General features: G+C 38.9%; 12 protein-coding genes and 1 long non-coding RNA gene across 20 annotated transcripts; 9 read left to right on the top strand and 4 right to left on the bottom strand.

The window, feature by feature from the left end:
* Window positions 1–55138: 55138 nt before the first annotated feature.
* On the bottom strand, window positions 55139–138263 carry LOC129375513 (uncharacterized). Its single transcript, XR_008607639.1, has 5 exons — window positions 138199–138263; window positions 97766–97860; window positions 95590–95731; window positions 56446–56549; window positions 55139–55910 (listed from the first exon to the last, which is right to left on the bottom strand). It is a non-coding gene; the product is annotated as an uncharacterized LOC129375513 (long non-coding RNA).
* Window positions 83932–101714, top strand: gpr37b (G protein-coupled receptor 37b). Its single transcript, XM_055054649.1, has 2 exons — window positions 83932–85402; window positions 96429–101714. The coding sequence occupies exons 1-2, from the start codon at window positions 84422–84424 to the stop codon at window positions 97242–97244; spliced, it is 1797 nt and encodes a 598-aa protein (XP_054910624.1). The 5' UTR covers window positions 83932–84421; the 3' UTR covers window positions 97245–101714.
* A 31462-nt stretch (window positions 138264–169725) lies between the features above and the next one.
* tmem229a (transmembrane protein 229A) lies at window positions 169726–173209 on the top strand. The gene has a single exon (XM_055054890.1). It carries the CDS (start codon window positions 169816–169818, stop codon window positions 170902–170904), a length of 1089 nt encoding a protein of 362 aa, XP_054910865.1. The 5' UTR covers window positions 169726–169815; the 3' UTR covers window positions 170905–173209.
* A 7575-nt stretch (window positions 173210–180784) lies between these two features.
* waslb (WASP like actin nucleation promoting factor b) lies at window positions 180785–199542 on the top strand. 5 transcript variants are annotated; one of them, XM_055054717.1, is made up of 12 exons: window positions 180785–181194; window positions 188771–188905; window positions 189019–189105; window positions 189464–189560; window positions 191262–191285; window positions 193397–193580; window positions 193944–193986; window positions 195093–195246; window positions 195628–195645; window positions 196901–197409; window positions 197498–197606; window positions 198365–199542. In XM_055054717.1, the coding sequence occupies exons 1-12, from the start codon at window positions 181090–181092 to the stop codon at window positions 198427–198429; spliced, it is 1530 nt and encodes a 509-aa protein (XP_054910692.1). In that variant the 5' UTR covers window positions 180785–181089; the 3' UTR covers window positions 198430–199542. The 5 variants fall into 5 exon arrangements, with proteins under 5 accessions (XP_054910692.1, XP_054910694.1, XP_054910693.1 ...); XM_055054719.1 differs by lacking the exon at window positions 191262–191285; XM_055054718.1 differs by lacking the exon at window positions 195628–195645.
* Window positions 199543–204228: 4686 nt separating this feature from the next.
* Window positions 204229–209534, bottom strand: lmod2b (leiomodin 2 (cardiac) b). The gene is made up of 6 exons (XM_055054716.1): window positions 208994–209534; window positions 207873–208316; window positions 207046–207306; window positions 206762–206968; window positions 206002–206445; window positions 204229–205265 (listed from the first exon to the last, which is right to left on the bottom strand). Exons 1-6 carry the CDS (start codon window positions 209267–209269, stop codon window positions 205239–205241), a joined length of 1659 nt encoding a protein of 552 aa, XP_054910691.1. The 5' UTR covers window positions 209270–209534; the 3' UTR covers window positions 204229–205238.
* Window positions 209535–210826: 1292 nt separating this feature from the next.
* asb15b (ankyrin repeat and SOCS box containing 15b) lies at window positions 210827–216432 on the bottom strand. Its single transcript, XM_055054715.1, has 14 exons — window positions 216212–216432; window positions 215877–215985; window positions 215721–215773; window positions 215335–215466; window positions 215095–215259; window positions 214423–214529; window positions 214010–214148; window positions 213739–213910; window positions 213271–213431; window positions 212128–212272; window positions 211893–212048; window positions 211702–211804; window positions 211446–211599; window positions 210827–211378 (listed from the first exon to the last, which is right to left on the bottom strand). Exons 2-14 carry the CDS (start codon window positions 215981–215983, stop codon window positions 211218–211220), a joined length of 1755 nt encoding a protein of 584 aa, XP_054910690.1. The 5' UTR covers window positions 215984–215985; window positions 216212–216432; the 3' UTR covers window positions 210827–211217.
* Window positions 216433–218343: 1911 nt separating this feature from the next.
* LOC129375557 (uncharacterized) lies at window positions 218344–225334 on the top strand. Its single transcript, XM_055054727.1, has 7 exons — window positions 218344–218471; window positions 220080–220187; window positions 220294–220350; window positions 220453–220611; window positions 220830–220989; window positions 221175–221275; window positions 223873–225334. The coding sequence occupies exons 1-7, from the start codon at window positions 218460–218462 to the stop codon at window positions 224038–224040; spliced, it is 765 nt and encodes a 254-aa protein (XP_054910702.1). The 5' UTR covers window positions 218344–218459; the 3' UTR covers window positions 224041–225334.
* Window positions 225335–232691: 7357 nt separating this feature from the next.
* Window positions 232692–242014, top strand: LOC129375548 (uncharacterized). Its single transcript, XM_055054709.1, has 14 exons — window positions 232692–232834; window positions 233806–234006; window positions 234164–234535; window positions 234615–234812; window positions 235334–235693; window positions 235859–236197; window positions 236274–236627; window positions 237602–237804; window positions 237895–238002; window positions 238465–238557; window positions 238634–238744; window positions 238865–238988; window positions 240233–240424; window positions 240590–242014. The coding sequence occupies exons 1-14, from the start codon at window positions 232759–232761 to the stop codon at window positions 241387–241389; spliced, it is 3531 nt and encodes a 1176-aa protein (XP_054910684.1). The 5' UTR covers window positions 232692–232758; the 3' UTR covers window positions 241390–242014.
* Window positions 242015–243420: 1406 nt separating this feature from the next.
* ints13 (integrator complex subunit 13) lies at window positions 243421–256571 on the bottom strand. Of its 3 annotated transcripts, none has more exons than XM_055054712.1 (18): window positions 256550–256571; window positions 249599–249850; window positions 249329–249403; window positions 249029–249231; window positions 248449–248529; window positions 248253–248343; window positions 248031–248159; window positions 247688–247711; window positions 246267–246351; window positions 246075–246167; window positions 245736–245825; window positions 245457–245635; window positions 245220–245384; window positions 244967–245121; window positions 244143–244373; window positions 243929–244059; window positions 243708–243843; window positions 243421–243628 (listed from the first exon to the last, which is right to left on the bottom strand). In XM_055054712.1, exons 2-18 carry the CDS (start codon window positions 249821–249823, stop codon window positions 243592–243594), a joined length of 2130 nt encoding a protein of 709 aa, XP_054910687.1. In that variant the 5' UTR covers window positions 249824–249850; window positions 256550–256571; the 3' UTR covers window positions 243421–243591. The 3 variants fall into 3 exon arrangements, with proteins under 3 accessions (XP_054910687.1, XP_054910686.1, XP_054910688.1); XM_055054711.1 differs by lacking the exon at window positions 256550–256571 and adding an exon at window positions 250076–250423; XM_055054713.1 differs by lacking the exons at window positions 247688–247711; window positions 256550–256571 and adding an exon at window positions 250076–250423.
* ano6 (anoctamin 6) lies at window positions 251748–265912 on the top strand. The gene is made up of 20 exons (XM_055054710.1): window positions 251748–252027; window positions 256023–256093; window positions 256811–256939; window positions 258418–258483; window positions 258557–258844; window positions 259563–259676; window positions 259782–259897; window positions 260153–260287; window positions 260420–260522; window positions 261343–261403; window positions 261515–261660; window positions 261748–261825; window positions 262021–262252; window positions 262334–262503; window positions 262616–262713; window positions 263309–263436; window positions 263573–263778; window positions 263920–264116; window positions 264352–264457; window positions 264555–265912. The coding sequence occupies exons 1-20, from the start codon at window positions 251949–251951 to the stop codon at window positions 264771–264773; spliced, it is 2742 nt and encodes a 913-aa protein (XP_054910685.1). The 5' UTR covers window positions 251748–251948; the 3' UTR covers window positions 264774–265912.
* A 751-nt stretch (window positions 265913–266663) lies between these two features.
* Window positions 266664–273045, top strand: pwp1 (PWP1 homolog, endonuclein). Of its 2 annotated transcripts, XM_055054723.1 has the most exons (16): window positions 266664–266713; window positions 266804–266857; window positions 267096–267154; window positions 267231–267415; window positions 268180–268265; window positions 268357–268453; window positions 268746–268856; window positions 268977–269107; window positions 269262–269332; window positions 269532–269628; window positions 269719–269780; window positions 269859–269970; window positions 270066–270156; window positions 270248–270369; window positions 272131–272236; window positions 272322–273045. In XM_055054723.1, exons 1-16 carry the CDS (start codon window positions 266705–266707, stop codon window positions 272414–272416), a joined length of 1488 nt encoding a protein of 495 aa, XP_054910698.1. In that variant the 5' UTR covers window positions 266664–266704; the 3' UTR covers window positions 272417–273045. The 2 variants fall into 2 exon arrangements, with proteins under 2 accessions (XP_054910698.1, XP_054910697.1); XM_055054722.1 differs by having other exon boundaries at window positions 266667–266857.
* Window positions 273046–273302: 257 nt separating this feature from the next.
* Window positions 273303–275528, top strand: mrpl42 (mitochondrial ribosomal protein L42). The gene is made up of 5 exons (XM_055054730.1): window positions 273303–273413; window positions 273707–273770; window positions 274256–274340; window positions 274543–274706; window positions 275420–275528. The coding sequence occupies exons 1-5, from the start codon at window positions 273335–273337 to the stop codon at window positions 275463–275465; spliced, it is 438 nt and encodes a 145-aa protein (XP_054910705.1). The 5' UTR covers window positions 273303–273334; the 3' UTR covers window positions 275466–275528.
* A 1467-nt stretch (window positions 275529–276995) lies between these two features.
* ube2nb (ubiquitin-conjugating enzyme E2Nb) lies at window positions 276996–283472 on the top strand. The gene is made up of 4 exons (XM_055054729.1): window positions 276996–277106; window positions 278753–278999; window positions 279850–279990; window positions 281753–283472. Exons 1-4 carry the CDS (start codon window positions 277077–277079, stop codon window positions 281794–281796), a joined length of 462 nt encoding a protein of 153 aa, XP_054910704.1. The 5' UTR covers window positions 276996–277076; the 3' UTR covers window positions 281797–283472.
* Window positions 283473–288358: the final 4886 nt, after the last annotated feature.

Raw genomic sequence — 288358 nt, 5'->3', positions numbered from 1 at the left:
TGCTTTGAAAAACAATAAAAAAGCAAATTGCGAATTGTTCATCTTTTTTGCGTTTATTACATTTGTTTGGCTCTTAAATTGGCCTCTACAAATGTGTCTGTGAATTACAATGCAGGTCACGTATACAGAAATAATATTATGAAATATGTGACTTTTGTCTGCAACATATTAACATATTGATTTGAATGCATTCCCTTATTAAACTTTCTATCATGCTCAGATATTAGGATTTAAATATGTATATTGAGGAGGTGGTGGCTCACAGCTTGCACGTTAAAATGGCTCAGGGGAAATGAGGTTGCATCTATATTCTTGTCAGGATTCAAAGCCGACGAGGGCATGGTGATAGCAGAGTGCTGAAAGTCAAGGAAACAAACCTATTGGAGGCGAGGGTGTGACTTCCCATGTGTCCTAAATGAAGAATACATATGCTTCCAACACAAGCCCAAACCCACGTACTCATCCATGAATACCAAACAACATCAAAGTAGTTGTCAGAGCAACACAGTGTAATTTAGTGGGAGTACAAAATGGGTTTTGATTATAAGCCTGTGGAAGAATAGCTGACCCTCTTTTCGTGCACTGAGAATATGTAGTTCATTCACTCAGTTTCTCTGGTCCTTCACAGAGTAATGAGAGCCTGACTGAACCAGTGGACCTCAGTCCCAGAGCTGTTAACCTCTCACAGCTTGAAGTACGACAGCCACAAAGGTTTCACAATGAGAGCTAAAGGTCCCAAAAGGCCTTGTGAGCCCTTCCAGGATTCTGCCAACTGGCAGAGGAGTAATTAACACTTGACTGTTATTTTCCTCATTAGAACTGAGAGAGTACTGATTAGTATGGACACGAGCCACACCACCGCCCTTAAATCACACCAGATGTTAAACTCTGACTACATAAAATGGTTCCTTTTAGCATGATTGTTGTGTTGTATTAATGCGTTGATGTAAAACGCACAGGACGCAGATAAAAATGATGAACCTATTTTAACAATCACCAGGCAGCCCAGCACAGAAGCTGAATTTGAAATATATTCTCTGAACTACACAGCTGTTTCAGTAATGAATGTTTTTCACACAATTCAGATGTTTAGACGCAGAGGTTAGATCTACTTCAAGGTTACAAGATGCTAGAGCAATTTATTTTTTGGTTGAAATTCCCTGAAATGAACAAAAGTGCACTAACATTTTTAGATCTAAAAGTCTCGCAGTCAGTTACAGCAATCGCTTAATGGCAATTGCTGCTGCCAAGGGGGACACAACCACTAATTAGGTTTAGAGGGAATAACATTTTTCCATAGGGCCAAGCTGGTTTGGTAGCATTTTCTATATTTTAACCATTTACTATTCTTATGTGTTGCCCAGCTTTATTTTTACATTTTTAAGTATACCAACTCTGCTATCCTTTTAGGATACCATTTATTTGTTTTTGTTCATAATAAAGTCACAATGGGGATTATTGATCCTTGAATACCCTCCCATTTTTTTAGTCTTTACTCTAGTAATAGGAATATAATATCAATAACTGCTGCCACAACATATCGTATTCTGCCATCTTCCATCATACATTGCGACAAGAGTGACTATCAAGACTTTGAATACTGAGATGACGCAGTGGGACACATTCAAGTCATGCATGATTTTGGAAAAGCCTTTTCATGCCAGGCTTTGCATAATACATAAGGGTTACATGATTGTACTCTTGCTCGTCCAAAAAGAGCTAGTCAACAAAAAAGGTTTTATTTCAAAGAAATTATTTTCCTTGTATTGACCCAGCTGGACCTCTATGGATTTCTTTAACAGTTAGATACTCAGGCGTCCAGGATGACAGATGAGAAGGATGCCCAAGTTTGTCAGGAGCTATTCTGCACTCACATCTGTCAGCAAACTGTTCTTTTAAGGCAGATAGAAAGAGAGAGACAGAACCACAGAGAGAGAGAGAGTAAAATGACAGAGATGGAGAGAATATGAAAATGAAAAATATGAAATAAACGGAGACCAAAGACATCATGATAATGGAAACCTGAAGGTGAGAAAACAGGTGACAAAGATGAGTCAAGGCAGAGGGAAAAAGATTAATAGAGACAAAAAAGAAAAGAAATGAAATAACCTTTTTTTAATAGCACTACAGCAAACAGATGAACACTGGCACATTCTGAGCTCAGAGTAAAGAAACAGAATGCTCAGAGAAGTGCGATGACCTTCAAGCAGGACTCAGGATTCTTTCAGCGTCTCATTAGCAAGCTGATTAGAGAACGCTCCGTTACGAAACACTGCTTTGTTCAGTGAAGTAAATATTCCTACAGTTGCTAGAACCTTGATTGAACACACAACCCACTGAAAGTGAGCTTTTATGAAACACAAAACAAAGCAAGAGCAGCTTGGCCCATTAGAAAACACCTTGGCACTTTTAGTGGACTGGAGATAGTGACATGTTTTATACCATTTCCTCTTCAAAAAATATGCAGGAAATCTATTTAAGTGGTACTGATATGTGTGGTTTTTGGTAATCTCCAAGAAGTTAAATATTCCTCCTGATTTAAGTTCTAAAGAAGAAATTTACATTCTTTGTGAAAATGCAGTCATGACATTTAAGATTTTGCACATCAAGACATCTGAACATTATAATATCTTGCTTCGAACTGATAACATAGTAGGTCATGCAACTCAACAACAAATTAAATCTTGAGAAAGTGGAAAAGTTGCCACACCTTCATTAATTCCATCTTCTACTTTAATAAAACAAGTACAATATTTGGAAAAGTCTCAGAGGCTCATGCCTCATGATGAGCCATTACTTCTACAAAAATTACACGAGAAACTACATACACTGAGTTTCCAAATTGATCTGCGTGCAATCGAGAGCAATCTCAGCAATAGTAAATATGTCTACAAGTAAAAAATGTTTTGTCAAGTCTAAGTTCAAAACATGTCCCAATGTATCCCAGTAGGGTTCTGTTTAGTGAATAAATGAAAGAGACAATTTAAAAAAAGTGAATGAACAGAACAAGATGTATTCTTTTGAGAAGCAGGAAGGGTTTTACTTTATTGCAACAATGAGAGAATAAGACGCAAGAGAAAAGTTAAATGTTTATGCTGTGAAACAACCAACAATTATTTAATATACCATTTAGTTGGAGAATGTGGTCATTATTATGGAGCTGCAATTACTGCTTGAAAACAACCATTAAAAGGCAGATTATGTTATTCATACTTTTAAAATTTGACATTTGCCTTGTAAGAGCAAATTCCTTAAAGACTCAGCTATCATCTGCTAATGTGTATATTTTTCATTGTGCTATAAATGTTTATTATTTCAATACAACTTTCTGCATATGGCAATGAGCAAGCTGAATTTGTTGGTGGCTGGCGATGCACTGCAGTGGCAATATTCTTTATAACTTTACCTTCCCTGCCTGTTCGTGTAACACATCCACATCTATGGCCTTATTCTGCCAAACAAACTCCACAGAGACCAAAGTCTGAATTTATTAATGAATCTAAAAATCTGCCAAAAACTTCTCTGTCTCTTGACCTCAGAACCCAATTTCCCATGGTACCTGATTGGATTGGAATCAGAGCCCCACCAGAAACTGTGGAAAATCTAATGCATCTCAAGTAAAGAAACATGCTGACGGTCCCCAGTGAAAGAAACACTGTGCTCTGTTCGCAAAGCGCAAGCCCAGCACTAAGAGGAGTTGTGAAGAAGATGGGTGTGGTTGATTTTCTATCCAAAGAAGGCGGAAAAACGAAACTTATTTTACAGCAACCGTTGTTCGGTTGTACAACACCAGCAGCTTTCTTGTACGTGTAGCACTTTGCTCTTGCTGAAAGTTAAATGCAGGTTAGGTGAGGCTCAGTAGAAGGAACTCTGACTACTTCAATTTGTGGGTTCAGATGAAGATTTACCCAGTGTGTTTATTCAATCTTGGGAACATCTAACCCTTGTTCTTTTTGATGAACATTGGTTTTGGCCTTGGAGCTTCCCAGTGGATGGAGTTTCTGGATGGTCTTGCGCTTGTAATTTAACAATGATTAAACTATAATTTTTAGTTCATATATATATAGAAATTTGTAATGGCTTTCTATGAACATGAGGCTAAACAATGTCTATACATCAACCCACAAAAAAAAAAAATCAAGTAATTCGACTACAAACTAATTAAATAACTGTAAACTCATTTGTAGTCAAATTAATGTTAAATTTAGCATCTAAAGTAAAATAAGATAGTTTACCATCTTTGTATGTTTGCATTTGAAAATGTGTAAAAGCCCACATTTGTCCATCCAAGGAATTAATTATTTGATTAATTGTGAACCAGCACAAACTTTTATGCAGCAAAATGAATAAGTTGTGGACATGAGGCTATCGCAATAATACATTGAACTGTGCTAAAAAAAATCTAATAGCATGAAGAAACTCATTAATTTTCATTCATATGTGACATTAATGATGTTTACAACCCTCGCTGCATTCATTATTTCCAGAAAGCTGCAACTTTGCTCATTTTTATCCATCTAAGCTAAGGAAATTTAATTTTTTATTTATTCACTAAAATGTATACATCTGTTCTCTTGAGCTTTTGCTAACAAAAACCGATAGGAGAAATGTAACCAATGGAATTTGGAGTACTTTGGAATACTTTTTAACCCTGACTTTTAAATGACACCAATTGGTAACATGCACGACTGTAAAGCAATTGTTTTTAATGTGTGTGTGACACAATCGCCCCGGTTCTCCCCAGAATGTTTTCTGCTGCTGTGGATTCGTTTTAATAGGTGTGCCTACAGTGCTTGCTTCCTGCTTATCACTACCTGACATATTGAATTATTATGTAGCACCCTGAGGGACACGGTTTCCATTGATTTCAAACTAATGGCATTTCACTGAAACTGTTAGCTCCATTTCTGTAGCGATTTATTTGTAAGTTGAAGGCTTCAGTGCTCTTTAACTACTTTCTCTTATTCATCTAAAAGGACTTTTGCCCTCAAGTACATTATTTCAGCTGGAGATAAAACTTTATATAATTTCTTTACCTATTAGAACTATCACAAGAAAGTCAGCAAAAATAATGAATGTCTGTCTGTCAAATCCTGTCTGCAGCTCATAGCTTTCTTTAAAAATTATACTAGAAAAGGGAACGAAATATTTCGCAAGTCTGTGCCCTCTGTCACAAGCTGTTAACACAAATTAATAATTTAATTAAACAAGAAAAACACTTCAGATAGCTTAATAAAAAAAAAGAAAGTCTACTTTAAATGTCTCATATCTCTGGTTTGTTTGCTCAATAGTAGCAGGCTCAGTGTTTGCCTCACTCAGCATCTGGACAGAGGTTAAATAATGAGGGGGGAAAAAACCTTGTTTTGTACTTCTTGGTAGAATTTCAAAGTGCAAGCAGAAAACCTTTGTTCCATGAAGTGAAAGAAAACCAAAGGAGATCATTATAAACAAACAAAGCGCTACCATAACTTTGATTGACCTCAGTGATCTTTTGTTCCTAACCAATTTTATCTCCTGAGCTGCAGGCATCTACAGCTCCAAGCTCATCTGGCTTCATATGCTAGTACACTGTTCGCTGTGACCCTCATAAGCTGCAAGGAAAGGACAATTCAAGTTTCTAATCAGTCGAGGTTAAATTCCAAGCAGGTTCCCAATGGGTTTTAAGATGAGGCCGTAACTTCCTGCCTGCTGTCAGCTTGACCATGGAGCCTCTTTTAATGTAAATGTATTCATCTGTAGCTGCCAGTGATGATGGTGTGAGACTTTCACTGGAGTAGCAACAAAAAAACTGACAAAAAAAAATATATATATAGTTAATATATGACCAAAGACATTGTTAAAGTGTTGAATAAGAACAAAATCTAATTCTAATGATACCCCACATGCTGCTGGCAGCATTTAGGCTTACATTAGCATTCTGGGTAATTTTAGCTTATACACTAATTTTAACTTACTGAATGGCGTAAGTCCACATTGGTCAACATGCTTGAGACTCTCCACCGGCTATTGACCACAATTTAGCTAAGTTTAGCACTGATGCTAAGTTTTATCATCAGAATGCTGGGTCCAAACTGACGGGCACACTTTGGCAGGCCACAGTTCTTCAGAAATGTTCTAGTTTGTTTTGTTATTTTTTTTATAACTGTGTGCAAAAGTCCGGTGTCATTTGTTCTCCCTTCGAGCAAAAAGTGCCAATTGGAATAAATTCGGCTCTATTTCAACACAGAGAATTGAATATATGAGGTGAACTTTCTTCCAACACTTCAGCTATTTTGAAATTCAAACATAATTGCCTTGCAAGAAGCACCCTGTAAATTAGAACCGCATTTTAAGCTCTCAGCTGTGGTTCAAATACTGCCTCAGGAACGGTCTCACATGTCGCTGTTGTCGCATAATGAGTCCATGCAGGACTCTTTATGCTTTGAATGCACGAGAGTCCGGTAAGCAACCCAGAAACCCCATATCTCTGCAGAACTCACCACAAAATACCATGGGAGACGAGGTAAAAGGAGTTCTCCAAACTCAAAATATATCTACAGCCAAATTTTGAAGATGAACTCTATTCCATTTTTCTGCAGCCAGGATAAAAGCTAAACTGCAGCCCTTTAATCCAATGTTGGTCGATCTTTCTGAGCTTTCTTTTTTAACCTTTAGACTGGAACTTACAGCTGTCGTCCGAGTCTGTCATAGAACATGGAATCATAAGTCTAACAATGTCCAGAGCCTTCAGCATTTTGGAAAAAAACTTGTAATTCCTTGGCTCTCTGTTGCTTTGTCACCATCCCGGTGACCTCTGCAGAGGTACTTTGCAGCATTAGTCATTTATTACTTTTGGAAGAAAAACAAAAAGTACGAGGCACTGTTTTTGTTTTATTTTTTTAAATGAGGCATAGAAATTCAATATTTATTCTGCAGAGACGTCAAGAGACATTTCTGTTCGTTGCAATGTGTAATGTGATTCTTGTGAATTGTGTTTCCAAATCCCTCTTACGAAATGTCAACACAGTCTGTGGGGACTCAGAGAAAATTAAACTCCCAAAGTAGTTAAAGCTCGAAAAATAAATAATGAAAGCTCACAACAGAGCTGTTTTTTTGTTTTGTTTTTTTTTAACAGAAAAAGTGTTTTCAGTGGAATAAACAATGCAGCAAAATGAGTGGAATTAAATTCTTAAAATACATCTGGGTGTGTTGAAATGGGGTTTTTAGACAAAGTTTGAAAAGGGTAGTTAACATTTTGTTCATGTTTTCTACTCTACTGAACTACATATATGTCTGTCTGTTTTTTTGGAGGGTGGGAGGCATTTGGTTGGAATGTCAGCAGAGTGGCCGATAGGCTTACAGGGTGAAGTGTTCAGAGCGGCCGAAAAAGAAGTGTAGGCAGTGCTGTTTGCATGATTGGCTGTGAAATACAGTCTGTTTCCTCTGCAGCTGTTTCTCTCTCCTTCCCCCTCAGCATTTCAGATTTACAGCCATTGCATCTCACATGCCCTGGTTGTTTGTGATTTGTAACTACACGAAAAGAGTTTTCAGCCTGTCAGATTGACAACTTCCCTCCACTCTCAATGGATTTACTTCCAGACATGTGCAGGGTTTTGAATTGCACGTGCTCAGGTAGGCAACGTCACACTCTTATATCGCAATCCCTTTTCAGGAATGCAGCTGCCTTGCCTTACAAGGCCACAGAGTGACATGTAATAATGACTTACAATGAGATAAAAAGCCCTTTACCACCCAGCCTTGGCAGACTTAGATGGGAGGATGGATGGAGGCGGAGGAAGGCAGACATCTCTTGCTACTCTTATTACCTGCTGGCAGGATTTTGGCACTGGCAGTGCTCCACGTTTCATTCTGACCTGGCAGAGAAATGGAAGGTTGTGTTTGTCCAATTATGGTTTCTTCTTCATCTCTATCAAATCCTACACACCTTTGACTTTCTTCTCTCCTGTCTTACCGATTGGGCTTTTTGCTTTCATGACGCGTTCCGGAGGATTTTAATTACGCAATGCAATGTACAATTTCAGGAATATTGTTCAGGGAACTGTTTGAACACCAATAAAAAGAACAAGTTTGGATTTATTGTGGATTTTCTCTAACATTTATAGGGACAGAATTATAAATATGTGTTTAAAAATTGACACACCGATGTCGCTAAATGAGCTTCAACTCAATGTCGTGCATTTGAAGTCATCAATTAGGTTCAAAATGGCTTTTCCTAAACAGTAATCCATATAACATCATGACATGTCACCGTGTCTAATGCATGATTGGGCCGTACTGTGGTACATGCTAACAAGTTTTCTCTTTTTTGTCCTATAAAATGTCCAGTAGTTGTTATTTTTTAGGAAGCCGCAAAATATTTAAATTGACACGAACAACTACGTTGCAATAAGTGACTCAAAAAAAAAGTTGTCATTCTTGTCATTCTGGTGACAAGAGCAGTCATCCTCAAAAAATTATATCATGCATCCAGCAGAGCACTGCTGAAGTTATTATCTCACACACACACTGTAACTCATATAATTGCTTTGTGACTGTGTGTGTGACAGTCTACCATCCTGATCAGAATGGTGAAACAAGTTTATCTTTAACACAATCCGCCACACTGTTCATCATGTACTTTCTTCCTGTTAATTAGGACTTATCCTGCAGCTGAGTGTAAGGATGGCATACGCTGGAGGTTTCTTACTGCTTCCATTATTTTGTTCACCCACAACTTTTAATTGTGTCATGAGCAGTTGTAATAAAAGCAAACTCAGCACATCTGAGGATAAGTTGTTGTTTTTAACCAGAATGCTCACAGTCGGGGTGAGTAGGATGAGTTCAAGAATAAGACAGGGGAGCAAATTGTTTTCCTCTGCCAAGCTTTTAGAAAGTTAGATCAAATATAGTATGAACTAATTGAATATATACAAATTAAATTATTAATTAGGCTCCAGTGCTTTCCACATGGCATAAGCCAAATGCAGAAAGGTCATAGCTCTTATGGCTATGGCACTTTAATTGGTATGAAGTCCCAACCAGATGAAATGGCACCCTGGAAATGATCAGGCGTTCTCTTGTCATCACTCTACGGTGGACAATTTTTATGAATATCGGGAAACAATTTTCTAAATCCACATCTCAAAACTTCTCGTGTCAATTCTAAATTGTAAAGAAGTTAAAATGTGACCTGAATGAACAAGACATTTATTTTGAAATATTCAGCCAGACATATTTCAATTGTAATTATTGGAGCTAGCTTAATTAAGAGAGAACGTAAATTCAGATTATTTTGTTTCTGATGCAAAAGTTGTTTAATACGGTGTTACTTTGAAGCCACATTTCTGTATGTGATCATTACAGTCAAGCTGTAGTTGACATGAAAAAATTATTAGGACCCATTAACAGCCTTGAATAAACAACACTTGCTAATAATCAAGCACATGCTTTCATAGTAAAATATATATGACAGCAGCTCTAATTCACAAAACCTCCAAGACATAAAAACTGGCAGCTGATCTCCAGAGATTGGCACATTGATGCGCAGTCACACACAAAATTTAGTCCTATTGAAATCTACTTTGTTGCCTCATTATTGCCTGTTTGGTGCCTTTAAGCCTATTCAGAGTTTTTAACTCAACTATTCCAGAAAGAATGATTTTCTCAACAGTCTCCTGACTATCTTAAGCCTATTCTTGTAGCACCTTGTCATTTTCCATCTAACACCCCATTTGTTTGGACCTATCAATTTAAAAACTGTCTTTCTCTAACTGCTCCTTTATATGGAAATCAGTTGGGAAGAACTGAGTTTGTCCAAACTGACTCGTGTTGCATCTTTAGTGGTCGTTATGTTGACTCAGCATCAATATAACAAATAAAAGGAAACAGTCCTACTGTGGAATCTCACACAGCAATTGGCTAAGAATATTTTCTTTGAGATAAGCCTAGTTTTGTTCTGGTATAACTTTGACATAAACACATTGTTTGTTTTGACATAAGCATGCTGTTTATGTCAAAACTTACTTTCAACACATAAACAAGCCACAGATTCCTGGAAACCAATATCAAAACTGTGTTTTGTCAGAGCGTCAGTTTTATCACTAAGTCTTATTAAAGTGATTTCACATTTTTATTTGATCCAAAACTGACGTAGTTTATCAAAAGAAACAGGTTTACATTACAGTAAAAAAATAGAAAAAAAAAAAAACTACAGGAGTTCAAAATCTCCATTGAATCACATGCATAATTTTTCTGCTTTCGGATCATCGTTTGTTTCTCTGCCTCTGTTTATTTATTTATTTAGATTGTGGCTCATGTCTGGGAGATGTGAAAATCTCAATCAAATGCTCATCATGTAAGCACACCGCCAAATAAACTTATCTCACAGAGCGAGACACATCCAGACTTAATAACACCATCAGTCTTCAAAGAGTAAACAGCGAGTTCTCATTACATTTGTGTAGAGTGTGTGCCTTGGTGTGTGTGTGTGTGCGCGTGTGTGTGAGAGAGGTGGAAGCTTGCGTGGCAGAGGACTTATGTTTGTTGTGGCTGTGTGTGAGAGAGATTGTGTCTCATTAATAGTGTTGTTTACAGGCCAGAGATGAAGAGAGTTGTGAGTTGGAAAGAAACAGATGATCATTTCCAGAGACTATGTTTTATTTAATTTGCAGGAAAAAGAAGAAAAAAAAATTTACTCTGTGGGTCTTTTGACATTTGCTCTCCCTGCTGTCGTTCTCTCTTTACATTTATTTGTCTTTACCTCAATCTGGCTATTTCTCGGTCTCTTTTCACACTATATTTATACAAAAATTGCCCAACTAGCATGTGTCTACTTGGCCTGAGGACTGGTACGTTCCCAGCTTTGGCAGAACCTCTTATGTGCTGTCAGCCCAGAAGGCCAGTACAACTGGCAGCAGGCGAGGTGGGCTGCTCCAAGTCTGCCAAATGAAAAGGAGGTGAGCAAAAATCAGCAGCAAGGCAACAAACCCATTTGGGTGTGAAGGAAATGTCAACTCAGTCCTTTTCACTTCTGCCTTTCAGATTTTTTTTCTAAATTTACATTTTGCTGCAGCTTTTTTTTTTTAATTCTTTGTAATTTGGAAGATTTAGTAGCAGCTCAGGAATGTTTTGGGATATTTTTTCCGAAAATTTAAATGCATCGATTAGTGGGAGGTTCAGACCAAATGTACACAGTTCTACCGGGACACTGGTCTCTGTTGGGCCCCGTTTGAAACTTCCCATTGAATTGATGCAGAATTTACAAGTTATTTTTGGGGGGGTGTTTTGTGAAGTTTTTTTCTGGGGATTCTGTATCAACCCATCCAAGCAGTTCTAACCAACTTCCTCTACCCCAACTGAGGAAAAGCATCCCACACAGCTGCCAACTCAACATTTTACATTGTGAATTAGAAAACTGAATGCAAGTTTCATCAAAGTACATGAAGCAATGAAAACTGAAATCGAGTTTATTAAAGGGTTTAAGGTGATGCCAGAGGTTCTCAAAGTGTTTCAGTGTAACTATATAAAAGTAGAAATGTGCCTCCATGTTCTGTCGCATTAATGTTTAAAAAAAAATGGAAGCGGTGGAAACCCAGCTAAATATTTTTTTTCTTGATATGGGTTAATTTCTTACTCCAGTGCAGAAATGCGGGGACAGTGTAAAAGCCTTAATACATTATTCAGCACCATCTGTCCACAGCACATGTTGTGCAATAAAAGCTGTCTTGTACCCTCTTCTCCTCTTGTCTTGTTTCTGTCTGACTCCCTCTCTCACTTCTGTGCACATTTTTTATAATCTACCTCTTTCTTGCAGTTACTCACGCTGTTCTCATGTAGCCCGTTTGACTACACTGTCAAATCTCCCTCGTCTCATTTCCCTTCGACACGTTCCTCCCCCGATTCCCTCCCATGCACGAGCGTATCTGGATTTCAGCAACTCTTCCTTCGTTATCTGCCTCCAAACTCCTCTCATTCTTGGACTTCCTCTCTCTGTCTCGCTCCCCACATAACCGTGCTGTCATTTCATAACACATCTATGTCATAGCTACCCCAACCTGCGGGTCAATTACGATTGTTATCAACTCATCAGGACTATTGTGCAGGACTTAGCGAGTATCTCTTTGTGTGTAGGTGAGGCTCACACAGTCTCGGTTTCATCAAGTCTATTGTAGAGGCTGACAATGCAGCAACCCTGAGAATCAGTTTCTTTTGTAGTCCTCATAGAGTCAGAGGCTACAGTATGTGGGTGGCTAAGTGTCTGACTATCTCTGAGTATAGGGATGCACACGTGTGTGTGGGTAGCTTGTCAATTTAGTACAGGGAAACTGACACTGCCAGGCCTTCTTCACCATGGGAGGTAGTGATAGTGCAGTGTAATGCAAGAAAATTATGGGAGCAAGGACAGGTAGAAAGGGGGATGTTTGATCTGTAGCCACTGTTCAGTCAAGCTAAACAATATTCATACCGCTGGCAGGTTTAGATTCAAAATCCAAAATGGCTGGAAAAACATACAAAAATTTTCACTGCACAGTCTCTACGAGATAAAAAAAAACTAAAAACGTTCTTGTAAATAAAACCCACCCTCAAGAGGGCTTCTTTCTGCCTTTTTTCCAAAAAATGCAACCCACTAAGACTTTCAGTGACATTGGTGATAGTTTATAGAGACAACACTAAGTCCTGGTCTTGGATCTGCTGACTGTTTTCCAACTCCTTTTTTTTTTTTACAATTACATCCAGCAAAGAATAATAGGTTTAAACTGATGTAATAATAAGTGTAGTAGCTTATCAATCTTTCCAGATCAACATGGAAAATAAATTATTTCTAAGTGACAAGTATATTAAAATGTAATGTTAAGATTTCAGGACATAGAGATGTATTAAAAATTGCTGTTGGAAAAGGATGAAAAAAATCAAAAAGGCAATTTCCAACATGCCACAGTTTGTATTTTTCTACATTCAGACAAAAGTGACCAAAAATTTATCCATTTAGCTCATTTACTATTTATTTTCTGTGTCTGCCATTTTGTTCTTTTGTTCTGAAATTTCCTATTATGAGGAAAATAAAAACACTTTTGGATCTCTCCTCTCTGCCCAGGCAGTTTCCAAACGCAGTAATTTACAGCAATTGAGGTCAGGGAATACGCCGTACAAGCAGGAGTCATCTTTCCAATCCTTGAGCCTCACATTTTACTGCCAGCAGTTTAAGAGCATGTTTAATGTCCAGCTCCAATTGAGAATTGGCCTTGTAGATCACCAGCTCAAAATTTACCCTCTTGCTCTCCAGTGGCATGTCTCTGCTAATTAAGGCAATATCCATATAAAACAGATCGACCTATTTTGGTTTAAAAGTGTTCCCAGCTCCTTTATTTTGTTCTTCCATTACAATGATGACAATATTAGTGCTAAGCAAAGTAAATGGTGATCTGGATGCATCCTGATTGTTTGAACTGTTCTGTTACTTCTGGAAAAATCTACTGGAACTTGGTATGGAAGATGAAGTTAAACTCAATATACAGTATTGTTTACTTGTTTTATATCAGCAGAAGGATCTATTCTTACAACTCCAGACTCATCTGGGGATCAAAATTATGTCATAGATGTTGATGAAAGTATTTTCAGCAGAATGCTTGGTTCTATTCAGAAGATTCTTTGGCCTTTTTATAAATTTTACGTAATTTTTTTTTTGTTTTGCTTTCTTTTCTTTTCACATGGGCTGGAAAAAAACATTTCCAAAATAACTTCTAAAGACAATTTGAAGGACTTCACTGAAGTCTGGAGTAAACCTATTCTTTCAAAGATTTGAATCAATAATCCACGTCATTGTGACGACTAGACTGGATTACTGTATTGGCCTTTATGTGGGCATCAGTGGGTCCTTCATCTTCTATTTTCAGATGGTGAAAAATGCTGCTGCACATCTTTTGACTGGTACACCTTCCCCGCATTTTGGTCCCATGCGATCTTGGGCCAACCATTATTCAGGTCACAGTTTGTCATCAAGGCCCTATACCAATTTGTGGCATTGTTGTTATGATTTTGGAGAAGTCTGGACAAACAAAAGTTTTTTTCTGTGCTATCTTACAACGTCGCTCTTCTTTCAACCTCTGTTTTACCATTTTTGCGGACAACACTAAATCTGTTTTACTCTCCAAAGCTTGAGAAGTGCTATGCTTATAAAATATTAAAAAAACAACTCCCACTTTAGTTATAAAGGGGTTTCATTCAATTTGAGTGCCCAGGAAGCTGGGATAAGTGTAGCCTGGGGTGTGCTGTATTTGGTGTTCATTCTGCTGTATTCAAAAAATAAATAAAACGCAGACAGGGAGTCACACAATTCTAAGGTAACAAAGTGCAATTGATTCTTAGCAAACAGAAATCTTGTGTAAGAGGCAAGTTTTATTTTTATAAGGCAAATAGAGCATAATGAGTGGAAGAGTAGCTTCAACAGAGAGTGAATGAAAACAAAAGTAACTACCAAAATAAATAAATAAGCAGAAAACATATAGTGTGCTGTTCTGTAGCTAGAAAACATTTGTTTATTAGTACATCTTTTTTTCTTTGGTTCTGGTGAAGCTACAAACTAAAAGAGCATTGCCTCTACTGTTCCAGAATCGAATGGCAGAAAGCCTCATTTGTTCCTTTAGAAAAGACACTAAGAACAAAAATATTACACAATTAAATACCTATATGCAATGAACACAATTAAAAACAGCTAAGAGAAAGGGGGGAAAAAAGTATTTCTAGCTACACATGAGATAATTTCTATTCTACTGTATTCTATTCTATTCTACAAGGATTGTCAATTATTTAAAAAAAACACATATTTGGAGACTAACTAATAATATATTATTGTTTTAAAATGTCATGGTTTCCTCTTCACTTCTTCAAGTCCAGTTATGTGAAATGTACAATAAAGCTCAACCTTCCTAGCTTCTACTGCAAGTTTGTTTCAACACCATGAAACTTTCGCGTTTCAACTGAAAATTTGGGATTGGCAATCTAACAAATCACACATATCTTATTTCTGCTGTGAAAAAAAAAAAAAAATTGCCTGAACGTTTCTTCACACACACAGACATATATTAGACTCGCACTCTTAGCAGATAAAGTGTATGGTACTCAGAGGGTAGCTTGACCTGTCTGGGTTGGTAATAGGGAACAAGATGTCTTGATGGGCATATCATTTAAATTTTAAGCACAGTAGGGACAGGCCTCATCCGTACAGGTGTAACTGTTATTCAGAATATTTTTGAAAAAGGCTGCATGCATAAATTATATAAATTCATTAGAAAAATAGTAAAATACTTTAAGCATATATTTTAATTTTTATGGCTTGCAGCTAACTTGAAGCAAAATCAGTTTGCCGAAAGTTTTTCAACTCCGTTATATGATTAGTGGGGCTTTATAGGTCTGTCAAAGTGCAATATTATAAACTCTACATGGGATGAATAAATATCATCAAATCAGTCAGTGATAGAAGCAATGGATGAACAAATATGCAAAGACCCAATAAAGGCATTTTAGGATCTTCACTGTTTCTTGGCTCCGCCCACTTTGGTGGACTTTTTCAATATTTGCCAGACTGAAGGCGACGCCTCCACAAGGGGTTTGTTACACCTTAAAATTAACTAAAAAGAAAAACTGAAACTAACATTTCAATGATATTCCTTTAGAGGCACCAATAGATACAAGTAATCAAATGTGAGTTTATCTGAAATGAATCAAAATTTCTTGCCTCCCAGTCTGAAATGATTTGCCGTGCACTGAACGAAAATATAGAACAACCTAAAAGTAGTAAACTTCAGATTTGTTTCTTCTTTTTTTTTCAACTTTTTTTTGTTGTTTTTTTAAATTAGCAGTTTCCAGTATATAGAAAAACAAAACAAAGCAGCATCCACGGTTGTCTCCTTCATAAATGATTTGTGTTTTGTGTTCAGAACAGGATTAGAAGTATTCTCACAGCAATCCTGTTTAGCATTCATCGCAAATCCAGCTGAAAGGATTAAGGGAACTAAAGGGTAAATACATACAGTGAGTCTGTAATGACATTAGGAAACAAAGGAAATGGGGGCACATCACAGGTAAGTGACTCACGTTTCCTTGGTATTAGCTGCAAATCGAAAAGTAAAGCCATGCATAAGCATTGTTTTTTTCTTCTTTTTTATTCAAAACACTCTTTTTATGTTTAAATCATAACCTTTCATTCAGAACTGATCAATTATTCCCTCAAAAGGGTAATATTTATGAAATTATAGGTCAGTCACCCAAACAGGTTTGATGTTTGCACACACTCTTCTGGTCAAGCTTGAAAAACTTTGCTTAACAAGGCTGCTTCATTAGCATAAATATATGTGCAACAACTTCCTTTAAGAAAGCTGGAAACTAGGCTAGAGAAAAACCAAGGAGGAGTAACACCTCCAGAGAAATGTCTCGCTTTTCACTAAGTTTCTTCGAATGACACATCTGTCATTTCCGGTAATTATTGCTGCATTATGGCTTTTACAGCAGGCCTTAAACGGCTTGAAAGGCTGCTTTCTCCACAGGCACAAGCCCTCTCGGTAATGCTCGCCATTAGAAGTGACATTTTAAATCTGAACAAGGAGACAATTAAAAGAATTGTCCTCTTGTTCAACGTTAAAATCCACGGACTAATTAAAACGGCGTTGCAATACAACAGTGGAGTCATGAACACTTTATTCTTCTCTCTGTATTGTTCTCAGTCATGTCATTTCATGTGCCTTTTTCATAGTTTTATCTCTTCCACTGTGTGGGTGTGTATTGCTGTCTTTACTTTCAGTGAGGAAAAAAAGACAGCAGCTGAGGCCACATAAACACAAAACACAAGAGATACTGAAAAAGTTGGTAGGTGGGGCTTCTGTCTCTTAAAGCACAGCAGCAGATGCAACACTTATACACTTTGAGATCAAACAAATGTTCTAGATCCTGCCCTGGATGCACAGATGCAGTGTTGTGTCATCAAGCAGATGCACGTTATGTGGGAGGAATTATCGGCTAAGTGTAGGTCAGTGCAACAGCTTTTTGTGTTCTGGGTTTTGTCGGTGTAAAAGTGCCTCTTATCTGTGTGAATATACAGCATGTGTGGCTGAGTGAGTATTCCAGACCGGACCAGTAGTTGTAAAGTACTGCGTCTGCGGCTCCGGACTGTTATCTGATATTATGTTTTCACTGACTGATCATCACTTCGCCCTTGAAATGTCTCATCTTCTCTCAGCTGTAATGCTGACCAGCTCTACGTTTAGAATATGCAATTGTTATGTTGATCTTTGTTTGTTGATTTTGTTTGGTGGATCATAAATCCATTGAATATTAATATGTCTGTCATATTTATTCCCAGAGGTTAAGAAGAAAAGGACTGAAAAGAAAAAGACAAACAAATATTCTTGTACAATATCAAAACTTTTTGTTGTCTATGAGAGCTAGATTATCCAGATTGGGTAATATGTCAATCTCTCATTAGTATATACAGTTATTGTTATAAGTAAGTGTATAATGAGTTTATTCAAAAGAGAATGTTTTAAATCCAATGTTACATCTGGTTCTGCTGGGAAAAGGGCTCGACACATCATACAGTGTGAACAGATATTAACTTGCATGTTTGACATTTGTATTGAAACAATTTACACGTATTTTTCATCAAAGTGCTCTTTCTTTTCAGTAACTATAAGTAAAGGAGGTCATTACTTTCTCACTGGTCACTTCAGTCTGATTTTAGTACAGGTCTATAGCATGAGTGACTTTGAAAGTTAATCTTAAAACAGAAAGGACAGGTTTCCAATTTTCTCTGGGACCCAAAGAGGTGATGTGGGAGGAATTTATACCGGGAGGTTAGATCGGCTGGGAAGAACGGAGAGACAAATGCTGAATGTACATGAGAGGATGACTCAGTGGTGAATGTTGGGAAAGTGAGGGCGACAAAGGAGGGTGAGGGAAACAGATAATCTTTGTTGTTGACTATGTGAAAGACGCTATATGTACTTTCTTTTATTTTGTGTCTGTATTACATTTTTCTTATTTTGCCTTCATTCTTTTTCTAATGTCTAATCCCCTAATATGAAAAATTTATTGGGGCAAAATGTGGAGATGTCCTGCTGCTGCCTTTGCTAAAACACATCCATCCTCCTACAGAGTTCCTGAATAAGTCATCAATGTGACAATGACGGAAGCTGGAAACTCAGTTTGAATCCATAGAAGTAAAAATACTCAAATGTGTCTCTCTCTTCATGTAGCACGCGTATGCCACTAAACTAGTTTTGTTGAAACTTTCTTGTGCAAAAGCAAAAGGAAACTTTAAGAAGAATGAAGAGCTTAATTATCATCTTCCATTAAAGACATGATGGCTTTGGCAGCAAATTCAAGAACAATATACGATGTATAATTAAGAGAAAGGAGAAGTGCTGCATGATGACATGGACATCGATGCTAGACGACAGGACAACGGGATGTCAACTCAAAGACACTAAGTATTATCTCAATGTTTAATAAACTAACAGATAGAATCATATTTCTCCCTGAGGGTGCCTGGTGGTGCTCCATATATTTATTGGAGTTAGAAAAAGCATTCAAGCATGTGCCACAGGTCGTTCTATGTGGCGATTTTGGGAGTAGATGCTACAAAGCCCGTTGGTACAGGCTGAGTCAGATTTGTTAGAAATAAGTTTGGACAAGTTTACAAAAAACTTGGTATTTGATTCTGAGTATTTTACGCTTACTAGTCCCTTGTGTTTTCTAGCTTTGGCAATTTCTGTTTTTGATGTGGATGAGGTTTTTTTTAAGTTCAAAGATAGAATCAATTGACATATGTTCAGAGAAGCTTAAAAATAGTTCACTGACAATAATTCGAAACACTAATTGACATTGTTGCATTCTCCACAAACATTTGAACATAACTTACTAGAAAAGGACATTTCTCAGTAAATTAGGTCCACAATAGTCAACTGTAATCTTTTTTTTTATATATTGAATTAGAGGCTTCTTCCTCAAAAAGCATAATTTTAGCTCATGAAACACTCCCACCAATTTTGGACTGGCATTTAGCTAAACAGGGGTAATTTTAGTAATGCTTTGACATTAAATCAAACTGAACTTTTTCTTTTCCAGGGGGTGACAGTGAAGAAAAACTACATTCGTCTCATTTTGTACAGTGCATTTAATTGTGGGTCCAGCTGTTAGTATTTAGCATTAGATTACAACTTTCTGCTGCCTCACAGTAATCAGTTCACTGAAATACATGATGATGCATGTTAAAACCTTTGCTGATGAGGGAGATGGGGACTCTCACGCCATCTTCTCTTGTGATGCAGTCCATCTTGAGGCTGCAAACACGAGTTTTGTTTATTTCCGCTTCAGTTGATGCTCCGGTTAAAAGCGGAAAATTGTATATGCTACAAAGTTTGGAACATTCTGCAGCGTAACGATGCCTGAAATGGGTGACAGTGCTCGGGGTTGCTGGCTGCATGAGCCTCTCAGCCCATGGGTCTTACTGATTCTCTGACAAATGGAAAGTGCATTTGAGAGGACAGCATCCACCTCTAACTGACCTAAAGAGCTTTTTCCCTACTCCATGTGATTCTTTTCTGTTTAACTTTGTGTCCCTATTTTCCCCACCTCTCTCCAAAGTTACAGGAGCTTGGTGTCAACTTAGTTTTGGGGGTTTTTTAGAAGTTCTATGAGATATGTGAGAGTGATTTAGGGTGAAATAGGTGCAAAACAAAACAAAATAAAAATTGTTTTTCTCCTAATGTTAATTTTTTCACACCACCTGATTTGTGTTTTTCAAAATACCTCATCTTCTTTATTGTGGCTACATAATGGAAGCAGAATTCAATTAATTAAATTTGTCACCATGTGAGAAGACTGTTTACACATTCTGCCAGAGGCGATGAATTTCTCTGTGCTGCTCCTAGCAACACTGCATACCAACGCCAGAGTGTAGATGTGCCTGCAACATGATCCTAAGAATCGCACTGCAGCTGATTGTAAAAATATCTGAGGTATAGCTTTACATCGTTAGGTTGTTACCATCAGCAGGCACATTGCTTTCACAACTTCTACAACAAAATGTAGAACACAATTGCAGGACAGGACAAGCTAACATGGATGTGAGGTGATTGACCGGTTAAGACACCGTCAAGACCATCTAGAAGCAGAATCTGTTGGACACTTTTCCTTTTACATTCTGGATGCCAGCTCTGAATGAAACCAGATGCTGAGTAATTTCATTTGTATGTTCCTTTCTGTCTATTCTTTCTTTCTTTTCTGCAAGCAAAATTAATACATATTTATTCAAAATGAATAAATGTGAAGAGTGTTTTCTGATTTGTTTCCAGCCATCGTGCGCCTGTGTGTGTGTCCTTTATTTCCGGGCTTCATCAGTATTCGCATCTGATCATTATTCAGCAAGGGAGCCATTCACCTTTACAGCAACTCTTCTGCTCGTTCCCGTTTGCTGCTATTTGTTGATGCATCTGACGTTTTCACTCTAATGATTTCTCCCACTTTTTCTCCGATTCGCTCCGCATTGTTATGTCCCTCTCCCTTTGTTCCTTATTGCTTCTGTCTTTCCCGGCTCCCTCGCCTCATTTCTGCTTGTCCATAAACACCTCTTATTTTCTGTCTCTCTCTTGTCCTCTCTGTAGCGCTCCCTCCGTAGTGAATGGCTCTTGTGGAGCTCCAAGAGGAGATGAGTCAGTGTGGATGCACAGAGCTGCAGGCGTTATGAATGTGTGTGTGAATCTCTGCTGCTGTGCATGTGGGTAAGGTGTGTGAGCATCTGTCTCCCTGTGTGTACATGCACAAAGGTCAGTCATGTCCCTCTGGCTCTAAAGCACTGAAGGTTATATTGAATAATTATTTCTTTCCTCTCAGACTTAACTCTACAGTGGATCTGTGGATGATTGCATCCCTTGAAATTAATTCGTCTCTTTTGTTTTTAGTCCCAATCAATTTTGTGCAACTTAATCCACCTCCAATGTGGCTGTACAGTCATAGGAATTGAAAGTAATTTCATGTCTTACTATATTGCACAAATTATTTTATACCGACACAGACGCCTTACCGTCATCATTTATTAAACATAATTGATGACAGTCAAGCTATAGAAACTGCTGCACCCAAAGATTTATACACTCTGTTGAACAATCGTCACTGGCAGTTATTGAAATAATAATCTCAGTTTTTCTGGTGTGTCTATGATCACTGTCTTGTTGACACGGTTATGGTCAATTTTTTTTACACAAGCCTGTCAAAAACATTATGGTAGTTAAGATTTGAATGCTCTCTCTATGACTGCAAGGTGCCTGGGTCCATTACCTTCAAAATAAGCCCAGGTCATCAGCCTTCCAGCACCATGATTGACAACTGCAATAAGCAGTTTGTGCCGCATGCCGTGTGTTTTAGGGCTGCATGATATCGGGGGAACATTTCATTGCAATGCCCATAGCTGCATATTGCAATATCACTTATGATTAACTTGCATACTCCTGACACTTTCCTTTCTTTACAGAAAGTCTGCTCCACTCTCAGCCGCTAGAGGTATAAATGATAAGATGTGGGGATTAAAGAAAGTCAAGAGTTCATGCAACCAGCTGAATGCCAAACGTTAGTAGGCAGAGAATGAGTGCTTGTAACTTTAACTGTATTGCAAATACTGATACTTCAATTTAAGTTGTGGATTCAATATAAGTTCAATATACTGGAAAGCTAAAGAGTGTTTGTTTCATCAAATCCTGCCACTCTGCATTATTGTCAAACATTTTTTCTCAAGCAGGTTTTTAAGTCGTCTCTTAAGCTGTGCTCCCAGTTTTCCCTCTCATGAAAAAATGCTCTTTACAGTACCAAGCACCTTCTGTACTGTAAATAAGCTTGTGAAGTCTAAGAAATACCTCTTGGGCTTTCTCATGTTTCTCTGGGAATTGTGCGGTCTTACCTCGGGTTGAATTTGCGAGAACGCTTTTTGAACATTCTTAGGTGAAAATATTGGTTTGAAAATGACCTTTTCAGATGAATGAAAAACAAAAGTTGCTAATCTAATATCTTTGCTGTTGTCATTTTGTGTATGGTGCAGAAATAAATGGTGTAGAAAAGTGCCAAACATCCAAAACTTGCTCTCTTAAGCGCTATTAAAACAGCAAGGGTGCACTTATTAATTTTGCACACAAATTTCAGATTTTTAAAATTATTTTGTTTAATAAATGACCAAAATATAGTGCCTATTTTGTGGATTGAATTTAAATAATGTTAAATGACATAATTTCAAAAGTATTTTACTCTCTTTATATAGATATCAAATCATGAAAATCCTAATAGAAATGACAATAGTATGAACTTGTCAGCTGCACAAATCCATGTTTCTGCTGATGTCAAAACATTATTAGGAGCCAATAATATTTTAATAAGCTGGAAAACATGATAAGCCAATGGAATAATTTGTTTAAATTCTATTTGTCTTTATGTTACTGGAAAATATTAAAAATAGAATAAGGATATTTCAGAACTCCATACATAAACAGGAGACACTTTTTGGTATTTCTCTAAATACAAAACCATAACTGTGCAGCAATATTGAGCCTGTCAATGATAGTAGTTTATCAACAATGAAAGACATAAATCATAATTTCTTGTCTTTGCAGTTCCCATTTTCAAATCTTTTGGAAGGAGACAAGACGACGGGGCAAGAGAGGAAAATGCAAACCCTGGAAACACGGCCGCATTTTGACAAATAAGTGGCAAGCTTACAGAATTTTACTTGATTAACATGTTTGTGCTCTGTGTGAAGAAATGAAGGGATTTAATATTATTAGGCTCAACCTGTAAGACGGAGTCAAGAATTAGTAGAGATGCCAGAGAATGGTAAATGTGTGTGCATCTTCTTAAACCTATTTTTACATTTTGGAGACTCATGCGTCGTCGTCATGAGTCAGAGGTTATTTCAAGAATAAGCATCTTGCCTGCCTTGACATTAACAATTTTATGCTCATCTTTTTCACCATTTCAAGCAAGCCAAATGTTATGTATTTATATGTTCACTTTCACATTTTCTTGGGCTGCTTATATATTGTATTGGAAGTTCTGCGTAGATGTAACCACGGTCTCAAAGTTGAAAAAAATCTATTTAACCTTTAGGTAAAAATACAGACTTCAAGCTACGTTTTTGGTGTCTACCTAACATTTTGCACTTCTTGACGGATCAACGTTGGAATATCATCATATAGCATTTTTAGTTATTCAACTAAGCTGTGTGTGAATTAGTGTGAGGTTGCAATGAAAAAAAATCGAATTCAAAATAGATTTAATTAAGACGCCTTCAATTCATTTTCATATGAACTAATATATTAATATATTTTTTTAACAACTTCCACATTTAAAATGGCAACATTATTTTTAATATATAGAAGGGTTTTTGTATGAACTTAGTTTTAATTATCTACAGCTGTTTCTGTTTTATTTTTGACCAAACCAATCATTTATACTTTGGACACATTCATTTAGTAACTGCTACAGACTGTGATCATAGATAATCATATATACGGCAATTTGAGTTATGAAGATAATACATAATTTAAATTAAAAAATAGTTTGAAGATGGAGACTTGAAGAACCCAACTTTTGATCTTTGTGACGTTATAAAATGTGTTAAATTAGATATGGAGTGTTAAAGTAAATTGGTGGTGTGGTCACCTCTTCAATTGTTGACCATCAGCTGAAATAGCCTTTTAACTTTTTCCAAACAGAGAGACATATCAGTAACTTTGACATCTGTTACGTTTACTTATGTAAATGTTGCTTTGAAAATCTTTTAACCTACTTTATCATTTCAGGAAGTTTCTGTTTCAGATGTTTACTTGATTCTACAAGTCTGACAAAAAAAATGCATGTGTGGCTGTAAAAGTTAACTTGGAATTCCTTAAAGAATGAAATGATCACTTAAAAGCTGTATTTCCTATTGCCTTTTGTTTCCTTGTGAGACAATAAAATCAGGTTGATAATCTGAAGTGCAACAAAAGGTAAAAACAGAAGAAATTTATCAACAGCTATTAAATTAAATTTGTCTCATATTACTCTGAAAACGAATGTCAATATGGTGTGTGAGATTTTCAAAGAGCTATTTGGTTTCTGATCTCTAGAAAGTTTATAAACTGTGCAATACAATAGATTCCTTTACATACTGTATAAACACTGGCTGGGGAATACAGTATTTTGAAGAACGAACTCCATAACACTCGTAACCAAACATATTAGGTATACGCTGCTGCTCAGGGGGAAAAGGAAGCATCTGACAGAACGAGTGACAGAATATTGCAGGGGAGGATGAAAGAGTAAAGGGAACCAACAACGAAAGGCAACAGGAATTAAATATGAATGACGCAAAAATACTGAAGGAAGATAAAACAGTAAGGGAATGACAAATAATGTGAGGGAGAAATTATGCACAGAGACTGCCAAAGCACATTCATAAAGTATAAGTGGGTGGCATAAGAAAAACAACAAATGAACACTTAATATGTTGTCTCCTGGGACCATTCTGATTTAGAAGAATCGATAAGAAATGCAGTATTTAGTCATCGGATCACAAAAGGTTGATAGGAGCAAACCTGAAATCAGGCAAAGGAAGAAGCGGGAAATGGAAAGCAATGTGGTTATCGTTTGGAGGACGGCTGCCAGTCGAAGAGTGTCGGCACTCGCCTACTCTCCCTCTCTGCTGCTTCGCAGAGCAGACACAGTCGTGTCATGCACCAACATATTGCATGTTGGTGCTGAGCCATATGGACCGCTGGGGCCATCTTCTCCTCCAGGAAATAATAATAATAAGGGGGCAGGAGGGTGTGAAGAGGAAAACGCATAGGAAAAAAGGGCTGACGAAACAAATTCAGCATTGAAAAAAAAGACAAAGCGACCAGGGGAGGTGTAGCTTTTGAAAGAATAGACACAAAGACGACAAGCAGCAGAAAGAGATGCAGTGAAATAAGAGACGATTGGAGCACGTAGGAGAGAGGAGGGGAAGCGAGTGGAGCTGTGACAGTATGTTGAATTATAAATGTGTTGGAAGCACGAAGCATGGTCTCACACTCCAAGCTCCCTCTGCCTGTGTGGGTAGTTCATTGATGTGATCTGGCATACAGACACATGCACACACACAAATACCGTAGCAAGCCACTACTAAACAGAGAAATTCCTCCAAACTAACTCGTCTTACGTATCAATGGATTATGCTCAATTTATTGTAAAGCTGAAAATGTCGATGTGTCGCATAAGAATCATGAGGAAAGCAACACGTGATATTTCTTAGACATTTCAGCCATTTTTAAAATTTTAATCAAACTGCAATGGAATATCCATTGTGAAGCTGTGTGTAATTTACTGTCAGTTCAGCAGTTCTGTGAAAGCCTCAGAGGTTTGTCAGAGAACACGAAGAACAAGGAACACAGTGGAAAAGTCAGCTTCTCCACTCATAAAGTTGTGGGAATGTTTAACTCCGGATTAGGTCTCGAAAGATTATCAAAATTATCCCAAATTGGAATTAATATTGCACAACATTGAACCTACCGAAACAAAACTTTCCTACTCTGGAGAGATTGATGGGTGGGAGAATGTGTTGGGGCAACATGACAAATATTCAAAACGTAGCAGGTTCCCTTCCCCACAGTGACATGTGGCGGTACCATCATCATCCTGTGGCACTGCTTTTCTGCATCAGGGCCAGGGAAGACTATCAGAGGTTTCATAACCCTGCTTTAAATGTTCTCCTTCAGCAGGACAACAGCCCTATGCATACAGAGAGTGCCACAATGTAATGGTTTAGATCAAAGCATTTTCACCTTAATTCTTGTTGAGAATCTGTGGCTAGACTTTAAAGGGAATAACAGGGGACAACAACAAACTTCCCTTTCATTAAGCCCATACTTTTGAATTAAAAATGTGAAATAATCTTATGTTGACGTTTATGAAAATCATGATGGCTAGCCAAAATAAAGGCCTAAGCAAAAAATCTATTTAATGTTGTTATTTTAGTGAATAAAATAATATACTGAACTAAATGAACTTTTATTTGCTAAAATAAACTGGTTCTTCTATATTTTTCAGTTTCAGGAAAATTTTCAGCAGTAAAATGTACACTGACATTTTCCTTAGGTTGTGAAATGGATGAGTCTGAATCCAAACACTTTGCATATCCAACTTTCACCATCATACCTCGTTTTCTTCTTCATCATAGACGGCAACATCCTGGGAGGGGGTACACGACTGGCTGCATTGAGCAATCTGCAAAGTCATCCATTTAAAGTGTTGCCAGAGGAATCCAGAGCAGGTGACCCGACCTTTAAGAAACAGTCAACTGACAACGAGGTGCTGAGTAGCAAATTTAGAAAATGATATTCTGGCAAAGGCATGTAAGAAAACAATGAGAAACACATATTTTTTAATTGTAAAATGTATCTCTTGTGTGCTGCTCTTCACAAAATTACACTCTAAAGTTATGACACAGTTAATTCAATGAAGCATTCAAAAGCTCTCAAGCTGCTTTCACTGACAGCTGTCATGCCTAATACCCATGTGTAACCGCCGGCGAAAAGGATCTTGAATGGTCTGCCGTGATGTAGCTTGGATTCCAGCTGCTTGGCAAGATAAACAATATTCCCTAATAAGCTGCTTTGGGAGAAACAAATCTCACATGGTTTGCAAATTTAGTGAGTTAAGTTTTTTTTCAAAGATTAATGATGAACTGAGTCACTGTGGTATTTAATTTTTATATTAAGGATGTTTTTGCAGAAGTAAAACAGTGACTACTTGATTCATGCATCTCCCAGGGCAATTGCTCAGCTTTAAACAAGACCTCAGCTCAACTGGTTCACATTTTAATTTGAAATGATTGGTCCGATTATATAAACATCTAATTTTGGAAGACGCTCCAACGACGTTGGAGTTTGACCGGTCGGAGATTTTGCTTGTTTCATAACAATGAATAAAAATGTGACAATTTTAAAGTGACTATTGTGCATATTGTTCTACTTTTTTTTTTTTTAAGATTGTAATAAGTATAACAAGCTTACTAATTAGTTGGATTAGTTACCTGCTCAGATATCCAGCCTGCACTTTGTCAGCATTTTTCTGACTTTATAAATTAAAACCAGTTTTTTATTTAAATTTTTTTACATCGTCACAAATAAAAATTGTTTTTCAGTAAAATGTTTTGTAAAAAATAATTCATCTGTTTTGCTTTTGAGATTGTTAACATACTTAATGGCACTTTGAGACTTGAAAAACCATCTTAAGTATTTGAACTTTCATATAGGACAAATATGAGTCAGCTTGTAATAGCATGTGGGATGGCGTGATGGAAATTATGCACAACACTGACATTTTCATCTAAGCTCCCCATTTATTCACAAGGTCTGTCATGATGTAATTGAGTTTTTTTTTCTCCGTTTTGATCAATTAAGAGATGGAAAGAGAGGAAGAATAAAGAATTAAAAGTGACAAAGAGGGAAGAGGACAAACACAGACAGAATAAAATTGGCTTAGATACTGAAAAATGGAAGATAGCAACAAATGGACAAAAAATACAGCAGAGAAGCAAGCAGCAGAATGTTAAGTGATGAAAAAAAAAGATAAAAACAAAAACAAGAAATTAGATGAGTAGAATGTCTTCTCTACTCGCCATTCCTTTGCCTGTATGTGCAATTTGGATGTGTGTGCACTTATTCCCACCTGCGAGCCTTATTCCACAAGCAAAACAGACTCTTCCATTAGACCCAGGACTCAGATATTCTGCTGAGATCTGAAACATTTATGCTCAAAACAAGCTGAAAACTCTTGATTATTTCTTGATTCCTCCAGAAACACATGTTTAAGACCCAGCAAAAACCATTTATGCTGGAGTTTTTTTAAATGATGCGGTAAGTTCTGATTCTGATGTAAAGGAGGTCTATGAAAGTTGACAGGTTTACCATAAATTATTCAGTTATTTTGAACATATTAATGTAATTCTTTGATCATGAGGTCACATGTTCCCAGAATGTAACAAAAATTAAGACAAATATTTATATATATTTTATATATATTTATATTTATATATTTAGATATAATAGGCAAGAGCTTAAGTGAAAAATAATGTCTGGATGAGAGCACTTGTCAGGTATTAATGGAAATGTCATAGATTTGTAATTTGCCCATTTAGGAACATAATCCTCCTCCCGCTCTGAGTCATTTTTTACCGGTTGGAAGGCAGGATGTCCTTTTAGAAACCTTTAAAAACTCCTTTTACCTTAACTAAACATAGTTTTAAAATATGGAAATGACTTCCAATTTAGCACTTGGATTAATTCTAGTGCAGTGACGAGCCAGAAAAACTCAAATCCATCCCAAGTGGAAGATCAAATACTTCTTAGGTTCTTAGGCATCTGGGTCACAGTGATAATTTCCTCACTGAGCAAAGACGGTGCCATGACTGAGATCTTAAATAGCTGGCTGTTACCTACACTGATGGATAAACCTACGTTTGTGAGAGCTGCAAATGTTGAAACTAAGATGGAGAGTTTTAAATTTAAAGTATTTTAAATTCATCTCTTATCATCTGTGAAGATCATAATGAAACTTCCTTTCATTCCCCGTCACATCATAAATTTTGTTTGAATTTTGTCAAAAATAAGTCATCGAAGGTCTTCTGTCAACTACTTGAAAATATGATGCACTTTAAATTTAAAGCACAAATGGGCAACAAAAAAAGATGAGATTTATGAGATCTAAACCTATCTGAGATCTGCTGAACAATAACTGGCCTTAGCCAATTGGTTTGTCCATTTTCTGTCCTCCTCCTTAGTTTTTACTTGCAGGTTGATAGTTATACCCGTTTTTGTCCTGCGACGTCGCTGCGGCAGTTTCGTTAGATTATATTAAAAAAAAGAAAATAGTTCCCTTATGAAGAGCTTTTTTTCTCTCATGTTGGACAGAGAACAGATGGGAAACTACAGCAACTCATGAGGAACTAATTGGTATTAACAGGTACAAACCAGCACATGGTGATAATTTATTTTGTAGCCATGTGTCTTTACACTTGTCCGTGATTATTTCTGCAATGGTTTTTTTCTTTTTAAGTAACTTGGTGTACCATATGCAACCAATTATAGAACCATAGAGTATTTAAACTGTTACTGATCTTGTTTTGCTTTATGTTATACTGACATGAGTCACAGCAAACAAATTAGAAGTTATGATACAATGAAAGATAAGAATAACTCGTACATGTGTATTTTCCTTGGAAAGGAAATTATTATTATTATATTATTTAATATAATATTATATAAATATTATTCCTGGTTTCCAAAGGAATAATATGTAAGAATAAAATGTTTATCCCTTAAAAAAGCAGATAGAATCAAAAGGCAGTTTCAGGGAGAATTCAAAAGGACTATCTTGACCTCTGACATCAAGCACTTTAAGACAGGTCACAAAGGGTAAAACTTTCTGAGGCAAAAAGGTTTACTTCTCAAATTTTTATTCTTCATCGTTGTGAGGTCAAAGTCTGTGTCTGAGTGCATCGTAATGATGGAAAAGAAAAGGGTTTTTCTCATTGGCAAAATTTCACTAATCTCCGGAATGAAAAATGTTTTTCAACACTGGTACCACTGGCTAATCACTGTGCTCACAAAATTGCCTTAAAATGTCCCTCTTTTGATGCTGGATCTCTTTATGAAACAAATTCAGGTCAGCTGCCACTTTATCTTTCTAGCTCAGAAAAAAATTAACCAACTTTAATCCTCGTTTTCATCCCTCTCCCCCCCTCGGGATTTTGGCTCTCCTCAGGAAAAAGTAGATATTCAAGATGAGTGTTGATGACTGCGTCCACAATCTCCAGGAGCGTGTGTAATAACTCATTCCTCTGAGCTACTGACTCATATAAATTCAATTTCCTCTCAGCCAAAGTTGTCAACACTCTAACGTTCCTGCAGGGAGGGTGCTTCAAAACACAACTCCTGACCTTATGACAAGTTGTTTATCCTGTTCTACTGCAAGAAATTCACTTTTAACAGGGTATGACTAGAATGCAAAATTGAATTTTGCCCCAAAATGAACGTCGAACTGCACAATACCATCACTCACAAAAATACTCCAGATGAGTTATTCTAATTTATCAAGACATACTTATAATCCCACTGTCATGGCAGGGCTCTAGTATGAAAGTGAAATTAATTTCATTCAATCTGTATGACTGTAGCTATTTTGATTGTACATTATTTTGCAAAGCAGGAATGATGTAATAATTACACATAAAAACTGAGGTTGCACCTCAGTTTTAAGCCTGAATCATGTTAGAAAACCAACTCACTATGTCCTTCAGCACACAAAAGAAGCCACACAGTCAAAATTTTGGTAGTAATTCAAGTAATACATTAAGAAAAAATTTACTTAACTGAAGGGTGTCTGGTTTGTCAAGGTTTCGTTTTTGCTCTTGAAATTGATTTGGTTCAAGCAATGATCTCAATCATGCAGTGGATCAATTTTTAGTTCAATGCAAAAAAAAAAAAAACTGGGATGAGTGAATCAGCTGATTTAGATCTGAAGCTAAAGTTTTTAGCGGAAAAGCTCTGGGCGCTCAAGCGCAAGGGTCAGGATCTGCTTAGGTGGGGGAGATTCGGGTGTCTTGTGCACAAGTTATGATGTGATGAAGCATAAAATGAATGCTTTGGGATTGTGTCTGCAGCTCTGGCCTGGAGTGATGAGGAAAGAGGAGAACCTTTAATTGAGGTTCTCTGTTTAGGAGTTCATTTTCAAACCCTTACCTTGTGACATGAGACACGGATAATGACTGAAAGAGCAAGATCTAAGCGACTGAAATGATCTTCTTTATCTAATTGGAAGCTACTTTAAAAAGAAAAAGAAAAGAAAAGGTAGAAAAAAGTGACCACAGCTCCTTTCTACTAAGCAGTTATTTTGGTTCATTAATTTTCTCCAGTCAGCTGAAGTCTGATTTGAGGTGTGCTCGACTAGATTGCTGTGCAATTAAGCATGGCTGTACACTAAGTTTACCTTGATTAAATCATCTGTAAATGGCAAAAGACTACTACAGAGCGCAAAGACCAACTGCCTTCTCGCTTAAATAGGGCCCTGATGGCACAGCCGGAGTGAAATCTGTTTCTCGCGTATTTGTATGTGGAAGTAGGTGTGACAAATTCACTCCAGCATTTGGCTGTCTCCTTCGCTTCAGGGAAGCTTCAGTCTGATTTAACTAGTAACTGGAAAATTGTGTGGCTGTTCAATATTTAATTAGTTTGACAATGAGGTGTGAGACCGACCTCTAATTCCGGAAATATTGCGTGATTGCCATCTTGCTTCCAAATGTTGCAGAAAAATAATACAAAAATAAATGAATGGATAATAAGGGCTGAGGTTAAGCCCCTTGCCTAACTGATTTTCCTACCCTTCTTGCTTTGGCCACAGCATGTGAGCTCATTTCAGTATGCACAATTTGTTTTGATTGTGCAGGCATGCACAGATATGGTGGAACCAAAAAAAGAAAAATTAAACACATGCCAACATGCTCATGTGAGCACATATATATAGAAACTAATTTATTTTGTCAAAATGCCAACAACTGCATGGACACAAAATAGGCCAGGAGAGAGTATAGCATATTAAACTTATTCAAGGTAGGTAGGAAACTAAAATTAAATCTTTAGCTACTGTAGTCAGCTCTACACTTGGGAAAAATATCATTTTTATGGTGTTTTTATTTTTATTGTAAAAGGTAGAATAGCAACTTGAAACTGAATAGGAAAAAAAAGATGAGAAATAACTATTTGATCCAGAAGCTATACATCTACATACATACATTTTTTTTTAAATTAGTCATTCCGGTTGTTTTTGACTGGAGGAATTAAAAACAACTGGTACATGTTTAAGGTCTGACTGCAAAAAGGAAAATATTTTTACTTTTCGTGGATATGCAAAGTCCATGTCTGTGCAATCAGAGATTAGCTGACATGCTCCCATGGGAATAATATTCACACAGTAGTTAAACATTGGTGTTACAAAAACTCAAAACATGCCAAGAAATCCACTCAGGACTCAAAACTAATAAGTGGAAAGTTTGTTGGACTATTGTTTTATAAAGTCTAGAAATAATCCTGCTAGTGCTACTGCAAAGCAACAGTAAGGTATTGGAAAGCTGAGTTATTGGATGTGACTAAATGCATGTGAAAGAAAAGTCAGTTCCTACTGTATTTATTGGTGCTTTCCGTCCTCATTCTCCATGTGAAGCACTTAGCATCGCTGCTGTTGACGCTTTGTCATGTTGTTGATATACATGCATGTACACAAGCTGGCCATGAACAGACCAAATTACTCATGCAAATCTCTTACAGTCCTTCTGGTTTTCTCCTATTCCTCATCTCTGCTTGTATACCTCTTATTCTATTTGAGCGAGTGTGTGCTTGTGTATGCGAGTCCAAGGGTGGTTTCAGCCTGTAATGGGATTTGGCAGATTATGCTACATTGTTGTAATGTCCATGTTTTACAAATCTCTCCCTCCTCGGAAACCCCAGTGCCAGCAGCCTCGCAGACGATAGGAGATGAGGTAACAGCTATCCCTTTTTCTTCACCCCCTACTCTTCTGTTCCGACTTCATTTACTTTTTCTTTTCAAATTTCAGGTGTAAACAGTTTAATGGAGTTATGATCTGCCTCCAACATCACCACACCGGCTGGCAAAAGCCTCATAGTTGTCTAGCATCCAAATAGGAAAGTGGCAAGCATTAATACGTTTTTCAGAAGCCATTTTTTTGCAATTGATATATTATGGGACCATAGCAGCACTCTTACATTTGCACTTTTATGCAGTCCAGAGGAGGTTAATGAGGGTCCTTTCACACTGCACCACCACAGCTCCTGCCAAGTGAATAATTACTGGGATATTTCATTCTAGGCAGAAAACACTCATCAAGTGGCTTACACACAGCAACTGCACAGGAGCTATCAAATAGGGTTCATCTGTTGTGATCTGGAAAAGTATTCAAACCCCTTCAACTTTTCACATTTTGTGACATTAGAAACACAATTTTCACTGTCTTTAGGTAGGATTATAGAAGATAGAGACATAACACCAGTTTTAAAGTCCCTCCACCTGCTCCCTGTAGCTCAAAGAATAGATTTTAAAATACTGTTATTTTACAAATCACTGAACGGTTTAGCACCACAATACATCAAAGATCTGCTGTTGTTGCATCAACCTTCTAGACCTCTCAGGTCTTCTGGTTCTGGTTCTGCCAAGAGAACCAGAACCAAGAGAGGAGAAGCAGCTTTCAGCATCTATGCACCAAAAATTTGGAACAAACTTCCAGAAAACTGTAAAATAGCAGAAACCCTGACTTCCTTTAAATCTCAACTAAAAACACACCTGTTTAGAATTGTATTTGAAACGTAATATGTAACAATGTATTGTTTATTCCATGATGCATGACTTTGTTTTTGTGTTTATGATGCAAAGCACTTTGAAATGCCTTGCTTCTGAAATGTCCTATACAAATAAAATTTGATTGATTGATTGATTATATTATATATTAACAAAAAGTTGGGCATACCTACAGAGTAGAAGTGAAAAGCTGCATGACTTTCCCACATTGCAGGTGTTAGTAATTTAGTGACACTGAGCACAAAATGCTTAGTGCCCCCCCATGAGGTGATGGAACTTTCTGGTTTTACTGTATTAGTGTTTCAGTTGAAATATCTGCAATAGAGATGATGGAACTGCAGACTCATAATACTGGAAAAAAGGTGAATAGAGGCAGATGTCATTTTTTAAAATAAAAGTATAAAAAAATACTCCAGAAACTGCAGTTAAAATGAGGAACAAGAGAGAAAAGCCGCATGCAGATCACGAATAGGTAAAAAATTTCAACCTGAGGTTAAAACGGGCTAAACTTAGGAGGCTGAAAAGAAATGCACGACATACACGTCATATGTTTATTTGTAAAAACAAAAACAAAAAAACTTGAAAACAATGTAAATTTTCCTTTACACTTAATTATGATTTTCTTAGCTTTTAACATAAAATGCTTTGGTTATTTAAAAACAGTTTTACTTTCAAATACTTTTTAACTTTTAATTCTTAGTATAATGTTTGATTTTAATCATCTTTGTTATGCCTTATAATCTCCAGAACATGATTTTTATTTTTTTATTTGTATTGACTGGTTTGGCTTTGAAAAAACACAATGACAGTCAAGCCTTCCCAGAATGAAAAAAAGCCTAAGAAGTTACACATAATGTAAATTTAAGAATCTGTGGAGTCCGCCACAGAGATAGATAGATAGATAGATAGATAGATAGATAGATAGATAGATAGATAGATAGATAGATAGATAGATAGATAGATAGATAGATAGATAGATAGATAGATAGATAGATAGATAGATAGATAGATAGATAGATAGATAGATAGATAGATAGATAGATAGATAGATAGATAGATAGATAGATAGATAGATAGATAGATAGATAGATAGATAGATAGATAGATAGATAGATAGATAGATAGATAGATAGATAGATAGATAGATAGATAGATAGATAGATAGATAGATAGATAGATAGATAGATAGATAGATAGATAGATAGACAGACATACATACATTCCTAAGCATATTATTGGCACAGGCACCCTCTTGATCAAATGTTGAACCACAGAAGTTTTTTTTTTTTTTTTTTTTCCATTTCCCACTGTTCCACACACATAATGAGCTCTTCTCAACTTTCCCTACCATTATCTGAGCTTGGAACTTTCATAGCAGCCTCTTCCAAGCATGATTAATGATGTGTTTCCAAGATTAAACACTAGAAGATACTGAGGCTATTTCTATGCCTGGAGCTTCTTTTTATTGCAAATGTACCTGTGTTTGTATCTCTCGTGTGTTCTGCATAATGTATGCTCAAAGTGTCACATTTTTAGCTCAAAAGCATCGACCAAAAAGAGCTCACAGGTACTTTCTTTCATCCTACCACCTGATTTAACAAGTTGGCCTCAAATTCTGTTTGCACACGCACACGTAGAGACATGCACCATCTTCCAGGAAGTTACTTCTAAGGGAAAACCAACTAAGGATAAAATACAGGAACATCTGCTCTGGATCACAGACTCAGCTGGATCTGGGCTTCTTGTGCATAAACCCATTACACAGCTTGTCCTTGCTAAGATAGATTACTACCTGCGCACACAAAACACATTTGCTCTATTTCACACGGATGCGCAGGTGCACAGATGCAGGAGCATTTCAGAAGGAACCAAAACTACATCACACTGGGAGGCTCCTGCTGACCCTTGCAACCGAGTGAATGCAATTTTTAGTTTTCTCAGTTACATTTCACTGAACCCTTGCTGGGTGTCACAGATTTCTCACAGCATAATACTGTTTAGTCATGCTTCAGCTGGCTGGAAATGACATCAACAACTAGACTGTATGGCAAGAAGTGTGCGGATACACCTGAGTCTTTTATTTACACGTACAGTAAATAATAAGGTATGTGACACATTCAGTTACTGAGGAACGAATTTGCAGTGAATGTTTTCAAAGTTGCATCATATTTCTTGATTCTTTCTCTTCAGAACTACAAAGAGTTTGAGTAGAAAAGCAAAGCTTCAGTTTTGTAAACACACTACATTATATATATGACCATTCAAGCAGGATTCACTGCCTACATTCCTTCTGAAATCCCAAGTAGATAATTAATTATGAATTGCAGGATATTCCTGTAATACATATTTAGTCATTGTAAACCGGTAACAGCAGAGGAAGGTCAGCACCAGATTTTTACACACACTGTAAAGGATACAAGGCTATTTTATTCTCACTTAAATCAGAATAAACTTTTCCTTTTATTGTGCAACTTAGTTTTACCTACAGTATGTCAGAATAATGCAAAAAACTATGCTCTGACAATATGATATGAGAAGTAATTTGTGAAATAGCAATTATTCTTTTCCACATAAAGCATATGAGCACATTTCCAACACGTTTTTCTATTTAAGTTCAAACATCTAACAGGTTTTGTGAGAATAAAAGGCCAAATAAAGACGCACCAAAGTTTTAGAAATGGTCTGTTGAAACAAAGTTGCGTTTCATGTGCCAGTTCTTTTCTGCTCTGCTGTCTTTTTTAGCATTACTGTTTAGCAGCTGGGACTATGAGGAATTGTTCTTACAAATCCTGTTCTGTCCAGATGAAATCCTACTGGATTTTGTTTCGTTTTACACGTCCACCCTCAGCATCCCAACTCATGTCCCATTACCTGCAACCTTCTGTTTGAGAGGTTGGTGTGAAACATTTGGTGATAAAAGAAAAATGAAATATTTCTGTTAATAACTTGCTTCTACAGGGAAGCTTAGTGTTTATCATGTGTGGTGCCTGTCTTTACAACTTGGCACATTTAATCTAATTCAGCTATCTAGTTCAGTTAAGTAAAATTTAAAACATTCATTTTCTTGAATCTGTCTGCTTGCATTGCTCTCTCCTGTGTCTCCACAGTTTGTCATCGTGTTCATTTGCTCATGTTATCCAATTATCTCTGTCCTCAGTCAGACTCAGTCTTTCAATCTGTCTTCTCCAAGCCACCAGTCTGCAAGTCAACACAATTAGATCCTGACTCCATTACAGCCTTCTCCTCCAAAGTTCACGGCCTGTTCTCTGCCTGTCACTTAGGAATCTGTTTGTTTTTCATAGATATACGAGTGTCTGTGTGGCGTTATGTGTATGTGGCCAGTTATATTAAATGCAACCAGAAGGCATGACCAGAGTTAAGCCACAAACTTTAGATGTGATGCTAACTTTCAACATTATACTTCTTTTTCATTATTGACCCCTGTACTGTAAGCACTTTAATAAATAATCAAACCTTCAGAGTAATGCTTCTGTTTAATAAGTTAGCATTAGTACTGCAGTGCAGCTGGCTGATACAGCAAATAAGAAAAGTAAATATCCAATGCTGGTGAAAATGTGTTTTAAGACCGTACAACTCTTATTTGTTGTTTCAGTAGTAGCTCTGAGCTTTCTGTAATGACGAGAAGAACATAAAATATTGCCAGCCATCTGTCAATGCAACGCAAACAAGAAAATATAAACTACATAGATTGGCCTTAACCCCTAAGCTCAGGCAAATACAAAAATAAGGCTGTTTTCATCTTGACTGTATTTTGACCGACACACCACACTGCTTGGAGCGCAATCCTAAGAAGAGCTGTTACTCCTGAAGTGCAGAGGTGATGATTGAGGTTTGAAGGTGTCACCCTCTTAAATCTGACGTGTATCAATGTTATTGATAGCTAAGGTTTGTGGTTTTCAGGTTGGGTTATGTTCCCAGGGAAAGATTTGAGTATTTTCTCTCGGTTATGGACATGTGGTATTATGGCAGAGCGATTAATTTGGGCTGTGTTATTTGGGGGGAGTTTGCATTGTGTGCATTTTTGGACGGACTTAAGTGTTACCAATAACTGATTTGGGTGAAGGAGTGGCTGAAGGGAATTTGCTGTGTCCTACAGTGTTTGTTTACACCTGCTTCTAGGCTTGGTGGGAGAAACTCCTATGCAACCAGCTCTATGGAAAACATACATGAATACAAAAATCATGGTTTGTAGTTGAATTTTACCCAAATGCAGTTAGACCACAAGCAGCATGGAATAAAAAACATAAGAGTTAATAATAAAAACGTAGAAACTTACAGTTTATGTCTTGAAGTGAACAGGACATCTTACAGGAGACGAATCCAGCAAGGAACCGTGGTATTTGGAAAGCTTAAATAAAAGAGAAGTGGGGGAGAGGGTCATTGAAATCCTCATCAGAGGATTGTTGAGCAGGAGCTGAGGAAGAATGTTGTGTAGAAAAGAAGACGACTGATTGACACAGAGAGCACAGGGGTAGCTCAACCAAAACTCAAAAGACACTAAAAATACTAATACTAGAGTTAAAACTAAAAGGCAAAAATTAGAACTATGAATAAGAAAATCAATATCATGAATAAACTTGCATAAAAAAAAACTGAAATAAAATAATAAACTAAGACTTGACATCAATGTTATGACCCGGATCAAAGGCCTATTTAAGATTTCTGAAAAGCTTAAAATGAAAGTTTCGAACAAGTATGAAAGTCAGTGACATAAATGGTATATGTTGTGCATAATTTGAGGATTTTTGAGGTGTAATGTGAAAGCAAAGTAATCTTCAAAGCAACGGAGGGGGCATGAATGTGGAGGAGAGCAGAGAAAAGTTAGTTTAAAAACACTCAGAACCTTAGCACATCCTCATGTAACCTCTCAGTACTCAGTGATATATATGAAGGATAAATATTCATCTAAGCACAAGGCTCCTGCAGAGGTCACAACCATAACTCGTAATACCAATAATAAAAAAACCCAGAAAGATCAAACTAAAAACACAAGAAAAACCCAAAGTATTTTATGACAGTAAATCATGGCAAAACGTTGCCCCTGGTTGCAGTAGATCCATTTACCCTTCTTTTCCTATTTTTGTTTTCATTTAAATGTTTTGCTTTGTATACATCTTTTTTGTGAAATACCCAAATACATATACGTCATTCACTGAATGAAACAAAATGCATTGGAAACATGTGACAATTATTAATGATAATACTATTCTGGGTTTTGTCTTACAAATTCTTACCTGAAATGTTGCCATCTTCTTCACTCTCCTAGTTTCATTGTTATGTCTGGTACTGCGTCGTTATGAGTTTTTCTCGTCTGGGCCACCAAAATAAACCTGCTTGTCATTTTGGCAGCAGCCAGCTTGGGTTGGTGATTCTCCAGGTTGGGTTGGACAGGGATGAAAGCTCAGTGTTTACAGCAAGGAGTGGGACTGAGGGAGACAACAGGTAGGAGGTTTTCTTATGGGCTATATCTTGGCATGACAGTGTCTGTTTTCACATGTGATTGTGGCATTGTGTGTCTAAGTTGGTGTAGCTCCGCTGCTCTTGCTGTGGCCTCTGCAAGAGGACAGAAGATGGATTTCCTTTTCACCCCTGATAGGCGGAGACATGTCTAGTTGACAGCAGCAGCAACGCCCACAGCGAGAGCCTGTTTGTGACTGCACCATTTCACCGCGCAGGGGATGATGGAGCACCGGTGTGTTTCGTCGAAATGCACACAGGCATGCCTGTCCTCCTGTTTTGGTCTTGCTTTCCTCCATCCTCTTCTTTTCCCGCTACTTTAACTCAGACAGGTGTCTTCTGTCCCCCCGGAATCTGTCACAAAAACGTGTGGGGATTCGGCTTCACTGTCCCCCCTCTTGTCGATGACGGAGGGTGACTGGCTGAGCAGCTTTACTTTCTCTCTTTCCTTTTCCTCTTTCCTCTCCGCTGGGTCCGACTTTCTGACAAGACAGAAATGCAACAATGAGTGCACTCAAGACCCTTATCAAGGTAGGTCGAAACATAAGATGGACAGAATCAGCTTGACACGGGCAGACAGGTAGATAATGAGGATAGATGGCAGCAGGCGGCAGCATCCCCCTATACACGGTGACACAAAAAAAAAAGAATAATTCACCCCAATCAGGTCACAATAGCTGACAAGCTCTTATACAGTGTTGTTTTCAATCAGTCTTGTTTTCTGAAACTCTGCCTCCTCCCCAGGAGACACCACTTTGCAATGAAAACACTTCTTGGCAGCCATATAGTCCTTGTATATTACACCAAAATAATTTATGAGTGACAGAAACATTGTGTTGGACCTACAGAGGGAAATGTGTTGCTAAGATGCCCACTTGTTGGTAGAGCCACTTTGCATCCACCGAGTGGGTTTGTCGTTATTAGCCGACCGAGACTCACTCCTGCTGGAAGCGGCGGTGCCAGCCAAAACAAGCAGACAGCCAAGACACCCTTGTTACAGTAAGCAAGGAAGCTCAGTGGGAACTGATGGAGATACTCTGGATGCTTACAAAATGAAGTAATCTTTTAACTACTAAATAAATTGGTTAGGTTCAGTATCCCTGTCTGGGCAGAGGGGCCTGAATGTGATTTGGGTTTGAGGAAAACAAGCCAATTTCTTAAAAAAAGACAAACAAAAATTCCACTTCAAGTAGTGACAAGAAACCCCCTTGATGATCTTAAACATCTCTTTGGCCTCTCCTGCTTCTCCTTTCAAAACCATTCGCTTCCATCTGCCAGTGCACTTAACATTTGTACAATCCCCTCAGTCACGATTGCACTCACACTTCTTCCCCAAATGCCTTCAGATAAAATATTCAGGTTGTGCTCGAGTATCCTCGAGGATGCTAAAGCACAGGGATAGCACGTAGCTTTGTTGGAACCAAGCAAAAAAAATGCTGTGATGTTGGATTAAATGCTTAATCCGAAGTCCCTTGGCTGCCTCTCAAAGATCAATGACCCTGTTGTCATATTCCAAACATAATGTTAGAATATCTCTGCTCCCAGTTTGCTGCTACTTATCTATGAATTTCCTTTGTTGGGGCATGCTTAAATCTCGAAAAGCTACTAGATTTGCGAAACCTTAAGCAGTTTCTGTTTAATATAAAACTAAATTGAAATAAAGTTCAGAGACAATCAAAAGTAAGGAGTCTTAAGAAGTGTTAAAGGAGCTACTACAGCAGATGTCATGCAAAATTAAGGACATTTTCATGTCAATTTGTATTTAAGGAAATATCAACTTTTAAAATGAAAAAGGTATTTTATGCCTTACAAGAGAAACTATCTATTGGAGTGTAGCGGTGTGCATGTGTACAGCGGTTTTTATAGAAAAAGTAGCTTTACAACAAGTGGTTACCATCGACACACGAGGCTGGACAGAAATTGACAATCAGTATTGGAGGAAAAGTGAAAAAGATTTCATCAGACAAAATAATTCAGTTTCATTTCCTTGCATGTTTTTTTTTTCTTAGATGACATAAAATGACACTAAATTGCTTGTTGCACGGGGTAAGAAAGACGATAGTTAACTTAAGCAGAAATAGAAACAACCCCAAAACTAAAGCTGCTCTATTTGTGACATCCAGATGATGATTTAAAGATTGATGTTCTCTCATCAGTCTTTAAACTAACCTTACAGAAAAAACAAAACTATTCCAAATAGATGACCTAAACTTGTTGAATACCGATTTAAAAGAAAAAACTTTATTGCAGACTGCGTTAGTGCCCCAAGGTACATTAGTATCTATTGTGCAGCAAAGTCTTTAGATAAGTAATGTCTCAGTGGGGAAAGTCTTTTATTTTATGCAAAGCAATGGAAAAAATCATTTAAGACAATTTTACTTATTTCAGTCCAGCTAAAATTTTGTTTATTGCTGAAGGTTATTTTAGAATTGCCATAAATAATTAAAGGTTGACGATGAATTACCATATTTCTATTTTTTTTTTATTCTTCGGGGCATTTTTATATTGCAAGACTAGAAGCTTGTGCCCATATGGGGGGGAAAAAATCATCCTTTTTCTCCTTCTCTCTCAAGTCTTCCAAGGTCAGCATACTTGTGAAAATAACTGCTGAGTTCCATGACAGCAACTAAGAGTGAGTACACCGCTATCAACAATTTGGCCTTGTGTTGGCTTTGGCCTCACAAATCATCCTGAGCTGTATTCAACACAAAATCAGGGAGTTGGATGTGCCCTTCTGGATAACGCCAGCCCTGTTATAGGCTGCCGTTCATTCTCCTTCAACAGCCATAGGTGATTTATTTCTGGACCCTCCCACTATATGGTAATGAAACAATTAGCCAGTGTACACAGTCATTTAGGAGCAATTAATTAGCAGAAACCAAAGCAGCGTAGCATATGGCTTTTCTCATCATTTCATTTTTATGTCTCCATTTGCATTATAGTTCTAGTCGACATGTCTCTTTACAAAATAGGAAAACAGAAAAAGTTCTTGATTCTTGACGATTGTAACCAGTCATTACATAATTAAATCATCATTTTAATTAGTAACCTTTTATTTTAACAATACAAAATATAAAAACTAATTGCAGACAGCAGGTGGGAAGGTTTATGATGAATGTTGTAGCTACTAAAGAAAAAATAAGAAGTAAATAACCCAAGAGTCTGGAGCAGGAAACAAAGAAATAAGGAATCTCAGGTCAGGTAGAACTGCTGGAAAAACACAGAATTAAACAGAAACATGATGAGAAGATGGGGAGGATAATTTCTAAAACTCAAAATTGCAACACATGTTGCTGAATTGATCTCTTTCTTAAAATTAGATATTATGGCCTGATTCTGAAGTTTAAAACCGGTCTTTTTTGGCTCAATAAATGACAATAAGATCCAGTTCTTGAAGTTGGCTTAATGTTAAAGAATTGTTTCTAGAAATCAAAGTAAACTGTGATTTATACCTAAACCGAGGCCAGTGTGCATGGTTGGAGATCACTTTCTGCTTTCTATATCCATCAAAGTGACCAAAAAAACTGATTTAGACCTGCAGTTTCAATATAATCTCTGAAGCCTATTATCCTTTGACAACCTCATGTTTTTGTGTGTGTGCACTTTGGAATCGGAACCCAAAGTGCCATTTGTTGTATTTATCCAATTTTAATATTATATTATTTTCTTTTGACCTCGAGTTGTTTGGAAACCCAGCAGTCTGCAGTCTCTGCAGGGGCACCTTGCTTTTGTCTGAGGTCACTCAACAAAAGGCAATGATAAGTATGCCCTCAAATTAAATGGAAACACAAGTGTCTGTAAATACATTATTAAAATTAGCATAGATTAGGAAAGATTTGAAAGTACTATTCATGAGAGTTCAACAACTTGCCTTTTTTATGCAGTAGGCATAAAAAAGAATATGTGATACACACTGTGTGCTTAATGCCAACTCAACAAGGAAAACAAACCTATATTTCTTCATAGACACTGCAGCTACTTTACTAGGCACACCTTGCTACTGGACTGCCTTTGGCCATTAGATTGCCTGATTTATGTGCGACATTGATTTAATAGTGTTGAAGACATTTCTCAAAGATTTTGGCCCATTTTGACATATCTCACTTTTTTGTGATCTCCAAATAATGAACATACTGCTCCACCACAAAGGTGCTCCGTCAGACTGGCATGTCCTGACTTCATTGTCCTGTTCAAGGTACCAGTTTAAGATTTTTCTAGCTTTGTCATAACGATGCGTTTTTCTGCAAAAGTCACCATCATAAGGATGGGTACAGCACAGTTATACCAAGATGGACATGGTCAACAAAAATCCAAGAATGTTGTGGAGAGTCAATGACGCTCAGCTGGTAGTGAGAGGTCCAAAGTGTACCAACAGAATATTTACTACATCTTTACCAAACCACCCCAACCTCAACCTGTAATGCAAGACAAGAACAATTGTTCACACCAAGTTATGACCATACTATCTGAATTTTGAAGTTGTTCTGAGCCAATTTTGTTGAGCCTGCGTGAACTGTGGTCTCAATTATCTCTTCTCCTGACAATATTGGAGCCCAGTGTGATCATCAACTGCAGAGGGTTCCACATCTGGCGTGTTGTTCAGAGATGATGTTCCTTGTATCTTGGTGGCTCAAATAACCACTCTTAACACTGCAGGGTTTTTGAGATACTGTTCTTTCTTCTAAAACCAGTTTTTTAAATTTTTCCTCTTTAAACACCCAGAAGCCAATTGGTTTCTGAGAAACTCAGACCAGTCTATACAAAAGTTTGAACTCTGCTTTAACATTTAAATAAAAATATAAAAACAATAAAAAAATAAAATCAGATCAGAACTAAAGATTTATCTATTAATCTATTTAAAATGAAATATCAAATGCAAATGGAATTGTTTTAAACATAAGGACATAATGTGCTTTTCTGAATCTTGGACCCTGTCATATATACGCATTGCATTAACAACCTAAGAGCAGTCAGTTTCAACATCAACATGTCTCCAGTGTCATATAATTACACCATTATATGACACTATTGCAGACTGTCTATTGTCATTTAAGATTTAAAATGACAATAGTGTCATTTTAAATCTTATATGTCCTATACAAGGGACATATTTTTATCCTATATTTTGGTCTCTCTTTGCAGTTTACAGAGCTTTTATTCCAGGAAACGTACAAAAAGGCTTCCAAGCATTCGCAGCAACTACCACTATCCCACTCAAAAATGGCCTTCAAGCACCAAGGTCTTACACTCATGTTGTCACAAGGGACACATGCTTTCAAATATGCAAATGCTCTCATTCATCTATATTATAAGAGATTTAGGTATAGCCTAAGGCATAAAATAGAAGCAGCTTTGCTAATTCAACCTATCATGGCTCTTTAACATCAATTTGTTCCTTATCGTTGTCCCTTCTCATTTCTTCGCTGAATCACTCCCTCTTATCTCTTTTTTTTCCCTTTTTCTTCTTAATGTAAGATGTCTCTCATTTGCCCTGTCTTTAGGTTTCTGCCTTGATTTTCAACCCTCTCTGAGGGAATTCTGCTAATACTATGGAATTAAGTCTATATTCCCATTTTATGGTGAACAGTAAAAATCAATTTATCCCAGATATTTGAGTGAAACTATTTAATACAACTGTAAATAAGCAGAAAAGCTGACAGTTAGCCATTAATATGGGTTACTGGAGTGTTACCCAATTAACCCAGGTTTCAAATAACAAAATGGGTAATTCCGGACTGATTCTGATAAATTTAGTGTTTTATCAGGGTTTTTTTTTTTTTTTGGTTAAACATTTTAAAACATTCCAACAAAATTATTTTACTACATAGGAATAAAGTCTAACGTTCAACCATATTAAAAATGTGTGAAACATGTCAGTTGTGTACGTCATTCCAGATGTCTTTGTTCATCACCTTATTTATTCTGTTGGGCTTACTGTGTACTGCTTAATGTGTAAATTATGTAATCTGAACTTGGCGTTGGGGATTAAAGCAAATTTGCAGGATATTTAAATCTATCCCAATTCTTGCTTTTCAAACTAATTCAAGTTATTCGTCATTTAATCATTACAGCTCAATGAAAAAGCTAAAATGCCTCAAAATGACCCCAAAATGAATCTGATGTCAATGCCAGTGATGAATAAATAAGAGAGTGGGATTGTAAATGTAAATATCTCGGTAAATCTGTAGAAGAAAGGTTTATTCAGTAGCATTTAAAGTACATTTTGAACATTTGCATGTGGACACCCTTGAATTTGCAGTGTTTATTTAACCAAGCCCTCTCTCACACTTAATATTAGCTGCATAAGAAGGTCCCTGGAGCATCGCAGAGCAAGCTCAAACTCAAGCTATGCATCACTGTTGCCTCCAAAACATTGAAATTAGCCTTTTTCATCATTACTTTTGGACAAGGTCAACCCATTGGTAAGGTTTACTGGCCTTAAGGAGACTCACTTGGGTTCTGACAGAACAATTACTCTGAAATGTATGGGAGGGAGAACATTTGCTTGGTCTCTGGTGTGCAGTATTTTCAAAGATGTATTTCTATAGTCTTCATCATTGCTTGTGTCATTTCTTGGAATTTAAAGGGGAACTAGTGTTTTTCAAGTGTGAGGCATAAACGAGGTTAGATCAGGGAATGTTTCTCACCTACCCATCTCAGTTTATGTGTATTTACCTTAATGAAGATTTCTTTTTGATAGCATTCACGGTTTTATGCAACAGCTATGCTCAATAACAGTTTCTGTGAAAGTACTCGCAACATAGATTAAAAAAGCACTGTGCTTTGGTGAAATAATTCTATTAAAGAGTTTTTTTTGACATCTTCCTATTTGATTTTATTTGAAATTGTCTGCCATGACAACTTCTTCAATTACTTTTTTTTTCTTTTTTTTAAATAAAACTTTACCCTAGAGTTGATTTTCCATAAATGAAAGAGATAAAATTTTAGTGTCACCTACTAAAACAACTCTTTGTAGTATAAATTTTATTGATAGCATTAAAATAACAGCTAATGGTCCTGGAAATAAAATCCCATCTCCCCTTCTGTCTATAGTTACTCAGAAAAAAGATAAAAAAGAAATAGCCCTGCAAATGCCAATGCATCTGACGCTTTACATTTCAGACCCGAAAGGATAGAAAGTCCCTCCAGCAAGTTTTGGGTCTTTCTCAGAGTCTCCTTCTAGAAGGACATTTACAGAAAACCTTCAAAGGGAAGTAAAATAGTAGGCAACCTGATCAATTGCCCGAGCCATGACTGCTGGTCCCTTTCAGTGTAGAGCAGCTTAATGATGGAGCAGCTCTCATTACCTGTACCACATCTCTTTGTATCCATTTTCATACATGCATTTTCAACAACTAACTTTCTCATTTTCTACATCACAATCTCCTTTCTGGCTTAAGTACTACCATTTTTTCTTGTGGAAGTGGTAAATGTTCAGTTAACAACTCAAGCTATATAGCTTTTCTAGATTTTGATGGAGTATTAGGAAATTATTGTTACTGCTAGAAAATTTTAACTGTAGAAATTAAACTCCATTCCTCACAATATATTGTGTCTGCAGTGCGTCATCGCTGTGTTATGAGCCAATCAGTCACACAAGTGCTGTCGCTGTGTGAAAACTCAACTTTGGTTGGAAAATCATTCCAAACGGCTGGTTCTTCTTTTATGGATATAAACTGAACTTTGACCTTTGTCAAATCTAGAAAGCATCTTGTTGGTGGGCAGCCTATGCAGCTCAGATTTTCAATGACACTTCAGAAGAAAAGTGCATGAAGTTTCCTTCCACCAGCACAGTAAATACGTGCAAATACGGCATTATATTTACCACAATTTTCTCAATCGGTTTTCAGCTGTTAAATAGCAACTATTGTTTTTCTACACAATGAAATCACAAATGAAGAAAGTTGAAGGAAGTTGTCTTTATTGCGTAACTTTTGTTTTTGCTTTCTGAAACGTATCATTACAAACTTTTCAGCGACTAAGCTTTTAAACGTCTAAGCTTAGTAGAAATTTGGAATATTTTAAATCAGTCAGTTTTGTTTGGTGTAATACATACATCAAAATCAAGACAACACTTAGACGAAACTTTGACTCATGTTCAAGAAAAGTTTAGCCTGAACATTGGACATCAGATCTACTAATTATTGTGGAAACTATGAGTAATCAATGTAAACTTCTTAAGCAACGAAATGTGAAAAATCTGCATGTAATGTGTAAACATAATTTTGACAAAGGAATGATAACTTAGCTTAACTCTACATCTAAAATGGCATGAGTACAGATTTATTTCCACACTGTGCAACCTTTGTTAGCTGCATTTTGCAAAAAATGCATCCACTGCTTAGTCTTGACACTGCAAACAAAATGCATTTCCAAGTTCTTTGCAAGACTTCAGACAATTATGTAGAAATGTGTAGAATGAGATACGATGTGCTATTTTATTTAGGCGCAACTTACCAGCTGGCACTGCACAAAATAATGATTCACAAAGCTTTTATTTTGAAGAAAAAAAAAAGTTTGTCAAAATCATGTTTTTCTCAGAACTGAAGGAAGCTCAGTCAATTTTAGTTTCATTTAGAAGTGGAAAATATTTTGTGACTGCAGTTTACCTAACATCACCATCTGCTAAACTGGCCTTTCTGGACCCTCAGTGTGCTCAGAAGGAACGTAAACGGAATGCAAAAGCTTTTCTTAAAAAAAAAAACAAAAAACAAACCGATTTCTTAATGTAATGCAGTTAAACCCTTCAATGTCGAACTGCAATGTCTCCACTGAAATTTAGTCAACTTTAAGGTGATAATGCACATGGCGGACCAGATTGTTTTCTGATTTATATTCTGCCTCAGAGCAGAGCACCCATTCAGCTCTGTTGATTGCACAACAATAAGGCAAATATTTCTTTTTTATTCTTGCATGTTTTGCTGCTTCTCTGCATCCCGCTTACCATAAGGCGTCCTTTTGAAACAACACAAAATTTCAATAACTGCTGTTATTTAAAGCAACATGTTTCTAAAGGCAACATGCATTCAGCAAAGCATTAACGGATCAAACAAGGCTTTGTGATGTTTGTTTTGTAGAAAAATTAACCCAAAGCAAGTTACAGACCTCACACTCGTTTATCATCATCATCATCATTTAGTTTCCATTTCCAGCACTGAGCTCAACACTGAACACAAAGCGCGGACTTTCTACCCATCTGTAGTCTGTTCATTATGAGATGCGCATATCAGCAAATCTGCCTCTTACTGTATTTATCTTCAAGTGTCAGAGATGAACATGCACGCTGTCACTCACTCCCAACATTTCTCTGTTCGTCATCCTCTGTTCTCTCTGTGTACAGCACACGAGGGCGCATTGAGTCCCCCGAGGGTTTGGATCACATATCATCATGTTCACTGAGCCTCAGCACTCCACTTCATGAAAGACTCCAGTTTTGTTCCAGCATGTCACAATCCTTGTTTACTGGGATCTTCCTTCTCTTGCAATTTCATGGAGGATTCTGCAGCCAGTCTGTATTGTTCGGCTGAACGTGTATCTGAGAGCTAGCATGAGCGCCTTGTTGCACCTTTCCGCAGCTTTGTGGCATGTCAGTATGCATGTGTGATTATGCATATGAGCAGTTATCGCAGCTAGAGTCGGCTTGTGTAAACAATCCCACTTATTTATTAGGATTTTATGTGACCGACCAACACAAGGTGTCCCATAAAATATAAGGAAAAGGACAGGTTATGATGTCAATTTTTTTGTTTACTAATAAAAATCTAAAACCTGTAGCAGAAATTTCTAACTCTCCCGCGGTCTTAACAGGTTCATTTGGACCCCACAAGCTTTTTATCCTGTGCACGGTCCGGCGTGCTCGTACTGACCCTGCGTGCGCTTTTACAACAATTTTTTATTGTTTCCGTTAGCGACAGTCTGATGGGACAACCTCTTCCACCTCCCCGCTGTCTGACTGCAACATCTGCGCACTCCTCCTGAGCATCATGCCAAGACTGCCGGAGTGTTGATCACTCTGCTTTACTTTTATACCCTTAAATAAAATTAAGCATAACAGACTGCATTTTTAACTGCTTTCCAATTAAAAATTATAACTTATGGGCAAAGGATACATTGAAAAACTACTCTCCGTCCAATATGACAAAGCTAAAGTTATATTGTAGGGAAGAATGGGTAGAACATTCATCTCCAAACTAAATGTATACTGTAGATTCCCAATAAAGTACCCTAACGTTATTGGCTGCAGTTGAAAACAATGAATTAATGCCGAAAAGGCATTATTTGTGCTAGCATTTCTATTCCTACTCCTAGGAATTTTCTAAATGGTAGAAAATGATATATTGTAACTACAATTTCAAACCGGGTTTCAAACCGGCAACCTAGCTGTTACAGAAAGAGTCACTGTCATCAGAGGGAAAATAGGAGTTTCGAATTCTCATTTGTTTCCACATGTTTAATTCAGATTAATTAATGACCTTATTTCATAGGACAGCAAATGATCTTTTAGAATGCAATAAAAAACATATAGAAAGAAAGAAATATGGAATATTGTAATTTGAGTTGGTTACTTCCATTGTCTTTGAAGTTAAGTCTTTGAAGTTTTGGTAAGACACAAAAAAGGAGAAACAGACTTGAAAGAAGATGAAACTGAAGAGACAGAAAAGGGAGGAATGAGAGGAAAGATTGAAAAAGACTGCAAGAGCATGAGGATGAAACAAGGTTCAGTAGAGTAACAAATGCTTGCAGACAGTAGTGGTGATGGACAAATACAGTTTTAAACATGGTGCTTGAAAGCTAGAGAAAAAGATATGGAGACAATAATATGATTGGAGATCCAATTAACATTTCAAAAGACACTGAAGCAGGATGTAATGTTTGCAGTGCAGGAGCAGCAAACTTCCAAAGGCCTCATTTCATGATTATGTGTTATTGCACTTTTTTTCTTTTTTTTAATTACAACAAAAACCTGATCTGTTGTTCAGCTCAGCAAAAAGGGCAAAGAAGGGAGAGAATTTTTGGACAAAGTGTCATGTAGGTCTAATTAACCCTGTGTCGCTATAAATGCTACATTCCCAGACAGCACCTTCTGACTTCCTAAGTAATTACTGTACCATAGAAGAGAATAATTTGAAAAGATTTGGGGCAGTAATTACGTTTGTGTGATCAAACACTATCCTGCTCTACTTCAGGTAGTCGACTCTAACTAAGGCTGCTTGCTACCTGTGCCTGGCCATCAAACTAAGCCTCCTCATATAATGAGAACATGTCTGCTTTCTGGCCTCATAATTTCCACTAAATGTTACAGGAAGCTTCAGAAAAGAGGCAGACAAAATGCTATGAAAAACTTGACTACGGGTAATTTGTTCATGTTAATTTCTTCTTAGTCGCCCATGTGCGAGGCAGAATCAGTCTGTAGGATGGTGTGCGAAATGTGGAGCTAATGTTGGAATTAAAATCAGAGGATTCTCTACAACAGGTGCTTTTTTAGGTTTTCTTAGTCAAAAAAAAAGCCAATATTTGTATCAGAAACAATGATTTTATGGTAAGCAATATGTGGCGATGCCTCATAGCAAGAGAACTTATGACATTTGTATGCAACCATATTTTCTGTTTATGACTGATTAAGTAACTGTGTGTAAATACCATTAGAGATTTACACACTAGACCAAACAGGTCTAGCCAGGACTTTATTGAAACAAATATCCACATTGGTTAAAAAAAAAATACTGTGTGCATAGGATCGGTTTAAGAAAACTTTTCATCCACCTGAATCTAAACAAATCAGCGTTGTTTTAAACATGTCAAATGCAAATATGATTGTAGGGTTCAGGAGAAAATGGGAATATGACAAAAACTGTTTTCATCATAGTAGTCGTCGAAGCGACAGAGAAGTATAAATATCCAGACAATTTGACTGGACTGGAGACACAATAGTTACACAAAATATTCATTTGCACTTCTTCCTCCTTTGCTTACAAGAAGGAATAGAGTAACGTACTTATTGAGCGGTTTTTGTGCTTTGATCTTTGCAGCAAAATGCTGCAGATCTTTGAGAAATCTGCGGTGCAGAGTATAATCTCTTCTGAAATGATCTGTAGCAACATCAGATCTAGTGATAGAAAAACCCAAGCTGGTAAAGAAGGCAGGCTGTGCTCTGTTGCCTTCCCCGGTGCTTATAGAGACAATTGCCCAAATAGAAATTTATTTGTAAAAAGAAGAACACCATGGACCACTCTGCTCATCCTCTTTTTGAAACAACAGTGTTTTCAGCAAGGTTTCTTTAGACCTGCTGTATTTCAGAGCACTACAGGAGAGCCTTCCTGCCCCCAGCCATCACACCATCTACACCAACTCTTTGAAGAAACTTGCATAATAGGAGTTACAACATACAATTTCTCATTGAGATTAATATAGTACTTGTGTGTTCAATTGCAAATGTCATATACAAAGTATGTTAAAGCTCTAAAAACACCAGAACTGGGTAACTGTTAGTCCTATATTTGCTAAAGTTGGTATTTGACATTTTAGCTTACTATGTGCACTAAACTAAATGGACATATGACAGTTTTAATGAGTCAAACTTGAACTGAATATTCCTCATCTAAATGGGACAATTTTATTCTAAAACAGAAAAGCAGCAATTTGATGAATAAATTAATGAGAATCCTTTCTTATCATTTTGCCATTTAGATTTTGATACATAGTCTCGAACAAAATACTAACACATTTAATGGATGCTATTTTTGTTTTTTAGCTCTCTATTAATCTAAAATGAGTCCTCAAGGGTTGTTGTTCTGTTTTAGCTCAGTAGCACATAGCAGAAACTGTTGTCACACCCAAAAAGTAAGTCAGTCATCTAGGGAAACGTCCAACAAATGCGAGAAATCAGTCTCTCAGGAATGGAGTTACACCTTATTGTATGGTAGCACAAGGATAAAACAATATCAACTGGTTAATTGGTTGGGCTATTTTCTTAAGTAGGCTTTAAAAAATGCCTTACTTGGGTAATAGATGGTCCTTCAACAGCACCAGATCATTATAAATAAAATGCTTTTTATGTGCCGAGATAAAAGACATTCTTTTAAAATAGTTTTCTAGGTCCGAAACACAGCATAATTGCTTTTGCAAAATATTCATGTGCACTTATTAACCAGAATGAGTTTCAGAGAAGAAAGCCTCTCCCATAAAGAATGGATTTAATAACTTAACTACATCCTTTGTACAAACATCATATTAAAAAGAATAAACACAAACAGATGATAGATAAAAGAAGGTGCGCCTGTCTTCCACTTTATTGCTAAATGCAATGCCAGATATAATTTCAGGGGGGAAAAAAGTGTGAAGTTGGTGTCAGTTTATGAGACTCAACATTTCTAAAGGAATTTGGGGGTAGTGGGGTGGAGAGAGCAAAGGAAAAGCTGACAGTCAGAAAATGGAAAGCGCAGGATTTAGAAAGACAGAGAAAAAAGATAAATACAAGGCATGTGCTGACTGAGACACAGAATGTGCTGGAGTATCCACAAATCAGCCTTTTTTCTAAACCCTTACCCACCCCTCACCCACACACACACACACACACACGCAAACACACTCTCCGTTATCTTGACATGGCTGAAAAGAGGAAAGCAGGAGATTTGTTATGTAATCCTATGTCTCAGCTGCTCACTACTTTTATATTTAGCTGAGGTCTTGTCTGTAAACTCAATCAGGTGGGCTTGTACTCCAACTCTCTGTTTTTGTCTGGTGATTTTTAGTGCTGGTAATAAGTTGCGCCTGAAGAGCCACAGCACCCTCTGTTGACTGAACAGAGAATAGCAGCAGACACATTGGATTGTGCACCAAAATAAGATCTTCAGAAACTCTTGGATGCTGATTGGGTGTAATATTAAAAATGGACAAAATCTTAAGACTTAACCTTCATTGTAAAGCTTGATATAAACGATTTATGTTCTTCATTTCATATTTAATGTTCTGAAGTGCATTCATTTCTTCTCTAAATTCAGTCTCTGAGAATCTATTACCAATGTCTCATTTGCTGTGTCATTGCTGCCAGAGTCTATCCCTCTAATCTCCATCTTTCTATCATTTATCTCCCTATCTCATCTTCAGCTCCCTGTGGGCATTGACAGCATGAAGCCCTTATCAGGGGACTGAACAGACAGTCTGTGAGGATAAGCCGGCTATTGCAGAAACATGTTGATGAATTATTTTCAGTCAACTCGCAAGAAACCGTCATTGGATTTCATACAGTGAGTGGTTGAAAACAAGCGCTCTAAATAAAAACCAGTTACAAATTTTGAATTGCTTCTGTGTCGCATTAGTTGTTTTGTTTTTTTTTTTTTTTTCCCTAAACCTCCAGCTATATGTTTATACCATAAAAGTGCTGCTGCTGTAGCAGGACTATAATGTGCATCATGTGTTCTTCCTTGTGCACAGTGCTTACCGTCTCTCCGATTTATTCTATTTTTTTCATTTTAATCGTTCAGATCAAATAAACATCAAGATATTCTGAGTAAATGCAAAACGAAGTTTCCACATCATCAGTTTTTTGATCCCAGAATCAGTTTCAGAAAAGCCCTCCCATAAAGAATGGAGTTTATGGGAGAGACAAACTAACATATTAGTTTCTAGGTTCGTACTTTAAAGTATCTTAATATAAAAATGAATTGATTTTATGCAGTAATATTTTTTGGCTGCAGCAAGTGTTTGAAGGCAGTAGGTGACTGACATTCAAACAGGACGCTATGGAGAGCATAAAGTTAATTTTAAAATAATGAACTGAATTAATTTAGTAATTAATCAAATTCTGAATAGCCATCTCCCATACCCAGTACCCTCCACCTCAACCCCCCACCAGCTTAGCTTGGTGGCTCTATGGATAAAATGCCTAGTCTAATAAGAGCTGCAAATTAACAGTGTAAGTGAGACTTTTTGTGCAGAAAAATAAGCTACATCATAAACTGGATGTTGTGTCGGCTATTTCTGAAAATGGCATTTTCTAAGCAATAAGCCTCACTCCACCAACTTTATCTTTTGCATCTCCCTGGGTTAGAGTGAAATCTGTGATACTAAAACTTACAATAAAATAAACTACTGCTCTCAATTCAATGACTGTTTTTCAATTAGCGATTGCAGTCTTTTCTGAAAGTTTGTGATGCGTTCATTGTGAAACATTTCGCAAGAAAGAAATAAACATTTAAATGCAACCAAAAGAATATAGGTTTGACTAAAAGAAAAAAAACAGTTGCTATTTATATATTTAGATTAAAAAAAATTGGGGGGGAACAAATGCTTTGAGCCAAATGTAAACAATGAATACAATTTTTAAAAATTAAAAAAGATTTCCTTTTTGACATTTGAACAAAGTTACTAAATATTAAAAGCTATGTGTTTTGGAAGGGGGAATTGAAGTTATATTCCCCCATACCAAAGGAAATAGAACTTAATTTCTTCATTTCACGAGGATGAGACTTGAAACACACACACTTTTTCTCTAGTTTTAGGAATAAAAACACTGTACAAGTCTGTCCTTATTCTTTCTGTTCTCATATAAAGGTCTGTGCAATTTCATTCCAGGTCATTTAGGTGGTTACTCAACTCATTTAGCCCATGAATGGCCCCACTTCCTTAGATTTTCTGCCTTGTTACACTCTTGTTCCACCATCCAGTCTCCATTTTATACAGAAAAACTATGAAAGCTTTTTTTTTTATGCTCGTCACTGCAGAGGTTGTGATTAATCTTGCTTTGTGCCACAAATCAGATTTTAATGACTGAAATTAGCATATCAAGGTTTCTTCTCCTTGCCTACTGCCTAGTCCAACCTGAACGTCTTCTGTCTTTATACTGGGTCTAAAAGGTTTCCTATTATCTTTTCTTGTTGATTCCAGCCAAGTCTCAGGAGCCAAGGCTTGACTGCCATGAACTTCCCAGCTAGATAACCCCGTTGTCTGGAACAAGAAAAGTAACATGGTATCCCTATAGGCTAGCTTACCTTTGTGGGGAGCCATCATAAAGACTGTCAGTTGCTCAATGTCCATTTGATAATTGGTCAACAGTGCATTCAAATCTGAATAGTAAATGAAAGAATGAGGTCTGAGAAATAAAACAATGTCGTTCTCTGGGCCCACTGCCATGCCTGTTCTAGGCACTTTATTAATCTCACACTTGAGTGATTGACAAGCTTCGGCAACACTTGGTGGCATAGTGTGAAGGAAATGCAAACACAAGATTAGTTGGGCTGGAACAGGAACACATCAAAAGTCTGCAGGACAGTGGACCTTGAGAACCATGTTGCGCTATTATTTGAATGGCATAGGAAAAATAAAACTGTCATAGTGTCTAATACTTTAAGAACCACCAGCCACACAGAATAAGAAGATAAAAAGTCCAAAAGGGCATCAAGAGAATAAAAGTCTCTTAAATATAAAGTCTAACATTAGGAGTGTGATTCTGCCGTCCTCCTGTGGGTGTTCATCAGCAGTCTAGACCTATCAACCATCAATCCAGCTCAGCTCAGTTCAGTTCAGTCTGCCTCTGGCATTTCTCCTAAGCCTCTCTCCATCCTGTCTTTGTCGCCAGCCTGGACGAATCCACAACGTCCAGCATACGTGGATAGCACCTGTAGAGTACTGTGCTTCAACTTGTGGGAGTATTTCTGTGGCTACGCAACAGGCCTCGCTATTTGCAGTCTTCCCGGGGTCACCTCTTCCTCATCTCCGAAATGCTAGTTCCTCGGCCGCTCTCTGCTACTAATAATTGCTGTACCTTTCTCGTTCCTGCGGTTTGTCTCAGTCTGCCGACCAGCTTGTCCTCGGCTGCTGGGCTTGCCGGTTTTTTCCCGTCTGATGGCCCCGGCTTCTGGTTCCAGCTGCTGGAACCGGCCTGTAGCCCTTCCAGCCCCTGCTGCCCTCCTTCTGCTCTGAACACTGGAACTGGCCAGCTGCCTCTTTTGGTCTGTGTCTATCAGCCGTGCTGCTCACTCCTGTTGGCATGTCTACCTGCTCTTTTTATTTCCGGTTTCTCCTGCTTGCCACTACAGCTGATGGGAAACACATCGCAGGTGCAGTCAGTAAGTGGAAGCCTCTGGCTTGGGCAGTGCAAGGGGAACAGCTTAAACCTCAACAACATGCATAAAAACAGAACATAAACATCCAACACAGAAAACGTAAATAAACCCATTGTGGGGGGAAAAAAAACCTGAAACATTGAAGTACCACAAAAGATCATATTCCTACAAGAGAATTATAGCTATGTAGCATAGCTGGGCTCAACCCTAGAGGAGCTTTGTCATATAGAGGGAGCTAAGAGTGGAGTCACTGCTTCAGCGAATCAATCCAGATGTTTGAGCCCTTTAGGTACCTTCCTTTTGGTTTGCAGCATACATCCAATTAAACAGCCAGAACTGATGCAAGCTCTGGGTTTGTGCTGAAGTCTTTCTCCTTGTATAAAGGTTGGACAGACCTCTTCTAGTCATACCAACCTCTCAAAGTATTTCAGCATTTACACAGTGGGGTTAAAAATTTTTGTCCCAGAATATGTAGGTATGTGGTGTGGAAAGGTGGAATGTTACTCACAATACTCCGACTGCAAGAGGACTGTTCTTTCCAGGGTGTCACGCCCGTTCCAAAAGACTGGGATGCTAGTCTCAGTCCTAGACCCACTACCTCGATGGCACAATCTATAAAAAGCATAAGACAATATGTGAATAAACAGAGAGCTTTGTTTATGCAGCATTTTCTTGTCATCATTGTGTTTTGCATCACACCTTTTCATAATATCACATGCATTTTAACTTACTAATTCACATCGTCAGACAGGATCACACCCACCATTGCAACAATTGATTAGAGTGCACCGGTGCAGAAACAGAGATGCTTAATAGCTGAATACGGACCAATAATTGGCAACAAGTGTCAGTGGAATTATTCTATCAAAGGCTGCATTGGATTTTTGCCTTTTCCCCAGAAAGGCAGGGGATTTCAAACTGTGTCAAATATTGAGAGTGACACAGATGTTCTCATTGTCTCTGCCACTTATTAAAAAAAAGGTCCCCCTGTTCCCATTTTTTGGATTTAAGCAATAATGTCCTCTGCAAGCTGAGGAGGCCATATGCGAAAGTTAAGATGCAGGATAGGAGAAACAGGATTATCAGAATCTGTTCAGTTTGTTTCTTTTGCATTGAGAAAGAAAGATTTTGATACTGAATGATACTCAAAATAATTGGTCTTATTGGGATTGTGTGCGATATGCTGCTCTAAAGACTGGAACTTGATCTCACTGGAATAATAATGTCCACAACCTATACAAGGAAAATGACAAGAACTATGAGACATATTACAATGTTCTCTCTTTTTTGCCATTATTTATTGGTGTAATTATGGCTGGTGCTGTCTAAACTGTTAGGTTATATGTTGTTGATTTTGAATGATGTTTGATTATTTCGACACTTCTCCATTTTGACAGAAACTAAACCATAATATGGATTAAGATGCATTTGCTCTGAAACACATAAACACCCACACACATGCACAGGTATAATTATGTTACGTGCATTACAGCTTCTGTTTTGCGGAACACATTCAACAGCTTTGAACCGTTGGATATAAATGTTGGTAACACCTCTTACTTTTTTCATACCACTGCAATTGGAAAGAGTTTTCCAAACATTTTCTAAATACAACTGGATTTATGCTGTACTATGTGGTGACAGTAATGCCAGCAGAAAGTAAAGGGAAACTCTGTGGTGCGTCTGTTAAACTGAAAGATGTCAGTTGTCACCTTCAGTTTCAGTGTGATGGGACAGATTGACTCCAGCAGTGGATGATTTTATCTGAAGCACTGACACTTCTGTATGTACCAAACAAACAGAACTGCTGGATGAGCTGCTTTGATCATAGGCTGTAGATCAGATGCCGCCAAAGAGTGTTGCCTCACAGGCCTGAATCATCAGATGAAGTGTGTCCTATGATATAAAAAATAACCCGTCAATTAATGATATATGCAAGGTTTTGGGAAAGTCGTCAGGAAAGTTGTAGATCCTTCATCAAGCATTATAAAATAGTGTACATGGAAATCAAGAATGTCGAGCAGAATTGGTCTGGCTCACTATGTGAATAGGGTCAGATCCCATCATGGCCAAAACAGACAGACAGTACACAAAGAAATGCACCTACTAATCCATACATGAGATGTAACAATTAAAACAGTATCATGCTTAAGCTCATCATGCAAAGTGAGGCAAAGCATTACACGCTGTGAATGGTGCTCAAGTTTGGGTCACAATTCGAAATAGTTTATCTAACGCAAGTAACCGAGTGAGGAAAAAAAAGAAAATCAGTGAGGGGTTCAGACTGCAACTTGATTGCAGTGCATATCTGTCAATCTCTCATAGAAATCCCCCAGTATTGTAGCCATGGCTACAAGACGACAAAGTAGAAGGCAATGCAACAGTCTGATGGTGTGCATGAGACTCAGAGAGAAGTGTGACTTCAGACTTCAGTGCCTCAGAGTGAATATTTACCAGTGATTTATACACAACCCCACCAACATTCTGGATTATGTATGAATGATTCCTTCTAACTGGACCCATAAAACTTCAGGTTTTTTCTCCTGAAAACCCTTTAATTTGCATCCTTTGATTTTAGTCGAATAACATAAACTGCCACTTGTGTTTGCTCACACACCTTAAAACTAAAACCGATTGAGAGGTGTAGAAACTGCATGTACATATTGGTAAAATCGAGGACTGGTTTAAGGAAACAACTTAGAACAGACGTCACCAAAGCAGAAACATAAAAGTGTAAAGAGCGGTTGTAGTTTTCCCGTATCCAGACACAGTCCTAGAAAATTGTTCTTGAATGGGGCGCCGATACAGGAAAATTATTGGGCATATATAGCATGATCGTTATTATAATATTTCCCTGATGCATAGACCATTGTGGGCCACATCCCTAATTCCTTAGAGATGAAGAAAATAGTCAGAAAAAAGTAATATTTTGTTTGACATGGAATGTAGCTGACATATGATTACTCACTTAAAGTAGAAAAAATCCACATTTTAAGGTGAAGTTAAAAGATACTCAGGCTGTAAAATTAAGAGGAAATGAATCCAAAATTTGTGTTCGTCTCGTAAGGGACCATTATTTAGCCATCATATCCAAATTAAGATACCTACTGTTTCATTTTTCCTGGTACGTGTCTTTTAGGTAAAGCCAATGTGGCTTTGCAAAGAACAATTAAAACTTTGCTAGACACCCAACTAGTTTTTCTACATTCTATTCAAAACCATATGAAATTACACATAAAATGAGGACAATGATGCCTCAGTAACATTATGTTCAAATGCAGTCTCACGTATCTAATCTAGTCACTTCAGTGAGTGTGGGTTTCTATGTGAAATTGTGCGTTTGTCTGCATTGCCCAAAGCCACTAATAATCTTTCCTGTCCCAAATGCCATATGATCCCGAGACTCCAACGTGAAAGGGCAACACCTTCCTTTCGTCCTTTTCTCAGAGGAATGCACACACGCCATCAGTAACGCATAAATATAACTTCTCCCTGCCTGTTAGAAGACCAAGATTTGACATATGAAAATAAAAAAAGATTTTCAAAAAGCTTGCTATTGTTTATCACATGAATAAACATAAAATGAGCTCCTGTTTTATGTAGAGTGGAAAATGATGTTTTTGTTGTTATAAAATGCAGCTTGCATGAATCTGAAAACGGGGAAGCTTTGTGGTGAATATAAATATTGTGTAATGCTAAAAAAGAAAATTGCATTACATATAACGCACATGCCGTAAATCTCCAACTAAAATACCAAGCAGATGATGTGTTTTGTCACATTACATTACATATTGTAAATTATCTTTTGCAATGGAAAGCAGCATGCAGTAAAGTCTGAATGATGATTGTGTGAATGATTGAAGTAGATACTCAAATACTCACCTAATGGCTGTGATGAATAAATAACACATACCAAGTATCATATTGGAAGCACTTTGCTGCCATCTAGTGGTAGGAGGAATGCCCACTGATACCAACTTTAGCTAATTTGTGTCTGGATTTCTAAAATGTGCTGCAGTAAAACTAATAATCAAATGAATTTAGAATCTGTTTGGAGGAAAAACAAAAATAATTAAGGCATGTTTTGTTGTAAAGCCTTGTTCCTGAAATGTGAAATACCAGTAAACTTGACTTGACTGACTTGATTTGACATGAATAACAACGGGTTGATGGTAAGGTTGAGGTTAATATATTTTGAGGGCATACGCATCCTTACAAAGAGAGAAGGAACTGGTCCCTCGTCTTTAGTTTAATCCGAATAAACCCTTTTGATTTGCAAACATGATTTCTTATCTCATCAATTCAACAGAATGAATTCTTCATGTCTGCACATGCCGTAAATCCCCAACTAAAATACCAAACAGATTATGTGTTCTGTCACATTTTATGCCATTCAATCATTTTTCAAATCACATATATTGGTAGACAGGGGATTACATAAAAGTTTGATGATTCATCCACAGCATTCTACATGAATCAGTCTCAGGGGTGCAAAAGTGTAACGGCGGATACAAATCAGCGTTCAGACGACATGCTGCCAGAGTGTGTGGTCAAGACCCAGGCTAACGGCAAACAATTACAGCAATGATCAGCTGATGACAGGTTGACAGTCACTCATCATGATTAGGGTTTGCCCTCAGTATAACGAGTATAATGTACAGGTCTTTAATATTTATCATGCATAATCTACAGAGAGTAACGTTTTCTGTGAAATGTTATGGAAGCAAGTGAAATAATTCATAGCTTAACACTATATTACCAACACGTTGGTTGGATTCAGGCTCGCAACAATGAAATAAATGAGGTCAACACACCTAATCATGCTGAGTATCACATAAATCTCCTGTTACAAGAAGCCCCTGAAACACAAATTTGTTTTTATTATTATTTCAGTTATGTAATGTCATTTAATTAAAAAACCCAGCTGTATTGCAATAAAATGTGGCAGTTCTCTTTAATTATTTAGGAGAACACATAACTTTGGGAGGCTTCTTATTTATCCAACAGTTCTGTTTTGTGCAGTATATAAGGCACTTCTAACAAGTTCAACAACAAAAGTGTGGGGGGTAAACTGGAGGATGGAGACGATGCTCTCAGCATGATTATCCCTTGTACTTAATTATCACGCAGCTGGTGCAAACACTTAACCACAGTGGGGAGAGTGTTGATTTAATTCCAGGGAAATCAGCATCAACACTCATATGTTCCCGACAAGCCATTGCTGAGAAGGATGAAAGCGCCATGTGCCAATTCAAGCTCAACTTTCTTCTTTTTCAGGTGAGTGCTCAACATGAGGACTTCTCTTTCCTAATTTGCATCTCTCGCTCTCATAAAAGCAAGCAGTGAGGGTTGCGTGAGCGACGCTCTCACTGCTGTTTGGATTTTTACATCTGTGGGGAAGGCTTAGCAAACAATGATATTCTGCTCTATGTCATAACATTTATATAATTGGTAGGCTTTTCAGAGTGCAAAAGTGGTAAAACATTGTATTCGATTGTAATACAATTGTAATATTTGCACGCCCTGATATGAATGTGAATTTTTAGAAAAATATTTGGGAAAAGGTTACCTGTACATGAATATCTTTTCATGTATATTTTGGCCAATTAAAGTCTTTAATTGCTGCAAAAATATATATGTTGAATTGTTTCATCTGCAAAGTTAGCTGAAATAGCAGAATAACCCAATATGATGACTCACATAGCACTGCATAAAATTGTAGATAATGAAATTGCTAAATATCCTTGAAAGGTCTGAAGCCTTTTTTATCAAACCTTCGGTTTTATAAAAAAAAAAAAAATTCTCCAAAAAGTTTCAGTGAAGAACTGTCAGTATAAGGTCAAACTAGAACGAATCAAAAAATCAAGCAACACAGAGAAAGAGCTCCGATGACAGAAGAATTTAGAGCAAGAAGGTTTTATTCTGCTAACATGTCCACTGAGTCCCTTAGAGAAACTTTCAATCTGAAACTGAGTATCAGACTGACATCTGCATCTTTTATCTGGAACAAATGATTGTGACCTTTTGTAAAATGACTTCACATTCATGAGCAAATTATAAAGGCCACCTTTCAAATACAAGTCACCCAAAAACATCTATTTCATGCGCATTTCAGGTTGGTCAGTCATTGTCTTATAAGGTCATAACTTTGTAAACTTTCACCTCCTTCAATGATTATGTAAATTCCTTTAACTGATTGCTTCGATCCATTTCCTTCTGAATTGTGGTATATTTTACCTTTACTTTGGAGTGAATGACTTGCTTCCTACAGGAATCAGATTTGCTGCAGTCTAGCCAAATCTTGGGGACTTCGGTGTGGTTTTATTTCTGCGTCAAGGACACATTAGCATGAAATACCAATGTATGTCTAATCTAAACTTCTGTTTCACTCTCTCATTCTCCTTGCACTTTTTTTCTGTTTAGGATTTAAAATTTGATCTCAGGTCATTTGTCAAGGCTTTCCATATCTGCAGCAGTTTGTCAAAACAAAATGATTTGGTAATATGCAGCCAGGCTGAAAGGTAATACAAGAAAATGCTAGTTTCTTGTCACTTTCTGATATTCTGCAATGCAGCATTGGATGCTTCACTGAGGAACGAAGGTCATCAACACTTAAAAAGCCACTCAGGTAAACACAATTCTCCGAACGCCTAAACGAGAGTGAGTGTGCGTCTGTCAGCGGAGGAGTGGGATGGGGGTGGTTGGATGAGAGGACAAGGACATTCGAGATCTGTCAAAATTCGAATGAATGTACATGGATTCAAATCAGAGTTATATTCATGTTTGTGTGGGTGTCATGTCGTAGGAGTCAGCCATCATCAGTGCTCAATAGTAACCATAAAGTTTCATTTAAATGAGCTCCTTTTTCTGCATGTAGATTAGCCAGACCCTACAACAAGAGTGGAGACGCTCATTGATTATGGGTCACCCATAATGACAAGAATAGATTTCATCTCATCTTCCAGATGTAGTGAAGTGCAACTTTTTTACTGTCAGATCTTATCTTGATAAAAATGTTCAGGAAGTTTTAGAATTTGAAGAGGTAAAAATAAGAAAGAAAAGTCTCAAGAAATCTCTACCAATAAACCTTTTCACTTACTTTGTTATTTTGAAGTCAAAGCAGGAAAAAAGCTCATTAAGCAAGGAAGGATCGTCTGGTACCAATTAAAGTGGCAAAAGGCAACAAATTTGCAGAGAAAAAAAATTTATCTTCACAAAGTTTTTTTTTTTAATAAAAAAAACTTATTTGGAAAATTAACAAAGGGAATGTTTTGGTATCTGTGCAGTTGTGAGAATCTGTCTATGTATTCAAATGACTTGTGTGACTTCTACATTTTATTTAGGAGTAGCAAAATAAATGCTTAAATACTTCAATGAACCATTGCATATGGATAAAGATGTTAAAACAAAGCAACGTGTATAAAGTGAAAGAATCAGAAACAGCGACAAAGAATCGATACTACAGTTTAATGAGGAAGAACAAAGTGAATATTTACATAAATATATGTAATTAGGACAAAGATTCATAGTCTCAATGCCACTGATGCAGCCTGATCTAGAAGAGGATATGTATTCCCTGATTTTTATTTATTATTTAGAGTTTCAAAAATCATTTGCAACTCATCCCTGAAGAATGCTATAAAGTTAATTCTGTCCAGCGGCTGCCGATAGAGATTCAAGTTCAACCAGAAACGATCTGTATCTGCTGTCCGTGTAGGGTGATGTGTTTTAATAATCAATGTCAGGCTCTGAGAGGAACCAGCTTTGGCGTATGCCGATTTCCTCAGGGCTTGGCGCAGACACTTTGGTTATCAGAGGAGTACAAACAGTGCAGCCAAAGCAAAAGGAGATAAATCAGCAAAGATGTGGAGTAGTGATTGAGGGAAGTGGGAGAGAGCCTGCAGACACTGAGAAGGCGGCACAAAAGTGAGAGATGGAAGCGAGCATAGAAATATGGAGAAGCAAGTAAACAGTGAGACGAGCAAAACTCTTCCAAACTCAGTTGTAGCCTCTGCATTTGTTCTGTGGCTTCGCCTGGAGCTCAAGTTTGCGCTGCAAACAAGAAAGAAAAGTCTCAAGAAATCTCTACCAATAAACCTTTTCACTTACTTTGTTATTTTAACGTCAAACAAATTAATTAAATGTTCAACAAAGCTATTCTAAAATGCTGCACAGATAGTAGCATTGTTCAAGTTAATAAATCCAACATTTCTGATGCTTAGGGAAATCCAACGGCCCCCAGAAGACGAGTGCAGAAATATGAGCAGGTTTGGTGGAGTAAATTACTTGATAGATGTGTCTGCAGAAACGCTATAAATTCTTTGGACTGCCACTAAAATCCAAGAACAGATGCATTAAAAATAAAAACTACAGGAGCTGGCATTGACAGAGAAAGAAAGTTTCTCTTTCAATAAAGTCAGAGAAAGATGAGCTTCAAATTTATGTTGAAAATACCATCTACATGTCACCTCATAAATGTGTACGAATACAAAAAAAGTGAAAACCGTATCGTTCATACTTTATGAAAATAATTTTTCAATGGAATAAAGATGTTTATTTTTTGCCTCCCTTGTCCTAAATAAAAGAAAGGCAATCCTTTACCCTCATATTGAACCAACAATATGAGGTATCCATACAAGTTTGCCAAAAAATCCCTACTTTTTTCCTCCCTATTTACTTAACTACTGCCTGAAAATTCAATGCTCTACAAACAACCCATGAGAGCCTGGAGTAGTTAAATAAATGTTAGTTGAATTGGTTTAGAAAATAATAAGAAGATTCAAGTCCCCTGAGGAGTCAGACACTTCAAACAATCGGCATGCTGATAAAGCTGATTGGCGGATAGAGTGTCTGCACAGCATGGCAAGAGATTAACACAGATTGTTGCATAAATTTGCTAAACATTTACTCAGAAATTGATCTTCTGATCGGTATTTATGGCTTCTCATGCCACAGACTTTTTCTTTATATTCAAAGAACCTGTAGTAGATTGGTTTGATGCAACTTCAAGCAGAATTAAATTTGAAAGCTTACTTACAGCTAAACCCAGTCCGTCGCCACAGCAGAGGCACCACAGACTAAAGTCGTTTACAGGCAAATTTAGTGAGTTGCAACATTGATTGCTTGAAAAAAATTGAAGGCACTCCCAGCAGTTGGGAGCCTGGGGCAAAGTTTGATTGTGATTTCCAACAACCAAAGCAAATTGGCAAAAAACAAAACAAAAAATGTTGATATTAATTAACAGCGCGCATAAAATGTGACACCACCACCATAAAAACTTGTATAATTGAATTATGACTGTTAACATTTAACCACAAACAAAGAATATCTTACATATAAACTAGGACACTTGCTTGGTTGCTTAAAATGATTTGAAAATATATTGAAAATCTACATTTAAAAAGTAGGCTCCTTTTTGAGTGGAGCTTAGTGTGTGGGAATTCAAGTGCTTTTAGGGACCCCTGCTGGTTTTAAGGCCCAAAGCAGCAGCTTAGTTCACTTGTGCCTTAGGCAAGTTCTGCAGAAATGAAACATGAGGTCTTAGTCTTTGAAACCTGAAGATGTTGGGAAGCTGAAAACTTGGCTGAAAACAGCTCAAGCATAACATGTTTAATCATTAAAATTTAAAATGTTAAAATGTTTATTTCATTTTAAAGATCAGATTGCTAAAAAAAAATGCAACATAACTCCAACAGATGGCAAAAGTCAACTGGAGGTTGCTATCACAACTCAAACCCCAGTTATTTAGATAAAATTATGAAAATCTATGGAAAGAGATTTCATCCTCAACTCTCAGAAACAAAGAACTACTTCTGGTTACCTCAACTTAGAATTCAAGTTTATTACTAAAGATATCTTACAGACATTTATGACTGAAACATTACATTCAGAATGAGGTAATAAGGAACTGTGAAAAGGGTGAATAAAAAAATATTACTAAATTTTTCTCCGACTTTCTGAAGTTCTTTCAGGAACTTCAGGAACTTCTGCTCAAGAATCACATTTATGCTCAACAGCATTAGACTGGATTGTGGTAGAAAATGACTAATTGAAAATTGTAAGGTCTGAATGAGTGTAAGCAATGAGGTACTATAATATTCATGTTGAAAGTACAATGGGACAAAGTTTGTGTTTATGTAGCCATCTGTGAAAAATAAAGCACTACTTTTTATAAAATGTGTGTGGGGGGTTTCAGCCATAGTTTATGAATAAACACAAAACTGAATTTGCTAAATCAAGTGAGTCAACATTTGCTGGAAATAAGTCAAATGGGAAGAAATAAGGAAATCCCAGAGTTCTTGGATTTGTTTGGATAAGGAAGAAACTTCAATTTTTATCTGATGTTTTATCACGGGACAAAACATCAGTTTTTGTGTCTTTAATAAGTGCAAACAATGCTAAAAATTATCCTCATGAGATTCTGACAGGTTAGAGCTGTGTTCTTTCACCCTGGGATTTAAGATGTCAATATATCTTTTGAATTTTCTGCCAGAGATGCTTGCGTGTGTTTTTAACAGCAAGCATTTCTTTTCCATTTGAGAATGTGTCTCCCTCACATCTTCGACAGCAGTTGTGTGTATGTGTGTACATCATCCCCTCTGTCATAAATGGCACTTTTGCTTTTGGATGGCTTTTGTTCAGCCGGCACATCTTATTATTTACACCGACGTGTGTGAACGTGTGCACATATTATTTTGGTGTAGTAGGGGAGATTTCTCAAGGTTTAGTTTGAGTCCGTGTCCTTTTCTGAAAGACTTCTTGCTTGGGCACTTTTCCACATGTTTTCCTCCAAGCGTACGAACATTTTCAATGACTTGTTTACTCATTTTCGCAGCACTCATGTGCCCCAACTCCTACATTATGACCCATCTTCTTTTGTCTGTCTGGCTCTTTTTATGTGACTCTTCTTTTCTCCCTCAATTATGTTCCAACATGTTGACAAATTCAACACATCCCTCTGAGCCGAGTGTCGATGTGTTCGGTGCCGGCAGAAATTCTCGTCGTACCATTTGGCCCCAGAGATGATGTTATGACAGTTGTGACAAGATGACTGAACATGTGAGTGCTGGCTGTTTGGAAGTCAGTGACTGATTTATGGACAGCTGAATGACTGGCTAGTTTTCACACAGACTGATTGACTGTCTATCCTGACTGAAGGTTTGACTGGATCTAATCTGACTATTTATCTGACAGCTGGACTAAATGTCTTGTTACAGTTTTTTGGATGGCCAGAGGCCCTTTGGCCCACGTTAGCTAACTGGAGATTTAAGTGCACCTGGCTAATTTCAGCATTAAAAGAGGCATAAAAAAGTTTTTCATCTTAGAAGTCTTTTGTTTTCCTCACATTCATTGCTTCAGATTGTATTTTAAAAAACTGAATAAATACCAACACAGGCATTCAACTTATTATTTCTTCTGATAGTGGAAAAAAGCTTATTATTTCTTCTGATAGTGGAAAAAAGCTAGTCAAACCAATCAGTAAATGAAAAATTGATCGATCTTTCTAAATCACTGAAGAATGCAAAACAAACTAGAAAAGCAGCCTAACAGAAGCAATATCAACAAAAGTGGAAATCAAAGTGATTTATATCAGTTTGAAAAGGTTTACAAATACATTTCTGAAGTTTTCAGACTCCACAGTAAGGGCCACTATCTGCAGATGGAGAAATGCAAGTAGGAAACCTTTCCAGAAATGGCCAAACTACCAGTAATATTCCTAAAAGAAAAAGTCACAGAACAACCCCGAACATCATTCAAAGGCCCTAAGGCTAAAATTACTGCTGACTAAAAAGATCAACTAAGGCTTGTCTCACATTTTTTATTATAAGGAAATTATTTTTTTATGCAAAGGATAAAATAGACTGTTAGGAAAAATAATAAGGAGAAAGTGTCCATTCAGTTGCACCTGGCACAAAACATTTAGCATTATGATTTGGGTCAAAACACCTTTGCTGCTTGAGAAACAAGAACACTTACAGTAGCTGATTGAACTGTGGATATGGACGGAGAATGTCTGGCCATCAGTCCGTAAGGTTAACTCTTTATGGCCTGAGTTTCAAATCTCTGCCTGAATAGTTTTTGCTTCTTTTAATAGTACGCAGTTGTTTAAATGTCCTGTGAGTAAATATATTTGCCCATTTATTCATAAAAACTGGAACTTTCAACATCTAGCAAGTTATTTTCGCAATTTACCATCTATCAAAAGAGTTTCCTTCAGAATAATTTCACTCCCTGCTATAGCGGGGGTGAAATTACTGTAGCAACCCAATATTAGCTGGAAAGCGCAATGTCTCCCCTTTCAGGAATCGTTGGAATTTTTCAGGTAGCGCAAAGTGTAGCGTAATTACGGCACTGCAAATTTGGCTAAATCGTCTGCGCTCTTTTTGGTCTGGAAGGGTTAAACTCTCCCAGATTAGGAATATTAGGAAGTACGCCAGCAAGTCCACATCTGAATTGCTATATTCTAGTCAGATGAAACCTAAACGGAACATTTTGGTCTACATGTAAAATTCTGTGCCAGAAAAGTTATTATTCGAAACAGTGAAGCATGGCGGTGACAGTATCATTATGTGGTTATTAAGAGGGGCGATAAAGCTGTAAACTATATACAACTGCTAAAATATTTCATTTGTTATATACCAAAACAGAAACGTTCAAGAGGTACGGACACCTTTCAAAGTATTACTGAGCAATTCAGCAGAGACATTAAAATCCTGCCTTCCAGACTGGAACTTAGAAAGTCCATATATGTTGCACCATCACACACACATACTTTCTAAAATCACAAACACACCCAAACATGCAATAATATCCAAACTTGCATAAGCAAGAATCAGGCAGTGCTGTAAACTGTATTGCCTGTCTGCATATACATTTTCTGCTCCAATATCATACCTCTTAACCACTGTTAGTATCCTAATTTTGAGCAACACTTTTTATTGCTGGCATAATGTTTGGTTTTGTAATAAAAATATGACAGAAGCACTTTCTCATTTGAAGAAGCAGTACTTGTACAATGCACATCCACAACGCAAACACACTAATGTTTCACCTCCTGAATTGGCCCTAACAAATGAGTGCAGATAAGGCCGTTTAGGTGTAAGTGTGGTACTTCATCATTTTTCTGCAGCAATAATTATTGGACTCCTGTTTTTTTGCTCATTCCCACTCAACGCCGAGCGCCTGGCTGGCTGAATTATGCATGTTTGTTTGTTGCTTTCATTACACAAGCAGATGTCTCAGCTGGAATAATGGGAGATTTTAGAGTGTTATTATGTTATTTCTCTCTCTCTTCATGCTCTTTTGGTGGAGAGATGATGAGCACTTTGGGCCTCTCAGCTCACTGAACAAAATCTTCCTTCTCCGCTGCATGCACTTCCATTGTTGTTCAAAAAGCCACCAGGCAGTAGTTACAGGGTCAGGGGTTGTTGGGTTTGCTGCTGTGCTTCCAAAATGAATGCATTCGGAGCTTTTGATGCTTAGTTTCTATTCTTTTTGCCATGTAATCTGTGAACACTCAAAAGGAAGTTTGTTTTCATCCAAAGAATAATTTCCTTCCCTTTGAGTTCCTTCTATTACTCTCATAGCGCACAGTTTCACAATATTATGAATCATTACTTCCTGTCACCTGCAGGCTTTAAAAAGGAAACCACTTACTTATTCAGTCACATATGAAAAGTAGTACCTTTCTCCATTTCAGCAGGAGAAGTAACCTGACAGACTGTGTTAGTCTTTATAGGGGAACAGCAGTGGAAACTACACACTAATGGTTTCTGACAAAGGCAATTTGTATTTGCCCCAGTCTCTGTTTTTTCTCACTTTTTTCTTATTCATTTTCTTACTGATTATATATTTCTTGTCCTGTATTATTCCAAAAGGGGTGAAAAATAATACTAGTTGTGTCCTTGTTAGAAAAGGAAAAAAATACAACTTGAAATTGCTGTTTAGTAGTAAACAGCAACTATCTATGACAGAGTTAGAAAAGTTCATACAATTCATACATCACTGTTTTTGAAGGCTTTGGGGATTGCCATTATTTTTGCTATTGCAACCATTTTGGCAGATTATTGTGAATATTTTTGGGAGATTTCAAGATTAGTAAAATCCTTTTTAAATAATGATTGTTTAAACTGCCTTGTTCACTAACACACTGACATTAGCTAGATGCTAATGCCAGCTAGCTAATGCAAGCTGGAAAAGTAGAACTTCCATTTAATAACTTTTTTAGTATTTATTGTTGCTATGTATGATCAATTGCTTTGAATATAGTTAGGATTAACCCTAAAACAATTTTTTAACTATTTTTAATGTTGCTTCACTAAATAAAACAGGTACAATTAAATCATACTTGATTGTTCCTGTTTATGTTCAAGCTACTGTCAGCCCTTCCAGCAACAGAAAAACATATTTTACAACTCTCATGAGCAATGTCCTCAGTTTGTGGGAATGTTTATAAAATCTATTTTTTTGCAATCTGATCAACATTTAGGCAGATACTTGGGTTCAATCATCCTGCAAAGCATGCTGCTTAAATATTCACAACAGGTGCAACCAAATCTGAACTCTCTTTTTCCAACAGGAAGTTTGTAAAGTAGTTGCTTAAAACTCCCACAAACCTTTTGAAAGTTATGGGACTGTAAATGATCAATTTATTAATCTTTGGTATGTCACAAGCATCTTGGCAGATAATTAAGAGAAGTCTGGGGGAACTATAATAAAAGTTCCCCCAGCAAAGTCATATTTGGCCAGTTTTCATCTGAAGGAAGTATTTCTAAGATTTGTATCTGGTAATGTAACAGTGAGATAGTTTTGTGTAAGAAATATTTGTTGTGTATAATTTCAGTGCCAAAAATGCCCGAGGTCTTTGGAATAGGAGTTTTTTAACATGGCATTGCCTGTGGCTTATCTTACAAGTAGATAATATTTATGCACAGTGTCCTTGTGAAATTTCTTCATAATTCAGTTTTCTCAAAAAAAAAAGACTTCTTACGTTTGTGTTATTTTTGAGCTTCATCTCATGTCCGATAACCAGGGGCAAAAGAAAAATAACCAAAACAATTCACTGTATCGCCATTGCCTTCAGAAAACTCCACAAAAATATGTGTTTAGTCTCATGCAAAGCATTAAAGCCTCACGCAGACACCAACAAATACAAGTAAATTAATTTAACATTTTACATCCACATTCAGCCTTGCATCAAAACATACAGGACATGAAACATACTAAAAGTTTCTGAATTTTAAACAAAACCAATGTTTTTTTATTTTACACATTATATTATTTCAGTCAAATAATCTTTCTAGGTTCGACCCCAACTTTGTCAGTTGTCTGCAGACACATTCTGCTCTCAACAGTCTTCATGTCCCTGTTAAAGTGTCAGATTGTCGTGTTGAGAAAATGAGACAATAACAAATCATCTTGAATTCAACTAATAGACAGCTAATGTTCTAGAAGGAGAAAGATTTACTAAAAAATCTGATTTTGGATCTTCATCTAAAATCCAATTCTGTACAATGAGAGTATCAACTTTGCAACCACTTTTCAAAGGTATAAATCAGTGCTAACAATATCTGCCATAGCATTGTAAAACGACCATTAATAGTTAGAAAACAGCAGGGGCATGACAAACCTAAATCTCTCTCCAGAACAAATTAATCAACAAGAAAGAGACTTATCAAAGACTTATTGAGAGGCTGCCTGCAGCACTGAGCTGCATGAATTTTTGGTTAACTTTTAATATGTGTAACATTTGACAACAATCTTCTGTATTCGCCGTGCACCTGTACTTGGGCAAAGGGATGCAAGACACCTTTTCCATCCAAAACAGAATCTTATAAAATCTTGTTGGGCATAAAATGTTAGGGTCTGAATAAAACCAAACTGAACTTTAAGCCATAATTCTACAATGTATTTTGGGCATAAACAAGCGTTTACAAAAGAACACCATCGTGTGATTTAAATATAGTAGTGGCAGAGTCATGTTTGACAATCAAACACGCAAGTTGTTTTTTTTTTTTTTTTTGAGTTAGGGTTAGTCAATTTTGCACAAAAACATTATAATCTGCCAGAAAACTGGAGATGAAGAGGGATTTTATTTATCAGCACCCCAGTGAGTCAAAGGTTACACTGAAATAACCTTGTATTAAGGAAAAATCTGAAAATGATTTATTAGGGTTGATTTTTGTCTCAAAAACTGACATTTCAACAGGGGTTTGGCAGCCCCGAAAAATGAGATGCAGGCGTACAAAGAATAGATGGAACCATTGTTTGAGTCTTATCTTGCTTCAAACACACTCTTGCCTGTAGCCTTATACTTCCCTTCTTAAAGCTGCTTATATTATCACTCTTTCACTTACACAGATCATCAGTATTTACCCCGATATAAAGTGCACCTTGAGGTGAAAAAAACAGCAAACCTCACAGTTGTTACGCTAGTAGGCGTTATGACAAATATTAAAACAGTTTTGCTTGTCACAATTAGCACCAGTTAACACTGGTACCATCGACAAACACCACGGAGCAAAGTGTTTACCAAGAAGCTAACATGACTTTGCATTTGTCTATAACACTTTTTTTTCTACTGTAATACTACTCTTGACAAGTTATCCTCTGAGCTTGAATCATGTCTCTAACCCACATTAGCTTTGCTTTTTTTAGTCTCTGAGTTCATCAATTTTGACATTTAAAGAATGAACAATAATAAACAATAATTTTCCATGATGATTTCTAGCATATTTTGTGCTCATTTTTAATATTCAGGTTTTCAAAATGTTGTCAAATTTAAGAAGGATTTTTAGTTTCACTCATTGAGCTCATCTTTTTTGGCCTGCTCATCTGGCAGTCTCATTGTTTAGGATGAAAAGTTAAAAAGTTAAAAAGTGGCAGATTCACTTTCTCCAAAGATCTACCCTATGAAAGTGTGTGAGATTAGTGGGAGTGTGGGTAGGTAGACCCAAAAAGATCATCTTCAGTGGAAACTGATTATCTTGAGGATAATGAAACCGCTGGATCAACAAATGTCTGACAGTAACTGCAAGTATTGTTTGTGAACATAAAGTTAGACAATTGTATTTTTACAATGACAGATCACATTATTAAACTAAATCAGCTTCTCCTCTTCTTAATCTCCATCCTGCATTGTTATTCCATCGTTTCTTCCAAGCAATACGTCCCACATTGGCTAAAAGTTGCTAAATTACACGTTATGAGAAAATTAACTGGAGACGTAATGAGAGTTTGACAAGGTATGCAGTTGTGATGATGCATTTGATGCAATTGTTCAAAGAAATGCTAGTAATGAAGAGCACCTGCATAGCTTAGCAAAAAGTGCTGTTCAGAAACAACTTAGTACACTTACATAAAAGGTGCCAGAAATTTTCTACTAGGATGAATTACAAGTTTAGATTTTATATAGAGTCCTTTTAAATCCTAGTTTGTGCCTAAGAAATGATCAGAAAATATTCCTCCTGAATTTCTTCTTATCATTATTGAACAAGCATCTGCCTTATGAACTCATACTGACTCTGGAAAATTTGTTTTGCCTTTTTTTTTCCTGGGTTGGCTGTTGTGTTATGTATTAAAGTCAGAGTTCAGCCTTCTCGCTACAACGTTTTCACTCTTCGGCTATTTGAATTGTTAGCTGCCTGGCGCTTCACTTCTTTCAGCACTGAGAAGGGTGTTGTAAATAAATAACCATGAAGGTATTTTTTCTTCATTAATCAAACTATACATATCCATAGATAAAACTAGATCTGTTATATATAGTTATGTGCATATATAAATATAAATGAAGAGGTGAAACTTTAAGGCTCACATTAATTTAGCGATCATTATCTAGAGAAGTAAAAAATCTTATTTGAGGCAGTGCAGTGGTTTTTGCTTGATTACAGAAAGTCCAATTTGCACCACAGTGTGAAGTTTCATTGATTTGCTAAAGGCTGGAGTCTTTGTTGCAGATTTATTAAATTTATTAAAAAGCTTCCAAGTGAATTTTAACTCTAACGAATAAATGTCACCGGCAACAAACCATCCCAGGACTTGAGGAGGAATAATTGTTGCACAGTGAAAGCCTGCAATAAGATTTTGTACAATATGAGATCAATGAAAAAATGTGAGGAAGCATATCTTAAAAGCAGCACTTTGGAAACTTGGCGAGAGGGTAAAAATGCAAACAGGATTTACCCAGCGGGACCTGGGCACAGTCTGACTTTCTGTTCTTCTCGTCTGGGTCATGAACTTTTTGCTCTTTCCACTACTTTTAAATTACCGTAGTCCCTGCTGGTCCTTAATGAGACATGGAGTCGGCAACAGCTATAAACACACAAAAAATGTGTGCCCACACAGACATCTGTCCAAGTAGTAATATGGCATAGATACACAGTATAAACAAAGGCTTACATACATGGACAGGCAATGTAAAAGTATGCTGGATTGCTGTAAACATATTGGAGGCAGGATTAATGAAGCTGCAAACAAGGCCACACTGAGCCAAAGTCGCCTCCAGCTCTTCTGCCTCACGCAGAGATCCAGACATAGATTCTCTCCTCTCTGTTTTTTTCTCAGTTTTGTATTTATATTTATATGCAATTGGGCTCCTTTTACTCTGTTCCAGTATCTTCTCCCGGAATCTTCAAAAACACATTTTATTTGAAGGCATCTCAAAACTGATGAAATAAAGACATGTACAGCCTTAATTTTGTTGCTCGGTATCTGTTTAGTTATTACTAACAGTAAAACCTCAGACTGTGTGTGTTCTATCAACCAAACAGCATTGATCAGTCTAGTAAGAAACAGACGGGTGGAGAAAATGATTGATCTATTAAACACAACTCCTAGACATCTTTTCCAGAGTTCAATATTTTCCATACTGTCCCTTTTGTATTTCCGAGAGTATGGTTTTTAAATCATTTATGTTAATGTGTGCGGTTCTAATGGGAATCCCTATCTTTCACCTTCCTTTTTCTCTTTGTAGCACAGTGCCATCTGCTGAGAAAGCAAGGTAACTACATTCATTCACAAAAGCATCTGCACAAGGCAAACCAGTTCAGTCCAGTTGAGAGGAAGAATGTTCGGCTCACACTTTTGTATGAGCACACTGACAAGTAGTTTTCCCACACTTTTGTTGCTTTGGGAGCAAATGTTTGTGGGGTTTTTTTTAGCTGGTTTCCAATAAATTGCACAGAAATGATGTCTGTAAGCACTTTTCTCATCTTCTTGGAGGCTAAGGTCCTGATTTTGGCCAGATTTGACGGTGGATATGGTGGTAGATATCGGAACAAAATATAAAAAAAATTAAACTACAAGAAGGAAGTTGCCCAACAACTTAGTCCAGCTTAAAGCAATTAACACACCGTATTTTCCGGACTATAGAGCGCACCAGACGCACCTACAAACGTACATATATAAGCTGCACAGGGCTATAAGCAGCTAGTATCTCCTCCGCTCTCGGTTACAAGTTAAAATTTATATTTTGACTTGTGTAAATTAATTGGTTTATTGCCATTATCAGTTATTATTTGTGTTTCTTTAAATAAATATTGGCTTGAGGATCAGGAAGAAATATGTCTGCAAACAGACTTGGAATCTTATTGTGATCCGTTCCAAAATGTGTTGGACTTCTATCATGCTACACTGCAGCAGCAAGAAAAAGATATATGAAAAAAGGGCTCCAGGTGTGAGAAATGTTGCTTTTGTCACTTTGGGTGCAGCTGTAGAAAAAGTCAATACTGCAAAAAATTAAAAAAAGAAGAAATTCATGTGGGAAAATCAGCAGGTGAGTGCTGACTGAGTGAGAGGGAAAAAAGAAAAACCACAGGCAGTGCTGACTTTTCAGTATGCGTATCTCTACACTTTGAAAAATTTATTTTGCAAACTGTGCAGTTCTGTTACTGTGGGTGATAACAAAAGGAAGCTGGAGCTCGGACAGCCTGGCCAACAAATAAGGCAATATCGGATCATTTTCACAATGAAAATGATTCTCCAAATTTTGTTTAAAAAAAGTTATGCAATTTCTTTTACACACGACCAAGATTAAATTACAAAAAATATTACGTTTTTTTTGCTTAAGCAAATAAACTTTGTAAATTTCTAGGATGGTTTTCTGAGCAATTCTTCAGCACAGCATCATCCCACTTCAGAGTAAAAGTTCTCTGACAGAATATTCACAAATATGGAAGATTAGGAAATTTGAACTCGCTTCACTTATGAATAACCAATCCACTGTCGAATGGGGATCTTTTCATTTTTTGGAAATTGCTCTTAGCTATCCAATCGATAAACAGCAGCGACTGTGTGATTGTCTTCCTTAGTTTTAATGAGATGACCTGCATAGACCAGTAACTTTCAAAAACTATATATATATCAATATTTAAACAATAGTTTTCTCATGATGACCAACTGCTTTGACTCTTTCCAGTCTGGTTTTCGTGCTCACCACAGCACAGAGACTGCCCTCGTAAAAATGTTCAATGATATCCATATAAATACGGACTGTGGGAGAACCACAGTCCTGGTTCTGTTGGACCTCAGTGCAGCTTTTGACACTGTCGACCATGACATATTACTGAATCGACTGGAGAGTTGGGTTGAAATCTCCGGTTCGGTGCTCGACTGGTTTGAATCTTACATAAAGAACAGGGATTTCTTTGTTTCAATTGGAAACTTCTCATCAAAGAGGTCAAAGGTCACATGTGGGGTACCCCAAGGTTCAATCCTGGGACCCCTCTTATTCAATATTTATTTTCTCCCACTAGCTCAGGTTATAACAGGAAATGATATGTACAGATAAAAACAGCAATGATTTGATTGCTGAAACCCAAATGTAATCTTGAAATCTCTATCGACATGGCCCACTAGAGTCGAGAGGCCACATAAAAACTTATGGTGGGCCTGATTTGGCTCTCGGGCTTCGAGTTTGACATGTGCTCTAAACTGTTCAACATTTACTGAAAGAAAAGAAGTCACAAAAAGTTCTCAGTATTGGGTTATCCCTGTAAAACACTGAATTCAGTTATTTCAATAACTGTCATGGTCAACTGTATTTAAAATCCAGCAGCTAGCCATGCAGTTTGCTTCTACAAACATTTGAGAAAGAATGGGTTGCTCTTCAGAGCTCAGTAGAGTCCAATGTGCTATCACTATAATGCACCACTTGTTCAGTCAGACTAGAAATCTCCTTGCTTCTCAATGTTTGACTGTCAGATGGTACTGAGTGGGATTAATTGGGAACAATAACAACTCAGCCATGAAGCACAAAGTAAAATTAGCAGATGCTGAGATGCATGGAGGTCACCAGACTAGCTCAAGAACAGTGTATACAAAGCTTCATGCAAATGGCTTCCATGGCAGGGAAGCAGCATCCAAAACTTACATCTAACTGCAAAAAGGAACAGAACTACTGAACTCCGGAGTGTCGAATTATGTCTCTGTCTGGTAATCCTACTGACGAGTTTCTGTTTGGCAGTTTCCAAAAGAAACATATTTGACTGACTGCAGGATGTTAAGTGTTACGTTTTGTGAAGGAAAATAGTTTGGAACTGCTGTGTAGTTCAAGTGAAAAGTTACTCGGCATACCAAAACGTTTCTAGACAATTTCAAAACCTCAACTTCGTGGGAACAGTTTGGGTTCAAACAAGAGATAACTTTTGAAGATGTATTGTGTTTCATAAGTCATCTGTATTTAAAAAGAGATTAGATCCACAATCAAACATAACAGCTATGTATGGATGAAATCTTCAGGAAATAACGTACAATTAAATGAAATCGCAGTACGTCTCAATATTTTCTGATTACTTAGCTACATAATTACCTAATTAATCAAAATACTTAATTTCTAAAAGGAAATTTCCATGTACTTGATCATGTACCATGGTCAAGTATATGACTGTCAAAGGACAGTACTTTATGTTGGGACAAAACTGGAATTAGCTGGCATTAGCTGGGCATGAAGAAGAGTAACAAATTGATGAAAGGATGCATTTAACTGGATGTCAGGTTGGTGCCATAAAATGTCTTGTACTTATGAAAAGACCCATTCTGAAAGATAGGTTTTAGATGCTGGTACTACATAAAAACATTCATTAGGTTATTCTGCTAAAGCAGCATATGAATTAACCAGTTCATTAAATGTAAGGTTTATTAGTCTTTATGGGAACCAGTGATCCTAAAACATCAAATCAGGATATGTAGTAATGAGAAAATACTACATATATTGAAATTATGTTTCCTGTCAGGGTCATTCAATGCAATCATATGGCAGATCTCCAGCTAATTTTGTGATCTCTATTAAGCAATTAATATCAGGCAGCAGCTTGCGATGTGGGCACATTTGGTTTTGCTGTACAATGTCATTGTGAGTCAAACGAGCCGCATGTAAATGACTCTACAAATGTGACTTAGAGCTTTTATGTAGGACTCTTCAAAGACATTCCTTCCTTTGAATTAGAATTTTTTTTTTTGGAAAATAATTTATTCATGGGTTAATAGCATCACCTTCCCACCAAGTGAGTGATAAATAATGTTCAGAATTAGATGAGATGGAGGACGAAGAGGTGCTTAATCACAAAGGTGAGAGCGAGGAGGGAGGGAGAAGTTAATGAAAGGGAACAAAAAAAAAGATTAAATGAAGATAAATTTGTGAAACATGTTGAAAATGTGTGGCAGCAATTTGTCTTCACTCTGGATTAAGAATAGAATATGCCTGGGTGATAATGATGAGATAAAAAGTAATCAGCTTTGGACAGTAAATGGAAATAAAGGAAAATTACGGTACAGAAAAAATTTAAACATAAGAGTCACTGGAAAGGAAAAGTATGCCTTAAAAATGTCTGTAAGATCTTTTTTTTCTGAAGAACATTTTTAGCTGTGTGCTGAAAAACACTAGATGGCAATATTGGATCAACAAGCTGCAGCGTGCTCAGAAACAGCGTACACCACTTTTCAGCCATGCGGAAATGATGCTAAGAGCTTCTAATGGTTTTCTGCTGACACCAGAGGATTTTAACATTATTCACCATAAAGAGATAAAGAGCTGTAACAGTGACTTCAGCAAAAACCTCTAGGAGCAACAGCCTATTGTGTTGCCCTGTAAACAGAGAAACGGACGCCAGTAAAATGTGTCTTTTGACAAAGTGGATAAAAGGATTAAAAAGCACTAAAGAAATGAATGATTTTCACAAACTTCTGGAGCATGTCAAGTACAACATAATGACTGTTAGTCTTTCTACCACAGTTTCACCTGAAAAGACTGCTCTTCTTAATTATAGCTGTACGTTATGAGCCGTTTCCCACTGGAGTGAACCAAATTAAATTGTTGCAATGGGTAAAAATCTCCAGTTAATACTAAATCATGTGGAGAATGGTTTCCTGCTAAAGAAAAAAAAAGAAATAACTTCACAAAGATGTAAATAATTCATGGATGTCTAACACAGTACTCAGCTTGAATAAAATGTAATGTTTTCCCAACGACCCAAAGATTTGATTTACCCTGGGCTTGGTGTCAATTTTGGCCAGGATGGAACATTTTACCATGTAATGGCATGATTAAAAATAACTCAAACACGCCTCATCTCTCTCTATTGATGAAAAGTGTTTTCATTTTGATGTTGGACATCTGTTTGGATGGTCCCAGCAGGTAATGTTAACTGGAACAGCCTTTGAAGTTCTCCATCTGACCTGGAAAGTCAGAGGAACATCATAAGCCTCAACTTTAAAATCCAAAATGGCCGACTTTGACAAGTTGTTTGTGGCTGAATGTTTATCATTTATTATGCACAGAGCAAAACATGATAAATATCCATGAAATACATGAAATGTTTATGGCCTGGAGGTGTTCTTCAGGCTGTGTTTATGCCTCACTGAACTCAAGATTTTTTTTAACGTGTGTATCCTGACGTCCTGCTGTGCACAAAAGCACTTCTTCCCTTTTTTATGTCATGTGTTCACACACATGGCTTGTGCCCTTTCAAGTCCCTTTGCGTTTAAACCATTTAGTTATTCCATGCATGAGTACATCTGAGAGAGACGCTCTTCATTTTTATCTCTACCCACACACGCCAAATCGCACAGTCTCTGTGGACCACATTCACAATAGACATGATAATTACATGTGAAGTGTTGCCCTGTTCTTTTTCCAAATGATTAAAATGCTTCTGTGAGTTGCAGTTGTTGTGTTCAAGGTCACATATGCAGCTCTATGCTAAGTGTGTAAAAACGCTGAGCATTTACTGTGAAATTAGCCAGAATTGTCATACGATTAAGTGCCAAAATAGTGAAAACAATAAATCCTAATATAACTACAGCTCTATGAAATAGCATTCACATCCTTAAACATTTTGTTTTCCTGTTCCATCATCAAGCAAATTTGAATATGAAACAAAGATAATCCAAGTAAATACAAAGTGCAGTTTTCAACTGAGACAAAGGTATTGAAGTTATCATGGCCTTATGTAAACTGTCCTTTTTTATATATAACATAATTAAGAATAAACATTCTATTGTTTTGTTTTTTATTACATGCTATGCATAGCTTGTTGGGCACATTTAATCTGCAATTCAAAATGCAACATTGGAAGAATGCCTGCAAACCTGATGACTCCTACACTGTATGTTTAACTGTACCTTCTCTTATCTTGACATCTGAACTATTAAAAACTCATCTGAGCTAAAATAAGGAATTAACTGTGCTTCTGTTATTTTTTCCATCACTTGAAAAACCAAGGTAAAAATACAGATATCATCATAAGCTGCTCAGGTAATCCATCATACTGACTATGGATTATCTCCACATGGTGAAACTTGGCATAGTTTGGATATTTGTGGTTGGGGGGGATTCGATTCCCTGACTGGAGTTGGCTCCGTCACCTTTTTGATGTAGAAGGTCACCAGCGAGATATCCATTTCTGTCAGCCAATATGCTGCACTACTGAGAGAATTATCATAGCTGTGTCCAAAATCAGGGTCTGCATCCTTCGAAGGGTGGATTTGTAAGCCTATTGCGTCACAGCGTGGCGACAAGACCTGTCCGAATTCGAAGACTCCTTCAAATGTGTCCTTTTTTTCCCAAAATTTGATAGATGGGTCCGATGTATCCTTGACGGCCCAACATATCCCATAATTCATTGCGTGTGCCAACCGGGCATTCAGGCAGAGCGACAAAGGCGGTGAAGAGAAGCAAATTATTTTGCTATGTTACACTTTAAATGGCACAACATGATGTGGTACAACGTTTATTGGCGATAATGTAAGTGTGTAAGTCTCAAATATCTTCTCGGTTCATCAACATGTCACCTAATTGCAATGTTGCGCTGACATTTTCGGACATGTCTGCTCCCGCTGCGTTAGCAGCCAGCTCCCCTCTCCAGGTTCGGTATACTGGAGAACGCCTAAATCCTGGCACAATGTTAGAAAAACTCCCACTGGCTTTCCCCAAGTTAAAGTTAAATACAGATATTATTCAGACAGGTAATATCTGGTTGAAAAATGTTTGGTTTACTAAAGTATTTCAAAGCAGAGTAAATTCGGTTTGATTGATTAAAGTTAAGCCTTCAAACATAATAGGTTTATTTAACTGTAATGTTCTGTCTGAGATCTGGAGAGTATTATATTTTGCAAATTAATAATTTACTTATATGTATTCCTTCTAGAAAAATGCAATACACATTTGAACATTTTAGAATCAAACTAACAGATTTCCTTTTTCACTATGGAACAACTTTTACTGTAAAAGGTGAAGAATAAAACAGAAATCAGTAATGCGTGACTGAAAAACAAACTTCGGCTCTGTTGTTTTGTTTCTTTTCTTCGCCGCTTTCTGCTTCACGCTGTCACGGTTGCGAGGCAACATGAGTTACGCCGAGGTGGGGGTAGGGACGGTTGGTGAGGGCGAGACCTGTCTGTTTGTTCGCGGCCTGTGAAGGACGCATCCTACATAGATGTGTCCTTTGAAGGACGCAGACCCTGAATTCAGACACAGCTAATGTACAAATCTACCAATAAACTGAAATAACTGGGAAAAGTACCTTTTATGGTGTTTAAGTGTAATGTGCTCCTTACGTTTCAGGTCAGAAAGTGTGTGTTCCTTTATTCCATAGGAGTACAATGCATGTGGTCTTATCCTCCAGCAGTGAGTCCATTTAAAGTACTTAAAGCACTTGACAGATAATAATGCTCACTTCATTAAGCCTCTAGAGGTCTGCTGAACTATTGACTGACCACTGGACGTACTTAATGATAGGTTGTGGCTAAAGATGTCCATTTCCTGAAGTGTTTTTTTGTTTAAAATAACCACATTTCCCTATATACTTTGTAATAACGCTCTTCATCACACTGACCACCTGATAGAGTAACTCAGATATTATCTATGTCTTGCTTTCACTCATTTACACTCCTTGCATTTGACTGCTTACATTATTTCTTAAAAAGTAAGAGCCAAGGTGAATGTAAATGTGACATTCTGCATCTCAGATCTGTGTGGCAGACCAATGGCTTCAGAGAAATATTCCTGCCATAATTTATCTGCAAAATGCTTAGAATATACCTAAATGTTAAAGTAATATCGAAATAAATACCAGAATCAAAATTGCATAGCAGAATTACTGAACATCATTCTGCTTTGATTAGCCTCAACATGCGTCCCTCCGTACAAGTCATCAATTGACATGGACACATAATGAAGAAGTGACATCACTCAGTATGGATAGAAAACAATGGGCAGGACCTCTTGTTAAGAAAATCTCCACTGATTATGCTAAGTTGTTGAATTCACAAAGCAATCCCAGACCATCACACTAACACCAACATGTTTGACACTAGTTATGGTTTTCTTCTTCTGAAATGCTGTGTTGCTTTATATAGGATGTAGCAGAACACATTTCTACATTTTAGACAGGTCTTTATGGTTTCCACCAGGAAACTCAGTGTGGGTCCCATGGAAAGACTATTTCTGATTCTGTGTCTCATGTGGTAATTAAATCACTCACTCTTCAGTTTTCAGTCACTAAAATGAGTCACAGATTTCCTGATTATCTGACACTGACACTACAAGACAAACTCAAAGAATCTATTTCTAGATAACCTTGACGGTATCCCACTGAGATGATGAGGCAGCAAGATATTGTTACCAATATTGGTTACCAGCTAAAAATGTTTCCTCTCACATTTTTAGGTTTAGCCTCTTGGATCCTATTCAGGGGTATTTCTGAAAGTCTCTCACCAAAGGATTAATGGTTTCAGAAAAACTGTGATAAGGCTATTGATTGGCTTCAGGTACAATATGACCCATCCAGTTATTGATGCTTGAAGCAGAAATCTCCACAGTCAACGTCAATATTGCCTGGAGTTGAGTGGGATTAGCTCAGACAACAAATGAAGATCACTTTTAGTAAGGATTTTCCTCCTCAAAGCAAGTCATTTTGAGGATGTGGAGACAAAAGTAAGAGACAAAGTAAGGAAGTTAAAGCCCATAATATTAGAAGGCATGATGCCTCTCAACAAGTCTTGAGTTTTTCAGGTCTCCTCACACTGCAACCAAACTTCTGGGGTTTGGTTGCAGGTTTTACAAATGGAAGAATAATTATGAAGTGCAAGAAAAAGATGCATAGTTTTCAAATGAGAGAATTTACTGCAACATAAAATGAGTGTTGGACTGAAAGCGAGGGAAAACGTGTCGCATCTTATTTTTATTCCTAATTATGCACCACTCTGTGCAAGTATATTGAATAAAATCTCAACAAAATGCATTGACGTTTGAAGTTGGAACATGACAAAATGTTCAAATGCATTTCATTAAGTTCACTCGCTGCTTTTGTACCGCCAAAAATTAATGCTGTGTACCTGAATCGTGCTCAATTTGTGTCACAGCGCCGCCTGTGCGTAAAAAAAGCTACCGTAAAAAAAAAAAAAAAAAAGGACGGGTAATATATTTATTAGCACGTCTTGCTGGGCGTGGCATGCTCCTCTCTGCCGGAGGGGAGGAGGCAACAGCCGTAGTGTGCTCCGGGGCTGCTGGATGCTCCATGATGGATGAGGGATGACAGATCGGGGTTAGCCGCCAGGGGAGTCCATTTTCCTGCAGCGCACGGTCCTACACCAGGACCGAAGAAAGGAAGATAAGGAGAGCGCATCAACCGCTCCCCCCTCTCTCTTCCCCTCTTGTTTCACTCTCCCTCCTCTCCAGTGCATCACAGTCTAGCGGGCTTTACACACTGACTGCACCGCATTGATGCTGCTGCTGCCGACCCAACCCAGTGAACTAACACTCAGATAGAAGCACAACTGGGAAATGCATGTTGTAGAGCGTGGGCTTGGAAATGCGTCATTCTGCAATATTTGTTGACTCCCTTCTGGATCCGACAATCTCAACTCTTTGAAAGCTGACGGAGACACGGCGCTTTTGGGATTTTTTTTTTTTTTTTTCGCAGCCGGGTTTGCAGACGCAGCTCATCATGAGGATGGACTGAAGCTGCGCTCGGTGATATAACTCCTGGATCATGCAGGTTCTGCAGCCTTGGACGTTAGTTATAATACTCGCCCATGCGCATGTGTTGTTATCCCTGAAGAACAGTAATGCAGAAGCTGGGAGCCAAGACGACAGTAACAGCAGCGGCTACTCTGGCAGGACTTTCCACGGTCCGCCCCGGGAGAGCCGCCAAAACAAAGCCCGAGACCGCGCGCTCTTCCCGGGACACGCTACAGGTGCGACCCTGAACTCCACTCGACCGTGGAAGAGGGCGGCAGCGGGGGAAACGAGGCGAGCCGGACACGCTAAACGCGACTTCAATAGGAGCGTGACACCCGTGGAGGATCCTGGCGGGTTGTCCCACTGGGACGCTACGCGCCACCATAATAAGAGGATAAAGTTGAATGGTGCGGGGACGCCGGCAGGTGGACACTACAATGCGGCTAAGCTTCCTTCAATGGCTCGAGAAGACGGAGGAGGGGTAACGGAGGAGGGGGACAAGCACCAGAGAGGCTCAAAGGCAGGAAAGCGGTGGAGAAACAAGCAGAACAGGAGCGCTGTGGTTATGCCGCCGTGGGAACCCGTCCCCAAACCGGTGGCTCTCACCTCCACCGACCTCCCGTTTGACCTCTTCACCAGGAGGCCAGAGGTTTTCACCTTCAAGGAGGAGAACCCGTGGGATGCCACACCGATCACCCCTCCTGGCTCGCCGGATTTTGGAGACGAGATCAAGAACCCGTTCTACCCAGTGACGACCGAAACTTTTGGCGCTTACGCGATCACATGCGTATCCGGCGTGATTTTCCTGGTGGGCATAGCGGGCAACATCGCCATCCTGTGCATCGTGTGCCAGAACTACTACATGAAAAGCATCTCCAACTCTCTGTTGGCCAACCTCGCCGTGTGGGATTTTGTGCTCATCTTCTTCTGCCTCCCCATGGTGGTTTTCCATGAGCTCACGAAGTCATGGCTCTTGGGGGAGTTTACCTGCAGAGTGGTGCCATACGTGGAGGTAATTCTGTTCATTTTTTTAGGTACTTCGATTGAGTTCAGAGGCAATCAGTGTCATTTCTAATTGACATCACACTTCTAAGGTAACAAATCAGAAACATGGTCTGTCAGAGTGTTCCCTCTTGCTTTGCATGTTCATACAAGTCAAGTTTCAAAGAGGCTCCAAATATTTAAATGCTCTCCATCTACGAACTGGAGAGATGCTTCAGGTGAGCTGTTGACTGTTTTTTTCCAACATGTCCTCTGTAAGCTCACCTCCTCCAGTTACACCAGTGTCAAATTTAATGCCTTTTGTACAAAACAGGTGCTTTCTTCCCAGAGGCCCAAACCTCTTTTTTAATAGCCCCCATCACTTGAAAGTTGGGACAAAGGTTTGAAACTCATTTAAAAGATGAACACAATATGGCTGAAAAGGACCCAAACACACATTAATACAGGCTAGGAATGAAAAAGAGGTAAACATTTTGCTATAGTCACAACCCTTTTTAAGTACTACCAGGCTTCAAGAACTGAAAAAGTAGTTGTACTTTTAAAGTCCTGCTTAAAAATGTCAGCATAGTTGTACTTTCAGACCCTAGCATTTACTGATGGAAAAAATTGAGAATCTGTGCTCTAGAAATCATGTTGCTCATCATTCAACATGCAAAGATTTATTTTTTCTAATTTTTTGACTACGAATAAGCACTTATTGGCATTTGGTCTGCTTCAGCAAACCCCTTGGTATTACATGTTTTAATTATAGTCAGATCAGAGTCTAATACTCTGACTGCATTGTTTTTCACTAACCTCCTGACACGCTTCCAGGACGATCTGTTCAATGCAGTACATGTGTTTATAAAAGAAAGGAGCTTATTTGTCTTGTCGAGAAACGAGATATTTTCTACCCGTTGCTCGTTGTCATCTCGTCTCCCCAGGTCCGTTGACGTCATGCGTAAAAGTGAAACCACAAAGACAACAGTCACTGTTCAACTTCCCAATCAACCAGAATTTCATTCCAACAATGCAGTGCATAGAATCGCATCAACAGCTCAACATAATCATCAGAAACCAAAGCCACAAAGAAATTAATCACCTTAGAAATATACGAATACGCGCCTTCGGAGACCACTGCGTATGGGAGTTGAGACAGTTCCACCCAGGTGATCTGACTGGCTGTTTTAGCTCAATTACTTTTACATCAAGATATGTTTTCTATCTGATGCGTTCAAACATACAGTTTAGAGGTGGACTCAAACAACCCGTGATGACATGTTGCTGTTTGTTCGCCAGAGACCATGCAGGTTTTACCCAGGCCAAGGGATGAATCTATCCGCTGTCCAAGCTATCCTCCCTGTACACTTTCCCAGCATACGAACAATAGAAGAGTTCATTTCATATGGCAATATTTTACTCAAGAAAGCAGGACCAACGTTTATTAGCCATCTGTGTTTCTCATCAACTAAAGAACAACTAATTTTAATCAAATTGTGCTCATTATTTCCAAGAAAAATGTCCTACTGATTAAGTTATGCATCAATTAAACTGAGTCTAAATCTAACCTAAACTGAGGCCGACTCAAAATCAAGATCAGTCTAATATTTCAACATGCGCTAAAGTTAATCATCATTAAAACTAGCATAATTTAACTAACATTTCCAACAGGCTCCACCCCTTTTATTTTATGGGAAGATGAAATCATCACAGGACATACACAAGGTCAGATCCCGGTTTAATTGTGTGTGTGTGTGTGTGTGGGTGTGGGTGTGGGTGTGTGTGTGTGTGTGTGTGTGTGTGTGTGTGTGTGTGTGTGTGTGTGTGTGTGTGTGTGTGTGTGCATGCATGTGTAAAAACACTAATACAACCTAAAGCTATTACCTCTTGGAGACTGACTTCATTCTTCTCCTAACAAAACAAAGTTACCGAGGTCGGCATTAACATTTGGAGAGAAGACATGTGTAACCATAGACACAAGCAACAAGCATGTCTATATGAAATAAGTAGATTGGTTGAGCCGAGAGTGGAGGTTCCCTGTGGTGTCGTCTTTGGTAAACCTTGTTTTATTCAGCGTTCAGCGGAGGGTGGAATTTTTTCAGCCTCAAAGAGAAAGCCATCTTCTGCTATGGGGTGCGAGCAAACACAGCTGTAAAATTTTAGAAAAACTGAACAAAATCAAAAATTTAGGAAACAGCCATCTTGCATTATCTGCGGTATGCTTTGCGGCTGCTTCTTCCAGACAGCTCGTCTTGTCTGTTACGCTTGAAACTGATAACGGAGCCAAAACTAATCGGCAATAATTGGAGTTTTTGCAATTGGCATTTATGGGAAAGAGATCAGTAACAAAAGGCCAAGTAAAAGAAGAAAAAAAAAGTAAAATACGTATTAGAGTTATGGAAGTGAAAACAAGTTATTCAAAAAAAGTTAACTAAAAATATTGGTCTATTACCACTAAATGATTTGAAACTAAGTATTTTTTATTTTCAAAGTAGAGATGTACCAATAGGACTTTTCCTGGCTGATACCTTTTGGTTTTCTTAACAGCTTTACCTGATAACTAAAATTTGGACTCTCTCCAAAGTATACGAACTATAATGTATTACAATCAGAATGTTCTACAACTTCATTTTTAGTAGTTTTTAGTCTGACAGAAAATGAATTTGCAACATTTACAAAACTTGCAATATGGAAATAATTTCAAGACATAATTGCAAATTAATGCATAATTTGATTTATGTATCAAATAAAAAAAAGTCAAGAGAAATGCATCAAAGTACAGGATTCATTTATTAAGTGACTGCAGCTCAGTCACTTCCAGACTGAGCTGCAAGTGAGATTTGAATCGAATTGAATAGCAAAGGAAGGCAATGACAAGCTAGCTGCACCCAAATTTTTGCATTCAATGTCAATTTTACTGGTTTATTTCTTTCTAAATCACTGTGCATAAATGTTGTTTTGACTTGCAAATTATCTACAATATCGTAAACAAGTTCCTTATTTGAAGCTGAATTATACAAACAGTTGTAACTTACTAAAAAAGTGATTGAAGTGCTTCAAAATAAGCTATCTGACTCACAGGCAATCTTGTGCAGGGGTTCGATCCATCAATCTACTGCTCACAAGACGAACTCCTACCTTCCTTTATTTACATGTTATGTACGAATAAAAGAAAAAAAATACAGTCTTTGTGCCATTCCTTAAACCTTGATGTTCTTTCGTTTTGTTTGAAACTATCGTGCCTTTCAATTTCACTGCTTTAGGCGTTTGCTGGTGCTTCTCATATATCCTATTTTTCATCTTAGAATTCAATCATTTTAATCTTGCTGTGTGATGCACTTTATATGAAAAGGATTAAGTGTGCTCACATATTGTCTACTTCCTCAGTTACAGCCCCCCACCTCCACTTCCCAGCTGCTCCTGACAGGCCGAGGAGTTAAAGGTGGAGCTGAATAGCTGGAACAAAAGAAGCTCCGTATGTTTTGCAGAAAAATCCTGAACATCTTTGTTGAGAGGCTGCTGTCATCTGTACTTCATTGTGAGGGTTATGTAGCGACAGATACTAAGGAGAGGGTGGAGAGCTTTGGGTAAATACGGACTCCAATGTTTTGGCACATAATTCTGGAACAATTCTGTTTTAAAACTTTATGACAATACTGTAAATGACATGGATCATCGTGGAGCATTCCTGCTACGGCAGTAAATGTAGCTAACCTGTTGCCATATCTTCCACAAGGGCTGCACAGCAAATCAAGGTCTGTTTGGAATCCAATAAAAGTAGAATAATATATTTCTAAGTGGTATGAATTTCCAGTTTACATGGGAATGTTATATTTAGCCAACTAAACAATTACAGCAGTAAATCCTCACACCAGACACACATGACATTGTCCAAAATGCTGGAGGTCACAGTGTTGGAAGAGAGAAAAGAAGAAAATAGGTTCTTATTCCACACTAATACCATTACAATATTTCTCAATATTTTTGTGATTACAATGTTATCTTGTATTGTGCTCCTCTATTATAGCTATTTTAGTATCATAGCTCAGGGAATTGGATGTATTTTCTAATTTTGAAGGCATTATAAGCAGCTAGGTTAGACCATAATTTTAATACACCTTGCAATTTACACTTTCCAGCAGATTCCATGTATTTTGGGGACATTTTTTATAAGAGATTAACAAAATGTGATGCAGATTTGAAAAACAGAAGGAAGATGATATACATTTTCTAACTAATACAAACCTAGAAATAACTTTCAGCCCATCTACTAATACATCTCTCAATAAAATCCTATGAACCATCATATCATAGACTTTTCCATGCAAGGCTGTATTTGGTCATTCTCCCTAGTTTATTTTTTATTTTATTAAATCTGGGCAGTCTGCTTCCCCCTGCAGCTTGTGCTGATCAGAGGTGCTTTCCACCTGTCCCAGAGTCATGAGCATGGTAAAAGCTCGGAGTAAAGAAAAAAGGGGGAACTATTGATTTGTGAAGGAGAAGAAAGAGGCGGTTAGGGTCTCATAGAAGCACACGGGCAGCCAGAGGTAGATTCATATATAGTGTTGAAAATTGTTAGTAACGGCAGGACATACATCACCTTGACAGTCACTACTTTCAATGTGCACCCGCACACAAACTCGAAGCAACTGAATCAAAATCACAAGTTCGATTTCATGGTGTTACTGTGTAATGAATCAGTGTATTAAGCCACTACAAAGAGATCAGATGCTGTTATAATATTCCTCATGCTTTTATGTTTAAAGAATAATTCTATAGTGAATGAAATTACTTTTGCTAGACCCTAATAGGTAATCATCTTCATGGAATTAATCTTCACTTATGTCTTTTAATCTTACACAGGCACACAAACACAGTCTAACACACAAACTCAAAGTCAGTGGAGTGTGCTCATCCTCCAGATGGATGGGATAGCCTTCTCACTGATCACTGCCTGAGGATTTTCTCCCCTCAGACGCCCTCCCTGCTCTCTTTGCATCAGTTATCTGTGATTAGACACAACCCTCAGGGGGACGGTACACAGATCCGCGCACTTGAAGCCACTCAGAGAGCATTTGACCACACACAGACACAGGATACTATATATATGTACTGATAAAGATAAAACATACATTCAATGCTGTATGAAGGCACTCGTCCTCTATTCAATTGCAGCTAGTCTGAGAACATGACTGATGGTTAATGGTTTTAATTATTCATATATGTAATTAGCAGCTCTGCATTATCTATAATTCATGATGGTTCATTCAGTTAGTTCTTTGTCTATGGATGAGCAGATACTGTGTTTCTCTGTGTTGTAACAAGAACAGACAACAGCTTGCAGTAAAGTTTAGGTCTGCTATTGGGTGCAATTAACCAAACTGATAATTATCCATGTAAGACTGAAATATTTATCAGATCATTGCCATTATGGAGTTGTAGGTCAACAGAGAAGCATTAGCATATGGCAGGTCTTTGTAGATTTCAACATAATTCTGTAATGACGTTTGCAGCAGCACAAGACCTTATAACACTCCCAGGCAGAAATCAATGGCCTGGAATGGGAGTCCTCCAGTAGACACTTTATGCTAAGGGGAAAATGAGACTTTTCTGATGTCTAGAGGAAATCTGCCATAGGTTAGGACATAACTTAAAGGGGGGGAAAAGTATTAGAAAAATAGCCCCAAACACTGTAGTGTACTGGAGCAAAAGCAATGAAATACAGCATTGTTGCTTTTAATTCAATGAAAGGAGCACTTATGATACTGATGTGTCAGTCCATGCATCTTTGTATGTTTACTTGCACAAAAGCAGTATTGATTTCCTCCATTTGCCTTCAGTTTTTTTTTTCTTTTCAGTTCTCTTGAAAAACCCCTGATAAAAACTCAATTTATAGAGCGAGTTAACAGAATGGAGTTAAATTGTAAATCCATTCTGGGCTCACATTTGTAAACAGCACAAAAACAATTCATATCTCAAAGGCGACATATACAAAATGTTCTGACTCACATAATTAATATGCATCCACAACAACTAAACCGATTTATGTATTTAGGTAAAAAAAAAAAAAAAAACTGTGTAATTGCCTGCTGATTATAATAGTTGTCGTATCAAGTTGTACTAAGGTTTGAAAAAGTGGTTCTCTGAAAACCTTTTGTTGGATTCAAACTTTTATAAGGTTTTAAAAGACCAGAGTTTTTACAAGCTGTATGGAGTAATTAAGGTCATGTTATTCGAACATGTTTTTGTTGCTTGCAAGAACGAAAACTTCCAGTCGTCAAGCTGCCCACTATTCTTAGTATGGTAGGGCTACTTCAAAGCTACAGGCAGCAGGTATGTTAACTGCAGGTTGTTGTTGGAAACATTGTCCCATCAAGCAAATCTCCTGTCCCACCACATTCCCAAACATGATTTGAAAATTTAATTAAACATGATTTCTATTGGACGTCAGTGTTATATTAAAGAAACCGTTTTGAGAGGACTTGTGACATGATTTATTATCCTACTGAAACTAGTCATTAGTAGATAGGTACTCTGAGGTATTAGTAGAATGGGCAACACCAGCAAAAACACTGACGCTAAAATGGTGCTCAGTTGGGACTAAGTGTGCCAAGAAAACGTCAACATCACCCTGATAGATTGATGCTTTCATACTGATTAGAAAAAAAATCTCACTCTGCTATTTGAATGTTACAAAAGGCAACATTCAAGTTTTCCAATCTGATACTCTGGGTGATCTCGTGTGAATTGTAGCCTCAGTTGCCCGTTCCATGCAGACCGAAGTGGTAGCCAGTGATTTATGCTCTTATGTAGTTCAAATGCTTGAAGACTGTCTTATGATAGAATTGTCAGTCTGACATTCCCTCCACTTTAATGCATTTCTGTGATAGGAGGGGGTTTCACCTTTCAATAACAACCCACCAGAGATGCGCAGTCCTAAATTAGCAAGACAAATTAGTCAACTGGGTAGAATAGATGGGCTCAAATGTAAGATCAATGTTTTATTCCATTCCAGAGAAGGATAGAGAATCAATCAGTGTTGCAAGAGATGATTCTTCATGCAAAACAGAATCTACTCACACTGGTTCATGTTGCCTATCTGCATACACATGTCTATTACACATAGGAGCATACACACACACCACTGTGTCACAAACCCTCAAGACATTTAGGATGCCTGACGTGAAACTAAAAGATGAAAACATAATGTAAATATTTATTTTATAAAATGTGATATATAGGGGTGTGGTAATTGTAACTATTGAAGATACATAAAACATGTCTGATGTAAGAGACTCTGCATGTCATAGCTGTCTAATGACTTCCTGCCCGAGACATTCATTTATTGATACACTTGTTTACCTACTTCTTACACTTGTATTTTTCTTCCAACCAAACTTATAAATGGCTGTTGTCAAAAACTTGGGACTTGTGGTTGGAGCGATGGTCTGCTGGAGCAGTCACTGGGTCATACTCTGCTCTGAATAAGTGCAGTAGGTGGAATAACCCCTTCTCTGCCTGCTCCATTACTTAAAGACTGTGGTTGTAGCTGGGCATTGTTTTTGATGTCAGCCCATACATCACCTGAGCGCACCCATTAGCTCTGGCAGTGCCTGCAGTCAGGCTGTGGTCCACATTTGCTAAACCAATTTTTGCTAAGACTCAGTTTAAATTAAGACCATTTGTACCATCAACCCAAGACCTTTAATTAAAGTGTTAATGGGCCATTATTAAAAATTGCACAGGTGGGCAATCACTTGCTGTGCAAATAGAACAATGAAACATAAAATGTATGTACTCACAATCAAAGGGTTTTTCATTACTAAAATATTTCCTTTTACCCATAAGTATTGTTTTAAAGTTATTCTCAAATGGATTGCTTGAATAATAAGTGATCCTTTTGCACAAACTATTTTGTCATGATTGTTAGAAATAATGGGACTAAAGTCTTGACGCTACCTGGCTTGTTTTCCCACGTGTGGGCAAAGCGAACATGACAAGGTCTGCTGTTGGGACCAAAAGCCATGTTAACATAGCTAATTGTTCCATAGATGTCATGACTAATTTCTCTCCTTCTGTCTCTTTGCATTGTCTATAACTCAAAGATGTATTATTTTATTCTGTCTTTGTTTGCCTCATAAATTACTCTTGCCTGCTCTTTTCCCATTGTTTCTCACCCTCTCATTTGCATATGTCCCTGCAAAAACAAACAGCTTCGACACCTCACCAGTCGTGAGTCTTGGACAATCTCACTCCCTCATCTCCCCTCCAGTACAAAGCTATACTTGTTCTCCCTGCCCTTGCTTTCCAGTCTGACACGCTTGATCAAAGCTGGGTGCCTCGAGCCTCCATGGAAGCCTTTAAACCCATTCCAGCCCTGTTCTCAGGCCATGAAATATTCAGCGTGTACCTGTGCACGTATGCTGGATGGTTATTTGTGACTCAGAAGTGGGTCACACTAAGCATTTTGAATTATTATTCTTATTCACATCAAAAATGTAAAATATAAACATGTATTTTATAAATATAGAAGAAAGCATAACTGGTCAACACTGAATGTACTGACCTGATGAACGTAGATGGGTACAGTGTCTGTAAAGAGATCAACATTATCAGAAACGGTGCCCAGGTAGGCAGTGACATTTAATAGTGCAACTGATGTGCCAAAAACCATCTCCCACTCCATTATACCACCAACAATAACCTGACGCATTGATATAAAGTAATGTGACCCTACCATAGCTAAGTATCATGATGAATTATGATGATTAACCAAAAACTGATTAATTGTGTATGTTATATGCTGAAAGTTTTTATGTACCTGATTTACATTTGTTATGTGGCTGTTAATGTTTGGTGCAGTCTGCTCTTATTAAATATGAGGATTTATAGCCAAATTAAATTAACTTTGAAAGGCCACTTGCTCCTGGTTGTTATTAGGCGTCAGAAAGGCTAACATACACATCCCATATATTTTGTACCATATTTGAGAAACAAATTATATATAAATTATTCACTGTTTTCCTAACTGACCAATAAATCCAACTCTTCATTGTTGGACTGAAGAGTCAGTAGTATGTGAACAGAGTAAAAACTAAAGGACATAGAAAAAAAACTTTGATTTGATGCTTCTGAGAAAACACATTTTCGTGGGTGTAAGACTACATCCTAAAATAATATATTATTTTTTCTGCAAATTCATTACATTTATTGCCATGTATTCCCAATTAAGTAAATTCAAAATGCCACTACCACTTAACTGCTGGTGCAACACAGATTCAAGGGACGTATGCTCTAATAATGTGCAAAATGTTATTTGAAAGATGATTTTAAAGAAGCACAGAAGCTTTATAGTTTATTGAGGATTTAACCAGTCTGTAGAAAGACTGCCTCTTAGGGATTACGAAGTGATTTCATCCAAGGACCTTGGACTTCAGAAAAAAAAGACTACTCAGCTGGATTGAGTGCTTTAAGTGGAATATTAACATGCATTAAATGAGGCCAATATGTCAAATGTAAACCTTTCAAGCTATGAAAAGATTATTTTCACAAAGCATAATAGCCTTTTTTCAGCAGGCAGGAGTTTAAAAGTTGAACTAAATCCAGTCTTTCTTTAACAGTTGAATGTGGAACGATATGACTTTTCAGGTGAACATTGCTCAAATAGATATTGGGTCATTTCAATTCTGAAACAGATCTAGACCTCATATTTTGTCCTGCATCAAACCTGCATAAGTAATTAACCTGGAGCCATTTGGTAATTCGGTGGGGAGTGAAAGATATTTGCTAAAACAAAACTTGGGGAGGTCAGACTTTTTATAGGGAAACCCCATTTTTCTACCATGGTTTGGTAGAAAAATGCACCTTTCCACACTTGTCTTGACTTCAGCTAGCCCAACAGACGGCTTAACGCCTTGACAATCTTGAGGTGTTTTGGAAAATGCTCTCAGATACCTACCTAACATGTACCGTTGACTAATCTATGTATATATTTCAAGCATAAGAGTTGTATCATGGTCTGACAAGTAATTGCAGTCTCGGGTTCAGCGGTCGCATTGATCGCAGTAAGAGTTGATGGCCCTGGAGCCAAAGGGTGTTTTTTCCACACTTACTCCGAAGAGTTCTGTATGGTTACCCTTCATTAGCCTGGTTAGGACCTTTGTGTCAGGGTGTGTGTGTGTGCGTGTGTGTTTTGATGTGTGAAGGAGGCCTACTTACACTGAACATCTTGCAGAGCATGTACATCTATCTGTCCAGGAAGGATGTGTTTGCAGCAGCAAAGCCTTGGCTCACCGGGGCCATCTGGGAATCTGGCTGCTGTAATTAAATTTGATATGAAAGGCAGGATGGAGGGAGGGTTCTGTAAAAAGGAAAAGAGGTTTCCGAGATGGTAAGATTATAAAATTAAAGGAGACACAAGTGTGAGACAAAAAGAAAATGAAGAAGGTAAGCAAAACAAGAGTGGTTGGAATAGGTTTGGTGCTGAAAGGAAATGGTTCATTTCAGGATACAAATGCAGACCCACTTTAGCTGCTAATGAATTAATGCAACAGATGTTGCGGGAACTTGTGCAGTTGAAAGAGCTGGGATTTTGAATGTGAAGAAACATTAGCAGCTTTATGTACTTTATTTCATTTTATTTAAAAATCTGTCACTTAGATATACTTGAACATGCTATGATAATTAAAACATAGGAGCCATGTTTGTGCATCAGAAGCTGCTTCAAGCTGATGGTTCATGTTCTGCAGTTAAATGAAGGAATATTTTATAAAACCCACTTATATTAAGAAATTAAATATTTTATATAGGGTTCAGTGCTTACTGAAATTGTAATAACACTTAAACTCATTCACATTTTGTGACTGCAGCCAAGAACTTAATTTTATTACACTGGTATAAATGATCAAAGTCATACATAATTATGATGAACAAGTTTATTGGGGTGATTTAATTTATTTAAAATTTAACCCAGGGTGGCTGTAAAACTTAACAGTTTGACATTCAATTCACCTTCAAACATTATTTCTAAGACTAAATCTGTGTTTTTGTCTTTTCAGGTTGCCTCCTTAGGTGTGACAACCTTCACCCTTTGCGCACTCTGCATTGACCGCTTCCGTGCAGCCACAAATGTTCAGATGTACTATGAGATGATTGAGAACTGCACATCTACAACAGCCAAGCTAGCAGTCATCTGGATCGGTGCCCTCCTCTTGGCCCTCCCAGAGCTCCTCATTCGACAGCTTGTAGCAGAAGATACAGGGCTCCCGGACGAGCCCCCAGTTGAACGCTGTATTATCAGGATATCCACATCCCTTCCTGATATGCTCTATGTGCTTGGTCTGACCTATGAGGGTGCTCGACTTTGGTGGTGCTTTGGCTGCTACTTCTGCCTCCCGACTCTCTTCACCATTGGCTGCTCGCTCGTGACGGCACGTAAGATTCGGCACGCCGAGCAGGCCAGTGTTCGCAGCAATAAGAAGCAGATCAGGCTGGAGAGTCAGATGAACTGCACAGTTGTGGCTCTGGCAATCGTGTATGGTGCATGTGTGGTGCCCGAAAACATATGCAACATAGTATCTGCGTACATGGCAGCTGGTGTTCCAGAGCACACCATGTCCGTCCTGCATCTCCTCTCTCAGCTGTTGCTGTTCTGTCGGGCCGCCGTGACACCGGCGCTGCTGCTTCTGCTGTGTCGTCCATTAGGGAGGGCATTCCTGGACTGCTGCTGTTGTTGCTGCTGTAACCACGTACCCTCTTCAGCCACAGCCAGTGATGATAACGAGCATGAGTGCACTACTGAACTGGAGCTGTCGCCGTTCAGTACTATCCGCAGGGAACTGAGTAACTACACACCTGCTGGCTCCAACTGCTGAGCTGACAGTCCTGTTCAGGGAGGGAGATTTCACTGGCATGTTGGTGGCTTGTGTTTCTTGTGCTTGGCTAGGAGAGATTTTGCCTTATCTAGTCTCCACGCATTTTGTAAATGAGCGCACAAATGAGGTTGGACACCAAAAATGAAAATCACCTTTAGCCAACGGCCCACAAGTCTCAACTTTTTAAAAGTCTAACCTTTATTTTCCAAGAACAGCTAACAAAAACAAAATATTTTTCACACTCACAGCCTTGGGTGCTATTCAAACAAGGACAATACATATTTTTAGCAATCCTGCCTGAAACCTTTAGGACTCACAAACCTCCACTCTGTCAGGCACTAGTGCCCAAATGTAAGGAGAAGTTGGCATGGCCCCCTTTCCCTCTGGCCCGGTTTTTCTGGAATTATCCTTGAAGCATATTTCCATCACCTCCCAAATTGATTGCCACCCCTATAAATTGTATACACTCAACAACAACAGTTCTATTCTGAAACAAAACTTTGAAGATTTTTGTAACTTACTTTTCTTGAATCACGTTTTCTTGCATTTCCCATCTTGAAAAGTTCCTAGGAGAAAGTGACACCTGCGTCATTCGCACTTGATCGAGCTTCTCAGACTGGAAAATACAAAAAAAAAAAAAATCACATTTCATAATCAGTGCTTTAGGTCACACTTCAAAATCCAAACAGATAAATCAGGAGCAAGTAACCAAACATAGTTAGCAAATTGTTGAAAATGCAAACATTAAAACCAATAACATTAAAAAGTCAAATCTGTGCACAAATCTAGCTTTCACATCAGTCAAAACTTAAAACATCATAAAACAGAGGATCCCAGACTTCTTATCCCAAATTACAGCATCTACTGATGCTGACTACAACCCTTTAATATAATAAGACAACATCTGAAAAGAAATCCGAATGGAGATGTTTTCTATAAAGACCAGTGGAGTTTCAGTTTGTCCAGCATCGTCAAGCTTATGTGGGGATGCTGAAGCGGGCATTTCCTCTTGTCTAAGAGGCCTTGTCTATGTAATGATGACTGGGTCTTTCAACTGGACAGTGCTGCAGTTGACAACACCCTTCTCAAAAAAGACTGCTACCAGGAAAGCAACATTGCTCTTCTGGAGCATCCTGCATATTGAACTAACTTAAGTTCCTTTGAAAACAGGAAAGGAAGCTAATGCACAGCCTTTTGAGTTTCAAAACAATTTTCAATCACATGCCTTTTTTTTTATTTTTCCTTGTGCTCTTGTTCCTCGTATTGCATTTAAAGTTCAATTTATAACCTGACTGTGATCAGGGATTATGAAATGTGAATAGCCATAAATTTTTACTCAGTCTTGAAATTTTGATCAGGAATGTCTTTAAAGCAGCAGCATGTAACTTTTATAAAATCTGTTTGTAAAAGTTATATACTTTGGCTTTAAAGGAAGTTGCAGATTACCATTTAAAGGTTAAGTGACAGTCGAACTACTCTGTCTAGGAAAGAGTTAAGTTTATGTCGAAAATGCTTTTCTGCTACATCTACAGGAATTGTTAGGGTACTGTGGGTTTACCCTCCTGCTGTTATCATAAGTCATAATTTACAGACATTAAATTTAGTGTGAAATTATGATGCAGGGGTTTTTACTTTTTTATCAGGGGTGCCAATAAATGTAAATAATAAGGCAGTTTGTTTAAAGAAAAATGTAAACACAAATGTCCTTTGCCTTTACAAATAATGTTTATATACAAAGAATCCCTGTCACCATCAACCTGGAAGAGAACGATTCCTAATCATCTAAAAATTGTGCCACTGTTCATTAACAAGACAAAGATTAATTATTGCGTGTATTTTGTACAACTCTCAGATACATCGTCCTTCTAAAAGGCCTACACTGCCTACTCAAGTACACAACTGTGTTTACAGACTGAATCAGTGCAAATGTACAGTTCCTATGACGCGGCAGTGCACATAAGGGAGCGAAGCTCACAACTATTTAAAAAGTGATTCTGGTGGTTTGCAGGAAAAAAACAGACAAGTGTCTGCACTGGAGAATTCGGATGTACACGACAACTTTTAAGACTGTTTTACAGAAATATCTGGTCGATCCAGAAGAACTGGAGCTGGTCTCAGAGAACTGCAAAAATGGACACAGGCGGAACTTAAAAGGGACTTAAATGATTTTAAACAGATTTAATTTGAATTAAGCCAAATGGTATGGATTTAAAATGCTTCGAACTGAATTGACTAAAGTAAACATCAAAGGAGTGGTTAGTTATAGCATATAGCTGAACGTGACCGACTTGGGACTTTGCTGTATACTCTTGTATTGTGTCATGCCTTACACATTGGGGGTTGTATATAAACTGTACAATTTCTATGGTGCTCTTATGATAAATGCCCTGTGTACAGCAGATCAATATGTTTGACTTGGAACCACAAGTAACCAAGCTGCGTGTGTCATTTTGGATCAAAAACGCCAGTTAATTAATTGCCATAAATTCACCTTAACCTTGAAAAATAGTTTTCCCACAATGTTCAAAAGAGCTGAGCTTAATTTGGAGTCACACTATTCTACAGTAATGTTTACTAGGTCTCTTTCTGAGACTGACAGACATTGCATACTCAAGCAGATGCATTTTTTTTTTTTTTTACAATAACAGAAATTTGAGAATTGCTTTAGGATTATTAGGGCAATAAATATAATTGGTAAAAGAGATAATATAGGGTTTAAACAATACATTGTAAATAAGTGAAAAATAGGAAAGAATTGTAAATATACAATAAATAATACCTGTAATATCAATCTTTGTAAAATGTAAATACAAAATGTTTTTTCTACCATAACTTCACTTTATATTTCTGTACTCTACGCATTGTGCTACATACATTAAAGTACTATCAACATTTTAGAAAAACACATTTTTGACATTGTTTTTAAAGTAATGATCCGGTCACATCAAACACCAAATAGCTTGATTAGCCAGGTATATACAGATTTATATTTTAGATTGGTTGATTATTTCTTCCTTGTAACAATGCTTAGTGATAGACAAAGGTTTGTTCATTTCACTTTAAAGTTAATTTCACTTTAAATGATGCCACATTTATAAGTAAAACATTTAACCCACAACGCCTCCACCAACAACAAGATGATAATGTGCGTAGCTCACAAATGGGAAATTTAAGGGGAAATTAACAAGATAAAATTTATTTTCAAGTATTCCACCAAGCACAGATAACCTTGTTTTTGTCAGACGTACCTTTTCAAAAACATAAACTTTACATCGGCAGAAACCTTGTTGACCTCAAATGCTCCTTGCAGTTTCATTACTTGAGCTTTTAAGATTAACTAATGAAGCTTTTCACATGGCATTTACATGTGTCTTGTACTGTAAGTCTTTTTCTTGAGTCGACGAATCATCCCTGAGTCAACATAAGGGTAAAATTACTGCTTATAAGAACCCAAGCAGATATTTTAAAAGAACCGCTATGTGAACATTTGGCAAAGGAAGCATTTTTGAAAATGTTCTGTACATGAACTTTGTGGTGACCCAAGTTTGATGTTCATCAGTCTACTGTATATTGCGAAGACCTTTTGCATACAATCCTGCACTGCCAAACACCTTTTTTCTGTCTCTTGTGGTTGTAGCACTATTTCTCTGGGAGTCTCTCTCAGATCAGAAGCCACTTTACTTTTCTCTCCATCATTAGGATTGTCCTAGTAAAAAGACATATTAAGTCTACTACTGCACTTAGACAAACTTTACACAACAAGTTTGTAGCCTCTCTGGGTAGATGTAGCCTCTGGTTGGTGCTGGCTGCACTACATTAAGCAGTTCTTTGACATTACGCCCTATAATCTGTGTGATAACTCTTATTACAATCACTAAACGTGCCACTACTGAGGACTAGTATATAAATTCAAATAGTGATGCAGTTTTCTCACTGTCTCACTCACTGGAGTTTTTATGGAAGCAACAAGAAAACTCCATACTGAAAGATTTCAGGCTGGGATTCGAACCCAGGACCTTCTTGCTGCAAAGCAACAGCAAGCTACTGCTCAACGGTGCAGCACATAGTTCTCACATTAATAGATTTACAACTCTTTTGTAATTTAATAAGTGCTTACTGATGGGACTGACTTGTAATCTGGCTTCTGAACCTGATTATTATTATTATTTTTTGCATATTCCTGAAAGTATAGCTCATAAATGGCTCAGTGTGTAGTAATGTGGTTGAAACTATTGATGAAGTGAATCTTGTTAATCAGTCAGTGAGATGTTTCCTCTGAACTTTGTGAGTCCTTTCTTCACTCTGAGCTAAATGTGTCTGTATTTGATACCTGAAAATGTAAGCACACAACCACTGTAGTCCCCAAGTCTAGTCACTTGTTTCTAAATAGCTTTTATATAGCCAAAAATTGTCCCTTTGTTTATCAAAGAACTTTCTCTTGAAAACTGTATATTAAAATCCTAAATGTACCGTGTTGGCAATTTATTGTGTGGTTTGAACCCTGCAAAGATTTTCCTACATGAAAGTATAAAGGCGGAAATATATTGTGCTCAAGGAACAAGACATGACATGATAACTGGGTTCACGAGTTTGTTGTCACTACATTTTAAAAATATTTTCTCTACTAGTTAAATAAATATTTCAATGTTTAATGATCTCTGAATACATATATACAAGTCCTGCTTTGGCACAACCAAGTACTGCAGTATGAAGGCAAAATTCCATCTGCAGTTATAAAATAATAGCGTTAGTAGCTGGTTCATAACTAGGTTTTCTTCCAGTTTCTCACAGGAAAACAATTTGTCATAAATCTCTAGTTTATAATTCTATAAACTATTTCTTGTTTTTAGAAACAAACTGTGAGTATATTTCTATGCAAATTCACAATACCATCTCAGTAGATAATCTACACTTCAGCAAGAGTTTATTTTCTCATAATTTTCTAACTTAATAAATATAGAATGAAAAACACGCAGACTAACTCTTACACAGCCAATATGGCACAGAAGACTTTCTAAGGGAATGTATTACTGTTAATAACTTCACTGAGCCTCTTTAAAAAAATTAAAAGCCTAAAATGTATTTAATTTATTCATATCTCAACTCTAGTCTAATAGTGAGTTAGTCAAGTGAAGAGCAGCAGATTTGCTGTGCCAGAATTTGCTCATTTCTAGCAGTTAAATATTTAAATAAGAATATTCATGCTCTCTTTAAATTTAATGAAGCAAAGGAAGATCTCATTTTATTCTCTCTTTTCATGTCAAGCTTTATGCGCAAAGGAGAAAAATGTATATAAAAATTGTTTAAATCTTTATTGTACGTGAGCGAAAAATGCATAATAATTCGGGTTGTGTTAATATATAAAATATTTATTTGCAGTTTAGATGATTTGATGTTGGTTACACAAATTCAGCACAATCTTAAAACATGTGTACAGTAGTTGCACCAATAATCCAAATTAATATTTGAATCTATAAGACTGATCAGTGTTGATTAATTTTGGTATTTGTCACATATATATTTGATACATGATGGTTTTTGAATGACCACAATCTCAAAGTTTGGTGCCATATCTAGTTTCTCATCTGATAAATGCAGGTAGAAGAAAAGCAGAGAGGAAGTTGACAAAATGATTTCATGAAAAACAAAAAATGTACAATACTGGCAGAGGGAGAACAAATCGTCCAACCGGAAAGCTTGTTGTAAGAACCCAGCACTGAACGGGGTAAAAAAAGGTGAAATGATGGCTGAAGAATTATATTGGGATCAGGTGAGCTTAATCAGAAGGATTTCTAACAGTGTGTGAAGCAGGGGAAATGAGGAAAGGAAATGAGTTAACAGATTAAATAGAAAGAGCTGAACTACAACACAAAAATATCTACAAAGCAAAATTGAGAAAGCCCAACTTCAATGTGAGACAATAAACCAAATACAGAGATAGAAACTCAACAAATAAGAAACTAAACAAAGGAATGAGCCTTTTATTATAAGAACCTAACAATAATGCACCACAAAAAGAAACAAACTGAATACGGCAAGCTTTTAATCTTATTATTACTCACAATAATAGCAATAATAAGTTTATTATTATTGCAGAACTATGAAGTGATTTTTTTTTTTTTTTGCAGGACTTCATCAATCAAAAGAGAAAATGCCAATTGAGAATTTTTAGCGACTATAGTTACCCCTGATTGCAACTTCACTCATTACTTCAACTTATCTTTAATCAGTTTGGAGTTCAAAGTAATCATAAACATTTAACTTATGACTACTAACAGGCAAAAAGGCTATCTTTGCCTCTTCTTTGCTTTGTTCAGTGCTCTTTTCTTTGCATCTCATTTGTTGATGTAGAAAAATGAAGAAAGATGAGTGTGAATGGTTTTCATTCATATCATTCATGAACAGTATGAATTTAGGCAACAGTTGTGTCATTATGACCCAGCTTGAGAAACTTATTTACAGGATATGTAAATAAGTTTTCATATTTGACTAAATATGTAAACTTATATTGGGAATACTTCTTGTTTCAAAAATTTGTTCCAGTTAATGTAACTCTGTAATTCAACCATGTAAGTAAAGGTTGGACTAAAAATGACAAATTATTTTCCAATTTCCTTAGGCAATTTAGAGAAAAGCAATAAAATCAAAATTATAATTCCATATTAAACCACTGAAAAGGCTAATTAACTGAGGCTGACATTAAGCCTAATGGAACCAATAAGTGACTGAGAAATTCAGAGGCGTCAAGTTTATGGGCAACACAATAAAACTTTGCATAAGAAAATGGCTTGAAATGACAAAATAAAAATAATATTTCAACCAGATGCTGAGTAGTTGTTTCTCATGCTGGGTCATAATGACACAACTGTTGCCTAAATTCATTTTTCTACATCAACAAATGAGATGCAAAGAAAAGAGCACCAAACAAAGCAAAGAACAGTGTGGCATGTCAAAAGAAACACTTTGAAATTTAAACCACATAAATTTTCTTAAATGTTATTTGGAATTAGTTAAAGCTATTATAAAAGAACCTTTTACTAATGGATGCCCTTCGTTAAAGGGTGATACTACTGTATTTGTATTATTATGTGTCTACACAAGACTGAATGTATTATTTTAGAAATTGACATTTTCCAATAAGCACACAAGCAGACAAATATTTAACCTAATCTCTGCTCTTCAGTGCCTCAACAGAAAGCTTCTTTATGCTGCAGCCATGCCATAGCATAATGTTCCCTCATTTTTCTTCCTCGAGACATAAGAGGATGATTTAAAATACTCTCTTCTAACACATCCTACACCCCCACCCACCTCCTCGCCTTTCTTCTGTTAGATCCAAGTTGTTATACAACGCTGATGATAGCAGCCGACGTCCTGAGTCTGCATCTTAGATAAGAAGAGAACTATTTATGCCTCGTGGAACAGAAATGGCTGTCATGCTGGAACAATGCAAATGCCAAAAGTCTTCTCCAACCTCCAAATATGACGTGTTCAGTCCTCCAGAGTACAGCGCTAACTCCTACTGTTGAGCTTTTCTACATTCTTCTTTTTTAAAAGAATATCAGGGATGTGAGCAGCTCAGAAAGATACATAGTAAATGAAAGTAGATGATAATTTGCTGTTCAATAATGTGTGAAAGCATAAACGGCTGAAATGGCAAATACTCTGTGATGGGTTTTGACATTTAAAGTCTGGATAAAGCACTGAATTATTCTGAAAGAATTACAATTTTTGATTTATCGAACCTGGACTGTGTGTAGCAAAAAGCCTGATTCTAATGGTGCATTCACACCAAATGCTGCAAGTTTAATGTGTGTGCACTTTTGGTGCATTCACTTTTTGAGCGTCTGGATTTCATTCAAAGTCTATGTGGATGTGTGTCGAGGTCCATTTCACCGTGTTTCGAGCGTCTTGTGTGGCGCGATTTGAACCAATTGGAGCATTTGACGCCTCAAGTGCATCCAACACCTGGTTTGGATGTAAACCAGATGTGCCTCATGTTCAAAACACGTTTGGTATAAATGCACCAAAATTGAAGCTTCAGATGCATTTAGTGTGAACTCACCATTATTCTTAAAAATATTTTTGCCATCTGGTTGTCAGTATATTGAGTTGAAGTCCAGCAAACAGTTTTTGGTTCTCATTGTTTTTGGATTAGTACAAACCTCTTTTAGACAAATGGTATTTTTTAAGGGCATGTGGGATGGACAAGGAAGGGGCTGCTCAGAAAAATATTGTCAAATTAGCTCCTAATCGTACTCTAAATCAAACTCCTTAGCTATCTGGCACTTATCTGTCAAGAACAAAAACGAGACACCTCCATTACACACGGCTGATGGAAACTAAGCACTCGCTCTCTTTGAAATCTGCCAATATTGAACCTTTTATGAAATGTTCCAGTATCCAAGTCTTGTCACACAGGCAGTTATGTATTTGTGCACAAGTGTAAAGATGGGACGTTGTCCCAGAAACGCTGACAGGCGAAGTGCCTCTCATCTCCATAATTTTCTCAAAAAAAAAAAAAAAACAGCTGGCCTCCTGCCGATGCACTTGTTCATGCTCAATCAGCCTCAATCAGCAACCCCTTGCTTCTGTCTGCCTCTTTCAGCAGACATGCTTGTGTCTGAGAGTAGGTGTCTTTCGGTAGTGTGACTAAATCGGGAAAGTGGTGTTCAGTTTGTAACCATGTCCTAATTTAGTAAAATGTAAAGCAGTTTTCTGCTTGTCAGATTTTATACACCTTTCATCTGCTAAAATATTTGGCCCAGAAGGACTGCTGTGAGATCGAGATTTTAATCTCTATTTTTTTCTGAATTTATTGTACAATTAACCCTGCAAAACAAATACTCAGACAAAGTTCCTTTTACTCTGATCATTCCTGTTTTTTATGGGTTTTTTTTTTTTTTGTGAAACAGGATTAATTTTGGCCGTTAAACGTCGCCTGAAAAGACGTTCAAACTACTTAGATTTATTCTTGTGCAATTCTTCAGCAGGTTTCACAAACGTACTCCCACTTGTGTTTGTCCAAGAGGGAATTCATGAAAAACAAGAACTTCCAGCCAAGCAATCTGGCTTATGGGCTAAGGTTTTTCCTGGCTCTGCTTTATGAATGGTTACGATAGTAACCAGGGTTTCAAGTTACCGTGCTTTAAAACTTTTACCCTTTTTTCTTAACCTGCTCTGCATCTTGCTTTGAGAAGATTGAGGATATCGTTTCACAGCATTGAAAGGCAAGTCATGCTAACAGAAGTGGAAGGTTAATTTAGCTAAATGTTGCGAAATACTGAAAGAACACTATTGTTCATATTTTAACTCTTATTAAAAATGGGTTGGCAGAAATTAGTGCCTTTTTGTTCTTCATAAGACAAAAGCAAAATTTGTTCGCTTCAAAGCATACAGAGAAAATACAGACTGTTAAAATTCATTCAAAAACCAGAGAACTGAAGCTTGAAACTATTGACAAAGTTTACAATTAGGCTTTTACAAGTTTCTATTAAAAATATGATCTGTTGAAAACATATAGAATTTTGAGTTTGTCTTTTGTTAGATTTCCCCTAGCCACACATTTCTGCCTCCATTTTCATCATCTGAGTGCATTTCTGACCTTTCATACATTTTAATAGTAACAGTTTGATCTAACTAGTCGGAAAACACTGAAATGTGTGCACTTCTGTTGAATAAATGCATATATTAGCATCGCAATTCAGCCACTGTTCAGCATGGTGGAAAAGACGAGATAAATATTCGACTGTCCGAGCAGCGGATGGAATGGGATTCATTCAGAGACGAAATGCTGAGTTGTGTAAAGATGCCAACTCGTATTTAAAGAAGCATTTTCATTAAGGCTTTTGCAGAGCTGCTTTTACTCTAAGATGTAGAGAAATGTGTTTGGATAGCTGAAAGTCTCGTGCATAAAAAATAAATGTAAAAGGGAAGAAAACTCATTTAAAAAGAAACATATAAAGAAAATGTCACTATTCATTCAGTAACTTCAGCAACAACATGGATAAATTAACGTAGCTTAGTTTCACCCAGACAATGTCATGAATTAGAAGTTTTGACAAAAGCCAAACATAAACCAAATGCTGCTCCTGAAGAGCAGATTCAAAAGGTTTGCATAGAACCAGTGAAGATGTGGCCACTTCTGCGATTTGTCATTTCAGCTAGTTGCATGTTAGCACCGCTAACAGAGAAGGCACTCTGTATGCTTTTGTGTGCAGGGATGTGGAAGAGCGCTTTTTGCTCCCACTGAGGACGCTTCGTCTGTCCCCTTAACCTCACTCTGTCAGTCGACAGAAAGAAACTGTGCAGATGGGTTTTAATCGCTGCACCTGTAAGCACAGCCACCCTAATTTTCCTGGGACTTGTGATTACGTTAGTTGCTATGGCTACTATTCAACTATAACACACCCCCACACACACCTTCATATCTCATTCAGAGGTACATTCATGTTGCCCTGCTTAGCAGCATTTAGTGTTTGAATTTTGACAGTGTTAAAGGCATTTAATCTAAATTCACAACACGAATGGCTCTGACTACTTTTTCCATGTTTAAAATTTTAAAATGTTCACAAAAAATATATATATATATATATCTGCCATCAAAAGAAATAATGGACATTCATTTCTGTGAAATGACCTACTTAATTGAAGCAACCAAAAAAATGAAATAATATGCTACATCATACAACACATAAATGGCCATTTACCTAGAAATCATCTGCCATTTGGATTTGAAGCAGTACAAGTACAATAACTTTGGATTTGCTGTTAACTTTCAGTCACTTAGCCTGTCCTCTAATGAGTAAGAGGACAGTCTTTGATTAAAAATATGCAAATCCTTTCAACAGGACAGAGTGTGCATGGAGAATCAATGACGGTTAACTTTCCCAAAACTCATCAACACTTCTTTGTCATGATATATTTAGAGGAAGGTTTAGAGGTCTTAATTAGTTGAAGCTGAAAAGGCTGGGGGGGGGAAATAAATAAATCAAACCTCCTTGAGGAAGTTTAACTTCTGTAATCTGCAGTTAGAACTTGGTCACTTCTGGTGTGGTGATTATTACAAATTACCACAGATCCTTAGGAAAATTTTCATTTTCCTAAGGAGAAATATTATCTACTGTAATCATATACAATGTGATTGTACGCTCAAGTGCTTCAACAGTAAGTTTGTTTTTACATCTTAAAAAGCCAAAATGTTTTTCAAAAAAATCTCTCAAACAAAAAAAAAATCCAGATGGATGTTTAGCAAATATTTTGTTCAGTGATATGAATGTATTAAATATCTTGTGCCAGAATGACCAAGTAAAAGTTAAAAGCCTGGAGAATCTGTGAAAAGACTGGAGAATTAATATCCAAAAATGTTCTTCCTCCAATCCAATTAAACATCAGCTATGTTAGAAAGACGACTGGGCAAATGTTTCAGTTTCTAGATGAGTAAATATTAGATATATGCAGAAAGACTTGCAACTGTAGCTGCATTAGCATTATTAATATTTGACAATATTTTTAAATTAATTCAAGTGGTTTGGAAACCACGTGAAGCCTCGCTGAAGTTTCATGTTCATGTGGGTTCGTTCAGTATTTGTCTTGAATAAAGTGGAGGCTTGTCTCCAAACAGACAACCACCTATTCCAACATGACAGAATCTATAAACCTTGGGGAGAGAAGAGGCCATTTTCGCTTTCGTTTGCCTTGTCACTCATTTCTAGGTCACTGGAAGCGGTGAATGCTCGACTGAGCTCGAGACACGCTCAATGAAGGATCTCCACTGTTTCCCCTGTGCGCTGTATGCATGTGGGTGGATGGGCATACATATGCAGTGAAGCCACAGACTTTCAAAACAAAACAAAAGCGCGCGTAAAGAACCGAGTCAGTTTTACTTTTCTCTATTTTTATGATTCAACAGTTACATATCACACATGCTAGATGTATGAGTGAAGCTATAAAATGTTGTCTTTCCTTTCATAATATTGATTTTCATCTCGGAGCTTTATGCTGCTACACTGCCAGAATCATTGTGAGGACTGAGGATTTGCTTCACTTCAAAAGACCCTTTCACAGCTTGGAGCCAATCTATTCAAGGATTCAATAAGTTTTTTACTCTATGTATACAGTTCCTTCGACAAGTAAACAGCAACTTTTATGTCTACAATTAAATGGACACTTGCACTGTAACTACATGGGTAAAGATTTTAAACTCATTCAATACAGACTGTGGTTTAGCACCTGCTTTTAATGATAGAATATAGGGTTGTTTTAAACCCATATGTATATTTTAGATTTTTTTTCTCCAGTTGTTTCAAAGCTGATATTTAAAGGTACTTTCCTAAAGAAAAAAAAACAGGATGACAGCACTACATATGAATGATAATGTGCAATCTGCCTTACACATTATTTAAGACTTTGCTTATGAGTCACAAGTAAAGTTTGAAAAATACCCACTGCAAAATAGTTTAGATCCAAACCAGACTGCATAGTGAACGAGGGGACAGTTTCAACAAAACGTTTGCCACCAAAACACATTGATAAAAGCAATTATCAATGTGTTCGGTTCCACTGAGTTTCCTGCAACATTGGTTCATAGAGTTAGAAAATCTGCTGCCAACATCAATGTGTCAAATACCACAGGGAACCTTCAGAAGCCGGGTGGAGTCATGTGTGGGAACTATTTTCACCCACAGTGAAATTCAGTTCACCTGTGTAGATTATGATAAGTTCAAGTGATGAAATATTAACAAATGTTTACATATTATTCAACCCATCAGTACTAAATACATTAGCCTTGATAATATTAATATATTTTTATCACTAAGTCATTTGTTGTCATTTTTATGACTTTATTTTGATATGATCCACATGGGCAGCTGTCCAAAGTGGCATTAGAACAGGCTTTAGATAAAATATACATTTTAAATAATTTTCTATTGCATTTATGTATGTACAATCAATAAGAGGTGGCCCTGCTTGCTGCTAACAGGGAGAAACTTCTGCATTTTAGTTAGTTAGGTTATAACAGAAGGACTTATTCTCATTTTCATCAAATGTTTTTCTTTTACCTGATTTGCCTGAATCATAAAATAAGTTGAGTGAAATTGAAAAACACAAATGTAGCTGCTGATTAACAGAATTGCTTCCCATAACTAAGAATTAATAATTTGCTCCTGATTAGCAGTAATGAACCAAATGGCCAAAATCAAAACCTCATTTCTTATTTGTAAAAGCCCAAATTACATTAAAAATTTGAACTCCCCGAAAAGCATCTAGTCATTAAATTTGCCATTTTTATTCATAGAACTTGTATTTCAGTAATTTCCTAATGCACACAAGATTTTAACCATTTAAAAATCTGTGCTTTTGCAGTTTCTACTTTCATAGTCTCACAACATAAAAAACAAAACAAAAAAAGTCTTTAAGTAAGAATGTAGAAAAACACAGACATTAGCTAATCACTCGAAATCTTTATGGAAACCAATCAGACACTACTACCCAGTACTCCGGGGAACACCGTCTCACGATATGGTGTTTGGGGATTGCACAGAAAAGAAAACATTGTTGCTAATGGTGACCAAATCCCACTCTGAGAATATACATTACAAAGCAAACTGAATTTTGTTGTGAACAGGTACTGCACAGAGCTTTAGTGGCAAGAAGGACATTTCATGACTCACCAGAAAGTGAAAGAAGAGCAAGCAAGTTTCTAATGATCCATTCAAAAGTTGAAACTGTGATATAGGGACAAACTCAAACTCAATTTAACAATCTTCTGTATGGAAGTTATAAAAAAAAATCTGTTGGATTTCCCAATCAGGCTGGAGGGCCGGGCTGATTATAGTTATGTACTGCAATTAACCCCTTCCCCGCTCAGCTTCAGCAGACTAGTAGCAGCTGCAATTAGTAACACCTGGTGGAACTGCGAGACTGCTGCATTTATTAAAGGATCTGTTTCTCAGTTAGTTCTAAATGGCATCACAGAGCAGCGTTGTTGTGATGACCAGTTTTATTGCAAAACCACATTTTGTTAAGTGACATTTGCTATACACAGCATTTCTATAAACAGCTGTTTACAAGAACTTGATTGTGCTATAAAATGGTATTATGTACCTGTAAAATACATAATACCTCAATTTAAAAGGCTTTGTAGAGCATCCTTTTTTCTTTTTACCCTTCATAATTAAAATATATTGAAGTCGACTGAAAACTTTTCAGAAATATGAACACGTTTGCAAGTTTCAGTTCTTAGTTTTACAACAGTATATTTACAGAAATATTGTAAATATTTACATATATTTACAGATAAGCCTGTTACTCCTAAAAAAACTAATTTATTAAGTTCTCACAAAAGGAAGCAAACAAGTAGGCACATACTGTACATATACTGTATGCACATGTTTACAATTGCTGAATATATTGCTCAGGTATTCTCAAAAACACAGACAGAATTGTACTTTTCCATTATACCTAGGATGTGGTCTTTACAATACGAGCCCAGCCGACTGGTAAAATGTTTTTGTGATATCCTATCTTCACTATGTCACGATTAAATGTCTCGGAAAAAATGTAAGAATAGATAGCATTCGTAATGTGGCTGTGTCCAATCACAGATGGATTGATTAGATAATCGTGCGTGTGCATGTGTGTGTTTAAGGGAAAGGGCCCCAGATGGACACCTGCTGCTGACGACTTGATGGACTGCCTCTAATGAGCACCACTTATTACCATGGCAACTCCCCTACACAAGCACAGACAATCTTGTGCTCACTGCAGTCTGATCACTAGAGTAGTGATCTTTCTTTGCTGTGTCCTTTTCTATTTCCATCCTCCTTTCTTTAAGATTCAAGCAAATTGCACCCCTCCCTTTTATCATAGGCTTCTCTTCCACCTCCGGCTATATTCTTGCTCCCAGATAGCCAATATATATATATATATATATATATTATATATATATATATATATATATATATATATATATATATATTTCTTTTAATCTCCTCTCTCCCACTCTCCATTTGGCCCAAATATTTTATGCTTCAACGTTTTTTCATCATCTCACCTCTTAATGTTTCAATATCCATCTATGTATTTAATTGGATCTATGAAATGTTCACATTCCATTACTTTTACCATTAAACATGGAGATATGTACCATCTCTTCTTCCCCATAATCCATTTGTCTTTCTTTTCATTTGCCACCTTTCACCCATATATCCCATTTTCTCCTCTGGTTAAAACGCAGTTGGAGGTTTTAATTAGAGACAAAGGAGGAACCCTTCAGTGCAAAGGGAACTCTAATTGAAACCCCAATTAGTCTCCACTGGTCATCATGAAATTCTGTTTTTTGTTACTTTTCTGAAATCGTTACATTGACTTAAATATATTTTGTGGTTAAAAAAAACAAGGAAAGTGTCCATAAATTATTGTTGTTATTATTGGTATAATAGCTTCAAACATCGTTCAACAATTTGGCTACGAAATCAACGACAAGGATTTCTGGCAATTTAGGGAGACAAAAAAAATAATCATAAATATAAAACTAAAGTCAGCAAGGTTGCCTTGATGAGTCACAAAATGGTGGCAAAAATCCTACAAACAGCTGGACTTGTTTTTAAGAGGGTGAAAATATGTGACACTATATGGGACAGAGTGTTTCTGGTTTATGTTTATTGATTGATTAGCCAGCTGACGGAAAGCCTAAATAAAACAGGTACACACACAGAAACACACACACATTCATACAACCACAATCACATCTTTTTGTGTGAGTCTCTCTGCAAAACTGGTAGTAAGTATGGGAACTGAGAAGAAAAAAAATTCAATCGTAAACTAAGATGTTGAATAAAAGGGGTTCTTCAAAGCCATTCCTAATTTTATTCATATGTTTTGTTTTGTTTTTACTGTTTTTTAGTCATTATATTTTGCCAGCCAAGTCAAAAAATTCTTCAAAGCTGACTTCTTTTTGAAAACATATTGTTTATTCAAGATGCATGGCTAAAGTCTCGATACATTTTAGGTCGTTTGTGTTGAGCTTTTTTATTTTCTCGTTTAGTTCGGTTGGTTTTAATGTTTGTGTTGCGAATACCTTGAGGTTGATAATGTATCTTATATTAAAACAAAAAAGAACTTTATGAAAGATGCTTTATTTATGTGAACCTGTAATGTCACATGACGCAGACTGATGTTTTTGTCCTCTTTAATAATGTCATGATATTTACATAACGTGATATAGATGTATAATGTTTATGTGTAAATAGATATTTAAATGTACATCAGCTCTTGTGGCATTTCCTGACAACTTTGTGCAGTAAACATAATATTCAGTTTGGAGCAATGTGGGCTGAATTGTCAACTCAGATATTTAAACATGTCATTTTGACTAGTCATAATTACGTTCGCGATATCTTGCATTATGATTACGGATACATGTCCCATCATATGAAACATCCGGTGACGTCATTTGAGATGTCTTGAAAGGAATTTTGACTGTCAGCATTGAAGATATCTTGAATTACTTTTCTTACTAGCCACAATGTAAATAGAGATATCTTAATTTATCGTTCCGGACAGTGAAAATGTATTTTGAGATAAACAGAATGTAATTATGGATCGTCAAAAGAGCCGAATTTATGTTACAATGGCCTGCCATACACTAGAATTCAAATGAATGAATTCCTGTATGCCAAACTGAACTTCATTTCAGTGAAGTGCAGTAAGACCAACTGAGATATAGATGTAGAGCTATACCTAGAAATATTTCTCCTAAAAGATGCTGTGATGCAGAGAAGAAGGTTAAGTCTATTTGCAGATGCCAGATAGTAAATAGATTGTCATACTAGCAATAAGTATTTCCCTGTTACAATGTTCTTCTGTCACAGGGAAAATAATGTATGTATGATGGCAAAAATCTAATTCAAACCCCGAATCACACGCCACAGATTGACGTCATGACCGTCTGAACCAATGTGTTTGAATGGAGGCTCGAATCCCTTTTCTGTCTTGCAGGCTTTGTATGAACAAACCAGGCAGGAAGGCTAGATTATCATTTCTGCCTTTACCCCTCTACATCTAACCCTCCATCTTTCTAGATGTAGGTTTATCATAGACTGAAGATGAGGGTTCATTGACAAGTCCAGCCACAAGAGATGAAAAAGAAAAGTATTAGTCCCCGTGCTTTTTTGTAAAGACATAGTCTTTACAAAAAAGCTACGAGGTGTGACCTTGCCACTCGAGGGGCCTTTTTTAAAAAAAAAGAGGCCACGTCCCTAATACTTCTCTTTTTCATAGCTTGTGGCTGGACTTGTCAACGAACCCTCTTCTTTAGTCTATGCTAAAGCCTACATCTAAAAAGCAGATGTAGAGAGAGGCAGAAATGATATTCTGGCCTTCCTCCAAGAGGTTCGTTCTTACAGTCAGCCTGCAAGACAGAAAGGATCAGTCATGGTGGCAGACGGCCTACATTCAAGGACTCTGGTTCAGCCGGTCATTGACGTCAGTCTGTGACGTCACAGTTCTATTTGCATACAATATTTTAATGTAGGCCCTTTATGGGTGACCAGACGTCCCCGATTTCCGGGGAAAGTCCCAGTTTTATGTGACCTGTCCCAGGTTGAAGCCGTCCCCGGAAAAGTTACCGAGTTTAGCATTTTATGAATGAGGAAAAAAAAAAAGTTCCCTATTGATCGTTATTACGGTGGCCGGAAACTTCAGTGCCCCTTTTCCACCGGATCGGCAGGGAGTTGTAAAAAGCGTGTTGCGCGCAACAACAGCACTTACGGTAGCTGCTCACTACTGTTAACGTTACAGAGAAGAAGACGAGCATCGCAGCCAACCAATAAAAACCAAGAAAAGCAGCGCGCGCTGCCAGAAATGACAACAAGCTGGAAAAAGAGAGCTCGAGTTTTCACCAGCTGACCTGATTCGGTACGTGTGAAACACCGTGTTTTGTTTGAACTGGGCTAATCTTCGCCGTCATAAAGATTTGGATCAGTAAAATAAAGCTAAGCTTTTATTAACAAACACATCAAGACGACAAACAGCTACAGAATTAGCCAGAGTGAGAGAAATAGCAACAGCGTGATTGCAAAGGAAGAATGTTTTGGAATTAACTGGTCATCATCGGGTCGTGTTTTCCAAGTGTGAAGCAGTGCATAAGTGTTCCAACAGAGGGTGCTGTTGTTTTCTGTAATTGATGGCACTACCGCAATTCTGACATGTTTGTCCTGCCGGGGACACCGTAGTGCGGGGATTTTTGCGCGAGCTCTTGAATTCCTTACGGTGTTTACCGCCTGTAGCAGCGGCTCTGCTAGCCCGGTGTAAAATATACATTAATATACTAAGCTATTTCTGTTTGTTCAGTTTGCCAACCAAGTACAAATTACATTTGTGTCCTGGTGATGTTTGGTTATTTTGAAAAAAGAAAACGATTGAATGCTGACGGTGTGTTTACTGCCTGTAAGGTGGACGAAATAAACGCGCCAAAGTCTCCCACAACGAATCGCCTTGTGTCTGATTCCTTTCCTGCACGGAACACAACAAACACAACGCAGAGTCCATTGGGTGTCATTCACCAGCTGCAGGTTTAAAGATGTTCGATATGACTTTATACATAGAAAGTTTCTCACAATAAACGGAATCACTCAATGACAAGAAAACTGAACATGAATTGAAACTGATGAGGATGGAGAGATTATCTACTGTTGGTTTAATCCTATTTATTTATTGCTCAATAAATAAATAAATAAATCTTGAGTTTGTCATTTATGACAAACTCAAGAGAATCATGATATGAATGGTTACTAAGAAAGAGTCCAGACCAACCAAGTCCAGAAAGTAAAGGTGAACTCCAAGGTCAAGGTGGGCTTCATGTGACATGACCAAGGAGGAAAGCAAATAAGTAAAAAGTGAGGCTGGAATTTACCACAGAGACCTTTGGACAGAAGAGACAAAAGGTCCATCAGCTCTAACTACCATCATTTTAATTGAGCCAGAATCTATATCAGGTACTAGAACCATTACTACTGTGTGGAGAGAACGCTCCTGCTTAATAAATATGTAAACCATAACTGTCCGAGTTTCTTCATTTGAAACATCATATGAAACATCCGGTGACGTCATTTGAGATGTCTTGAAAGGAATTTTGACTCGTCAGCATTGAAGATATCTTGAATTACTTTTTCTTACTAGCCACAATGTAAATAGAGATATCTTAATTTATCGTTTCGGACAGTGAAAATGTATTTTGAGATAAACAGAATGTAATTATGGATTGTCAAAAGAGCCGAATTTATGTTACAATGGCCTGCCATACACTAGAATTCAAATGAATGAATTCCTGTATGCCAAACTGAACTTCATTTCAGTGAAGTGCAGTAAGACCAACTGAGATATAGATGTAGAGCTATACCTAGAAATATTTCTCCTAAACGATGCTGTGATGTAGAAGAAGGTTAAGTCTATTTGCAGATGCCAGATAGTAAATAGATTGTCATACTAGCAATAAGCATTTCCCTGTTACAATGTTCTTCTGTCACAGGGAAAATAATGTATGTATGATGGCAAAATCTAATTCAAACCCCGAATCACACGCCACAGATTGACGTCATGACCGTCTGAACCAATGTGTTTGAATGGAGGCTCGAATCCCTTTTCTGTCTTGCAGGCTTTGTATGAACAAACCAGGCAGAAGGCTAGATTATCATTTCTGCCTTTACCCCTCTACATCTAACCCTCCATCTTTCTAGATGTAGGTTATATCATAGACTGAAGATGAGGTTCATTGACAAGTCCAGCCACAAGAGATGAAAAAGAAAGTATTAGTCCCCGTGCTTTTTTGTAAAGACATAGTCTTTACAAAAAAGCTACGAGGTGTGACCTTGCCACTCGAGGGGCCTTTTTTTAAAAAAAAAAAGAGGCCACGTCCCTAATACTTCTCTTTTTCATAGCTTGTGGCTGGACTTGTCAACGAACCCTCTTCTTTAGTCTATGCTAAAGCCTACATCTAAAAAGCAGATGTAGAGAGAGGCAGAAATGATATTCTGGCCTTCCTCCAAGAGGTTCGTTCTTACAGTCAGCCTGCAGACAGAAAAGGATCAGTCATGGTGGCAGACGGCCTACATTCAAGGACTCTGGTTCAGCCGGTCATTGACGTCAGTCTGTGACGTCACAGTTCTATTTGCATACAATATTTTAATGTAGGCCCTTTATGGGTGACCAGACGTCCCCGATTTCCGGGGAAAGTCCCAGTTTTATGTGACCTGTCCCAGGTTGAAGGTCCCCGGAAAGTTACCGAGTTTAGCATTTTATGAATGAGGAAAAAAAAAAAGTTCCCTATTGATCGTTATTACGGTGGCCGGAAACTTCAGTGCCCCTTTTCCACCGGATCGGCAGGGAGTTGTAAAAAGCGTGTTGCGCGCAACAACAGCACTTACGGTAGCTGCTCACTACTGTTAACGTTACAGAGAAGAAGACGAGCATCGCAGCCAACCAATAAAACCAAGAAAAGCAGCGCGCGCTGCCAGAAATGACAACAAGCTGGAAAAGAGAGCTCGAGTTTTCACCAGCTGACCTGATTCGGTACGTGTGAAACACCGTGTTTTGTTTGAACTGGGCTAATCTTCGCCGTCATAAAGATTTGGATCAGTAAAATAAAGCTAAGCTTTTATTAACAAACACATCAAGACGACAAACAGCTACAGAATTAGCCAGAGTGAGAGAATAGCAACAGCGTGATAAATCATCGCAAAGGAAGAATGTTTTGGAATTAACTGGTCATCATCGGGTCGTGTTTTCCAAGTGTGAAGCAGTGCATAAGTGTTCCAACAGAGGGTGCTGTTGTTTTCTGTAATTGATGGCACTACCGCAATTCTGACATGTTTGTCCTGCCGGGGACACCGTAGTGCGGGGATTTTTGCGCGAGCTCTTGAATTCCTTACGGTGTGTTTACCGCCTGTAGCAGCGGCTCTGCTAGCCCGGTGTAAAATATACATTAATATACTAAGCTATTTCTGTTTGTTCAGTTTGCCAACCAAGTACAAATTACATTTGTGTCCTGGTGATGTTTGGTTATTTTGAAAAAAGAAAACGATTGAATGCTGACGGTGTGTTTACTGCCTGTAAGGTGGACGAAATAAACGCGCCAAAGTCTCCCCACAACGAATCGCCTTGTGTCTGATTCCTTTCCTGCACGGAACACAACAACACAACGCAGAGTCCATTGGGTGTCATTCACCAGCTGCAGGTTTAAAGATGTTCGATATGACTTTATACATAGAAGTTTCTCACAATAAACGGAATCACTCAATGACAAGAAACTGAACATGAATTGAAACTGATGAGGATGGAGAGATTATCTCTACTGTTGGTTTAATCCTATTTATTTATTGCTCAATAAATAATAAATAAATGAGTTTGTCATTTATGACAAACTCAAGAGAATCATGATATGAATGGTTACTAAGAAAGAGTCCAGACCAACCAAGTCCAGAAAGTAAAGGTGAACTCCAAGGTCAAGGTGGGCTTCATGTGACATGACCAAGGAGGAAAGCAAATAAGTAAAAGTGAGGCTGGAATTTACCACAGAGACCTTTGGACAGAAGAGACAAAGGTCCATCAGCTCTAACTACCATCATTTTAATTGAGCCAGAATCTATATCAGGTACTAGAACCATTACTACTGTGTGGAGAGAACGCTCCTGCTTAATAAATATGTAAACCATAACTGTCCGAGTTTCTTCATTTGAAACATCATATGAAACATCCGGTGACGTCATTTGAGATGTCTTGAAAGGAATTTTGACTCGTCAGCATTGAAGATATCTTGAATTACTTTTCTTACTAGCCACAATGTAAATAGAGATATCTTAATTTATCGTTTCGGACAGTGAAAATGTATTTTGAGATAAACAGAATGTAATTATGGATTGTCAAAAGAGCCGAATTTATGTTACAATGGCCTGCCATACACTAGAATTCAAATGAATTCCTGTATGCCAAACTGAACTTCATTTCAGTGAAGTGCAGTAAGACCAACTGAGATATAGATGTAGAGCTATACCTAGAAATATTTCTCCTAAACGATGCTGTGATGTAGAGAAAAGGTTAAGTCTATTTGCAGATGCCAGATAGTAAATAGATTGTCATACTAGCAATAAGCATTTCCCTGTTACAATGTTCTTCTGTCACAGGGAAAATAATGTATGTATGATGGCAAAAATCTAATTCAAACCCCGAATCACACGCCACAGATTGACGTCATGACCGTCTGAACCAATGTGTTTGAATGGAGGCTCGAATCCCTTTTCTGTCTTGCAGGCTTTGTATGAACAAACCAGGCAGGAAGGCTAGATTATCATTTCTGCCTTTACCCCTCTACATCTAACCCTCCATCTTTCTAGATGTAGGTTTTATCATAGACTGAAGATGAGGGTTCATTGACAAGTCCAGCCACAAGAGATGAAAAAGAAAAGTATTAGTCCCCGTGCTTTTTTGTAAAGACATAGTCTTTACAAAAAAGCTACGAGGTGTGACCTTGCCACTCGAGGGGCCTTTTTTAAAAAAAAAAGAGGCCACGTCCCTAATACTTCTCTTTTTCATAGCTTGTGGCTGGACTTGTCAACGAACCCTCTTCTTTAGTCTATGCTAAAGCCTACATCTAAAAAGCAGATGTAGAGAGAGGCAGAAATGATATTCTGGCCTTCCTCCAAGAGGTTCGTTCTTACAGTCAGCCTGCAAGACAGAAAAAGGATCAGTCATGGTGGCAGACGGCCTACATTCAAGGACTCTGGTTCAGCCGGTCATTGACGTCAGTCTGTGACGTCACAGTTCTATTTGCATACAATATTTTAATGTAGGCCCTTTATGGGTGACCAGACGTCCCCGATTTCCGGGGAAAGTCCCAGTTTTATGTGACCTGTCCCAGGTTGAAGCCGTCCCCGGAAAAGTTACCGAGTTTAGCATTTTATGAATGAGGAAAAAAAAAAAAGTTCCCTATTGATCGTTATTACGGTGGCCGGAAACTTCAGTGCCCCTTTTCCACCGGATCGGCAGGGAGTTGTAAAAAGCGTGTTGCGCGCAACAACAGCACTTACGGTAGCTGCTCACTACTGTTAACGTTACAGAGAAGAAGACGAGCATCGCAGCCAACCAATAAAAACCAAGAAAGCAGCGCGCGCTGCCAGAAATGACAACAAGCTGGAAAAAGAGAGCTCGAGTTTTCACCAGCTGACCTGATTCGGTACGTGTGAAACACCGTGTTTTGTTTGAACTGGGCTAATCTTCGCCGTCATAAAGATTTGGATCAGTAAAATAAGCTTTTATTAACAACACATCAAGACGACAAACAGCTACAGAATTAGCCAGAGTGAGAGAAATAGCAACAGCGTGATAAATCATCCCAAAGGAAGAATGTTTGGAATTAACTGGTCATCATCGGGTCGTGTTTTCCAAGTGTGAAGCAGTGCATAAGTGTTCCAACAGAGGGTGCTGTTGTTTTCTGTAATTGATGGCACTACCGCAATTCTGACATGTTTGTCCTGCCGGGGACACCGTAGTGCGGGGATTTTTGCGCGAGCTCTTGAATTCCTTACGGTGTGTTTACCGCCTGTAGCAGCGGCTCTGCTAGCCCGGTGTAAAATATACATTAATATACTAAGCTATTTCTGTTTGTTCAGTTTGCCAACCAAGTACAAATTACATTTGTGTCCTGGTGATGTTTGGTTATTTTGTAAAAAGAAAACGATTGAATGCTGACGGTGTGTTTACTGCCTGTAAGGTGGACGAAATAAACGCGCCAAAGTCTCCCCACAACGAATCGCCTTGTGTCTGATTCCTCTCCTGCACGGAACACAACAAACACAACGCAGAGTCCATTGGGTGTCATTCACCAGCTGCAGGTTTAAAGATGTTCGATATGACTTTATACATAGAAAGTTTCTCACAATAAACGGAATCACTCAATGACAAGAAAACTGAACATGAATTGAAACTGATGAGGATGGAGAGATTATCTCTACTGTTGGTTTAATCCTATTTATTTATTGCTCAATAAATAAATCTTGAGTTTGTCATTTATGACAAATTCAAGAGAATCATGATATGAATGGTTACTAAGAAAGAGTCCAGACCAACCAAGTCCAGAAAGTAAAGGTGACTCCAAGGTCAAGGTGGGCTTCATGTGACATGACCAAGGAGGAAAGCAAATAAGTAAAAAGTGAGGCTGGAATTTACCACAGAGACCTTTGGACAGAAGAGACAAAAGGTCCATCAGCTCTAACTACCATCATTTTAATTGAGCCAGAATCTATATCAGGTACTAGAACCATTACTACTGTGTGGAGAGAACGCTCCTGCTTAATAAATATGTAAACCATAACTGTCCGAGTTTTTCTTCATTTGAAACATCATATGAAACATCCGGTGACGTCATTTGAGATGTCTTGAAAGGAATTTTGACTCGTCAGCATTGAAGATATCTTGAATTACTTTTCTTACTAGCCACAATGTAAATAGAGATATCTTAATTTATCGTTTCGGACAGTGAAAATGTATTTTGAGATAAACAGAATGTAATTATGGATTGTCAAAAGAGCCGAATTTATGTTACAATGGCCTGCCATACACTAGAATTCAAATGAATGAATTCCTGTATGCCAAACTGAACTTCATTTCAGTGAAGTGCAGTAAGACCAACTGAGATATAGATGTAGAGCTATACCTAGAAATATTTCTCCTAAACGATGCTGTGATGTAGAGAAGAAGGTTAAGTCTATTTGCAGATGCCAGATAGTAAATAGATTGTCATACTAGCAATAAGCATTTCCCTGTTACAATGTTCTTCTGTCACAGGGAAAATAATGTATGTATGATGGCAAAAATCTAATTCAAACCCCGAATCACACGCCACAGATTGACGTCATGACCGTCTGAACCAATGTGTTTGAATGGAGGCTCGAATCCCTTTTCTGTCTTGCAGGCTTTGTATGAACAAACCAGGCAGGAAGGCTAGATTATCATTTCTGCCTTTACCCCTCTACATCTAACCCTCCATCTTTCTAGATGTAGGTTATATCATAGACTGAAGATGAAGGTTCATTGACAAGTCCAGCCACAAGAGATGAAAAAGAAAAGTATTAGTCCCCGTGCTTTTTTGTAAAGACATAGTCTTTACAAAAAGCTACGAGGTGTGACCTTGCCACTCGAGGGGCCTTTTTTTAAAAAAAAAAGAGGCCACGTCCCTAATACTTCTCTTTTTCATAGCTTGTGGCTGGACTTGTCAACGAACCCTCTTCTTTAGTCTATGCTAAAGCCTACATCTAAAAAGCAGATGTAGAGAGAGGCAGAAATGATATTCTGGCCTTCCTCCAAGAGGTTCGTTCTTACAGTCAGCCTGCAAGACAGAAAAAGGATCAGTCATGGTGGCAGACGGCCTACATTCAAGGACTCTGGTTCAGCCGGTCATTGACGTCAGTCTGTGACGTCACAGTTCTATTTGCATACAATATTTTAATGTAGGCCCTTTATGGGTGACCAGACGTCCCCGATTTCCGGGGAAAGTCCCAGTTTTATGTGACCTGTCCCAGGTTGAAGCCGTCCCCGGAAAAGTTACCGAGTTGCATTTTATGAATGAGGAAAAAAAAAAAGTTCCCTATTGATCGTTATTACGGTGGCCGGAAACTTCAGTGCCCCTTTTCCACCGGATCGGCAGGGAGTTGTAAAAAGCGTGTTGCGCGCAACAACAGCACTTACGGTAGCTGCTCACTACTGTTAACGTTACAGAGAAGAAGACGAGCATCGCAGCCAACCAATAAACCAAGAAAAGCAGCGCGCGCTGCCAGAAATGACAACAAGCTGGAAAAAGAGAGCTCGAGTTTTCACCAGCTGACCTGATTCGGTACGTGTGAAACACCGTGTTTTGTTTGAACTGGGCTAATCTTCGCCGTCATAAAGATTTGGATCAGTAAAATAAAGCTAAGCTTTTATTAACAAACACATCAAGACGACAAACAGCTACAGAATTAGCCAGAGTGAGAGAAATAGCAACAGCGTGATAAATCATCGCAAAGGAAGAATGTTTTGGAATTAACTGGTCATCATCGGGTCGTGTTTTCCAAGTGTGAAGCAGTGCATAAGTGTTCCAACAGAGGGTGCTGTTGTTTTCTGTAATTGATGGCACTACCGCAATTCTGACATGTTTGTCCTGCCGGGGACACCGTAGTGCGGGGATTTTTGCGCGAGCTCTTGAATTCCTTACGGTGTGTTTACCGCCTGTAGCAGCGGCTCTGCTAGCCCGGTGTAAAATATACATTAATATACTAAGCTATTTCTGTTTGTTCAGTTTGCCAACCAAGTACAAATTACATTTGTGTCCTGGTGATGTTTGGTTATTTTGAAAAAAGAAAACGATTGAATGCTGACGGTGTGTTTACTGCCTGTAAGGTGGACGAAATAAACGCGCCAAAGTCTCCCCACAACGAATCGCCTTGTGTCTGATTCCTCTCCTGCACGGAACACAACAAACACAACGCAGAGTCCATTGGGTGTCATTCACCAGCTGCAGGTTTAAAGATGTTCGATATGACTTTATACATAGAAAGTTTCTCACAATAAACGGAATCACTCAATGACAAGAAAACTGAACATGAATTGAAACTGATGAGGATGGAGAGATTATCTCTACTGTTGGTTTAATCCTATTTATTTATTGCTCAATAAATAAATCTTGAGTTTGTCATTTATGACAAACTCAAGAGAATCATGATATGAATGGTTACTAAGAAAGAGTCCAGACCAACCAAGTCCAGAAAGTAAAGGTGAACTCCAAGGTCAAGGTGGGCTTCATGTGACATGACCAAGGAGGAAAGCAAATAAGTAAAAAGTGAGGCTGGAATTTACCACAGAGACCTTTGACAGAAGAGACAAAAGGTCCATCAGCTCTAACTACCATCATTTTAATTGAGCCAGAATCTATATCAGGTACTAGAACCATTACTACTGTGTGGAGAGAACGCTCCTGCTTAATAAATATGTAAACCATAACTGTCCGAGTTTCTTCATTTGAAACATCATATGAAACATCCGGTGACGTCATTTGAGATGTCTTGAAAGGAATTTTGACTCGTCAGCATTGAAGATATCTTGAATTACTTTTCTTACTAGCCACAATGTAAATAGAGATATCTTAATTTATCGTTTCGGACAGTGAAAATGTATTTTGAGATAAACAGAATGTAATTATGGATTGTCAAAAGAGCCGAATTTATGTTACAATGGCCTGCCATACACTAGAATTCAATGAATGAATTCCTGTATGCCAAACTGAACTTCATTTCAGTGAAGTGCAGTAAGACCAACTGAGATATAGATTAGAGCTATACCTAGAAATATTTCTCCTAAACGATGCTGTGATGTAGAGAAGAAGGTTAAGTCTATTTGCAGATGCCGATAGTAAATAGATTGTCATACTAGCAATAAGCATTTCCCTGTTACAATGTTCTTCTGTCACAGGGAAAATAATGTATGTATGATGGCAAAAATCTAATTCAAACCCCGAATCACACGCCACAGATTGACGTCATGACCGTCTGAACCAATGTGTTTGAATGGAGGCTCGAATCCCTTTTCTGTCTTGCAGCTTTGTATGAACAAACCAGGCAGGAAGGCTAGATTATCATTCTGCCTTTACCCCTCTACATCTAACCCTCCATCTTTCTAGATGTAGGTTATATCATAGACTGAAGATGAGGGTTCATTGACCAGTCCAGCCACAAGAGATGAAAAAGAAAAGTATTAGTCCCCGTGCTTTTTTTGTAAAGACATAGTCTTTACAAAAAAGCTACGAGGTGTGACCTTGCCACTCGAGGGGCCTTTCTTAAAAAAAAAAAGAGGCCACGTCCTAATACTTCTCTTTTTCATAGCTTGTGGCTGGACTTGTCAACGAACCCTCTTCTTTAGTCTATGCTAAAGCCTACATCTAAAAAGCAGATGTAGAGAGAGGCAGAAATGATATTCTGGCCTTCCTCCAAGAGGTTCGTTCTTACAGTCAGCCTGCAAGACAGAAAAAGGATCAGTCATGGTGGCAGACGGCCTACATTCAGGACTCTGGTTCAGCCGGTCATTGACGTCAGTCTGTGACGTCACAGTTCTATTTGCATACAATATTTTAATGTAGCCTTTATGGGTGACCAGACGTCCCCGATTTCCGGGGAAAGTCCCAGTTTTATGTGACCTGTCCCAGGTTGAAGCCGTCCCCGGAAAAGTTACCGAGTTTAGCATTTTATGAATGAGGAAAAAAAAAAAGTTCCCTATTGATCGTTATTACGGTGGCCGGAAACTTCAGTGCCCCTTTTCCACCGGATCGGCAGGGAGTTGTAAAAGCGTGTTGCGCGCAACAACAGCACTTACGGTAGCTGCTCACTACTGTTAACGTTACAGAGAAGACGAGCATCGCAGCCAACCAATAAAAACCAAGAAAAGCAGCGCGCGCTGCCAGAAATGACAACAAGCTGGAAAAAGAGAGCTCGAGTTTTCACCAGCTGACCTGATTCGGACGTGTGAAACACCGTGTTTTGTTTGAACTGGGCTAATCTTCGCCGTCATAAAAGATTTGGATCAGTAAAATAAAGCTAAGCTTTTATTAACAAACACATCAAGACGACAAACAGCTACAGAATTAACCAGAGTGAGAGAAATAGCAACAGCGTGATAAATCATCGCAAAGGAAGAATGTTTTGGAATTAACTGGTCATCATCGGGTCGTGTTTTCCAAGTGTGAAGCAGTGCATAAGTGTTCCACAAGAGGTGCTGTTGTTTTCTGTAATTGATGGCACTACCGCAATTCTGACATGTTTGTCCTGCCGGGACACCGTAGTGCGGGATTTTTGCGCGAGCTCTTGAATTCCTTACGGTGTGTTTACCGCCTGTAGCAGCGGCTCTGCTAGCCCGGTGTAAAATATACATTAATATACTAAGCTATTTCTGTTTGTTCAGTTTGCCAACCAAGTACAAATTACATTTGTGTCCTGGTGATGTTTGGTTATTTTGTAAAAAGAAAACGATTGAATGCTGACGGTGTGTTTACTGCCTGTAAGGTGGACGAAATAAACGCGCCAAAGTCTCCCCAACGAATCGCCTTGTGTCTGATTCCTTTCCTGCACGGAACACAAACAAACAACGCAGAGTCCATTGGGTGTCATTCACCAGCTGCAGGTTTAAAGATGTTCGATATGACTTTATACATAGAAAGTTTCTCACAATAAACGGAATCACTCAATGACAAGAAACTGACATGAATTGAAACTGATGAGGATGGAGAGATTATCTCTACTGTTGGTTTAATCCTATTTATTTATTGCTCAATAAATAAATCTTGAGTTTGTCATTTATGACAAATTCAAGAGAATCATGATATGAATGGTTACTAAGAAAGAGTCCAGACCAACCAAGTCCAGAAAGTAAAGGTGAACTCCAAGGTCAAGGTGGGCTTCATGTGACATGACCAAGGAGGAAAGCAAATAAGTAAAGTGAGGCTGGAATTTACCACAGAGACCTTTGGACAGAAGAGACAAAAGGTCCATCAGCTCTAACTACCATCATTTTAATTGAGCCAGAATCTATATCAGGTACTAGAACCATTACTACTGTGTGGAGAGAAACGCTCCTGCTTAATAAATATGTAAACCATAACTGTCCGAGTTTCTTCATTTGAAACATCATATGAAACATCCGGTGACGTCATTTGAGATGTCTTGAAAGGAATTTTGACTCGTCAGCATTGAAGATATCTTGAATTACTTTTCTTACTAGCCACAATGTAAATAGAGATATCTTAATTTATCGTTTCGGACAGTGAAAATGTATTTTGAGATAAACAGAATGTAATTATGGATTGTCAAAAGAGCCGAATTTATGTTACAATGGCCTGCCATACACTAGAATTCAAATGAATGAATTCCTGTATGCCAAACTGAACTTCATTTCAGTGAAGTGCAGTAAGACCAACTGAGATATAGATGTAGAGCTATACCTAGAAATATTTCTCCTAAACGATGCTGTGATGTAGAGAAGAAGGTTAAGTCTATTTGCAGATGCCAGATAGTAAATAGATTGTCATACTAGCAATAAGCATTTCCCTGTTACAATGTTCTTCTGTCACAGGGAAAATAATGTATGTATGATGGCAAAAATCTAATTCAAACCCCGAATCACACGCCACAGATTGACGTCATGACCGTCTGAACCAATGTGTTTGAATGGAGGCTCGAATCCCTTTTCTGTCTTGCAGGCTTTGTATGAACAAACCAGGCAGGAAGGCTAGATTATCATTTCTGCCTTACCCCTCTACATCTAACCCTCCATCTTTCTAGATGTAGGTTATCATAGACTGAAGATGAAGGTTCATTGACAAGTCCAGCCACAAGAGATGAAAAAGAAAAGTATTAGTCCCCGTGCTTTTTGTAAAGACATAGTCTTTACAAAAAAGCTACGAGGTGTGACCTTGCCACTCGAGGGGCCTTTTTTTAAAAAAAAAAAGAGGCCACGTCCCTAATACTTCTCTTTTCATAGCTTGTGGCTGGACTTGTCAACGAACCCTCTTCTTTAGTCTATGCTAAAGCCTACATCTAAAAAGCAGATGTAGAGAGAGGCAGAAATGATATCTGGCCTTCCTCCAAGAGGTTCGTTCTTACAGTCCTGCAAGACAGAAAAAGGATCATTCATGGTGGCAGACGGCCTACATTCAAGGACTCTGGTTCAGCCGGTCATTGACGTCAGTCTGTGACGTCACAGTTTCTATTTGCATACAATATTTTAATGTAGGCCCTTTATGGGTGACCAGACGTCCCCGATTTCCGGGGAAAGTCCCAGTTTATGTGACCTGTCCCAGGTTGAAGCCGTCCCCGGAAAAGTTACCGAGTTTAGCATTTTATGAATGAGGAAAAAAAAAAAAGTTCCCTATTGATCGTTATTACGGTGGCCGGAAACTTCAGTGCCCCTTTTCCACCGGATCGGCAGGGAGTTGTAAAAAGCGTGTTGCGCGCAACAACAGCACTTACGGTAGCTGCTCACTACTGTTAACGTTACAGAGAAGAAGACGAGCATCGCAGCCAACCAATAAAAACCAAGAAAAGCAGCGCGCGCTGCCAGAAATGACAACAAGCTGGAAAAAGAGAGCTCGAGTTTTCACCAGCTGACCTGATTCGGTACGTGTGAAACACCGTGTTTTGTTTGAACTGGGCTAATCTTCGCCGTCATAAAGATTTGGATCAGTAAAATAAAGCTAAGCTTTTATTAACAAACACATCAAGACGACAAACAGCTACAGAATTAGCCAGAGTGAGAGAAATAGCAACAGCGTGATAAATCATCGCAAAGGAAGAATGTTTTTGGAATTAACTGGTCATCATCGGGTCGTGTTTTCCAAGTGTGAAGCAGTGCATAAGTGTTCCAACAGAGGGTGCTGTTGTTTTCTGTAATTGATGGCACTACCGCAATTCTGACATGTTTGTCCTGCCGGGGACACCGTAGTGCGGGGATTTTTGCGCGAGCTCTTGAATTCCTTACGGTGTGTTTTACCGCCTGTAGCAGCGGCTCTGCTAGCCCGGTGTAAAATATACATTAATATACTAAGCTATTTCTGTTTTTTCAGTTTGCCAACCAAGTACAAATTACATTTGTGTCCTGGTGATGTTTGGTTATTTTGAAAAAAGAAAACGATTGATGCTGACGGTGTGTTTACTGCCTGTAAGGTGGACGAAATAAACGCGCCAAAGTCTCCCCACAACGAATCGCCTTGTGTCTGATTCCTTTCCTGCACGGAACACAACAAACACACGCAGAGTCCATTGGGTGTCATTCACCAGCTGCAGGTTTAAAGATGTTCGATATGACTTTATACATAGAAAGTTTCTCACAATAAACGGAATCACTCAATGACAAGAAAACTGAACATGAATTGAAACTGATGAGGATGGAGAGATTATCTCTACTGTTGGTTTAATCCTATTTATTTATTGCTCAATAAATAATCTTGAGTTTGTCATTTATGACAAACTCAAGAGAATCATGATATGAATGGTTACTAAGAAAGAGTCCAGACCAACCAAGTCCAGAAAGTAAAGGTGAACTCCAAGGTCAAAGTGGGCTTCATGTGACATGACCAAGGAGGAAAGCAAATAAGTAAAAAGTGAGGCTGGAATTTACCACAGAGACCTTTGGACAGAAGAGACAAAAGGTCCATCAGCTCTAACTACCATCATTTTAATTGAGCCAGAATCTATATCAGGTACTAGAACCATTACTACTGTGTGGAGAGAACGCTCCTGCTTAATAAATATGTAAACCATAACTGTCCGAGTTTCTTCATTTGAAACATCATATGAAACATCCGGTGACGTCATTTGAGATGTCTTGAAAGGAATTTTGACTCGTCAGCATTGAAGATATCTTGAATTACTTTTCTTACTAGCCACAATGTAATAGAGATATCTTAATTTATCGTTTCGGACAGTGAAAATGTATTTTGAGATAAACAGAATGTAATTATGGATTGTCAAAAGAGCCGAATTTATGTTACAATGGCCTGCCATACACTAGAATTCAAATGAATGAATTCCTGTATGCCAAACTGAACTTCATTTCAGTGAAGTGCAGTAAGACCAACTGAGATATAGATGTAGAGCTATACCTAGAAATATTTCTCCTAAACGATGCTGTGATGCAGAGAAGAAGGTTAAGTCTATTTGCAGATGCCAGATAGTAAATAGATTGTCATACTAGCAATAAGCATTTCCCTGTTACAATGTTCTTCTGTCACAGGGAAAATAATGTATGTATGATGGCAAAAATCTAATTCAAACCCCGAATCACACGCCACAGATTGACGTCATGACCGTCTGAACCAATGTGTTTGAATGGAGGCTCGAATCCCTTTTCTGTCTTGCAGGCTTTGTATGAACAAACCAGGCAGGAAGGCTAGATTATCATTTCTGCCTTTACCCCTCTACATCTAACCCTCCATCTTTCTAGATGTAGGTTATATCATAGACTGAAGATGAGGGTTCATTGACAAGTCCAGCCACAAGAGATGAAAAAGAAAAGTATTAGTCCCCGTGCTTTTTTGTAAAGACATAGTCTTTACAAAAAAGCTACGAGGTGTGACCTTGCCACTCGAGGGGCCTTTCTTAAAAAAAAAAGAGGCCACGTCCCTAATACTTCTCTTTTTCATAGCTTGTGGCTGGACTTGTCAACGAACCCTCTTCTTTAGTCTATGCTAAAGCCTACATCTAAAAAGCAGATGTAGAGAGAGGCAGAAATGATATTCTGGCCTTCCTCCAAGAGGTTCGTTCTTACAGTCAGCCTGCAAGACAGAAAAAAGGATCAGTCATGGTGGCAGACGGCCTACATTCAAGGACTCTGGTTCAGCCGGTCATTGACGTCAGTCTGTGACGTCACAGTTCTATTTGCATACAATATTTTAATGTAAGCCATTTATGGGTGACCAGACGTCCCCGATTTCCGGGGAAAGTCCCAGTTTTATGTGACCTGTCCCAGGTTGAAGCCGTCCCCGGAAAAGTTACCGAGTTTAGCATTTTATGAATGAGGGAAGAAAAAAAAAAGTTCCCTATTGATCGTTATTACGGTGGCCGGAAACTTCAGTGCCCCTTTTCCACCGGATCGGCAGGGAGTTGTAAAAAGCGTGTTGCGCGCAACAACAGCACTTACGGTAGCTGCTCACTACTGTTAACGTTACAGAGAAGACGAGCATCGCAGCCAACCAATAAAAACCAAGAAAAGCAGCGCGCGCTGCCAGAAATGACAACAAGCTGGAAAAAGAGAGCTCGAGTTTTCACCAGCTGACCTGATTCGGTACGTGTGAAACACCGTGTTTTGTTTGAACTGGGCTAATCTTCGCCGTCATAAAGATTTGGATCAGTAAAATAAAGCTAAGCTTTTATTAACAAACACATCAAGACGACAAACAGCTACAGAATTAACCAGAGTGAGAGAAATAGCAACAGCGTGATAAATCATCGCAAAGGAAGAATGTTTTGGAATTAACTGGTCATCATCGGGTCGTGTTTTCCAAGTGTGAAGCAGTGCATAAGTGTTCCAACAGAGGGTGCTGTTGTTTTCTGTAATTGATGGCACTACCGCAATTCTGACATGTTTGTCCTGCCGGGGACACCGTAGTGCGGGGATTTTTGCGCGAGCTCTTGAATTCCTTACGGTGTGTTTACCGCCTGTAGCAGCGGCTCTGCTAGCCCGGTGTAAAATATACATTAATATACTAAGCTATTTCTGTTTGTTCAGTTTGCCAACCAAGTACAAATTACATTTGTGTCCTGGTGATGTTTGGTTATTTTGTAAAAAGAAAACGATTGAATGCTGACGGTGTGTTTACTGCCTGTAAGGTGGACGAAATAAACGCGCCAAAGTCTCCCCACAACGAATCGCCTTGTGTCTGATTCCTCTCCTGCACGGAACACAACAAACACAACGCAGAGTCCATTGGGTGTCATTCACCAGCTGCAGGTTTAAAGATGTTCGATATGACTTTATACATAGAAAGTTTCTCACAATAAACGGAATCACTCAATGACAAGAAAACTGAACATGAATTGAAACTGATGAGGATGGAGAGATTATCTCTACTGTTGGTTTAATCCTATTTATTTATTGCTCAATAAATAAATCTTGAGTTTGTCATTTATGACAAATTCAAGAGAATCATGATATGAATGGTTACTAAGAAAGAGTCCAGACCAACCAAGTCCAGAAAGTAAAGGTGAACTCCAAGGTCAAAGTGGGCTTCATGTGACATGACCAAGGAGGAAAGCAAATAAGTAAAAAGTGAGGCTGGAATTTACCACAGAGACCTTTGGACAGAAGAGACAAAAGGTCCATCAGCTCTAACTACCATCATTTTAATTGAGCCAGAATCTATATCAGGTACTAGAACCATTACTACTGTGTGGAGAGAACGCTCCTGCTTAATAAATATGTAAACCATAACTGTCCGAGTTTCTTCATTTGAAACATCATATGAAACATCCGGTGACGTCATTTGAGATGTCTTGAAAGGAATTTTGACTCGTCAGCATTGAAGATATCTTGAATTACTTTTCTTACTAGCCACAATGTAAATAGAGATATCTTAATTTATCGTTTCGGACAGTGAAAATGTATTTTGAGATAAACAGAATGTAATTATGGATTGTCAAAAGAGCCGAATTTATGTTACAATGGCCTGCCATACACTAGAATTCAAATGAATGAATTCCTGTATGCCAAACTGAACTTCATTTCAGTGAAGTGCAGTAAGACCAACTGAGATATAGATGTAGAGCTATACCTAGAAATATTTCTCCTAAACGATGCTGTGATGTAGAGAAGAAGGTTAAGTCTATTTGCAGATGCCAGATAGTAAATAGATTGTCATACTAGCAATAAGCATTTCCCTGTTACAATGTTCTTCTGTCACAGGGAAAATAATGTATGTATGATGGCAAAAATCTAATTCAAACCCCGAATCACACGCCACAGATTGACGTCATGACCGTCTGAACCAATGTGTTTGAATGGAGGCTCGAATCCCTTTTCTGTCTTGCAGGCTTTGTATGAACAAACCAGGCAGGAAGGCTAGATTATCATTTCTGCCTTTACCCCTCTACATCTAACCCTCCATCTTTCTAGATGTAGGTTATATCATAGACTGAAGATGAGGTTCATTGACAAGTCCAGCCACAAGAGATGAAAAACAAAAGTATTAGTCCCCGTGCTTTTTTGTAAAGACATAGTCTTTACAAAAAAGCTACTAGGTGTGACCTTGCCACTCGAGGGGCCTTTTTTAAAAAAAAAAAGAGGCCACGTCCCTAATACTTCTCTTTTTCATAGCTTGTGGCTGGACTTGTCAACGAACCCTCTTCTTTAGTCTATGCTAAAGCCTACATCTAAAAAGCAGATGTAGAGAGAGGCAGAAATGATATTCTGGCCTTCCTCCAAGAGGTTCGTTCTTACAGTCAGCCTGCAAGACAGAAAAAGGATCAGTCATGGTGGCAGACGGCCTACATTCAAGGACTCTGGTTCAGCCGGTCATTGACGTCAGTCTGTGACGTCACAGTTCTATTTGCATACAATATTTTTAATGTAGGCCCTTTATGGGTGACCAGACGTCCCCGATTTCCGGGGAAAGTCCCAGTTTTATGTGACCTGTCCCAGGTTGAAGCCGTCCCCGGAAAAGTTACCGAGTTTAGCATTTTATGAATGAGGAAAAAAAAAAAAAGTTCCCTATTGATCGTTATTACGGTGGCCGGAAACTTCAGTGCCCCTTTTCCACCGGATCGGCAGGGAGTTGTAAAAAGCGTGTTGCGCGCAACAACAGCACTTACGGTAGCTGCTCACTACTGTTAACGTTACAGAGAAGAAGACGAGCATCGCAGCCAACCAATAAAAACCAAGAAAAGCAGCGCGCGCTGCCAGAAATGACAACAAGCTGGAAAAAGAGAGCTCGAGTTTTCACCAGCTGACCTGATTCGGTACGTGTGAAACACCGTGTTTTGTTTGAACTGGGCTAATCTTCGCCGTCATAAAGATTTGGATCAGTAAAATAAAGCTAAGCTTTTATTAACAAACACATCAAGACGACAAACAGCTACAGAATTAGCCAGAGTGAGAGAAATAGCAACAGCGTGATAAATCATCGCAAAGGAAGAATGTTTTGGAATTAACTGGTCATCATCGGGTCGTGTTTTTCCAAGTGTGAAGCAGTGCATAAGTGTTCCAACAGAGGGTGCTGTTGTTTTCTGTAATTGATGGCACTACCGCAATTCTGACATGTTTGTCCTGCCGGGGACACCGTAGTGCGGGGATTTTTGCGCGAGCTCTTGAATTCCTTACGGTGTGTTTACCGCCTGTAGCAGCGGCTCTGCTAGCCCGGTGTAAAATATACATTAATATACTAAGCTATTTCTGTTTGTTCAGTTTGCCAACCAAGTACAAATTACATTTGTGTCCTGGTGATGTTTGGTTATTTTGAAAAAAGAAAACGATTGAATGCTGACGGTGTGTTTACTGCCTGTAAGGTGGACGAAATAAACGCGCCAAAGTCTCCCACAACGAATCGCCTTGTGTCTGATTCCTTTCCTGCACGGAACACAACAAACACAACGCAGAGTCCATTGGGTGTCATTCACCAGCTGCAGGTTTAAAGATGTTCGATATGACTTTATACATAGAAAGTTTCTCACAATAAACGGAATCACTCAATGACAAGAAAACTGAACATGAATTGAAACTGATGAGGATGGAGAGATTATCTCTACTGTTGGTTTAATCCTATTTATTTATTGCTCAATAAATAAATCTTGAGTTTGTCATTTATGACAAACTCAAGAGAATCATGATATGAATGGTTACTAAGAAAGAGTCCAGACCAACCAAGTCCAGAAAGTAAAGGTGAACTCCAAGGTCAAGGTGGGCTTCATGTGACATGACCAAGGAGGAAAGCAAATAAGTAAAAAGAGGCTGGAATTTACCACAGAGACCTTTGGACAGAAGAGACAAAAGGTCCATCAGCTCTAACTACCATCATTTTAATTGAGCCAGAATCTATATCAGGTACTAGAACCATTACTACTGTGTGGAGAGAACGCTCCTGCTTAATAAATATGTAAACCATAACTGTCCGAGTTTCTTCATTTGAAACATCATATGAAACATCCGGTGACGTCATTTGAGATGTCTTGAAAGGAATTTTGACTCGTCAGCATTGAAGATATCTTGAATTACTTTTCTTACTAGCCACAATGTAAATAGAGATATCTTAATTTATCGTTTCGGACAGTGAAAATGTATTTTGAGATAAACAGAATGTAATTATGGATTGTCAAAAGAGCCGAATTTATGTTACAATGGCCTGCCATACACTAGAATTCAAATGAATGAATTCCTGTATGCCAAACTGAACTTCATTTCAGTGAAGTGCAGTAAGACCAACTGAGATATAGATGTAGAGCTATACCTAGAAATATTTCTCCTAAACGATGCTGTGATGCAGAGAAGAAGGTTAAGTCTATTTGCAGATGCCAGATAGTAAATAGATTGTCATACTAGCAATAAGCATTTCCCTGTTACAATGTTCTTCTGTCACAGGGAAAATAATGTATGTATGATGGCAAAAATCTAATTCAAACCCCGAATCACACGCCACAGATTGACGTCATGACCGTCTGAACCAATGTGTTTGAATGGAGGCTCGAATCCCTTTTCTGTCTTGCAGGCTTTGTATGAACAAACCAGGCAGGAAGGCTAGATTATCATTTCTGCCTTTACCCCTCTACATCTAACCCTCCATCTTTCTAGATGTAGGTTATATCATAGACTGAAGATGAGGGTTCATTGACAAGTCCAGCCACAAGAGATGAAAAAGAAAAGTATTAGTCCCCGTGCTTTTTTGTAAAGACATAGTCTTTACAAAAAAGCTACGAGGTGTGACCTTGCCACTCGAGGGGCCTTTCTTAAAAAAAAAGAGGCCACGTCCCTAATACTTCTCTTTTTCATAGCTTGTGGCTGGACTTGTCAACGAACCCTCTTCTTTAGTCTATGCTAAAGCCTATCTAAAAAGCAGATGTAGAGAGAGGCAGAAATGATATTCTGGCCTTCCTCCAAGAGGTTCGTTTCTTACAGTCAGCCTGCAAGACAGAAAAAGGATCAGTCATGGTGGCAGACGGCCTACATTCAAGGACTCTGGTTCAGCCGGTCATTGACGTCAGTCTGTGACGTCACAGTTCTATTTGCATACAATATTTTAATGTAAGCCATTTATGGGTGACCAGACGTCCCCGATTTCCGGGGAAAGTCCCAGTTTTATGTGACCTGTCCCAGGTTGAAGCCGTCCCCGGAAAAGTTACCGAGTTTAGCATTTTATGAATGAGGGAAAAAAAAAAGTTTCCCTATTGATCGTTATTACGGTGGCCGGAAACTTCAGTGCCCCTTTTCCACCGGATCGGCAGGGAGTTGTAAAAAGCGTGTTGCGCGCAACAACAGCACTTACGGTAGCTGCTCACTACTGTTAACGTTACAGAGAAGACGAGCATCGCAGCCAACCAATAAAAACCAAGAAAAGCAGCGCGCGCTGCCAGAAATGACAACAAGCTGGAAAAAGAGAGCTCGAGTTTTCACCAGCTGACCTGATTCGGTACGTGTGAAACACCGTGTTTTGTTTGAACTGGGCTAATCTTCGCCGTCATAAAGATTTGGATCAGTAAAATAAAGCTAAGCTTTTATTAACAAACACATCAAGACGACAAACAGCTACAGAATTAACCAGAGTGAGAGAAATAGCAACAGCGTGATAAATCATCGCAAAGGAAGAATGTTTTGGAATTAACTGGTCATCATCGGGTCGTGTTTTCCAAGTGTAAAGCAGTGCATAAGTGTTCCAACAGAGGGTGCTGTTGTTTTCTGTAATTGATGGCACTACCGCAATTCTGACATGTTTGTCCTGCCGGGGACACCGTAGTGCGGGGATTTTTGCGCGAGCTCTTGAATTCCTTACGGTGTGTTTACCGCCTGTAGCAGCGGCTCTGCTAGCCCGGTGTAAAATATACATTAATATACTAAGCTATTTCTGTTTGTTCAGTTTGCCAACCAAGTACAAATTACATTTGTGTCCTGGTGATGTTTGGTTATTTTGAAAAAAGAAAACGATTGAATGCTGACGGTGTGTTTACTGCCTGTAAGGTGGACGAAATAAACGCGCCCAATTTCTTTTCTCTCTTGCGGATGTTTGTGAGAACGAACCAGTGAGAGGCAGGCGAGATTATCATTTCTGCCTTTACCTCCCTCTACATCTGCCCCTCCATCTTTTTAGATGTGGGTGCTATCATAGACTGTAGAGAGGGTTCGTTGACAAGTCCAGCCACATGAGACGAAAAAGAAAGTATTAGTGCCTTGGCCCTTTTTTTTAGAGACTTAGTCTTTAAAAAAAGAAGTGGTTTGAGTTTGCCACTCGAGGGGCCTCTTTTTTTTGAAGACTACGTCTTTAAGAAAAGAGGCCATGGCACTACTACTTTTCTTTTTTGTCTCATGTGGCTGGACTTGTCAACAAACCCTCTCTACAGTCTATGCTAGAACCCACATCTAAAAAGATAGATGTAGAAAGAGGTAAAGGCAGAAATGATAATCTAGCCAGCCTCTAACTGGTTCCTTCTTACATCCTGCAAGACAGAGAAGGGATTAGTGTTAATTTTAACTCTTAGTACATTAGTTAGACATTTAACCCTGAGTAACACTCACTTTTATTAGACATTCAGTAGAAACTTACTTTGTCAATGATGGCACTGAATACCAGGTGGCCTGTTCTGTACTTTAATATCCAGAAATCTGGATGTGTTAAAAAGAAAATCTACTATATCTTATTACATGAACTGCATGCAATACTTTTTCCACCTTGCACTTTGAATAATTATACAAACTGTATTGAAGAAAAATGTGTTAAACATACTGTTATTTGTATTATTATGTATGCCCAACCTTTTGATAAGCTATCTTTGAATGAAAGCGACATGTAAAACATGAAAGTACGTTATTCCACGTTGAAAAATGTTTTCTAATTATGGGTCATGTTTTGAAATAAATGCATCTTATAAGATCATTGCCTTTTATTCCAGAGATTTTTTCAAAGTTCCAAATAATAATATGTCCACCTCTTTAGTAATAGATTCGATTAGTAATAATCTTAGATAGAGCTCTTATGAAATTGTAGAAGTGCTGTGTTAGTGACAGCACTCACTAACACAGATTCACATTCAGATACTGGATGTGAATCTGTTTGTCTGCAGTCAGGGAATACCATTATCAGATTTAACCGTACAAGAGGTTAAACTTGTTTTTTTTTAATCACTGACCATATTGCTTATGTTGCAGGTCCCGGGTGTCAGGACTACTGTAACAGTAATGATACAACCTGGAGGACAAACAAACAGGAGTCAGCAATGACGGTCATAGCGCTGTCTTTAGTGTCCAGATTGCATTTTTTATTGAACACACAAAACTTCCATATTACACAATATTAATGTTTTACACTGCCACTGGTCCACCTCCATCACAGGCAACAATGAACTTCAGACATCACGTCCCCCCAGATGAAGACAACCATGACACGAACCCCAGACAGGACAAATTAACACGAAGCTTCACTGCATTCTAACTGAATATCATTCAAACAAAGCAAAATAAATCTTCTCAAAAATGTAGACGTTATAATATAACGGCCCAATATGGAAACGTTAGCAAATAACGGTCCTACATTGAGACGTTGAGAAATAACGGTCCTGAGTGAGCCTGCAAACTGCTAACGTTACCCTCGCCTGATGAAGCTGGCAAAACGGTGCACAGAAACCGAGACTCAATTATATATTTAGGTCAATCAGTATGCAGACACCTTACAGAGTAGTTTCGGTGGGGTATTTTCACCAGATACTGACCTGGAGGACAAACAAACAGGAGTCAGCAATGACGACCGTAGCGCTGCCTTTAGTGTCCAGATTGCGTTTGGGGCAAACCGGAAGTCCATCCCAAAGCCAACCTGGAAGCGACTGCAACGGGTACCGGGTTCTGGACCCGTCAGCAGCAGCTGATAAAGCTGAAACACAGCATATGAGTGAGAACACGGGAGACGCAGTCTGTGTTCCTCCAATTTCTCTCAGCTCATATTTATTGAAAAAACCAGCTTATTTAACTCTCAATACAGCCCAATTTACAGTTCAGTAGTTGACTGTATATAGAATCTACGGAGACATAGCCCATCTTTGACATCACATTGACTTTCATAAAACCAGAAATAATCTCATCTCATCATATCTTCTCACATTTTCTTTCAGGTAACAGGTACCTTCCATTAACTGCACTTTATATGCATCTTTAATCACATAGTTACATATTTCAGAGGCGTGTATTTTACAGTTATTGTCAACTGGCATAACTATCTTTGGAATTTGAACTACTTAACTTAAATAAATGCATTAGATCATTGTTTAGAACACAAATACGGAGCTTGATAACGGTATTCATAATTTAGTAGTTGCAACCAAGTAACCAGCAATTATCCGCCGCTACAGTGTGCTAACCAACTGTTAGCAGTTGTGCTACTCTAACCGTTACTAGCTCCGAAATCACAACAAAACTCTTCCACTCGCTTTTACATATTGACGAACTTTCCTAAACATATTTAGAACAGTACCAAACAATAAAAAATACTTTTTTAACATTAACTTGAGGCTTGTTCTTACCTCAAACACAGCATATTAATGAGAACACGGGAGACGCAGTTTGTGTTCCTCCAATTTCTCTCAGTTTATGAAAAACCGCAGAGCAACAGGTAGCTCAGTCTCCCTGCGCCCCCTACTGGTGAAACACCATAAATGCACCCATTGTCATTAACCCGTTAATAAATTTGCAAATAAAAATTTCCTTGTGCAAGTAAATCACTTATTTATTAGTATGGAATATGTTCACATTTCTAAATTAATTTCTTAAAATAACAGCAAAACATAATGGTGTGAATATTTTCCTTGAAATGTAAAAGTTTTACATTTTCTTTCCAAAATAACATCATAAAATATGATTAAACAGAAGAGACATTTGTTTTTTAAGGAAAGGTGAATAATTTAATTTTGCAGCTATGCGAGCCAGATTTTATGCCAGTTTCAATCCACTTCAGCGACTCAAACCTTTTTGGTTTGAAATCATGGCAAAAACTGGAGACTAAAAGATTTAGACGTTTTTTTGTTTTAACGTCACAACAAACTGTGGCATGTCGAGGATATTAGCCTTTTTGTTTCAATAGCCCACAGTGTCAGCTAAGTTTTCTCTCACCCACCCCATATTAAATCCAACCCAGACAAACTCAGCTCAGTCGCATCAGTCCAGATTTCTCCGATGCAAATGTCGCAGTACAGAACATTCTGTCCACACTGCCGTGATTGGCTTTTGAGAGGCTGAAAGGCTTATTATATCGGCACGATCTTCTCTCTAGCCACACACACAAAGTAAAACTCATGCACACCACCTAGGGAAATGAGAAAAAGGTAAGAACTGATAAATGAAAAGCATAAAATGATGATGAAACTAAGAAACATAAAAAAAGGGGTAAGCCCTAATTTTTTTGGTCAGGGACTATAACTGCCAGACCAGCAGAAAGAGGAGGAAAATGAAAACAGACCAACTCAACTGTGTTGACACAAGTGGGTGAAAATAGAATGATAAGGAATTTGCTGCAGCAAGGTCAGAAAGATAGGAGAGATACTGATAGCAAGCTGATATTTACATAAAAATAAATATAAATCCCAAAAAAACTATAACTGGCTAATAAATAAGCAGTCCGAAATTATAATCCAAGCACCCTCCTTTAAAAGATTTTGTACGGATAAAGGAGAAAAGTCAAGACAGGGGCAGATTTAAATCCTCAGCCTGTGAAAATTCATTTTGTGCTGCATCCCACTGCGTCACTAGGATGCCTCCAACTGAAAAGATGGGTTTGTAACACAGACAGCGGGCCCCTTCTGTTGTTGAGGTGCGACTGCATGATTGTTCCACTCGACTGCAAGCTGTGGCAGACACATTTCTCCCGGGGAGACGGCAGCTGAGGCAGGGACGAACTGAACTGTTGCACCAGCAGGATACAGCTAAATAATTAGAAGAGGGAATCATTCAAGAGTTGCAAAGCTTCTCTTCTCAGTTTCTGTTCTGTGGCATTTTCACATGTTGACTACATCTATCGCTTTTCAATTCCAATTTACTTAGTGTCTCAGAAAAACCGCTTGAGACACAAAATGCAATAGGTCTTGCACTGCAATGCAACTTCCCAAACAAAACACACAAAGTTGCACGTAAGATTTAGGTCACATAAAAACAGGGTGGGTGAGCGAATTTGTATAAATAATTGTGTTTGTATTACATGGGTATATTTGAACTACATCGTCACCAGAAGGTGCACAACTGTCAAGAGCAGTGAGAACAGTGGAAGGTCTTGCAACCCGTAGCACCAGAAAGCTGCAAAGGACAGGTGGACCTAACCATGGAAGGCTACATCAGCTCCAGGTGGACAGACACAAAACCACTCCACAGGTCAGCCATAGCCATAGGTCAAAAGCAATAAAAACCTAGACTAAAGAGGAACAAGGTAAATGGAAGGGTGCAGTCCTCTTGACCCAGCCAAACAGTCATCTCTCGTTGTACAGCTCCAACTCAGGACCCAACAAGACACCCCAGCATCAAGAGGACCCCACTATGGCGGTCCACAGGAACACATAGACTACCCAATGGGAGCCCAATTCTCCAGGCATGGCCCAAGATCTACAGTGCATTAAAACTGAGCTGCAGGACAGCGCAAAGCATGGTGGAGGAAGGGGGAGATTGCAAAGTACCCCACCCCTCCCTGCAAGGCCCATCATCCCACATCCTAAAACCCTATTGGAAGGGTTGCATATGTTGTAGAGCAGGGGATGGGAACAATGGCACCAGTACAAGTCCCCTCAGGGGACCAGCTGCACAGTTGACCTGCCCATGCTCAAACCAGTACAGCAATGACCAAGAAGAATGATTTTCACTTTGTTGAGTTTTGAAAGAAATGTGTATTACACATTTTAGCATATACCTTTCATCAGAATTTTGTTTGCACTACCACTTTGAGAACTCTTCACTGTAATTTTACTACAGTGTTTGTCCCAGAGTCAGTTTATGAACCACTTGTTGTATAAGAGCTACTGTACTCGACCTTGACTGTTTTATGGGTCCAGCACAACCTGAATGTGTCTACATAGTTTTAAATATTCAAAGACTATTTAGTTGCATTGGTTTATAGTATTAGTAATTTATTTTTAGCATCCTACACAACTATCTGGTTTCCTGTTTTCCCATGATAATGTACTTGGTCAGGTTGTACCATGGCATCACCTGAAGGGATTTCAGATTGCAGGTGTTGCTGAATATGCCTTTCTAATGTTATCATATACACACATCCCAGCATGCCTTGCAGCAACCCTGCAGCCCTACATCAAATTGTAATGCAAGATATGCGGTATCGTGCGTCAGAGGACACAAAGTAATGTTTGACCCCAATTTTGATAGGAGGTTTTTAATCTAGTAAAATGGGAAAATGCTTCATAACACTGAGCATGCTGAGCTGGTGTTCAGTGCCTGCATGTTCATAGAGGTGACTTGGACGCTTTATGACCCTCTTCCTCACTCAGTTGTTTCTTTATATTTCATACAGTCTCAAGTGATTCATTCAAGGCAGTATTCCCATTCACTGCAGTCCATTGTCATTATTTTTCAGAAATTTGCGTAATTATGATGTCAGTGATACTGTGCCGATTATGCTTATGATTTTCTATTGGTCTGGTTGAATAGACTGAATATTACCAGACATGTTACCAGAGACTGGACTGTTATTTTTATCCACAAAGGGCAATTCAATGTCAGAGTAATGCAGTGCAAAGTAATGGAAATGATAAAAAAAATAAAAAAATACATATATATATATATATATAAAATAATCCACAGTTTCTTGGTTTCAGTGTTTACGCAAAATTTCAAAACAAAAATATGCAATATGATCTAATTACATTTGATTAAATCAGAAAAGCATTTTGTTGTGCTGCTTATAGCAGATAGATACGGGCAAGGTCTCTGCTTGAGTAGCTAGCCAGCATTCAGCTATAAAGCCAGCAAACTGGTAGATATCTTAATGATTTTTTTTAAACCTCTCACACACATGTTACCAGATGACATCTGAAAATATTTCAAAAAAGCTGAATTAGTTTTTATTAGTAAGGGAAAGGTGTTGCAGCTTTCTTTAAAAAGCTGATAGAAACTGTGATGTTTTTAACACGAAGAACAGCCAGAAATTAAATATTCTCTGAGTCCTCATATCACCTGGGGCTAGCCCTGTTTCTCAAAACCCAATATTTCCCCGCAGTGGAGAAATAAAAAAGGCAATTTAAATCTAAAAGAACATGGTTAAGTCAAATGAAAGCATATAAGAGAATAGTTTTCATCCACACAAGGGTTTTAGCACCAAATAATTCTGTATCGACTGCATAATACAATAGCTGAAGGTAAACTGCACACAAAGATCACAAACTGGGATGAGTGCTCTATAGAACATGCTGCTATATTCAAAATGGTTAAAGGCCACCAAGGTAATTACTGTCTCTGCCGATATTACACTGTGTATTTACCTGCATGTATGAAACTGCATATTAAATCATGTATCACTGTATTGCAGAAGTACTATTATTGTATCTTTCCAAACAAGTCATTGGACTTCAATATGACAAGTGACCTCTTTAACTGTCCAATACATGCATATGAGCGGGGATGACAGAATAATTTTTTCCGACAGCATGCATGGAGAAAGAGGACAGCACTACTGTATCTTCAACCGCCTCACACTTCTTCATTGCTCCCAGGCTAGTGTTTTCACACACACTCCTTCTGCCTCACACACACGGAGTACTAATGTCAACTGATATTTCACATTTTCCTTCTCAAAAATGTCAGTGCCTTGGACAAATCACATATACCTTTCTAGCTTTGCTGCTGTCTGTCTTCGTCCATCCCAACTTGATCTCCTGACATTTCACATGCTTGGGGTCATAGGTCAAACTGGAGGTATGTCACAAAAGGTGCATGAGGCTGGGTTAAGTCAAGTATTCAATGCATGACGTTTATAACCAAACCACCCAGGTTTGCACTAATAAGGTGAAAGTTGTGATGGGGAATCTTTGTTTTCCATTCTTAAGTGTTGTTAATTCAGATGTAATTGTGCAAACTGTGAGATTCAATATGCTTCACTGTAGTTAAACAAAAATGATTAAAATTTGATCAGCCAAATGCTTTGATCATCTGATATAGTTTCTCTATAACCCACTTGTCCTTTACTCCCCCCCTAGACTCTTCTTTTTGCTCAATTTTATAAAAATACATTAATTGTCTCATCTTCTATTTTGGCTGAATTTCACGAGGTTCTCCTCCTCTCTCTCGCCTACAGATTACTGTAATCCACACAAACCCCCATCACCTATACACACTTTAAAAACACTAACCTGTAGTCACACCCACATGTTAGTCTAATCTCCTGCTCATACCTGCCAGCGTCTTGCCAAAAATGGATCAGGGAATGAGGGACATTTTTTATTTCCTCAGTGGCAGCGCAATAAATCACACACACACACACACACATACACACACCCCAGTCTTGGCAAGTCAAATGGTTATCCATTTTTAATGACACATGGACAGCTTGACCTAGTATCGCTAGGCTCTGTGTGGGGTGTGTGTGGGAAGTGTTTCGTAGCAGTAAGAGGAGAGACACGAGCGAGAAAGGATGCCTGGTCCTCCAAGCAGTAAGCCACAGATGAGTCATTTCAGCCATGTGATCAAACACTCAAATAAAATCAGTCAAATGCATGGCACAAAAAACAAGGTGTCAGATTTAATAAACCTAGTTTCACATCAACATATCTTTAAGTTTTGAGCCAAACAGCAAGGAGCTTTAAACATCTTGAGGTTGATGTGGCTCTTTAAAAAAGACATTAATTAATCCTGGCTCTGATTTGCACACAACTTTTCACAATGTAATGTAGGCATTTCTCCTCAAAAGCACCTTTTCCATTATATTTTAAAGTTGTTTTGTTTTTTAAGAAAAAAACAAAGTACATTTACCTGCATAGATTTATAGTTGGCCTGTACAATCTCTACATTCAAACATTTTGTCACAGAACAAGAATATATTTGCCTGTCAGCACCTAGAAAGTCATATTAACACAAGAATTGTGTGCATGCGTGTTCCACAGAAAGAGATGACTCACTGTTGTCATGGGGAAAGAAGGATAGTGAGACTTGAAGGTTTTAGTCAGGCATGCAAAACACTCATTCAGGCAATCACAATTGATTTGAATCAGTACTGCAGGCTAATAAATAGACCCACAGCTCCTGTATGTTTCACCTTATGGCTTTAAAACATCCAACGTGTGCAAATTCAATCTAAAACTAAAGTAAAACCACAAAAGTTTCTAATTCAAACTCCCAACGATCATGAGATAATTAGCAGATTTTTGAGTGAGAATATGCTCCAAAATCAAACCAGAGGAAAACCTGATTTGACTCAGTAAGAAAATGTTAAAAAAAATTTAAACAAATTTATTCTTCTGGAAGAAGTTAAATAAACATCTTGAGCAATTAGGTAGCTTTCAATTTATTCTGATGCAATTTACTGGAAGAGAAAAAAGAAATTACCTCGACATAAAAAAGGCATAGCTTTTGACTTCTGCATTCAATTTCTGTTTTTAAAAATCATTGAAGTTGGTTTTGTAATTAATCCACTGTGAAAAGAAACGGCTGAAAGGATTCTTGAAACCTAAGATCAATGTGACCCCAATGCCTCTCACAAGTGTTTATGAACCTCTGACTGACATTTATTACACAAAGATCCTGTATAGTTGATCCAATAATAGAATGTCCATATTTTTCTGCCAGTTATGTCTTGTCATTTTCCTCACAGAAGGAGACAGATTGATGAGAACACACTGGGAGGCCACTGAGAGCGTGTTTGGCCATGTGACATGCTGTGGACATTGATTGTGAGTGGGAGAAGACAAAGAACCACAATGGCAGGAAAGAAAGAGGTCATTGTCAGCTGCTTTGATGTGAACACTGATACAGAGAAGGAGTGGCAGATGACAAAAGGAAGAAAGAGGACGTATAGAGAACCCCCATTGTTAAAAAAGATATATTTTTTTTGACATCTTATGAAAGCTTCCATTTTGTTGAATTTGAGCAAAGATCTGTGATTCATCATCACAAGTCTCCTAATAACAGATTTGAAAGGACCCCAATGTGTATGGATGTTGAGACAAAGCTTGGGAGTACAATGAAAGACATTGGCTTTCCTCCATCACAAAGTCCTCTTTGTACCAAACTGAGTAAAGTGTTTGTGGTAAGGAATAACTGAGGAAAAAACAAAAAAGGGATGGAGAGGTCCTCTAGTCACAATCATATCCCTACTGTCTGTGGTCAGCAGTGTGGGGCGGGTCTGTGTGGGGAAGTAAAGCTGCATGTGTGAATGAGCTGAAGGCTGAACGAATGAAAGGCTGATCCTGCTGTCGTCATTCATGTGCTGCAAGATTTAGCGTTGGTTCTTCAAAATTCAGCTCAGCTTTGAAATTGTCGATGCAGGTTTCAGATAAAACCTTCCAGCAGCAAAACTGAGCCTGTTCAATTCCCTGTCGTTTTCATTTTGAGGTGCGTAGGAACAGGGATTGTGCAATGAAAGGAACAATGTGTCCCGATTAAAATCTTGTGAAAATTTAACAGGAGACCAGTTGAAATTAAACATTATATGTCGAGTGTGAGGAGAATGCTGGAAGATTTGATGTTCTGTTCACCAGATTTTTTTAATCTTTTGCTTTAAAATGAAAGGAAACCTGTCATATTCCCTATAGTGAATACTCACCTGCTTAAAATGAAAATCCCAACATTGTTGCAATGAAATAAAGTGAGAGATAATAACTGAGGTCTTCCTAAATAGATCACATTTCATTCCAATACCAAATGTTATGGTAATCCATGTCACTGAAACTCCCAAATGCTTTATGTAAATGTGTGCAAATGTCTGTGCAAAGCCAAGTGTCATCTGTTTCGAATTGAATCAGTGGATGACAGTGTTTACCCTTGACAGACTCTGAATATCTGTACCAAATTTCTCCATAATTCCAAACTCTTGCATGGATCCATTGTGTATGAAGTCTGTCATTCTGCAAACCCTATGAACACACTGACAGATGGACATCAGAGTTTGGCTCGGCGAAAAAAGTGAATTTTCTACTTAATGCATGCAGCGTTTGTCTTTTATGAATGGAATATATTGGCACAGTTATGAAACAAGGGCGCTTTTTAAGCATGACAACACAAAGCACATAAAACGTGTCAATCACGGCTGATGTTTTGCGTACTTCAGAGGCCAAAATGTAGGTATACGTGTTCATGGTCGCTATGGAGGAGCTACAGAGATCCATAACTCAGGTGGGTGAAACTGTTGACAACTGTTGTTTGTTGTGCACCTTCAATTCTGGGCAATATGGAAGAGTGGCAAGAAGAAAGACATTTTTTGAAAAGACACCATAAGGAGTCCAGATAAGAGATAGCCACTTGGTAGACAGTACATTTGGAATACATTAAGGCTAAATATTTTTGGCCAACATGCACATGCATATCTGGTATGAAACTAAAACTACAGCTGAATGAATACAGGCAATCAAAATGAGAATATGTGGCAAATCAGAAAAATTAAAATAATTGTTTGTTTTTTTTAAATCACCAACCTTTTCTTCCAATTTTTAGATCTGGAAAAATCTGACCACACACCATACAGTCCGATCCCAAGACACCAGATCTGAAATACCAAAGGTTACAAAAGTTAAGAATGGCTTAAAACACTTAAGTCTTCACCTGAGCAAAATTGCAAAAGCTGTTTAGCATTTCTCATATCTGGCAGTGCAGGAGAAATGCCAATTACAGTTCTTTTGTAATCCACAGCTTGTAGATATTCAAGCAACGACATAGTGTTGCATCAGACAAGTCTTAACAGTATCATGTTCATATTAGTAATGAATTAATCAAACTAGACTGCTCATATGTTGCTCTCCATCTTAACCACAAAGTTTATAGTCTTTACAGGTTCTGTGACTATCTCTCAAGGCAAATCGGCGACATAACAGAGGTGGGTCAAGTTTAATCTTCACTGATTCAACTACCTTCAAGTAGTGTGTAAGTACTTTACCATGGTGCCGTTTGCTGGTCATCAAAGCAGCAACAAATATAACAAAGGAATGATTCAAATATCATACAACACATTAGTAAAGTTATTATGGCACATTTTACACATGAACCACCAGCAGAACCAATTAAGAAAGTTGTGATTATAACACTGTTCCATTCAGTGATTATGTGTGTGTGTGTGTGTGTGTGTGTGTGTGTGTGTGTGTGTGTGTGTGTGTTGCAGTATGCATGCATTAACAGCCAAAATGGTGGCTTTAATCTGTTTCCATCAAAGTTACAAAAAATAGGAATGTAGTAAAAGCAACTTTCTGTATCCTTCAGTGCAAATTCACACTCTGCTGATACTGTTTCTTAAGGTGGAGAAAGAAAAGTGCTATTTCTACAGTCAAGTGGGCAAACTTGAACAAAAGTGCAGTGTGTGGTGGTTCAGGGGTGCGATTGGTGGGGGTCCAAATCGACAAATCTACCCTGCGTCAGAAGGCAAGCAAACACACCTACACACTCAAGCATGTGCACACCAAAAACAAAGACAGCGAGGAGAAACAGAACAGTCTGTGAATCAAAGTTGGTGTTGTTCACTCTGCTACAAAAGACAACTGAAAACAGGAAGGAAGTCAGGAATGCATTCGGTTAGAGCTTGGACCCCTGACAACAGTTTCTCCTGGTGATTTTCAATCATGGCGAGTATTGTTTGTGTGTGTGTGTATGTGCAATACACTGTGAATGGATAAATTCAGGAGGTCTGAGCAAGGTCAATGTGGGCGGAGTTAGACACACCACAGCCTTGCTGTTTGCATCACAACGCCTCCTCTGACAATTCAGTTGGTGAGTCTTTGGGCTCCATGGCACTTTTTCACTGTTCTAACTTGTTTTTTGTCTGTCCTTTTAGCTTTTTGTTCTTGGTTTCTTTTTTATGATGCTTGTTGGGAATGGATTTTTCCTCCCACTGGGAATATAAATGACCAAAGTCTATTCCAGCCAGCACCAGTCATCCAGACAACTGCCTGAAGCACACAGCCACCACCAGCGAACATGAACAAAAAGGTTTTGCTGTGGACTGTGTGGGGTATTTCTTTTTCCTGCTTTTGTAGGTTTATAGATTCAGGCTGAGATGTATTACTACAATGCTTGAAAAAAAACATTCAAGCTGCTGAACTTTTACACATTTTGTCATGAACCTAACAATTGGGGTTTTCTGAAACATTTTCAGCATTTTCATGTGTTTAGATCTTTCAGTCAACTCAAACCAGATTTTCCACAGTATAATACCACCTGAAATGAAGGGAAATGGTGTATCCTCCACAAATAGCATTTGAATGCAGAGCAAAATCTTGACCAAAGCATTAGTGGTGTGAATACTTTTTTCAAAGAGCTATGCGTCTGCATGTTACACATAATTTCCTGGCTGGACATGGAAGTTACTGTTGTAGAAATGTGTTTATCATATTTGCAGGTAAGGTATAACAATAAGAGGTCCACAATTGTCTGCTTTTTAAAAAATAAGAAAATCAAGAGTCCAGTTATTCATGAAAGCATTTCTAACAAAAAAAAAAAATCATATTACATAAAGACTCCCACTTTTGTTTTAGTTATGAACCACCCGAGAAGAAGCAAAATGTTTGGCAGGTCTTGTTCTTTGGAACATAACCAGAAAAGCTTTCAAAATAAAGCAAACAATGCACGTTTCCAAGTACACCCACAGTCGTTTTGTGTGAACAGTGATGCTAATTTGACCAAAGAGCCTTGAAATTCTTTTCTCGTTGGACTCAGAAGTGTGAGGACATATGGTCTTTCCAGATGGTCACCAAGTCTGTCTTTTCAAGGTGAAATACTGAAATCCAAGCCAGGTGAGTTCATTAATTACATTTTGTTTCTTTTGTTCCTTGTACAAATAAGAATTTGTTATTTTTGTGGGGTTATTTTTTAGGAAAAAGGAATCCCAAACTTTATGCATTCCAAGAGTAATATCTAGAAAACCATGACACTGCATCATTAGATGCCTCAAAGCATTTAGTCACTATATTCAGTCAGTCTGTAAAGGAATTTACACCCTAATGCAGGGGTGTGTGTTAACAACTCAAGAGGAGAAAATCCTCAGCAGTGATCACAAAGAGGCAATTGTTGCTGCTCATTAATCTGGGAGAAGTAATTTTCATTTTCAAATGCTGAGAAATCTACTCTATTGTAAAAAGGAGTATACACGAGTCAAAAACATGTAATCCATTTCCTCTGTCAAACAGAAACAAAAGGTAAGACTTCAGTGCATAAATATTTAAAGTTATAGAAGAAAAATCTTGAACAAGTAACACTTGTTTTCAAGAGTTGCCAAGACATTGCCATGTAAAAAAACATATGTGTAAAAAGATTATGGCTGCACAACTTGTATTTACAATGATCTACTTGAATCAACCACAAGATGCATTGCAAAAGCCAAACAACCCATTAGGACCGGATGCCAAAGGTGATCATTTGGAAACAATGCCAAGCAAATGTACTAACATTTTCTCCAAAAACAATCCAAGTACACTGGTCCTGTTAGAAAGCAGTCCACAACATGAAGGAAATATATTGCAGAACTAATTTACATAAATAAATGCTGAAATTAGCCAAATTTTAGAGATCCACTGACATTCTTAAATCCATCTTTGCTTTCCAAATGTGGTCTAATCAAAATGTTGAAAGTCAGATGTAGTTAGTAAATTTGATCAGCTTTCAGCCGCATTTAGAAAGCAGTGGATACTTTTATGAAATTAGCATCACCTTTTAACTGCATTTTCACATTTAGAAAAACTTTTCATCTAAAATTTTTTCTGATATTCCTTGGATCATTGTCCTACTGCATAACCAAAGAGTGCTTGAGCTTAAGGTCATTAACCAGATATTCTCCTTCAGGATTTTCTGGCAGACCAAAAATAACAACCACTATCATGTTAGCCTGTGGAAATGAAAGTGTTTTTGTGAAATGCTGTGTGTAGTTACTAGGGTGCACACACCGTCTAGGCATTCTACTTCTACTTGTTTTGTTGAGCAACTTTTTACCTTAAAAATTGTATTATTTTGCATTCCCTTTCTTAGCTTGATATAAAAATTTGTTGGAAGTCTGAAATATTCAATTGTGATAGGAAAAAAAGCAGAACCAGATGAGATCTTTTATGCAGAAGATACTTCCTCACAGCAGCATTACATCGAAACAAAACGCTTCCTTCAAAATAGATGCAGGTTGGACTGAAATAATTAAACATGGACACAAAGTGAGAATATGAATCAACAATCAACTTATGCAACTAATTATATGTGAGTGGAAAAACCACATTCTGTTGCAAACTGAATATTTTCTGATTTTGTTGAGATAAAAAGATGCTTAAAAATATAGACTGTAGAGAATTTCAGAATTTTTAGATTGGAGATATTTCCTGCAATCTAAAAGAAAAGAATATCAACTTATTAAAACACTTTTGAGAACTTGGCTCAGTAAAAAGGCATCTATACCTACATAAGAAGGTGACATTTAAAACTGACGTTAATAATTTCCAGTGGACTTACCTTGCTGTCCTTCCTGATCCCCTGACTTATCCTCTCGTATATGAAGCTCTGAGTGAAAGGTCTTACCAGTTTTAAAATTGATTTCTCTAAAAGTGTAAACACCTTTATCCTCAGTAGACCTAAAGCAGTTGTCATAATATGTCAAAAATTTATTAAAATTAATTTTAATGACTTTGACCAAACTAATTTGAATGATCAAAGAACTTCACAGTCCCTCCAGGAAGTTCACTCATTTGCACATTTTGCAGACTTGCAATTTTCACCATTCACTGCAATTGTTCTACAAAATTGATCAATTACCTTAACATTTTCTGAATTTACTTTTTTTTTTTCAAACTTTGTGCAGAATTTGCTTTCTGCAAAAAGTCCACGAAAACTTGAATATCAAAATACAGAATTCTTCTTTTACGCTGTGACGTCTCACGACATGATTTAATTTACATTGAGAGTCTCATTTCAAGAAGGTACTTGAAAACATTATTTGCACTTTAAGTACTGACAATCATTCTTTTGCACTAATACACAGTGAAACATCTAGCACCTGTTTTAGTCCTTCTGCTACTTGCTCCCTGAAACACTATTCTATCATTCCCCTGTGACTGAGCCTGCGTCCACCCCACCATCAGTCTAACTTTACTGATGCTCATGCAGCATGCGTCATCTACTCTATTACACTGACAAGGTCACAGTGACATTTGAGATTTTTGGAGGGCTTATTTAAGCTGAAACACTTCAATTACATTTTTTTGCAGCATGCCCTGCAATCTAGTGATGTCCGGTGTGGACTTATTCATAAACAGATAAATGTAGACCATCTGCATGTTATTGTTTACAAAAGGAAATTTCTCACATGTGGACAATGCTGGAGGACAAACGGACTATTCTTTTACAGCTGAAGTACAAATCAAAACCACGTTTTTCTCGCTTTCTGCATTGGCCAGGCTACACAGACTCGTCATAGCAACTGACAACAACACCCCTAAAAAAAAAAATAAAATAAATAAATGAAATATTTCCCACACAAAGAGCAGAGCATTCAGTCTGTATGGTTTTAGGCTTAATGTTTATTTTGCAATTATTAATAAGTGATTAAGAGGAGAAAACTCTAAATATATCGCTGCACTTCACTGTATGGCTAGCTAGCGTGTTTTTACTGTCTCTTACTCTGCAGTTGTGGAGTCACAATGTCTGGAATCATGAGCGCCCCCTGCCGTGAGGCCAAAGAACTGCCTGCCTCACCTCGAATCTGTTCTCTGCCGTTTCTGATCGCTCTTCAGCACAGAAAACACGTTACACACACAGTTGATGACAACAACAAAAAAACACGGTACATTATATACATAAGCTAAATTATGGAAAACAGTTCATATATTAAATGTTTTTTAACCATTTTATTGGCGACGTTCAGACAGGAGGAACATCCTTTCACATAATGGCAGTTAGCGAGAAGTTGATCAATCCCAGGTGAAGCTCAGCTTTCTGCTGCCTCACCAGCTGCGTTTCTGAGCATTTGAATGGGAAAATGCAAAAATTCAGCGATTGTGAAGAAAAATAATCAAAATTGGTTAAGCTAAATAAAAAAATTTGAACCTTGCAGTACAAACCACAAGGTGAAAATAGCAACATAAATTATTTTATCATTATATTTTTCCATTATGACAAGTTTCTTAATCTGGTTATCTCATGCCTCAATAGCATTTGCACAATCTCTTTAGGTTTAGAAACCCAAAGATTTCTAACAAATTATTTGTTGCTGTCAGGAAAAAAAACTGTATGACAGCAATAGTTGGGGAGTGATAAACAATTGTAATGCAATTGTAAAGTTTTGATTGTCATGAAATGCTGAAGCAGAGTTCTTCCTCAACCGAGCCTTCACTAAATCTCTGATAAAAGTCAACATTTCCACAAGCCTGACAGAAAAAGTTTCAACTTTTAGTTCAAGGTTTTACCCTCTAGTCGATGCCCTGTTTGTGCTGATTCATCCTGAGAATGTCAGAACACAGTATGCTCTCTGAGGAAGTTAAAAGCCACTGCCACCTTACAGGCAAGATTGGTACACAGCAGCTTACTTTAAAGTGCCTGAAACATTGTCCCCAACAGCAGAGAATACAAAAAAACCTTAAGGATGTCAAGATTTTCTGACAGATTCAACCCAGCTTTATTTATGGGAAATGCACAATAACACCTTACACATATCACAAGCATGATTTACTGTCCTAATATCATAATCTATATTTATTCTCCCTAAAGCTTTTTATGTAGCATCGTGCCAATCAGTCATCATTAGATCCAACCAGAGAATATAAATCAATGACAACAGACTTCATATTAAAATGAGATAATGTCCTAGCACTAATACAAGGAAATATTGCCAGGCACAAAACAAATAAAAATGTCAGCAGTGCATTTATATTGACGTCGTGTTTGACTGTGCATCACAAAGCAGTGCAACAAGAGGGCACACACAGAATTAGAGAGCATGAGAGTTGGTGCACGGGCTTAAAGTGAGCTCTCAACACAGGTACACTATAATTGAGGAGAGATGTGCTCAATCTGGCTTCATTTTACTAGAAAGCCTGTCATATTCATATCTCTGTCATTGCCATAGTAACCAAAAGGTCCCTTTTTGAATATCTTTCTTTTGAAGCTGAAGCCGACGTCTTCAAATCTGCTTTAATACCATCACGGTGTGTGTGTGTGTGTGTGTGTGTGGAGCTACCTGCACGGGAGCTTGTAAATTTATCTCCATTACTTCCAGTCACAGTGAGAAGGGTGTGTTGAAAGAGTGCAGGAATGAAAGAGGAGAGTGAGAAGGATAGACAGGAGGGGAAAAAGCCGGTGTGCTGCTCACTTTGGAGACAGTTGCAAGGTTTGAGCAGGGAGGATGCTTTGAAGCTTGGATGTGACTGCTCCTGTAACAACCGCCCTAAAAACATGTCCGCATTAATGAAATGTGCATCTAGGAAGGAGTGAAGACAAACATCACATGTATTTATATTTATAAATATATACAACAGTCTACTCTCTGTGAAGTTTGAAATACAACAAGGAAAAGTGAACATATAGAATTTATAAACACAAAACAAGCATATCAGTGTACAGGAGTAAGCTAGCTTGGTAAATAGCTCCAAGCTAGCAGGCCTGCTAATATTCAGCATAATAATCATAATTTTTGGAGGAAAGAACCCAAAATATAAAGAACTGTCCTGCAACTGAAATGTTTAATAAAATAAGAACTTACTTACTTAAACAACACATGGAGAACGGGCCACGAATTGAAGGTGTTGAACGAGCAGGCTAGCGGAAGTTAGCCGGTGAGCGCAGACTGTAGGCCCGGAAGGCCTGATTAATCAGATACAAGGAGGAACAGGTGTGACAGTTTGCCAGCAGGTAAACTGAGGTAAACAAAAACAAAGACGTCCTCTGCGCAGAATCCGGCAATGTAACACAGAAAATTGTTGTTGAAAATTATACATATTTAATTTGAATAAATATTCTACAGGCAGATTCAGAATGTGTTAAAATTTTATTTATTTACTTGTTTGTTTTTAAGAAAACAAACTTTACAAATAAAATAGGCAAATTGGGTCACACTCTTTACCAGTAGGTGGCGGTAATGCATATCATACGCTTCTCCAGTAACAAAATTGTTTTTTAAAAAGAGCTTGAAGAACACAAGGAAAGTAACTCGCGTGTAATAAAGTAGAGCTTGAGATCACATTTTGCCTATGTTAGCACCTATCATTTTTAAAAAGACCTTCATCTGGTTATGTACATGTATTTTTGTTTGTACACACAAGCTATTTTAATTAGGTCAGAAAAGCTGCTTTCATTCATAGTCACTCATTTCATTAACATTATTTTCAATAAACATTATTTGGGAGACATTTCTCTAAAAATACAAGAGTTTAAAATGGTCAAATATTAAAAAAAAAATATTTAAAATTAATAATGTTCAGTAAATATTTAGACATAAATGAAAATAGAAAAGTTTCAATATAGATTCTTGGACAGAAAATGGGTTCAGAAAGAAAAACAGATTTTGTGTTTTCACTTTTCTTGGTCTTTTTAATTTTTCATTTAAATTCCAAATGAAATGTATTTATATTTGTGCCTGCAAATCTGACAAACTATGGAAAAGGTCTGAATACTTTTACAAGCCATTGTGTATGGGAGTTTGTGATTGCAACATGACTAAACAAAAAAAAAAAGACACACTTTTCCAAGGAACTGTATGCAACCAAAGAAAAGTGGAAATGAGGCAAACTATTGACAGTTTATACCGATCCGTCACTGCATCCCCTAAATCCGTAATAGCCTTTTTGTTGGTAATGTGTAAAATTCTTCCTTTTATAAAGGTTTCAGAAAGTTATTTTTTGTTCAAATAAAAAACAAAGAAAAGTTGCAGGACCTGTGACAATTGCACAATGTTTTGTGATCTTAATCCGGAAAAAGAAACAAACTGCAGACGGAGACAGACATTGGAACGACTAAATAGTTCAACTAACAGAGAACAAGGAGGACAAGGACCTCTTCCTCCCACCATCTCTGTGAGTCACTGCATTCTCCTCCCACATCCATCTCAATGCTTGATCTCATACGACACTTGCACCCAAGAAAGCCCTGATACTGCACTGAAGGATGAGCATGTACACAAAGACATCTATAACTGTCATATGCCCGGAAGGATGAGTATGTTAAGCTGTGCACGCTTCTGTACATGCAGAAGTACAACCAGAGCTGAAAGTCACACAGAAAACAGGCATTCACACCTGTACACTGCAGGGCAAAGGGAGTTCACCATGGCAACAGGAGAATGGGGCAGTAGCTTGCAGCCTGCGGATGAAACAGGTGAGTGAACAGATATCACTTGCATGTGGATGCACACACAAGCAGCCACATTTGATGCATATGCACACGAGCAAATGGGAACTGTAAATTCCAATACTTGCTTGGGCGTTTAAGTTATTCAGATAATGCAAACATGATCCTATATTCCCTATAAAACCATGACTGCAGCATTAAATAACTGGAGAAAACAAGCCTGCTGAAAATAGAGCACAACAGTTATGCGCCTAAGTATAAGCGTGTGCAACCATAGAAACTAAAGGAGGCTCCAGGCTATAAATGTCCCATAACAGAGTAAAGCATCATAGATATGTGGTGCAGCAGTGCATTGTTTACTTCTACGATCTGATGAAGTTGTCAGTAAATGACCAGCTATATTATTAGTTGATGCATGTAATCACTGAATTGCTTAAAATTCAACCAACTGATTACAATGCATAAAGAAAAGAAAAAAAAAGAAATGTAAGCACAGTAACAGATTACCATGCCAATGGAATAAACTCATGCAGTCATATTTTCAGTGCACAGTGAAGCTTTAAACAACATGACTCAATAATTCAACTTCAACATGTCATTGGGAATCAGTCAGAGACGAAATTTCCAAATTCGAAAGACCACCTGCAACTTGAAAACAACTCTCACTGCTGAGTCACAGTACCGTTAGGGGGGACGATGGAGTTGGGGCCGTCGTGTCCACAGCTAATGACTGACTTGTCCGTGGTAAGAGGGGCATCGCTTGCAAATTAAACTGGGCAGTGTTTCACGGTGATGCAGACAAGGAGACGGGGTACGATGATGGAGTGAAACCATTAAAAGAGCAGAGTGACTCTGAGACTGCCACAGGGAATTGGGTCAGCGGCTAATTGGACAGAAAGACATCAGCGAGTCCTTTGTGTGACTACACACACACCTTCACATCTTCAGGCATTTAAATGACTGAAAGTATGTCCAGTAAAAGGTTGTTACATTTGGATAATATACAAGGAGATACAGACTACCTATGATGCTATTTAGCAAGTGGCATATATTACTCTTTAGGCCGCATGCATGTGAGCATATTATCATAAAATAACAGTTTATTATTAACAGTGACCGAGCCAAGATATGAAACATGATTATTCATAAAATTCTCTCAAGCATGAATACAAACCTCTTACTCACAACCCATGTGTGCACACACAGGGGGCACACTCAAAATGCATGCACACACACACAAATGCGCACGTCTCCATGCACCCTGCTGCACAGTACAGAAAGTAAAGGAGGCTATAAATAGAGTTTAGCAGACACTGTTGTGATGCCGAGTAAATTCAGGGGATCTGCTCAGTCCTGCATTTCTCTGTTGCGGGGCAAAGACGAGTGGATCAAATGGAGAAAGTGTGGAGCTGCAGAAAGAGGGTGAAACATTATGCTGTATCACGCTACAGTCAGGGCTAAAGAAGGCAGGACAAAGGGCGGGGATGCATTAGGAAGACACAAACACTTGGAGAGACACTCACTTACACCGTGATGTATCTTATTTCTCGGCAGCAGATAGCTTTACACACCTTCTCTCCTTTTGCGAAACAATATTCGTCTTTTTTTGTCCTGCTCCCTTCTACATAAGAACTCTCCATATTGATTCACATCACGTAAGATAATAAAGCATGATGATGTATCCTGGTGTGTTAAGTTTTCTGCATTGAAACACCTTATAGCTCTTATAGTTTTACTCCTAAGTCAGAAATTTCAGGTGATAGTTTGGAAAATAGAATTGAACGCCAGAGAAGTTGGCTTTCAAAGAATCCTGAGTCTGAGATCCAATATAGCTCCTGCGAGCGCTGATTTGCAGAATTAAACTACATTTCTATTACTATCTTAAATTAACCAGAGGCAAACATATAGTTTTCCGAGTTCCAGCCAAAATCCATTATCCAGCTGAAAGGAGCTGTCAATAATCCCAAAGCAAAATGAACTGAGAGTCAAAGTCTATAAAATAAATAACCGTACCGGACTGAAAACTCTCCTTGTGGCACTCAACATGTCAGAGCAATGGCAGAAGGACATCTTCATGGAGAACTAGAAAGAAAATCCTCAAAATATTATGACATAAGAAATGAAACGCTGCACAAATGCTTAAAATTTCTGATTCTATGAGAAAACTTTTTTTAAAACTGTCTTTTCAATGATGTGGTATGAGTTATATGATATGGGAAGATTTTCTCTCTGAAGTTTAATGTTGAAAATTCATCTCATTGCACATTTTCCATTATCAGATCTTTTTATTATTATTATTATTATTATTATTCTGTGCAGATCACTTTCCAGACTACTTCATTATACATGTTTAGAGGTGGAACTTTGGGACTAAAAGAGAAGCTTTTCCTTACTTTGCATTTACTTATGCATGAGAAAGAGAGGCGAGGAAAAAAGTCAGCTGGCAGGGTGAGAGCAGAGGAGGAGATGAGCAGTGTGGAAAAGGATAAAGCAGAAAGATGAGGAGAGAGAAAGCAGATAGGGGTCAAAGAGGCAGCCGGGAGGGAAGATGAAAGATCATAATGTGGAGAAGAAAAGGGCAGTGGAGTGATTTGGATGCATCTGGTACAAATTAACAGCAGGGGCTGACAGCACCCAAGTGTGTGCGCAAAAAAGACTGAATTATTCAGAGACAAGCTGTGGCTCACTGAGCAAATGCTAAGTCGGCATAGAGATGCAGACACACTTGCTCGGGCTCCGCTTGTGATCGGGGAGCCTCTCGCCTCCTCTGGGTCCCACAGATGGGACAGGAAATGTGTCACTGGGTCAAACTTAAACCGGGACGGCCATTTTGGAGCAACCATTCCAGGAAAAGGGCCAGGTTTTAAATAAGGATTTTGTACCTTTTGTTGTTTGTTTGCTTTTTTTAGCGCCGACTAAGTGGACACGGTTAGCGCTGGGTGCTTTTAATCCATACGTTTCATGTTGTTCATTCCAGTCTCCCGTCTTTACATGTATAATTCCTCATCCATTCTTTATTCCTGGTCTACTTTATCACACGCAGAGTTGTTTGCCCTGCTCTGTTGACGGGTCGGTGGAATGTGGGATCGCTGTCTAACCTCATCACCTGTCAAAATCTGCTGCATGAGTGCCGCCGTGGAAATTAGCGCCCGGATTATGCAAATCCAAATTGAACTGTGAAGCTAAGAGGCTCAGAACAGTGACCTCGTCATCACACGGTGAGCACAGATTGACGTACAGTTTTGTCACACACACTCTGAGACACACATAGTATAGCAAGCACAATATTTTACACACCAACGCCAGTACAGTCTAACAGCCTCACAAATCGTTGCTTTGTGCTCCTGCATGCATGTCTGTTTGGGAGTCTGTGTGCATTCCTGCCGCTGCGCATGATCTGAATTATAATTTGATCATTAGAGCCTTGTCCCAAATTACCACACACACACACCCACGCGCATGCACCCCAACATTGACGGATGCACAAGCCACCGGTTTCTCCAGCTGCGCCTGCTCAGCCGGCTCTTTGTTGGGTGAGTGCACCTCTTCTAGCAACAGGAATAAAACCCTGAGCTGTTTAGCAAAGCTATGCAAAAAACACACAAAAATTCGGATAGCACCTTATTAGCTCTACAGTTAAAAACTCAAAATGAACACTGAGATTGGTTCAACACACTGCAATGGTTCTTGATGAGAAGGATCCGAGTCTGTATATTTTAATGAGTAGATAGTATGAAATATAATGGTAAATTCTGCCATCTGTGCAACATATTATGCTAATTAAACATCTTTTGCAGCAGGTTATAAAACAAGTCTGTATCCTTTACTGTGGGCGAATGATCATTTCTCTCACTGCTTTTTTTGTCTTCTGAGCTAATAATGGTTTTTTTTTCTTTATATAGCTTGAGTTGAGACATCAAGCGATGCTCAGAGAGTGCTAAATGAAGAACTATCTTTGACCACTTCAAAGAAAAGAGCAGAAAAATAGACGGAAAAAGTGAGTGGAGGAGCAGGGAACACTTCATCTATCTTCATCCGCGTCCTGCTGGAAGGTGACTTCCTGTCTGAACTCTGATAGATGACAGATAACGTAATGCAAACAAGAATTTGTTTTCGAGTCTGCTGCGCAGCTTCCTTCACACGCAGCCTCATATGCGCCCTTGCTCACTCGTACAGTCTGCAGGATTTAAAATCTAATAGTCTGCATGAGCTCAGCTTTCCATTGACATTTTACGGGCAGAAGAGCTTCAGCTGCTAAACGAGAGTGTGTGCATGTGTCAGACATGCAGGCCGACAGCAGTGAGTGTGGACGGTGTGCAGGGGAGGACAGAATAAAACAAGAAAGGAACAGATCATGAAAGGGATGTGGGTAGTTCTGAACAACAGAAAGAGAAGAGGTCAGTCATACCAGTCAGAAAAAGGGGGGGGGGGAAGTAAAAGTAGCAAACTGTGTCCTAACGACAGGCTTCTCTGTAAGTGGATGAGGCAATGCAAGTTTATTTGAAAAGCACCATTCTTAAGCTATTTAAAGTTCAAGCATTAGAATATTAACAATAGCTAAAGCTATTCAGTGTTGCGCTAAACATTCAACGGCTAAAGTCGTGACTCATGAAACATCTGCAAAGACAAGATTTTATGTTTCCCCCGCGTCCTGTCCAGGATTTTTTACTGAAATCTAATTCTATTTTTCCCCCTTTTTCCAGTAAACGCAAGCAGGAGCATCACATCGTTTACTGCCATTCCTCCTCTTCCTCCCCCAACCACTTCCTCTCATTCTTCATTTTTTAGTGACACAGACGATCATATCCCCTCCCCGGGGAATTGGATGTAACTTAATACGGGTCAGTGATACACAGAGAAATACCCTGCACACCTCTAACCCAGTTAGTGCAGAGCTGGGGGTATTTGTAAAAAGATAAAAAATAAATTCATGAATGGACGAGTCCATTTCTATGAGCTATAATCCATCATCTGCATTAATGGATGGTCTCTCTCTGTGCTGGAGGTCATTAATGAGACCTGTAGCAATTTCCACTTCTTACTGACCTTTGCACCACTTCTTTAAATGCTCACAATAACAATGATGATAATAGTAAGGGAGTCTTCCCATTTCTGGCCCATTTAGTGATGAATATTCCTGGGAAGAAAAGCAGCAGAGAAAGCATTTTCTGTTTTCCTCATGCAGGTCAGAGGTTTAGGCGTTGCTGTTTGAGTGGAGAAATAATTGTGCTGGATTTCTACTTAATTTCCTGTACAGCTGTAGCCAGATGCTTACTTCCAATGCATTAAAAAGATCATCTTTTTTTTTGCAGAAGTCGAATTAAAAATGACCCACTCTTTAAGAATTCACCAAACAACGTCAAAGTTTGGGGATTTAGCAGCACTGCAAGGAGTGGAAACTAGGAGATGTACTGCGAGAATTTGAAAAGAATGGAGGAGAAAAGGATTTTCATAGTAATGCCAAATGATGACTGGGGGCAGATGAAAAGACAAATGAAGGACTGTGTGCCATTTTCACATCCTTGCGCGACGGGAACATTTGAGACGTGTCTTGCTAATCATTTATGGAGCGACAGACTCCTGCACAAAATCACCTGTAAGGTAAAACGCAGTGGAGGGCAGATCGCGTGATTTACTCTCATTATGAAGCGACCACTCTAACGGTAGATGCTTTATTTTGAAAGTGTAATAATTGGCTGCCGTGATTTATATGAGGAAGATTGACCAAGAAGCTGCTTGGTCATTCGTGATTAATGCTAAAACAATGGGGCTCTGCTGAAGACCAACAAGAAGTCGATTATAGAGAACAAGAAGGCCACGCAAACAATAATCCTTTTGTTATTCTCATTTTCAGATTTCCTTCAGGGTATCTAGTGATTTTTCTGTGATTGCACCCAATGAAAGATCGTTGGAGCGCTTTTACCTGGCTTCAAATTCACTTGAAGCTGTATGACCACCTCTTAACCCAGCTTAGCGTTTCCCCCGCAGAGCAAACCCAGATTTAAACAGTCAAGCTGCAAGCTGAAGAATTATGGAGGTTCTTTTGTCTTCCTGGACATGCAGGATGCCATGAGAGCTCATTAAAAGTTAGAAGCTTTTTCTTGCTTTGTGGGTTTGTTTTTTGTCTCCTCTGTGCTTTTCCTTTCCAGTGCTGACAGCTATCTCCTTTGACATTTTGTAACTTTATTTTTAGGGCTGTGAAGCACGTCATAAGGTTTGAAAGTGTGTTTCATTTCCATATCCAGGAAATTTGTTTGATTCGTCATGAACTCTAAGAATGCTCTTCGCATAGCTAGAAAAAAAAGGTTGCAGTCTGGTAAAATGATCGCAGTGAGTTTGATTTTCACTACATAAGCTAAATATTTGTTTGTTGTTTCACTTGGGTGCTTGTTTATTTCAGTTTTGTTTTTTATTTAGCATTTAGTAATGGTCAGGGACAAAACCCTGATAACTATGGCGGTAAACCTTGTGGAGTTTGCATCAAGAGAAAGTAGGGGAATACTCAAACTCAGTTGTCTGCATTACAGCTAACAGCACTTTGGGGATGTATACATCACCACAGCATGATGCTACTACTACTGTGTTTCACAGTGGAGATTTTGTGTCCAGGGCAATGTGTAATATTAGTTCCTCCGCCCCCCAAACAGAGCCAGTTTTTGGACCCAATGAATGCCATCTCTTCCTTTTATGTCATGAAAAGAGTTTATTCACCTCAAGAAACATTCAAAGTGGAGCCCTGTGTGTCTGGAGAGCATCGAAACACACTGAAATACAGAGTGAGTCATGTGCCACAGGTCAGCTAAGGTCTGACAAGCCACCTGCTGCTTTTTCCTGTTTACCTCCTGATGCCACCAATGATGGACAATATCCTGCTTGGCTTTCCACTGGACCGCCACGCTTCCACACATACACTGCTGACCTATATAACCCCACTCCCACTTGATCCCCAACATTCCTTTTCCCTGTTTTCTACTCCGTCTCATCCTATCAGTCAGACTCTGGCCGCCTCATTTGTGCGTGGGGACGTATGCGGAGGATGAAAACAGAGCAGAGAAAAACTGAGACAAGGTGGGGTGAGGGTGAAGCGTAGACTAAACCAGGTAGTGAGACAAAGGCACCGTCGTCACTGATCCATATCTATAGCACTACGGGTCTGCATTCCCCAGCTGGAGGTGGATGAACCAATCAGAGCATGACACACATCCATAGAGCCTTAGTATCCCGTGGCTGCAATATTCCAGACCTCCCATTGGGTGCAAAGTGGATGGAAAACAAGACGGACTGGATTCACAGATAAACCCATTCTACCTGACGTGTCCCAATCTCCTGAAAATTACCACAGAAGTAACCCGGCATCTCTAAACAGACTCTCTCGCCATGTACCGGCTCAGTCCCCGGGCGAGTAAAATTCAATCACCCCGTCCACTGGCTGCTGTCTAGACGGAGAGGAAAGGAAGAAGAGGAGAGTTGGAGAGGTCAATCTACAAAGCCCCGAGGCAGACAGAGGACTATCTGGCAACAGGTACACAGAGTGCAGCACTGAGTTAAGTTGGAGAAGAGGGCAGAGCGAGGAGTTAGGTGGAGAAAACAGAGAGAGGAGTTTACAGAACGGTAGCTGAGGTCTGAATCAGCTATTAGCCTGGACAAAAGGTAAAACGAGGTACTGGACTGAGAGAGACGACCTGATTTTCACCTGGACAGGAAGAAAAGAGAAGCATGAGGTGAACTATTCAGGGCGACATATTGCTATATTCATTTCATGCTAAGTGTTCAAAGCTGCCTCAGACTCTCATTATCTCATTACATTGGGATCAATCTGTTCATTTACGTTCAGGGAGCAGATCTATTTCTCAACTACGCCTCTGATTACATCCCTAATTCCTCTCTGGATGTTTAGGGTTATCTTCCTGCTGGAAGGGGAATGTTTTCCACTCTGACTTCAGAATCACGCACAAAATTGTGTTGGTCTGTCCACTTAAATCCCTACACATGCTGTGTCGGGTTCGTAGCATGTGTTGGTCCATATTTGGGTCAGGGAATTGATGTCCTGACAAGAATCCCCCACTACCTCTCAATTACCACCGCCCACAGCTGTTGTCTCCAGATTTTCCCATCAAAAATTCACCATTCTTCCTCTTCTTCTTCTACAACAACATCCACAATTGTGCTCAATAAATCTTTTAAGCTGACATTTTTGGCTCATGTCCTTACAACAGAAAGACAGTCAATGTGAGACTGCTGCCAGCTGCTTCTTGATTGTCTCTGTTTTTCAGACGTAATAATATCTTGCACCCTGACTCCTGATGTTTATGAAATGGAAAATAAGAATACATTTTAGGAGTTGGTATCAGTTCTGTACATACACATAACCGCAACATTTTGGCAGTGCTTTGCACGTTCACTTTTTCATGAAGCTGCAACATAACACAGCCAGTTGCTAAGCGTCTTGACCCAATTTCCAGAACAACTGTCTTCTTAAATGTTAGAACAAAGAGAAAGGTGAACCGGAGTAACATTCCCCCCTCACCACCTCTTTAAGTCTCCAGACGCAGAAGGAGTAACGGCTTCTAACAGCAGGGAGAGGAAGTGCTGTTGTTTTTAACTGTGAAAAAAAAAATAAATCCTGCTTCACGTCTGAACCTTAGCTGGCTCGGTGGCAGCTGACACCAACTGTGGCACGTTAAACACACACCTTTTTCATGGTCCACTTCAATGGTCATCAGTAGGGACGGCATGATAGGTATTTACTGACATAAACGTTAAAGGAACGGGGGCGCATTCTTCGAATAAATGTTCATGTTGGATAAAAATGAACCTACTGAATGTAAAATCAAAACAAACAAAGCTGTCCAAACCAACCTTTCCATGTCTGAAAATATGATAACCTCTCTGCTAAGTCATGAATTAACTGTGATTAACCACATTTTTCAAATTACCTGAACTCCCAGACCTGATTACGGATTATAGAACCTGTCTGACAACATGAAGTAGGCTGAACAATCTCAAACAGCTATTTGAATAGCGTGCTCGCTTGTCTCATCCATTTTGAATAGTATGTAGTGTATTTATTACTATAATAATCAAACTTAGACGAATATGAGAAATCGTTTTTTCAGCATCCCAGGCTGTAAGTGTATACAAGACGAGTTCTGAGTGTCAAAAGCAAAAGATGAAGGAGAGCATTGGCAGAAACAGGGACAGGAGAGGAGAGTGGGATGTGTTCCTCCCGAGTATGAGCCCTGGAAGGATTCAGAGCTGCACAGAATCCTTAATGAGGAGGGATTTACAAACAAGAACCTTAACTGCTCCCAGGAACACAGGGAGCCCCCCTCCACCCCCAGTCAGTTAGACTAATCAATCCCCTCGATCTCTTTCAAAAGACTCGTCCTGACTCTCTAAACGTGCAGCAGTAAAATCCTTTTTTTGAAAACTATCAAAAGGAGAACGATGCACCAAATGAAAACAAACAGGCTTCAAAGAGCTGCAGATTCAAAATGGCAAACGTTGTATACACTTAGGTGCTCACCAACGAGCTCTGGGTCGTCACAAACACATTACCCTGCCCAAGCTGCCAACGCCAGAGACAATACGGGAGCGCAGGGCCGGCTGGCTATTCAATAATGGCTCAAAATGGGGGAAATGGCTTCTGAAATTACATTTTCTGGGGGTGTGGGGTTGGTTCTCATTTTAAGTACACAGCCGCAGATTCGGATTCATTTCCTGTGTGACTCGGTCAAGCATCGCATCCATCAAACATCCCATAGCTTAATCTCAGATGTGACGGGATTAACAGCATGTCAGGAAAATATTTTTCTGCTATTTATCCCGTAGGAACTTTCGATGTACATGTTTTTTTTTAGATCTTGTCTAAAGTTAGTATATCTATGTTCCACTGTTAGAAATGTCTGAGGACACAGTGACAGCAACAAATAACTGGAGCAGGAAATCTTTGGTAGCATCTTGGACTCCACACTGTGAGGAGCTTTTGCTACTTTACTTGTTACTGTGTGCAACTATATAATCCACAATGTCTCCAGTTATTGCACTTTCCTTCGTTCAAAATCCTTAATCTGATTGGGGTTTTTTTGTTGTTGTTGTTTTGTTTTGTTTTTTTGTTAGAAAATTTATATTTTCATGTGGAAGGGTTCCACCCAAGCAGAAAAAAAGGTTGTGTGACATTGCTGCCACCTAGTGGACAGCCCCCACCACTAAAGACTTAGTTTTTTAACTAAAAATAATGCTTCTAAAGGTTATCAAATCCAAGAATAAATTAAGATTTTTATTTAAGTATGAGGGTTTTCCAAGCCAAATTTCAGGTTCCTCCACCTACTGTATGTTTCTTGATACATACATACATGCCTATAGTTTTGATTTGGTAGTAAATGATGCCGTCTGGAGATGAAGAGTCTGAAGCAATGTGCCTTCTGAGTTGCAGAGGACAATCTACTAAATACTAACTAAAAGGGTAAACTGAATTCAAATCCAAGTGAAAAGATATGTTTTTATTGGACTTTAAAGGATGACGACAAAGAAAAGGAGCAGGCTTCCATGTGTGTCGTCCAGAAAACGTGTGCAATTTGAACTCATCGTTTTCCAGGTTTGGTACATTATTGGCAGAAAGGGGTTTTGGGAAAATGTTGCTGTTTCTAGACTGTATGTCCTGTTCCGTTGTCAAAAAGTTCCACTCCTCCATCCGTCCATCCACCCATTTATCCGATCACCTGCTCAGCCATCCATAATTTTTTCCATTTTAACATATTATTAAGAGCACAACACCTGATGAATATCTGTTTTAAATGTGATTTAAAGTTTGGTTTTTAAACTTGGAAAAACAGGTTGAAAGCAGGAAAATATTTGACAGTTTCAGTCTGATAAATTATGGATTGTTGACATGCAAATATGTAAAAACGGGACAGTTGAACCATTTACACTCCACTACTAGTTCTAAGGTCCTGCTCTTTCACACAAAGCCATGAGAAGTGACAATTGTAATAGAAACTGGATCATTGAAGTAGGGAAGGAATTATGATGTCTATGTTGTTCCTATAGGTAACAACGGACAGTGAATCCGACAGATTGGGTGGTTAAAGTCTCCTATCACTACCAGTTAGTTTCTTGTCTTTGATGTACATAGCACAGTGGGGGGGTAGAGAGGAAAGGCTCACTGTGAAAAACTTGTGAGCAGAAGAAAACATAATTTCTTCCCCTTTGAGATCACGTTGTGTGTAACTGTTCAATTCTGCTGCATTTAAACTGTGACTTCAAAGCAGGAGGCTCTACAAAGGAGTGACTTCAAACATCAAACCTGGCCGTTTCACTCCAAATATGAATTTCATTTTTTTATTATTATTAAACAAAGAGATCTAAGGGTTTTTTTTGTTGTTGTTGTTGGTTTTTTTGAACTCTTAATATTATTTTCTGACACTGTCACTGTCAGAAGGGTTTATGCCTCTCAAACTTTTGCACATTTTGTCATTTTACAACCAAACACTTTGGTCTTTACTTCCTTGAAATTGCGTGTGATTGACAAAATCAACAAAGTGCATAATTATAAGGTGGGAGGAAGCAAAACAAGGTTTTAAATATATTTTTAAAAGATTTGGCAAGTTTGAGAATCAAAACTTTTGCAAAATATTCGGCTCCTCTCCACACATACTGCATATCTTTGTATAAAATCCAAATTGAATACAGATGCAAATCTATGTGTAGAATAGTTTGAAAACAATGCATCACTTTCAACCGTGTTGAAATAAGAAAATGACTCAACGGCGATGAAACGGATACTTTTGGAAAGCACAGTCGGTTTGCTGTCACTTTGTAGCAGTTCGGTTTTGTGACTCAGATCCCGTTAAAGAAGCTGATTCATTCTGTTTTCAGCAAAACCCGCAAAGGCCTCTGATAACATCTCTGCTTTGCATGAGTGTGAACGGCGGCCAAACATGCAACTGCAAAACACGGCGCGGGGAGATTCAGCTCGCAAACATTCCCTGAAGTGTAGGACAAGGCTCTTAGAAACCACATGTTCTGTTAAATTTGCAAAAACTTAAAAGGCAAACGAATAAAGGCACCCACACACATATGCAAACATAAAAAAAACTCATGCAAAGGAAGTAAGAAATGTGTCTGATATGGCATAAGAGGCTCGTTATGGTTTCCTCACACGAAAACAAAACTACTGCAATATTGCATTAACACACACACGCACACACACACACTAGCTGCCTGTGCTTACTTCTGCCCCCTTTCTGAACGTTTGCATGTCGGTTCAGCACACAACAGCGCCCCTCTGTGGCTGCTTTGTTGAATTGAAGCCTCACCTCTGTTGTGACTGGGCCGAATGACTGGAGGCTGCGGGAAAGGATTAGCATTTGGATTAACGTCTTTAGAAGAAGCTTAAGGTGATAATGCACACAATCATATGCATATTATTCTAACAGGCTATATTCCACACAGACATCTTTAGCAACGCACATTATGAAAAAAGACAGTATCACTCTTGTATCTTATGCATCACTGGACTTTTATTATTATTATTATTATTATTATTATTATTATTATTATTATTATTATTATTATTATTACGGAAGATAGATCAAATTATCTATATCGCCTTTCTTCCTTTTGAACTTGGTCGCTGGCATGATGCTGCCACCACCAGTATATTCTATATAACAAAGTGTTCAGGTTCAGGTTCAGTGTTGGGAACCGGAGCTCCTCCTTCATGGTCTTCTCTCATCAATTGTTTTCCTGGTCCCATCCGTCTGAATTAGCTCCGTGGTGAAACGAGATGATGCAGCTCAGCCCGGCATATCCTTACTGGCTCTAATTTCATGTAATCATCATTAATGGCTTGTAATTACAGCGGCGTCACGACGTCGCAGCGGGGCTGCGTCAGCGTCAACACGTCCTGACTGCAGATGCTGCCTTCAAATGCCGGTTGGAAATGGGAACGAGCCCGTTCTGTTTGCCTCATTTTAGCCGAAGTTGCAGCTCGGTGTGCGTAATTATCATAAATGTCATTTTATGACGTTGTGCAAATTAAGTTACAAGCGAATTTTGATGTCGGTTTGCGAATGTGTAATTTCTTATTCTCTTGCTAAAGGCATCTGATGGAAAATCGGAACGGTAGGTTGGCTGAATTATTTCACTGGAGCTTTATTGAACGGGGAGAGCATATTGATACGCAACATTTGACTGTTTACAACTCCGCAGGCGGTCAGCCTTCCGGGAGCTGGTATTTCCGGGCTGCACTAAAGGCACCAGCCGCCCGCTGCCGCATCTCTCGCTTCACCTTGCGGACGCAGCGGAAAATAATTGAAAAACAGCGATGTCAAGGAAAGGGTCAACACAGCCTCTCCGCAGTGAGTGACGGACCATGGCCAGTCGGTGGAGAGAAGGTCAGCGCAGCCGCTCCGGGGACCATGGCTCCAGCCTGAAAACAGCCGCTGCGCCCCGGCAACAGGAGCCGTCCGGGGACGCCGGGGAGCCGCTGCGAGAGCTGCCGAGATGGATGCGGCTTTACCTCTACGGCATGCACGGCGTGACTCTGGACGTCCTGCTCTCCGCCCTGCAGGGGGTCCTAACCACTCGGGACCCTAAGCTGGTGGGCTTCTCCTCTCCGTACCTGTGCGTCATGCACGCACTGACCCACTTCGCGCTGGAGAAGGTCTACTCCCAGAAGAAGAGCTTCCGAGGGCGGCCCGTGGTGTTCCACCTGGTCTTTTACCCGTCTGTCTACATCGGACTGCAGATCCTCGTCGGGAACATCAACACTCTGGCGGAACAGGTGCGAGTGGTGTCCGGGACGCAGCTGGTGGTCCACTACATCCTGGCTTTGTATTTCTCCCAGGTGTTCCACAGAGGGCTCGCGCACCTGCAGTACCAGCCCAGCGACCCCGGGAGGAGCCGCGGCGGTCCGGATCATCATCGTCATCATCATCGTCATCATCATCATCATCATCATCCTTCTGGTGGACTTCCCGGGTTCGCCCGGTTCTTGTTCTTCGGCATGCACGGTTTCCTGGACGAGGTGTTGTTCACGTCTCTGTTCAACCTGGTGGAGAAAGGGGTCAGGGCCGCCCAGGGCCACACGTCCCTGTGGTCCTTCCTGATGTACGGCAGCTGCAGCTTCGTGGTGGAGAAGCTCTACTTCCACCTGCACTTCGGGAGAGGCTGGGGCACCTGGCGGCGCCTGCCCATCTACATCTGCTTCATCTACACCTGGGAGTTCTGCTGCGGGCTGACGCTGAGGCAGTTTGACGCCTGCTCCTGGGATTACTCCCACTACCCGCACAATTTCATGGGACTCATCACCCTCCTGTACCTCCCGGGCTGGCTGATCCTGAGTCTGTACCAGGACGTGCTGTCCAACGTGCTGCTGAGAATAAGGTGCACCAAAGAGCCAGACTGCATGAGTGTGGAGAATGGAGAGGTCAACGGACCATTGGAGTCGAAGAAAAAATAACTCTTGATGCAAAATCAGCTTCCTGGCAGACCTATTAAAAAAGGATTCAGGTTCACCTCAGCAACTTGGACCATCTACAATGAGTTCATACGTTTCTGTGATTCCATTCAAAATGTGAAACTCACATTTTGATCTACAGGTTTAATATCTGAAGCATTCGCTAGCTTTGAGAATGATGGCTTCCCAAAATTCAGATTTTCAAAAGTGACAAACAGTGAGGAAGGCTGGCTCCTTATTTGTGTAAAATGTAAAAGAGGTATATTTTCCAGTTTACAACTAATGGAAACACTCAGTCTTTGAAAGGTATCAACTAATTTGAACAGAAAAATCACACATACAAAGTATACCTGTGTACTATGCAATGTAATGACTAAGCCCAAGTTGTTTCAGATTTGACTTTTTTTTCTTCTACACTTTTACCTTCCACTAAACTTTCCAACAATGGGCTTGTAACAGTAATCTGAACAGTCACTTCTCTACAAATGATTTTTTCTCGTAAATGCTGACATTCCCCTGTTTTATATATTGTTATTAGTATTCCAGTTTTCTGGGAAACTAAATTTCATTATTTTCAAACCATAATATTAATGGGATACTTATATCTATTTGTATCTAATGGATTTATTCAAATATGTGGGTTTCACTTTAGTTGAATTACTAAAACTCTTTGATATATCAACATGCACCTGTATATCATATTTTACTGAACATGTTCTGATTTTTCACTTTATGACGCCCAACTGAGACCATTGACTGTTTATCTAACCCGTATAAATTACATGAAATTACTGCCGTTTTCCTCTGTACAGTGTAAAATCTTGAATTCTAAAATAAGAACATTTTCTATTTTGATATGTTTACAACTGTAACTGCGCGTTTTGTGACGGATTTCATCTGCAGGCCAGAGCCGGCCCAAAGTATCATGCAAAACAAAACGTCCGACACCTGACATCTTCAATGTTATGTTCTGTAAATTGGAGCAGATCGACTGCGGCAAAATTTATGGAATAGATTATTTTGTGATTAAATAAGTTAAAATGTTAAAAGAAACCCACATGGATTTTTGTGTCTTCCGTTCTTTTTGTGCATGTGGTACAATCGACTTATTTGTAAATTTAAAGACGTATGACCTTATTTCATCTTATGTGTATAAGTCACACTTTGTCCGCTGCCTTGGTCCGGCTCTGGTGCAGAATCGCCAGTGGAGGAATTGTGGGTAGTTTTTAATCGCAGCAGGTCGTTTAGCATGCCATAACTCCTGCACATACCTGCATGCTCAAACTGTGTTGAAAAATGTTAAACTTTTTAGACTTTTTAAAAACAAAGTACAACGCACTGAGTTTTGCCTGATGTTCCAAAGTCAGTATTTCCAGAACTTGAATTTGTCTGTTTAATTCTATTTTAATTTTTTCCATAAACCACCAAATAGTTCCAAAATAAAAAGTAAAGTTCCAGGAAATTGTTAGAAGGAGCTGAGAGAACTGCCTTTAAACTTTTAATGGAAATTCACTTTTAAAAATGTTGAACTATTCCTGTGGAGTTATCGCATATTAACCCAGTCATGAATGTAGCAATGCAGCACCTTGAGCAGAGTAGAAATTTGGAACCACGTGGGATTACTGTGAATTTTTCATGAACCAAACATTACTGGAGTGCCTTTCTGTGCAGAGACTCGATTAAACATAACATGACTCCTGCAAGTGCTACAGCCATGGATCCCAGCATCCCAGACAGATTACACATTGGAAACTGACATTGGTTTGAGTGCTCTCTAATGGAAAAAGCATGCTCTTGTAAAACTGGGAAAAACAATTGTGTGAATGTTTTTTAAAAAGAAAGTGAATTTTCATCTTGTACATAATTCCCCAGATTCATTTGGAAGTGCAATTGTCCCAGATAAAGACTATCTTGATAAATATCGTTCAACTTCTTAAAGCTCTGAGGCTGGCTTGGTGATTTTGTTGGCTTGTTCTATGGACTCGGCAGGTATATTGATATTCTTTAACATTTCAAATATTTACGCCATTTACTGCATGACTGAACGACTTTGCACATCCTAAACATATTCCATGACCGCATAACTGTACCTTAACCACACGTGTTTTGAGCACTTTCATAAAGAAAGAGACCAAAACGAGTTTGAAAAATCAATTAAAAAAAAGTTTGAGTAAGATGTACATCCCTTCTAAAGAAAAACAACAAAATAAAACTCAGCAGCATGAACCGTATTAATATTTTTGTTTTGATGAAAAGCTTCAACTTGTACTCATTCATTGTATTAATAAAACGACATCTGTCGCAATCACCAGTGTTTGAAGTAGCTCTGTCAACAAGCACACTGAGAATAAATTTACATGTCAAATTGAACCTGTTTAGTTTTGCTTTCACTTTCCTACAGATGAGCCTGGATTTTGACCCTCTACTCAGGTTACCCATTAAATGTAACACATAAAAGGTGAAATTCACCTTTTTAAGTTAATTAGATATAATAAGCTCAAAGGTAAACATTGTACTGTTTGTAGTGTTTGCCCTGAACAAGCAGTCGTTCAGACAGCACACCACCCAAGGGATTTCAACTGAGCACCCCAGCGACTTTCAGCACACTTCACTGCACCTCCTGCTGGGAATACATGATGGCACCTAATACCCGCTCATTAGCGATCTCAAGCTAATGTGGCAAACTGATTTGTGAGGTTTCGGGTATACGAAAACAGGAAGTGAGACAAAACCATTTACCTCACCACAACTTCCTTTACAGAGAACCCCCTCACCAGCCTGATACTTGCTGAAGCTATGAATAATCAGTTTGAAAGGCCTCATTATTTATCTCAAGTGCACAGCCTGCATACTGTGAGAGGAAGCCGCCGTGATGTTATCCAGCAGTTGCTGCCTTGGCCGTTTGAGAGCCTGAAACCCCATATTTGGACAAAAGGACGAGTATGAAATCTGATACTTTGAAACGGGTTGGATAAAAGTATATAGAGTTGACATTTTCGGCCTGATGTGTGTTCATCTGGACCACAATGTAGTAAGCAACCAAACTTTATGCAGCCTTACAACATGTATCTAAAATTAGTATAAAGTAGTGTAGGTAGAGCTTTGCCTGCAGCCTTGGCAACTGAATATTTTAAATAAGTTTAACAAATGAATATTGAGGAAAACGTTCAAATGTTTCCGATGATGTGCTTTCATGTGTTTGGATGGAGTCTAATGAAATATGACAGTCAATGGGTGACTTCATGCTGATAGGCATTATTTTTTGGCATCACATAATCCCATATCCGGACAGCAGACTATCAGTAGCTTACTGACCATAAAGGGATTAGTGATTTTACCCAGAATGGCCTCAATAAATACAATAAAAAAAAAGGCTAAAATCTCAAATTTTATTTTTGTTTCAGTTTAGTTGATTAATTTCTGATGCCATTCCTTTCACTTTGATTTACCTGTTAAAAGGTTTGCTATGGAAGAGAAATGTATTTCAATTTCTGCAGGTTATTACTGTAGACTGCACTAATATGTACTAAATAAATCAAGACTCCTCTGTGTAATAAGTACAGCGTTAGAGCAAAATAATTTGCTAGAAATCTGTAAAGTTGTATTTTATTTCAAGATTTTTCTTATTTCACTCATTTCTATCTTAAATTTGTGATTTCAGGGCACGAAATCAATACCATCTTGCCACCAATCTTGATGTGCTTGATTTACATATGCAGTCAAATCACAGGCAAATATCCACCGAAGGTAAGATTGTCTCTGACACCAAATATTGATTCTGGCCATTGTAGTCACATAGACAGGAAACACTTAATAGAAGGTGAAAAAAAAAGCATTGGTGTAGTCTGTGTATTCGTTTTATTAGTGGTTGTTGACTAATACATGAACATTAATTGTCAGAGTAGAATTATTGTTCATTTGTCCCTAAAATGGCTATCATAAAGATTAGCTTAGTGAGAAAAGTCTCTGGGAATCGGCCGTTCCAGATGAGTTCAAAATCAGTCATTTCTGCCATGGATGGGACGGCCAAAAAACACCCGTAGACTGGAAACTATGGATCACCACCTGAAGGCATCTGTGGAATCTCCCCATTGATGCTTTTGCCTGACAAAGAGAAGAAATGGGAGCACTCAGACTGACGGTGCTCCAAAACCGGATGGTACAGAACCTGCTGACTGCTATTGTTGTTTGTTCACATCCTGCATGTGATGAGTGTATTGATGCATTGTATTTGCTATGCTTTAAGAATATATAAAAAAAATATTAACAGATTTTTTAAAAGATTTCTCTATTCCTCATAGCACATGCTTATTTGTATTCATTCCATAAATAGAGGGGAGTTTTGCAAATGGTCATCTCATGAATCAGTTGTTTGTCTCTCCGCTCTTCGCTGAAACTGGGTGCGCTGGAACGTCCTGCTCTCAGAGACATCGGTACCAGCCAGCTCGGTAAGGAGTCGGTACCAACCGACTCCTTATCTTGAAGTTTCTGTTTGGTCTGACCAACATCCGCCCCCCTTTTAATAAAATAGACTGCTGCGGGGAGGCAAGTCGGAGTTTCGAGGCACCACTGTGGTTGTGTGATGCTCTAAACTCTGCCTCTTTGCAAAGTATAAATACGCTCTGTGTGGTTATCTATATGTACATTTATATGTATGTAAAATACTTAACAAAAAGCTTATTTGTGACCTCAAACCTCTCCACATGTTGGCGCTTGACAGCCATCAAAATCAATTTATTCTGTTCAAATTCGGTGTGATACACTGACACAAAGTAGTGCATATTTGCGAAGTGCTAGAAAAATAATACATTGTTTCCAATTTTTCTGAAAAAAAAAGTATTCAAAGCAGTATGAAGACCAAACAACAGAGGAGGCTTGAGTGGGTTATGATAAAAAATTTAAAAAATTGCTTCCCAGCTTTTAAACATCTCAGAGTTCTGCTCAATCCACCTTCTTAAAATAAATACTGAACCACTCAACTGCAAACCCTGTAAGAGATGACTCACCAACTGAACAGACAAGCACTGCAGAGAAAACGGCCAGTGCTGAGAGAGAGAAAACCAACAAAAGTCCTGTTTGCAGTCTGCAATGCCACATGTAGAGAACACCACAAATGTTTGGAAAAGACACTTGGTTTGAACTTCTTGGGCCACAACCCAAAATACCACTCCTGCACACAACCACGAACACATCGTCATCCACACAGTAGAACATGGTGGTGACGGTATCATGCTGTGCCATCATCCCTTCACCCTTAGCAGCTTGTAGTGTCGTCTATTGGACCCGTCGTCTCTGTCTAACTACAGCAGTGTGTTTCGTGACGTTCGTATCGATGATGTACCGTGTTACCTGATCGCCCCCTGATCCCATCACATCTATTGCCTCGCCTCGAGATCTCCGTAAATCCAGTCAGGATCTCTACTGGTTCTACACAAGAGAAACACATGAACTCTTTTTCACACTATGTTGTCATTTTGTTTTAAATTTGTGAAAGTTAAAGTGCAGGTGCAGATTATGACAGGGAGAGCACCACAAGTTTTCTGTTTTGCTACCTCGGCAGGGGTTTTGTTACATTCAAGAAACCAAATGCCGCCAGAAAACTGGATCTCTTGAGTGGAAACCCTTCGCCGCAGCGATGGAAGACGTAACCTTAGACAGAGCTAATCTAATGGAGTGCGCATTCAAACAGACTTTCAACACAGCAGGAGATTGAGGGAGCTTGTTCCTGACGTTGACACTGATGACATGTATTCAGTTGTTTGTTCCCAAAAATAACTACAAACCAGAAGTGTAGATGGATAAACAGAGCGATATTCTGCTTTTCCATGATTATTAAACAAGTCTACTCAAAATCAAAGACATATATAAAATATAAGAAGTTGTTCAGTAAACAGTTACCCTCTATCAAAAATAGTTTTACTTCTTGGGCAGCACACATTAAATCTGGATGTCTTTACCTGCTTTTTTTCTCCTTTTAAGGCCATTTTTGAGGTTCATTTTCTCTAATTAATCGTCCAAATTGATCTAAATTATTCCATTGTGGCTCTTGCTGCATGGTTACGTTAGTTGAGCTCATGACCTTTGCCCCAAAGGGGTGTGCTTAGTCTATATTAGATATCCACAGCACATTAGATTAGATTAGACATTGTCTCCTCTATAAAGCTATTACCTTGAACTATTAAAAAATTGTTTGCAATCTTTTGTGAAGAAAAACCTAAATCCCTCACTGTACCTTGAGAAAATGGTGTAATTCTGCCACCTTGTGGTCACACTGGAAGCATGAAACAAGCAGTTGGGATTTCTTATCTATTATCTGGGACAGGGTAATGCTGCTGACTTTTTTCCAATCTCCTTATTGAATAAAAATGAAAACTTTTTCTGTTTGTGAACAAAAAATAATATTATCAGTTAACGTGATTGAATTTCTGGCCATCAGCCAGAGATGGCTCCTAATTTGATATTTTGGGTGCAAAGTAGCTGAACTGCAGACCTACATATTTATCAGCTAATTACTGTTTAATTTTATCACAGGGAAAGCAGGTAGGAGGTGTGACTCGGTCCAGCCTAGCAGGCATCTTCAGATATAAGCTTCCTTGTTTTCTCACCAATCAAACATATTCATTATAGGTACACGATTTAATCATTCAAAGCAAATTGCCACTTCTCGCATGGAATGATCCATTTGGATGGCCCTGTTATGACATTTCCATAAATCCTGGGTACCTAACATTGTGAAGAGATCCAAAAAAGCGGGCATTATTAAATATTCATGAAGAAGCCTGTAAGGGATGTCTTCCTGCAGATAACAAAATATAATATTCATGATGCCCTCCTCCTTCAATCTCTCATAGTCTCAAAAATGGGTCAGACAAATCTCGTAGTTGTTGGCTAATAAAAATGTTCTGACACATTTCTACAGGACTTAGAAACATTTTCACAATATGTCATGCTAAACAACAAACTTTTGAATTTTAATATAAATATGGTGTCATTCGATTAGAGAGGTAAAACCTTCATTCATGCACATAACAATCTACATTGTGTCAGATAACATCCCCCAGAAACACCAAACTTTGTTGCTGCAAAATGGCATAATGTGGAAAAACATCAAGGGGTGTACATACTTTTGCGAGACGGGAAAGTCATCTGCACTAATGCTGCCACACCCACTGTTCTTTATGCAATGACTTAAGGAAAAAAATATATACCAGATATTTTACACTAGCAGTAGTGTTTGCTTTCGGTTCTCGTCTTGGCCTTGTGGAATCTAAGTGCATACCAACTGGTTTCAGTTGTCTGTGTCATTGAAATCCACTGAATGGCATGTCTGTGTCCTTGTCATGTGACTGCATGCATGCAGCTTTTACTTCCTTACTCAGACATCAGCACCTTTTTTTTTTGGGAAAAGTCTGGAGCAAAGTTTTGAATAATAGTTTTGTTTTTCTTCTTTGTTTTTACAAACCAGAAGGAAGTGTGTCCAGTTAAGTTCCCAATAAAGTGAGGAAGGCAGGGTGGGACTGGTGTTAACGGGTTTTGCATCATCGGGCACATCATCATCACACGTCACAAACTATTGTCAAGAATGTCACGCTGAAACTCAGATCGGCTCCAGAGAGAACAGGAAGGCTATTTCTCAGAAATTTCACATCATTTTAGTGGTTCTCTCATGAGACCTTACCTTTGTGTTTTCAGTATCATTTCTCCTCGTCTTAAAATGACACCATATTTTGTCTTGCATAGGGAAACGAACAAAACTGGGCCTCTTTTTTCAGGTTGAGTCACAATGATACTCGCATAGCTGAGGTTACATAGGCTGAGGAAAGGTTGAGTTTCCTCAGGTGTTTCTCCACCCGCCGGTCGGGTTTTTCAGGTCGGACCAAGAACAAATGGTAGCTTTTAAACCGGTGGAAACGAAGGAAAATAACGTCGACCCGCTGAACCTATGCTGAGGTTCAATCACAGAAAGGGGTCAGATCTGAACAAGAACTGAAAGAATCAGCTGAGAAACATGATTAATAATTATTCATAAACACAGAATTAATCCTGACAGAAAAAAAAGTGGGTTTCTGACACACTTCTGCATACATCTATATATAAACATGATAACCTCTCATATGTATATACAAACAAGTAAATGCAGGTCTAAATGGATAAAACAGTGTGGGGGACTGAGCTGCATTGTTCATTTATTTTTCTCTAAGTACTGAATCTCTGTTGACTAATAATGTAGGCAGGCAGAGGCTCGCTTCAACATGTATCTGAGTGGGAAGATTTGTTCAAATGGACTGCCAGGCGAGATGTAATGTTCATCACGTTTCAGGAGGGGTGCGTCAGAAAACGATTTCAAATGGTTGGCTGCTTGTGATGTTGGTGTAGCGCTCAAAATGAACAAAGGGATCTCAGAATTTATACCATACAGTCATATTAAGGCGTGTCAGTCAGCCTGAGAAAATTGTATGAAATTGATTACAATTTACTGTGAACTTGATGTCTGCTTTAATAAATTCATAACCGGGAAATTTACAAGAGCCATTGCCCCTCAGCGCCCCCCTTTTGGCAGTGCCTATGGTTTGAGGTTCAAACTTCTATTGTGAGAAATAACGTTTTCTTAACAGTGACAGTAACAACTACAATGACTGGATGAGCATTAACAAGACAAAATGTACATGAAAATTGTACATGAAAATGACATGAATGGGATTACATCGACACACAGTTTCTGTTGCTGATTGTTTATCTGCTGATTTAAATTAAAACCGGGAGCAGAAGTACAAAACAGAGCAAAATCCCAAGTTACAAACTGCTTCAGATGGTGAGCCTGACCAAGCATGTTGCCGAAAGTGACACGAACACCCCAAGGTGGACTATTAAAAATATGCAAAACCATATACACTGCTTTTGTTTGAATGCGCTGCCTCAACATATCTGATTCAGAGCTTATAAATAGCCTCATGTTCTGCAAATTTTACAGCTCTGCCAGCAATTTTGTAAGTGACCAAAGATGGAGAACGTTCAAAGGTTTGTAACTGCCCTAAATTAACCATCTTTATGAACGGAATGCAGCACAACTCTGGGTAATAAGAGATTTCTTAAAGATCAATGGTCCACTGTTTTTGCTGATGTGGCTTTTGTTTCATCAACCAAAGCGTGTCCCACACTACAAGCCCATATCCCAACATGCATGTTGGCGGGGTTAGCCTGACCCAAATATGCACTTTCAAACATATGTCAGATTAGGCCCTCGAGTCCTTGAGGCGTAAGTGGAGCATTGATAATTTTTCTTATTAAAAATTGCAGGCTATTTATAGTTGGTTGAAATGCAAGTAACATTTAAACTGAATAATATAATAATAATAATAATAATAATAATAATAATAATAATAATAATAATAATAATAATAATAATAAACCTTTCATCTTTAACCGAAGAACCTTTAATTGGAAACCTTTTTTTTATTGCAGGAAGATCATTAATCCTTCTTGCTGTACTTTCACACACGGATACGCTTACGGTTTTAGGCCTGCCTGCGTTCAGGGTTTAATAATTCCCTTTTCGTGAGGCTTTATGACATATGTACGACTTCACCTTTTTCCTTATCTCCTCCCAATTCTGTACACATTCCCGTCAGAAAAAGCCACTGGCGGACAGGGAGGATCAAACCATCTTGGCAGGTGGCGCTTTACGTTTTTAATCTACATCCCGTGACATAATGTACTGTAGGCTTCCAGTTATATGGACATAGATATTATATTAATTTATGTAGATTATTTAATTATTTTAAAATGCTATTTAAGTGGCTTTTTTATTATTTTTGGACACATTTGGGAGACTCGCTACCCCTGTTCCCAGATTTTGGACTCGTCCTAACTCTGCCATGTTGGATGGAGCTGGTTCAGGGCTCCTATAACGGCAGGACTTCCCAGGAAAGTTTTCACCTCGTCCCAGCTTCGTCCTGTTGGCCCAGTTTCGACCTGGTTTGGAAGGAGTCGAGAGTCGCCAAAGCTACATCCCGACACCGAGCTCGTTTCCACCGCCGCCACCTTTATCTCGGCGGAGCGGCGGAACATTCCCGCACCGGCGTGAGGAGTCGGAGGCAGGCCACGGATGACCGAGGGATTGTTTATGTATCTTCCCGGAGCTCCTACAAGCAGTCAGCGGGTGCAGACTTCATAAACTGATCCCTAATAATGAGCGGACACCCGCCGCAACGGCGGCAGAACAATGTCGGCTCCTTACTCTTGTCACAGCAGGACAATGAAAGCCTTTTTAACTACCTGGGCAGGAAATGCATCGTAAGTTTGTCTTACTAAATTCGCGGAAAAATGGCTAATGCTGCTAACTTGCTAACTTGTGAGGACCGATTTCCTGCGATTTTAATTGTATGTTGAGGCTGCAAAGTTACACAGCTGGTTTGTTTTGACAGTGGTTGCTGGGACCGTGTGGTCGGAGGACAACTTTTACATACATTTATGTGTTTGTTGCCACTGGGTTTAAATCAAAGTTGGGTCCTGGACACGTCCAGGAAATCCCGACATTCCGCTGTCAGTCGCCTTACCGCAGCCAGGGTGTCGGAGCTGCTAAACCCATCAGCGGAAAACGGAGTGATTTCGACTCTCCGCTTACATAACGTGGCTGAAGCCTGCGTGTTTTTCGGGAAGTGTGCGTCCGCCGAGAAGAATGCGCAGTGGTGCAGAGCCGAGTCGCTTTTCAGACCCTCTTCCCCCAGCGCGAGGCAAAAAGCAGACCCAGAATAAAAATCTGGGAGTAGCCTCCAGTTCCTCCACCATGACTTCAGCCGGGATCACAATCGTGCAATGTCACGATTCAGTTTATGTGAGATAATCCTTCATTACATAAGATATTCTCCATGAATGTGACACATATTCATGTCGGTTCTTGCATGTCCCCCAGTCATCCCAAACCACACACACACACACACACACACACACTGGTTTGCCCAGGCGTCACCCACCTTTAATCTACATAGACTCATCATGCTTCTGTCTTCTATAGACATGGAACAATAACACTACAAAAGTAATAATAATAATAAGTATTTGTGGTCAGGTGTCATGGTTTTGCTTATTGGATGTAAGCAGTTCAAACAAGGTGCAATTGACAGACAGGTGACTCTTGATTCTTGCCCTCATTTTAATGCTGCACATAACAAACTGCTAAAACTTCTTGATATATTTCTCTCCATTTCCTTCCTCAGGTTGGACGAATTTGTGTTTTCCGCTCCACTAGAGGAGCAGATTTATTTATCTATTATTTTTATTACTTTTCCCCAGAGAGCGGTCATCGGTTGTTTTTATTGGAAGCAGCAGCAAGGGTGATTTATTTATTTATTGATTTATTTCCCAACCGTTTACCAAATTCTTTTTTTTTTATCTGTAAATTGTGCCTACATGTTGACACTTTTGTTTCTTCCAGGTTCAATTTTGCACTTGTAAGCGAACCATTCTGTACCTAAACCACATTAATCTATTCAATTGGTGATCAAGTTACCTTTTTTTTTTTCCATCTAATTATGGAGATGACTCACAAAAATCTCTGGTATATTTTAGCTTCACTGTACATTTTTCCTCAAAAAGTGTTTTTATCACACTCCATATCCATTTATTTTGGGACTGTGGTAATTAATTATTGCACTCATGTTTCTTTACATTGGAGTTTAAGTAGAATATGGAAATTGGCCTTCAATCTTTGGTGTCCAGAACATGTCCAAACAATCCAGCAGTGGACGAATCAAGTCCTGTTTTGGACTCAGGTTTCCATAATGTTACAAATCTAGATATTCTGTTTGATTGTTGATTGTAGTATCAACAAATTTTCCAAAGATCTATTTGGAGTGAAATATTAATTGGTTCAGTTTTTATCCGTTCCACAGGGGGAAAAAAAAGTTAATTTCGCCAATCAAAGATAAATTGACTCTATTTGTGGAAAATAGACTGGCCGCCCACATTTCAAAATGCAACATGTTCAAGAACAGCTTAGAAGAAAAATCTGCCTTCCTGTTATCTGTTGAACATCTCACACTCTCTAAATGTACACAGCTCTTTTGTAGGAGATGCTTGTTGGTGCCTCTTCTGACTTAATCTTTAAACTCCCCTCTGATACAAAAAGCAGTTCGTAACAATTTTGTTTTGTAACAATTTCCAGCAAACTGTATTTTTTTGTTGTTGTTGTTTTTTATCAGAAGTGCTGAGCTATTGTGAGTTCACTAATCTGAGTTTCCAGTCAGCAGGTCAAGCTAAAAATATCATCCGTTTTAGGTCACCAGCTAAATTTTTCAGTGTATCCTTTAGACTTGTTCCAAAATCTGCAACAACTTTCTCCCTTTTTGTGTGTGTGTGTGTGTGTCCCTATCGCAATCTTCACAAATGGTTACTTTAAGCGGCCTGTGTATCTCCATAGGCTGCCTGGTGGTTAAACTGTAGTTGGGACGGATTTCGCAGCCGTCATCACAATTTCAGCCCTTACCTAAAACAACCAGGACTGGGATCGGTACTTCCAGTAGAAGGCGCAGTCTCTCTGACTATGTGGCGTTTCATTGGATATAAATTAGTAAGTTGCTCTGGGACATTAGATTAATGAATATCTGCTTATCATAGCAGCCGACACATGCGCTGCGGTTTGCCACTGCTGACATTTAGTTAATGATTTCAAATTTCACTCCTGTGAGGGAATAGATCAGAGAGTTGGCCGACAATGAAGTAGCTTTTGGACTTTAGGTGTTAATGGTTAGACCGACGCAAACACTAGTGCATTTGATTATTATTTTTTAAAATCTAACACTAACCCAGGCCTTGACTCATGCTGTGCTCCGTACATTTCTGCGTTATTGTGGCTCTCTTTCCTCTAAAGGTGGATGCCATCAGCAGTTTGGGACTTACTTAAATCAGGGTCTTCCAGCCATCTAAGGCTAACCCTATGAACTCTCTTTTTCTTTGCTTGTTGTCTCCCTTCTTTGCGAAAACGAATTTAAATGAATATATCTGCGATTGCGCTTCTGCTGAACTTGACGAACCAGCTGTGGAGATTTTTCAGTCGATTAAAATCAGTGCTATTAAAGGCGGGGCTTCGATGAACAGTTTGGTCATCAGGCAGTCTACGATGCATGATCCTCAACATGCATGTGTCGGTGAATTTAACTTAAAATGGAAAATTACAATTGTTCTTAATCCTGCTAAAAATGAACAGCTCTGCTAGCCAGACGGTATTCTTACTTATCTAGTCCGATATTAAAACACACTTTAGTGCAATATTATCATTAATTATTGAAATGACAGTGAAGGCCAACCTGTTTTTTGTTTGCTTGCTCATTCTTTTTCTTTATCTTGTAAAGTTCCCATCACTTCCCCTTAGCTTTAGCATCTCAGAATTTGAACTATACCTTAAATAGTTGCTTCAAAGTTCAGAAAAACGCCTTTCAGCTATCCAACTGGCATGCAGGATGCGAGTGCAATGTGTTGCATGCAGTCAGTCTCGTTGCACACAATAAATTAGCAAAAAGGACCAAAAGCATAGTTTATTGTTCAGCTTTATTACTTGGTCTTTGTGCTCTGGAAGCAAGTCTGCAGGTGAACTTTTCCCCAAATGTTCAGCCAGCTTACTGGCAGTGCAGTGAGATGACGCTTTTTCATTTGCTTTTATGACATTATATCCTCCGTGACTTTACAGTAAATGTACATTTAAGAGTCCTTTACTGCTGCTTCACAGCTGCTTTAACTCGACCTGTTCTCAGCTAGTTCCTCGTAGCAGTCATTGTTTCCTGTAATTGTGCTTGGTAAAAGGTCCCTGAGCAACCAAGAAAAGGCCTCTTCCTCCACATACAAATGCAGGCTGGCCAGGCGCAGGTAAACCAGCTGGGACTTCTCTGCTCAGGTGTACGCAGAAACGTTTTCCTGCTCCTTTGCTTAGAGAAGCGCACGTTTCCTGTCTCATGACAGGCTTGGCGGAGCCTGCATGAGGTCACACGGTGAAATGCCTCGCCTCCTTTGTATTTTCTTTTCCTTTTTTTGCTCTACATGAGCGCGCAGGTTTCTAAGGTGTGTCCCCACAGCTATGTAACCTGTTTGAAATCCAGTGACTGCGTTCCTCTGGCTTCCTGACTATGTTATCTTGCAGCATGTGACGGAGACGTGGAATCGGGAACATTCCTGCCAGTCCCACGCTCTGCAAAGAGACAAAGTGTGTGTGTGTGTGTGTGACGGATGTTTGCGAGGGGAAGTGATTGACAATGTGTCTCCATACTGGATCTAATTAGAATGGCCAGCAGTAAGTGGTGTCCTGGCTTGCAGAATGATTGCACATTATGTAATGTACTTATTATGCAGAAAATGTAAGAAACAGAATCTTCTTTAGTGTGTTGCTTTGCCAGGCAGCAGCTCTGTTAACATTTCTTTCTACTATCAATTATTATAGAATAACTTGACTTGAGTTCAATTTAGTGCTTAACATGACTTTAGTTTTAAATTTCTGCTTTGCTGCACTAATTAACCTCCCCAGAATCCAGGCAAGAACCACAGAGTCCTACTAAGGATGTAAATATTTCTTTCAAGTATAAGGACTGAAGTGTGTCTGCTTTCCTTATTCCTTTCTTTCTTTCTCTGGCTTCCTTGTAATCTTATTTCCTCCTCTTTTCGTCTGAATGTATTGTCCTTTTTTACCTCCCTTCTCTTCCTTGTGTCCTTTCTTTGCTTAATGTTTTTTCCTTGTCCTCTTCTTCTCTTAATATTTTTTACACCTTCCTATACTTTAAAACTTGAGTGAAATATCTGCCATAAGTTAGTGAGGATCTTTTATCTTGAATCTTTCAGAGGTGTTAAAGTGAACATGAATAACTCCGGAAAGTTGTTTGGGAAAAGTCTGAAATTTGTACCTGAAAACATAGTTGAGTGCGTTTTGGAAAACTTTTAATTCAGGACTTATTATCATAGATTGATGATAAACTTATAATTTACATGCATTTTTGAATCTTTGAGCAGTTTACTTATATATATTTTTTAAATGCAGTGGAAAGCTTTTCAGCTCAGCGTAGCGCATGGCTAATTAGCATATGTACAGTATACATACATAATCAGATCCATTTCCAAACACGTCCAGCGAGAGTCTTTCTGTTAGACCTTCTGAAAGGTCTAACGTTGTAAATTTAGAAATCTTAACACGTGAGACACGAGATGCTTATAAAATAGCTTTCAGTAAAATATCGCACATAAAATAAAAAACTGCATAAGAAGAACAAATTGCTTTCACAGCTAACAGAATAGCAAAATTCTCGCTACAGTAAATCTGTTGAATCGGCGTTAAATACTTTGGTTTCTTGCTTTTTAGCAACTTATGTTTATAAGAGCTACAGTTTGTAACAACAGAAACGGTTGTGTACCGGGCAGAAACATTAAAAAAAAATGTTTTTCTCATTGTGAAATCCAGCTTTTTAATTGACATTCCAGACACCCACCGGTACACACTTCAACAACGAGCTCTGTGATTGGTTTGGCTCATTAGTATTCCTCCTGCTGTGTTCAGTATCAAAAGCACCGTCTTACTCGGCAGAAAGGTGGAAAGGGTCCAGTTCACTCGGCCTGTGTGTGTGTGTGTGTGTGTGTGTGTGTGTGTGTGTGTGTGTGTGTGTGTGTGTGTGTGTGTGTGTGTGTGTGTGTGTGTGTGGACTGTCTAATCAGCAGTTTGGTCCTACAGGAAGTCCTGTGGTCGGCCTCCGGATTTTTTGCCTCGGGAGGGGGTCGTGGAAGAAAGAGAGAGAGGGGAAAAAAAAATCAGCTTTCCTCTGCGTTTTTTTTTTAATTATTATTATTTAGCCGTTTTTAAAAGCCTTAAAGGTCAGCCAAACTCTCTGAGCTCCATTTTCTGAATTTCTTTCCTGGTAGAGCTGGACCTTTCAAGAGCAACATGTAGGTAGCTGCATTGCTTTCAGTAAATAAGGGCTGACTGCAGGGTTTCTGCTCGGTTACGTCACTGGATTATCACTGTTGCATGTTGGAGAAGTAGAGTGATAAAGAGGCCGTTCACTGTTGACTCGGCGGCTTCGCAAGAGAGTGAGATTCTTGGATTCATGGTGATGTCACATTCACAGCCACCCTCCACCCCCCTCTTCTGTCCTTTCCTGCTGCCTTTGGGTCTGTCAGGAAAAATCAGGGCTTCATAAACAGATGAATCTCCTTGACACCATTGTGTTGCATTAAAAATTCACTGTAAAGCTGCTGTTGCTGGTAGGAATAAAAAGAACATGCTGCTTCTGTGTCTTCTCAATGTTTCACTTTGTAACATTTTATTTTTTTTCCTTTTAGTTTGATTTGTTGAGCAGTTTATGAGAAGATGTTGATGTTAGCAGTAATTCCTGGAACCAAAGGCCCCACCGGGCTTTTCCTCTCCTGATGCTTTCGTGTGTGTGTGTTTAGTGCTGTGAAACCGGAGCCCCCCTGTGAGAGCAACACCCTGCAGCCGCATGTAAAAACTATAGGAGCCTAATCTGGCCCTTATGATCTCGTCTCTGTGTGCTCTACAGGTGTGTGTGTGTGTGTGCAGACTCTGAGGCCAACTCCTGCAGTGTAATGACTCAGAACAGAACCACATGAATGTGCTTGAACAGCAGCGTCGCGTTTCGTGCTCCTTCTTCTTCTTCAACTTTGCTTACCTGTTTAATATTTGTTAAAGGAGGAGGTTAAAAAGGTGTCAGTTTAGTTTTGGTGTTGAATCCTTTTGGAGTTTCTTGTATTTCAGGAGGGGATCAGACGAGTTCTGGGTCTCAGCACCTGTTTTTGTGTCCTTCGATGCTCCTGTAAGATTAATTGTTTGACCATTTGGAGGGAATCAATTATTGTTTTGATGATGAAACCTGACAATATTTTCTAAGTCACAGTGAGTTTAATGAAGCATTGTCCGACTCTCTAACGATAATTGAAGATAAAAAGGCAGTAGATAAATATGTGGATTAGTCAAAAAGATGTAATCTGATTGTTTAACTCACAGATAACTTTAAACCTCATCATCCTGAACCTGATGATCGGCTGAATCTTTAACGGTTTCGCGACTCATCTGATAATTCAAATAAGATTTTTCTGTTTTCATCCACGTACTGATGATTTAAAGTATGAGTGGGCGATTATGGACTTAAAATTTTCATCACCATATTTTGCAATATTGTGATGACAATAAAAGTTATGCTAAAAGGAAATATTTATTACTACTTTTTCAAGAAACTGTACATGTATGACAGCATGGTATAAATGCAAGTATTGTTCTCGAAAAACAATCAAGAACAGCGTTTGAAATATAAATCAAATAAGATTGGATTATATCACTAAGTTGAACACATTTAATTATGTTTGAATTTTCTGATAATTATTGATGTTCTCACGGAGAAAATGGTGTTTTTGATTGAACATTATTAATTAAAATTTAACTTGATAATGATGAATCGAAAGTTCTTATCACAATACAAAATTTTTATCAATAAATGCAAAACATTTATTTATTAAAACATTTGTTTTAGCTGATCATTTTGGGAACTTCTTCCTCCATTCAGCTGTGTAATCACACCGTAAGGTTTCTCTGAACGATGTGTTGAACCGCTCGGTTTCGTCAGCACTTCTAAGTGGAATCGTCCACAGCCAGCGCTGCTGCTCGCGTACTAAAATCAGGGCCACCAGTTTGACTCCCATCATTTCTCAGAATGAATGACCTCACGCTTCACTGCTATTTTCAGCACGCGCCTTTCGATGAACGAGTCAGTTACAAAGAATCAGCAGCAAGTGCTTCATCACGGTTGCATGCGCTTTTTGTGTGTACGCGTTACCACATCTTCTAGTAGTCACCCGGTCAGTGATGCGTGCTCTTCCTTTCCAGACGTTGTCTTCAGGAGTGGTCCAGGTGTACACAGCGGAACGAAACGGCAGCTGGAGCAAAAGATGCTGCGGGGTGGCCTGTCTGGTCAAGGACAACCCGCAGCGCTCCTACTTCATCAGGGTCTTGGACATGAGGGTAGGTGGAGATACGACGGGTTTTCAGTTCAGCACAACCAAATCGGTGGACAGGGTTAGGGTTAGGGTTCCTAACCCGGTGGACCAACTTATGTATATTTTTTTATTTCAAAGGAGGGTAAGATGATGTTCGAACAGGAGCTGTACAACGGCTTCCATGGTAACCTGCAGAGACCTTACTTCGTTACATTTGCTGGAGATGTGAGTTTGTTTGCTTCAAAGTTTTCAGTTTAAAGATTCTGGTTTTCACTGGATATAATCTTCTCTCAGTCTGTCATGTCTTGTGCTACTTTGTGAAGAAATCAGGCCTTTAGATAAAAGATCATTTTCCAAATTATGCATAATTGTTTTTAAAGAACAGAGCAAATTAAGTAGGCATACAAAGATTTAACTCTGCATTTGTTGATTGAAGGTCTTTGTTGGTGAGACTCCAGCAGGTTGTGTGTGGGATTGCCTGCGACGGAGCTGAGTGCATAATTAAAAATAGGTTGTGTTCAGCTGAAGCTATGCTTTTGTCTCATTTTTGTGTGTGTGTGTGTTTGTGTGTGTGCATCCATAGTCGTGCCAAGTGGGTCTGAACTTCGCCAACGAAGAGGAGACCAAACGTTTTCATGTCGCCTTAACAGAGCTCATGGGGAAAAGAAACAGGAAAACAGGTACGACCTTCCGCCGTTGATCTTTGGAGACTCGCAAAAACTATTCACACGCTTTGAACTTTTTCATATTTTATCACAGTCTTTTAGTACTTTACTGGGATTTCATGTGACGGCACAGAACAAAGCAGTTTGCGAAAGGAAAAGGATTTACGGGTTTAATTGTTTTCAAAAATAAAATCTGAAGTGTGGCATGCATAGGTATTCAGCCCCTCATATTATCAAACCCTTAAGTATGGGCCGCTCTGCAACAATCTGTTACATAAAATCCCAAATGTGGGAGCATTGTGAAAAAGTTCAAGGTTGCAAATTTTATTTCTTTAAAAAAAATTACAAGGTTGGTTGATTTTACAATGTAATTTTTTTTTTATCTGTTTTTAAGCCAAATTATGGCGCCTAATAAAAGCAACGAAACATGATTGTTGACTTTAACTACTATAAAAATTATTGAACCACAAATTAAATCCATGCCTAAATGTCTCTCTCTCTTTTTGATGCACTGATCTTGGAAAAACTGTCAGTTATTTTAGTTTTCGGTAGTTTTCAGTTTCAGTAGTTTGTTTCAGTTTAATAGATTAATTTGACACAGAGTGATGCATTTCAAGTACTTGTTTCTGTTAAATGTGACATGTGGCTCATACCTATTCTGCTACTAAAGTTATTTAACCCTCTTTTGCACCTTAGGAGTCAGTAAAGTTATGTTAGAGACATTTTGGATTACAAATACCTATATCAAACGTTTTTTGTTTTGTTTTTTTTAAAAATGTGACTTATCATACAAGTGGAATAAAAAGACATTTCTAAGTATAAAAACTAGAAAAAACAGTTTCCAACTCCTCCCACAGGCAGGATAAGCCACAGGTCATTGCCAAAGACGCTGACAAGTCAGTCAATTTGAGCTTATCTTTGGAAAGTTGAGCTAAAACCAGGAACACTAACAGGAATTAATGCTTAAAATATATCACTCTGCAATGACTCACCTTTTTGGATTAGATTACCAAAACAATCAAAGAATCTTCATGGACTTACTTGTTAAATGCTCCAAAATAATTTTTTTGTGTAATATTATTATAGGGATATATTGTCTCTGACTAACAACAACTACTCTTAAACAACAGAGTGAATTGTTTTTTTGGGTGTTTTTCTCATACTTTGGCCTATGCTCTGTCTAATCGTTTCCTTCCGACTTCTAATTCACGCGTGTTTTCATAAACCTATGAGCACTTTTCCATCACGTTTATCATCACAAGCTCAATTAAAAATTTTTTTTGGCTTTTATTTCTTAATCTTTTCATCTGGTCTGCTTTGAATCTCCTGCGTTTTATGACTAACGCCATTTCCTGTTGAACCTTTAACCACTGGAAAACAAACTTGTATTTTTGAGGTCATCTTTTCCACCTCGCCTTCGCTTGTTGCTTTTTTTTAAAAATTTTTTAACATATGTATTTTAAGGCGAGACTCGTAGAAACACGTGGATGGTTGTTTTCTAGAGGGTCGCCTCCTAAACGCACCAACTAAAATTTTCTCACCAACTCTTCTCCACCTGCTGATTCCTGCACTGACCGTGATGAAACTTCTTGCTCTTTTTGGGGGAAAAAAAAATTTTTTTCACCTCTGCGCACACTTTGGCGCTCGCTTTCTCCTCTAATTAATAGAACTTGTCGAATGCAGCGTTGTAATGATATGATTTATTTGTGTTCACAGAGAAGAGGCGAGACCCTCCAAATGGTACGTTTTCTACTTGTATGTTATAAAATGCTCAATAATCACATCTGGACTCATCGTCTACCTTTGACTAAATGCTGCGTTCTTGCGGCCCTCTTCGCTGACGGGGAACAACTTGGTTATTATTGCCCCCTTGTGGTCGCAGGAATCCATTACACCCAGTAACCCTATGTGACCTCCACGACCTTTCAAGCTGTATTTGACACATTTATTTGAATGCTTCTCAAAAACAGACCATCACAATAGTGCCATATAGTCAAGATTCTAAAACCAACATGTAAATCACAGCTGGTTCCTCTAGTTTTGGGGGGAGAATTGAAGTATTTTGAACTTTTTATAATTTTTTATGATTTCGTTTTTCATTCTTTGATGTTTTGGATAAAGAAAGAAAATTTCCGATGACCATACAATGCAGATTTCAAATGACTATTATTCACAATGGTGTAAAACAGCAGATTTAATTTCATGATATAACAAACGAGGAATGTTTTTGAATTATTTATTTTTTTTCCCCCTGGAATGAAATCATCACTTCAAAATCTGTATTCTATATTTAGTCACTTTCTATTTATTTGGCATCCAAGTGAAATGATCAACATTTAGACAAATATGTTTCAAAAAATGATCATAATTTGTATTTTTCCTGTCTATCCTGTTCTCATTCTCCCATCATCGCCCATTTCTGGTCCTTTCCTACTACTTCCTGTTCCAGCTTTCCTTTACTCGTCGACGACCTCGGCTGCTCTTTCCCCTTTTCCTCATCATTTAATCGGTCTCCGTTTTCATTCCGTCTCAGTCTCTCTTATGCCGTCTGCCCAGTTTTTCTCCCATCCTGCTGCTTCATCGTGTTTTACAAACGTCACAGATTAATATGGGATTATGCCCTGGACGGGTTTTAATGGTTACATAAAGGCCAGCAGAGCTCTGACCATAATAACTGTCTGGGATTAGATACATTTGCGTGTTTTGCGGGGTAAGACCAGGAGCTGCTTGCAGCGAACGGATGCTGGAAAGCTCAACGGATCTGGCTGACTGAATGTCGGCTGTTTTCAAATCTTTTTGGACGCCTCACCTGCTTGACGTCTTCTACAACTTAATTTTTTTTTTTTTTTTTTTTGGAACCTGTGAAGGAAGACCTTAGATCTGCTTCTTGCATCAATGCTATTTCTTTCGATCGGTTCCAAGAGCGGCCATGATGTTCTGCACAACCTTTCTTTCGGCCCCGTGTGAGGAGCTTCTTTCTGAGGGTGGGGTCGGAGGACGAGCGGCTCCGGCAGCTGCTGCTGCTGGTGGGTTGGGTCCAGGCTGTCTGTCTTCATTTCACTGCCTGGTCCTCCCTCAGGACGAACTCTACCCGTCTCTTTCTGACTCTTCCGCTCGCACTGAGGCGGCTAAAATGCTGGTAGACGTTGGGATGAGCAGCTGCCGAGCAGGAGAAGGCGGGCGGGTTTGGGGCAAGGCGGGAGGACGATGCGCTCGCTCGGCGTCACCACTGCCCTGCTTAACTCCCAAATGTTTCCGTAAAGCGAGTTCAAGAGGTACGTGTCCAAGAACTGACCCAACACAATTTGCTTTATGATCAACATCTCACAAAAACCCAAACTTTTTGCTTCCCAGACAATGTGCATATTACATAAGACCAATAAAAATATTTTAATGCTGCTGTTCTACCTGAATTTCCCCTTTGTTTGAGAGACATTCCCAACATGTGAACTGCGGTTGGAGTCGATGCTTTAAGAGTCACTATTCAAAGACTTATCCTGGGTTTCGGTCTGGTCGGTGGATTCTTTTTGTCAACGAAGTCCAAAATTAGCACAGCAATATTTTATTGAACTCTGACCCTGAATTTCATCAAAATCTTCAAATGCCTGAAATATTTTTGTGTGTGAAGTGAATATCATTTTACTTTTTCAACACAGATGCATCTTAACGTATCGTGTTTGTACTTAGTCATGCTGTGATTTCTCTAACGGTAATAAAAAAAAAAAAATCTGCACTAATATTAATAGGACTCTACCTGAAATGTCAAAAGCTTTTCTTTCCACCATCTTCTATGAATTTTTCTGTCTCGTTTCCCAACATTAACGTTGTCCACACGGTCACCGTTTCTCCAGGACCTGCGTTGCCCATGGCGACCGTCGATATCAAAAACCCAGAGATCAGCAACTCGCATCGTTTCCACAACAACTCTCAGATGAACAGCCTGGTGCACGGCTCCTTCCCCAGGAGGATCAAGAAGGAAAAAGTGAAGAAGAAGAAGCTGACCAAGGCCGACATCGGCACACCCAGCAACTTCCAGTGAGTAGCCGATGGCGTTAGCGTTGTTGATTTAGTTTCTGGTAAGAAATCTGATCGTCGCTGTCATAAAATCGCCAGTGTCCTGACGGTGCATATTTAATGTTTGTCATGTTATCCAGCCTTCTTTCAATCCTTCAAGTCTTCCTTCAGTTTTTATCTTTCTTCCACATTTCTTTGCTCCTTACTTTAGCCTTTCTTGCTGAAAGATTGCAACTCTCTCTTTCATTTCTCAGAAAAAAATCTGGTCAAATATAAAATGTTGCCTTTAAATTGTGTTGCACTCACTCAGTTACAGGCCACAAAAGAACCAAATATTACAGTACACAGCCTTAACTTGCATTTCTTCTGCTTTTTGTCTTACAGGCATGTTAATCACATAGGATGGAATCCAAACACCGGCTTTGATGTAAGCAGCATTGATTTGTTTGCGCGTCTTCGGTTGTGAACGTGCGTGACGGGTAGACCGTCTCAAACCGCGTCCAGTCGGGCACGCCTCCCCGCACCGGATTATTTAAACGTAATATCTGCTTCTAAACGTTAATCCGAGCTGCGCACACAAGGAGATTTCAGATGGAAGAGAATCAACGTGCACCTGCATAATCTATAGTGCAAGTTTCAGACGTCCCAATCAGGGAAACCGCTGGATTCAAAACGATGGATCACAGCCTGCAAATGAGAAAATTAAGCCCAGGGAATTTTAGCTTAACAAATTAAAAAGTCTTTTTATACATAGCTCTGAGCCTAGAGGATTTTTACCTGGTAAATTACTCTTAAGGTGAAGATGAGCTATTTTTGCTCCTCATTGATAGTTTAGGTTCAGTTTATCAACTAGCCATGGGAGCTCATATAGGGATTTCTTCAAAAAAAAAAAAAAGAAAGTGGAAACATCTGAATGCATTCCAGTAACTGAATTGTATCAACATTTTACAATGTGGAAAAAGAAAAGCTCCTCAAAATAGTGTATTTGTCGAGCCAACATGTCAGAACATGTTCCAACACTGGCCACTAGGTGGAGGCAGAGCGGCAGAAATTGGTTTCTTATTTCTTATGAAGATTTGTTTCACATTTGTTTCAAAATGTGAAACAAACAAATTTGTTTCACATTTGTTTCAAAATGTGAAACAAATCTTCACAGAAAACGTCACCAAGGCCAAACACTATGTCAGACGTTACGTTATTTTAGGAGAATCGGATTGCATTGGAGTCTCTTTAGGTTTCATTGTTCAAATTATACATATTTTTTAGTTATGTTCATATATTTGTTTTCTTTTTTTCTGGGGGTGGACGGTTAGCTATGCATGTACAAATTTCTGTATAACAGTGAAAAAAATATTTATACCCCTTACAGTCCAATCTAACTAAGCTTGAACTATTTTTGGGTGGAAATTTTTTTTTTTGTAGTTTTAGCCTGCTAATATGCGAGAAGGGTTGATGGGTATAAATGTTTTTTTTCTCTATTAACTATGTATCAATGTATATACAGTGTCCCTTTTCTCTTTTTGCCTCCTCTAGATGAATAACCTGGACCCAGAGCTGAAGAACCTGTTTGATTTGGCCGGGATCTCCGAGGCTCAGCTGAAGGACAAGGAGACCTCCAAGGCCATCTACGACTTCATTGAGAAAAATGGAGGCGTGGAGGCCGTCAAAAACGAGGTACGGAGACAAGGTAAGACGGCAACCGCACTCTCTCCTCCGCGTTTATGTGGAATCTAGATTCAAACCGATTTCCTGTTAGAAACGAGGCAATTAAACCTGAACAAGTAGGGATGAACAGCTGCTGAATGGGGACGGACAATCAGACTCAATACAGTTGCATATTGTTGAAAAGTTTAGTCATTTCGGCGACGCATTTCACAAACCGTCTCATTAAGCCCACATTTCTTTGTGAAAGTACTTTTTAAATTGCACAAACGAGCCTCATTAGAGCAGATACTCTAATTGAAAATGACTGCCTGGAAATGTTTTTTTCAGGATCTTGTGAATTTCTTTGAAGCGGGCCGATTGTCTTTAGCTGACAATCTAACTGGTGTGGTGGTTTTATCCCCAGGTCCGCCCAGGTGGAGCGGTAGGTTTCTGTGCATGACCGGCTGTGGAAGCTAACTGTGACGCTGCATGTGCAGTTATGCTGAGTTTCCACCATGAGGTGTTTTGCAGTTCCTGCAGAGGTTCTGTCTGCTGTGTGATACTCTGTCACCAGACTTCCTGAATACATTTTCTGACGTTTTGTTGAATAATTGCAGCGCGTCTCCTTCCTTGGGAACCTAAAGAATTTCAAACTTCTGGTTGACTTTGTTTGACTCTTTGCATGTAGATTGGTGCAAGAGGGAATTTGGTTTCATATGTTGGTAATAGTTTTGTCCCATTATGACAACAAACTTCAAAGTATTTTGGGGGGATTTTATGTGATAGACCACCAACACAATGAAGACGTGCCCAGTTGGGGAGGGGAAGGACGCTGACTCATCGCTCGCAACAATTTTTCCAAATGAAAATCTGGAAAGTTTGCATTTTTCTTCCACCACATGACTCGACTTTAGTCTGCAGCTACAGTTTCAACCCTTAAAAGCTTTGCATGTTTTGTTTAGAGGCTTTAACATTTTACATTTGTTTTTGTGAATTGGCTCACCAAAAAAAAAAACAATAAAAAGGACCTATAAATGTAAATTTTCAAGTCAAACATTAGATTTAGGTCTGGATTTTGTGGAATCCAGACCTAGGATACTTTGATTTGAATCGCGGCTTTTTCTTCTTACTGAAAGCTCAACTTCTGCTCTCAAGTTTTTTTGCTTTTCAGCCTCTGAAAAGTTTTATTTTTCTTCACATTTTCCCCGCACTGTGGAAATTACGTGTTTTCAACAAGTTGGGTTTTTGCGGCTAAAACTTGTTTTATCAGACCAGAGCGCCATCGTTCAGATTTGTCTCGCCTCCTACAGAACTTGCGGCAAACAGGAAACTGGACTTATTGTTGCTTTCTTACGAAAGAGTAATAGTTCTCCTTTGTGGAAGGAAATGGATGGAGCATCATCTATTCTATCACATAAAATGCCAATAAAATACGTGTTGTTGTGGTTGTAGTGCAACACGGTTTTATTTCTCGGTTTTACTAACATTGATATGAACCCCAGCTGATCCTGTATGGCTTAGTTATGATTGCATGGTTTGGCACATGTATGAACTGCCAAACATTTCAGTCTGTCAAATGATGAGGATCCCCTGCAGTTGTAACGAATAAAATCTGGTTTTTATGGCAACTGTCAGTGACTTCTTACAGACATGAGAAGTGTCTGTATTGATTATGTTTGTTTTTTATTTTTGTTTAGCTCCTCCACCGCCTCCACCCAGAGGTGGCCCTCCTCCGCCACCCCCACCCCAACATGGCTCCGCCCCTCCACCACCTCCTCCTTCCCGGGTGGTCCGGGGCGCCCCGCCGCCTCCTCCCCACTCCAGGCCTCCCGTCTCGGCGCCCCCGCCTCCGCCCCCGTCCCGACCGGGCATGTCCGCGCCGCCGCCTCCGCCACCCAGCCGTGGCGCTCTCCCGCCTCCTCCCGCCCCGGCGCACACCTCCCTCCCCGTGGCCCCGCCTCCTCCTCCTCCGCCGCCGCCGCCGGCCAGCAACGGCGCTCCTCCGCCCCCGCCGCCTCCGCCGCCTCCCGGACCTCCTCCTCCGCCCTCCATGGAGGCCAACGGAGGGGACGGCAAGTCTGCGCTGCTGAGTCAGATCAGAGGGGGAGCGCAGCTGAAGAAGGTGGAGCAGAAGGAGAGGCCGGTGTCCACCGGCGGCAGAGACGCGCTTCTGGACCAGATCCGACAAGGAGTCCAACTGAAAGCTGTTAGTGTTCATCTGTCACTCTCGCTGCAGCCCAGTAGCTTCGCGTTTCATGCAGAAACTCATTTATTCTGGTCTCCCATCTTTACAGAGGGACGATAACTCCGAACCGACATCTACTGACGCGGCGCCGACGGCGGGCATCGTCGGGGCGCTGATGGCCGCGATGCAGAAGAGAAGCAAAGCCATCCACTCTTCGGGTAACACAGATTCAGAGCTGATCAGCTCAAAAGCATATATACAGACCTACATACAGGACATCTTAATTTATCTCCAGTACAGCAAGCGAGAATTGGAATTTTGAAATAAAAGTTTTGTAGGAGCCCTTTAGTATCTCAGTTGTTACACACGCTGCACAGCAGAGGGAGTTTGTGGATTAATTTTTCAGATTTCCTGTGTGTGAGATTGGAATATTACTTCCCAAATCTGTCTTTTCTTTCTTTTTTATTTTTCAACAAATAAAAGTAACAATGACTTTTATGTAGTCAGGTTTTTATATATGCAGCTCTGGGGAAAAAAATGAAGAGACCACTGCACTGAACCCTATTGAAAACCTCCTGGGTTTTCCTCTGATTATTGATTTCTGAACTCTTCCTGAGTTAAAACGTTAATATTGTTGCTTCCAAATGAATATAAACTTGTTTTCCGGGCATTATTTGAGGTATGAAAGCACTGCATATTTTTTTAAACTAATAGTAATTGAAATGAATCATTAATGTTTACTTTTTAGATTATTTCAGTGAAACGTTGATTGCTTCTGGTTCTTCTAATATTTTTCTTTCACATTGGAAGTTTTCTCTTTTCACTCTATTGCCTGAATATTTTCTGAGAAATAATTTCTTTGCCAAACCAATTAACTCTGATCTAAATATTCCATGTTTTTTCTTTATTTTCTCTTACCCTCTCCTTCAACACATTTCTCTATCAAATCTTCATTTTCTCCATTTCCCCCCCACAGACGATGACGACGACGACGATGACGACGACGACTTTGAGGAAGAGGACGAATGGGACGACGAGTGAAACAATTTTTTTTCTTTTCTTTTTTCTTCGCCCTCGATGACACTAAAATTTATCCCAGTCTTTCTAAAATAAAGTTGATGACTTCATAATTATAATTAAAAATGTTCTATCAGTTTGCTGTACTTTTTTTTTTATTGTTGTTGCCTTCATGCTTTTTTTATTTTTATTATTATTAATCTGTGCAATACCTCATTTAATCTATAAAGATTTCTCAGTCTAATCTTAGAGGTTGTCTATTGTCGTTTGCTCCATCTTGTCTCCTGATGGGATTAATTTTCTTTTGATGCTACTCTGCTCGGACCTTTGATATTTCCAAATGTGTTGATCACGCTCTGTTTGCCATTTTTCATATCTGCTGTCTCCTGTCACACACGATCCGACTTTGCTCCTATTTTCACCCTGATGTGCAATTTTAAATCTCTCTTAAGCATTTGAGCTGAACGTTGGCTACATTTTTTTGTTTTTGTTTTTGTTTTTTTGTTCTCGGCGCTTTGTGAGGTCTTACAAGATAGCGAGACAAGTTGCCACAAAATCTTATTTGTATCATTGTTAGAAAGGGAGAAGAAAAGAAAGGAAAAAAAAGCTATTTTCATACCCGGTTGCTCTGTAGTTTATTTTTACATATTCAAATAATTCTAGTTTATTGATTATATTTTCTTAAATAAAAAAGGAGAACAAAAAGACAGCACTCTGGAATATTTAGCATTCATTCACTCTGGACTGTACATGTACTCTAAACTTTGAGTCTTGTTTTTTTTTTTTTTTTTTGCACATATTGAAAAATCCGACTCGTTGCAGGGACAGGGAACATTTTGGGGTTTGAATCATAAGTTAAAGAGCACATGCTTTAAGTAATGTAGCCAAATACATGAGGAATTGAAATGGCAAATCATTGACACTACAAACGGTAAAGAGGGTAGCCCACAGTGTTATGTTTGGCTCTTCTTTTTTTTTTTTAATCTCTGCAACACTACAAGTTTAATTGACTTTTGTGCTCATTTGTTGTTGTTTTTTTTACAGTAGAAAGCAGAGTATTAATAAACACCTGTTCATTGTAATCAGGTAATTCATCATGTGATGCTAAAATAAAGACATTTTAGTTTTGCACACTGATTCTTATAATGGGTCCATTCTACTTTTCTGTACTGGTCAAAGTGACCAAGCGCGAATTGACTGACTACTTTTAATTGTGAGCGGTGACATTGGGACGTCTATGCACAGTCGATGTTAAATTATGTAAGCATTGAATTTTTAACTTTTACCCTTTAAAAGTGGATATGTCAAAGTTAAGTTATTTTGCTTAGCTGTCATAAAAATTAAAAAATGTGTTGTACTGAAATACGATATTGTAGAATAGTTGGTGTTTGTCATCAGCTTAAAATTAGCTAATTTTAAGCTAATGTGAACATTAGCAGTTCACATTAGCATGAGAGCTGCTAATGTGAAGGCGAAAAGGTGCTGGTCATTTTTACCTTCGCCTCTTTTTCGTTGTTGCTTAAAAAAAAAAAAATTATTTTTTTTAAGTGTGAAGAAGAGCCGTTCGCACCGAGGCATTTATTTTTTTTATTATACGTATGGATGACGGTGTCATGAAGCCGCCTAGCTACATTTTAAATACCCAGCAATAGTGCTCACTTGCATTTTCAAAGATTCTCAGAAACTTAGTAGGATGTAAGCCAAAATAGTTTCTCATGTTTCTGGTTATAATGCCTGAAGTTCGACTCGGTGGCGTTTGTATTATCTCTTAAACGGAAAGCCAAGTGAGCTTTTGCAAATGTTAGCAAGTTAGCATTTGCCTCATTCTTATTAGTCACTTAGATGCTGACCCTGACAACATTAAATATGTTAATGTGGAAAATCTGAGATGTATTAGAATGTATTGTTTTCCAATCCATCTAGCTAGGTTACAGAGAGCCTGGCTATATAGCCATTTAGCTAACTGTATAGCTGCACAGCCATTTAGCTAGTTATATAACTGCATAGCCATTTAGCTAGCTATGTAGTTCGACTAGCTTATAAACATTTAAAATTTGAGCTTATTTCAATGTTTTCTGGGTTTTTCAGGGCCACCTATCTGAGTAAAATGTGTACTTGTAAAATATGTACTAATTTTGGGGGCTAAAAAATGACTATAATTTTAATTATTTGGGCAACAACAACAGAAAAGATAGCAGCATCACAACTCCAATGTTTGTCATTAGCTTAAAGTTTGCTAGCATTTGGCTTGTTCCTGTTGGAAAAAACTCAATCAGAAGGTTAATGTGTGAGGAGAATTTTGCATTTGTTTTGCACACTGAATATGAAAAACCCAAGACATTTTGTTTACAAAAAGTCTCCAAACACATTCCTTAATAGTCCCTACTTCCTGCTTTAAATATGTATTAATTAAATCAATTTTTCAAAAAATCTGGCTGAGGTGTACTGTAAAGAAGTGTTGTATGATTAAGAGGTAATGCCTACCGCTACGTTATTCAGGAAATTAAATATTTAAAGTCAATGGCCTGAATGAGGCTGCGTGTAATTAAAATCTCAGAAAAATAATGTGCAGTTAAAATGATGCGTGGGAATTTAGTTTTCTACAACATATTTAAGCCATCGAAATATTTGACAAAAAAAAGTAAAGCGAGATGGCTAACCACATGGACACTGCATATCGATAGGAACAAATACTGAATATTTTTATTTGTAGGAAAAAAAACATTTTCTTTTCCCACTAACAGTTTTTGTTCCTTCTGCTGGGAGCTACATGGCTCTGTAACATGCCAAGTTCAATTAGCAGCTCATGAAACTGAAGATATTCCTCTTTGTTAGTTTTAAATGACAATCATGAGTCGTGGCTTCGGTCACGCCTGCTCAAGAGGTTTTGAATTGAAAACTTACCATCGCTGTAACGCAGCAGCGTATTCTGATAGCTCAGCCTGTAGCACACCAGTTCACAAAAGAGAAAATAAAACATGATTCTAAAATGCTTGTTTGAAACTTTAGCCTTATCCAGGCAGAAACAATAACTTCTCATCCTTTCCTGCGGGTTTGTTTTTCTGTTGGCAAAAGCTGGACTGTCAATCTTAAATTTCCTGATGGTGAAAGACAATCTATATGCAGCTATATAGCCGGCTTGTTTGATTAAGTGAAGATCTCTGTTGTTGTTAGATGTTAAAATATGCAAAAAAGATTTTTGTCGACTTCTTCAGGAAACTGTTAAAAGGATGACAGCAACTCCAATCCAAAAAAAAAACTTGACAACAAATGAGCTCCGGTGTTGTAAACATCAATAAAGGTTTCTTCACGAAAACGCTTTTTTTATCCTTTTGTCCATGCTTAACATTTTCTTCAACTGTTAGCTGTTAGCCGTTATGTTTGGAACCTCACTTGTAAATCATAAAGACACGGATCTTCATCTACAAATAGCAAAACAATTAGGAAACAAACTAAAGAAAAGAGAACTAGGCGGCTTGTCTCTGATGTGTATGGATTAAATTATCTATAATGAAAACGACTCTTGAGTGAGGAGGCTGTATTTTTAGTTGATGTCCACATCAGCTGAACTTTCATCAGTCGCCTTCGCTACAGAGCTTATAAAAGGGATTAGAGTAGGTATGGCACTTTCCACTGATGTTACACCACTGAGGTTCCACAGAGACAAACACGCAAAAGCTTTTATAGAAGCAGCTGCACAACATCAGGGTTTTGACTTGATGTAAGCATGCAGCGGGGATGATTTGAATAATTTTATTACATAACAGCCTCCTTTCCCACTTTGGGTGATGCCTTTTTTGCACGGTAATGGGATTCAGACCTGGTTTTTGTTCTAAAAGCTGATGGATGTATGCAAATTCCACAATGTATACGTACATCAATTTATGGGATTTAAAAAAAGAGAAGTGCATTTGTTCCTCGCTGCATTTGATCTAAGTCACACGTTTGAAATTCTTTTCGATAATCGACGGAAAAATCTTGCGTGACATTAATCAAACCCGACAAGCTGTTTTCATCTTCCCACTGATAATTCTGATTTATCTTCGGAACGACTCCAGTTCTCTCAAAGCGGAATGCCTCCTTGCTCTCATCCCAGGATAGCTCCTTCTATAATCAGATTCGACTATCAGTAAAATCCCAACAAAACTTAATTTAATGTCTCTGGGCGACTTTCAACCAAGTGCAGGCAGAAATCTGGCGCAATAAGTGGCATTTTATTAACACTTCAATCCACTTCTCAACTTTATGACATAGATTGTAAAAAACCGTCTGTGCGGAAAGTGTTGCATGGTTGAATTGTTATGTTATCCAGTGTTTTTTGACCTCTAGTCAGCAAATGCTATGTGAAATACTCAAAGAGAGTTGAGTATTAGGTCAGCTATCAATGAAATGACCATTTGACATAAGAACGGCACAGTGGTCTCCTGCACTGAATAGACAGAAAAGTCAGGGGGGGCATGAGTTTATGGCTGATGGTCTTGACAGGCTCTGTGATATCGTGCGGTTTGGTGACATTTGAACATTTTTAAGGATGTGGTTTAAAGAACGACGCTGAAATTCTGCAGGAACAAGGGAACTTCTGTACATTTCTGGAAGTGATTCTTTATGGCAGCAATGCAGTTGGTGACAGACTGCGTTTTATGTAAGGACTTTCCCCCTCTTGAAAAATATTACAAAGCACTCTGGTTCTTGCGGAGGAGGACCACCCGGTGGCGCTTTCTTTGACGAACGCCTTGCATGCAACGGGCAGAGTGTAACTTTTGCACTTTGTCTCACCTCGTCCGGTTTCATTTCAGAAAACAAAATTAGCAGCTGATGTAAAGATGGCACCGCTGTGCAGTCAAGGAGACGGAGACTTTTTCCAAGACAAACGGAGGCCCCCGGATTAGAACGGCTGACAAAGGAAGTGCGTGTCTCTTTCTAATCCACCTCTCAAATTCTCAAGGTCTCCTGCTGCAAAGTTTTCACCTTGCCATCTTTGCATCCCGTAGCGTCGTACCTTATAAATAATTTTGCCTTGCAGTGATTTTGCAATGATAGTAATTATTGCAGTGCTACATGTCTGTGGAAATCTGGTCTTCTAACACGTAACCCTTACAATAAATCTAACAGAATCATTTAAGCGAGCTCGTTTTTGTGGTCATTAAAAATGAATGAAAACGCAGAGTAAGGATGTACTGATACTGTGAAGATTGGATTCTTAGCCATTTTTATGGAGAACACATTTATTCTCCATCAACCCAAAATCTATCTATTACATTTCACAGATTTTATTTTCTTTCTGCGCAGTTATTTTCAGTCGTCCGTCAGTGTTTTCCCTGCTAAGTGTCACACAATATGCTCACGTCTGTCTCTAATATTCTGTATAAAAGAACTCTAAAACATTACGCAACATCACACAGACTTTTAGGCCTCACACAAGCTAGTTTAAAATGAACACATTTACCTGAACGCATGTGTTTCCCTGTTTCCAGAAGAAGAATTAGAAGTTTGCTGCTGGGAATATTGGCGTCATCACTGATGTCAGAGTGAGTGTTTTTATTATTATTATTATTATTTCACTTCACTTGTGTTTTGCAACTTGTTCAGAGAAAGCGCGCAAAAACGCGCTCACACGAGTGGGTGTGTTAACGTCTCTGAGAGGTTGTGTGCATCAGTGGCTCCTCACCAGCAGGCTGACTCACTCAGACTGAAAAAAAATGCAAATAAAAACTTTTTTTTTTTTAAATAACCCGCCTGTGTGCGCTTCCTCCTGGACCAGCTTGTCCCCCTTTTTCCCACCTTGAATAAAACTCACCCAGTAACCAAAGAAGACACAACCAACACGAGTAAATGGGTATATTTAGAAACAAACAAATATTTCAACCAAAAAAAAACACATCATATTTACAGTCTTACATTACAAAATGTCAGTAAACAAGAATAAGAAAACTCATGTCATTTTCTGCTATGAGAGGATGCTTTTTTTTCACACTTTGATGATTAAGATCATCAGAATAAAATAGCCAGAGTAGATACAAAATGCTGCTTTCAAAACTGGAATAAAATCGATTGAGGGGGGTCAAAAAGTTCAAAGTGACTCGTCACCAGGGCCGGTCCAAGCCTTTTTGGGGCCTTTGCGTGACGGGGACCCCCCATGCCAACATTTCAACACCAGATGATTTATAATTCCTAAGCTACTGTATGTGTTACATACCTGCCATCATTAGCATCATTTTTTTATTAGCATACGTTATACTATTGATTCCAAACTTACAGAAGTAACAAATAATTTTAATAAAAAATTAGAATTTGGGTTTTAAGTGGGGCATTTTATTTTAACTACCTGAAAGCCATCAACAGGAAGAGATTAATTATTATTATCTAAAAAAACAACATAGTAATTGCATTTAGTTTGCATTATTCAATGTTATTTTTAAATATATTTTTTTCCATCATGTTAGTTTATTGCTCTTGGGGAACTCATGGAGGCATGGAGGCCACCATGGGGCAAATGCTTTCCCTTAGTTAGAAATTTGCTACTGGGTGTCAAAATCTGGAGACAATTTGGAATAAATGAATTTCACCTGTTTTGAATAGCTTTTTATCTTATTATTTGGAAACTGCATTCTGTATTTACTCAAGTTACTTGTGTTTGATATGAAAATTTGTTTGATGATGGGAAACAGTTAGGAATTATTTCTGCAAAAGGGGATGGGTCTTTAAATATCTCAAAAAAAAAAATTCAAAATTTTGAGTGCGAATTTCCAGTACACCTTCCCATTTTACTCCGAGTAAGAAATCCAATTGGTCTCCTCTTCCATCGCCATCATCATCGTCGCCGCCATTATCCCTCATCGTAGATGCTGTGGAACTTCCACCTGGAAAATCACAGATTGTGTCAGAGGACAAAAATGAGACGAAGAGCAGCAAAAGTGGTCAAACAGCAGCAGCAGCAGCAGCAGCAGCTTGGACTGCTTTCAGGTTGCCAGCGCCACAAAGCGTTGAGTCTGTTGTTATCGAAGCTCCACAGAGCAGTTTCTATAAATACCGGCGCTGAGTGGATGGAATCTGCCAGCTACAGCCAGACCCCATTATCTGAGGGCACAGATGATTTTCCACAACAATGTAACAAGCTGTGCTCCAGCTGCAGGAAAAGCCAACACTCAAATCTCCACTTACTGATATATGAAAATAGGGGAAACTCTGAGTGATACGGGCTTTTAGTTTCATTATTTGCCCTGCCATCTATGCTTTCCATTCCTCTATTATGGATGTCACCTTATCATCCACTTCTGGGTTTAAAAAAAAAAAAAAGCAGGCTCACTGACTTTATTGTTGTCAGTGTTCTCTGTCCTACACTGTCTGTGAAAGCGATGTGCTCATACCGGAGCACGCTGGTGGCAAACAGCCTTTTTTTGCCTCCCTGCTGCTGTCCAGAGACAGATTAGACCACATCAGCAACTGGGATGACTCACACACCGCTGACTCTGTGTCATCCTCGTCTAAATTAAACTCCCTCGTTGTGCAGTTTGCCTTTCGGAGAGTTTGTCCACTTCTGTTTTTCACAACCGAATCCCCCCAGAGGAGGAAGAAGTGTCCCCTCCTTTCTCTCACCCGTCTGAGGTTCCTGAGGCTGCTGCCGCGTATGGACTCCATCAGCTGATCGTGGGCGGACCTCATCGGCGTGGATGGCCTGCTGCCGCCCTCCTCCGCCCTCCTCTCGGCCGACACGGGCCTCAGGGCGTTCTTGAGCTCCTTCAGGATGCAGCCCGTCTCACCCTTGGTCTCCTTCGCCTTGCTCTTCTTGCCCTTCTTCCCTTTGGTTTTGGTGACCTTCTTGCTGCCCGCCTCGTGGGCCTTGATGACCTCCGCGATCATCCGCGTGGGCCTCTTCTTCTCCTGTTGCGCTGGGACGAGTGGAGGAGGAGGCGGAGGTGGTGGAGGTGGAGGTGGGGGTGGCGGAGTCTGTTTTTTAGTCGTTAGTTTGGGTGAGGACCAAGGTGAGGCTCTGGGTGAGGCTCTGGGTGAAGTGTAGGGCGACGAACTGGGTGTTCCTCTCTTTAGAAAAGAAAATGCACACATAATGAAGTCAGAATTGAAGCTGGAAACCAGTTTATGTGTTAACAGGTAAGAATTTGAGGAACATCGGCGACAGACACCCTCAGGTATTTGACGTTTTGGACAAACTTCATTCCTCTAATCAAGACTATAGAAAAGGCCTTGGTCAAAACATTTATGTGCCAATATTCATGTTATTGTTTCTGTGTATCATATAATTTGAATTGAACCGAATGAACCAATTAGAGTTGATTGTGTTGTGAGTAATTGGCTGAAACTATCGAGTTATTTGAACAGTATGAAGCGAAGTGATTACCAGCGCAGAGGTTCTGGGGTTCACAGCTCCGTCTTGCCCTCCTTGTTGCTGTTGCCGTTGCTCCTGCAGCCGTCTCTGCCTCTGACGGTCCTGGTTCCTGGTCAGTATCCCGGTCATGCTCATCCTGGGACCGGGGAGGTTGAACTGGTAGCCGAGCTTGATCAAAGTGTGGTTCTCCCTCAGGATCTTCACCATCTCCATTTCTACCTGCAGCAGGTCGTCGCAGTAATTCACATGGACTGTAACGGTAAACGGGGGTTTCGCTCACTGGCACTGAAACCAACCTGCCCTCCACACATGTGCCTCTGGTTGTGAAAGCGGAGCTCGGTCAGGGTGTTGTTGCCCGGCAGTGCTTGGACCAACGCCATCACTCCCTTCCCGCTCACGTAGTTGGACTCTATGTTCAGGCTGGTGATGGACACGTTCTCCTTCAGCATCTTAGCGATGGCCAGAGCGACGTGGTCGTCGGCCCGCGTGTTCGCGAGACTGAAGACTCGGACGTGGGTGTTCGCTCTTAGTGCTTCAGCAAATCGAATGAGCGTTTCCTGCAAAAGGAATCAGGAAGAAGCAGAAAATCCTAAACCCACGGTTACCTTTAAGGTTGCTGAGCAAGAGTGAAAGTTTAGTGTCTGATTATTTTTGTTGTTGTTTGGCCAACCAATCAACTTTGAAAGATGATTGAGAGGAGCAAGAAGACTTTCCCTTCCCAACTGAAATGGTTTATGAATAGATGTTTTGATCCGGCTTATTAGATTGAAACTTATGACAGTGAATCATGCAATGAAGAGAGAAAAAAAATTGTTTTTTAGTCATGATAAATACGTGCTTGTTTGTTTTTTCACATTGCCAGAAATATCTAAGTTTTAAGATATGAAACTAATATTTTTCAACAATGTTACTTTTAGAGAATTGAAAGAAATTGGTCATCTTTTTGCTACAAGACACCCTGTGATCATCTGTTTTAACGGATTTAAATAAAGAACACTCAAAAAGTTTAGTTCCTATATCCTTGGAAACAAAGAAAATGGAAATCAGGGATGTTTCGAAACATTTGCGTGGAAAGGCTGACGCTGCACTGAGGAAAAACTAGGCGAATGAAACACCTCGTTACCTGCGTGATGTCTTCAATGTTGTTCAGATTCACCTCGGCGAGTTCAGAGTCGTCACTGAGAACTCGTTGCAACGCATCATCAACGACTGTAGGGTTTCCACTGGAGTTTAGGTCCACTGGTGGAGGGGGCGGAGTCAGCCTCACAGGCTCCACCCACTGAGGCCTCAGCAGCGTCGGTTTGACCGCATGCACTGAGTCTCTCAAGGGTTCAGGTTTTGCTACATTGTCTTGTTTGTCTTCATCCGTTTCGGCGTCATCGTCGTCTTCTTCTGTTACAGGCTCCTCTTCCTCACTTTCTTCCTCTTCATCGCTGTCTTCCTCTTTGTGATCTTCCCCCTTTGAATTTTCTGACCTTTGGCTTTCCTTTTCACTCTCGTCGTTTTTTTCCTCCTCCTCTTCTTCACTGCTTTCTTCTGTTAGACACTCGTCTTCTTGTTCTTCATCCTGTGTTTTGAGAACGTCATTAAATACCAGGAGTGGTCAACTGTAGATATGAATACAAACGATCTTTAGGGTCAACAAGCGCAGCTCTTATGGTACAGAGAAAAACAAAAATTGGTTGCAACTCACAAATGTTTTATTGTATTCAATGTTTTGGTATCTTTTCGTTTGCAGGGATTTTCTCCCATATATTCTGACAAAACTGGAGGAACTGAGTCAGGTTTATTGAAATAAATAAACTTTTCAATGTTTTTTATTTATCTAATTTGACTGCATGGGGAATGTGTTTTTAAAAGCACACTTTTAAAAAAATGTGCTGACATTTTTTAAAAGAACCGGTTACAATAGGATGGTTTAATTTAATTCTATGGGATGTTGACATTTGTTTAGTAAAACATGTCATAGATAAATAAGTAATGAGAGAAAATATAGATTTTTTAAAAATTGCCCTGATTTGGAAAATTAATTTCCAAAAAAAAAAAGCTTTAACTTCCTGGCCGATATCCTGAAATGTCCCTTTTATATTTTCACAAAATGCTGACTGAGTACATGCGCAAACTGCAATTTCATTTTGAGGCTAGCGATGGCTTCTTCGTTGCTGAATGGCATTTCAGCACAAGTCGGCCCAGGAACGATGCCAAATAAACGAAATCACTTTTCTGCACATTTCCTCCTCTTACCGGTTTGGGGCTCCCTCCTGCTATCTCATTTTCCAAAAGTTTACGGGTCTCGTTCTCCCAGTACTTCATGAGGGCCTCTCTGCTGAAAGTGCCCGTTGGGGTTTTGTCTGTCTGATCTCGCTGTCTGAGTCCAATGGGCACGTTGGCGTCGGGATCGATGTCGACCAGCTCCTTTTCCAACTCGGCCAGCTCCTCCGGGCTGAGCGACGCCAAGAGCTCGTCCTCGTCGACGTCTTCGTACTTACTCAGCTCTCGGCGATACCCGAAAAAACTCATGGCCAAAGCCTGAGAAGCACTGACCAGCGAGTATTAAACTGTCTCAGGGTTAATTGGGCTCCCAAGATGAAGGAGTTTGGATAAAGAAAGTCAATTAAAACATCAGGTCCACCAACAGGCTTGAGATCTATGAAGATCTCTGCAAAGTCAGGTTAAAAACCAGTCGATTCATGCCATACGATGTGACCAGTCCAAACGTATCCCTCCTGCTCCAGTCTGAACCGGATTCCTCCTGGCCGGTCGACTTTATGTAAGGCTGCACACATGTGTGCGTTCGTGTGTGTGTCCATGGCCTCTCCTTTTCTAATCTCGCCAGCTGCTGTTTGGGCTTTAGGAGGGAACGTAGCAGCGAGTAGGCCTCATGATGCAGCGTCTTTTTTTGGGAGCCGTTACCCAGATAGGCAGAGCTACAAAAAGCCTGTGAGCTCAGAGGCTCCGTGGCCTGTCATTGTAGCGCGCAGTCACCGGGACCTGAATGGCTTTGTTCATGGCCAAAAAAAGACTGAGCTTCATCGAAGAAGCAGGACGAAAAGGTTCTGCTCTTGAAAAATTCAACAAGAGGCGAGAAGGAAGGTTTTCTGACGTTCGTTAAATGTTTTCAAAACCATTTCTAAGGTTCTTGTGAACCACTGCATCGAGCTGCTGGATTCCTCTTCAGGTTTGCAGATAAAGCCTCTGTGGAGGAAACCTGAGAACTGAAGGGTTAAGATGGCCGAAGCATCCGGAGCATCCAGCAGTATTTCTGGTTAATGTGTCGGGGTTATCCAAGCCAAGATTTTTTCTGTTATTGTTTGAGCACCTCTAGATTAGAATAATAAGTAAGGTATTGTTTGGAAACACATGCAAGCAAAAAGTTCTGACGAAGAAGGATGTTATTCATCTTTATTAGTGTTATTCCTTTATTTGTAGCTTCCATCAGTCCCAGTGCTTATTCACCTTCCCTCGGTTTTCCAGTTTCCTCTTTCTTTGCCCCAGCTGTTTTCTATCTCCTGATTTACCACTACCTGTACTCTTCCTCAGCTGTTCTCCGTTTGCTTCTGGTTAGTTCTTCATTTCCACCTCTGCCACGGTATTCAATCTCTGTGGTTCTCATTGTTCCTTACTGGATCCTTTCGTTGTCCTGTCCTGCCGCCTGCTGCTCCTCTTTAGAGTCCCGTCCTGTCCTTCTGGTGCTCCAGCTGTAAGATTTCTCAATCATCCTTTTGAGATCCTGTCTACATTTTGATGCAGCTGCAACTGTAAATATAGATCAACACCTTAATCTTCAGATTTTTGTTATTTGTTTACCAAAAAACTCTTTGTAAGTATTTCTTTGGCTAGTTAGATCGAAAACCTAATGTTTTTTGTTTGTTTGTTTTGCCAGGATAAGATTATATTCAAAGAGCTTTTCCAGAACTGGATGGTTTGATGAAAGTTTGAAATGGGAAGGTTGATTGTTGAACTTTTATTAAAGTCTATATTTTTTTTTAGATAAACTGTGTGAGCAAAAAAAGGAAAATATTAGTTGTGTAAAACGATACTTTTACTCTTTCTTATACATTGTAATATGTAGTGAGAATAAAAGAAATGTGCTCCACATCAGCTTCACTGGTGTTAAAATGCATTCACATAGACTCTGCAGGTTTGTCTCAAAGTCTGTTGCACTTTTCTGCAGATTATTTTATCAATTTAACGGTATTCTTTGGCTGATACCTTTGCAGGCATCTGATTACTGATATGCGAGAAGCAGATTTACCAGATGTCACTTATTTTATTTCTCATGCATGCATTTTTCCTCTCTTCTGGTTCTACTTTAGCAACTTTTACAACAATGTCATAAACAGTATAAATACAGGAAAGTGTAGCTTTAGGTAAAAACTGTGAAGTTGTGACAAAAAAAAAAAACTGCATGAAATGCACACATTTACAAAATTCCCAGCTTGTCACTGCAGATCGGATCTTGTTATCATTAGAGCCCCCCGTAGGGGTCGACCGCCCTGTAGGTCAGGTAGCCGATCAGTCTGGGAGGAAAGGGAGCACCATCCATGGCCTCTGGGTCGCTCAGCATCCTGATGTTCATTCTGCCTCTGATCACGAGTCGGCACAAGTGCTGCAGGGGGCGGGGTTCTCCTGGAGCACAGACGGCGTTAATTAGTCTTGGGTTGACCAGGACTTAAAGTCAACATCACGCTCTTACCCAGCACAGCGGAAATCTCCTCCCACTCAGGAGTCCTCTCCAGGATGCGCCTCAGGTTGGAACAGATGCTGACGTGGCTGACGTAGTCGAGAAGAATCCTCACCACGCTGCCTGCCAGATGGGCGAGCCACGACACGAACACGAACTCGCAGAACTAAAAGAGCAAAGACCAGGAATTTCCTTTGGCGTTAACTCGTGCTCTCACTTCACTGCACATGGCAAGCGGGGGAAAGAATGCTCGTGTGTCAGTTCTCACTGGAATGACGTTAGGCTGGCAATAAATCTTGTAGGCCTGGTCGTGGAGGTCAGTCCAGGTACTGTCCAAGTCTTCACTTTTATTGTGGAAGCACTCAAAGCATCTGCAGGAAGTAAGATGTTTAAAAATGTGAATACTGTCATTCAAAGTTAGGTTTAAAGTGAGATTTGATGAGCAGGGGGTGTACGTGCTTGTGAGCCTGATAGCCACTGTTGAGCAGCAGCCGCAGCATGTCGTGGTCTCTGAGGCAGTAGCAGAGGGCAGTGGGGAACACAGTGTTGTTGATCACTCTGAAGTAACAGTTCACCTCGGCTCCATATGACAGCAGCAGCTTCACCAACTCATACCTAGAAACAGCCAGTTGTTTTTAGGGCAATCTGCGTCACTTATGCGTCTGGCAAAGCTTGCCAACTGCCTCCTGCAGACCTCTCTGCCCGAACGGCTACCAAGATGCATCGCAGAGGGTCCAGGTCTGTTCTTGCTCCAGCTTTCAGCAAGATCTCAGCACACGTCAAGTCGCCGTTGGAGACAGCAAAGTACAGAGGAGTCTTCCTCAGGTCGCCATAGTTCTCTGTAAGATTGAAAAAGGTCAGCAAGTTAGTTCCAGGAAGTAGATCAAAATCTAAATTGAGTGGAATTATTTATTTATTTTACTACAATAGCATAGCATGTGATTCCATACATTAAACACTATATGTTAAAAAGCATCTTTCATCATTTTCTGATATTTATTTATTTATTTTTTTTTTTTTTTTCGTTTTAGTTGTGGTCAAATTTGTAGTTCATGATATTTCTATTCATTTTCTTGGTCAAAGTGAAATATGTGAAAAAGTTGAAGATTGATGCATAGAACAATAGATGCCAGAGAACAACAAAGTGATAAGGTTTCAAGTTAAAATTTTAATTCTTCCGTGGCAATTTGCTAAGTAAAGTGGGAGGAAGAAACCATTTTAGAGCAGCGCATGGAGACTCAACAAACCGGCACACAACCCAGAGATTTAAAAGCGCTTTGTGGTGAGTCTAGCGGAAAATGGAAAATTTAAGTATTCCGGACCAGCTTTCATTCTTATTGTGAGGCGCTTTCATTTCTGCAAATAGCTGTGTTGCCAGAAAATGTTGTGCGAGTGAGCCCTTCGCTGATTGTGTAAGTTAAGTCATTAAACCCATCAACAGAATCTAAAATCTTGCAGTTTGCAAGCAAATCTGATATCGAAAAGGAGGTTGTAGCACTTGTTTGCTGTGAAAACTTATTTGTAGATGTATATGAAAACTATTTTGAGCAGATTATTGAAGTATTTCTTACAGAAACACATTCCACATGTTTGGGATGCACATGATTAACTTCCATATAAGTGAAAGCAACATTGTTTTTATTTTATGTACGCAACCTCAAACTTTAATGGATCTTGTTTTTGGGTTTTATGCAATATAGGCCAACACAAGGCAGTTGCTTAGTTGTGAACAATGAAACGCACTTTCGAGATTTTTTTTTATGGCTGGATGAAAAAGGACAGACGTATGGATTCTCAAGCAGCATTTTGCGTATAACACTTATACGGTCGCCCCTACCGGAGATGTGTTTATCTAGCTGTGTGTTGACGTCAAAACCATTCTGGATGAGGAGCTCGAGACATTCAGTCTGTCCCCCGTCAGCAGCAGAGTGGACCGGGCTCTGGCCTGAGAGACGGATCGCTCTCTTTGTGGTGACAGGGATCAGAGTTCTCAGGACTCTGCAGAAGCGGAGGGGAAGGGGAGACAGGAAAATAAAGAGGAATCAACAGAGTGAAAAACACCAAACAAGACAGAGAGAACGGTCATTAATCTGTGGTTTGAGTTACAGTGTATTTTAGGAACTGAGACAAACAAAGGACTCTTTGTGGAGAACTTTCACTCTATTGTTTGCTTGTTGTGATGCAGACAAATGGGGTAAGTAATTTTATTTAATGCAGAGCAATTTCTTTATTCTGAGAACTGAATCTGCGGTCGTAATTGTAAGCCATCAGAATGACGCTTCATGTTTTCTCAAACTCAACCCACAGCATGTGTCCCTCGTATGCAGCCCTGTGGATGGGCAGCTGACAGGCGTAGCTGGCCACGTTTGGGTTGGCTCCGTGCTGCAGAAGGAGCCTGACACAGTCCAGGTTCCCTGACCCAGACGCGTCATACAGGACCGTGTCCCCATTGCTGGCCCGGGCGTTCACGTCTCCCCCTAGTGGAGGACAGAGGAAGTGCAAAAACAGAGGGACCAGTTGGGGAAATTAGGCAGGGTCAGAGTAAATAGTTAAATGTTTGTGTTTTAATGTTTTACCGTGCTGTATGAGTATTTCTAGGGCTTCGGTCCGGCCGTGCTCCGCTGCGATTCCCATGGCGGTCACACCATGACCGTCTCTCATGGCAACCTGGGCTCCATGGCGAAGCAGCAGCATCAGAACAGCTGGACAACCCACCTGAAAGACAAGATGGGGAAGTAGGCTGTTTTAGGGGAAAATCTTCTAATTATAACTTTTTAAAATTTTCAGATAACAGAATTTTTTTAAAGCTCACTGAAGAAAAAAGTGGGCCAACTCAAAAAATGTGTCAGTTGCCTCACAGACATAGAAACTTGTTTCACAACTTAATAGCCAAGCTAATGGAAAAATTGATCTAATGTCTCATACGTGATGAGTGAGTTTGATTCACTCTACAGAAAAGTTCGGATGGCAGCTTTAAAACACCCCCCACCTTTGCAGCTTCATGAGTCGCTGTCCACTTCGTGAGACACACCTGCTCCACAAAGGCCCCACTCAGGATGAGGGAATGAACGCTGTCATATGAGCTCTGTCTCACCGCTGCAAAATGTGGAAAGTATATGTGAGGAAAAAGTTTCTTGGTAAGGGTTTCTTTTTCACAAAACTGCTGAAAACGCAGTGGATGAATGACAATGATGGTGAAACATGACCTTTGGTGACTGTAAATGATACACTGTCTTAACAAATAAGTACTGTTGGCATATTTGACATGGAAAAGGAACAGTTGAAGGTTGTGGTTATGCTGTGGTGGATGAGTAGTGAGTTTGCAGTATATAGTGGTCAGAGTGATATAATTTGGAAGAATCGGGAAGGACTTCAAAATCTCTTATTTTTGTTTCAGGTCGGTCAGTGCTCCTATAGTAAATAGAGAGACATGGGGTGAATTTTACATTTACTCATGACTCTGTCAGATTATCGAGGCATTTCCTAAAAATTTATGATTTTTGCTTAAATTCCCTCAAAAACTTGGCCAAATCCATGCAGTGGAAATCTGTCCAAGACTTAGAGGTATCATTGGGTCAGACTCCACCCCACTGGCTCAACATATCAGGCCACCTGTGAGGTGAGTGTGTGCCTTTTCTGGTTGGCGGTGTGATTGTACTACCGAGGAGCAGAGGAGATTCATTCCTGCTGTTTGTGTTGTGCGGCGAGGCTCCGTGGCGCAGCAGCAGGTTGATGTTTTCCACTTGGTCGGCTTCTGCTGCCAGCGTCAAAGCCGTGTCCCCGTCCTTCGTCTGCTCTTCTAGTGTCATGTCCATGGATGCCATCACTGCAAGGGTGGCAAATAAGCACAGCTTCGATATGAGGATCTAACGCTGAGCTGAATCCCTCGATGCTCTCTTACCCTGCAGCACCACGTGCAGCATTTCTGTCTTTGGCAGAGCAGCCGCTGCATGCAGAGGAAGCCAGCCCCTGCTGTCGCTCTCTCTGAAGGCAGACGCGCAGCACGACAGTTCCCGCAGCGCAGCCACATCACCTACAGAGATACAGTTTTAAAGAGTGTTAAATATCAGATTAATATATCATGGACTGCACATTGTGACTGGGCAGATGGAAGGCCTTTCTTTAGTGGGCACAGGGAAGCTTTTCAAGTTAACAGGAGGCTAAAATCGCAGTGTAACAATTGGCCCAGTCAAAGTTCAGAGATGACTAAATTTGCAAAACCTGAAAAACATCTAGGGCCATTTGTTGCACATTATTACTCATACCTACATGCGTGTATCGCTTTACCTTTATCTATTGCCGTCATTATCTTCACAAAGCTTTCACTGTTTGGCTGTTTCCTGTTGAAACAAACGCAGATTACCTTCAGCAGTTTACTTTTCCCGAAACATTCATCACGAAGTGGAGCCTGTGACCTTTTGTGCATGATCAGATTTTTCATACCAGTATGCCGGCACTGAACACTGCAGCTTGCAGGCATCTTGAATGCTCTCCAGAATGGCAAACTCAATCAGCTCTTCATTAATGCCTTCCTGCTCAAGGTCCTCCATTTCTATATAGTGGGGAAATGTGACAAGAAAGAGAGTTTGGAAAAGTAAAAATATTTTGAGCTCACGTATGCCTGTAGTTTGCATGAGTGTGCCCAGGTCTGTTAAAGGGTAACTGTATCACCACGGCTCATGCAGGAATGAGTGTCGAATGCAAACATGTTAGTGTCACACTGTCGTATATAAAAACAAATTCTCGCTTTAGATTATCTAGCAATATCCGTCCCTCACCTGTTGGTGTGAGTAAGTGTCCTTGGTTTCTCTAGCGTGTTGCCTCCATGTTTTTGTTTTGCAGGGTCCTCGGCGGTCTGTGTTATTATTAGAAGTGGCCTACTTTAACCGTCATGACTAAGCTCAGACTGTGCCGTCTGTCATTCCTTTCACTTCTCCAGCAGCTGAAACTGCCGACATTCAAATCGAATCATTTCGCCGACATGTGGATGAGACCCACGTGACAGGTTGGTGCAGTGATGCCACACTTTATACGCCGAGCACAACAGATCTGTTGTTGGCGGAGGAAAAGTCTGCACTTTTTCTTTCACTTTATTTTTTATTTTTTAGCTCTGAATGTACTAAAGTCGTACAAGCAAGACTAATATAGCTGATTAGTTTAACTACACCATTTTTTTTTCTTTTTGTCTTTTCACCATGCAGCTAAGCGGAATCTTCCAGCTCCACAGCAGTTCCACAGTCGGTGCTGACTCTTAGAAGTTATCTCTCGAAGCAAATTGATTCAACTTCCATCTCCAGATCCTCACCATGAGTAAAACTCCTGGAACCTGCTGCTGCAACTTTCTCTGGACCTCTTTGCAGCACTCAGGAAACCTTCAACAGCCACAAATATCCATTCAAAGACCCTCAACTTCACCCAAACCCAACATTTGTAATGAAACACTTAACTGCTTGGCAATCCTTCTCTTCTTTTGGGTTTGCTAGTATAGCTTGTGATTTTTTTTTAAGAAAAGTTGGTGTATAAATCATACTTACACTTAAATTTCTACACCGATTATCAAACATTAGACGCTAGCTGTCTTTTATTCAGGGGACAGATTACACCTTTGCAATGTCTGAATGTGAAAACAGCCCCAATAAACTTAAAAATCATTATTAAATTGATTAGTTATTGAGGTTACTGGAGACGTTCCTCAATATTTACAGAAGGCGTTTTAGGAAAATGGTGGAAATCATTTATCATCTTTCTAAAGTGAAGCTGCTCTCACGTTAGCCAAAGTCGACTTGTGATTCATTCACTTGTCAGCTTCTCGTGAAAACTCCTCACCTGGAAGTGCAACCTTCAGACCAAATCTTAAATTTGGTCTGAAGGTTGCATTATGTTTGCAAAATCTTACGGAGTCATATGTTAGCACAAAGATTTAATTGAAATCAAATCTTTGATTTGATTTTAAAATCAAGTTTGAGATTGTAATGGGATAAATATGGTTGCCATCTGTCCTACACTGGGGAAAAAATAATTTCTTTATAGCAAAATGTTCTTAATTAATTTCTACGTTTGAAGTCAGGTGTTCTGACTTCCTGCAACACCTAATGGCACCAACCTCCAGCAGAAGTCAGTGTTTCAGCTCGCTATGCTTCAAAACCTTTGCACACTCCTGCTAACTAATATCAATGAGCATATTCCATGACTAAATCCATTAATAGAGACACTGTCAGTCTACCACGGAGGTTAATGAATGAATAATTCACCTGGCATTAGAGTCTTTGGAGTGTAGAGGAAACTACTGTGCTCCTGAGAAAACCACGACTAGAGGACAAGCAGACAAAGTGTGCCGTCCTCAGGAAATGAAGAATTTGGTTTTCTAAATCATTTGCTTTTCCTCATTTCCTGAATCTCTCCCTTGTGACAGCTATTGATTTGGTAATGGAAATCAATTACGGATAATGGCTTTTACATGGGTCCACTTATCAGGAGGAACCATGAGCTGGATTGCGTTGCAAAACACTTGCACGTGCACACCGGGACACAGGAGCCAAATTTCTCCGGTGGATGAAAATGCAATAAACAAACAAAACCTTAATAAGTATACACGATTAAATAAAGCAAGAGACAATGCGGCCGAGCGCCTTAATTACTCCCCATCGCCCTGTTCTCACTTTCTACAAACAACAGCTTGTGGAATAACCCTGACATATTCCAAGTGAAATATTCTCGCAGGAGAACAAGCACCCACTTCTCCCGATGACCAAATTGATACGTGGGAGTTTATGGAAAAGTCTCAGACAGCGTCAGAGCGTGACATAATGACTCAGCTTGTAGGCGGCATCTCCGCCACGTCAAAAAAAAAAAAAAGACCCCACCAGTTTGTCTGATGCGAGAGCAGACTGCTGGCCCATCCTCGGGTTTCACTACTCATTTGGACATCATCGACACGCATGCAAACATGCACAGAGCTCCGAGTTCTTTCTGCAAAATACTGAATTTTACGAGGAGGATCTGAGAAACCTTGGACACTTGCTCCATATGAGGAAGAAAGTAAGTCAGTTCTTTAAACTTTCACCTGATATTTAGCACACTGTCTAACATTTGGTGCTTGTTTTTTTTATTTATTTATTTTTTATGTTTTTCTCATTCCCCTTTAGCAGCTGTTTCAGCTACTGATCATTTTTGAGGCTCAAAATGACAAAAACAGAAATGTGGCATTTTTAGTTTTGCAGAAACTGACACCTTTTTCAAAAAGAACAGAACACATAAATCAATGTGATAAATACGTCCCTACTGTAACTAAAAGCTTAAAGATTAATTTGTGAAAAATGGCAAATAATAAAGAATGCTCCTTTAGAGGATGATTTACTGTTTTAAGAACTTTGTGGTCGTGGCTCTATAATTGTGGTGCAGCTGCAGCAAGAAAAGGGGTTGCAGGGTGAAAGAATTAAAAAAATCTAATAAGAGTTTTGAGAAAATAAAAAAAATCGATAACCAAAATCTTTGACTTAGAGCTGCGATTAACTTTTTTTGTTTTGTTTCTGGAAAACAACTTAAAGAATAGATTTTATTATAACATCTTAATTCATCTGTTGCATTCATTGCCTAAAGCTGTTTAGTCCATAAACAGCAAAATAGAGGAAAATGTGGATTAGTCTGAAATATTGACATTTTAAACCTTTTTTGTTTAAAGATGAATTTAAAACTTTCAGAGGATATAGAAAGTGTGATATCCTTGTAATATTTTCATAACAATGCTTTATTTTTCTTTACGTATTTGACCAGTCCGTCAACAGTTTCTTAAAGAAAAACATTAAATAAAAAACTGTTTAAAAAAAAATGAGCGTGGGATAAAAACAGGATAATTCTGTCCAGGTTTGAATCATTTAAATATTGCTGTGTTCACACTTTCTGGCGCTAAAATCCCAAACAAACACCTTTTATGGTTTCTTAAATAGAGTAAAGGTTTCCTGTGGTTTAAAGATGCCATCCACTGGAATATCCAATGCAAACATTTACGAAATACAAAGTTTTTATAAGTAAACTACAGAAAATACGAGCCTGATTTACATTAATGACAGAATATGAGGTACAAGCATCAAGCAAGTAAGCTGGCATCACTAATTAACAATAACATGTAACCTATTAGATAATATGTCAAATGAGTTGGGGGGTATTTTTCAACAGAAAGGTCTGTCTACTAGCCATAAAGCATCATTTCTATAATTGGAGAATAATTTAGGTCAGGTTTGATCAAAGTACTTTAGATCTTAGAACTACAGTGTTCAAATCTATATTAAATTTCTTTAAAGAAATAAATAAATCATCAGTAGATCTTTACAATAGTGCAGACTAAATCAACTTCTACAGATACATTTTCTTTTTCTCGCTGTGCAAAACACAGGGAGGAGCTCCTTCACTACCGAGCGGAAATTTAAATAAAAATCACAAAACTATCAGAGAGCCTCTGCTGTGTTTATGCTCTTTGATGAAATGCCGCCCTTGGTAAAGAGCCACAGTGGCCAATAAAATCCCTCCATTCCCTTCAGAAAGGTCATCTTCAGTTTTTTGTTGTTTTGTATAACTATAATCTAAAAGCGTGCTAATGGTCAAGGAGTAAATCCAAAATATTGTTTAATATTTATGTCTTGGCTTCAGATCATCAGCACAACTTGTGTCCTCTTGGGTCTGTTTTCAAGTTTGCATCTCTGCTCTGGGAAATTTGGAACGCCAATAACTGATGATGTGAGCAAGCTGTCTGTATTGGTGAGATTATAATCCTCATATTGACAGCATCATTTGTCTGATTGCAGTATGTGTTTTGTTGTCTGACCCGGAAGCTGTTCTCTTCTGCCTCTCATTTCCGCCGCAGAAGCAGAATATCCCCTCTGATTATGAGATTCCAGTGAGTTACATTCCCAAAGAGGTGGTATGTACAACACGTCGATGAGATGCAGTGAGAAAGTTAAATAAGGAATGATGGATTTCATATTGACTGAGAAAGTTACTTATTTGTCTCCTTGGATCGCAGGCCGGCACGTGCTGGGTGGTTTTAAACATCTACCCTTTGGAGCGAAGTCTTGAAAAGCTGGCCAGCATGTTCGGAGCCATGTCATCAAACAGAGACGACATCAACATCTTCATCACGATGCTGAAGAGTTTACGCCTCACCTTTGACCATGAAGAGCTGGTGGGTAACAGGCAGCTTCACTCGATGTGTGCTCTTTTCTCGAGTGCACGCCTAATATTTTTACATTAGGTTACAAGTACAGAACAAAAAAAAACAACAGAACATTGCAAAACAACTTTAGCTCTGAGGGAGGCACCGCAGGAAGATAATGTGACTGTTTTGCACGTTTAATCGCATAAGTGAATTATTTCAGGATGGTTTGTTGACTGATCCCCCAGGAAACAGCGATGCAGGTCTCCCAGTGTCACTATCGAGAAAAGAGCTTACTCTCTGGACTTTACTTTGACTACATCCAAGACCTCTTGCGCGAGGCCACTCAAGGAACATCGAGTCTCTCTTGCAAGCCACAGCCATGCCTTGATGATCAGCAAAGAGCAGGTGCGCCATTTGTTTGCGTCTGGCAGTTTTATTCAAACGGATTCCTCGAAACCACAAAGGAGAAGAATTAGATAACACTTATTGATTTGATGTCGTACAAAAAGTGTGATGTCATGCCTGTCCACTATCTTATTTCATATGTGTAAGCATATTCAATTGCAGGTGCAATTATTCTTGTCTTGCAGAAGGTCAGGAGGAGAGTCGCAAATACAGATGGTTAAAGAGCAGCTCTTTGCTTTTGGTGCTAATCCCCTTCACAGCCTGTATTGTGCTGATAGTCTGGCGGGTAAGAAGACCTTAGACTTTCTCCTTGCAATCCTTTGTGATGATAAAAATAGGAAGGGGTCAACAGAGCTTTGGAACATGTCGTTCATTATTGACCTCTTAGGAAGTCTATAATGAAAACACAGTAGCGGAGGCTATAGAAGAGGAGCAAGTTGGAGAGGAAACCCCAGGAGAGGAGTTCAGCAAGGCTGCCCACTCTGAAGACGAACATCAACCATTTATGTTGAAATATGTATGTGTACAGTTGGAAGTGGCTGTTTTCTCTCATTTAATAATTTAAATGAGAGGTAAACATTCATGAAACGTTTGAATCCAGCATTTAAACATTTGATGAAATGAATCACATTTTAAGTACAAAATTGATATTTAAAATATTTCAGGCAACATACATGTAATGAAAGATTATACATTTAAATAAACATTTCATGTGATTAAAGTAGACAATTATATCATCAGACATTTTGCAGTAAACAGTTAATGTAAACAATCAAACCAGATGAAAGAGCCCATCTTGAAATATTTAACGTGTAATTAAATAGTTCAGAGTAAAAAATAAAGGTTATGAAATAGATCACAATTTAATATTTGTTGTATTTAACATATTTCAGGTAAGAAGTGAACGTAATGAAATAGATCCTGTCCTAGAATTTTATGTATTTGAACATTAATAATATATTTTCTTCAAGAAAATATACTATTAAAATATTGAGTATGACTTAACATTTTAATAGAGGATAGGGTGTAATAGCATGAATTAGGCTACCACTTATTTTGTGTCAGTTGGTAACAAGCCGTTTATTTACACGAGTATTTGGTAGGACTGAACCTCCTAGCGTTGAGGAGGGAGCGGTAGAGAACAGCTGGCCGAAATTAGCGTTCATAAATCGGATCAACCTTGAGCTAAACGCCCCTTATTCCGCGGAGCGCGGATATCCAACCGGAAAGCGACTTCACTGCGGTCGGTAACACAACGAAAACAAACGTTCATTTCTGTCTGCGGCCTTTAAAGATGGCGCCGAGCGAGTGCGCGAGACGTAAACGTCGTACGCAGTGACGTCAGTTGCAAAGCGCTGGAAGTCCAACTCGTGTTGTTTTAAAGTACAAGGGGGAAACAGAAATGAGAACTTAATAAAACAAAGGTAAACAAACCTTTTGGTCAACAAATAGTCCTAATGAGTCCAGAAAGTTTTTTTTTTTTTTATCAAGAAAGATTTTAAATGTTTTCAATTCGATGAATAATTGTTACATTACATTCGCTCATAAAGTCATGGAATACTGTTGGAAATGTTTCCCTATCCTAAGATGCTTACGATTCTATTAGCGTGTTAATTTTCAGATTTAACTCATACTACATCCCCACTATGTTCACGTAAACTCTCTTTTAAATTGCTTCAGTCTGTTTCAAAATGCTTTTCAGATAATTTGAACACTTCCAAGGGAAATGACTGTGAGTGGATGCTAGCTAAATGCTAACAATTGCTAGCATTGTGTTGACCAATAATAAAATATCCTACCAATATTGGTATTATAAAGTGTTTATTTGTGAACAAGTTCCTTTAGTGTTTGAATTCATAAAATTACTATTGTTGCAGTCTTATTTTACTAGTCTCCCAGTAATTAGCAAAACCGTTCCCTTTTTTCCCCAACTTGAACAATTCTATATCCAAGTTTAGACCATTATTCTTACTTTGTAGATACAGTTAAGACTGATTATTTAATGAATGTACATATTCTAAATGTATAAATTCTGAAGTTTTGAGTCAAAAACTACCTGCGAGCAGCATAAATCCGTGCATACTTGAGAATCCTTCAGAAACACTCTTAGAAAAATCTGCAAAAAGATGAACAGTGCTGCACAAATAGGCAGTAGTCCACTGTAATTTCATTCCATTCTCAGTGCAGTATGCACCAGCTATAAGAGAAAGGAAACTAGATTTTTTTTTTTTTTTTTTTTTTGCAGATAGATGGCATGTTAAATTTTTATATTACTATACTATTACTGTACATTGAAGCTATGAGTAAAAGGTTGCAATAATAACTGAGATTATACTCATCCTTACACAACCTTCTTCTGTCTACATAAGAAGGTTATGTGTAACCAGAGTTCTTTCAAAACTCTGGCTACAGTTTTAAAGAACAAAATGTTGGCAAGCAACTTTGACCTAACATGGTTATGTTTTTTGTGTGATAATTTTCAGATTTGACTCCCAACTTCCTGGGTAAATGGAGTCCAAGTTACAAACAGTAGACTGTTTAACCCTGGACCACAAAAGTGGTTTATTGCCTTTTGATGTTTTAAGACAAAAAGCTTTCTTTAAGAGGAATTATGGATGCTGAATTTCCTCCCACATTGATTTTTTTATGTGTTTGTATCTCTTCTTTGGTCAGTCTAACCCTGTGAGATTATCTGCCCACATTTCAGAGAGCATTTCCAAGAAGACGAGGCTTGTAAATCTGACTGCAGCTCATAAAATATTTAGATAGTATTTGGAGCTTTGGTAATGTCATGGCCACTTTTATGATTATCTGCTGGCTTTGCTGATGTTTGCTTGTGTGGTTTTTTTTGTATTGATTTCTACTTTTCTTTTTCCTCCGTAGGTTAAGTCTGGGAGAAACTCAATAGCGTGCAACACTTCAAATGGCCAAACCGCATCTCCTGACACGATCCCAACTGTGTCTGTCTCCATCCCACTTCAAACGCTCACCCACGCCGATGACAGCCAGCCAACGGGGGAGGCAATCTCTGAACATGAGAGTGGAACATAAGAGAGCGATAAAGCATAGAAAAATTAGTGTGGTCTGTCACTTTTCCTGCTTGAGCTCCAGAGGAGCTGAGCTGGTGTAAAGGGAAGGTGTGTTGGCAAAGGTGCCCCAGCTCTTGAGTCGACACAAGAGTTATCCTCTCAGAAACTGGCTTCCAAAGTTTAAAAAAATGGTCTTGTTTTGGCTGGTGAATCACAGCTCTTTAGCTGTTTTTTTTCTGTGAAGTTAAAAGCCTCTTTATGTCATTCAAGGTGACGTTGAGTCGCATTTGGGAACTTATCACTGGGGCTTTACATCAGTACAATACTCCACAATTCAGAGAACCTTGTTTCGAAATGGAACAACACGCATGACATGATTGTCCTTTCATTTCTATACAATCAAACATGAACTCAGAACTGCTCTTTTACTGACTTCTTTTTAAATCTTTTAAGGAGTTTATGAAAAATAAGTCCAGTCCTACAAAAGTTGTGTGAAAAGAATTCTAAAAGAACCAATACCTCTCTTGTACTTGTTGTTGATATTGTTGTGATCTGTTTTCTGTCACAAATTTTGGACCTACTAGTCACAAACAACACTCTGAGTAGTTCAACAAATGTCTAACTTTATGAATCAAAGATCTGACCAGATGGCAGATAGCCATGGCCAGAGGGCCTTTGAATCCGGTCATTGTGCTTCGAAGCTGTTGCACAGTGAACTATTGCTGCTCCTCAGCCTCTGTGAGTGTGTTGGGAGGTTTTTAATGCCTCAATTTCAGAGTCAATCAATTTCAGTCATGAGAGCATGACTCTCAAGAGTGTGAGTGCTCTTGTACTGTATGTGTCAGAGACCGGGAGCAAGAGACAGGACAGGACCAGCGAGGGAAAGTGAGGGAGATAGAGACAGACAGATAGATGAACGGATGAGCTCAGTGAAGAGCATAAGGAGGGATTGTTCTCGTCACAAAAGAGCAGGCCGTAGGCTGGAGGAAGTGCCAGTTACAAACATGACCAATGTCGACAGATCTCTATGAATCAACAGGCTAAGAATCTCTGCAGACCGCAGGCTATGTAGTTGGGTTTGCAGGGACTGGTCAGCATTTCAATAACAGTTCAAATGATTTACTTCCAAAACATTCCAATGACATGGCTTGTTCTATAGTGAAACATTTTGGATGAGGTTCAAAACCAGAAAAACTTTCACTATCTTCTCAGTGTACTATATCAATTAAGTTTATTTTTTTATTATTATTGTCCAAAATGTGTGTTTTTATGTGTTTAAGTTATTTTATTATGCTCTGAATGTCTTTCAAACGCAAATAAACTTTTTCCAACTGTTGAAACAACAAAGAGGCACATGTAAAAATATGTTTCTCTGGATATTTTTTAAAAAATCCACTTTTTTGAAAAACCTCCATGGTTTACAATGTAGAATTTATTAGATTCTAGTCAAACATGATGTAATATGAGTGGCGCGCCACTAGGTGGCGATGTTACCTTCAACTGCAGTAAAATTCAATAGAGCAAGCTCCTGATCCTTTCTTCCAAGCCTAGAGGAACCTCAGTTTTACGATTACTGTCAAATGGTGGTGGTTGACTAAGGACTGTGTGAAAACTAAGAGGGAAAAGCATGAGAACCATTTTCATGTGAGATTCCTGCTTGTATTGGTTTGAAATGCTGACTTTAGGAGAAGTCCAAACATGAAATTAAGTGACATAAAATATCCTTGTGTGATAGTCTCTAAAATATTTCTATGAGAAGGTTATGTTCCTCTTACCATAATGTGCATTTTGTGCAACTGACCCAAAATTGCAACAGCACTTCCTAATAACAGCTAAAGTCTCTGACTATCCAAATCAAATAAACATGATGAGAAACCAGGAGTATTTAAAACAGACATACAGAGTGTACATCGATGCCATATAAATGTGCTTTATGCTTTGATATCTACATATTTTCACCAAAAATAAAACAATTTTTGTGAAAAACCTATAAATAGGTCAGTATAGTTTGAGTGTAAATATGACTTTTCAGTATGAAAACCATGAAAAAGTAATAAACAGAAAGTGCAATAAGAAAAGACCGACTGTAATGCAATATTTAGAGAATGGGACACGAAATAAATACTGGAAAAAGGCAGGAAAATGTTTAATCAAATTTCAAGTGTATAGAAACACTCCTGCTACACTTTTTTGATGATGCACTCATATCTGTATGTTTATTTTCCGAATAAACATTAAATCTTGATTATGTCCGAAGCAGTGCACTATGAGGAATAGTTTGGAATTTTGTTTTGAGCCAAATTACCAGGATGCTGGGAAAATGCCGAGATCCCCCATCGCATACTCAAAGACTGTGCTTTTATTTTGAACGGGAACATCCGGCGGAAGTAGTCAGGCTTTTGTTTTGGAAGGCTGAAATCCAGTGGCCGCCATTATTCTTCGTGGCTTGACGCCCGAGATAAGACGGTTAAATAATTGTAACTATTATATTTAAGGATAGCCTGTTGTTTTATTAATTTATTTCGAGCCATCAGTCAGTTGGTTGACCCAGCCGCGCATTTTAAGGCCAGTATGGACAGACGGTCCAATACAACAGGTAAGTTGCTAAGCTAACTGTAGCTGCCGCCGAGAGTGGTGTAAAATAAGAAAATGAAGGAAGCTCCGTCTCCTGCAAGAAGGCCGTTTTCTCCTTTTCAGCGGCATTAACAAACACATGTCTGCTCCGTGTTTTGCTGGAGATGCTTAATAAGCAAGTCAGCCAACTACCAAGCTTTGGCTGCTTTGTGATTTTTGTCGTTAAAATGAAGCCATCAAAATGCGCGCTCCGCCCGGCTGTAAAGCATCTCCAGAAACGGCTTATTACGTCAGTGTGGCGGACTGATATCTGCTTGCAAAGTTTGAAGTACGACATTAGCTTGGCGCTCAATCTCTCCATCACTGCACATGCACACGCAGGCGTGCACTTTCCCCAAAAACAACTCTACACCCTGGCCACTGCTGCAGCGCCCCCTGCGGCAGCACGTGGCTTTACCTGGGAGCAGACCAAGACTAAATGGGACAAAATTCTGAATTGGAAGAAAAATTCATGTTTTTTAGGCAGTTTTTGTAAATAGAAATCTGAAAAGTGTGACGTGCATTTCGCTAAATAAATTCTGAGTCCTTTGGTAGAGCCACCTTTCAGCTGCTTGCGTTCTGGGGTGTCTCTACCAGCTTTGCAGATCTAGAGACTAAAAGTTGTGTCCATTCTTCTTTGCAAAGTAGCTAAGGCTCAATCAGATTGTATGAAAAATATAAACATCAGTTTTCAAGTCCTGCCACAAATTGTCAACTTGATCTTATGACTTCGTAAAGAAACCAAGCAAGGTGGATGCTTTATAACAATTTTTTTAAATACTTAGAGTTTGTGTCAGGAAAAGTATGTACATATTTGAAATGGATTATTTGCCAGAACCTAGATTTTCTGATTATCTTTTCATCATATATCTGTGTGGTTGTTCTCATTGCACATGTAACTCCATCACCTGTAATGTCTTTGAACAGGAGGTGCCCTTCCTTTGGCCTCCCTCCGCCTGCTGGCCTCCCCGCTGCAGCTGACCTATTCGTACATATGGCAGGTCATACGGCAGAGGAACGTGAAGCATTACGGCAAAGTGGAGGAGTTTGTGACCATGGTGACGCAGATTGTTCCTGAGCTTCTGAGTTTCAAGCAGACAGCGCAACTTATCCTGGGGTTGAGAGCAAGGGTGAGTTTTTTTTTTCATGCCTACAATAGAACTCTCAGATTATTTGTTTTCTCACCACTCTTATATTTCTATTTCTGTTCAATCACTTAGATAATCTTGGACCTGCTTCAGAATGACGGCCCACCAGATTCCAAGACTATTCAGACTCTAATAAATAAGTTAAAGATAACATCCTCAGCGGTATGCATGCAACTTATATATGCTGTGTATTCCAACTAAACACAGTATACCAGGATAATGTGGCATGAATAAAATCTGACTTTTTTTACCTTAGAAGGACATAGAGGTGGAGAAATCCCAGACAAACTTTATGGTTCTGATCCAGAATCTGCTTAAAAATCCCACTGAGAGGAAACGGTTCTTTCAGGTATGACTTGATGTGTGTTGGAACTTTTTATTTTTTTATTCTTATTATTATCTCTTGTCTATTTTGTCTAGTTCTATTGCATGCTTGATTGACACTTGAAACATCTTTTGCAGGAAATGTTCCCTGTTCAGTACGGCGTCAAGTTTGACACGGCCCTGCAAGCCTTGATTGCTGGCCTGGTGTGCAAACTGGAGCAACTTCTTCCCGTTCCCAATCTGTCTCAAGTATGCACACCTAGCATCTCAGCAATTTACCCTCTGCATTTAACTTTTTTTTAATGAATCAGAATTGCAATAGACCAAATCTGCAAGAGCGTACAGAAAAATTACAACAATACAGTTTGTCCTGAAAATGTACAAATAACTTTCACTTCTTGGTGCTCCTGCTGTAGCTTGGTGCCATGATCTCAACGGATGCAACTGTTCTTGACGCATGTGGGGGGTTCATCCCTGATCGTGGCGATCTAAAGACTCTTCTGCAGCACCATCAGACCAAAGGACTCCTTGGTGTGAAAGGTATATTTTTTCAAAGTTGTGATGTTGTGATATAAACTAATATAATGTAGTAAATTGTTTTTGATTGGAAGAAAGGGGTTACATAGTTTTCAAACATTAGAGTTTATCCCTGTAATGTAAATGTGATTTTTTTTTTTTTTTAAAGGGTATAAAACATTTTTAATTCATTTTGTTGCTGATTTTGGTGACAAAGAAGACACTTTTTAGGATAAATAATGACTTATTGTATTTTCTTGGTTGTTTTTGTTTTCTGCAGCAACTGTCTCGACTTCAGTGGGCGACTGTGTGCTCTCCTCTCTGGCTTTTATGCCCAAACCAGTAGAAACACCGCCCTCCCCCTCCGCCTCCACCACCACCACAGCAACAGCCACAAAAGCAACCAGAGATTGCAGCCATGGAAAGCAGCCCTGCCTCTCTCAGTGACAGCGAAGATGTCGGAGGTCTTTCAGATGACGTTTCGAGCCCGGCACCCTCCGTTGATGCACCTCAGCCAGAAGGGCCAACAGGCGACAAAACAGCTGATGGAAACGGAGCAAAGGAAAAGGATGTCACAGCAACAGTGCAAAACCAGCCGGAAAAAAGTTCTGAACAGCAGCAGCAGGTGGCAACAACTCCTCAAGGAGAAAAGAAGGACGGAACACCAGCAGTGTCAGAGAAACCAGAGTTACAGCAGCTGCCTCTGAAATCAATTCCTTTCAGGGTTGTTCAAGTGCCCGTCAAGCCTTCTTCCACGTTAGCGAAAGACAACCAAAAGCCTCAAACCCATCGAGTCACTTTACATCAATGGGTGTCACAGATCGCCACAAACTCCATGTCTCTCCCAGCATTGCCGCCCCTTCCTCCTGGGAGACTGAGCGACGATGATGACGACCCCAGGCCGAGCATCAGACGGAAGAAGCAGTTGAGGCACCTGATTGATCGGTTCACCTGCACCGTGTGCGATAAGAGCTTCCCCTACCAGTCCAAGCTGATGGACCACGAGCGCATTCACACAGGCGAGAAGCCCTTTCAGTGCTCGGCGTGCAACAAGAGCTTCCGCACGCAGGCATTCCTCAACAACCATCTGAAGACGCACAGCACGATGCGGCCCTACGCCTGCGGCCAATGCGGCAAGTGTTTCGCCAAACTGCAGACCCTGACGAAACACATCCTCGCCCACAGCGGACAGAAGCCTTTCTACTGCAACATCTGTAATAAGGGCTTCACGCAGTCCACCTACTTCAAGCGGCACATGGAATGTCACACGAGCCAGATGACGTTCCCTTGCAAACACTGCAGCAAAACCTTCCCGACAGCATTCAAACTCTCCAACCACGAGCGCTGGCATACCCGGGATCGCCCACACATGTGCGAGCGCTGCGGGAAGCGTTTCCTGGTCCCCAGTTTGTTGAAGAGACACATGGGCTACCACATCGGTGAACGGCAGTACCTCTGTTCCCAATGCGGGAAGACATTCGTGTACCTGTCCGACCTGAAGAGGCACCAACACGACCACCTGCCTAAAACGAAGATCCCATGCCCCGTCTGCCAGAAGAAGTTTTCCAGCAAGTACTGCCTGCGAGTTCATCTGAGGATCCACACCAGAGAGAGACCCTACCGATGCCCCCTGTGCGACAAGAGCTTCACGCAGGTTGGAAACCTGAAGGTCCATATCCGGCTGCACACCAACGAGCGCCCTTTCAACTGCGACGTGTGCGGGAAGACCTACAAGCTGGCGTCCCACCTCAACGTCCACAAAAGGACTCACTCATGTAAGAAACCCTGGACATGCGAGACGTGCGGGAAAGGGTTCACAGTTCCCGCCCTGCTCAGGAAGCATGAGCAGATCCACGTGAAGGAGGCAAACCCTGATTTTGCTGGCAAGCGGAGGGTGAGAGGAAAGCACAAGAAGCAGTCGCTGAACAGGAAATATGACGAGGAAGAAGAGGGCAGCGACGAAAACTACTGAAGGAGACATTATGAATGAGAATCACCTGATCTGAGTTTGAAGCTTATTGCTGATCGCTGCTCAGATATGTCAATGGAAACAGCTACTATTCAGCGCCAACTTAAAGATGCAGCTGAGTATGTGGATTTATGACTGAAAATACATGGCTGATAAAGACAACTGGTTCTTAGGATTATAGTTAGTTTAGAGTAAATCGAGTGGCTCTTATGTGTGCTCATGCATGAATAATGGTCAGAGTTTGTTTCAGTATTGCAAACACAAACAAAAGGGTAGATGTCAAAAGTTTAGTGAAAAAAAAAATTATGCACATATCAGGCCTTTTTTTGTTCCTTTAACTGTAGCTCAAAAAATACATTGCATCATCTTTGTACAAGATCTTAAATTTGGATCCTGCAAAATTTACAGAATTACAATTTTATCCCCATTAAGGCATTAAAGACTATGTTCTTAACATTTATAGATTATGATTTTAATAAACTCAAATGAATGTTGACTGATTAGTTTATGGACAGAAAGTGATGAAAAGTAATTTGGGTGTATTTACTGAATAGAACCATCTGGATCTGATTTTTCACAGACAACAATTAGCTGACTCTGGCTGATGAATCAGAATGTATTATTTGAATAATAAAACAAAAATCTGATTTTGGAAGTTGTTAAAAACATTGATGCACTGATCATGCTTTTCCTTTCTGATAAAGACTTTCTATGAGACTTTAGAGAAAAAAGATGTACAGCAGTTTCTTTGATATACTTATTTTGTGAATCCAACAGAAAATGAAGAACTTGGAAGGTTATTCAAACCACAGATCCAGAGTCTTCATCTGATTTTTAATTATGTGTTTGTTGATACATTCAGAAATCAGTCAATAAAGGGAAAATCAGTAGGTTTATAATTCTTTGATAATTGGTGCATCTCTATAAAAATCCAACATCATATTTAGCAGAAGATTGCATTTTTATAGTCAGCTTGTAAAGTGAGCATCCAACAATGCTTTTTTTTTCAAAACGTGACTGTAGATAGATATTTTTTGTTTATTAAAAAGGCCGTGGCAGGAAATGGAAACATTTAATTTCACTATTCTGGTGGAAATCTTTCTTTATCGTTTAACAATATTCCCTATTCAATCATTGATGTAAACACTTCAACTTGTCTGTTTTTTGCTGAATGCCAAGAGCCTTTTTGTTTTGATTTATGTATGTTGTTTTTTTTTTCTATTTTGTTACTTAAACAGTAGAAATTGATTAGATTAAAAGTTTATCAGCAATTTTGTCATTAAAATTATGCGTAAGCAGTTATGTATATACCCTGGCTATAATATGCCTGTTCTCAGTATTTTGGTTTTTCATGCTGTAAAAAAATAAATAGTAAAATAACTGTTTTTCTAATGTATCTTATAATTCTTTCTGAAATAGATTCCCTCTAGGTAAAGGTTAGTTATGTCAGTAGAAGTGGAGAAAATGTTCTGCAGATTGCTGCATGACCACATAGGACTCAAAGAATCATTTCCCTTCAACAGAAGGAAACCGCCAGCAGAACCAAAACCATGTTCAGGGTGGCAGGAGTTGAAATTACAGATTTCTGTAATTACAGAATTACAGAAATTAACTCAGTTGTTAAGAAAACAACTGAGTTAATTGGAGCAAGAGCTGCTTCAGTTCAGTGCTCAGAAAAAAATAAAACAAAAAATGCATAGCTATCAGCGGCTGTTCGGTTATAATTGTACCTTATTTTTACTTGTCAAATTCAATATTTGTATAGCAGTGTTACTCTGGGTTGTAGATCTTTTTGTGCAGATTTATATTTTAAATTGATCAATCAGAATGCCATCTTGAATGATTGCAGTTTTTAATAATTTTATTTTATGATTATAAATTAAATATTGCTATCTTATATGACAAATATAATGCACAATAGTATTCCGTGGGGAGGAGGGTATCCTCCACCAAGGTGGCGGCTACAATGACGTATCGCTGCAATGAACAGCAGAGGTCAACGCGACGGCTACGTATTCGTTCTGATTGGCTCGTGTCCGAACACGTCACTAAAGCGACCAGAAGACTGGGCGCCATTTTGAAAAAAAAAATATAGTGAAAACATTCCACATTAATCTTTTGTATTAGTATCTGTTTTGTAAGCTTCATATTCACGGTAGAGGAAGCGGACATGGAGCCAACGGTGAGCTGGTCTCCCGAACAGACCGAGGCGCTCCTCTCCCTGTGGTCGGAGGAGAAAATTCAACGTGAGTTGGCAATATCGATAAGCAATGAGAAGGTTTGCAGGGAAACGTCAGGCAGACTGACCGCACTGGGAGTCAGTCGGTGGTGACAAACCTTAGAGACGAGCCTGTCTGAACCACCCTTTCTATTACTTAGACTCCATCTTAAAGGCTGGTGTTGCTGCAGGACCCCTGTGAATATATTGTTAAAACAACAACGTCCACTAAAATCCCAACACACCGTTAGAAACCGATTATCTCATCCCTTCTTTATGAAATTGATCATTCATCAATGTCTTAAGGTTCCCTTGAATGTTGTGCCCCAAGAGACAAGAATGGTATTTTAAAGATTCGTTTAAATTAACATTGTTTACAATGAATGCAGTTCATGCACTTTTAACAACTATTTGTGAATATTTAACATCTACTATTATCAAAGTCCCTTCGTTCATTAATTCAGTTGAATTTCTAAAAAATAAATTCACTCATCACTGACTTCTCTTTTTTTTTATTTTTTACTGCTCTACTTGGATTCCCTTGGCACAAAAGTGTTATTTTAAAAGCAGGTACCGAAATATTATGAATCAACATTCAATTTTATGTTTTTTAAAATGTTATTATTAGCTTTATTCATCACATTCCATGAATGTTTAGCCCTGAGTTATGTTTATTCTCTTAATATTGATTCTGATCAGGCTTTACGTGATTGTGCAAAGCTATGGGGAAACAGGCATTTCTGCTGTGTTGAAAACAATATGCCATGGAATTTTGAAAATATTCCAATAGGGAAAGAATAATAAAAGTAGGAATCAAATTGTTTTTGCAATGCAAAATCAAACTAAATGACAGAATTTTTGCAGGGACACAAATTGATCCTTCTAGTTTAATATGTATATTAAAATAAATTCCAAAATACACATCCTGAGCACATTTTATACTGTGTGTATCAAGACAGTCAAAACTAACGCACATTTTTCTTTTTTCTCTCCTTGCAGATCCATCTGTTGTGACAAATATTCCCAATTCTTTCACCACAAGTTTCCAAGGACTTAAAAGAACAGAAATCACAAAGGATGCTGTTTTCTACCCCATTAAAGTGGAGGACTCTAATACTCCGTGCACAAGCAATGGCGCGGTTGAGACTTTATTGCAGACTTCAGCCATGTGGCCACCCACTACTGTGGGAAGGAGAAGAGGTAAGATCAAGGACAGATTTGTCTCTAAAAGTGAGAATACTCCATCATGGTGACGTAAACAAAGACACACTCTGGAGAGCTGCAGTAGTAGGGGATCACTTGACCCGAGAACCAATCGACTCTTCACCTTTGGCTGAATCCTCTTTGTTTTTCTCAGATAAGCCCACATGCAGCTGGTCAAAGAAAGAGGTCCTGACGTTGCTGACGCATTGGGCCAATCCGGCTGTGCAGCAGGAGCTCAGTCGCAATGTGAGGAACAACGCCGTCTACAGCAGCCTCAGCGCCAAACTGGCGTCGCTCGGGTTCAACAAAACGGCGCAGAAGTGCAAGGAGAAACTGAAGAAGCTGAAGCAGGATTACAGGAGGATCAAGAACAGCAATCACTTGGACGGTGGGAAGAATATATGGTTTGACATCATTGATCAGGTTCTTGGCGCTTCGGTTGCTGCAGCACAGAAACACCCAGAAACCCCAAAGCTGTCCTCAGCAGAGCCCGCTCTACCGGTTTTGTTTGACGAGAACTACCAAGGTAATCAGAAGTAAACATCCGTCCACCCACAAGTTCCAGTAGGCAAAGCTTATTAGCTATTAATCTGCTTTTGTTGCAGGTTTTTCCCCCTCGACAAACGATTTTGACACCTTCTCCGAGCCCGACCCGGCACCCACGCCCTCCGACGTGATGAAAGAAACGGATTTCTTCGTAGTCAGAATTGAAGACGGCACGCCATCGACAAGCAATGCAGGCTCCTCCTCCGCTCAGCAGGCACCTGACATGTTTGCAACCAGCCATGTGGGAAAACGAAAATGTAGGTATAAAAGCTCTGAAACAGAAGATTAAAATAGTAGTTCTCTCCTTTCTGTTTCCAAAAACACAACGAGTGATAACTTATCAAAAACTTTTCATCGGATCCTGGATCTTGAAAGAAAAGTTACCGCACAATTTCCTTCGACTAGTTATTTGAAACTCGCCTCACCGGGTACAGTGGTAAAGCTCTGTAAAATGTGGGTTTTAATCATAGGTAATGCATTTTCAAGAGGGTTGAGGGTTTTATGCACTGTAAAAAATATTTTCAATTCGTGTTTCAGGTCATTGTCTTGTCCACGTTTTAACCTTATAACCCTAACTGAAACGTTCAATGTGGATGAAGAGCATAGAAGCTTGTAGTTCAACATTTGAATCATTTTGACCTTTTTTAGATCTGAGACAATCCACAAAATATCCCCACTTTGTTTGTAATGTCATTTTCTGCCTCTTCTGTGTTATTTAGAGCTCAAAATTGCACGTTTATGAGTACTGAGTTGGTGCGACCTGGTTTTATTTAAACAGACGTCCACACATGCAGCTGGTCTAAAAAGGAGGTCCAGGCTTTGCTGGCTTACTGGGCCAATCCGGTCGTCCAGGAGGAGCTCCGCCGCAACGTGAGAAACAACGCCGTCTACAACAGCCTCAGCGCCAAACTGGCGTCGCTGGGATTTAGCAAGTCGGCACAGAAATGCAAGGAGAAAATAAAAAAACTGAAGCAGGACTATAGGAGGGTGAAGAACAGCCAGCATGTTGGTTGGGCCAGGACTGCATGGTTTGGGATTCTGGATGAAGTTCTTGGTTCTCAAGGTGCGCCGTCGAGATGTTCCAAAACTCTGAATCCTTCATCAGGAGAGCCGAATGAAGGGGATATGGAGGCTGAGGGTTAGTGAAAACGTCCGATGAAAGCATGAATTTCATTCTTCCATCCATTTACCCATCTGCCCTTACAGTGTCAGATTTTTTATGTTTAAATCTTGACCGACTTAGAAAGATTATCTATGACTTCATATCAAACATTTTCTCTTCTTTTTCTGTCAAATCTCACAGATGGATGTAGGTGGTCTGCTGATGAAGTGCAGGTGCTCATCACTCTCTGGGCGCAGCCAAACATTCAGAAGCAGCTGCTCGCCTCAGAGGAAAACGACAAAGTCTTCGCGTACCTCAGCGACGAGCTGGCTCAGGTCGGCTTCGCCAAGTCGCCCCAGCAGTGCAGCCTGAAAGTGGACAAGCTGAAGACGGAGTACGCCAAGCTGAAGCAGGAAGGGGCAAACGTGAACGATAAGAGCGACTGGTTTGCCATCATGGATAGCGTTCTCTTCCCCGAAGGAGACGCTTCCAAGGAGCGTAATTTATCTGCCGTGCTGACGGCCTCTAATCCCCCCGAAGGTGAGCGACAATACTTGATGGCTGAACGCTCAGGAGAGAAGTTCAGAGTTTATGTCCGTGTTGTTGTTTCCAATAGACTTTTCGCACACTCTTTGGACAACGGAGGAAGTTGACGCTCTGCTGACAAAATGGGGAGAGGAGCATGTCCAGGATCAGCTGAACTCCACCGAGGACGACCAGAGGGTGTACGCCCAGCTGAGCTCCGAGCTCGCCACTCAGGGATTCGATAAGACCACCAGTCAGTGCAGGACCAAACTCCGACTGCTCAAACAAGAGTATGAGAGGATCAAGGAGCAGAAGGACTCCAAAGCGCAAAAGACTAAGTGGTTCGTCATCATGGAAAATGTTTTCCGTCGCCACAAGCCTGAAACGGAGTCTGGTCCGTCATCTGTGGAGGCTCTACAGCATGAACAACCTGAACGACTAGAAGGTATCGTTTTATTACAGACAGAAAAAAATAATAATAATTTACAGGTTATTCACAAGTCCGTCTTAGTTAATTAGGCGATTATCAGAAGGCTTATTTGTTCAAGAAAGTTGATTCAAAGTGTCTGCATCCATTGTCCACACCTCATCAGTCTTTCTTTCTATTAACCTTTCTTCACAATCCTCTCATGACTGGTTAGCTTTGTTTATGCACCTTCTTCCCTTTCAATCACCTTACTATTAGAGGTCCTCACACTTTTTTCTAAGCAGTTGTTCCTCAATAAACTTTCACTTAATGTACATGTGTACATTTTTGTGTCAAGTTTTTCTTCCTCTCAATTTTCCATTAATATGGTTGTACACGTTTTTCGCTCACATTTTCTTCCTTCCACTGAACTTTCTGGTTAATATCCTTGTGCAGCTTTTTCTCAACATTTTCCCTTTCTCTCAGCTTTTTGCTAACATGCATATTAAAACAAATTTTCTTCCACCTAACTTTACAGTTATTATACTTGTGCTATATATTTCACTATATCACAGTTTTTTCCTTCCACTTAACTTTCCAATAATATGCTTACATGTGCCATTATTTGTAGCGTCTGTATTCTTTTTCAGAGGGTGACAGGGTGCTAGAAAACAGTCAAATCAGCTGTCTTTCTAATGATTGCGTAAACAGTAACATGGCCATAACATAACTTTTGTATCATCTAAACTGTAATTCATAAGAACCGTTAACAGAAATGAATGTTTAAAATATGCCACTTTTTGAGCGGTAATTCATAACTAAATTTCACTTTCTGAACCAACTTACTGAATTAAATGTCAGCCTAAATAATTGAGATGCATCTGTAAAATAAAAACAACTTTTCAAAAGATAACTGTAGTAATAAATAAGATGATAATACTGAAGTCTGAATGTTTCTGTCTTAGTGATTCTCAAGAAAAGAAAGTTAAGTTAGGATGTCTTCTTGTTCGCAGCGTGCAGCTTGTCCATCCCGTCTCTGTGTCTCCTGGTTCCCACCCTTCGCCTGATGTGTGCCTTTGCCTGGAAGGTGATCCAGAGCGGTAACGTTCCACACTACCGAAAGGTGGAGGAGCTGGTGGTGCTGGTGACGGAGTTGTCCCCAGAGCTGCTTACAGCCAGAGAAAGAGTTCAGCTCCTGCTCAGGCTGAGGGCGAGGGTAACTACAGCCACATATTACTGCCTTTTACTGCTGTTTCGTAAGAGTAAAGCATAAAAATGAGCACTTTTATGTCTGTTTCTGCTTCAGTTTGTGCTGGAGTTGTGTCAGAGTCAGAGCACAGCGAACCTGCTGAACATCCAACCTCACCTGAGGATTATTCAGGATCTCAAGATGAATGCTGACTGCGGTCAGGAGGTTCGCAGGAGGTTTTTATTTGATACATTTTTCCTTTTTTAGTTGATCTGAACGTCTAAAAAGTTTTATTTTTATGACTCTTAATCTCTCATTCTTTAACACGTCACCTTTTGACTAAGGTGGCTGTAATGAGATAGTTTATGACCACAACTTGGCCAAATCTACTCTAAGAACAAAAAGCAAGACTGGACAGGGAGCCCAGTTTGAATTTAATCATTTTATCAAATCTCCATAACAACCATTAGACACCGCATTCAAATTAAATGGCTTTCTTTTTCAAAAATATGTTATGAGCTACAAATAAAGATGAATTTAGTTTGAGACTTTTAACACATCTTTACCTGAGAGCTGATAATGTGAACTACATTAATTGTCAGCATTTTGATCTTGATGTCTGTTCACATCTCGTCGTCACAGAAGACAGCTGACATACTTTATTGTTTTGGTTTTGACTGTTTAAAGGAGCTGAATGAGTTGGAGAGTTCGAAGTCAAACTTTGTAGAAGTTGTTTATGCCTTGCTGGAGGACGCAGAGGAAAGAAAGAGGTTTTTCAAGGTGGGTTTCTCTTAAAGCAGTCGCTGTGACTCTAGTCAGTTTCAGTAAAAACTGAACATGCTGGTCGTCTTCCCAGGAAGTCTTCCCAATTCACTATGGTGACCAGTATGAAGCTACGCTGCAAAGATTAGTTTGGAAATTCATCTCCAGATTGGATAATCTCTTGCCCATTCCTGACATAAAGCAGGTAAACCGTCAGATTGAGTGCTGCATATTAAGGAAGGATTTATTCCATTTTACAAAGCTGGAGTCATCTTCATTTGTTAATGTTATTTTTTTGTTGTTGTTATTTTAATGCCTGATGCAGACTGCAGAGTGGCTCAGTAGCGCCCCCTCGGTCATGGAAGAATGTGGGAAGCTGGTTTTGGATCCAGAACAGCTGAGGACGCTGCTAAACTTCCAAGAGCAACAAACAGGAAATCCAAACAAATGTAATTCACTACAATTTTGACGAAAATAAACAAAGTCAGCTTGTTTTGGTTAGTTTAAGATGGTATTGCATTCCAGTGGATATTTTTCTGGGATTAAACCAATAATCCCAGGCATCAGACAAGATGAGCATGTGTATGAAAACAGAAACAGGGAGGAGTATCTGTGTTCCATCAGAAATATTAATTTAGCAGCCTAGAAAAAATACTCTCAGTATAATTTTAAGTATTTTCAGTGATAGTATTTGAAGATATTTTAAAACTTTTTTTCTGTCATTATGTCATAGAATTTTTTTTAAAGTTGAATGTCCATCCCAGTGGACATCAGGAGTTTGTGTATGTTGTGCAACGGCTAATTATTCAGTGTGAATGTGCAAAGAAGCACATATGAGCAATTCATAGCCAGTTAGTGCTTATATGTTATTTGATTCTTTTCAATGATGGAGTATAAACTCCCAGACTTTCTTGAATTAATTGTACATCGAGAGATATCTGATCTCAAGTATCTGAACTCGATATGGGAGATAAGCAATGTGAGAACAGGAATTAGATGGTAAAATGAGAAGTCCCAGTTTTCCAAAGTGTCTCATCCAGAGATGTTCTAGCAGTACGGCTAATCAATAGGTGCTAGATGAAATTATCAGTTTGTAACACACAAAAATCTTGAGGAAAAGGTCAGTGCCTACCAGATGTAAGACACTGTAATGCACTGGAAAAACTCATATCTACCTTAACAAATGTAAAACCCACCACCTGTGCTTTGTGCTACAATGAAACTGCTTGGAAGATGCTCATCAAAAATGAGAGATTACATGAGAATTAACAGCTAGATGATGCTTTGGTAACAGTGTAATCCGTTGTTATACGTTTAGATTATCACAAATAATACCGAATTATTATTTCAAATGTCAATGCATTTGAAAGTTCACCAACACATCACTAAAGTCAAAACTATATTTTGTATTATGTATTCTCTATTCCAACATGTATACTGGAACAAAAAAGCAAACATCCAGTTTTAACAGTTGAGATCGTGCCTAATTAGATATTACATGAAACTCTGCAGAAAAAATATTGAAGTTTCCATGACATTGTACATTTAGTCATATAAAAACAGGACATTGAAAAACTCTTTTTTGCCCTTTATTTCTATGAGAGAAGTAAAAATCAGCTGAGTAAAAAAAACTTGGGCTCACTAGAAAAAAATGAGGTCTGAAAGGGTTTAAATGTTTATTTTTCTCTTACAGGCTGGCCTCAAGCTCAGAATATGTTTTTACCCTCGCTGTCTCTTCATCTGAAAGCGAACTCAAGGCAGCAACTACCAGTTCGACGCAAAGGGTCAGCTCCTGATGACGATGAAAGCCAAACGCACAATAATTCAATCCTGGAGAACCTGGAAGATAATCAGAGCGATGGTGTGATAGCAGCCAAATGCTCAAGTATGTATGAAGATGTGTGTTAGGGCAGGTTTTACAGAAGCATTACAGAAGTTTTGTTAAATGTTTAATATTATCATGTAGTTTTATTGTAAGAGAGAAACCAAAGACTCCAAACGCAGTTTTCAAATTAAAGCTATTCGGAGCTTTTTTATTAATCTCTTTTAGGTGTCATGTCTATACCTTTAAAACTGCATCGCTGCTCCATGTGTTCCTTCACCGACTCCAAAGTGTCTGCACTCCTCAACCACATCCGGCAGGAGCACCTGAGTCCGATAGACGACACTTTTGAAGACCACTTCTTTCAAAACACCAGCGTGGGGCTCGACTGTGAGCTTTCCAGCGAACTCTTATCAAAGGTAGCAACTTCGAACAGCCAAGGTCCTCCATATCAATGCGACAAGTGTGACAAAAGGTACCTCTCCAAATCGTCCTTGATCGTCCACTACCGGATCCACACGGGCGAGACTCCGTATCTGTGCGCCCACTGCGGCCAAGGGTTCAGGTCCTCGGCCTACCTCGACCTGCACACGCGCGTCCACACCGGAGAGCGGTGCTACAAGTGTCACGTCTGCGGGAAAACCTCCAACCAGCACCTGACGAGGCACATGCGCATGCACAGAGGGGAGAAGAACTACCTGTGCACCGAGTGCGGCAAGGCGTTCCTCTCCAACGGAGAGCTGAAGCTTCACATGCGGTATCACACGGGGGAGAGGCCATACACCTGCAGACACTGCGGGAAAGGCTTCATCGCCAAATGCCTGCTGACTGTTCACACTCGCCGGCACACCGGAGAGAGTCCCTACCGGTGTCCAATGTGTCCGAAATCGTTTCCCACGCTGAGAGCACAGAAAAAGCACCTTAAAATCCACTCCAGCAAAAAGTCCTTACAGTGTTTGGAATGTGGTCGGATCTTCAGGCTGGAGGACACTTTCAAACTTCACGTTAAAACACATGAACTAATATAAACTTAACAAGATTCTGGTTTTCAAAAGTTCAAGTTACACCTTTGCCAAATGTTCAAGGTTTTAAAAAACATCACTGCCTCTGGAATGATTAGCGCTTTTATCATATTGTCACTCCAAAGGAAAACCAAAACAGCTCAAGTTTGCAACGCGGTTATTTTATAAAATCTGTAAAGCTAGCATTCCAAAACAAAAAAAAATCTCAACAGAAATGACTGTTTATGTTCTGATGTTTTATGATTACCCCAAAAATTATCACGATCTAGACATTTTTCACTCAAATATTTTCATAGAATTTTTAAAAATGATGCACAATGTCACCCTCCAAAAAAAGGCCCTCATGGGATTATAATAAAAACATGCGAAAAATGGTTCCTTAGCATACTTATAATAAATGAACTGTTTCTTGACACTGAAAATAATTTTGTACTGTCAGCTTTTTGTTTTTACATTAGCAGTCATTTGGAGAGTCTGGGTAAACTTGGACTTTTCACCAGTCTGTCACAGAATAATTAGCATGTTAGCTAAATTTTGTTTTTCGCTAATTATTTGTTGAAATACTTATGCTTAATACTTTTTAAATAAAATATTGAGCATAAGATGTTGATTCATAAGATGAAGATACGCGTTTTGCTAATATTTACCTTTTTTAACTTAATTATTTAGTTAAAATATTTAGCTTGTTAGCTAGATTACAAATGTAGCCAAAAATTTTGCTGAATATGCAGTGATATTTGGAGATATGATTGTATATATGTGGCAGCATTTGTTGGATAAAGTTTTTTGCTAAATATTTAATTTTGGTTTTTAAATTATTTTTAGCTGAATATGTCACTAAGCCAAATTTTAACTGCGAATATGTAGCATGCTAGCCAAACAAGTTAGCAGAACTAAATACTTGGAAAACTAGCTTTTTTTTTGTTGTTTTTACGTCATTAATGAGACTTTAACAGTTCAGGTTTAAATCATCCTTTTTGCCCCCAACAGTCAAGAAATTTTGTTCAAACTACTGCACTGATTCCCTCCACTCCCACTGACCCCAGCCCTTCACCGGGCGACTTCCACGAAGCCTTCTGCAGAATCGCTCACCAGTCGTCTGACCCCGTGACCTCACCGGGAAATCCCCCATCTGAACTGGACCCAACAGAGCCGACCACAGTTAGTCAGACAGTCGGTCCACAGTGAGTACATGAGATGTCTGCTGCTGTTCACTCCTATATGAATGTATGTGGTTGTTCTGGATGTTAGTCACACAGATCATATGCTGGAATGAGTTAATTATAAGAACTGTATGCATGAATAACAAGGAGGACATATGGGCTTATATAGCATGGAGGAATTTAAATATCCTTCATATCTTTTCTCTATATAAATAAAGAAATTATACAAATTTCTTCTGCTCATAGCCCAAAACGGGAAGAGATTTTATGCACATCAGAAGAACGATCAGTCAAGTTGTTTGTTCCTTGTCTGCCGAACAAAGATTCTTTTCTAAGTCTTGGCTCCAGCCTGGTTCCTTCGCAGGTGAAAAGACGGGTGCCAGAACTTTCTTGAACAGCTTAAAACCGACATGTTCCCTCTCTTTAGTCATTGTTATTCCACATCTCTCCAAATCTCAATTCCCTCCTGACTTCTAGGTCAGATTCACTCAATCCATTTGACACACTACATTTCTTTTATGTCTAAACATATCTTAGTGCGAACCATCCAAACAACCTAATTTTAAACTATTAATATAATTATATTCCTCTACAATAGATGAGGCCAAATAGGCTGCATTGAGCAGAAACAGAGTTGTGAGATGTGTTGAATGATTATGTGCATTAATCATGTAATTTAAAGTTCTTCATAGCTGTAGAAATAAATGTAAAACCTTTTTTAGTATCTTTATCTACCACAGTTGGAGGGATAAATTGAGTCCACTGCTCCCTCTGCTGCTCAAAAATATTTAGTAACATTCAAGTAACTGTGACTTGTATACTTATGCAAATTTTTGTGTGGTAACAATATTGTTTCTTATATAAAAGCAAACTGTTGTTTTCTACAGACAGCTTTTATTGACTAATACAGTGTGTAAAGATCATATCTCCAAAATGATGCGTAAAAAAATTAGAAATTTATTGTTACAATTCACCATCCAATTCAGTTATTGTCTGTCTTGGACAACATCAGAGTCTTCGCCAGAGAAACTGATCAACTGGACGATCATCTGGTAGCTTTTCCATTTTCGTGGGCATCCATCCTGTAAAAAGTAGAATAAAATTGCATGTGCAGCCCACAAGAACAGGAAGGATGAAAGTGGGGCGTCGGGCTGGTTTTACCCGTTCTCCTCCTTCAGGTGCTGGTACAGCTCGAACTTGCTGTTCACCGAGCTTGCTCTTCCAAAAAACTCCTGGTGCTTCCTAGAATTGGCCACAGTGATCCGATTGGTCCACATGCTGAGGAGTGTGGCAGGACCTGAGGAGAGCAAAACACAAACAATCAGGATTTGTTGTTTGTTGGTGGATTGTTTTGGTTTTGATGTGAAGGTTAGTGTTGGGACCTTTTGCTCTCTCTGGAGGCTGAACGTCCTCGGAGATCAGGCGAGGCTTCTTGTTGAGTGGCTCCGGTGAGTCCGGCGAATCTTTGATCACTTCGGTTTCCTGATCCTCCTTCTCCAGCAAACCCTTTAGTCTTCAGTGGAGAGGAGAATAAACCGACATCAGCAGAGAAGATAAGTAAGAGCTGCACATGCAGAAAGGAAACGTTACACTGACCTTTCAGATTCCTGCCAGCTTTTATCTTCTGCCTCTTTGCTGCCATTTTTCTCTGTCCTGTCCTCTCTCTCTTCCCTCTTCCTCCCCCTCTTCTTCCTCTCCTCTTCCTCTGGAGGTTTGCTGCGGCAGGCGATGATGCAGTCCAGAACCCTTTGGTGCCTGTCGGTGGCGGCGGCGTGCGTCTTCACCAGCGTTTCCAGCTCATTCCACATGATGCGGTACTGCTCATCCCTGCCAATGACAGCAATTCAAACTCATCACTGACGTGATTCATCCTCATTTCTGGTGAGATGGAGTAAAGTGACTAGTCAAAGTCCAAACCTTCCAGTAAATCCAATTGAAAACTTGTTGGCAAATGATGTTCACAGACGCTTCTCCAGCAAATTTTGACTAAACTTTTAATGTTTAAGTGGCTGCTAACTCCCACCTGCAGGTGGCAGAGTTTCTTACTTTTACTTCACCGCTGCCTCAGCCTGATGTTGTCAGTGATTGATAACATCATACATAGCCGCAAAATGCCTTGAGAATATTTATAACTTCGCTTCACAAAATCTGTGATTTTAATTGCAAAAAAATCACAAACAATTGTGAAATCCTGGAGGGACTCATCAAGGTTAAGAGGAGTTCAATTAAATATTACTTAATTTTAAGAACTAATCAAATGCAGAAACTGCTATTTATTAATATTTTAATTTGTTTATGGCTTTATAAATGCAAATCCAGCCCATTAGGAACACGCATGATCTTGAAATGGTGCAAAATGAGTAAAAGTTTGTCACCCCTGCTCTAGACGAAGGATGCTACATTAGTTTTGGAAAGCTCGCCTCTTGGGGCCTTTGCCTCTGGATCCGACAGTAGAAATGGGGAGCGGGTCGTTTTTCCTCTCCATGTCGACCAGGTTGTAGATGGTTTTCTGGCAGGTGAGCAAATCCTCCTCAGTGAGAACCTCTTTCACGATCAGGTTAGCCAACGGGACCACCTGGTGGAGATAAACAAAAACGCATACACAAATCTCTAAATGCTGATTATATGTGAATGAGGCGAATAAAAATAAACTGACTTCTGAGTGATGCTCACCGCCTGCATGTTGAAGATGGTAGTCTGGGAGATGATCATTGGCCAGTATCTGGTGTAACGTTCCAGCTGAGCTTTGGCCCTTTCCACCGGCGGTTTCCCTGACGGATCGTGAGAAGACTCTGTGACAGGAGTGAGCCGGTTGTCCCTCATAAATTCACCAAAGTCCTGAGGGAAACGGCAACACTGAGGTTAAATCGTGCCTCACATTTCAGCGCAAGTGCAACGAGCTGAACGCACTGTGATTCTGTAGTCCGTCACTCGGCCGCCGCAGCCCTCGCTGATGGAGGGCGGGTCCTCCAAGGTGGAGCGGTTGCTGTTGAGGACATGCAGGAAGATCTCGCCTCCGTGGCTGCTGAGCATGTGGCTGATGACCTTAGACCCCGACTTTCTAGGCTGCTCTAGTAACACTGATCTCCCTATGAGCAAAAATAAATAAATAAAAATAGGAGAAATCATAAAATGTACATTTTGGAGAACAGCGCCATTGGAAGAGATCAACAGGTTTCCGCAGCTCACCATTTAGAAGAAAGTTTGTCAGGCATGACGATGGACGACTGTTAACGTCTGTAGGGGAGATGCGGAAGGCTCCTGTGCAATAATGCAGTTCTGCAAAGGTATATTAAAAAAAAAAAAGTTCAGGCATTTATAATTATTACACTCGTTAACATTAGTCAATTAGTGTTAGTTAATTGAATAATTACGTAGTTTATGTGATAGTTTGTTTTATACTTTCGTGCAATATGAAAGTGAAATGAAGGCTTCAAATTGATCAAATATGCAGTTTCCTCTTGGAGATGAGTAAAAGTATTTCAGATAAGTATAGAAATAAATAAAGCTTGTGTCGATCGGTCCCACCGATGCTGTTCGTCCGGGGCGTGCACCATTTCAGCGTCATTGTCTCTTTCACTCCATTTTCTCTAGTGCTTGTTCCTGCCATGTGCAAGTCCCCTGCAGAATACAGATCCCAAATATTGATTATTGGATCACTCTTGAAAGCATTTGGTTTGGCTTCTTCAACCCACAGTCCTGTGATGTATAAAGACCCACCGCTTTTAAAGAACTCAATGTGTGCGTCTCGGTGATGCAGGAGCTCGACGTCATAATTCGCTGACGTGTTGGCATGCTGCTCTTCCTGTCCACCGGCACACAAAGTGACAAACACAGGTGAGACTGGAAAACCAGGGCTCAAGCAGAAACAGATATGCAGAGGCAAACCTTAACTCTGCCTGCTGATTTCATGTATCCAAAAAGGAGAAACAAGGATGGGCGAAGTAAAAGAAAAATGATTGCTCGGGGAACCGTTTCATGAGCAGCTATGAAGGAAAAACTGCGTCATGTGTTTGGGATCAAGTCTGATTTGATTTGACACACAAAAGGCAAAAAAAATAAAACAGAACTGCATTAGATTTCTCAAGCATGTACAGAACTTTGCAAAAGTATTCAAAAATCCAAACTTGTTTCTACCCTTTATGTTACAACCACATCTTTTAACGTATTATATTGTACGAACACAAAAGTGTTGCTAAAGTATAAACTAAAAAGAATACGATACACTGGTTTGAAAACTTGCATGCATACTTTTTTCATAAGATGCAAAGCTGGGTTTTTGGGGGGGGCATGTTTCCACCGACTTTGGAAAGCAACAGAATCAGATTTTATCCAGTGAATTGAAATTCGGTTTGAACTTTGACTAGGCCACTCTAACTCTCATGAGAAGGCTTTGATTTAAAACTTTCTATCACAACCTTGGCTGTGGCCTCAAGCTGGGCCTCTCCCGTTCATCTTCCCATGAACTCATCCCGGCTACAGACGTACACAGATGATGTGTTTAAATTGCTTTTTGCCTCTAGGTCAAAAAAGCAGCTGTTCTGCCTCTTGGCTGCTTCTTTGATTAATGCTGTATTCTCACACCGGTCATGTCTTGCTGCATTTTCAGATGAGGGGCAGACTAGTCTTGAGTGAAATGTTTGAAGCTCTGGATTGCATTGGATTTTATTTAGGGGTATTGCAGTAAGAGGTGTGAAAAAAGCTGAATATTTTTGCAGTGTGCTGTACATTTGGCTAGGATTCCATCAGACTTTACAAGGGAGCACATGAACACACTGAATGAAAAAAAAAAGTTTTCCATTAGAGGACATTAACTGAAAGGAAGGAAAAACAGAGCAGAGCTGGATTGGAAAACTTTCCAGGAATATACACTGATGGCAGAAAGAAACTGAGAGGAGGCAATGCTGGTCACATTTACACACAACAGCTACATAATCAAGGTTGTTGTTACATTTTAATCTGGTAGAAAATGTCACAAATAAGGTCAATTCTCTCTCTTGAACAGTAAACACTTTCAGACCAACGTTGCCTGTTCTCTACTTGAGCCTCGGCACCAAAAATGACAGTTTCAACAGCGGAGCTACATGCCGTGAACTCTTCCCTATTGCGTACTTTGATGTGTGTGTGATCAGAGTACTAACCTGTTCGCAAACATTTAATGTGGGCTAGCAAAACAGAAAATACAGCATGAAACCAGCAGCACATTCACAGTCATATCAGCATGCAGATGGGCTGAACAAAAAAGACGGGGCTGGAGAGATTTGTTACGACGATTCAGCAAGCAAAAGAAAAACAATGTGCTTTAGAAAGGAGGAAGTAACAGAAATACAAGCAATATAATGAGGAAAATAACCAAGCATGGTGATCTGAACTCTTTTTTTATTATTATTATTTATTCTTACGAGAAGCGAGAACAAAACACGTCAAAGTTTTATGTTGGTGAAGAAAAGCACACACAAAAGGAATCAGAAGCAGGTCCCTTACCTTCATGGGGATGTTTGTTATGGTGGTGGAGGCCAAGTCAAAGTGCTGCTGGACCAAAATGTTGAGTTTAGAAGCCAGATGTCTCCCAGCACGCACGCTGTGAACTTCACTAGTGAGCAGCGGGGAGATCTGAAGGAGACGTGGTACAGCGTGGTGTTGTAATATTAGCAGATGAGCAGTTTGTGTGTGTGTGTGTGTGCGTAATATGTACACTTAGCCCACCTCTTTCTTGGGTCGGTCCGACACCAATGTTTCCTCCCCCTGTGGGTAGATGTGAACGAGAACCAGATTACACTGCTGGATGGACATCAACCTGAAAGCCACACGGATAAAACAGACCAGGATCACATTTGGGTAAAACTGACTTAACCATAAATATAAAGCTAATTTAACCAAATGAAGCTTGTTGGCTACAGACCTGTCGGAGCCTGCTGCCAGCTTGTTTTGTTCTGAAATGGTTTCCTGGATGCAGTCCTCCAACATCCGCACATGAGTATCACTGACGGAGCAAGAAACAGATATGACAAATTGCCAGAAAAACACTGTCATCTCTTTGTAGCAATTCTGGTCTTTCGTGTCTCATTTTGACTTCCCCTCATTATGTTTTGTTTCTTTGTATTGGTCCAACAGTGAACATTTTTGCTTTTAACTTTTTTTTTCTGATCATATTTCTTCTTTTTTTTTTTAAAACGCATGCTGCGTGGGTTGAGCATCATTTGTTACCGTGCATTGTGCCTGGCATGCACGGGGTTGTGGTTAAACTGGGGCGGACTCCCGATTCTGTGATGACATCCATCATCTACTTTTTTTCATAATTAGATTAAGCTACAAAATTTGTGAGATTAATGTCAAGTAATTCAATACACACCAAATTTATACTTACCAAAACCACAAACCTTAGTTATTTGGATAATTATTCAAGTCTCCCTAAATTTAAATGCACACTAATACAAGGAAGTAGCGCTATAGAACCTAAGCAGTGTCTACTGTTATTTTACCTTTTAGCATTAGTTAAGCAGATAATTCGCCCTCTATTGGCCACTCTCTCCGCTGTGTCCATTAAAGCTGTGCGCTTCTCATGCTGCAGCTCCGTGATCTTGCACAACGCCTCCACGGCAGCGACCAGACCGTGCAAGATGCTGCAGCATTCTGGGTCCTCGCGTGGATTTGGTGGCCCGACAGCTGCCAGAGCCGACATTAGCTGGAAATCAAAGGAAGAGATTCACTTTTAAGTTTTTTGGTTTTTTTTTTAAAATGTGAATATGTTCAAAACAGTCCATTCAGGTACAGAGGCTTACTTCATGGGTGCTCTGATCTTCTCGCCTCCATGTGTTTAGTATGTGGAACTCCGAGTCACTCACAATGTAATTCACCTGTAAAAGGGAAACAAGTTCTTTAAACATAGTTCATCAAACCATATACATAAAGGTTTTCATCCGGAGACAGAATTGTTACTGCAGAAAAGAGTGTACTTAGTATTATACTGAAACTTTAAGACCAAAGATGTAAAAAAAAATAATCAAAATGATCTTTTTAAACAAAAATGAACAAATCAGAAAGGATCCAACCAGCTTGTCCTTTGGGTAAACATCGAAGAGGATCCTGCAGTACTCCATGGAGCACTCCACAGCGCAGGTCCACAGGGACTTGGACACGGGGGCCAGAGGAATGACCCCTTGGGCTCGACTCTTCGTGAGCACGTCACACTCCACCTGCTGGCGGCTGGACTCGGCCATGTAGGGGCAGTGGTCCACCACGAAGACCGTCTTGTGTGCTACTGAAAACATCTTCATTTTGCAGATCTGTAGATTGTGTCAAATCTGAAAAACACAAGACAACAAAAGCATATGTAAAACAGAGTGACAGTTTTACATTAGTTTATAAAAACTTTGACAAATTGAATGTGTTAGCATGACATCAATCATTTTTCTCCACTTGCTTTACATAAAAGACGGGAGTTAGTTATCGCATTCAGAACCGAAGCTGATACGTTTAACTGAGACTGATAGGTGAACCAAAACACACCTGTTGCCCAATTATCTCACCTGGTCTGGAAATCAGATGCGTCTATAAATAGTTATAACTTTCGATCTGGATGGCAGTCAGTCTCAGGACATGTTTATAACGGACAACAACGAACGAAAGTTAACCGACGTGCTAAAGCGACTGCTGCGTTAGCATGTAAGCTAATAGCAGGCGGATTGTTTTGTAGTGTTCAGCAGTACAGGCAGCTACACATTGGGTCGGTTATAAAATATTTATGTGTTGGTCTTCGGAGTAATCCACTAACATACGATCCGTTTTCAGATGCGTGCTAAAGCTAAGAACAAACAATGCACTTCATATCCATTCCGGCTAGCAGTTTTGTTATTAGCGGAAGTAGTCCGACTGTTGGTCCGTCGCTCTTTTGATTCCCCTTGTTAATGAGATTCAATTTAAAACGTTCCCATTTCGATGCGATGTCCAAAGTGAACAAACTGAGAGAAAGGAAGTCCATTAATTTGTTCACGTTTATGACATTATAGGATTCAACCTCATAGACATAGAGAAAAATAAATAACTCAACTGCATTTTCAGTTTATTCATGACTAATGTAAAGACAAAGGTTCAAGGAATATTTCTCACTGAAGTTAATTTGCTTCAGTAAAGCACAACTTTACACATTACGTAGATTAATCACACAGCATAATTCTTTTAAGTGTTTGTTTATTTCTATTAACTTGGATGACCTTGACTTCACTTTTTGTTGTGTGAAAGCCAGAAAGTGCTACAGAAAAACATATGCAAGCAGACATGGCCACAGCACAGCCGTGGTAAAGGCTGGAGTTATCCTTGTTAATTCTGCACTCAACCCTAAAAGACCAACCACACATAATTGTGTCCAGGACATGCAAGAACAGTTCAATTCCTGGTCTTTAACTATTACCAAAAAAGTGACAATGTCATAAGAGTCTTCTTATCTGAGTTAAGAAGAAACAAATACTTGGACTGTTCCCAAGCTTGACTTTCAAAAGAAAGTGAAATTTGCAATTTATTTGGAAATTAAGGTCTGAGAATCTTGTGGAAGAGTGGAGAGACACATTCTCCAAGGTTTTTGAGTTCCAATGATTCATTTCCCCGGTTGATTTGAGGAATGTGCAAGAAGCTGAGTCATCCTTTAAACCCGCACTGAAAAATTTCTTGCTATTTCCATCAGGGCTTAGTACCTGCCAAACAATACTAATATGCATTATACCAATGTTCTTGATGTGCCAGAAAAAAACCCTGAGCTTCCTTTAAACGTTGGAGTGCCACAATCTAATCTTTTCAAAATATTGAGTAGATATACTGTCCAGCATGTGGAAAAAAGAGGGGCTTAGTGCCATTTTATACCACAATCAAATAACTATTAATTTACCTTCAGTTGCTGTGAAAATGCTGCATATGTCAGAAATTTGACTTTGCAGCTGATAGCTAAAATAAAATTAATTTTGTTTTAAAACCCCTGTTTAATTTTTTTCTTTGTAAATTTCCCAAAATTCTCAAACGCCTTACTTCATATTCCTCTTGCGCCTGCAATTATACCTGTTGCCTGTGCATCTATGACCTCCACACTTTTTCCTTCGAGTTCGGAAACATTCGGTACCTAAAGATTTCCCGTCTGACGTCATCAAATCTCTCTTCAGCAGTCTAACCTCCTCCTCCTCTGCCCCACCCTATTGTGTGATTTTCATTTTGTCAAGCTTCAACTTGACCAAGTTTTTGTGTGTGTGTGTGTTCAACTGATAGTGTGTTGAAATTATGCAGGAATGCACAGGAGGCTCAGTCGCGCTTTAAACCCGCACTAACTCATCTCTTGCTTATTACCAAGAGTGAAATTAGTGGGCTCGTGTTTGCTTCGTTAAAGGAGGACACTCCTGACTCGCTGTGGGGGGAACCATGGACAACATACTCGAGATGGACTCGGATACTGAGGACTTCGACGATTCGAGACTCGGCATAATACAGGACGACGTCGGTGAGAGCGCCGCTTTTTCTTTCGCAAGAGACCTTTCCAGTCCTCAGGTGCTTGTAGAGTCTGAGCTGAGGTTACTTTGGGTTTATCGCGGCTGCCATGTGGTATCTTTAATCCTCCATAACTTCCCGGCAATTCTTCTACACTTCAAACAACATGCTGCTTTTCTTTTCCTATTGCTTTTGATCTATTGTAACTTTTACTTGATGACATTCAAGTTACTTTATTTCTACTCAGGTTCTCTCAAGCTTGTATGAAACTCACTGTTTTGTCACTGGCTGGTTGGTAATAATGTATAAACTTTGTGTTTGAATGTTCCAATTATGCAAACTGGGTTCAGTGGAAACAACTGTTCAGCTGTGGGCGTGACGTTCCCACAACTCGGAAAAGCCCCTGGACTACATAGGGTTTGGAGTGCTAAAGGTGCCAAGATGTAATGACATTAATACACAGTCATATCTTCAATTGTTATTATTTTATTTTATTTATTTATTTATTTATTGGCTACGTCATCCTCTGATACAAACCTCACAAGAAATTTGGGTTTAGCGTCTCAAAAAAAGTGATTTCTCTTGCGCTTGTTTGTTAGTTTGGCGTACAAGGAATCTAAAAGTGCCAAAAAGTCTAAAATGTCTGAACACGATCAGAAGTATAATTACATTTGCCTGCTGCCTTACCGGTGTAAAAAAAACAACATGCTGATACATTTGGCTATCTGTATTCAAGTCTGCCGTTCAACCCCAAATTATTCATAGCACTGGCAGATACTGGCTAACATTTGGAAAGTAGCCAGTTCAGGAGCGCCATTTACTTTCCATCACACTGATTATCTGTACCTACAAGAATGTAAATAAGAAAGATTGCAGGTATTAGCTTCGGCAGAAGACATAGCTATGCACAGCCAGCAGATGTGAACATGTATGTATATTTTGAATATGTTTTGAATCCCATATATCTGAATGACAACACTACAGATATACAGACAAGTTGAACTGAGAAGTGAATGTGGCTTGATTGGGTTTTAATTTACATATACAGTTAAGTAATTTTATACTTGTGCAACAGTCATTAACGTATGTGATACATTTTATTTTGGTATGTTTGGATCCCGTAGTGACAGCCTACGGTGACATTTGGCTGTATCAATTCAGCCACATTTCTATCATTCTGGTGTACAGGAATCTAGAAGTGCCAAAAAGTACCCGTCATATATATGTACATGTTCTTGTGTACGTTGTACTTTTTCTGTGTAGTTCTGATTTCTCTGAGAAACTTAACAAGAAGCTTGAAGGAATTTTATTTGTTGATACTCATTTGATTTAACTTTCCAAGTTTTTATTACAAAGTGACGACGTACTGTAAGTGTAACATAGAGCATTTAAGGTAACAAATGGCTTATGAAAATCATGCTGAAATTTTATTGAAGGAAAGTCATACGAGGTTTTTTAAAAACATTTTTTGCAAATGAAAATCTAAAAAGTGTGGTGGGTGTTTAATGTTGGGGTTCTGGTTGGGGTTGCACCAGTTTGGACATCTAGAGTAATATGTCCCCATTCTTATTAGTAAAATACCTCAAGCGCAGTCATTCAGAGCACAAAATCGAAGTTTATGCTCATCTAATTAAAGTGCCATCTTCCAGGTTTCATTCAACAATTTCTCATGTCTTCACAGGACAGCTAGTTAACTAAGTCTATTACATAAGCGTACAATTAAATGCTATTAAAGTTGTTAATGTTATAATGCTCAATAGATATAAATACATTTCCAAGGTTTTGTTTGAGCTTTTTTATGTCTTATTTAGCTTCATTACATATCATAAATACCATATTGTGTGTACTTTTGTTATTGTTAATCAGGGAAAACCCAACCACACAAAGTATCTAAACTGGACCATAAAGTGGTTCTCAATGGAGTGCGTCTTCTATTGTCTTTAATTATTAATGTACTTGTTGATTATGTTCAGCTGAATGCACAGGCTTACAGCTACTGTAGCCCAGTTGTAATTGCTCTGTTTCCCATCGATCTGATACCTAATCTAATTTTGATTACAAAATGTTTTTCAAAGACAAAGTGCTTCATTATTGTTTTGTTTAGAAAATAAACATTTCTAAGCAGGCAGAAAGGGTTGGTCATATCAAACACTGGCTCACGCTTCAGTAAGATCTTTGAGCTGATTATTGTCCTGGAGATGGCTCTTTAGTGAATTACATACGTTACAACTGTCTAATGCAGAAATCTATTTCTTATCAGTTGAACAGGCAGAAGAGCTTTTCCTTATCTGATTTGTTGGTTCAAATAGAAATCATGCACTGTGAAAAGGTGGAACAAATATAAGTATGATGTTTGGTTGAGCCATTTTGGCTTTGCGTGCTGATAGGAGGATGTTCACTTGAGAGGAAGTCAGCATGTGCTCTGTGGGTTGCGGCATGAAAGCAGATTTTTTTCTTTTTTTTCAGCCGACTGCATCGGTTAGTGGCAGACCCGGTATATTTTTACAAGAGTCCAACTTAACGTAATTCCCTGGGAAAGATTTTCAGTGCATATTTCTCAGGTAGAAAGACTCATTGCGACACCTTAGCTTTCATGTCAGAACAAATGTGTAGCAGCACAGCAATAAAGATCAAACTGATTGAGACATTTATGTGAAACTCGCGTTGAAGCAGTGTTCGCTTTATCAAAGTTTGGACTTTGCAAAGTGTTTTAAAAATATATATAAATAGGGATCCCGCTGTTATTTTCCCAGCCAGTTGCTACGGCCAGTTTGTAAAAACAACATCTGTCTTTGGTTATTGTTCCGCTTCATGTGCCAAGAAGGCAAGACTTTCCGCATTAAAAGCTGTGTCATCTTCTTACCGTCAACAATTAGCTGTAGTGTGAGCTTAGATGTGAGCTGCAGCGCTGTGTTTAAGTACTTGCGCCCCACAAAGCTCACTTGTCTTTGCTTTTTCTATATTCTAGCAGTATTTCAAACAACACATGATAAAGTTAAGTTCCAAAAACTTTGGAAAGCTCTTTGGTTTAGTTGCCAGTTTGAAGCATTGTTAGGTGGGGGTATTTCCTGTCAGCTCTTACGTTTGGTGCGACACAGAAGAAACAATCTCTCTATTGACTGGACATGCAAATAGGCAATAGAAAATGAATTTAAAGTGCAGCACACATCATGTTTTCCCTACACTATATCCTCGACACCACCCATATATTAAAAAAAACGTCTGTCAATAAGTATGACTGAGCATGCAATCTTTCATTGCTTGCTGTTCTCGATGAGTTCTGGAGGAGAAGGTCCAGAATTTGGAGAATCACAACTTTCACCGTTGCAGAGAGAAATTATAATCTATGAAGTGAAAAAGTATCAATGACAGTTCGACTGCAAGAAAAAGGAACAACGTATTCCAAAGAGAAACACTGTCCTATTCACTGACCTGCAGCAGATGCAAACTAAGGGATGCAAACTGTCAAATCAGCAGCTCCCCACTGACAAATGCTGATTAAATTAAGAGCCCTGCTGTCATTTACAGATAACTTTTTTAAAATTTCTTTTCCAGTCATGTACTTGCACAGTGTCCTCCACCCTTATTAGCACCTTTTGTGAACCTGTCTAAAAAGCCTCCAATTCCATTTCAGGTCTCATTGCAGTTTAAGTAAAAGAAAAATCCAATGTTAAGAAACTCAATTTAAACGTCAGTGTAGCAGTAATTCCTATGAAGAAGTTTCACTCGTGTACTTTAGAGACATTGCGTTGTATTTGTATCGTTATTATGACTTAAGGTTATTAAAAATCCCCAAATCTAAAAAAAAAAAAAAATCTATATAATATTCATTACATCACTCTGATTTTTCTAGACTTAATACATTTCCACTCTTTATTAATTAAAACTAAGTTAATTTTTTTTTTTTTTTTGCTCTGCAAAAGATTTTGGATGGAAGTAATCCACTCTGTTTTTGCTTTATGTGTTTTTTGTTTTATTTAAGGCTGTATCATAATTTCTCTCTAACAGTGTACCCTGAGGAGTTTTTACCCACTTATTACGCTATTAAAGGAGAAGTGCCACAAAACAAAACAAATCTGGTGAGTCCCTGTCTGAATGTGAGTCAAATATAATTTCTGTGTACAGTACTGTAAATATATTTGCACCTTTAAATATGTCTTTCTTTTCTTTTGCTTTTTACCCACCATGAAGGTTTGATTGTTTCATTTATTGTATTATTATTATTATTTAGCATTTATGATTTTTATGTATTTTTACTCATGAAAACATAGAGTCTGTTCAATTGTTGCCTGTATGATGTTTTCTTCATAACTTCGTCATTTTCTGTTTTTATTGCTGCTGAAATGTGCTATTCAAATAAATGTGAAAAATGCATTACCTCATTGCTAAGTCACAAATTAATTTTAGTTTTTAATGAAAAAAGTAACGGTGACTGCTATCATAATGCACATTGACCATCATTAAACTTTGTATTTCATACATTTCAAAAGCAAATTACACAGAGTTTACACAAGATAGAAATTTAAATAGATTACCATGACAAAAGTCTCATTGTGTGAAGAGTGGGAAGGAGTGAGGGAGTCAGAGGGCGGGTATTCTTGGGTTTGTTGACTCTTCCCCTTTTCCCTTCATAGGATCACAAATGAAATTAACTCATCAGGAGCAGCAACTACCTCCCGTACAAAACGTCCCTTTTTTAACCTGCCATTCTCTCCAACATGTATGAAGTTATGGAGGAAGACTCGTACGAGTTCCAGGCCGTCAACTTACCCGATGGGCTTTGCTTCTGCCCTCAGGTTGAGTACAACAACCAGCCGGACTCACTGTTCTTCAACGACGGTGTGAGAAGTGTGGACTTCATCCTGGTGTACGAAGATGAGGAGACGAAGCCGTTTGACACGAAGTACACATTCAAAAGGCGCAGGGTAAGGGTCTCGTTTCTTACACGTACCTGTTTGCTTGAGGTAATTTTGCAAAGTATTCTTAATTAATGAGATAAATGACACCAACAATGCTTAAAGCACTGTATTAGAAACATGTGATGATAATAACAACCAAAACCTTTGCTGAAATTGTACTATATTATCTGTTACAAAAAAATCAAGCTATTTTTCTAATAAAGTAAGTTCTGTACACGCAATAAAAACTTAGGAATCGCAGAAAAATACGTATTATGAAGATGTTATTGGCTGACAAATTATTATGTTTCTTTTAAAAAATGCATCAAAGACTTACAGAAGGAGACATTGCTCTGAGGAGTTGCATTGCTGTCGGTCCATTATTTGCACCAGGATGAAAGTCTCTGCTGACTGTGTGTACACAATATCACCTACCGCTTTACCTTTGACGTGGCGGAGGAAGGCCGCGAAGAAACACAATTCATACACTGAAAAACTTCAAAGTCCAGGCTGAGTTCAGTCCAAAACTGAATGTAATATGAAAGTTTGTCGAGCATTGTTATTTTAAATTAGTGCATCCAGTTGATTTGGGAATAAAATGAACCAAACATTAAAATAGTTTAAACAGGGCACACCCATGTATGTTTGTTACCTTCACATCTTTCATAAGAGGCTTAACGTTTGTTTTGAAAACACCACACTGAGTGCAGCGCACACCCTTAGATTTTTTTAGATTAGGTGATTAAAGAAGTGACATTATGGCCTTAATTCTTTTAAATATGATTCCCTTCAGGGTTCATATAGAGGGATGTTTTTTTTGTTGCTTTTGTTGGGCTACTATGATCAATGAATGGCGACTGAAAATATGCCCTGAAACCCAAGTCTCAGAGCTGATCAGCTTGTTTCAGTTCCTGGAAAATGCTGGGCTGGTAGAGCTACTCAAAAGTGGCGCTAACACTTATTGCACAGTCGATACACTGAGGCAATTTATCGGTCATAATGTTCCCAAACACACATATACTCGGTTGACTCATTCTGTTTCTGCTATAACTCTGGCTGCTGGAGAGTCAAATGCCAATAAAGACAATTTTAACTGATCACTGTTGCATATAAAATATAGAAAACCAGGCTTTTTATTCAATCACATGACATTATTTAGTTTTCATGCAGTTCTATTTGAGAAAAACAGGAAGAGCAATGAATTCAGTTTATTGCCTTTCCTGTTTTTCTTGGAAATGAAGCACAGCTGGTTATGAAAAAAGAGGAAGTGACAACAATGGTGCTGCAGGTGACAGCAGAAATATTGGCGCAGATACATTCCAGTTTAAATTCACCTGGAATGATTCAGTTTTTTCATAAGACACTGATCAAAATAACCTTAGTGGAAAAAAATGTGATGCCATAATGATAACAGGAAGTCGTGGGTTACTATTTGAAAGTTCCTCGTTAGGTGTTTTTGTTGCCTAGACAACTGAAACTCTTAATATTTTTTTTTTTCACTGTAGAATCGGCGGGAGTGCTTCGAGGACTGCCTGATGAAAATGGGCCTGCAGCTGGAAGCAACGCCATCTGTAAGTGGAAGCTGCCACTGTCAGTCATGTCTCCTCCTCCCTGCTTGAAACTAAATCTGACTGCGTTCTGCAGGTCCACGATGACAACCTCATATATGTGAAAGTTCATGTGCCGTGGGAGGTACAGCGCACATACGCTGAAGTTCTGCACATCAAGATTCCCATAGAGATCAACCAGCACACCGACCAGGACCCGATCGGGGACTTTTTCGACTGTGTAACCAAGCACTTCAAACCCAACGAGAAACTGATAAAAAAGGAAACAGACTACTACACCGCACCCTATATGAAAGAACGTCATGAGTGCTTCGTAAAGATGGACAAGGAAAAATTCTTCACTCCATCTATGAGGAGCAGAATGGCGAGTTGTTGCGTGTTTTATTTTTGAAACTACTTCTGCCGAGTTACTTTCGTTTTTATGGCACGTCACACTGTTCGGTATTATCATTTCATTACATTGTCAGGAGCAAGATAAATAATGACAGTATGGGTAGGGTTGCACCGATCGCAGTTTTCCGGGTGATCGCAAATTACCGAGCTTTTAAAAAGCCTAACTTACCGATTCCTATTTAGGCTGATATTATTTTTTTGTCTGAAATGCTGATCAATATATCAAGAAAGTAGCTGAATTGGCTGTAACTCTAAATGTGCAGACATAACCTGGTTGGCCTGTTTGTCAGTCAAACATCTCTTACAGGAGTAAAGGAAAGGACAGTGGTTGATTTTTTTAAACTTTTGCCAAGCTAGATAGGATCGGTGGATGAAGTCGGCTTCACGTGTAAAAATCAGCCGATCGCCGATCTCTCAAAATTAAGGAAATCGCTACAGACAAATAAGCTGGCCAATAAATCAGTGCTCCCTGAACCAGAGGGTTCTTTTAAGTCCTGTTTGTTATATACAGCATTTTTTAATAACTGAAGTTAATATAGTTGCTTGATTATGCTATAAAATGGTACTTTGTGCCTGGAAAAAGCATAGTACTGCCCCTTTAAGAGCATTCTTTCTGTCCTAACCTGATCTTGATGTCAATGACGTAATTTATGCAGAAGATAACTTTTAATCTCTTCTTCTTATCTCAGGCAAACTTCATCCTGTGCAGAGCTCCTTATGAAATCAGAGGAAATGTTAAAAAGTTTGGCATCACCAAACTGCTGAGTAGTGGAGTTTACAAAGCTGCCTACCCACCACATGATGTAAGTGTTTGTTTGTTTGTTTGGGGGTTTTCTTGCTGTTTATATCAGTGTAAATATGTGAAATGATTCTCCACTGTGTAAAATACTTCTGATTTTTTTTTCCAGTGCAGATTCAATGTCAAGTCCACAGTCGAAAGCTGTCCCAACGAGAGATATCTGCTCTACAAGGAGTGGGCTCATCCCAAGAACTTCTACAAGACACAACCACTGGACCTCATAAGGTTCGCAAACTGTTTTATGATTCAGTTTTATGTTCAAGGTTTTACTGGAGTTACATTTCAAGTGTGCTAAGTAAATAAAGTTTTTTTAAAGTGGTTGCACAGAGTTACAAATGTTTATTGAATCAAAAAACACGAATGAGAGTTAGATTTAATCTATAAATAAAACCTAAGGAGTCAAACGTGACTCTGTGGTTAAGGAAAAAAACTACTGATTTTTAAAACACTTGCACAAAGAATTTGATTTCCTTCCTACAGAAAGTACTATGGGGAGAAGATCGGCATTTACTTCGCCTGGCTGGGTTTCTACACCAAGATGCTGGTTTTTGCTTCTGTGGTGGGATTGGCCTGTTTCTTTTATGGATACCACATTCAAGAAAAAAGCACATGGAGGTATTTCAGATAAGTCACCTATGAGATGTATCTTGTGTTTGTTTGTTTTTCTGTCGGATGTGAACTGATTTGGTAGAGATGCTTTTCTTTCTATTGATTTATTTTCTTTCTGTTCTGTTTAATGTGATGCAGCAAAGAGGTGTGTGACCCTGACATTGGAGGAAAGATCGTAATGTGTCCTCAGTGTGACCTCTGCAACTATTGGATGTTGAACAGCACCTGTGACACTTCAAAGGTGAGCTTTTTGACAAAAAGAAAAACTGTATTTCACTTTTTTTACAGTTCTTATATAAAATATGTGTCTCCTTGCCTGCTTCACTCTCTTTATTGATTTTTCAAATCAGTCATAAAAATGTTTCTTTTTTGCAAAAAAAAAAAATTAGAAAACAAAAATTTCTACTGGTTTCTACAAAATAATGACAAATAAATCAAATATATGACATAAAATAAATGATTTCGTTCTTATTCACCTCCTTCAAGTCGGTATTTAGTAGAAACAAAACTATTCAAGCTCTCTCAGGTTGCACGGGGATTGGCTGTGAACAGCTCTTTTCTATTCTGGCCACAATTTCTCAGTCAGACTGAGGTCTGTGCTTTGACTGGGCCACTCCAGAACATCCACCTTGCTGCCTTAAGCCATTAGCTGGATGCTTCAGGTCATTGTCGTGCTAGAAGATGAATGTTCGTCAAAGCTGTAGTTTCTTAGCAGATAGAAACAAATTTTCCACCAGGACAGGAATTTGCAACAAGACTGTAAAACAAACAAACAAACAAACAAACAAACAAACAAACAAAAAAAACATACAGAAAAAAACTTGAAAGGTCACAAAGAAGAATGAGTCTCACCTCCGAGTCTAAAATGACAGAATGCTATGTTTAATAAATCAATCAGTTGAAACAGAGGAACCAGAAATAATGTAAATTTATGGACGTTTTTACTGCATGATCCCATTGGAATTATATTGATGATATAACATTAAACAGTTACTGACATAGTGTCTTAATTTTGTGTATAAAACCTTTTTGTAATTGATTTGCTGTTGTTTTCTTTTCAGACCCTAACTATATTCGACCATTTTGGAACGCTGGTGTTTGCTGTTTTCATGGCAGTGTGGGGTGAGTTTGCGTCAACTTATTGCTTTAATATTCCTATTTTCCAGGCTTTGCCACCAACTTTCTTTCCCCTAATTGTGCTTCCTCTGCTTTTCTGGCGGCTCTGTGCTGCAGTTACGGTGTTCCTGGAGTTCTGGAAGCGCTACCAGTCGCAGTTGGAGTTTGAATGGGACACAGTGGAGTTTCTGGAGCAGCAGGAACCGTCTCGCCCCGAGTATGATGCCGCGTGTGTTCACGAAAAGATCAATTCTGTCACAGGGGTAAAAAAAGAAAAAACATCTTAAATGGCAGCTAATTCTGTTGACGATACGAACCATATCCTACTAAAGTGTGTTTATGTGATGTAGGTGAAAGAGATGGTGCCATTTACATTCTGTGGACGATGTTTTCGAATCTCAATAGGGATTGGGACAGTCCTGTTCTGGGTAATCTAATTAAAATTATTGCTACTTAATTTTTAACAGTGCCTGTACCTTTTAAAATATAACAAATAATTCACAGACATTTATATATGTGTCTTATACTTGTAGTTTCACATGTCTGGTCTTGACTCTGCATTTTCAACAGCCAACTTCTTCACCTGGTGATGTACAACAATCTATTTGCTTTTCGTCCTTCAGATCATGCTGATCCTGGCGTCCATCGTGGCCATCATTATCTACCGACTGGCTGTTTTCTTTACCCTGTCAATCAAACTAAAAAACCCAGGCAATTTTACTACTCTGGAGCCAATAAAAGAGTACGTAACGCCTCAGATGGCCACCTCTGTCACAGCCGGCCTCATCAACTTCGTTGTGATCATGATCCTCAATACTCTTTACGAGCGGGTTGCAATCTGGATCACGGATTATGGTGAGTCCGTCTCATACTTGTGCTTTTGTTTCCCTCCCAGAATCAAACTTGTTTTTAATTCAATCTTCCACGTGTCGGCAGAGCTTCCTCGGACCAGAACGGACTACGAGAACAGCTTGACGCTGAAGATGTTCCTCTTCCAGTTCGTCAACTATTACTCCTCTTGCTTCTACATTGCTTTTGTAAAGGGAAAGATAGTCGGCCACCCCGGACAACCTGTTTATCTCATGGAAAAATATCGGAACGAGGAGGTGATATTCAGTTTCTTGGAAAAATATTCTTTTTTGTTGTTGTTTCAGTGAGACTGGATGCGAAACGATCTGTTCATGTGAAGTTACAAATGTTTTGCTGCGTCTTGTCCAGTGTGATCCCGGTGGCTGTCTGATTGAGCTGACCACTCAGCTCGCCATCATCATGGGAGGGAAAGCAATCTGGAACAACATCCAAGAGGTCCTGCTGCCGTAAGTAATCGCAATAAACCAACTCTTCTTACAGCTACCAGAAACCACAGACTTAAACTTGGATGGTGAACGTTATTACATTGGATATATTTAAAATAATACAACATTGTTTTATTTGTAAGGTAGCACTCTTGTGTCATGCAATCTAAGTTAATTTTGGGGAATAATTAAAATGTTTTAAGATTCATGAGGTATCGGTTAGCCTTCATAGAGGCAGATGAACACTGTTATTATCACAAGCACTATAGCTAATATTAGCTGGCATTTTACTGACGGACATAAATACATTATAATAATATTCTATTTAAAAAATAGGAAGAATAATATGTCCATCTTACTTGTGAAAAGTTGACCCCAGAGCCTTACTGCCAATAGTCCATCGATATGAACAGAAATATCCAGCCGCGCTGAGGCTTCTTCTCCTGTTTTGGTTTAGCAGAGTAGGAGGGACGACCACTCCAAGATGGCCGCCATATTTCCAGTTCCTGAGCAACCAAACTCTTTTATAATGTCTTTGTTGAAAACAATCTGCCTCTTTGTCTGCCAACAATATACTGCAACATTTTTAAGCTCAAACGTTGTCGGTGCTTCACAGGTGGGTTAAGAATCTGATCTTCCGCTACTGCACCCGGGTGAAGAAGATAAACCAACCTCGCTGGGAGCAAGACTTTGAGCTTCAGCCCTTCACAAAACTCGGGCTCTTCTATGAATATCTTGAGATGGGTAAAAATACTTTTTTAAATAGAATATTATACTGAGTATAATCTAACATGAGTCTGTACCTTGTGATTCATGTGGACATGGAGCCACATGAATCGCTGCAGGATCTCAACCTCGTCGCGTCTTTCGTTCTTCCCAGTGATCCAGTTTGGCTTCGTGACGCTGTTCGTGGCCTCTTTTCCTCTGGCTCCGTTTCTGGCTCTGGTCAACAACATTATCGAGATCCGAGTCGACGCTTGGAAAATGACAACTCAGTTTCGACGCATACTGCCTGAGAAAGCCCGGGACATTGGAGCTTGGCAGCCCATTCTTCAAAGCATTGCCATATTGGCAGTAGTAACAAATGTAAGTTGGATTTTAGCACTTTTTATTTATGACGTGAAATAATGTGCAGGGAAAAAAGAGTCCCATTTACAATAATTGAATGCATGCACAAAAAAAAAACTTTTTTCATTTAACTTGGATGCTGCGTTGATGTCTCTACAGGCCATGATCATTGCGTTTACATCCGACATAATTCCACGGATGGTTTACTACTGGTCATTTTCTGTGGAGGAAGGTTACGGTAACCACACCATGAGCGGCTTCATCAACAGCTCCCTGTCTTATTTCAACACCAGTAATTTCAGTAAGAAAACAGTCACCGATGCAGTGGAGCGACCTCAAAACATCACCATTTGCAGGTGCAGCGTCTGGTTCTTATGCTTCTTTTCTCACACTAGCTTAATCTCATACTGAAAAATGCTGCAAAACCCGACCTATGTTTGAACACTTTTGTTCAGCAGTGAAAAATATCTAAAACTTAGAAATAGTTTTGGATATTTTATTGGCTCTCCTGATAGTTCCTGTATAAGTAATGGAAAAAAAGCTCATTGTTTCACCCTGAAGGGCAAACTAAAATATATTTTTCCTCTTAAGGTATCGAGACTTTCGGTTTCCTCCTGGACACCCCAGACAATATCAGTACAACATGCACTACTGGCATGTGATTGCTGCCAAAATGGCTTTTATAATTGTTGTCGAGGTGAGGGGAAATCCTATTCGGGCACATGAAAAAAATACATGTTTCTTATTATGAAAGCACTGCACAAAAGTACTTACTCTTTATCTCCTCTTCACAGCACATTGCGTACCTCACCAAGTTCATCCTCGCCTCCGTAATCCCAGACGTCTCGTACACCACCAGAGAACAGCTCAAACGAGAGAAGTACCTGACCCAAGTAATCCTTCATGAGGTTAGCCTGAACCTGATGTCCAAACGCTTAAAACCGGCTGTAGAAGACATGACAAGTCACATAGCAAGAAACAAAGACCATGAACTCGAACTCTCAGAATACTGACAGAAACTCCCTGCAGGGGACACTTTGGTTCACTGGTTTTACTGGGTTTTTGTTGCTTTTGTTCCAACAATCCTTAACGTACTGTGAAAGATTAATAATTGAAAGCTGTACCTGGATGTTTCGTGCTCTCTGAAGGACAATGCATTTGTCTGAAAAACAAAGACAAAAGAAATGAGGAAATCACTTTTTCCTCCACCTCTAACCACTATATTTGGTTTATGTTGGTCATGATTTTTGAGCCAGTATGTAAGGGGAATGTTATAAAATAACTGATAACAGAGGTTAGTGTCAAACCATTTTCCTCAGCTGAATTGTTAGCATCTTGTGCCTTTTAATTATTTGACTGGTAGTTCTTGATTCATTTGAGTCCCAGTAGTTTTATGTTACATTTTAAGCTTTACCAAAGTACATGTTAACATAGAAGGGTTACACATGCTTTGCTCAAATACCTTCATATAATATCAGTATTGGATTAAAAATAGCATGCAGCAACATTTGAGCTGACCATAGTTTTTTGTTTTTTTGTTTCTTTTCTTGTCATTTTTATACTGGATTTAAAGGCCAAGATGATCTGTGAAACATAATTGTATGTTACAACCATAAAACTACCAAAGTTTACAAAATTTAATTTCTTCGGCTGGTTTGATCTGGCCAAATGCTTTTTTGTTTTGTTTACTTTTTTAAACAAGCTTCTGCTTTGATTGCTGACAATTGTAAATTTTTAAATGTACACCAACGGTCTATGCATCCTGTCAAATGGGGTCAATTTTTTGTAAACCTTTTACTGTTGTGACAATAATCTCTCTTTCTGTTGCTGTATTTATGAATATTGCACATTTTCTACTCCTTAAAGTTACTTTGCTAACCATTAACGGTGTGTTACATTCTCGAATAAGAAATAATGCACTTAATCTTTAGTTGTGCAATTGTGTATAAGCCAAAGTTTTATTATTACCTGTATTAATCAACGGTACTACATTCATAATATATGCAAACAGTATCGGTTCAGTACGATTTTATATATTTTTGTGTTGTCGTTCATTTGTGTTGCTGTTATTAAACTGCTTTTTTAATTATTGTTATTATTTAACAAGAAGCAAACACTTATTTTATTACATTAAACCTGTTTGATCCTTTTACTCTGTGCCTTGCTTGCATTTTTTGGACACAAAAATAATATTTTGAACTTGTCTCAAAATAATTTGATATTACTTATCTAAATACTATTTTCAGCTTCAGTGAACACCATGCCATATCATGACTAATGTCTCATTTCTATTATATAGTCCATGCCTTATACAACCAATAGATGTTTATTTTAAGAATATCAAAAGCAGTTAGCTTGTTAGTGACCATCTACAAAACGTTTTTTTTTGTTTGTTTTTTTTAAGTTTAACAACTTCAAGATTATTTTATTTATTTATTTTTGTAGCATACACACTTCTAATTTAATAGTGGCACTGCCATAAGGGGAGGTTAAGTGAGATAAAGTCCAAGTTATTAAAGTTTTAACGTTTTAGTGGGAAATGGCAACTTGACGGTCCCTAAAACAGACATAAATACAGTGTTAGACAGTGTTGAACTGACTTTAGTTCTCCAGTTTAGATACCCATCTTCGGTGCATTCAGCTTGAGGACAAGATTAAATACAACACCCTTTTCTCACATCGCCGTCGATGGAGTTCCAGTATGTATTTTGACGACCGAGGTCCGCCAAATTATGAAATCCAGTTTCACTTTCTAACTTTCGACAGGCTTGAAATTTTTACTTCAGCTCTTGGTGAGGAATTTCGAAAATAATTCGGTCCTTTTCCGAATTCAGGCAGAATTATCACTGCCTGAGTAAAATTCTTTGACGGAATTTTAGTCAGGCAGCTTTTTGGACGGCCTGAGAAGGAGCGGTCCTAATCTCTCACATGTACCGCTGTGTGCATGCCTGAGGTGAAACAGTTTCAGAAAGGGGGGATAAAGCACATTTTATGATATTTACTGCTGTTGGTCTAAAAGTATTTTTACATTATGAGCTCCCAGATTACGTGTGTCGGGTGGGTGAAGCGTGGCGTTGCCAAGGAAACCCCTGACAAGGTAGGGAACATAAACACACCGATGAAAACTGTCAACACGGCAGTTTAAAGCCTTCGTTATCATGGTTCAGGTGTTTTTACTAACATTTTAAAACTTCAGTTTGTCTAAAATAAATGTATGGACTAACTTTCTCCTCCAACAAGACTTCAACAAATATCACATATAAGAATCACTTGAAATTAAATGAAATTATTTGTCACGCGTGTGCAAAAAAGGCTTCTGTCTTATTTTCTCTCAGGTCGAGCTGAGTCAAGAGGAGCTTCAACGCATCATTACCGAAGCTAGAGAAGACCTGGGGTAATCACTGCAAATGCAAACACTGATTTGACTTTAGTGGCAAGCGACAATATGGCCTTTTTGTCATTGAACCCAGGGGCGCAGAAGGGGAAGATGAAGATGAGGAGGAAGATGAAGGTATTCCACGTGATGACGAGCCATCTGGAGAAACAGTAGATGATGATGATGATGACCTGGGTCTAAAGACTGGGAATGATGAAGATGAGGAAGACGATGAACTGGCGGAATATGGGCTGGACAAGTATGATGAAGAGGATGCAGGTGAAGGGCAGGGTGTTTGTGTTTTTATTTGTTCCTCCGCTTCTACGCAGCAATTAAAATCATTTGCAAAAACATATACACAGGCTTTTTGCTGCTACTAGTTGTGTTTCAAATGCATCATATTTGAGAGACAAGAACAAAGTGGCCTGGAATTGTGAAGTGGAAGGACGCTAGGAAAATGTTTTCCAAATGTTTTCAAAAAAGCTTGACCTGCATCCTCATTCCCCCCCACATTTACTCTGATACCTCTTACTAAAACCCAGTCTGGAGTACAGAATAATACTGCACATCGCCTAAGCAGAAAGTAGTATTCATTGAAATATTGCGGCGATAACATCATGGTGGTAGAGGAAGCAGAATAATAGAGTAGAAAAATGGTTCTTTTATCTTTACTGATAAAATTGGTTACAGTAAAAGATACAACCTTACAGTAGTGTCAAATACATAATCTAAGAAAAGTATACAGCTAAAAATGAATGCATACTGATTCTGCAAAATTTGCATGCATTTATTTTATGCGTGCTGAATGATTGGCAGCATATTCACCATCAAGCAAATATGGCGCCAACATATGAACTGGCAATTGCTAATATAGCAATTCTATGTATTTATGTATTATTTCCCTTCCCCTTTACATTTGTGCCATTTTGTTTTGGTCTATCACATACAATACCAATAAAATACCGTTGCTTTTTTTGTTTATAACTTTACCATATGTAGATAAAGTCAACGATATTTAATACATTTCACTGAATCCGATTCAGCTACTGCGAACCTTGGTGACAGTCTGGCTGGGCTCACAGTGTTCAGCTCTAATGACGAGGATCCCTACATCACCCTCAAAGACACAGTGAGTATCTGTTCAGATCGGGTCTGTCGGGTCTTATTTGTCCCAATTAAAGTCCCACCTGTGCGGTTCTGTTTGCTCACCCCCCGTCTAGGACCAGTATGAGCGAGAAGACTTCCAAATCAAACCCACCGATAACCTCATCCTGGCTGGCAAAGCGGAGAAGGACTGCTGCAACTTAGAGATCTATAGTAAACATATCATTTTTATTATGATGAGTGTGTTTGATGATTGGAAAACTGGAACAATTTATTATTCCACGATTGGAAAAATAGTAGTATGGAAAAACAGTGTTTCTGCTTTGCTTCTTTGTCTAAAAACAAAAGTTTACATTTCTAAAGCATCCACTTATTTGATAAAAATGAATCAGAATTACACGTCTGTGGAAACGTGTTGGAGCCCCGTTTCAGTATTTCATAATTGAAGTCGAGTGCATTCTTTTTTAGGACTGAGCATTCATAAATGTGTTGTGCAACTTCCCAGTTTATAACTCAGAGGAGGAATCTATGTACGTCCATCACGACATCCTGCTGCCAGCCTACCCGTTGTGTGTGGAATGGCTGGATTTTGATCCCAACCCACAAGAGGGACGAGGTAACGAAGCCTTCAGTCAAGAATAAGAAGAAAATAAAACCTCCAGTTATTTCATAAGTCATGTTTCAAGCTTTAATAAAAAGAAATCAAAATAATGTTCCTTGTGCATCCACTCTGCAGCTAACTACGTCGCCGTGGGCAACATGACTCCACAGATAGACGTGTGGGATTTGGATGTGGTGGATTGTTTGGAGCCGGTCTTCTCCCTCGGGAGCAAAAAGGCCTCCAAGAAGAAAAAGAAAAGCAAAAAGGTGCAAAAATCCTATTAATGTTTCATAACCTGCAGGGGAGGATTTATTTAATGTTGGCCTGACTATTTTATTGCTGTCATTGTTGCATAATAACTTATTAAAAGCTTGTTTTGGTGGTAAATGTTTGAACATATCACTGCGTGTTGTATTGCAGGGTGCAGCAGCGGAGCCTGTGGAGGGACACACAGATGCAGTGTTGGATTTGTCCTGGAACAAGTTGGTCAGGTCAGTGATTTTCACTACAATGTCAGTTCTGGAAAAGTCTTAAAACATTCATTAGATCTGGCTAAGCATGAAAGATGGCAACAATAGCTGTATTTCCGGACTGTTGCTTAAATCATCTGTCCATCCCTCATTTGTCCGTCTGCAATAGTCAACCTGATATGATTTAGATGTTTTATTTCCAACATTTGCTCATTTTAAGGAATGTGCTGGCCAGTGGATCTGCAGACGACACGGTCGTCCTGTGGGATCTGTCTCAAGGCAAGCCGGCCACAACTCTGCGGAAGCATACAGACAAGGTACCCTGCGATGCTGAAATGTTCTGGATTTGCTTTCTCAGAGTGGGCAGCCTTTAGCCACTGTGAAACAACCGACTTCTTTTGTTCCAGGTCCAGACATTGAGATTTCATCCCTTCGAGGCACAAACCTTGATATCTGGATCATATGACAAGTAAGTGTGATCTTCACTGCGTCTTTGCCGACAGATCTTTGTCATGGTTTCACATTAACGTCGGGGTTTCCTCTTTAGGACAGCCGTCCTTTATGATTGCCGGAATCCAGACAGCAGCTTCAGAACCTGGAGGTTTAGTGGGCAAGTGGAGAGGCTGGTCTGGAACCACTTCTCACCCTTTAACTTCCTGGTGAATACTCAGAATTTCAAGCATACGCATTTACAATAACTTGCTGCAGTATATGTTGGTATTTATCTGTGTGTGTGCGCATGTGTGTATTTAAGGCCAGCACAGAAGACGGGTTCGTCTACTGTCTAGATGCCCGCTCTGACAAACCGTTGTTCACACTAAAAGCACACGACGAAGAAGTGTCAGGTTTGTCAGATGCAGACGGAAAACTTTTTTGTCTTGTCGGTCTGTGTCGTTTATGGGGGAATAAGATGACATTTTTCTTGAACTTTTGCAGGTTTAGACCTCAGCAGCCAGATCAAAGGATGTCTCGTCACCTCATCTGCTGACAAACACGTAAAGATTTGGGACATTTTAAGCAACAAGCCCAGCCTGGTGCACTCTCGAGACATGAAAATGGTGAGAATTGGCATACACTATTTTAGAGTTGAGGGTTGAATAATTTTAGATGAAGCTGTCCCTGTGGAATGTCTTAAGTTTTTGGGTGGTGAATTGAAATGTACAGTTAGGGCCAGAAATATTTGGACAGTGACACAGGTTTTGTTATTTTAGCTGTTGACAAAAATATGTTCAGAAATACAATTTATATATAGTATGGGCTGAAAGTGCACACTCCCAGCTGCAATATGAGAGTTTCCACATCAAATCGGAGAAAGGGTTTAGGAATCATAGCTCTGTAATGCAGAGCCTCCTCTTTTTCAAGGGACCAAAAGTAATTGGACAATGGACTCCAAAGGCTGCAAGTAACTCAAAAGGCCTTTCCCTTTAACCTGTAATCAAGTAAGTAGTTAAAAGGTCTGGGGTTGTTTCCAGGTGTGTGGTTTTGCATTTGGAAGCTGTTGCTGTGACCAGACAACATGCGGTCAAAGGAGCTCTCAATTGAGGTGAAGCAGAACATCCTGAGGCTTAAAAAAAGGAAAAAATCCATCAGAGAGATAGCAGACATGCTTGGAGTAGCAAAATCAACAGTCTGGTACATTCTGAGGAAAGGAATTGACTGGTGAGCTTGGGAACTCAAAAAGGCCTGGGCGTCCACGGAAGACAACAGTGGTGGATGATCGCCGCATACTTTCTTTGGTGAAGAAGGACCCGTTCACAACATCAACTGAGGTCCAGAACACTCTCAGGGAAGTAGGTGTATCTGTCTCTAAGTCAACAGTAAAGAGAAGACTCCATGATAGCAAATACAAAGGGTTCACATGTAGATGCAAACCATTCATCAATTCCAAAAATAGACAGGCCAGAGTTAAATTTGCCCAAAACACCTCAAGAAGCCAGCCCAGTTCTGGAAAAGTATTCTATGGACAGATGAGACAAAGATCAACCTGTACCAGAATGATGGGAAGAAAAAAGTTTGGAGAAGAAAGGGAACGGCACATGATCCAAGGCACACCACATCCTCTGTAAAACATGGTGGAGGCAACGTGATGGCATGGGCATGCAGCTTTCAATGGCACTGGGTCACTTGTGTTTATTGATGACATAACAGCAGACAAGAGTAGCCGGATGAATTCTGAAGTGTACGGGATACTGTCAGCCCAGATTCAGCCAAATGCTGCAAAGTTGATCGGACGGCGCTTCACAGTACAGATGGATAATGACCCCAAGCATACAGCCAAAGCTACCCAGGAGTTCATGAGAGCAAAAAGGTGGAATATTCTGCAATGGCCAAGTCAATCACCAGATCTTAACCCAATTGAGCATGCATTTCACTTGCTCAAATCCAGACTTCAGACGGAAAGACCCACTAACAAGCAAGACCTGAAGGCTGCGGCTGTAAAGGCCTGGCAAAGCATTAAGAAGGAGGAAACCCAGCGTTTGGTGATGTCCATGGGTTCCAGACTTAAGGCAGTGATTGCCTCCAAAGAATTCGCAACAAAATATTGAGAAAAAACTTTTTTGTTTGGGTTATGTTTATATGTCCAATTACTTTTGAGCTCCTAAAATGTGGAGTGTTTGTAAACAAATGTGTACAATTCCTACATTTTCTATCACATATTTTTGTTCAACCCTTTAAATTAAACGTTACAATCTGCACTTGAATTCTGTTGTAGAGGTTTCATTTCAAATCCAATGCGGTGGCATGCAGAGTCCAACTCACAAATATTGTGTTACTGTCCAAATATTTCTGGCCCTAACTGTATTTGGTGGTGTGAACAGGGGGTGCTGTTCTGTGCTTCGTGTTGCCCTGATCTGCCCTTCGTCTACGCCTTCGGGGGACAAAAGGACGGCTTGCGGATTTGGGACATAAGTGATGTTGCTGCAGGTACGTCTAATCCCTCTGAGTTTTTCTTTTCCTATAACTTTCTTACTCTCTTCATACAGCTGCCTCTTTTGCTGTTTCCTTTTAGTGAGCGAGGTGTTCGGCAGCCGAGAGCGCATGACGGTGAACCCCGGAAGCCAGACTTCTGCATCTGCAGCCACAGCAGACATGGAAATCTCCTAGTGACCTTCTGGATCGTCTGTTTTTCTGTTGTGCCTTGCTGTGAGAAGTGCAGAATTAGATAAATCTGAACTCACAGCGTTTAATAAGGACTGACCAACATGTATCTAAAAAGACTGGAACACAAACTTGTTAATAAAATGGAAATCACAATAATTAGATGACATTATCTGATGGAGGCAGAAATGCAATTTTTTATAACTGCGCTGGTACACATTGTTCACATTTTCTCAGATCTTTGCCCCCGTGCCTCTCTCTGTGCATTACAAGTACAAATCGCTATTAAGAGTAGTAGTAGTGATTTAACGTTCACACAAAATACGTCAATTAAAGTGTTTTATAATAATTACAAATGTAAAGTTACCAGATATGTTGCAGTTGATTCTGTTTTTATTTTTTTATGTGGATCCTAATATTACCATTGGTTTTTGTTTGATGTTCAGTTGTAAAACGGAACATTTTGTTTAAAGTAGATCAAATGTGCTATAGATTGTTTAGAGATATCTTGCTGAGGTTTTGGTTCCTGTTCATAAACAACATTAGCACCATTTAAATCTGTTTAAAGCAATTAAAAACTGTTCATGAGTTGTAATGAATCGAAGTGGGTTTTGAATAAATTTTGTTGCAATGTAGTGGAAGAACACAATCATTTCTGCTGAAGTATCTAAGACACTGGTATTTTACAACATAACTTTGGGTTGGTCCATCAACATTTCAGTAAGATTCCATGAAAATACAGAAGCATTCTCCGGTCTGGCATCATAGGCTGCTGGGGAAAATAACGTCTTTACCTTTTAAGATTTTTAACTTAAAAATAAAGTTGTTATTTATTCAGGTAGTTCGTTAGTAGAACATAGGAACCTTTGATCGGATTGCTTGGTCGGAACCATTATTTTGACGCACACTCCACAATAACCGGGCATGGCGTCGGGTCACTTGTGCAAGCTGCACAGCTCAGCATCTCGGCTTTTACACGGTGCCACGCTGAGAAATGTGCAAAGTAAGTATTGTTTTCACTCAGAGCGAACCCAGAACAGTTTTATAATAGTTGAGTTTCCCATTTAAAGTGCCTTAAACACTGACGATAGCGGCTAAGGCTAACAGTGGGGCTAACCTTGACGTCTGTCCAGAAAGATAACAGTTATCTTCTCAATATAGCTATGTATCTTGTTTGTTTTAGGAAATGGATAAGGTGCCCCTCTAGTCAATTTATAGTCGTTTTTGTGACACTTTCGCTGGACCTTGATGTTGTCTTGATGACGAATTGTATTCCTGTTTTTTTTTCCTTTGCAGCGTGTTTGGTGCCACTTCGACAGAAGTCCGGGGTTAACCCTTCATTAATTCAAGGCCATAACTGGTGTGTTACTTTGAATGTGTCTCTCTGTCTAAATACACTCTGGGCGGCGGTGGCCTCAAGCTTTGAGACTGGCAGTTCTCCCCACAAACCTTATGGTTTTGTTGATATTCACAATATTAATTGTGAATATTAATTGTGATATTCACAATATTAATTGTGAATATCAAAACATTTTGCATAAACCTTATGCACTTATTAGTGAAAAACATTATTTTGATCTGTCTCAAAACATTTTACTGTGATATGTAAATCTAAATGTTTAAATTTACTATCTGTAAGAATTATTAGTTGTTAGAACATTTAACAGATGAGGGATGATTACAGAAAAAATGGATCAACTCTAAAATCTTTTGATCCTCTTAGATATGCATTATTGTAGAAAAAATAACATTCAAAATTTTAATTTAGTTGCATGAAGTAAAACAAAACACCCAAATTGTTGAGCTACATCTTGGGACATTAACTTCTTCATTTCTATCATTTAGTGAGGTGGAAATAGGTGTTACATCTGATGGGAAAACCATAGTGTGCTACCATCCTGCTGTTGACGTTCCATATGAGCTCACTCAGGTAAGCTCACCTGCTCTGCGCTCAGGCCAAACCGTTTGCCTGATTGTCTTGTGAAACCACATCGAGAAGTGAAACATTATTTTTTTGACTATTTAAACTCATGAAGTTGTTCTTGAACTGCAATATCACGCTACATGTGTCATAGGATAAGCAATATGAGTGTGCACATTAAAAAAACCCTAATGTGTGTATACCCCTGCAGCCCATAGAGCGACCAGACCCTTTGACCAACCCAGCAGAAACCCACAATCAAATTTTGAAAGCCCACCTCAGCAAAGAGGTGCTGGATGGCAAAAAGGGGCCGACTATAGAGGAGCTGAGCAAGATGTTCTTCACCACCAAACACCGCTTTTATCCTAAAGGACAGTAAGTATACATTTACAACAACTTTTAAAGAAGTGGAATCTAACAAATGTATTTCATACCTTGGCGTTTTTACATTTCAACCAAACTTCACTGTGGTCTATTGGGATTTTATGAGAGAAGCAAACAAGGAGGGGTGCCACAATGTGAGTTGCAACAAAAATGATGGATGGTTTTTATAATTCTTTAAGGAAGAAATCTGGTGTCATTTCGACCATGAGACACGGTGGCGGCATTGTGCTTTTTGGGGTTACATTTTGACAGGAGAGACAGGAAAGATGCCCTGAGATTTTGACTCTTTTGAAGTGGGTAAGAAAAAGATAAAAGTTCTTCCCCACTGCGAAAGATTTGCAGCTAAAGTTAGCTCAACAAACTCAAGAGGGCTTAATACACATACACATCACATTTCTAAAAACCTAAATATATATTTTTTCTCTTCCCAGTTCAATTACTTTGAATTGAACTGTTGCTTAAAATGACAAGCGTGAAAATGCTTTTTGCTCTTTGTAGTTTGTGTAAGACAAAACTAAAACTGGTGTTACACCAGTTAAAGGTGATTATACAATTTCTTCTACTTTTCTCACATTAACAATACTGCTCTGTTCCTATTTGTATGTCTACTGTATAGACCAGGCCTATCTTGTTTTTATTTCTTCACTATCTGATATTGGAATTGTTATTTGCTAATATCAAGCAATCTTTTTCACTGTCCACAGGTACGTCTCGAGGCGCATCAATAAAACCCCCCCTAAGGACAGATAATCAACGTGCATAAACTGATGTTTGACTTGTTAAAACATTGTTTAATAAACTGGTGAATATTCAGTCTGTTGTTCTTTACCTGTCCTCCCCTTATATGTAGTAGCTTGTTAGCATATTAGTTTATAGATCTAAGATTTGTTTTTTCTGCTAAATATTTTTTATTAAACCTTTGTCGGCATATTCCTCACTGCTGGTTAGATAAACATGGATATTTTTTTTATAACAGTTCATTTTTAAGTATTGCTTTGTCTGAACATGAGAACTTGAGTTCTTAATTGCTACAAGAAGCTATTTTCGTGTTGCTGTTTATCTAAATGACATGTTCCTTTTTTCTTTCCCAAGGTGAGAAATGTTATCCCATATTTATATTACAAACTAAAGTTTATAGACACTTAAAACTAAAAAAGTAAAACAAAATCAACAGCGTAATGTGGGATTGTTTTCCCTGCGGTATTTGTGCTAAATTCAAAACAATTGTTTGAAATTTGATGATGAGACTCAACTTTTTTTTTCTTCAGTTTTGTATATTAAGATTGAAAATCTAAACATGTTTATTTACATTTAGCATTTTGTGCAGTTCCCTTACCATGTTCATCTGTATATTTTGTGCTATTATGAAAAAATGAATAAATAGCCTTTATGGAATGGCAAGAAAGCACTGTTTACAGTTTGCAACACATTCATGAAGAAGTTGCTGTGGTGAGATGAGACCAAAAATGTTACTTTTGAGCCTAAATGCAAAGACAAAGGACTTAACACTGCATAAATGCCAAGATGCACCTATTCTCACTGTATAACACTACGGAGAAGCCACCATACTGCTGTTTGAATGGGTTTTTTTTCCCTGTAGGTTCAGGGAAGCTGTTCAGACATAAAGGAAAGATGAATGATACTTTAACTAGTCTTTGTCCTGACAAAATCTGGACGCTTAAAAAAGAAGTAATTAAACCTTTAGTACCTGTCAAGGTAAAAGAAAGTGCTTCAAAACAAATGAAAGGAATGAGGGAGTTCCAAAGCCTTGAGGGCACAAAAGACAAGAGAAAGAAAACCTGTTGGTGGATAATAAAGACCTGAAACTGGGACAGAGAAAATTGCTAAAACCTGGCGATGAGCCATTCATTTGATTTAAACATAAGCTCTGGATTACTGAGTCTGGGAGCCACTGCACATGTGTTGGATGGCCCAGTCAAAGTTCTCTTCAGGAGATTAGTATATGCATTCGCTCGAGTTTATCGGATCAAAATAACCTTTTGAAAAATAACCTTTAACCAGGTGATATATTCTGAATTCAAATGTGTTTCATAGCTCTTAGAGAAAATTTCTAATTAGAGAATAAAAACGGCTGGAAAACATCAGTCTGTGTGTAATTAAGTCTATATAAAGTGCTTCACTTAGTGAAATAGTCACTGACATAAAATAGCATTTAAATAATACTCTATTTTAATTAATCTATGTGAACTTTTGAATGTGTAGCTACTGGATCCACACATCGTTAGGTCATCATCTGAATGTACCAGAGGAGTGAGTTATCAGTCCCCGCCCCGGCACTTCGCTCAATCCAACCTGAAGACAGGGCGAGTCAGCGGCTACAAATATAACTGCTAACACAAGATGGCCGGTTTGCCTCGTAGGATTATAAAGGTACGCCTGACAACGAATAGTGTGCGTGCACGCGTGTAAGACACCGTGAGAGTTTTCTAGGAGTCGCTCGGTTGTTATTCGGGGAATAAATTAACACTATGTCGCTTGTAGCCTCTCGTTAGCATAGTTAGCCTCTGCCTTGCTAGCTGTGGAGCTAGCTCGCCTCACTGCAACTATTTTGTTTGCCACTTCCGTGTACTCCATGATCGCCTGCTTGTGCTTAAACTCGGGGGAATTTTATTTATTTGTTTATTTCCTTTCTAATTAATCCCACTAACGGGCCAATTGTTGTAATTTGTCCCAGTGGTCATATGAATGAATTCACTGTTAAAGCTAGGCTAGCTGTTGTAGCCGATCTGGTTCCTACACATGCCTGGCGGTTTCTGTGAAACTCTGCCCTTGTGCGGTCCTGAAGTGTTGAAATTGCCTTAATGTGAGAAAATGTTCTGGCGTCGCTTCTGTGTCACTGGACGAACCAAAATAAAATGGTGTATTGTGAGTCCAGTCGCTCTGCGGTTTCCTCCCTTCGCCGCACCGCAGGCTCTTTTTGGGCCTGGCTCAGTGTTTTGCCGAAAAAAAACACCCCTGTCTTTTAAGACCCCCCTCCCTCACAGGAAGCGCATTTCAGTGTTCATTATGCGCATTAAAAAAACGAACGAAAGTTGGCTATTCTCACGCCTGTCTTTAGTAAGCTCCTCAAATTTATTAACAGCCAATCTAATTAATATCCACTTCCTTTAAGAAAGTGTTTCAGTCAGCAGGGGTGCTTTTCTCGGCTCAACACCGGCAGTGAGCGCGATCAGCCTTTTCCGCCTCAGGTTTGGCAGGTTTTCTCTGCCTGCTCCGTCAAGTTGACAAAGTGAAACCACTTCCAGGTTTCTGTTGTTCTGTCGTTCCGCATTTTTTTTTTCACCTTTACAACAGAGGCGTTTGTTTGAGTCAGATATAATCAGTTTCCTCCCATCTGATGGTGCTTAAGTCTGCACCTGCTTGGTTAGTCATAAAACTCTTTCCTTTTCTTTTTCTTTTGGTTTCTGAAATCATTCAAATTGAATATTGGGTATCTAAAATACACAAAATTTTAGGTAGCCTTTTTTATGAAAAAGGCTGCTTATTTATCAAATTTTTGTTAACCAAATATAAGGTCAAAAAAGTAATTTCTGTTTATTTTTTAGAACACGTCCTATTGCTAAGTGGAACGATGTTTGCACATTATTTTTCCATTCAACACCCACTGTTTCTGTGGTTTAACAGCAGCAGCGCCTAATATTAATTTCAGAGTGATTTAATGAGTCTCTGTCTGCCCTTAAGGTCACAGTTCTGGTCGTAAAGCCAAACGCTGCTGTGGGCACTTTTTGATTTGAAGCCAATACTGATTAAACAAGAGAGCTGAGTGACAGAAAATGGAGCTGGATGGATGCAAGAATTTAAACTCTAAGACAAAGAGAAGCACGCCAATTAGTAAAATTAGCTATCAGTTAGAGATTAGTCATGTTGTTTCCACGCTGAACTTCAGCAATGTAGTCTTGCAAGTTTGCGGTTAAAGGCAGACACTGTCATCTGTCGCCTCTTTGAAAAAAATACTTTGCATGTTTATTTTAATAAAAGTCAACAAGCATGCATGTCGTCTTCCCGATCACACGCAGGAGACACAGCGGTTGATGGCAGAGCCCGTCCCGGGGATCACAGCTACGCCCGACGAGGGGAACGCACGCTACTTCCATGTGGTCATCGCAGGGCCTCAGGACTCGCCGTTCGAGGGAGGCACGTTTAAACTTGAACTATTTCTTCCAGAAGAGTATCCCATGGCAGCTCCCAAAGTGCGATTCATGACCAAAATCTATCACCCCAACGTTGACAAACTGGGAAGAATATGTTTAGACATTTTGAAAGGTGAGAAAGTCTCTTATTTCATTTTCCTTCAAATTAGCTCCAGGTGTTCACTAATAATAATAAAAAAGCATTTCACTGCAATCTGAGTTTACATCTTCAACTTTAAAATCTTTTTTATTTAGCTTTTTCTTACAAAAAAACAAACTAATTTGTACCTGCCAATCTGAAGTTATTGGGTTTGATTAAAAAAAATATGCTTTGCTTTTTTTATATTAAGCTATTTTGTGTTTAGTTGTCTGAAAGAAGACTGACTTTATGTGTGTTTGAACTTTTAAGATTAATGTTAACATTTACACATAAAAACAAAACCTTTAATTTAACCAACAAATAATCCGGTTTAATTGGGAAGTAAAACTTTTTTTTTTAATATTAAATTTCTATGTGTAAAAGTAAAATCAAATTTAAAAGCTGAAAGAGAAACATTCGTTTTAATTCTGTTATTTAAAACAGCATGGAGAGGTGTAAAATACTTATCACAGCCTTTCAGTATGCACACCTGATGAGCTTTTACATTTTTGGAAACGGGACTTAAAATGTACTTCAATAGAATTTTATGATGTTTACGGAATTTGATACATGGGTTAAAAAATTGTTTGAATTGGCCTTGCACATAGAACTTAAGTAAAAGACGTTGCGTATTGTTGCTGTATCTGTTTTGCATTGAAATGCATCATTTTGATTCATTTCTTCTCCCGGCTCCTGGAATAATTTTCCTGAGCTTCTGCTCTCCAGTGGATCCGTATTGTTGTTGTCGTAATCGCCCGGATTCCATCTGCCGTTTTTTTGTTTTGCATATTTTGCATCACTATCAATAGTTCTCTCTTTTACATCTTTTCCACGCTTCCAACAGACAAGTGGTCTCCAGCCCTGCAGATCCGCACAGTGTTGCTATCTATCCAGGCATTATTAAGCGCTCCCAACCCAGACGACCCCCTGGCAAACGACGTCGCAGAGCAGTGGAAGAAAAATGAAAGCCATGCCATCGAGACAGGTCGGTGTAAGATTTATCTGTTTGGATTCGATTTGATGTGAAAACAAGGGAATGAGAGCAGCCAAACCGCATTGCAGCTCCTTCAGGTTGTCGCCGGTTTGCAGTTGGAGAAATACTTTGACAGATGGCTGGAAATATTAGCTGAATTCCAGATCTTTGAAATTCCACCCACATCCGAAGCTCGGCGATAGTTTTACAGGCTGCAGGAGAATCACCAACCAGTGCTAAGTCTGCCTGCAGCTTTGTAGGAGGGACAGCATTAACATAATCAGATGGAAAATACAGACAACAGATGGAGAGGTGAAAGAAATTCCTGAATTCTCCAGAGTGTGTACCTGCCTTTTTCCCACTAACACTGGAGATAGGCTAACCTTGTTAGGATAAGCGAGTGTAGATGATGGATGGTTGTTTAGAGGCAGAAAATACAAATAGCCTGCAGCCACTTTACTGTGGTTAAAACTAAAAAGTCTGGATCCATCAGACCTTTTATTTCTAAGAATAAAAATGTGCTGAATGTTTTGCAGAGGCAGCCATTTTAAATGCAACATAAAATGATAAGGACTCATACCATAGTTCATTAGTTGTTGGTTTTTTGTTTTTTTAAATTAAACCTTAAAGTGCATCAGTGTACATGGAGTTCAATAATGTGCTTATTGATCAAAATGTGGGAGTCTTCTGGTGTCAAAGTCTCAGAAAAAGCAAGATTGCTTGTGTTGTTTTTTTTTTAATTGTTACTGCAAAGCAAAAATTAAAGCTGAAAAAACAGCTCTCTAAAATATGAATATAAAATAAAATGTCAATATTATGAGATTAAGTTTCGGTGTCATTAACTTGACTGCACGTTACCACTGATGACGTGCTAATCAGTCAGATGAACGTCAAACAGCTGGAAACATGTCTAACCTCATTATAGATTGAGAATTTTATTTTAAGGAACTCCTGTTGGCAGAATCCTAGAAAGTGATTAGACAACTTCTATCTGGGAAAACTTAAAAAAAATATTGCCGATCTATCACAGTTTCGCAAAATTCTTGTCACAATAGACTGCAAAAAAAGTCAAACCTGACTATATGTGTAGGAGGCATTCACACTTTTTATGTTTATGATCTATTTGGTCACATTTGTTTTAAATCAGCATGAAAAGATTTGAAAGGAAAATTGTTGAAACAAAAACCGGAAAGTCCTGATCAGCGCATCTGATTTATTTTAGAATAAAACCTTAACTCAGCATTTTATGCACAAATATATCCGGAAAATACTCAATTTGCTTGCTCTTAACTTCTTTTTGTCATTTATTATAGTTTATTACCAAAACTCTGCTCCGTCATCAGTTTCTCGTCCTTAAAAATGTCAGTGAACCACATCTGCGCCGTTAAATCTTACGATCTTATCTTGGAGGTTACTTTTACGAGCTCCCACAGAGGAGCTACCGAAGGCCTTGCTGAGCTGAACAGCACGAGCGCAGATTAACTTCGCTCGGCTTCGATGCGCAGTAAAACTGCTGCCCGTTCAAGATTAAATAGATTTTTATTCTCTCAGAAGAGCTTCACTTTATATTTAATTTGAAGTCAGAGTGTTGCAGTCCAGTCCCTGCTGGATCACAGAGAAAACAACTTTACAGTCTCAAGTCTTTCTGCGAACAATCCTCGTTATTCTGAAGCACTTCTAGATGATCCAGATCGGCTCAAAAATCGTTTCACCACATTGCTCGACATCACAAGTTTCCTGTTTCTCTCCCTTCCCCCCTTGTCCCCTCCTGCAGCCCGAACATGGACCAGGCTCTACGCGAGCAACACTGAAGTATAGATGAACCGAGAAGAGGCGTCTGAATGTGATCCACAAAATGTACTCCTATACTGTCAACCTTTGAATTTAACGGACACATAGAAAAACAAACAAACAAAAAAAAAAAAACAAGAAATAAGTCCAAATATATTTGAAAGAAATGATGAGAATTACTGCTGCAGACCCCTGGGTGACTTATTTTCCTCTCTTAAGACGCGTTAAGTGTGTGTTAGCCTTTTGATTTATTATTTTTTTCTGTGTTGCTATTTAAATGCATGGACAACCATCAACACCCTCCCCATGTCTTAAAGTACATGCGACATGTTGTCCTGAGCTAGTCACAGACTGGTACGTTTGCAAAATATTCATTCATTAAAGTTTTTTTCTTTTAACAAACCCATCATTTGTCAACACATCTTTAAGCCTTTTTTTCTTTTTTTGGTCAAGCAGCAGATGGAAAGTATTTGTTGTCCCTCTAAGAGTAGAGAAATGAGGGATTATGAATTTTATGTCAAGAAGATTTTGAGGTCAAAAAAAGATTTTAGTAAAAGTTGGTAAAACTAAAGAAATTAGTGATCAAAATTCCTGCAGTAAATTGTTCTCTCCCATTATTTCAGCTAAGTGGGAGAAATCATCCTGCAATTGAGAATAGTTCACGTTATGATTTGCTAAATTTGTTTTATTCCGGAACGTCATCTGCACGCGCATTTATCATTTTTATCTCCATGCAATTTCAAGTTTTTGTGATCAAACCAGGTATTTGAACATCTGCAAAAGCTGGCTAATGAAAGGAAGTCAATACAGAACCACAGGCAACATTTTTTTTGTTTTATTTTTGTGTCAGAAATATTTTTGGACCCTTCGGGGAGGGTGAGCAGAGTACATCAACACACTTAAAGTCATTTCCCAACACGTCTAGAATGATCTCAGTCGATAAATAAAGAAGGTTTAGAAGTGTTGAAAATGACTTTTGCTTTAGCTGCCTGTCCGTCTTTGATTTTAAGAACAATAAATAAAGGCATTTATCAGACCCGAGCTGATCAGAGCAACATGAACTGGTTCATATGGGTGTTCATTTTCTGTCTTTTGAGTCAGTCACGCTTATGTTTGAACTGTCTGTAATAATGTAATGATTATGCAAGTGCATTTACTGGACTCCAGAGGGGGGAATAAGGTCAGCTTGGTGGCAGAAAGAAAGGCGATGTTACAAAGTGAAGCATTTCCTCAATTCCTACGGGATTTTGTGTTGGGAGAAAGAAAGCGGTCAGCATCTAGTGTGGGAGGCTGAATGATGATTTCTGTGGTCAGATTGTGTCTCAACAGACTTATTGCCTCAGTAACTGGGTTAGGACTTAACATGTTGTAAAATACATTTTTGTTGGGGTTGGGAGGAGGGTTATTGTCCTCTAGTTGTTGCGTAGATTTGTCATCCAGTTACTAACTGCTATGTTTTCTCTAGCTTAAACCCTAAAGGATGGCCATAAATCTTTAATTTATTGTTTTCCAATAGGAGTTTATGGCAGGAAGTGGTTGGAGCAGCTAGATGGAAATAATTTGAGATCAAACTGATAAACCAGCTCCCCATGTGTACTGGAAAAAAAAATAAAAGAAGAAGAAGCAATTCTGTCGATGATTTGAGTACGTTTGCTTACATGGCTCTTCAAACATGCTGTAAATAAACTGAGTTGAGTAAGTAAGAGGAGTCTCCTCTTTTTTTTTATTTTTTTTATTTTATTTTGAAGGTATGCAGCAAATCATTCGATCACACTTAAAAGATTAGCGATTGGAAAAGCCCCCATAGAGTTGCACCTGAAATTATTCACCCTCATCGCATATTTTGCAAAACTCAGGCGTTTTCTGTAAAACATAATTACTAATCTTATCACACCTTAATGAACTTTGTAGGCAAAAATTCCACAGGCGTGATACGAGAGGCATGCGTCTGTCTGGCTGTGAATCATGTCTGCAGCGGGTCAGAACAAATGCTCGTCGTGAATATGCTGAGTAACGTTCAGACTGCAGCGGTTGTTACAAGTTTCAGGTTTTGTTGAATCAAGAGAAACTGCTAAATTGTTCTGGTTTAACTTGTTAATGGTGTGCACCATTTGACCTAATTTCTGCTGGAGTTGCTGACCAATTGTGTCCACAAGGGGGAGCCGTTAACACATTTACCATTAGTTTCAAAGTGACCCCAGGTTTTCTGGTTCTAATGACCTTTAAACTCATTCAGCTAAACTGCATATTGTTGTCTTGATAACTGAAACACTGAAATAACAAAATTATTCCACATTCATTTGTGAATTCATCAAAGTGACTTGATGTATTCAAAAACAAACAAGCTTAATCAATGTTAAATTACTCTTGAGAGTAATTCTGCCCCAGAAAATGTAGTAAAACTAATTTCAAGAATGAAATAATTTGCTGTAGGTTGGACAAATAAAACCTGTGATATGTTTATATTTTGTCATCCACAGAGATGAGTGTGTTTCATCGAAATATGAGTTTAACCAAGACGAAGTAAGGCTTAACCCTGAAGCAGAAAAAAAACGATGCATGGCTTTTAACATTTTTTAACAAATATTTCAAAATTCTGTCCATTTGAATTCAGATTTATTTATTGCGATTCCCTTAAATAAAGACCAGTGTCATCAATTACCTCAGAGGTCACCTAAGACAGAGTGTAATTTAATCTCATTATAATCCGCCTGTTTTGTGGCGACCCAATGTGGAACATTGGGAAGGCAGCAGACATGTCAGGAATGAAGTTGTGGAGACGTTCAGAGCAACGTTACAGTTTCAAACAATACTTCAAGCTGTGAACATTTAACAGAGCAGCTCGTCTTTTAAAATGGAAAACATGACAGCGGCGCAACAAAACCCAGCTCTGGTGGAGGAATCTGAACAGCACAAGTGTTGGACGTGAACTTGAAAAGGAAGTCCAGCTCGGCCACAAACCATGACGGGAATGCAACAAACATGTATTCTGGTCAGGTAAGACTAATTTTTTAAATTTTTATGTAAGTCTACTGTTCATCTTCTATGAACTATATCCAGTGAAATATTAAGCAAATAACACTGATTTGGAATATATCGAGCTTCAAGCTTATCTTTTCAAGACCTACAAGCAGGAAAATGGATATTTGTTGTAATCCTTACGGGTTATTTCTTCCTGAGGCCACCAGGGGGCACTGCAGGCAGAAAAAAAAAACCCTCAAATCAATCACTGCTCATCAAAAAGTATCCAAACAAGGTGAGTTATTAAAATGGCCATTTATTCCTTCAGTTTAGACTTTTACACATGATCTGAGTAAAGTGAAGTCTTTCTATTTTTGGAGCTTAAATCTATTCCTCTGTGAAGGGTGACTTTTCTGGTGACCAGTCCTCTGTTTGAAAGCAGCTCAGTGTTTTATGGTCATACTTTGGTTTATATGGCAACAATGAGTCATTGAGGCTCGATCTTTGGGTGGAAGTGCAGGAAACGATTCTCCCGTCACTATCTGCAGCAATCTGAGAAAACATTAACCAGCCTGTGAGGCCTCTGGCTCTGCAAAGGGCTTTGTTGTTGCAGATTTGTTGTTGGGGCGGTCAGCCACAGCTAAGCAAAGTGATATTTCCTACAGTTAGTCAGTCTCTGACGCACGACGACCTTAGATATATCTGGAAAACTATAAACGGAAAACATGTAATTACTGACCACACGAACATGTTTTTGTATTACATGTACGTGTAATACAACTGTGTCAACTGTGTTTTGATTGATTTTCTTTTTTTTTTTTAGTCAAAACAGAAATAGGTCAACTTCAAATGCTAGTATTTAGTTGAATTATTTTAGTTCTAAGCAGAGGTTATACAATGAAGCTGATCGATTTAGAAAAAGAGAATTTTCCGTGAAATCCTACTAATCCATCCTATCAAATGCATCAAATTTAAAAATAATTTAATCGATAAAACAGATTTCCTTGTAGGTCAGGTCAGGGAGATTCAAAAATATTAACAGGGAAAACATCCTATTTTTTTAAAAAATCATCTTTGGCCAAATACAAAGGAGAAAAACTCTCCTCATGGATACTGTTAAGTAAGGTGGAATATCTGTGATGCTGTGGGCTTGTTCCACCTGAAAAGGTTCCGAAAACCTTAAAATTTATAAACTTAAAATCCCGTTAAAAACTCTGGAGAGGACACAGAATTATGGACGACTTTGAACAACTTATTCAAGGATTTTGACTAGCTCTATTAAGGATGGAGGGTGGGGTAGGTGGGCCAAGAAATACATGATTTAGGATTTTCAGCTTTGAGGGTTTCTATCAAAAGTTTTCTAACTTTTGATACTGACATTATTAGGTTTGCAGGTTTTTTTCTGATGTTTTTATGAAGATCCAGAGTGAGGATCCCAAACACAAGCCTTCTCCTCTGACACAGCGGATCGTCTCTCTGCTGACTGCAGGTAAAAACATTCCCATCACATTCTGCCGCCGACAAACTGTCAGGTGACGCCGGATTTACTGGGCGTACCTGATGGTTGCTGGGCAATATGAGGGAGCTTCTCTGACCAGAAGATATCTGCTATCTGTTATGAAACCTAATGGTTTTATATAACCTTCACTCCCTTTTTCCCTGCTATCTTACCCATTTTTTAAATTTTATCTCCTTCATATTTCTTGCGTTTTTCATCACCCCTTCTTTCTTAACTTCTTGTCCTCTTCCCGGCGCCACTGCAGATAAACCAGAGGGGCACTGCAGTCCGAACCTTCTCACCTCACCTCACCCGCTCCCCTCGTTACATAACCACCCTAATTATCCTCCCATGCGTAAAACCAAAACTCAGCAAGCCAAAAGGGAATCCCTTGTGGAGGCTGCAGCAGGTACCCCGAGCTCTCAATATTTGAAGACATTCAGGGTTACACAAGACAGCTGCAGTGGGATATTACTGCAGGCAGTGATTTTATTCCCAGTTAGTTTTGATTCATCCTTTCACTCTGCTGACCAGTTCCTTTCAAGTCTCCAAGTCTTTAACCTCTTGATGCTGCTGCTACTGCTGTATGTTTTATTTTTTATTTTTTGGCTTGCGCATAAAACACCTGCAGCACACCTTAGTGTTTGAGGCATCCTGGTAAAATGCACAAAGGAGGTTCTACGAACCTTAAAGCCGGCATCACGCACAAAAAACAAACAAACAAGTGAAAAACAAAACAAAAAACATCACTATTACTTCCTGAAATATTTAGCAAGAGTATATTTAGTAAGAGGAAAACCAAACAAGTTCCCCCTAGAAAAAAACAACAACTGTATTCATTCAACTTTGTTTGTGAAACGTAATAAGAGGGATTCTTCCTGAGTTTTTCATTAGTAGCAAGAACAGGCTGTCCTGAGCCATCCTTCTCCTTCGCTCTCTATATATAACAACACTGCAGACAAGGACACAAGCGCAAATTTATGTGTGAGTGTGTATATGCATGTGTGTGTGTGTGTGTGCCTTTAAATTCTTGCCAAAGACCCTGGATGCTGTTGGACTTTAGCAGATAATTTACACAAGTTGTCAGTACTTTGCTACTAGGATTAAATGACGGTTGGACCTTGTATAAATTGCCCCTGTTCAAACGTAAACAAACAAATCGTTGTGATGCAGAAGACGACTGATTTCAATACATTTTGCCAGGATCTAACGCCATAAATCACACAGAGTACAAAACACGTAAAGTAGGAGGACAAAAAGATGGGTTTCGAATGCTTTAACAAATAAAAGCTTAGAAAGTGTGACCTCTATTTGCATTCAGCTGTCTTTATGTGGCGCAACCTACTGTTGTCAGACGCCACCTGTGTGTGCTGCTTGATGCTCGGTTTATATCCAGATGTTCTGTGAAGGAGGTTTTGTTGGAGAACATTAAAGAACAGACGGCATCATGCAGACCGATGAGGGACAAATTCACAGGCGTTGAACACAACCAGTGTCTGAAGTTAATTTGAACATTTTTTTTTAATTGCCTGTAAACAAGCCACTGTGCATGGCAGGAAATGTACAATTCCCATAGCCCATTAAGAGGCACGATGGTGGCAGAATCATGCCATGATAGAAGCTGAGACAGACTTACAGCTGGGGCAAAAGTTTACTTCTTAACAGATTAATAACAAATAAAAAGCCAGAATTATACATATTGTTTAGATAAGAGCATATACATGTGTCAGTATGGCCTAGTCAAAGTCCTGCCCTAAATTCAGTTAAGAGTCTGTTGGTCCATCACATACGATGCCAGTATAATATAATGAAGCCTGTGGTTCAGAGTAAATTATTGTCTTGTTTTTTTCATTTTGTTTCCATGTTGTTTGTCACAAATAATGTTGGATTCATGCTGTGCTGTTTTTTTTTATTTTATGTCTTTAAAAGGGAATGACGTCAGTTTGCACCACATATTGTGGAGTAATCCAGTTGGAGCACGGATCTTGTCACACACACAAACACAAACCAGTGCAAACACACACAGCCAGCGGTCCGGCAGTCGTCTCGTGATGCTGTGTTTAATGTCAATAATTAACAGCCTCCATTCAGTGTTTCTGACCGGGAGCCACGATAACCACCACACGATGC

Source organism: Poeciliopsis prolifica, unplaced genomic scaffold (genome assembly GCF_027474105.1).
Source record: "Poeciliopsis prolifica strain line A6 unplaced genomic scaffold, Auburn_PproV2 SCAFFOLD040, whole genome shotgun sequence".
In the NCBI taxonomy this organism is placed as follows: domain Eukaryota; kingdom Metazoa; phylum Chordata; class Actinopteri; order Cyprinodontiformes; family Poeciliidae; genus Poeciliopsis; species Poeciliopsis prolifica.
This window is presented reverse-complemented; position numbering and strand designations above follow the sequence as displayed.

Coding starts and splice junctions, on each gene's coding strand:
- ube2nb (XM_055054729.1), top strand. CDS start 277,077: ATGGCCGGTTTGCCTCGTAGGATTATAAAG. Junction 279,000..279,849: donor ATGTTTAGACATTTTGAAAG/GTGAGAAAGTCT, acceptor CGCTTCCAACAG/ACAAGTGGTCTCCAGCCCTG. Junction 279,991..281,752: donor AAGCCATGCCATCGAGACAG/GTCGGTGTAAGA, acceptor CCCCTCCTGCAG/CCCGAACATGGACCAGGCTC.
- LOC129375557 (XM_055054727.1), top strand. Junction 220,351..220,452: donor GTTACATTCCCAAAGAGGTG/GTATGTACAACA, acceptor CTTGGATCGCAG/GCCGGCACGTGCTGGGTGGT. Junction 220,990..221,174: donor TGATGATCAGCAAAGAGCAG/GTGCGCCATTTG, acceptor CTTGTCTTGCAG/AAGGTCAGGAGGAGAGTCGC.
- tmem229a (XM_055054890.1), top strand. CDS start 169,816: ATGGCCAGTCGGTGGAGAGAAGGTCAGCGCAGCCGCTCCGGGGACCAT.
- LOC129375548 (XM_055054709.1), top strand. CDS start 232,759: ATGGAGCCAACGGTGAGCTGGTCTCCCGAACAGACCGAGGCGCTCCTC. Junction 234,813..235,333: donor CCATGTGGGAAAACGAAAAT/GTAGGTATAAAA, acceptor TTATTTAAACAG/ACGTCCACACATGCAGCTGG. Junction 240,425..240,589: donor GATAGCAGCCAAATGCTCAA/GTATGTATGAAG, acceptor AATCTCTTTTAG/GTGTCATGTCTATACCTTTA.
- lmod2b (XM_055054716.1), bottom strand. CDS start 209,269: ATGAGTTTTTTCGGGTATCGCCGAGAGCTGAGTAAGTACGAAGACGTC. Junction 206,969..207,045: donor GGCACATGTGTGGAGGGCAG/GTTGGTTTCAGT, acceptor GACCTGCTGCAG/GTAGAAATGGAGATGGTGAA. Junction 206,446..206,761: donor ACCCCAGAACCTCTGCGCTG/GTAATCACTTCG, acceptor TCTTTTCTAAAG/AGAGGAACACCCAGTTCGTC.
- mrpl42 (XM_055054730.1), top strand. CDS start 273,335: ATGGCGTCGGGTCACTTGTGCAAGCTGCACAGCTCAGCATCTCGGCTT. Junction 274,341..274,542: donor TTCCATATGAGCTCACTCAG/GTAAGCTCACCT, acceptor ATACCCCTGCAG/CCCATAGAGCGACCAGACCC. Junction 274,707..275,419: donor CGCTTTTATCCTAAAGGACA/GTAAGTATACAT, acceptor CACTGTCCACAG/GTACGTCTCGAGGCGCATCA.
- ints13 (XM_055054712.1), bottom strand. CDS start 249,823: ATGAAGATGTTTTCAGTAGCACACAAGACGGTCTTCGTGGTGGACCAC. Junction 246,352..247,687: donor CATTAAATGTTTGCGAACAG/GTTAGTACTCTG, acceptor GCCGGTGGACAG/GAAGAGCAGCATGCCAACAC. Junction 245,385..245,456: donor TGACGGACTACAGAATCACA/GTGCGTTCAGCT, acceptor CGTTTCCCTCAG/GACTTTGGTGAATTTATGAG.
- ano6 (XM_055054710.1), top strand. CDS start 251,949: ATGGACAACATACTCGAGATGGACTCGGATACTGAGGACTTCGACGAT. Junction 258,484..258,556: donor AGCTGGAAGCAACGCCATCT/GTAAGTGGAAGC, acceptor TGCGTTCTGCAG/GTCCACGATGACAACCTCAT. Junction 260,288..260,419: donor CAAGAAAAAAGCACATGGAG/GTATTTCAGATA, acceptor AATGTGATGCAG/CAAAGAGGTGTGTGACCCTG.
- pwp1 (XM_055054722.1), top strand. CDS start 266,792: ATGAGCTCCCAGATTACGTGTGTCGGGTGGGTGAAGCGTGGCGTTGCC. Junction 266,858..267,095: donor CCAAGGAAACCCCTGACAAG/GTAGGGAACATA, acceptor ATTTTCTCTCAG/GTCGAGCTGAGTCAAGAGGA. Junction 270,157..270,247: donor ACACGACGAAGAAGTGTCAG/GTTTGTCAGATG, acceptor GAACTTTTGCAG/GTTTAGACCTCAGCAGCCAG.
- gpr37b (XM_055054649.1), top strand. CDS start 84,422: ATGCAGGTTCTGCAGCCTTGGACGTTAGTTATAATACTCGCCCATGCG. Junction 85,403..96,428: donor GAGTGGTGCCATACGTGGAG/GTAATTCTGTTC, acceptor TTGTCTTTTCAG/GTTGCCTCCTTAGGTGTGAC.
- asb15b (XM_055054715.1), bottom strand. CDS start 215,983: ATGGAGGACCTTGAGCAGGAAGGCATTAATGAAGAGCTGATTGAGTTT. Junction 215,467..215,720: donor AATGACGGCAATAGATAAAG/GTAAAGCGATAC, acceptor GTATCTCTGTAG/GTGATGTGGCTGCGCTGCGG. Junction 215,260..215,334: donor GCTGCACGTGGTGCTGCAGG/GTAAGAGAGCAT, acceptor CCACCCTTGCAG/TGATGGCATCCATGGACATG.
- waslb (XM_055054717.1), top strand. CDS start 181,090: ATGAGCGGACACCCGCCGCAACGGCGGCAGAACAATGTCGGCTCCTTA. Junction 189,106..189,463: donor TCGTTACATTTGCTGGAGAT/GTGAGTTTGTTT, acceptor GTGCATCCATAG/TCGTGCCAAGTGGGTCTGAA. Junction 191,286..193,396: donor GAGGCGAGACCCTCCAAATG/GTACGTTTTCTA, acceptor CCGTTTCTCCAG/GACCTGCGTTGCCCATGGCG.